Source organism: Mytilus trossulus, chromosome 12, assembly GCF_036588685.1.
Source record: "Mytilus trossulus isolate FHL-02 chromosome 12, PNRI_Mtr1.1.1.hap1, whole genome shotgun sequence".
NCBI classification, from domain to species: domain Eukaryota; kingdom Metazoa; phylum Mollusca; class Bivalvia; order Mytilida; family Mytilidae; genus Mytilus; species Mytilus trossulus.
Genome location: NC_086384.1, coordinates 41017871 through 41299092, shown reverse-complemented (window position 1 = coordinate 41299092; position 281222 = coordinate 41017871). Strand labels below are relative to the sequence as shown.

At 32.1% G+C, this 281222-nt stretch overlaps 9 protein-coding genes across 19 annotated transcripts; 4 read left to right on the top strand and 5 right to left on the bottom strand.

The window, feature by feature from the left end:
- Positions 1–30940: 30940 nt before the first annotated feature.
- Positions 30941–33283, bottom strand: LOC134693386 (protein wech-like). The gene has a single exon (XM_063554180.1). It carries the CDS (start codon positions 33246–33248, stop codon positions 32289–32291), a length of 960 nt encoding a protein of 319 aa, XP_063410250.1. The 5' UTR covers positions 33249–33283; the 3' UTR covers positions 30941–32288.
- A 14717-nt stretch (positions 33284–48000) lies between these two features.
- LOC134692096 (YEATS domain-containing protein 4-like) lies at positions 48001–80609 on the bottom strand. 7 transcript variants are annotated; one of them, XM_063552490.1, is made up of 8 exons: positions 80528–80609; positions 65640–65694; positions 64810–64929; positions 57492–57558; positions 54278–54372; positions 53728–53820; positions 49998–50085; positions 48001–48855 (listed from the first exon to the last, which is right to left on the bottom strand). In XM_063552490.1, exons 2-8 carry the CDS (start codon positions 65676–65678, stop codon positions 48671–48673), a joined length of 687 nt encoding a protein of 228 aa, XP_063408560.1. In that variant the 5' UTR covers positions 65679–65694; positions 80528–80609; the 3' UTR covers positions 48001–48670. The 7 variants fall into 7 exon arrangements, with proteins under 7 accessions (XP_063408560.1, XP_063408554.1, XP_063408557.1 ...); XM_063552484.1 differs by lacking the exon at positions 80528–80609 and adding an exon at positions 78805–78916; XM_063552487.1 differs by lacking the exon at positions 80528–80609 and adding an exon at positions 78855–78912.
- Positions 58225–60908, top strand: LOC134692095 (uncharacterized). The gene is made up of 2 exons (XM_063552483.1): positions 58225–58563; positions 59193–60908. The coding sequence occupies exons 1-2, from the start codon at positions 58306–58308 to the stop codon at positions 60447–60449; spliced, it is 1515 nt and encodes a 504-aa protein (XP_063408553.1). The 5' UTR covers positions 58225–58305; the 3' UTR covers positions 60450–60908.
- LOC134693385 (uncharacterized) lies at positions 61591–64483 on the bottom strand. Its single transcript, XM_063554179.1, has 2 exons — positions 63876–64483; positions 61591–62954 (listed from the first exon to the last, which is right to left on the bottom strand). Exon 2 carries the CDS (start codon positions 62789–62791, stop codon positions 61775–61777), a length of 1017 nt encoding a protein of 338 aa, XP_063410249.1. The 5' UTR covers positions 62792–62954; positions 63876–64483; the 3' UTR covers positions 61591–61774.
- On the top strand, positions 72129–77564 carry LOC134692456 (uncharacterized). The gene has a single exon (XM_063552907.1). The coding sequence runs from the start codon at positions 72129–72131 to the stop codon at positions 77562–77564; it is 5436 nt and encodes a 1811-aa protein (XP_063408977.1).
- Positions 80610–90527: 9918 nt separating the features above from the next.
- LOC134693384 (uncharacterized) lies at positions 90528–103312 on the top strand. 2 transcript variants are annotated; one of them, XM_063554178.1, is made up of 7 exons: positions 90528–90655; positions 93364–93550; positions 95338–95549; positions 96406–96586; positions 98333–98571; positions 100009–100185; positions 101701–103312. In XM_063554178.1, exons 1-7 carry the CDS (start codon positions 90592–90594, stop codon positions 102069–102071), a joined length of 1431 nt encoding a protein of 476 aa, XP_063410248.1. In that variant the 5' UTR covers positions 90528–90591; the 3' UTR covers positions 102072–103312. The 2 variants fall into 2 exon arrangements, with proteins under 2 accessions (XP_063410248.1, XP_063410247.1); XM_063554177.1 differs by having other exon boundaries at positions 100009–100188.
- A 1900-nt stretch (positions 103313–105212) lies between these two features.
- LOC134693378 (uncharacterized) lies at positions 105213–118639 on the top strand. Its single transcript, XM_063554165.1, has 7 exons — positions 105213–105481; positions 113304–113490; positions 114146–114357; positions 115730–115910; positions 116517–116734; positions 117359–117538; positions 118062–118639. The coding sequence occupies exons 1-7, from the start codon at positions 105394–105396 to the stop codon at positions 118610–118612; spliced, it is 1617 nt and encodes a 538-aa protein (XP_063410235.1). The 5' UTR covers positions 105213–105393; the 3' UTR covers positions 118613–118639.
- Positions 118640–119145: 506 nt separating this feature from the next.
- LOC134692454 (uncharacterized) lies at positions 119146–125224 on the bottom strand. Its single transcript, XM_063552906.1, has 6 exons — positions 124400–125224; positions 123576–123639; positions 122728–123036; positions 121070–121372; positions 120127–120567; positions 119146–119420 (listed from the first exon to the last, which is right to left on the bottom strand). The coding sequence occupies exons 1-6, from the start codon at positions 125222–125224 to the stop codon at positions 119146–119148; spliced, it is 2217 nt and encodes a 738-aa protein (XP_063408976.1).
- Positions 125225–133292: 8068 nt separating this feature from the next.
- LOC134692094 (multiple epidermal growth factor-like domains protein 6) lies at positions 133293–241817 on the bottom strand. 4 transcript variants are annotated; one of them, XM_063552480.1, is made up of 38 exons: positions 241319–241817; positions 207097–207234; positions 200617–200723; positions 178475–178579; positions 170893–171015; positions 169487–169609; positions 162691–162789; positions 161674–161739; positions 159433–159558; positions 158415–158537; positions 157720–157842; positions 156259–156396; positions 155902–156024; positions 155300–155422; positions 154763–154912; positions 153601–153743; positions 152650–152982; positions 151927–152113; positions 149204–149329; positions 148431–148559; positions 148039–148167; positions 147430–147558; positions 146713–146862; positions 145744–145980; positions 145347–145475; positions 144935–145063; positions 144496–144624; positions 144193–144321; positions 143863–143994; positions 142973–143083; positions 142348–142362; positions 139916–140173; positions 139490–139747; positions 137516–137644; positions 136874–136999; positions 136150–136284; positions 135725–135761; positions 133293–134102 (listed from the first exon to the last, which is right to left on the bottom strand). In XM_063552480.1, exons 1-38 carry the CDS (start codon positions 241420–241422, stop codon positions 134096–134098), a joined length of 5058 nt encoding a protein of 1685 aa, XP_063408550.1. In that variant the 5' UTR covers positions 241423–241817; the 3' UTR covers positions 133293–134095. The 4 variants fall into 4 exon arrangements, with proteins under 4 accessions (XP_063408550.1, XP_063408549.1, XP_063408551.1 ...); XM_063552479.1 differs by lacking the exon at positions 135725–135761; XM_063552481.1 differs by lacking the exons at positions 135725–135761; positions 142348–142362; positions 142973–143083.
- Positions 241818–281222: the final 39405 nt, after the last annotated feature.

Here is a 281222-nt window from a genome sequence, read left to right as displayed (position 1 = left end):
ATCTTTTCATTGATTATGTCAAACCTTATACAGTCCCAGGAAATGGAAACTGTTTTGTTTTCTCTCTCTAAGTTTAATCATAAAAGGAGACTTGAGTCTGAGAAGTACATTTAGAACTGACTACTGTATGTATTGTATGCTTCAATATTGTCCAAAATTGGATTTTATGGGAAGATGGAGTTATTATGATAACCCATGAGAATACACCATGATGTGTATATAGGGCATGTTACTTGGAAGAATGTGGGCTACATCCTTTAAAATTCAAGCTGCAGCAGTCGCCTGCATATTTTATGCATCAGTTTATCCCTGATCAAAACATTTTCACTCTACCAAGTACTTTATGACTATATCACTATCAGGTTCACATTTCAACCTATTTAGCAATACACACTTATGATATAACATCACAGTACAAAAATTGTACTCAGTAACCAAATTGCACCTATTCAACAAAAAATACCTGCAAAAAACTTACAAGTTTTGTTTCACCATGTGAAATTATCTTATTATCATCTTTTTACTCTGGTACATTAATTAATAAGTGATAGATTTCTCTTAGAAGAAATTTAAAGGTTTGAGTGACTATAAACTATACAGAGAACAATACCTGTTGTATTTGTTCAATGGGACAAAAGAACTGCAAAAAGTTTAAATGGACAGGTAACTACCAGGTGAATCTATGGAAAGGTTCAATTGGGTTCCAATAAAATGAGCAAATTAAATGTGTTACCATGAACATCCTTTTTTTCCAAAAATAATAGTTACAGCATGAAATAAAACAAAATCTCTTTTTATATCCCAGTTTAAAGGATTTGAAATTAACCATACATGTAAAGATGTATGGAATTTGGGTTCCTGTCTCATTACAGGATCATGGATTGTTTGGATGTTATTTCAAACTAATTTTTCAATGACTGTACATGGACTCAAAATTAAATTGGTATAACTCTATTGTAAACAAGGGAAGTCTACAAAATAAGCACAGAATAAACTTTTGTCTGGTACATAAAAAAAAGTTTGTTAAAAAAAATTGACAATTTAGGTAAAATTAGGGTATTCTCATGTTAGCAAATTTATTTTCATGACCAAAAAAAAAAGTGCAAACCTAAAGGCAATAAAATGCTGTGCCATGCACAGCCTGATACGACTGCAGATGTATATTGAGCATATAAATAACACCATTTTTTTTATGTCAGTTGAAATCAAACATATTTTAATTTTAGATCCTTTAGATCAATATGGACTAATTTGAAAACAGGCACAGGTAGACCCACATATTTCTATTCAGCAGAAGTCTCGAACTACATACATATCTCCTTAATTCCATATGATAGTAAGTCCTACTAACTATTGAAAATGTGTACATTTAATTTTTTTCTAGCTCCTCTCGTGTGAAAGCAGAACCTTTTTGGTCACTATTTATGTGTTGCGTCTAAATAAGAATTGTAACACTTTATAGTGACTGAACAGGTTAAACAAATACTTCTTAGGAAACAGAAAAAGAAGACAACTTGAAACAGCACAGCCATGCCAGTATATGTATGTATAAAACTCAGATCAGAATAGCATAGACAATGTGTTAGTTCTATGTCCTTGTGAATTTATTGTGAGGAAAGTTATCAATAATTCTGCAGATAATGAAATTTATTCAAGTGTTTTGTACATTGCTGTTAAAATTTTCACGCAATCAGTGAAACATTTAAACAAGCTAAACTGAATTTTTATTACTGAAAGTTTCAAACATTGACAAATGTTTTATTTACCAAATAACTCATGTGTTTCTGTGAGAGAAAAAAAATCATGTTCAATTTTTGGAATTAAAGGGAAAGATGATCCTTTTCTCGCTCTGGTGCATGTCAATTGTGAATATATACTTACGGTTACCAAACATATTTTCTTTATCATGATACTCACATCAACATTATCAAGAAGTACATGTACATCATAGGAAAAATGCACAGACTACAGATAAAATGTTTAAAACACCATATTTTGAGTGCATCTCCTGCCAAATCTGTACTAGATGAGTATAATTGATGTAAATAAGGTAATTTTTGGAAGAAAAACCCAAAATATAAAAATAAGAATACCTCCAATAATGTACTATAACCCCAAAATCAATTCTTATCTTCCTTTTGAGTTTTGTGTATGAACCTCCTGGTAAAATTTCATGGAATTCCATTTACTTAACTCAAGTTATTGTCTGAAACCAAATGTGTTTTTTTTAACATGCTTGTATTTCCCATTTCCATTCTCAATTTTTTTTTGCTATCATATAAGAACTTGAAAAGTAAGCTACATTATGTACATGTAACAAAAAAAATATTTGCAAGAAATGACATAAAACTGACTCTGAATTAAATAGTACATGTCAGATATTGATGTAGAACTCACAAACTGAAGATGATCAGAAATACAAATGTTTTTATTCGAGTCAGATTTTTTTTTTACCGAAACCCTTCAGCGCTATCATTTAAAATTATTTAGTCAAAATTTAACACTAGTATTAAGGTTTATCATAACAAATTGGCAAATACAGTCTTATTATCACCTAAAAAATACTATGTACAGACTGACATGTGCGGTTTGGGAAGTTTTTATGTTTTTAGATATATAAAAGTTAAATTTAATTTGCATATCTGAAAGATAAAATCATTTTTGGCAAAGATCTGGATTCAAAATATTTTTTTGTCCTATGCTTTTTTATTCATCAATTTGGGAATCAGAATATTTTTTTCAAGAAAAATAGCATTTTCCATCTGAACTTATAATTTTATTTTAGATATAAACAAAACGTTATTGTAGCCTTGGACATTCGTTCTGAACATGCATGAAATATTTGCCACTGAACGTTAAACCACCAACAACCAATCAATATCTTGGACATTATAAAGCTGGCATTTAAGGTAGCGCCTTCCTCATATTATAGAATAATATGTAGTTTCGTTTTTGATACCAACTAATCATGTGGAATATCTAGACGAGCCCGTTATCATGGTTATGATATAGTCAGTATCAAAAACAAAACTACCTAATATTCTGTTTATCTGTAATTATGACGTCGTATAGTAAGATCAAAGGGAAAATATACGAATTACTGATAATTTCAAATATTTTAACAAATTCACATCTACACGTACCTGATAACTCAGACCTCTGGTCACAACATGATTTTTTTATATTAAATAAACACATCATCAGGCTTTCAGTGGTATCGGGATCGTTCGCCCTGATTACATGTTCGCCCTAGGTTCGTTCGCACTGAGTTTGTTAGCCCTGATAGTCCTTTCGCCCTGGGTTCGTTCGCCCTATATTCATTTAAGATATGTATATCTTACATTAATAAACGATATATATATATTGAAATTTACATTTATATGTTCAAATTGTTATAAAAACACAGACTTAATTTGTTTATTTAATACTTTTATCTAAATTCGCATTTCGCCTTAGTTCAATTCCCGTCTGCCCTTAGTAAATGTTTTACCTTTTTTACCTGGAATTCACAGCTAAGGCGAAATGAGAACACACCATAAGGTATCATTTGAAATCTTCGATATCACTGATTGTTATATGAATTGTCTTTGATGGATTAATAATGAAAATAACATTTTTCTCAATTAAAATAGTCAGCTTGGATGGGTAAAAACACTGATGACAAATGATCAATATACAGCAGTGTGACTGTGTTTTTGGTATTTGTTTTACTAATAGTAATTCAATTTTATAGTGAATGTACAGAATTTAGCAGCTAGCTATAAACAATATGATACATCGTAAATATTCGGCCAAATTGTAAACTGACTTCAACACATTCAATTACATACACACAACGCAACACTATATACCAAAAAAAAAAAATCAGGGCGAAGGGACTCGGGGCGAACAGAAACTAGGGCGAACCAGAATCAGGGCGGACGGACCTGGATTCCCTACATTCGCTTTCAGTCTCAGATATAAAAAGATATTCTGTTCTATTATTTGGTGTAGAACTACAAATGTATTGGAGTGTTAGTGGGACATTGTACTAATGGGGTGTTGGACTTATGAGTTGATATTTTTTTGTGTCATGCAGTGTCCTAAACAGCTAAGCACCATAAACAAAATGCAGCTTTTACTGTGCCCAAGGATTTGTATAGTGAGAAGGATTGGAATCTCGCAGTACCTCGTTAGTTCGTGCATATCGTGAGAAGTCATCAACTCGCCACTTATATCATGATACTCGCTTGTATTGTATATATCCGGTTTTATTGCTTGGTTAACAACGTTATGAAAATACACATGGTAAGCTACGATCATATGATCTTTTTACGATATTAGTTTTGTGTAGACTTACCGATAAAATAATTCTTATTTGTCTTAAATTACAAAGTGATAATTACCTAAATTGATCAAAAGGAAGAGTTGGCGTTTATAAAGTTTCACTATACAAATCCTTGCTGTGCCTGAACATGTTTTAGATTTTAACGAGAGAAATTTATGTATTACTGATAAATTATTACACCAGGGTTTTCGATATCACAAATTAGTCAAAACATTTACTTAATTTTATCATCGGTATAAAGACATCATTCGTAAATATAGCTCAACATGCAGACTTCTTATACGTTCAGGTATTTCACATCCAATTTTTTATGGAAATATTCTGTATAAAGCACAAAGGTGTCAGTATTCACCTCAGATACTTACAAAACCTTTGAATAGACTTATTAAGAAGGGATATAATTACGATACTGTTGTCAAGTCATTAAAGATTGCATATTTTGGCATTAATATTGAGTCACTGATAAGGTCTTTGCGTCGGAACTAAACACATTTATTCTAAAAACAGTTGTTGGCATGACACGGGTTATGTTCTTCTCATATATGTTATGATGGTAATATACTAAACCCCTAACGGGAAGGACTGTGCCTGATGTTCATATGATGAAATCATAATCTTTCAGTCAGTTTAATTGAAGTCTGGAGCTGGCATGTCAGTTAACTGCAAGTAGTCTGTTGTTATTTGTGTATTATTGTCATTTTGTTTATTTTCTTTAGTTACATCTTCTGACATCAGACTCAGACTTCTCTTGAACTGAATTTTAATGTGCGTATTGTTATGCGTTTACTTTTTTACATTGGTTAGAGGTATAGGGGGAGGGTTGAGATCTCACAAACATGTTTAACCCCGTCGCATTTTTGCGCCTGTCCCAAGTCAGGAGCCTCTGGCCTTTGTTAGTCTTGTATTATTTTAATTTTAGTTTCTTGTGTACAAAACTATTTGGAAATTAGTATGGCGTTCATTATCACCGAACTAGTATATATTTGTTTAGGGGCAAGCTGAAGGACGCCTCCGGGTTCGGGAATTTCTCGCTACATTGAAGACCTGTTGGTGACCTTCTGCTGTTGTTTGTTTTTTATTTGGTCGGGTTGTTGTCTCTTTGACACATTCCCCATTTCCATTCTCAATTTTATTCATCTGCAGTTCATGATCAGAAAATGAGAAAAATGTTAATTGTAGTGTGTACATATATGTCTCTGGTGTAAATCCCCATTTCCATTCTCAATTTTATTCATCTGCAGTTCATGATCAGAAAATGAGAAAAATGTTAATTGTAGTGTGTACATATATGTCTCTGGTGTAAGTACTAATGTTTTGTGTGCATTTCATAACATAAACTTCACTAACAATTTATATTTGACGCCCAAACGACAAAGTTCCAGTCTTCAAATTCACCGACTTCGGATACTTGCGAAAACACGGAAACTGCTACAACCAAGTACCATAGTAAAAGTTAGAACGATATACAACAGCCACGGTTATTTACTTTAATTTGTCAAAGAATTTTAAAACTACCATTAATGAGTGTCTGGATGGGATTGTCTGTTATTCTGTAAACATTTAATTTTAACCCCTTCAAAAAATAAACCTTTTTTTCTCTAGTCTTTAAAAAATTAACCCCATTATTCTCTGATCTTCATTTTTTAAGGGCATTATTCTTTATTCGTTTAACCTCATCAAAACCCTCATTAATGCAAACTTGGCAAATAATAATCAAAACATTCATAAAAATGCAAATCAAGTGTTCTGTATCTGTATCTGTAGAATACTGAAAATGAACTCAAAATATTGTATTGTATTGTATTGTATTGTATTGTATTGTATTGTATTGTATTGTATTGTATTGTATTGTATTGTATTGTATTGTATTGTATTGTATTGTATTGTATTGTATTGTATTGTATTGTATTGTATTGTATTGTATTGTATTGTATTGTATTGCATTGCATTTATAGCATTGTATTGTATTACATTGTATCGCATTGTAATGCATTGTATTGCATTGTATTGTATTGTATTGTATTGTATTGTATTGTATTGTATTGTATTGTATTGTATTATATTGTATTGTATTGTATTGCATTGTATTGTGTATTGTGTATTGTATTGTATTGTATTGTATTGTATTGTATTGTTATTGTGTATTGTGTATTGTGCATTGTGCATTGTATTGTATTGTATTTGTATATTTTAACTAATTTAATTCGTTCAGGGATAGTCGCATGCTAGATTCGTTCAGAGATAGTCTCATATTAAACAATATTTTCGAAGCAAAAAACATAATGCATGGTTATTTTTAGAATATCTAAAAACCGATAAATGACATATATAGATTTCTACTTTGTGACGTCATTTAATGAATTTCATTATTTTGTTTATTGGTTTATTAGAAAATTACTATGATCGATTATTTGAAGATTTTTTTAAAATACATAATTAAAAATGTTAAAAAAAACAAACAAAAAACATAAATGAAATAACAACTAATATGTTGTTATTTTCTAGGAGACAATATGAAAGTTATTAATTTCCAACAAAATCAAACGACGATTTTGATACAAATATGGTCGGAAATTTATAATATAACAATTACAGCCCATGTATGAGGTCAACACAGAACATATCAACCCTTAGAAGTATATCGACCCTGGACTTCGTTCTCAATCAATATAATTTTTTCAGGTCAATATTATACAAATATAGCCTTTGTATGAGGTCGATACAAGGATATATTGACCTGAAAGAAGTCTATTGACTAAGGACAAAGTCATTATATCCAAAGAGGCGGAATGAATACATACCACCTCACCTCACCTATTCTCTTCATGCTGGTCGGTATTTAGTTAAGGCCCTGTTACATTTTTTTCCATTTTACACGGTTTTAGCTGTTGTTTTTTCTGTAGCCCGGCTATTCCATCCAAGTGATGTTTTTTTCAGTCTCTTACAGTCCATCTCCAGGTAGTTTTGGGACGTCCAACTATCCTTATTTCCTCTGGTTTTCATGTCAGTGCAACTGAAACATATACTGTTGATATCCATTCTCAATACATGACCAATTCATCTCCAACGCCGTTCTATTATATCATCACTTAGCTTTTTTGTTCCAGCTTTTATGTGAAGGTTTTCGTTTGATAAAGTATCTGCCCATCTTATTTTTAGTATCTTTCTTAGACATCTGTTGTGGAAGGTGTTCAATTTCTTCTTGTTTTGTTCACTTATTTTCCAGGTTTAACATCCATTCAGTAGGACTGATATGACTAAGCCGTTAAATAACCTGACTTTTGTTTTAAATGACAGTACCGATGATCTGCATATTTTTCTTAGCCTGCTAAATTGACCTTTAGCTTTCTTCGACGTGTTGTCCCTGTCTTTGTCGCAGCCACCTTTCGTTGTTGGTATTCCTCCTAGGTAAGTTAAGGTATCAATATCCTCTAGGTCTTTATCATTTGACTTCACTGTGTTGTTATTCGTGGTGTTCATCCGCATTACTTTTGTTTTAGATGTGCTTATGTGTTTTCAGTTGTATGTGTTGGAATTTGGAAGGCAGTAGTGCTAGAGCGTCGGCAAAATCATAGTCTTCTAGTTTGGTGGTAAATATTCATCTGATTTCTGTAGTCAATGGCTAACAGAAATAAGAAACCTGACTTCATGCATCTTTGTTTTACTCCCGTTTTTACTTAAAACCATTCAGATTGTATTCCTTCGTCTATGACTACACTTTCAAATGAATTGTGAAAGAATTTTATAAATGTGATGAGTTTGTCTGGGATGTGGTAAGCTTTCAAGATGGACCATAAGCTTTCCTTATGGATGAAAACACGCCTTTCCGAAGTCTACGAAGTTGATGTACAAAAGGAGCATTCCATTTCAACAGAGCATTGTTCCATGATGGTTCTTAATGTGAAAAGTTGTTAAGTAGTGCTTTTACTCCTTCTGAAGCCAGCTTGTTCCTGTCTTAGCTCTTCATCTATTCCTTCTTGTATTCTTTGGATGATGATTTTTGTGAATACCTTACTTGGAACGGAACGTATAGTTGTTCCTCTGTAGTTATCACAGCATGTTAATTAAATCTCATTTCTTTACTATTTTAACTATAAGACCTGTATTCGACTCTTTTTGGTATTTAATCTCCATTCCGTATCATATTGTAAAGCTTATGTAAGTACTTGGTGGTTGTTATTGTATCTGCTTTTAGTTTTAGTATCTCAGCTGTTATTCCATTTATATAATCTGACGTCCCATTTTTCAATCTTTTTAAAGCTTTTGTAATTTCCTCTTTCCTGATGGAACCTGTATCTATCCCTCTTTACTCGATTTCAAAGTTTAAGTTGATGTCAAATGGTATTTCAGGTTCTGGTCTGTTTAAGACTTATTAAAATGTTCTTTCCATCTTTTTGGTTTTTCGTCGTGGTTAGATAATGGAGTTCCAGACTTATCTTTGATGACTTGAGCTGGTTTCTGTTTTTAATTGCAAATTGTTCTTGTAACTTCATACACTGTGTCCATCATACCATTGCTTGCTGCTTTTTCAGCTTTTTCTGCTTCTTCAATTAAGTTGTCTGGCCATTGCCTTTTGTCATTTCTCATACTTTTCTTCTTCTCCTTGTCTTTTTCACTATACTTAGAAATCAAGTTGTTCTTAACTCTTTCTGATCTACTGTTGTTAGTTCTTTCCTTTAGTTTTCTTCTCTCATCTACAAGTTTTCATGACTCATTGGAGATCCAGGGCTTTTGACCACGCTCTTTGAAACCTAAGGTGTTAGTTGCTGTTTCTTTGTAGCATTTTGTTATACCTTCCTAGAATGTTTCTATGTCCACTAGTTCGTCTAAGAGATTGAATGTGTTCTTAAGCTCAATCGAGAAAGCTTTTCTGACTTCTGGACGTTGTAGTTTGGTGGTATCTAATCTCTTTCTTGAAGTGTCAGTTACTATTTTGTATTTATTCTTAATTTGCATTTGAGGAGTTTGTGATCGCTGCCAATGGCTACTCCTCTCATTGCTCTTGTGTCCAGTATCGAGATTCTGTGTTGTCTAGTAACGTGTATATGGTCTATTTGATTTTCAGCTTTCTTGTTCGGTGATATCCATGTAACTTTGTGTTTGTCTTTATGTGGAAAGATTGTAATGACTAAGTTCTTCCTTTGACAAATGTCAAGGTAGTTATCTCTATTTTCATTTCTTTTGATCCTCAGTGCTGTACAACTTTGTACTTGTTTTGCCTTTCGAACTTTTATTTCTAGGCGTCACTGGTATGTCTTGTGTGGCCGAGGCGCGTTTTTGGCGTATTGAATTTCAAACCTGATGCCTTTTGTTAGGTATTATTCATGTGTCAAGATAAGTTATTTTATTCCAATTAAAGAGCCCATGAAGAGCAAAATAATTTATTGCAATGAATTTGATTATTGACACAATTATGTTGATATAAATCATAAATATATAGATTGAATGTAATCATCTCAGTTCTAAGATGTTAAACCACAGCCAGATCAGAGCCAAACACATATAAGTAAAAACTAGAGACTCTAAAGAGCCTGTGTCGCTCACCTTGGTATATGTGAATTAAACAAAGGAAGCAGACAGTTCATGACAAAATTGTGTTTAGGTGATTGTGATGTGCTTGTGCATTTTACTTTACTGAACATTCTTGATGCTTACAATTATCTCTATCTATAATGAACTTGTCCGTGTAGTTTCAGTGGAAAATGTTAGTAAAAATTTACAAATTTGATGAAAATTGTTAAAAATTGATTATAAAGAACAATAACTTCTTAGGGGGTCAATTGACCATTTTGGTCATTTTGACTCATTTTTTAGTCTTAAATTGCTGTACATTATTGCTGTTTACAGTTTATCTCTAACTATAATAATATTCAAGATAATAACCAAAAACAGCAAAATTTCCTTAAAGGGAAACTTCGCCAAAAAATCAAAAATTGATATTATGTTCATTCTGCATAAAAATGCTCAAATTCATAGATATTAAAGTTTTATTCCGCTAGATACATATAAGCGATCACCATCGATTTTAAATTTAGAGTATCAATTCTCTGCCGTTCCGCCATTTTGTATTCTTTCCCGATTAATGAAACGATATGTCTATAAACCACAAAGAAACAAAACTACAGTAACCGATGTAGTCGTAATTGCGTGTCGATATCTTGTCAATCGTACGGTTGTTTTATCCGACTAACTAACTTGATACGGAAAATATTCTTTAAATTACCATGGTCTGTTGTTTTTAAACTTGATATTGGAATTAGGTGAAAAGTCAAATTTGAAATCATAAATAAGTGTTCCGTGAAAATTGTTTTCGAAAATCTAATTTGTTCATAATTCTTTAAAGTAATAAACTGTTTTCAAATAAATTTTGATCTTCCCTCTTCTGATCACCAGCATGGCTAAAGGTATTACTTCCAAAGGTATTGTGAGGGGTGTGAGGCGACACGTCCAGGTATTCAAGCGATTTCCTGTCGGGCTTGCAAGTTCACGCATCGTTTCACTTCTGCAGGTATTGATCAGTGTACACGGCTGATAACATTTAATTTTCCATTTTGAACTATCAGATGTATAATATACAACTCTATCTTACTTATCATTACCAAACTCATACGCTTGTTTATAAATAACATTTCTGGTGTAAAGAATATTATTCATAAAAATATAAATAATACCCAAAAAATAAGATTTGATGAAATTAAAATCTATTTAAATAGTTTTTCCAAGGGTGAATTTGGGAAAATGTAATATATACTCATTGTCAAAAGTGAAGGACAGATTGGAACATACCAGAAATATTGATTTAAAAAATGTACGCACTTGCCGACGATTCGTTTATACGACTTGATAGAAAGTTACGGAACTATAGCGCAATTTAAAATATATACATGTATACATTGAACCTAAGAAAAAAAACATATATTTTAAATAAATAGGGATAAAAGTGTTGTAAATAGACTAGTCCACGTATGCCAACAGTATGTAATCATCGAATGTCGAGAGACTATTGTATACCAGAAGAAGAAGAGAACCAATTTGATTTAAATACAGGTCGATGTATAACTTTTGCTTTGGTTCATTGAAGTAGTGGACATAGTAAAATCACAGATTTATATTTCAATAAGATTGTTCTCGAACAAAGGAAGGAATTCGTCATCACAATTGTTATATATGCCACTGGACGAACACTCATTATCCCGAAGGGATGTGAATATTTTGCTGGGAAACTTTTGAGTATCAAAGTTTCAAATTAATTTCGGGATTTTTTTTTTCTTGGTATTCATTAACAGAAAAAAGAATAAATTACTTGTCCGCTAAATAGGGGTATTCTTGTCAGATGAAAGACTTTTAGTTATATTTAAAAAAAATAGGGAAATATGACATGGTTCTGTCTTTTTTCAACATCATTAAAAAGATGCGTGTCTAAGGTGAACGTCACAAGAACCCTGTAATACAAGTACGAGAGTATAGCATGTAAACATTCCTTCTCAATAATATGGCCGTATTGGAAATCTTTTCATACAGATTGACAAATCATTGTCCGATATGCATGTAATATTTGCCACATGACGCCCATAGTTCTTTCTACCATCATCATCTTATTCTTTGATATTGCTGTCAACATCGATGGTTCACACCCAAACAAAATTGGAGTAATGGACCTTCAGAGCTTCTCCGTGTTATAAACTTGTGAAATATATAGACGAAATTTCTGTATTGAAATGAATATACATCTCACAAACAACTAACGATTTTGAGTAATCAACTTACAAACCAATATAAACGTATGGCAAGATATAACCATGAAGGAATTTAGTTTTTGTCAAACACAAGAACTCATCACTATCATAAACGTATACGTATATATGCATACAATTTCAAATATCAAGAACAAGCGGTCGATGTCGATAGTCCGTTTTCTAACTGTTCGAGTTAGACATGTCACTTGTTCATTCTTGAAAGCCTTCATATTCCCCCTCTAACGATGGGAACTGTTTCTGATTGTGTTGACTATAAATGCTTGTATGGTAATTCTGTCGTTTATCTGTACAAGCAGTTGCATTTCCTCTCCTTTCCCAACAAACAAACGAACAAAACGCTACTAGTCTGCTTTCTCTGGAGCTCATCCTCAATGGCTCTTATACGTTAGGAAACTTACATGTATACTAATAATGATTGTTTCAAGAACAACGATGTATGGACGAACTATTCTAAATTCGTCAATATCAGTTATGCATGACTAAAATATAACTTTTATTACAACTACTGTATTACTTATTTGGATTAATGACGGCTATCATGTTCAACATTGCCCAAATATTATCATAGAATTCAAAAAAAAATCCTCAAAAATCCTTAAAAAAAATAATGCCTTAGCTTAGATAATTGGTATTTTTTCACAAAAAGTTCGTGTAAATGATTGTCAAATGAATTTAATTATGTAAGAATAAAATGTTAAAAAGAAACTAAAACAAAATCATGTATGAATTTTTTTGTCAATTAAAAACTTTAAAATTGCAATAGTTTTATTAGCATTTAAACACAGCCAGATTTGAATACAAGTTAAGAAATTCCGGTAAAGTCAATGATATCAAACAGATGTACAATGGTATATCAAATTGGGTAATATTGCATTTAGTTTTTATAAAGATTAGAACTACTATTTTTTACTTCATATTTGAATCTTTACGCCAATTGCCGCTAAGAAAGTAATAAAAAATTGTTTCCTTTTTTTTTTTTACATTTTCGGATTTACGAATCTGAATTTTATTTTCAATTATTTTACACAATTTTATTATTGAATCTTTATTCTCATCGTGTATTAAATCTTAGTGTATTAACATCGTGACATCATACTCTAATCCTTTCTGTTTATCCTTTCCAAATAACATCATTTATACCTGTGTACGCTTGAACTCACACCTGCGGCTTAATAGCTACAAGGTAAACGAATTGACCTCAAGCCGAGAAATATACAGTGACCTTTACAAAATAATATACACACTCTGCTCACACATTAGTTGCATTGAAATGATTATCAAAACAATAATGGTAAATAGAACTGAAATATTTTCAGTTCAATATCAGTAAAAATGTTCAATAAATATTTTATGAATAAAATCTCAACAATAGTTAATTAAATTTATTCAAGAACATTTACTAGAGATAGTTTTATGGGAGTTTAATTCAATCAATACAAAACGGTATATGCATATTCATTTTCGTTCATTATTATATTGTGGTTAATAACTACGACCATTCGTCAGCTGTGCGCTTTTAATTACGTATATTGTCAACAAGCTATAAGAGTTAAACAGATTTTATTTTTTCCCAGAATTCAATAAATCGGGCTAATACGTCACGACCCACTCGAGAATTCAACCAAAAAAGTTACAAATACTTGATTTTATCCGTCATTAGAAGGAATATAAATTTAAAACTTTGCAAATGTGTTTTTTATGTTAAGATGAACATAATAAGTTGATAAGTAAAAAATCGCGGAATTTCCCTTTAAAATTACCAATTTAGGGGCAGCAACATAACAACGAGTTGTCCGATTCATCTAAATATTTCAGGGCAGATAGATCTTGACCAGATAAACATTTTACCTCTTGTCAGATTTGCTCTAAATGCTTTGGTTTTTGAGTTATAAGCCAAACACTGCATTTTACCCCTATGTTCTATTTTTACTCGTAGCAGCCATCTTGGTAGGTTTGCCCGGTCACAAAACACAATTTTTAAACTATATAGCCTAATAATGATTCTGGCTTTGTTTGGTAAAATTTGGCCCAGTAGTTTCAGATGAGAAGATTTTTGTAAAAATTAACTAAGGCCACACCAATTTAATTTCTTGTTCTACGGAATTTTGGACTCTAAAAATTGGGGCGAGCGAGCGATTTGAAAATTTTAATAAAAAAATATTTAATTTGCAAATTTTTGAGGCGAAGTTTAAAAAGTAAAGGCGAGCGATTATAATTTTTTTTTTGTAAACATAAAATAGTAGGTTTTGACTATATTAAAACTTGATTTATCACTTGTACCTTGACATTTCTTTAATTTTAGTATTTTTCCTGTTCAACAAGAAATAATTGAATAATTAAATCTAGTCTATGTATGTGTGACTGACAATGAGACAATTCTCCATCCAAGTCATAATCAGGTTCAGAACAACCCCTTAATGTTATGAATATCCCTTTTATAAGGGGTCAATATAAGTTATAATATATTTTGTTTGTAAAAACATTTCTAGTACAAAAGGGCTAATATTTTCCCAAAAAACTATAATATCTATAATATAGCATTAAATGGTCAAAACATGTCCAAGAATTTTGTAATATTCCTGGACTCAAACCATGTTAACACTTTTACTTTAACAGTTCAATATTATTCAAAATAAGTGGACCCCTCTTTTAGAAATGTTGTTTAAAATATAATGTATTTCTCCTCTTTTTGAGTAAAAAATTCTAAGTTTGCAAACTATACAAATCCTTGGATACTTTTACGGTATTTATATAGAAATATGTCTATACAAGTGAAATGGAATAATAGTCTCTCAGGTGAAGTGAAAGTAACACAAGGTGTAAGACAAGGAGCAAAATTGTCAACAATGTTATATAAGAGATATAATAACAATATACTGAAAGCATTAGAAAGATCTGAAATTGGAGCTGAAATAGGAAACATAAAAGTAATGGCCCCAACGTGTGCTGACGACATAGCTGTATTGGCAGAAAACCAACATGAAGTACAAGCATTATTAGACATTGTTGAAAACTGTACAAAAAGAGACCTAGTAACTTTAAACCCAGACAAGTCAGATTTGGTACCGATCACTAAATGTCAAAGTAACTTCTCGGTATACCTTGTCCTTGGAAAAGATGAGATAACCCAAAAGAGTGAAACAAAACATCTAGGACTAATACGAAATAGTAAAAACAAGCTGAACACTGAAGATCGACTAAAACTGGCAAGGAAAACTCTGTATGCTTTACTTGGACCTGGACTACATGCAAGGAAAGGCATGTCTCCAATAGTAGCCTATAACATATGGAAAACATATGTCATACCACGAGCATTATATGGAATAGAAGTAATGAATTTCACTGAGTCAGACATCCTGAAATTAGAGCGACTACAGTTGAAAGTATGTAGACAAATTAAGGGTCTTCCAGACAGGACAGCAAATATTGCCACTTACTCACTTCTAGGAGTGGAGCCAGTCGAGGCTGTAGTAGACCGATTGATATTAACATTTCTAGGCAATCTCCTTCACAACAAGGAAACTTTAGAATTCAAAATTTAGAAAGACAATTAAGTATGGCAAAACGCAATGGACAAAGTTACATTATAAAGGTTATTCATAGATTAGAGAAATATGGTTTACCAGAAATTGAAACATTATTAGAGAATGAATTAGATACTCTGAAATGGAAAAAAAACAGTAAAGAAACATATAATACACTACTGGGATGTTAAGTGGCAAGAAGAGAAACAACAGAAGTCAACCTTGAAACTACTAAATATTCAGTCATATGCAATAGGAAATGCTCATCAGATATGGAAATCTGTACCAAACTGTCATATTGAGGTGAAAAAAGCTGAAGTAAAAGCCAGACTGTTAACAGGAACTTATACTTTACAAGTTAATAAAGCCAAGTTTAGTAATAATAAAGAAACAGCAAAATGTAAAATGTGCCAAAATGATACAGAAGATTTAGAACATTTTTTATTGATATGTGATAGATTAGATGATGTACGAAGAAATCACTTGAACTTGTCAGTTTGTTTATGAGTTTAACTGTCCCTTTGGTATCTTTCGTCCCTCTTTTTGAACACTCTAAAATGCTATCTAGAAAACATTAAAAAAGGAACATACGAAGATCTTGATAATAGACAACTAATGAAACTTATTCTTGACTCTACATGTGGAAGTGTGAGAACATCTATTCGCTTAAAAAAGGACAACTATACTGATATTGAACAAATAACAAGGACATTATGTTATGGACTACATGTGAGGAGAACTTATCTCCTAAAAGATGAAACATAAGAAGTAATATTATAGACAGTGTGTAAATAGACTTAAAGTATGCCAAATGAACAATGCTTTTAGTATACGCAATAGCCAAGGGTGGTGGGAAACTGTACAGTTTAACGTAAGTTGTAAATATATATCCTTTCTTAGATTATACTTTAAAATCTATGTATCCCTTTGGGAGTGCTCCTGAGAGAGGAGAAAATTACCAGTAACAGTAACAGTAACAGGTGCTGAACCACAGGTCCCTGAATCAATCAGGACAGGTGCTCAAACCTGCAGCGGATATGACCGTCAGCATACATTATAATTGCAGTTGAAGGCAAATCCTTCAGAAGTTCTTTGTACTTTATTTTAACAACGAACATGTTTTGATAGGGAATATAAGTCCGGGGGAAAGAAACCAATGTTTTGTTCTATACAGGTATTTCCGCTGTTTTATATATATGTCGGAGCACTCCCACTTGGAATAAATTGGTTTCATGCTAAAACAAATATTCACACAGATATTTACAGTGTTTTGGGGTGATTAAAATTTAAAATCGTTAAATAAAGGTTAGACTGCGATTTTAAAAACAAATGTTGAGATCTTTTTATAATATTTACAATAAGAAAACGGTGCGGGAAATGGACATGATAACATTTCCAGATGCGGGAAGCGGGAATATGATAAACATAAAAAAAATCTGTATTGAAAAAAATAGGTGCGGGCGGGACCGTCGAACAAGGAATTAAACTGGTGTGGCCTAAGATTTACAAAAAATGGTTAAAAATTGACTATAAAGGGCAATATCTCCTAAAGGGGTCAACTGACCATTTTGATCCTGTTGACGTATTTGTAAATCTTACTTTGCTGAACACTTTTGCTGTTTACAGTTTATCTCTATCCATAATAATATTCAAGATAATATCCAAAAACAGCAAAATTTCCTTAAAATTACCAATTCAGGGGCAGCAACCCAACAACGGGTTGTCCCATTCATCTTAAAATTACAGGGCAGATAGATCTTGACCAGATGAACAGATTTACCCATTGTAGGTTTGGTCTTAATGCTTTGATTTTTGAGTAATAACCAAAAACTGCATTTAACCTCCATGTTCTATTTTTAGCCGTGGCGGCCATCTTGGTTGGTTGGCCGGGTCAAAAAACACAATTCTTAAACTAGATATATCAATGATGATTGTGGCCAAGTTTGGATTAATTTGGCCCAGTAGTTTCAGAGGGGAAGATTTGTGTAAAAGATCATGGAGATTTACGAAAAAAGGTTAAAAATTGACTATAAAGGGCAATAACTCCTAAAGGGGTCAACTGATCATTTTGGTCCTTTGACTTATTTGTAAATCTTACTTTGTTGAACATTATTGCTATTTACAGTTTATCTCCATCTATAATACTATTCAAGATAATAACCAAAAACAGTAAAATTTCCTTAAAATTACCAATTTAGGGGCAGCAACCCAACAATGGGTTGTCTGATTCATCTAAAAATGTCAGGGCAGATAGATATTGACCTGATAAACAATTATACCCGTGTCAGATTTGCTCTTAATGCTTTGGTTTTTGAGTTATAAGCCAAAAACTGCATTTTACCCCTATGTTCTATTTTTAGCCATAGCGGCCATCTTGGTTGGTTGGCCGAGTCAAAAAACACAATTTTTAAACTAGATACCCCAATGATGATTGTGGCCAAGTTTGGTTTAATTTGGCCTAGTAGTTTCAGAGGAGAAGATTTTTGTAAAAGTTAACGACGACGGACGACGGACGACGACAGACGACGACGGACGACGGACAACGGACGCCGGACGTCAAGTGATGAGGAAAGCTCACTTGGCCTTTTAGGCCAGGTGAGCTAAAAAGCACAACAATTATATTAATATAAATTGCAATAATGTTCAATACCTCTAGGTTTTCTTGAATAAAAAAGACCATTAGAATTGGCACTTTATATAAAAAATAGGGAAACCCACAAATACTTAACATAGCCAAATGAAAAATGAAAAAAAGATCTCGAATAGATATAACCTGTTAAACGTTGGTTTTTCCCGTTTGAATGGTTTACACTAGTTATTTTGGGGCACTTTATAGCTTGTTGTTTGGTAAGAGACAAGGCTCCGTAATAGGCCGTACATTGACCTATAATGGATTACTTTTTAAAAAATTGTTATTTGGATGGAGAGTTGTCTCATAGGCACTCACACCACATCTTCCTATATCTATCTATATGATTGGTGTATAGGCCATTTTGTGATTCTTTGTGACATAATTGTTTGTTTTTATAGTGATTATAATTTAAACTCAATGTTGACTGCAGTACACCTATTTTTGATTGTTTTTTTACCTTTTTTGTCTGTTTGTTTTGTTCACACATTGTTTTCAATAAAATGGAATTTGATGCAACTGTCATTCAAGTGAGAAATAGCTGGCTTTAAAACCAGGTTTGATCCACCATGTTCAACAGAAGAAAACAAAATGAAGAATGGAAATGGGGAATGTGTCGAAGAGACAACAACCCGTCCATATAACAGAACAGCAGAAGGTCACCAATAGGTCTTCAATGCAGAGAGAAATTCCCGCACACGGAGGCGTTCTTCAGCTGGCCCCTAAATAAATTTATATACTAGATCAGTGATAACGAACGCCATACTCAACTCAAAATTATACACTAGAAACTAAAATTGAAAAAATACAAGAATAAAAAAGACCAGAGGCTCTTGACTTGGGAAAGGCGCACAAATGCGACGGGGTTAAACATGTTTATGAAATCACAACCCTCCCCTATACCCCTAGCCAATGTAGAAAAGTAAACGCATAACGCTACGTACATTCAAGTTCAGTTCCGGAGAAGTCCGAGTCTGATCATGATGTCAGAAGATGTAATGCATTTACCAAGTCAGGAATATGCCAGTTGTTACCCATTCGTTTGATGTGTTTGAGCTTTGGATTTCGCCATTTGATTAGGGACTTTTTAAATTTTGCTCGGAGTTTTTTTGTGTTTATAATTTCTATTCCTCACAATTATAACATTTACCAAATGCTGCTGATTTGTTGCAAAAAGATTAACCATAAAAATGAAGTGAAGGTCAGATTGAACACCTTATAATCATTCCCTATAATATCAAATACAGACCTATTGCTTATCGCTCATAGTATCGTAGATAACTGTAACCAATGACCCATGAAATGAGGTCAAAAGAGAAAGAGCAACAGGCAAACAACAATATACAAAACAACTAAGAAAACTAGATACTGACCAATACGAACAACACAAAAAACTGGGAATGATCTCAGCTGCTCCATAAGGGATATCAGATCCTACTCAACATACGACTCCGTCGTGTTTATTGTATGGTTCTAGTATACTGGGGCTGGATCATTTCTGTAAGGGATTTATGGATAATAATCTCAGCTCATTTTAGATTTTTGTTTGAATGACGTTACATATTATAAAGTAAATCAAATTAACACAAAATAAATAATTTATTAAAATATTACAACTTTAAGAATATGAATTTACAACTTTAAGAATATGAATTTACAACTGTGGGTACATGAATGGTGCGATACGCCCAGTTATGTTTAGCTCAGCAATATTCAATTTATTTTTATGTTTCTAAATATTCATTATTTTTATATACAAAATTTAACAACATGATGGTTACATACATAATAGCGTGCATAATACAATATCGAAAGCAGTGACACCTTCAGTCTCTAACAAAAGTTTACTTTACTATAAAGGTATTTTAAACATTTCTCACTGACTGTGGGCACGGCACATTTTTATCATATTTCATATAGATATATAATAATGTTTTCAAGTGTATTTAATATGTCTGATAACAATTATAAAAGTGTAGGGAAGTTATCTAATTATCGAATATAAAAGATTCTAAACGTTGGTCTCATATGTTTTAGTCGACCTTTCAAGATATAGCAAAAGCATAATGATCTCAATTTAAATGTCTTTAAACAACAAATTATAAATAATAAACTATATTCTTTTTTATCTAATTTTGTAATGATTGTACATAATATCAAACCAATACCAGTATCATTGAACCTTGGAAGTTGTTAAGGGGAGGTTAAAAACTTCAATATGTTTCTATGCAAAGCTCGGTTCATATTCGTATCACATACACAACATGCATGAAATAATTGATCTATATCTAAATAACTATTTGAAAGTTAATTTGCAGCCAATAAGTGTTATCCCATGTCCGTGAATTCCATGAATTCTTTTAATAATAATGGCATTTGTTTTTCAAAAATCTATTTTAATCCGTTCATGTGTACTAAATTATCTGAATGAGACGGAATATAACGAACATAAAGTATACTTTAAACAACTTAAAACGGACTTTTCTTGTCTCTTTGACACATTCCCCATTTCCATTCTCAATTTTATTTTCTATACTTAACAATTATATTTAGAAACCACAGACACGGTTGCCACTTAAACATAGTATAAAGAAAATTCAGAAAGGGATAACTATTCCAAAGAAATAAATGTATCTTAAACTTTTATTTTTGGTACAATAATAGCACGAAACAGTTAGACTTACACAATGTTATATGGGCAATTAATCTACATTACGAGTATAAGTCATACTTTTGTCATGTCACATCGTTTAGGACCATATATGCTTTTTAATGAGAAGGTCTGCATTGGGTTCACATTGTTTAGTTTGTCCCTATTGTTATATACCTTCAAATAATAAAATATAATGTATATAGTAAATAAAATATTATACTCATGCCTGTGTTAACAATTAACAAACTTTACTTAAATTGTCTGTTTATAAATTTTTGAAATTACTATGAAACTAAGGTTTCAACTCCCTCAGGCAAAGTTGGCTTTAGACGAATTTGGCTATTTATTTTAGGTATTTTTGACATATAGCTCTTCAACGATTTTCGGTACTTATACTTCTTCGGATTTCAAATGTTTGGCTTTGAGCGTTCCTGATGAAGGTAAATCCAGAAAAGCGCTTCGGACGCAATAAATTATGAAACGTGTTGTTTTCCATTTTTTACATCACTGGGTCGATACCTCTGCTGGTGGACTATCAGTCCCCCAGGGTATCATCAGCTCAGTAGTCAGTGCTTCGGTACTGACATGATTTAACAAACTTTACTTAAATTGTCTGTTTATAAATTTTTGAAATTACTATGAAACTAAGGTTTCAACTCCCTCAGGCAAAGTTGGCTCTAGACGAATTTGGCTATTTATTTTAGGTATTTTTGACATATAGCTCTTCAACGATTTTCGGTACTTATACATCTTCGGATTTCAAATGTTTGGCTTTGAGCGTTCCTGATGAAGGTAAATACAGAAAAGCGCTTCGGACGCAATAAATTATAAAACGTGTTGTTTTCCATTTTTTTACATCACTGGGTCGATACCTCTGCTGGTGGACTATCAGTCCCCGAGGGTATCATCAGCTCAGTAGTCAGTGCTTCGGTACTGACATGATTTAAAAAACTTTACTTAAATTGTCTGTTTATAAATTTTTGAAATTACTATGAAACTAAGGTTTCAACTCCCTCAGGCAAAGTTGGCTTTAGACGAATTTGGCTATTTATTTTAGGTATTTTTGACATATAGCTCTTCAACGATTTTCGGTACTTATACATCTTCGGATTTCAAATGTTTGGCTTTGAGCGTTCCTGATGAAGGTAAATCCAGAAAAGCGCTTCGGACGCAATAAATTATAAAACGTGTTGTTTTCCATTTTTTAATAGAACAAATGGTATGAGATAGAGAATAGCAATTGGTGCTAAATATGATTTATGCAGTTAAGAATTGAAGAACATGCACCCACCCTATCAACTAAATCCAAAACCTCATACAACAAAATTGAAAATGGAAATGGGGGATGTGTCAAAGAGACAACAACCCGACCAAATAAAAAAACAACAGCAGAAAGTCACCAACAGGTCTTCAATGTAGCGAGAAATTCTCATGCATGCTTTCGCAAAAAAACGATCATTTTTATTGGAATTAAATCATTCTTGGTTGTGTTTATCCGTCATGTTGTTATCCATTCATGGTGAGTGTTCTCTATATCCCAAATTGTTTCATTAATTTCTTTTCATGATCTTTTCACAACAGATGAAATAAGGTTCGTCATAAGGATTACTGGATAACTGTTGTCTTCCACAATCACTACATGTGTAATATATCCTTCTATTCATTGAAGGAGTAGGATACCTTGATGGAGTAGGATACCTTGATGGAGTAGGATACCTTGATGGAGTAGGATACCTTGATGGAGTAGGATACATTGATGGAGTAGGATACCTTGATGGAGGAGAATACTTTGATGGAGGAGAATACATGTACATTGACGGAGTTGAACTTTCCGGGTCTCTTCCCATTTTGGTTTTAAATAATTCACAGAGATGAAATATGTCATTTTCTTTGACTATCTTTTGGGTGTATGTAGCTGATGGGAATTCCGGAAGGGGGCAAACTGCTAGTGTATCGATGTCTTTATTCAGGGTTTTAAACATTTTTACCAAACCCCCATTAGTCGACTTTGCTCCTCAATACTTAATTTCCTGTTGTTCAAAGCGTATGCATTTCCAAACGCAACTTTATGGTAGGAAAGTATTGCTGATAGTTGTTTGCTTTCAACTCGTGCCTTCAGCTGAATGGACGCACTTTTTTTTGCAGTATACTGATCAACCATGAGTTTTATTTTGGTACCTGCTTCTGTTATTGATTTAATAACAGTTTCAACCTGACCATTGGCGTGTTCCAGCTTGGATACGTTTTTGCTTGTTTTATCCATCTTCGTTAAAATCTCTTTTTCGATTTTGGTTTTCAGCTGTGCAATGGTGTCTTTGAGTTTGGATAGTTTATGTCCGTTGTAGTTATCGGTTACACAACACGCACAAACAGGAACATCACATTTGTCTTGAATGTAATATTTTACAATTTTTGCAATAACACTGTTCGCAATCTAAACAAAAGTAGGAACCGGGTGCACTTACACAGATTTAACATGTCTTAGAAGCTGCTTGCGCCATTTTACTATTGTTTCAATAAACCAACTGTTAAACATGTAAAACTATGGTGTCAGACAAAGATAAAGGGTTACCTAGTTCAGTGTTGAGATAAGAAGGAACTAAATAACACAGCAACGTTATCAAACTTGGTAACATTTAACGTGTGATTTGGAGCAGTTGTTCGTGAAATCGACTTTATTAATATACTTAGTGATTTAAAACCGTAAATTTAGAAAGTGCAATGTCATGTACCAAGTAAGAAATATGAAAGTTGTTGTTCATTCATTAGACATATTTGAGCATTTGATTTTGCCATTTTTATTTGAGACCGTTTTGAATTCTTGTCGGAGTGCAGTATTTTTGTGATTTTACTTTTAACTAATGCAAAACTTTTGTCAGATCAATGTTCAAAATAATAAGACGTCACCCCATTCAGTACTAGTTTTGATTTTACATCACAAAATGTATTGCGATTTTACGATCGAATTCATAATATTTGGCATATTTTTCATTTAACAAGGGTTCGCAATAATAAATGGACGCATTTATTTCTGTATCTCTAAAATGATTGACCCCAATATTTACAGATAAATTAGTGAAAAGAAATTCGAAGATTGGATCTAACGTTTTACGTCATTTGGATCAATATCATACATGTATATGGTATTATATAGGGTTATTGCATAAATATCGGGGAATATTGTTCCGAGTAGAACATATATTGCACGAGCTTTTGCGATTGCAATATATATTCTGCAAGGGACAATATTCCTCATTATTCCATATTGGTATTATTTAAGTAGGTTTTTCTATATGAATTGAATTTTGAATAAAACAACATATTCACATGAGAAAGTGTTATTCACCGCGCTAAAAGTCACGTGCTTTTACATTTAACGTTATGGTAAAACGTTTCATGTACAATTTGTTTTGGTATATGTTTGACATTAAATACATTTTCATCTCTCGGAATATGGAATAAAACAATTACTGTCTTTTGTTTCGGTCAATATGAGGTTTAATTGACTTTTGAAAAAAACTGTTATTCACTTCGGCTTCAGTGAATAACATTTTTTCAAAAGTCAATAAAACCACATATTTACCTCACCAAAAGACAGTAATTGTATAATATTCATGCAATAACCCTTTTTTGTATAGCAATATCATATTTGAAAGTAAAAATTGGTTTCAACTAAATTTTTGTCGTTGATGACGTCATGATTTTGGGAGATTTATTGCAGTAGTGCAACATTGGAATTTATTGCATGCTAACTTTTGGTTAGTTTATGTGGGAAATATTATATTGCTACGCAATAATAGGACTATTGCGAAGACATCGCGGTTAATATGGTTAAATACCCTTTATCACAAGGAAATCTGGAAGAAAGTATCGTTAATATCAAATTTTTAAAAGAAAACTTCTGTAAGAAGGATTACATACTTACATTTTCAACATCACTAATTTAAATTCTCATTTATTGTTTATTAGTTATTGTACAGTAATAATCAGTAGAAAAACTAATTTTGAAAGCTTGCAGGTCAAGGCATTTAACCTTTAAATTTGAAAACAAACATCATGTGTTGATTGAAGGCTTTTGCATGATCTGAAATTTTTTTTTTTTTTTTTTGCCTTAATACATGTAAAAAAAGAAAACAGGTAATTATACAACATCGCAAGTCAGAATTGTATATAACGTAGTATACTCAAAAGGGTGAATAAATACGTACAACAAGTCTAAAACAACAATACAAGCTATCTTTGCCATGTTTTGTTACTTGTTGTTTGTTCGTCTCCTCACTTGGTGTAGTCAGTTGCTGGTATGATCTGTTGAAGTACTAATAACGTGTGTAGACATAATTTATCATTTTATATATTTTACAAGATAGTCCATTACTAAGAAATTTTTCAAATAGTACTATAATATATCAAAGTCTCTAATTTAAAGCAAGCATGGTTTAAATTGTTCTTTTGAACCTTAAATTTGTCTATTTTTAAAGAAGCTTCATAATGACTATGCTCGTTTAAAATAATGCTACAGTAACTACGATTGATACCAACTATTCGTTTTGCTCCATTTTGATAGCTTAAGGTGATACCCAACACCTTTTCTAATATTAATTTGGTTCATTTATTTCAACTAGGGGCATTAAAGCCTGGTTTTGGCCCAAGACAATAAAATGTTTGATTACTTTTTCAATTTAGCACATAATGTTTAGAAGTACATAGGATCAATAAATATAAATGAAAAACATAAAGATTTTTACGTGATTACGTCACAACTACGTCCTAATATGTACTGTTTTCACAAAACGATGAAAAATACAGAATTTATGCAGTTTTCTAAAAAAAATCTCATCAAATATAAAGTCGTTCTTGGGTGTGCACATACTTTTTTAATCAAAAATATACTAAAAAATTGATGAAAAAAGGAAAATCACGAAATTTTACAAAATATGCAAATTAAGTCATAATTTGTTGCCATGATAACTTTTCTAATGTCAAAATTGTTTTGTTTTTCTGAATACCTTGTAACCTAGTCAAGTTTCAGTAATTTAAGAAGCAAATAAACCAAAAAAACACCATGGCCAAAAACAACCAAGAAGCAAAGATAACAAAAAAGGGTAAAAAAAAAAGAAGAGGAAAACATGGAAAAGGCAAAATGAAAGCTTAGCAACTTGAAATCAAACAACTACAACACGTGATATTATGTACGTCAAAAGATTTATCAGTTTTTATATTTCATATTATCTCGTATATAAAAATGTAAACACAATGTTGTTAAGATTCTTGAATTATCGCTTTCAGCGTAAAAGTGTCATATTGTCTGCCAAAACAATACTGATATAAAATTAAGATTGGAAATGGGGAATGTGTCAAAGAGACAACAACCCGACCAAATAAAAAAAAACAACAGCAGAAGTTCACCAACAGGTCTTCAATGTAGCGAGAAATTCCCGCACCCGGAGGCGTCCTTCAGCTGGCCCCTAAACAAATATATACACATATAGTGATAATAAACGCCATTCTAATTTCGATATGTCTATTTTCATCTAAAGAAGTTATAGTATGATCTTATGGAAGTGTTGTAACATTCTAATATCATGAATATGATTTAATAAACTTAATGATGTCTAAAATATACAACAGCAGATTTGATAAAATATAAGATGAACTTAAACTTGTCCATCTATTCAATTATCTTGTTTTGACAAATATCTTGGAAACAAACAAACAAAAGGGGCTATTTCCCCCATTTCACATGAGTTTTGTCACATTTAGAGAGAGACGAAGATACCAAAGGAACATCAAAACTCATAAATCGAAAATAAGCTGACAACGCCATGGTTTAAGTAAAAGGCAAAAAAGACAAACAGCAGCACACAAAACAAAACTAAGAAACTAGTGACTGAACAACACGAAATCCACCGAATACTAGGCGTTATGTCAGGTGCTCCGTAAAGGTAAACGAACCAGTCCACATACGACATTCATCGTATCAAATATATTGTTCTAGTATACTGAATCAGGATCAGTTCTGCTAGGGATTTAAAGGATGCTAAGACCACAGCGTATACTTATTTTAGATTATTGGCTAAATGATGACGCATGCCCAATGTATAAGGTTAAAAAAATCTAAAGTAAATGAAATGAAAACAGTACCAACTACAAATTATTTATTAAATTATCACAACTTTACAAATTTACAATTGACAAAAATTGGATTGTTTAAAAAACAATAATTAATGTTCAAGGGAGGCTGCAACCTCCAATCTGTTACAATACAAAGTCGAATTTGATTTCATTTCAAATTGACATGATCATTTCCTGATATGCATGAAATAATTGCCACTGAAAGTTAACACCAATGATAGATAATTCTTTCTATTTGCGGAAGGAAAGTATCCATTGTTGCTTGACTACTCTACTACTGGATATGTATTCAGACCAACTCCTCTTATTGATATGGGCATTTGACAGATAAGATATTAAACAAAAAATTCCTAAATTTCTAAATAAATATAGACATTCATAACACACGAATAAAAAATACAACTTTGTCATGTTTACCATGTTTACATAACTATTTTATATATTCGAATACACCACAGACATAATTACTACAATAACTGATAAAATGTTTTAAAAAAGTTGAGTCCATTCCTAAATACATATATGATAAGAGACTTAAAAAAAAAAGAGAGTATGTTTTCCAAATAATTACTATACATTATGTTTGTTTGTACAATGACAATATATATATAAAATAACTAGACCATTATACAAATGTTGAGAATATTGTTATATCACGTTGACCAACTGTTATTTCATTTTTATCAGAACATGCAGAAGGTCTGGAAGGGGATTAATGTAAATAAAAAAAGTTTATTTTATCTTTATCTATATCTTTATGGGAAAGTGTCAGAGACAAAAACCTGACCAAAGAGCAGGAATCAGTTGAAGACCACAAATGGGTCTTGTGCGTATAGTTATGCGTTTACTTTTCTACATTGGTTAGAGGTATAGGGGGGGGTTGAGTTCTCACAAACATTTTTAACCCCGCCGCATTTTTTCGCCTGTCCCAAGTCAGGAGCCATTGTTAGTCTTGTATTATTTTAATTTTAGTGTCTTCTGTACAATTTGGAAATTAGTATGGCGTTCATTAGCACTGAACTTGTATATATTTGTTTAGAGGCCAGCTGAAGGACGCCTCCGGGTGTGGGAATTTCTCGCAGCATTGCAGGCCTGTTGGTGACCTTCTGTTGTTTTTTTATTTGGTCGATTTGTTGTCTCTTTGACACATTCCCCATTTCCATTCTCAATTTTATCTTCCATGTAGCCATAAAATCCCGCACCCAGAGGTGTGCTTTAGCTGCACCTAAATAAAAATGTATACTAGTTCAGTGAACATGGACGCTATACTAACCACTGAAATATATAAATGAACTACTAGACAAGACTAACAAAAGCCAGAGGCTCCTGACAAACAAAACGTATTTTTGCACTTAACTCTAGATCCTTATGTTCCTCCATCATGGTGATGCTAATTAGTGGTGATCTTTGTGTTCTTTAAACACGTTCATTTATTTATTTGTCTGTTCATAGTCATTTGACAACGAGTGAAATGATTTGCAGAATACGCTTAATTCGGGTTATCTTCCTTTGTATTCCCACAGCTACGCCACTGGTAAACCATTTCTCTACGCCATAATTCGAGGTTTTCAGCTGTTCCAGTTAGTAGGTTCACATAGTTCATACGCCCCTACAAGTTTTTCGAATATCAATATTGTCGACTTAATTCCTGTGGGATATAGATAATTGAAAAAAATTGTGGAAGTGGTGGGACTTCGAGTCAATCAGTCTTATCAACGTCTCTAGTGAAGTTCAATCATTTCTTTGTCAAACCAGACCCTTTTTATTTTCTCTAAAGCGTAAGCGTTAGAGATGTTATTTTTTTCTGAAGGAAAGTATTGATTTTAATCGTTCGCTCTCTTTTCGTGCCTGTTTTCGAAAGGACGCAATTTGGTCAGCAGTAAACTGGTCAACCAAAAATTTTATTTTGTTACCTTCTTCTGTTATAGAATTAATAACAGCCTCAGCTTCACCATTAAATGCTGAAAGCTTTTGTTCCAACTAGGAAACATTTCCACTCGATTTATTTATTTTCGTTAAAATCTCCTGTTAGAATATAGATTTAAGCTGTACAATGATAACTTTGGAATGAGATAGTTTATGTCCGTTGTGTTTCACGGATACACAACATACACAAACTAGAACTTCACAAGGCACGCAAAAGAGTTCTTCGTTGTGATCAGTGCATTTAGATTTTTCTTCAGGGATGAGATCCGAAGCTTTTTGAAATTCATAATTTGTAGACAGTTTTTGTCTTGAATGTAGTATTTTACAATTTTCACAATAAAGCTGTTCGCAGTTTAAACAATACCATAACCCACGAGCACTTACACAAATTTCTCAAGTTGTGACATGGTTCGATAATATTAGAGTTATTCAACACAGGTAATACAGGTACATGCAATCAAGCATATACATTGTACATCGTCATAAACTATAATAGAAGGTGAATAGACGATCAAATGATATTAATGTGTGGTTAGGTGTAATACCACCAAATCATGGCACGTCACATCCGGTTATATACGAAAGTAGGTCGAAAAAAATATTCCCTTGAATTTGACAGTTGTAGGTTATTAATCCTACATTTTATTGCAGTAAAAACATTTCTGCGTCATAAATCAAATCATCATAGATACTAGGACTAAATAAAGTATATACGCCAGACGCGCGTTTCGTCTACAAAAGACTCATCAGTGACGCTCAAATCCAGAAGAGTTAAAAAGGCCAAACACATAACGAGGTTGAAGAGCATTGAGAACCATGATTTCTTAAAGTTTTGCCAAAAACAGCTACGGTCATATATGCCTGAGGTAGAAAAGCCTTAGTATTTTAAAATATTCAAAAATTTGTAAACAGTAAATTTATAAATATAACAATATCATTGACAATTAATGTCATCACAAAAAAAAAACTTTTTGTCTTGGGTATTTCAAAACACTATTATTTTTAGTTGAGATTTCTATAGAAAACTTTGTAATCTTGAGGTTACATGGTGACTAAACCTTGTACACAGATAAAATAAGGGCAGAAATTTGATTGGTTAACTTCTCGTGTCCTTTGAATAATTAAGTAATCAAAATGAGTGGTTTCTGGTGTTCTCGATTTTAATGAAAAACTCATATTGACTGCAACATTAATACTGATACATCACTTTATCAAATGGTATCAATTATCTTTAGATGTTATTTCATGATCATCGAAATTGTGTAAGAAAGTGGTACGAAAAAAGTATAAATAAAGTAGCTGTGTTTTCAGAGGGTGATATATCTTTGTGTAGACTACTGTATTGTAAAAGAGCAATAGTATGTTCTTGCCCATGACACCTGTTGTTTTCCTAAATCATTGCTCCTGCAATTTAATCGTGCAAATCAAATATATATGTTTGCTGCTCTCTTTCTCCTACGTTGAATGCGTCATTTTCAGAAAACAGTAAAAAGGGTGTTGATGACCCTATTGCACATTGACGAGAGGCGAAAAATACTAAAGGGGCATTCTTTCTCATAATTGGAAGGTTAATTGACAACGGCATGGGTTAAAAAGAAAAACCAACAGTACACAAAACAGTACACAGGAAAACTGAAGACTGAACAATACGGACCCCACCAAAAATGTGGGGTGATCCGGACGGTTTATGATATTTTGCTCCCTTTACGTCCCTCGTTGTGTTACATCTATCTTTCTAGTATACTGTTACAGGATCAGATCTGCTAAGAATACAGGAATGATGACCACAGCTTTTACTGATTTTAGATTATCTGCTGAATGACGACGCATGTCCAATGTGTAACGTTAAATAGTCTAAATGAAACGAAAACAGTTTAAACTTTAAATACTTTATTAACTTATCACAATCTAAAAAAAATGCAAATGTACAATCAATAAATATGGGAAAAAACAAACAAAAATAAATGTTTTACAATACATAAATGTTTATTTCCAAAAATATTTTACAATAACGTGCATTGATTACATACGACGAGAATATTTATCATGCATCTTACAAAACGCAAACACACACATAAATCATAACAGTTATGTTAATCAGTGTATTTAAATATACAATTTAAAAAGGGTAGCTAAGTACTATATATACTATTTAAAACTATCAGGTTTTACAACAATTTGTTTTAAACTTTTTAGATAAGGAAGATAAATTTTTGAATTTTAATGAATTTCTTTAACATGTTTAATAAAAGGTTTTTTTTCATTTCTCTACATTTAATTGTTTAAATACACCTTTTTTTAATTTATTTCCTTGACTAGTAAAATTATTCCTTCACTATAACAGTTCATCAAGAATCTGTCTGATAGTCATTTGATTGTAGGATATATTTGTTAGGTGCATATTATCAGTTATAAGATTTTATAAGAATAACTCCTACAATATAAAATTATACTTTTACAACTCCTTGTTCATCATGGAAAGGAAGTTGTCTATTGTGTTATGATTTTAAATGATATCAGAAAACTGTCCGCAAAAGTTAAACAATGCGCTTGTTAAAGGTAGGCTACAGCCTCCAATCTGTTTCAATATAAAATAAATGCCACTGAAAATTTAAACCATGGATCAATCATTCTTTTTGCTGAAAGAAAGTATTCATTGTTGCCTGACTACTCCACTAGATATTTATTCAGACCAATTTCTCTTATTGATATGGTCATTTGTTTTACACGAAAACAGAACAGTTGTTAAAATTCCTGCATGATTGTTAAATAGTCGAGGAAATGCATTAATTCATACCTAGCAATTCAATATTTTACAAAAAACAACAAAAGGAAAATAACTACAGTAACTGATAAAATATAAAACAAAAAGTTAAGTAAATTCCTCAATATATAATGTAAGAGGTTAATTTTTCCATGAAACTATTATACATTATTTTTGTTTGTACAATAATGATAAATATAAAATTAGCTTGATCTAAACACATGTTGAATATTTTCTTACTTCACGTTGAACAACATCGATTTCATTTTTATCAGACGGTCGTGACAGGGTTTACAGTCATAGGTCTTGTTTATGGCCTTTTTTAATATAGTTTTATACAAAACATAAATGTATGTCGAATAAACACAAGTGACTCACAAGTACATGCGTTTAGAAAATAATGGGTACAAAATATAGAATTAAAATAATTGTTCTTTTTTTTAATATACAAACCCTCACATTATGCATGACTCACAACAAAAAGTGTTTTTTTTTTTTTATTTAACTCGGACTTTTTGTGTTCATCGATCATCGTGATGTAACTTCGTTCTGATCATTGTGATATTTAAAAAAAGTTTATTTATATTTATGTCTTTCCATGGACATATGGCAGCACATAAAATGATTAACATGATAAGATTCATTGTCGATTCGTATCTTTTGCTTCCCACATTTATTACATTTGAAAACTTTACCGCTTTGTCTTACCTCTGCATGTTCTAGTGGCCTACTTTCGTTTTCTATAAATGTTTCTGTTGCAATGCTGCATAGTTCAAACCTCCCTAAGAGTTGGGAAATATCATTTTCATTGACTTCCTTTGGGGTGTAGGTAGCTGATGGAAATTCCGGAAGGGGATAAATCTCGAGTTTATCAATATCTTCATTCAAGGTTTTCAACATCTTCATCAAACTTCCATCATATCGACTTTGCTTTTCAATACTTGATTTCCTGATATTTAAAGCGTTTGCATTTTCAAAAGCTATTTTATGATCGGAAAGTATGGCTGCTAATCGTTCGCTCTCTTTTCGTGCTTGTTCCTGAATGGATACAATTTTGTAAGCAGTATACTGGTCAACCATAGATTTAATTTTGTCACTTTCTTCTTTTGCTGATCTAATACCAGTTTCGACTTGATAATTAAATGATAAACAGGCTTTCTCCAACTCAGATACGTTTCCACTTGTTTTTTGTAACTTTGTCAAAATTTCTTGTTTTCTTTTAGATTTCAGCTGTACAATGATGTCTTTGAATTGAGAAAGTTTATGCCCGTTGTGTTTCGCGGTTATGCAGCATCCACAAACAGGAACATCACACGATATGCAAACGAAAGAGAATGCCTCGTTGTGTTCATTACATTTTGATTTTTCTTCCGGGATGAAATCCGAAGCTTTCTCAAACTGATGATTTGTAGACAGTTTTTGTCGTGAATGTAGTATTTTACAATTCTCGCAATAATGCTGTTCGCAGTCTAAACAATACCATGAACCGGGGGCACTTACACAGATATCACACGTCTTTGAAGCCGATTGTGCCATGGTTCGATTATATCAGAGTTCATCAATACAGGTAATCAAAGAACCATTTAAATCGTCATATATACACTATTATACACGGTACATTTGTACACGGTGAATAAACAATCACGTGGTAAATATTTTGTTTATGCAAGAAAGAACTGTGGTTTTCCATACTTCAACATTTTTGAAAAGTCGTCTACATATTAGTCTCGTTACACCAGAGTTATCGTTCTTACTACATATAGGATATGGAGCGTCTGGATGATCGAGACTATCTACATATTTAAAAAAAAACCAGTTCTTACCGAATCGTAAACGTGATCAAACGCGTTGATTTCCGTAATAAATATAGAGGCATGGAATTATTCAAATTCTTTAATTGACCAAATTGCGACCCATTAATCAACTACAAGAAGAGTCTCATTATGTCAATAAACATAAATGCGAGTTGATCGAATTTCGATTTTAATCTGTCTGAAATAAAAATAAAAATCATTCAATATTTTCGGTTGTATTGGGGGTGGGGTACGTGGGGGAGGGGGTCGGTTGGAGATGACGGTGGATTGGTTTTTCAAATCTTGAAATAAAAGTTGAAATTATTATAAACAAATAATAGTTTCGGAATAATTTTGTAAAACAGTAAATTTATTCTTAGGAAAAATACAATGATTTTTACTATTAAATGTGGTGATTAGATTATTTTCTCGTGAATAGTAAGACTTCTTTACAAATGTTATTACGTTACATTTTGTTTGTAATTTTCAAAATATTACACTGAAAGTGTTATGTTCTGGCGGTTTAAATAACGAGCTTTGTCGGATATTAATTTATATTATTGTGACTAACCAAGATCGAAAATCAGATGATTTTCAAAATACACAAGTTAGATTCGAATGATTAACGTCAAATACAAAATCTTATTTCTTAATCATGTATAGACCTACTACATTTTATGCTACTCCACGCTTTCCTATTTTTTGTAGAAAATAGCATTGCTGAATTAGACGACGTTGAATAGAATAGCATCTGTTGAATATTAGGGTAATGTCGAAAAGCCAGGTGAGCTAACAATTGTATTACAGGAAAACTTAAGGTCCTATGAAACGAGTAACCGGTGAAAAATAATATTATTCAAATTCTCTAACCAACGCATACAAACATTGCAAACTTAGTCTTCGGTGCACGATTTTATCATTTTTTTCGCATAAACTTCGTTTAATCGTCATTTTTTATCAATCGGTGAAGTGTTGTTGTGAAAAGATGGCAGGAAATTAAAGTTCGTGTTTTAAAGCCGAAGTTTAACGATTGTCACTTGTTTGTCAACAATCCACAAAAAGCATGTATATTTAGCACGTGTTTAACATGTACAATAAGATGATAGTTTATGTTCAGGACATCCATGCGTATTGCGATCACCGGATTTTTACGAGATGGGTCACGCTGAGGTCACTTTGCATATGGAAAACATGTCGGGGGGATTGCTTCCTGGAAGCAAGCAATTAAAATTAAGTAAACTTCTTCTAAATTTGAATAGATGAAAGAATTGTCTTCAGAAAAAAAGTATATGTACATAAGTACTAGTTTTATAAACTATCCGTTGAGTTATAAAAATACATGTGCATTATTTTTTTTTTAATTTGAGGTTTCTTTTGACTTTAACTATAAGACCAGATGTTATGGAAAAGATGGTAAAGAAAAGTCTATAGAAATATTTTGTTATTGTAAGAGAATAATTATTATACGCTAAAAGGAAGACAATATATTATCTGTACATCAACATTAGATATTGCTTGAGCGTATGTGAGCTAACGATTACTTTTATACATTCTGATAGTTTTCAAGCATTTCTTTAAATGTTTTAAATCGGAGAATGTTTTGTTAGTTGTTTTTACTGTTGTCATTATTTGTAATGTTATAATAGACTATTATTCACTTTGAGCGATGTATTATTGTTGACCATTTGAGATTCTTGTTTTGCTGAATTTTTTATTGTTATATTACTACGAAGGCATCAGGGGCTTTTAAATAAAAAAAAATGCAAAAAATGTGAGTTTTTCTGTCTTTCAGAGCACAAACAATATATTTTTTATTATTTTTAAACATCAGCTGTATTTGTACTCAAATCGAAACAGGAGTAACAGCTAAAACTTGCATTACACATGTTTCTTAGCCTCCTTCAAATACATCTGATATTTAAACAGACTAAACATTTTTTTGTATATATTTCTCGTGTACAAATTGCGATTTTGTACAGTTTATAACCTGTACAAAAATATTGTACATGTTATAACTTGTATAATGCAAAAATACAAATTATAACATGTACAAAAGTACCTCGTACATGTTATAACCTGTACAACATATTGCTTAAAAATGGTTTAACTTGTACAAAAACCGAAAAAAAGGATATGTTTCTATTATTGCAATAGATGTTATTAACCTCACTAATATTTTTATAATTTTTTTATAATTCCTTCATGTTTGTGTGTTTTGTCCTTTTTTGATACAGGTAATGTCCAGGGGTTGGTATTACGAAGCATTCCTTAGACATGTCATACGATATTTTTTATAATCCTCTTATGACTATCTATGGATATATCTTTATTTGATGAATTATAATTGTGAGTGTCCACTTTGAAGGCAATAGTAAAATACTTTTATTCTAGTTTAGACACTAAAAGACAAAAGAGGATGGCCAGGATAGATGTGTCGACAAATCAAATTGGGAATGGAAATGGGGTATGTGCCTAAAAGACAACAACCCGACCATGGAGTAGACAACATTCAAAGGCCACAAATACATGCTTTCAAAGTAGAGGATATATATTACATATTATATATACATCAAAATGAAATTCGACTCGTGCAATTATCTTATAGTTTGTTAAAAACAAATTGAGTTATAAATTTACATAAGTTATGCTGAAGGCCAAAAATGTTGAAGAGTAGTTCCAAAGATATTGATAATGAAGCGTGGTCCGATGAAAACTAGTTCAGTTCTCTCTTGCTTTTACAGAGTAAGCATATAAGACATTGTTTTAGTCTTTGCGTGCTAAAAAATGAGAGGGAGGTTTTTTACTCAAAATTATTAGGCATTGTTCTTAAATTTTTTGAAAGAATTTAGTTACTTCTATCTCATGTAATTGTCATTGAGGAAATGCAAGCTTTTAGTAAATAGTGTCACACTTATTTAAGCCATGATGGACTGCATAAAACATACAATTAAAACACATTTTGCCATCATAATTCATGTAACAAATATTTCTTAAACTTTGTGATCATTGTCCTCTACAGAAAAAAACACGATCTGGCCTATTTATTGCTGTTCTTAATGCATTGGTGAATTTAAATGTATATTTTACTTCAGTAAGATTTATCTTAAATTGTACAAGTTAAAACCATTTTTAAGCAATATTTTGTACATGTTATAACATGTATGAGGTATTTTTGTACATGTTATTACATGTATGAGGTATTTTTGTACATGTTATATCTTGTATTTTTGCATTATACAAGTTATAACACATATATATCTTTTTTAATACTAATATGTAAAATGAGTTATTCGTATTATTGAATCAAATAGTGGTATACAGCTGTGTTGTAGTCAGAAAACTCAAAGTGATGGAAATCACTCATGGAAAGATTAGAAGAGTAGTTGAAATAATTTCATATTATAGAATGGTGGGGAAAAATGAACATTAATAAAGCATAATTGCTGAAAATTGAATTAACAGCAGGTCTTTTGAAGGAAACGTGTTTTTCCAGTTTGAGAATAAAATTAGCTCAAATTAAATAATATGGATCTCTTAATTTGCACAATTTTATTTAAACTGCAGTTAATATCGTATCCAAATAATGTTGCCTGTCTGAATATGTTTCCAAAACACAAAAAATTGCATATCAAAAAATCTTCTAGTAAATGTTACCAACTTTCCTTGTAAGACATATAATCTAGACCAACAGCTAAGATTTTTAAAGTGTCAACAAAAATAATCTAAAAAATTCTTTTTTGGGGCATATCGTAAGTCGAAAAAGAGGTTATATGACATTGAAGATTAAACTTTGAAGATTACCTTTTGGTCAATTTTTTAAAGTATTTTTCAACACAGGGCATTGCAAATGTACTTTTTCAACGAAAACAAAATAAAAAACTTATTTTATTGAAATATGGACTCTTTCTTGATTGCAAAAATATATATTCACTTCTAATAAAAATTCAAATGACTGAATTAGACATGATTGATGGGAAATAAAGTAATAAACAATGGTTTCTTATAATCAAAATTTTTAAAGTTTTAAACTATTTCAAGCCAATTGCTGATAAAAAAAGTGAACTAATCTAAATTGTTGTTTATTATAGATGTGTATTGGAAATTTATCAAGTAAATTGTAGGCCTTACTTGGAATATCTTTTATATATTCATATTCATATTTATATTCATATTTCTTTTTTTTTAAAGATCTTGTTAATCCATTTATCATTTTTCTTTCCGATAAAATTTACAGAATCACTTTCTGTAATGTAGATCAAAAGTAATATGCAATAATATCAGATTATAACATGGCATTTTTCATATCGCATGTATTGTCAGCCCTTGGTTCAATATCAGCACAAGAGCCGCATTGCCTGAGGGCTGATAATACATGCGATATGAAAAATGACATGTTATGATATTTTTATCATATGCTTCAACAATGGAGAAAAATAACAGATTCATATATTGATCCTTTTACTTGGTTCCCAAATAAAAGTTCACGAACGTCGGACACCAAATTAAGGATATGAAATCTTTCGATCATATGCTCAACAGAGAAGAAAAACATTTTAATATGGTCAAATCGACAAAAAAAGATAACCAACAATATATATAATGAACACTGTTTGAAAAAGTCAAAATTTTTAAAAGTAAATTTTTAAATTATGTTTAAAACTTTTAAAAAAAATGCAGTTATTAAATAATTAGTTATTTTTTTTAGATTTTTACACAATTTGCTTTCCAGTATCCAAATCATTGTTTTGTACACTACTTTGTAATGTTTTTCACTGGAAACGAAGCTTTGGGCTGAATTTGCCGAGTATCACCGGAATGCCATGCGATAACGTTACGGAAAGACATGTGTTAACAATCGGAGCATGTCATAAACTTTTCAAATCAGCCCGTTAAGCACCAATATGAAAAGTATGGAATTAACGTTAATTTAATGCTATTACAAAAATCAACGCACTCTAAGCGATGTAGGCAGTTAACCAAAAACCAAGGCAAACATAATTTTGAAAACTGTTGCAATGTTGTTTCCTTTTTTTAAAATTTAAAAGACAAAACATTAAACATTCATATGTTGTACATTTGTGTTCATTTAATGAATTAATCATTAGGGCAAATAATTTATATTTTATCAAGGTTTTCAAAAGAAACACATATATCAAATATATTTTTTTACAAGTTCGCAATGATTGCAGTTTTTCTAGTTAACGTTGGTATTAGTTGACTGTTAGTTGTTCAAGTTGACTCTAGTGCGAGCTTGTAAAAATATGAATGGACTTGCTACCCAAGAAAGAAAACTAAGTTTGTGTTCTACAGTACAAAAGTTATGAGACACAAATCAGACAAATATAAAAAAGAAGATGTGGTATGATTGCCAATGAGACAACTATCCACAAAAGACCAAAATGACACAAAATTAACAACTATAGGTCACCGTACGGCCTTCACCAATGAGCAAAGCCCATACCGCATAGTCAGCTATAAAAGGCCCCGATAGGACAATGTAAAACAATTCAAACGGGAAAACTAACGGCCTTATTTATGTAAAAAAATGAACGAAAAACAAATATGTTACACATAAACAAACGACAACCACTGAACTACAGGCTCCTGACTTGGGACAGGCACATACATAAATAATGTGGCGGGGTTAAACATGTTAGCGGGATCCCAACCCTCCCCCTAACCTGGAACAGTGGTATAACAGTACAACATAAGAACGAACTATAAAAATCAGTTGAAAAAGGCTTAACTCATCAGATAGACAAAAAATAAAAGTAGAAGTGGCCGGGTACTTATATGTTTACTACTACAGTTATCAATGGGCAGGTCTGACTGACCTGCCCATAGTAAATGTAAATGACCTCAGCTTCACCCCAAGTCCACGATGTCTAAGTTTGAAATAAAATGACAGGTAATTATAAAACCGTTGGTCAATTCTTAGACTTGAAAGGTATGTTTTCTTTAAAATGAGCCATATTAAAATGAATTTTTTTATAGGACCAGAAATAATTCAAAATATAATTAAGATAAATTATTTAAACCTACTCATTCTTTAAACCTACTCATTTTTTTCCATCAATAACATTTTGAACTAAACAAGATATATTTGTAACATAATACTGTTTCGAAGTCTCCTAAACAAAGCTCCCATAATTATTCTTTACCATGGTCGCCTGATATTTGGCAAAGTCTAGTACACATTGGTTGGGTCAAGAAAAGTTATATGCATATGTGACGCCTATGAAATTGACCTTGTATGTCATTCAATATCTTTTTTAAATGACAAACAGGAATGCATATGGTTTAGGAGTTGGTATCTCAATCTTTTACAAGTTCTCAAAATACACACAAGAGGGGATGGGTGACCCTAGGGACCCTAGGGACTAACCCTATATTTTGTCCCACATATGAATTTATATAGTTTAGGGTTGGGGATCTCGACCGTTATCAAGTTTTCAAAACACGAGGAGGTGAGGTGACCCAAGTGACTTCCCCTATATTTCATTTGATTTGTTATATTGTCCCATACATGAATTAGAATATATATGGATTAGGGGTAGCGATCTCATCTGTTTGCAAGTTATCAAACAGGAATGGTAGGGTAACCCTAAGGACTCTCCCTATATTTCATTTGATAAGTTCTTTTGTTCCATACATGAATATGTATGGTCTTGGGTGGGGATCTCGACCGTTATCAAATTTTCAAACAGGAGGAGGTGGGTTGATCCTAGTGACTACCCCGATATTTTATTTGATTTGTTATATTGTCCAATACCTGAATATATATGATTGAGGGGTGTGGATCTCGTCTGTTTCCAAGTTATCAAACAGGAGAGAGTAGGGTGACCCTAAGGACTCTCCATATATTTCATTTTATATACTATAGTTCTGTTGTCCCATACATGAATATATATGGTTTAATTTAAAGTTGGGGATCCCGACTGTTTCCAAGTTCTCAAATAGGAGGGGTGTGGTGAACCCCAGGGACTCCCCTATATTTCATTTGATTTATTATATTGTCCTATACATGAATTTATATGGTAAAGGGTGGGGATCTCGACTGTTTCACAGTTCCCAAACAGGAGGGGTGGGATGACCCCAGGTACTCCCCCTGTATTTTATTTGATTATCACTAGTTATATTGTTCCGTACATGAATACATATGGTTTAGGGGTGGGGATCTCGACTGTTTCCAAGTTCTAAAACAGGAGGGGTGGGGTGACCCTAGGAACTATCATTATATTTTATTTGATTAGTTATGTAGTCCCATACATGAATGCATATGGTTGAGGGGTGGGGATCTCATCCGTTTCAAAAATATCAAACAGGAGAGGGTATAGTGACCCAAAGGACTCAATCTATATATCATATGATTTGCTTACATTTATGTAGCATTTAATCTAGTTGCAAGTTTGAGAAAATAAAGTAAGAAACTTCCAGCTTTTTTCCCATCAAATTTGAGAAGCAAAATACCCATTGAAAATGCAGTAATATGTTTACACTTTAAAAATATCTAACATGCATAACCAACATTTATCACTGATAAAGAAAGTTTATACTAACACCAGGAACATATATATTGATAGATATACTGTTCCCAGCTGTCATGTATCATTGGATTTTGACATTCAAATTTGTCAAAAAGAAGTTTTGAGTTTCTGTACAAAACATTTTCTGCTTTTTCTTTCTTTAACATAAATGTTTTGGTTTTCAATTCTAGCGTTTATATTTATTTACCATGCATGATCATGCAGATATGTCTTTTGTCACCTGTCTGGAATCGCCAAAACCCGGAAGTACCCTTATCCGTTTACGGAATCGTATCCGATATTGTAAAATGTCATCCATTTTGTATTCAATGTTGGTTTTGTCAGATACGATTTTATGGAATTTACACATTATTTGTCGGCGATTTTCTGTATAAAGCTAGCGGTTGAACAAAAGAACATCGCTGTCATGAATAAAAATAAGTTTTGAGATCGTTTATTATGAGACTTTGGTAAAAAGACATTGCAAAGTTTTTTTTTCTTTCAAGTGCCGAAGTGGAATATGTCCGTCGGGCATGTCGAGCGTAGCTAGTAACCAAGTTGAAAGTCCGACTGCAAAAGTGGAAGATCGCAGACCTCGGACCACCGCTAATTTGAACCCCTGACTGCAAATTAAAAGATACGAAATTTTCGTCTTCTAATTTAAAATTGCCGCCAACAGCGTGAACAGTTGAACTTATTTTAATAGACTACTGATGACGTAGCTGACTACGTATTAACGACAAACAATATTCCTACGACTTTTGCCATTTGGGAAATCTACTTGTCTTCAGAGATTTTCGGCAATTAAATATTTCATACATTTGTTCTTTGACATCGATCTTAGCCAAAAGCTCAGGGGATAATAAACTACATGAGGATTCCTAATGTACTTTACTTCCTATGTGCGACTTCAAAACTTTTTGGTTTTTCGACGATCAATTAAGGTTTTTCTTGTCATTTTTTTGTAATCCAGAATTAAAAGTATGAAAAAACTGTCCAAATAGTTATAAATAACCTCATATCTAGCTAGATAATAACACTGGCACGTATCTCAGCATTTATTGGGATGAACCCAAATCTAGGGTGTTCCCATAAGGCAGCTTTACAGCCTAAAAATATGTTATTTAGTCTAAGTTTATGATAAATAAATCTATCATCTTTATATATATCAAACATCTAATATATAAGTGCCTATAAATAGCAGCACATGACATACAAATCTAGGGGAGTGTGGATTTATCAGTACAGAGATTAATTCAATTACACAAATAAAATTATAGATTGCCTAACAATGTAATTTTATCAAACTATTAAGTATGTAAATATAAGAATGGTTAAAATATTTACAAAATTATGAAAATAAACTCAATAGTTTATCAAGCGTGCATCTATCCAGGTGAAATCGGAGGTAGATGATAAGAAACTTTTGCAGCTCAATGTAGATGTTGCACTTGAATTTAGCTGCCTTAAAAATAAGAAAATTTTGCAGCTCAATGTATATGTTGCACTTTGAATTAGCTGCCTTGAAAATACATAATTGGTAGTTGAAGTTAGCAACGTCCATTGGCCAATATAACGGAATAAAAAGGACGATGCTTTGTATTAACTTATTCTTTATCTTTCCTGTATCTTTTCTCGTCTTTTTCGTTAAGATAGTTATCAAAAGTACCAGGATTATAATTTTTTACGCCAGACGCGCGATTGACCAAAATATTTCCTAAAATATTTGAAGACAATTAACGTTATGTTTACTGCATATTGTACATTCAAAAATATTTGTGTGCATTCATCATGTTCATATTTGTGTTGTTGAGGCCACAACTTTTTTTTTCTGATTTCAGTAATTAGTTAGCAAAGGTACCAGGTTATAATTTAATACGCCAGGCGCGCGTTTCGTCTACATAAGACTCATCAGTGACGCTCAGATCAAAATAGTTAAAAAGCCAAATAAATACAAAGTTGAAGACCATTGATGATCCAAAATTCCAAAAAGTTGTGCCAAATACGGCTAATGTAATCTACTCCTGGGGTACGAAAATCCTTAGTTTTTCGAAAAATTCAAAGTTTTGTCAACAGAAAATTTAGAAAAATGACCATATAATTGATATACATGTCAACACCGAAGTGCTGACTACTGGGCTGGTGATACCCTCGGGGACGAAACGTCCACCAGCAGTAGCATCGACACAGTGGTGTAAATAGTTATCAAAAGTACCAGGATTATAATGTTTTACGCCAGACGCGCGTTTTTTTGTAAACAGAAAATTTATAAAAATGACCATACAATTGATATACATGGGCTGTTGATACCCTCGGGGACGAAACGTCCACCAGCAGTGGCATCGACCAAGTGGTGTAAATAGTTATCAAAAGTACCAGGATTATATTTTTTACGCCAGACGCGCGTTTCGTCTACATAAGACTCATCAGTGACGCTCAGATCAAAATAGTTAAAAAGCCAAATAAATACAAAGTTGAAGAGCATCCGGTTCTAAAGTGTGGAGTTGGTGGATCCAAAAGTGTACGATGAACGATGGTTATTGAGCCGAATATTAAATTTGTCTTCAGCTACCCTTCCCCTTCATGAATGTGACCTACCGAATTAGACTATTTACCGGATTTGTAATCACATAAGCAACACGACGGGTGCCACATGTGGAGCAGGATCTGCTTACCCTTCCGGAGCACCTGAGATCACCCCTAGTTTTTGGTGGGGTTCGTGTTTATTCTTTAGTTTTCGATGTTGTGTCATGTGTTCTTTTGTTTTTCTGTTTGTCGTTTTCATTTTTAGCCATGGCGTTGTCAGTTTGTTTTAGATTTATGAGTTTGACTGTCCCTTTGATATCTTTCGTCCCTCTTTTGTCCATTGTTTCTCCCACAGACTGAATGCCACAAGTGTCACATGTCAATATATTATTAATATATAAATTGAGTTCTCCGTTTTACAGTTGGAATTTGAGTAGATGGTATAATTTTGTTTAGTAACGGAGCTGATGAAAGAACTGCTTGTATTGGCAGCTTTACAACACAAACAATTCACAAGTTGAAAAACTGTGTGAACGATCGACCAAAGTCCGTTTTCAGAGACAAAGAGGTCATGAAATGTCTATCAACTCTTCATGATAAGTATGTTGTTGTTCCTGCGGACAAAGCTTCAAATAATATTGTCTTTGTATGTAAATCGTATTACTACGAATGTCTTGTAAAAGAATTGGGTATTGTACCCATATTTTGACTATTTTATTAATTGTAACTGTTTATTTAACGCATCATGTAAATGTAGCGGAATTTGATGAGACTGTTATTAAAGTGAGAGGGTTAGCGCTATAGAACCAGGTTTAATCCACCATTTTCTACATTTGAAAATGCCTGTACCAAGTCAGGAATATGACAGTTGTTGTCCATTCGTTTTTGATGCGTTTTGTTTTTTGATTTTGCCATGTGATTATGGACTTTCCAAATTGATTTTCCTCTGAGTTCAGTATTTTTGTGATTTTACTTTTTTCGACCACATTGTTTGTAGCAACCGGGAGACGGAGTAGGCTGCTTTGCTAATACAGATGTCGCTAATTGTCACGGATGTTTTTAGGTCTTCTGAAGGCCATGACTAGTGGTGATGAAAATACTTGTTTTAGATTTGAATCATTTTCTTTAATTTTCCAATGCTTCTGAACAATGGATGACACATTTTTGAAATCAAGATGGTAGGCGAGTACAAGTGACGTTCTGTTAGTTGCTTTATTTATTACTTTTTACTCTAGAAGTTCTTGGCGACTAGTTCTGTTTGCTCTTTCGAAATCGCTATCAATGATGTTGTTATTGTATCCTCGAACAACTAGATGTTTACTTAGTTGTCCAAGTCTAGCATTTTTCGTATTTTCAGTAGAGCATATACTCTTGATTCGCAATGCCTTGCTGAATGGGATACATGGGAGCAGTGTTTAGGATGGCAACTTTTAGGAGAAGGGAATTGATGTTTGTACGTTTGTTTGGTATGAAGGTCCGTTATAATGGTTCCGTTCTTGATGTAACTCGTAGTATCGAGGAAGTTTATTTTCTCCATAGATGATTCATATGTAAATTTTATTGAATGGTGGAAAGAGTTACTGTATTCTAGAAATTCATTTAGTTGTTCATGTGAATTTGTCCATTTGAAATCTATATCGTCAATAGAACGGAACCATGATAAGGGCTGGTATGGAGCACTAGCCAAGAGGCGTTTTTCAAGTTGGCCAATAAATATGTTAGCATATGACGAGGCATTGTTTGTGCCCATACTAGTACCGTCTATCTGGAGATAGTGTTTTTCAGTGAAAGAGAAGTTGTTATTCTCCAGTACTAGTTTCAGAAGTGTAACAAGGCACTCAGGAGGATTTTTTTCACTACGAGTGTTCAATGCCTCTTCACACGCTGCTATTCCTTCGTCTTGTGGAATGTTGGTATATAAAGAAGACACGTTCATGGATGCAAGTATAGTATTGCTTGGTAAATGATTGAGGCTTTCCATTTTGTTTAAATAGTCAGTTGTGTCTTGAATGAATGATGGTAGTTCTGTCACATGAGGTCTTAGATGATGGTCTACAAATTCTGATATCTTTTCAGTTGGATGACTATTCGCTGACACAATTGGTCGACCTGGATTGTCCGTTTTATGTATTTTAGGCAACATATAGAATCTTCCGGTCTTTGCTTCGTTCTCAAGAGGTCGGAGATAATCAAAGGTGTCATTGTCTATATACTTTTTGTCGAACATCTCTTGAAGGATGGTGTTGATCCTTCGAATTGTATTTAGCGTTGGGTCTGTTGTTAATTGTTTATAAAAATGGAGTAAGAAAGTTTGCGATAACCCTCTGCTAAAGAATCTGTTTTATTCATGACAACCTCAGCGCCCCCTTTGACGGCAGGTTTTATTACAATATCCTCTTGATCTTTTAACGCTTTCAAAGCTATACTTTATGTCTTTGATAAATTATAATTTCTTGTATTTGTTATACAGGACTTTATATCAGACCTCACGGTGTTAATGAATGACTCCAAGTTATCATTTTAACTCTTTAGTGGTTTCCATGAACTTTTTTTCCTAAATTTTGGGATGGGCGTGACTTCTTCATTGGTGTCAGTATCTGAATCTGTTAATCCGTCTTCTTCAAGGTTTTAAATATAATACTACTGCATCGAGTGTAATTAGATATTGATCCACTCGAGACAGTTACATTTTCAATTTAAAACGCGAGGCTTGCCCAAGTGTTTTAAATATTTCAAATTTAACTGTCGAGAGTGGATAAATATCGTATTACACAAGATTTGGTGGTGGAATCTGTTTCTCTAATGATTTTCTAACATTATGCAGGTAAACTTATTCCTTCTTTTCGAATGATCTGCAAAAGATGTGTTCTTTCTATTTGAGGTCATCAGGCATGGTTGTCTTTTTATGCCGTCACAATAGGAAATTCAGAGAAAAGCAAGAAAATTTGACGTCATAATCGGATTTTAACCAATGAAGTACTGAGATCAAACAAACCACACGTTGATTAAATTTTTTTGATCAGGCATTTTATACAATGGGTGCAGAAAGGGATAAATTGACAAAGAATTAGAGAAATTTGTGTATTCAATTATGAGGTCAAATATTTGTATATTAAGAGCTAGATGTATATTGCAGGGTTCTGTAACATTATGTAAGACTGAGGTTGATAAGTATTGTGGTCAATTTGATTGACAGTTTAGGAGGTGGGGCATTGTAATAAAAGGTTTACCTTGTCTCTAATTGTTTAGTGATAATGACAGTTGTCAATCATACTAGTGTTGTATCAATACCCAATTACCTAATCAAAATGTTTAAAAAACAAGAATGTGTCCAAAGTACACGGATGCCCCACTCGCACTATCCTTTTCCATGTTCCATGGACCATGAAATTGGGTAATAATCTAATTTGGCATTAAAATAAGAAAGATTATACTATAGGGAACATATTTCAAGTTGATTGGACTTCAATTTTATCAAAAACAACCTTGACCAAAAACTTTAACCTGAAATTCCCACTTTCATTTTCTATGTTCAGTGGACCGTGAAATTGGGGTCAAAAGTCTAATTTGGCTTAAAAATTATAAAGATCATATCATAAGCAACAAGTGTATAAAGTTTCAAGTTGATTGGACTTCAGCTTCATCAAATAAAATTGAGAATGGAAATGGAGAATGTGTCAAAGAGACAACAACCCGACCAAATAAAAAACAACAGCAGAAGGTCACCAACAGGTCTTCAATGTAACAAGAAATTCCCGCACCCAGAGGCGTCCTTCAGCTGGCCCCATAACAAATATATACTAGTTCAGTGACAATGAACGCCATACTAATTTCCAAATTGTACACAAGAAACTAAAATTAAAATAATACAAGACTAACAAAAGCCAGAGGCTCCTGACTTGGGACAGGTGCAAAAATGCGGCGGGGTTAAACATGTTTGTGAGATCTCAACCCTCCCCCTATACCTCTTACCAATGTAGAAAAGTAGACTTCAGCTTCATCAAAAACTACCTTGACCAAAAACTTTAACCTGGTAACTAATGGATGCACAGACGGAATAACAGACGAACGAACAGAGCCACAGACCAGAAAACATTATGCCCCTCTACTATCATAGGTGGGGCATAAAAAAAGCCTGCACATCAACACACATTAATGACATACATTCTTGAATGAACTGCTCCAATAATATACCCGTTTTTTCAGTTTATGTACTATGTGCACATACATTTACATGAGAACAATAGGGAACTATATTTCAGTGTGAATACATTTACTATCAGTAGCTAACCTGTCGTGTTAAAAGGGGGGGCGGTGCTTTAATAAAGATTTAGAACAAGTTCTAATCTTTCCAAAAACCTGTTTGCAAGAAAGACTTATTCTGCCATAAATGACTTCCAAGAACTAAAGCAGGGGCAAACAATTATAACAGTACAATGGCCATTAATATTGTATCATCATTTATTTTCAGTTGGCACATTTTCTCTTTTATCCTCACAAACAGAACACAATACTCATAAATATTAAACAATGATATCATGAAACAATGTGACACTATCATGCTATACCCATAGATTTTGATTAATCTCCCTTTTCTGCTGAATATTATTTTTTTGAAGTAAAAAAAACATTTAAAGATTGGTTTGTTGGTGATAATCTCCACTTTCAGCTTTTATTTGTGAAGGAAGCCCTTAAAAAAACATCGTCCTTCAGTGACAAAACTGCAATTATAATTATAGTCAAAAAGATTACAGTTTAATGGTATCATGTGATGGCATTTTTTTTTAACTATTATTTAGTTTCTTTTTTTACTTTGTTGCCTGATAATATCAAATGAGACATTAAAAAAAAACTACATTAAGTCAACATTGCCTCAAATATTTGCAAATGATCAAATCTATACTTTTCAAGTTGTAATTTGTTTGGAAGCAGTTCTTCCATTATTCATCTTCCGACATCTTTTATCGGTTCATCTATTTACAATTAACTATGTTGAACTTCCATTATAATTCACACAATCATTTTGTCAAAGCTTATGCTTCTGACTGTTAAAATATTGAACACATCCAGTGGTAATTAGTTTCACACTAAATTATGTAACATTTGCACTAAGTTACGTCACAGCTTCTACAAGCTCTTCTATGTTAATATGTTCGTCTACTTTTGATAATTCGTCTTTGAGTTTTTGTATCATTTCTTTCCTTTGTTTAAGTCTTTCATTTAATTCTTGGATTTCATATTGGATTTTGTTCTTTGCTGATACAATGTTCTGCTTTGTCTTTTCTTTCTTTTCCTCAACTGAAAAAGTAATAAATATAAAAGCTATATGAATATTTTCTGCATAATCCAAAATATGGACCCAAAGCCTACTTTGGCTTTATTTTTGGAAGTTTCCATCATGTTAATGTATATGTATTTCAACAAAGTTAGAAGGTTTTCATTTTTTGTGGAGTACTATTTACATTTTAAATGGACTAATTATATAAACAATAAAGAAAAAAACAATGAAGGGGTTCAGCAATACAAACTCTACCATAAAATTATCTTAAAAAATCCCATTATGCAATTCAATGACATAGGGGCCACAACAGTAATTTAGTTGCTTTGAACTCACCTAACCACCCAGTGGAAACCCAGACAACTCAAAATGTTTTTATTCCTCTTTTATTTTTTAAAAACATTTTTTTCTGATTTTCAGAAACCTGGCTGTCAGATCTGATTTTGTTTTAAATGAGCCTGGATGTTCCATATCTAGACTCAACCTTCAATGGAATCAAGATTAAGTTCCAAAAGGTGTACAAGACGTCTTCTTTGAAATGTAGTCTACTTATGGTAATAAAAGATCATATTAACTACCACAAGTTTAACCAAAATTCGTCTGATGTTGTAAAATGTGTAAACGAAAGTGTAAAAACTTGTGCATACAAATTGTACAATGATGAAATGTGGAATAGCGTCCCTAATAATATTCAAGACAAAAAAAACTCTATTGTACTCACACAGGAATTTGTACCATGTTGATAATTTATAAATTATCCTTCATTATACATTCTAATGCAACATTGTTTGTAACGTTCATTTTGATTGGATAAAGTCACTTATTTACAAGGCATCAATTGACAATTGATGCTATGGGATGTACGCACAAGCGCAGACAGCATATGACAGATTATAAATACATGTTTAACGTTGTTTTCTGTCACTTTTATTAGAATGGAGATAACAATATTGTATTTTAATCTCAGACGGCATCAATTGGGGATTTGATGGTCGCAAATACCCGTTTACTGTCACCACTTATCATGTTATATCTAACTCTTAGTAAAAATTTCACAACAATATTTTATTCATACATCATCCTAGTAAGGGATCTTTAACAGTGATAGTGGTTTTGTTAAATCTTCTAAGACATGTGTCAGATTAGTTCTTATTCTACTTACAATCAGTTTCATGTTTATAAGATCCCATAGAAATAGGTCGGAGACTTTGTAATATGTTTTGCATCATAACTGTTGGATCTTGGAATACCTTAAATGTAAAAAAATAAACATTAAAAGTATATTAACATATACCTCTCTTTGATACAAACAGCAAATATGCCTATTAGGCAAAGAAAAAAAGAGTTAAATAGCTGGTTCAGGACAGAGTTATTGTACTTTGTCTACAAAAAGAGTCCCTAATATGAACAGTGTATAACTTTCAAATTTTATTTTTATTTATATATCATCCAAATTTCTTTCTTTACATAATATGCAAAAAACATTGCAAAGAGAGGTTGAAATAACATGGAAAAAATTTGGAGCATAAAGGACTAGGGGCTATAAGGACCATTTTTGGCCCCAACCCCAAATTTCATTTAATTTGTCATGTTGTAAGTCTATACCGTAGACCTTCTGAAAATAATCGAATTTTGGGTCTAGCTCGTTTATTCTGTTGCCTAGCAACCACTAAAATGGCAGAGTTAACCCCATCAAATATGATTATTATACAGCTTTAATATATATCTATGTTTGAAATTGAACCTGTTCAGCATGTAGTGAACTTTACACTTGTACACTATTTAAATATTACATAATTAATTGAACATTTGTGCCAAATTCACTGTTGTTTCTCCCTAGCAACATATATGTGCCCATGACAACCGCGATTTGTTTTCTATTTACAAGATTTTATTTTAAATATATTGAGACAGAAAGGCAATTTAAGATGTAAATCGTAAAAAGAAACGAACTCCAAGGTAAATATTAAGGGGGAAAGCAATATTGAAACACCAACAAACAAAACAAAACACCGGGTATTGCTGATATATACAGATTGTGCGTCTGATGCTGAGTTGGGTCTCACTTATCAGCGACAAGAAGAATAATACAAAGACAAGACCCATTTAGAGCTAAGAAATCTTAATATTGATTATCTTAAATAAATAGATACAGACACATGCATTAAAGGGTGTTTTCAAAAGTCAGTGTATTTCCATGACAGTAGTTATGTTTCCGAAAGGGATTGGGTTTGAAGGGGGGCACTTCTATTTAGAACTTTTTAAGCTTGAATAAGTGAAAAGTTGAGAAAACTATCAGATATATATGATATAACTTTTTTTCCTACGCAATTTATGAAAAGGTATATATTTTTAAAATGTAAAACTGGGTAAGGTGACAAAACAGCAGCACCCCCTATCAATTAAGTATTGAAGTACACCCCCTCCCCCTCTAGACTTATGTAAAGTATCGTTAGGGTTGACTTTTCGAAATTCATCTTATTTTTATAATCTATTTCAGTCGTCCAGACTTATAACTGTATCATTCTATAGAATTACAAAACTGGAACATGCTTCTATATCAAATAAATCTGTATTCTTAGATTTTTTCTATATTCATTATATATATATATTATTTGTTTTATTGTAGTTTTTGTCAATGTGACTAGTTTACTTTTCGCCTTCACTAATCTTAGTGTCGCATGAATTGGTCTTTGATCATCATGACAATATTCATTATATATTCGTCAAAATTATTGAAAACAAGAATGTGTCTTTAGTACATGGATGCCCAAATCACAAGACTAACAATGGCCAGGAAATCCTAGGTAAGGATTGGTCCAAAATATCGGCAGATTTAAACATGTTATTTTTGCGATTTCAAACCCCCTCTCCCTTTACCTCTAGGCAAAGTAGAAAAAAATCAAACGCACAATACACACAGTAAAATTTACTTAAAAAAAAGTCTGAGTCTGATGTCAGATTCAACTACCTTGACCAAACACTTTAACCTGAAGCGAGACACAAGGACAATCAGATGAACAGACTGACAAACGCACGGACGAACAGACGCATAGACCAGAAAACATAATGTCCACAAATGGGGCCTAACAACAAAGCCGGGTCACATTTAAAAATTTACACTTCATTTTTACGCATGATTATAAAACTATTCAAAACATAACCTTTAAAAAGGTAACAGACATGTAGTATGCTTACAGACTTCAGGCTCTTGTTTCTATGCATGGAAAGGTCAATTATCCATATATATAAATATACATTTGCAAATTTACAGATCTTACATTGTTGGGTTGATGTTGACCCCCTAAACATTAAATTATCCATGTATTGAGTTAGAGCATATAGAATTTTCTATAATTTTGATATAATTTGTCTTAAAGAAGTACTGTAAAAAATCTTTTAAGAATGTAGCTGGTGCAACTTTTTTAATTTGTATTTTTTGTCTTAAAGAAGTTCACTACGAAATAACTGTGTTATCGGGCAAGCTGACAAACTCATTGACATACAAAAGATGTTCATTTCAAACAACAAAATAAACTGTTTTCAGTGATAACTTTTTTCTATGACATTATCTTGACAAATTTAACCTTTCAACATGTTCAATGTCCAATATTCACTACATAACAAACAGTGTATTGTATGTTCAATACATTAACTATGCCAGATTTAATTATATATTCTTTTAAATATGAACCTAACAATCTGTAAATTAATGTATGTGTCAGAAATGAGTATCCATGAAAGGGGTAGTTTTTTCTGTGAGGACTATTACACTGTGACCTAGCACTTTCAAATGAAACTTGATGATTTGCTTCAGTCCAAAGCAGGTTTAATCAAGTAAATCTCCTGAATTTGCCAGATATACTTGCCACTGGATATAAAACAGCCTTAAATAGATTAATTACCATGAGATTTTTAATTATATCAGTGTTTGTGGTGCACAGATGGAAATGAGAAAATCTACTAGTTCTAAAAGCATTATCTGAAATTTATAGAGCCATCATTTGGAATTCTCCCTTTATGATAGATGAAAACCACCAAGGTTTCATAAAGTTGTTCATCTCAGGATATATAATCATTTTTCAGATATATCCTTACATTTCATCAGAATTCTCCATTTCAGAATCTAATGCATCCTGGGTAATATTTTTAAAAGCATACACCAAAGCGTTTTGATTGGTTTAAAACATTATAAACAATGGAAATTCAACCAATGACGTAACGTTATTTTCACTTTGGGGTACGAACAATGAAATTACCCATGATGATTTAGATTCTGAAACGGTCAATTCTGACTAAAGATATCTGAAGAGGAGACCAGGGACTCACTTTTTATGGCCATGGTGAGTGCATCTATGAAAAGATGAAATTTTATTTATATGATATATACCAGTAATTACAGTCTCCATGACAAAAGGAAATGACATCAAATTTTGATTATTTTTAACTTTTGTTATTTTAAAATGATGATCTATGTGCTCAGTAGATACAACATTTTACAATTTTGATGCACCTTTGGACTCACAAGTTTTGAATACTATGAGTCCAGACAGATTTTCATTAGTCCAGGCCTTGAAGGCATAAATCTTTGCTAGATGCTCTGAGCACAAAAATCATGCTTGAAACATAAAATCAAGCAATTTGATTGGTTGATTTTCGAGTCTGAGTACAAAAATCATGCTCGAAAGTTTTATGACCATGAGGCCAGGCCTTGAAGGCATAAAACTTTGCTCAGTGCTCGGAGCACAAAAATCATGCTCGAAACATGAAATCCAGCAATTTGATTGGTTGATTCTCGAGTCTGAGTACAAAAATCATGCTCGAAAGTTTTATGACCATGAGGCCAGGACTCATGGACTCGCCTTTGTGAGAACACTGACTTATTGACCTACCAGTTCATCGTAAAATTCTACAACTAATGATTTCTTTCCCAACATGATGTCTGTTTCACTCTGGAAGAGCTTCAAAAGATGATACAAAGTCACCTAAAAAAGAAATAAATTGATGAGCGAGAATAAAATTCTAAAGTGATTGAGTTAAGCTTTGAAAAAGTTTAATGCAACCAGTATAAGTTATTTTCTTTCTCATAATAAGTTTGAATTCTACAGTTATAAAGAAAGATTTTTTAAACTTTATTTTTTATTTGTTATTCCAAAGTAAATTTATTTGTACTACTAAGCAAATGCTGAGTGTATTAAACTCAACTAGTAATTAGTGAAATAAATTCACTTTAATATGAATCTATTCTTAGGACTGTTTCATTTAAACATGCATAGTACTAAGGGAGACAACTAGAATAATGCTTATGAAACCCTCTCACCAGGCAACTTCAGGATTTCTCTCACACCTTGATTTTACAAAAACAGCCACCAATAGATGGGATTCAGAAATTCCTTCCCAAAGTCCCATGAAGGTTTTAAATGCCTAAATGTCAATACTTACAGGTCTTTCATTTGGATCGTTGAAATAAATCTTGATAACCACTTCAAATTCTCCCCAGCCTGTCTCTGTTACTTCATATGGAGGCTTAGTTATTACTGAAAATACAACATTAAAGATAATAAACACAAATTATAATGCAAATAAAACCAGATGCTCCGCAGGGCGTAGCTTTATACGACCGCAGAGGTTGAACCCTGAACGGTTGGGGCAAGTATGGACACAACATTCAAGCTGGATTCAGCTCTAAATTTGGATTGTGATTAAATAGTTGACACAGCATAGGTTTCTGACACAGAATGAATGTGTTCTAATGAAATTGATTTTTTTTCTCTTAGAGCAATTCACTATGCTGTTGAATATTATTCCTCTCAAAAAAATGTTTGAAGAAATTTTCTTTTATTTATGAAATTTCAAATGAGAAAATTGAACCCAATTTTTTTAATCACATCCCCCTTTCCCTTATTCCAAAACTAATCTCAATTAAAATTTCTAATGGAGTTTGCAACAATTACTACTCATTTAAATACATCATAAAATATTAAGATGTAAAAAAACTGCTTGTTATCACTGAATGGTAAAGATTATTTTAATTTATCAGTTGGTAGTAAAAAGTGAATATACATTGTATATTGTATATATAACAAAGATTTAAGTTGATTCTGGACAAAGAAAGATAACTCCAAATAAAAAAATTCTTACAATTAGATATTTCTTGCTTACTATTCTGGACAAAGAAAGATAACTCTAATTAAAAACAAAATTGCTATTTCACAATATTTTGCAATAAGATATTTCTTGCCATTGCGCAATACTGTGCAATTGAAAAGACTTGCTATTGCACAAAACTTAATATAATAATTTTAAATCCTGATTTGGACCAACTTGAAAACTGGGCCCATGATCAAAAATCTAAGTACATGTTTGGATTCAGCATATCAAAGAACCCCAAGATTTCAATTTTTGTTAAAATCAAACTAAGTTTAATTTTGGACCCTTTGGACTTTAATGTAGACCAATTTGATAACAAGACCAAAAATGAGGAATCTACATACACAGTTAGATTTGGCATATCAAAGAACCCCATTTATTCAATTTTTGATGAAATCAAACAAAGTTTAATGTTGGACCCCAATTTGGACCAACTTGAAAACTGGGCCGATAATCAAGAATCTAAGTACATTTTTAGATTCAGCATATCAAAGAACCCAACTGATTAATTTTTTGTCAAAATCGAACGAAGTTTAATTTTGGACCCTTTGGACCTTAATGTAGACCAATTAGAAAACGGGACCAAAAGTTAAAAATCTACATACACAGTTAGATTCGGCATATCAAAGAACCCCAATTATTCAATTTTGATGAAATCAAACAAAGTTTAATTTTGGACCCTTTGGGCCCCTTATTCCTAAACTGTTGGGACCAAAACTCCCAAAATCAATACCAACCTTCCTTTTGTGGTCATAAACATTGTGTTTGAATTTCATTATTTTCTATTTACTTAAACCAAAGTTATTGTGCGAAAACCAAGAATAATGCTTATTTGGGCCCTTTTTTGGCCCCTAATTCCTACACTGTTAAAACCAAAACTCCCAAAATCAATCCCAACCTTTCTTTTGTGGTCATAAACCTTGTGTCAAAATTTCATAGATTTCTATTAACTTAAACTAAAGTTATAGTGCGAAAACCAAGAAAATGCTTATTTGGGCCCTTTTTGGCCCCTAATTCCTAAAATGTTGGGACCAAAACTCCCAAAATCAATACCAACCTTCCTTTTGTGGTCATACACCTTGTGATAAAATTTTACAGATTTATATTCACTTTTACTTAAGTTAGAGTGCGAAAACTAAAAGTATTCGGACGACGACGACGACGACGACGACGACGCCAATGTGATAGCAATATACGACGAAAATTTTTTCAAAATTTGCGGTCGTATAATAATTGTTGGACATGTGCTTTTTTGTACATTTTCATTTTTTCTGCATGTCATCTAACAAACTAGTAATTAAATTAAGAAATTACACTCAATACTGACAAAATTGTTATGTATATGTGATTTATATTTATTCATTTCGTCTATTATCAAAATTTCCATTGTCAACTGATAAAATGAGTACTTTAAATTCAGAAATAATTGTGTGTATTCATTACAATAATTGTTCGACAATCCACAAATATGTGAGTTTAAATATCATGATTATTGGAAACTTCAGAACTACTGACTCAAAAAAATTTATAAAATGTAGATTATATTTTTGCAACACCTTTCTTGTTACATTTTTGTAATTTTGCAATAATAAAAAGTATTGCAAAAATTTCTGGAATAAAAGTAAATAGATTCTTGTTCATCAGGCGTATCAAATTATAAGCCTGGTACCTTTGATAACTATTTACATCACTGGGTCTATGACTCTGCTGGTGGACGTTTTGTCCCCGAGGGTATCACCAGCTGGGCCCAGTAGTCAGCATTTCAGTGTTGTAATGAATATCAATTATATGGTAATTTTTACAATTTTACTATTTTCAAAAGTACGAGTATTCAAATTTTAAGGATTTTTTTATTCCAGACATAGATTATCCTCACATTTTTTGACACATGTTATTGGAATTTGGATTCCTTAAGGATCTTCAACTTCATGTTTATTTGGCTGTCAAACTTTTTTGATCTGAGTGTCACTGACAAGTTCTATGTAGACGAAATGTGTGTCAGGCGTATCAAATTATATAAGCCTGGTATCTTTGATTCTAATTACAAATGAATTATGCTGAAGGAGTTATTATTATGCTATTCTAAATTTCCCATCATTTTTTTTAAGTAGTATAAAGCAATCTTCGATTTATTTATTTTTATTTATTGCAATTATAATAATGGTAGAAATTTATTGTGAACCAAATAGAAGTTTTCCACAGCGTCATCTGCTCTTGGTCAAAGTATTTACACTTTTGTCTGTTCTATTGTCCCAATAATAAATAAAACAGCTACTGTTCTCTGTGTACCTTGACCAAGAACAGATTACTCTGTGGAAAACATTATTTGGCAGAGGCAAATCCAGCAATTTTAAAAAGGGGGGTCACAACCCAGGAGAAAGGGGGGGGATTCCAACTATATTGCCCCATCCAAATGTATTGATTGTTCAAAAATAGGGGGGAGGTTCCAACCCTTGACTGCCTTCTGGATCCCTCACTGACTTGGTTTGCAATTAAATATATTTACCTCTGTTGCAATTAGGATAACTGTCATGTAGTTTAAAATTTATTTTCTTCACATAAGCTGACATGTCCTGAAAAGAGAAATAGAAATGTTTCTATGTTGTGATGTTACACTTTGTTTCAGATGAGGGTGAAGGTTTGGTACTACTAAAACATTTAAACCTGCTGCATTTGTTTGCACCTGTTCTAAGTCAGGAATCTGTTGTTTAGTAGTTGTCGTTTGTCGATGTGGTTCACAAGTGTTTCTCATTTTTTATATAGATTAGACCATTGGTTTTCCCATTTGAATGGTTTTACAATAGTAATATTGTGGAACTTTATAGCTTGTTGATCTGTGTGAGCAAGGCTCTGTGTTGAAGACAATTCTTTGACCTATAATGGTTTAATCTTATAAATTTTGACTTGGAAGGAGAGTTGTCTCATTGGCACTTATACCACATCTTCTTATATTTATCAAAATTAAGACAAACAAAATAAGAAAATTAATAAACAGAGAACAGTGATAAATAATGATTTGTTTAGAATTATGATGTGTCATAAATGTATTTCATTATAATCATAGAAAAGGGTGTACATTCATGGGCTTAACAGTCAAATTTATCAAAATAGGCAGTCTGAAATATGTTTTTAAAAATATTTGTCATTTATGTTTTTATATACATGATATAGCCCTTTCCGATAACTAGGTTATCTTCCCTGAAATTTGGAACTCTCCAGTGAAAGGAGATAGTGGTAAAAGTGCTTCCGGTAGGTAACCGGCAAACTGAAACGTAACTGGTTGCACGGTGGATAAAGTCAGTTTATAGCGAGATATAGTCATGGGAAAACTATACTGTTGTGCAACAAATTGCCATAACTATAGTGACAAAAGCGTAAATGACAATACTGTGACTTTACATAGGTTTCCTGTAAATAGAAGACACAAATCTATATGGCAATGCCGTGTCAGTCGCAAACAATGGAAGCCAACAAGTTGTTCAAGGCTTTGTTCAGAGCATTTCATAACGAAGCGAGGTCCAACAAAAGATCACCCATTGCCTTCAATATTTGATCACAAGATATTTAAGACCACAAACGTAAGTATTTGCTGTGATTTCTAAACAATGTAAAAAGTTCTAATTGTCTATTTAAAATATTTTGATTTAAAAAGATGTCGGACGTTCACCAAACACATGTCTATAAATCATTTGTTTTAGTGTTTTTAAGAAATTAATTAAAAAGTTTTCGTTACAATACTGGTGTAATTTATTATAATTTCGTGTATATATGATTTCTATGGCAATATCAGATGCTTAAAGCCATAAAGGTGTCTATGTACAAAAATTAAAAAGTGTTATTTCATTTACATGACTTCAATCATCGTTTGCCCTGGGAATTTTATCTCCATCTTTTATTAGCCGGTATAGCATACACCGACCCAATTGAAAGAATAAGAAAAGCACATGTATCATATGGTTCTCTTTTTTAGTGCCTACATGTACACCCAGTACAATAATTAATATTGACACATATGCATCCTGAAGCATATTTTTGTATATGTATTCCATGACTTTATATATATATATATATATGTGTGTGTATTTAATCCTTCCATGACTTTATATATATATATATATATGTGTGTGTATTTAATCCTTAAAAGTTATGTAAATTAGCAGAATTTTGCTTCCCATACATGTATTTGATTTTGCCCTCCTTTTTTCAGTTTGATTCATCTTTTAAAGAATTTGAGGAAAACAATGATTGTACTAGTACTGAAGATGAAACAGATCGTGATATCATTTGTGATGGAAATGAAGAGGCAAATAATGGCATAGCTGATGATCCAAGTAAACATTTTTTCACTGTTGACAGTCCTTCTACTATTAATACTTCTGTTAGATTGAACGATTACTGTGGTTATATTGATCCATCACATATCAGCTCTAAACTTAATCAGGAAACACAATGCGGAAAAACATGTACTGGAACTTTAAATGACTTTAGTTCACAGACTGATACTTTAACAACAGAAAAAGAAAACCAACCTTATACTGTATACCCTATCACAGATGCTGAAGTAAATGCCACACTGCCATTTTTAACTATTGACGATATCAGTAGTGAGGAAGTTACATTTTATACAGGTTTACCTAATAAGCCGACATTTTATTTATTGTATGAACATATTATGTCAAATATAAAAATTGTTGAGCCAGAGACTGGAGGCAGACCTCAAAAACTTAGAGGTGTGGATGAATTATTTATGGTTCTAATGCGGTTGCGTCTGGGTTTACTTAATCAGGACTTGGCACGTCGTTTTAAAATTTCTGTTTCTACTTGTAGTAAAATATTTAACAAATGGATTGATTTAATGTATGAACATTTACATTTTCTTGTTGCCTGGCCTGATAGAGAAACTGTCAAATGTAATATGCCTGACAGTTTTAAAAGGAGGTATCCAAATTGTCGTGTAATTATAGATTGTACTGAAATATTCACAGAAACGCCACAGTCATTATCTAATAAAGGAAGAATGTACTCTGACTACAAGTCACATATGACATGGAAAGTTTTAATAGGAATAAGCCCGAATGGTGTGATTACTCATGTGTCTGACCTTTGGTCAGGTAGTATATCAGATAAACAAATAACAAAATCCAGTGGTCTTATTAACAAGTGTGATCCAGGCGATGCAATAATGGGGGATAAAGGATTTCTTATATCTGATATGTGTACTCCGAAAGGAATTTATCTCATAGTACCACCAACCAAAAAAAATGGTAAATTGACAAAACATGAAGTTGAAAAAACGAGGAGGATAGCTAATCTTAGAATACATGTTGAGCGTGCCATGGAAAGAATTAAAAACTTCCGTATAATACAAGGAGTAATGCCAATTTCCATGTCAGAAAAAGTTTCAAAGATTGTATTTATTGTTTGTGCTCTTTGCAATATGCTACCACCTCTTATTCAACAATAAGTTATAATTGTTTTACTTGTAAATACTTGTCACATGACTGTTTTCACTTTGTCCTTCTGTCAGTAAACAATTTTCAAATACACAAAAACTCCAAAAAGAAGTACATTGTATAAACAAATGTTTATTTATGACCCCAAATGAAACTTTGGATGTTCTACCTTCTATTTTGATATGCATATTAATTTGTGAAAAGGGAGCTACTTTCAGTAAATAAAAGGCCTATTTTTTGCATGTTTTGGTTAAAAATTAAAATGTTGATGAATATTTCTTTGTAAATACACAACCAACTTCAAAATATGGATGAAATTCTCTTAAATTGTACATGTATCTATTGATTTTGCAGTTATATACATGTATACATGTATAAAGTACATTTAATTTATCTAGTTCTATGATTTTAAGAAATGTTTACTTGTAGATACTGTTTACATATATGTATTATTAGCATGATATACAAGGAATAAATTAATATCAACATGATACAAATAAACATTTTTCAGCATTGATTGATCATTCATAGTATGTTGATTTTATAATACTAGGAGATGTGTTGTGATTGCAAATGAGAAAAGTATTCACCAGAAAACCAATGACATGTAGTTTGCCTTGAGAACTTCAATAATGAGCAAAACCCATATTCCATCATATCCAGAACATATCTAGCCAAACCATGCATTTACCTGTATAAATAAAATGATTTGTGGTTTATACATCTCTGACACAGAACAGCAATCATGACATCCTGATATCTAATATCAGTCACTGTACTTCACAAAATTGTATAGCTTTAAAGCCTTTTTTAATATTTGAACATGTTGAAGCACACCATGGTGAAAATCTTGTTTTAATGTAGGATAATTTGAACCTTTAATTGCAAATTATATTGTAGGGTTCAGATTTTTGGTGTTCATTCCAGAATAAATTTCTGACATGACAGTCTTTCAGGTTTACCCATTCTCAGACTTTTTCATTTTTATTTGATCAATTGACGTCCATGATTTTCCCTCTACAAATTGAAAAAAAGTTGTATACCACAATAAATTAAAAATGAATGAATCCACAGTAATTTATATGACTTTTCTTGTGTGCATTTCAGAAATACTATAAGAGAAAGATAACTAAAATTAAATTTTAACATGTTTAATGCGTGTACTCACAACTGCCATGATTATTTTTGGCTAGAATATATAAATATAATCAGGTACATGTATGTAGGTTGTACATGTCTCTTATTCTGGTGTTTAAGTAACGTTATGAAATTTTAAAACAATAAATTATCTTTTGTTCGAAAACATTGTTGCACATTTAAGGAATTAGTCGGAGAGTTAATTGTACAATTTCAGCCTTCGTTTTACACGGCTTGTAAATAGTTCTGGTACAATGGCACTACAAAAAAATGCATTTAACTTAGGTAACATGATGTTTTCCCAAAGTTCTTTGTCATAGCATATTCTTTCAAACTCCATTCCTTTATTGGTCCAAACAACAAAGTGACACCATGCACGTTTAGTTATAGCTAATTGTCCCTGAACTTGATAATAATAAGAATGACTACGTTTAAGTCTTAAACGCCCAAAATTATCCAGTTCACAACAAAAATTGCTCTGCCTTGCCGCTTCCAACGGATGCATGTCTCTTAAGGCATAAGGACATTTAACCTCAATCACACCATGATATGGATTACAATGTGGACAATAGACTAATCCATCAGGAGTAGCACCCAAATGTGGCAAATTCTCATTTATAATGACACCATTTTTTGTAGCTGTGAGTGGTGGATGACTCTCCCTTACACGAATGAGGTAGCTATCAATAGCTATTTGCTCATGATCTTTGCCCCAGCTGATTGCTGCATTTGTGAAACTTGGTGTGTAATCTAAAAGATACTTTATGAGGTTGTCAGGTTCAGTGTCAACCTTTCTCCTGACAATATTCCCAAACTTTGACGCCGTTAGACGCCCTCTGCGTACCTGTTTCCATAGAGGGTTTTTGTGTTGCTCTCTTGTAGCTACTTCAATTTTACTACAATCATCCTTTGTTATTTTCAAACTATCAAAATAGGTTAAAAAATGTTGAACACACTCAATACTAGTAATATCAACTGTATCCATGTATGAAAAGTTAATGTTATGAAGTTTTGGCAATGTTGATACACTTGTATTATTCTCACATGAATCTGATATTTGTGGAAAGTTCATTAACCAGCCAGCATCAGGGTTTACATTCATAAGTCTTTCCTTAAAGCTCAGAATTGCTGGAGTTGACAGATCTTTCGAGAACGATGCATTTACACTGTAAAGGGAAACTTTTCTATCGGGAGACTTAAATTTATTGAATACCATTTCTTGAGATTTTTTTGGAGACAGGTTTCTGTTGCGTGGCTTTATCCATTCACAAGCCTTTGAGGTTGGTGCAATCTTGCCAGAATATTTTTGTTGTGTTATGTCTGCTATGCCATATACATGATATAGAAGAGCTGCTATGTGACTACAGGATTCTCCAGCCCTGCAAAAAACTTCTATATCAATACTTGTAGTCAAATAACTATAAAAACAAAACAATTGTTGAAACACTTCAAAATAAAACTTTAGTAACAATATAAACATTAATTTATTGGAACTAGATTAGAAATAGATAGGAAATGTACATTAAGATAATAAAAATAAACTTGCTTCTACATTATAAAAATGGTTGTTATATTATTTCCATGCTCTAATTAATGATTAGTAAGTACATGTAATCATTTCATGTTGCTTTAAATATTTATCTTAATTTACAACATGAATCTTGATTGTGAAAATTTGTAAAATTAATCACATGTTCTTCCTATGACCATATAATATATTTGACACCTACAAGTTAATCTTAATTGGTCCAGTATATTTATTTATTACAGGAAAACATGCAATTTTACAGGTACAAAATGTAGTCTGCCTGCACAGCTTGGTCTCATTACCAGCTGATAACAGGAAATAACATATACAGTGACAATGAAATTGAATATGATTATTTGATCTAAATGAGATTAAAAAAAAATATTCATTTATTATGTGCATATTTTTTTAATGAATATGTGTAAATATGCAATAGTAACTGTACTAACAATATAAAAAAATGTATGTCAACATAACTCAAATGGTTGGATAATGAAGAAAAAAATCCAAATAACTTAATTTTGGAATAATCATACCATTAAAGTCATAAAATGAAATAATAGAGGAGATTAAAATCATTAATATTGAAAATATTTTTACGGGTTCATTTTTACATTACAAGATCAACAAAATCAACTTTATTTTATTTCTAGCAGTAGAATCATTTTAAATAAAAATGGAATGCAGGTGATGCATGAACAAATTAATGTTTGCTTTATATTGAGGATTGTTCATACATTTTGCAAAAAAAAAATATTCTAAAGAGACTTACCCTGCTACACAGTTGCACTCAGCATTATGAACTCTCCCAGTAACTTCGACAAATACACCCAAGTCTGGTATGCTGGCTTCTTTTTCTTATCCTTTGTTGGTATAGATGGGAGACAGTGGCACTTGATGATACAGTGGGAGCACTTTTCAGATATTTGGTGGCAATTAATGTTAGAAATGTGTCCTTCTTGGTAAAAAACCTTTGCCTTCAGTTGACGTCTAGCTCCCATTTCACTGGCATCGTAAGATCTATGTCTACTTAAAACTAAAAAGTTATATAGTTCTTTGTGTGTAAAGTCCGGAAATTGGTCACAATTAGTTGACCAACCCTCTTTTAATTCTGTTGGACTGGGTAAATGTTCACCTAATGGCGTGAGAAGAGGCGACTTTATATCATCTCGGGGTGCATTATTGTTTATGTCTAGGCCCAGATCTTTAGCCCCTTTTGCCCGCTCTATTAATTCAGGCTTATTTCAGAAAGTTGGTTGGTTACACTTCTTCAGAAAATGCTGTAACTCTTTCTTTTTCCAAGTATTGAAGTCACTTGCCATTGCTATCTATAAAAACTGTCCTGGTTCACGTAGATATCGATATATAGTAAACTAGTAATTGATGAAGTGGGCATGTTATGGACGCTGGTAAGTGTACCTACCGGAAGCAGTAAATCTCCGATAGCGGAGAATGCCTAAAGGGAAATAACCTAGTTATCGGAAAGGGCTATACCTATACATATAGAATGTTGGAGAAGTGAATCACTTTTGAACTGTATTTATTTAATAAGCAACATTACATGTATCTGTTAAAAAAGTCCTCAGTAAAGAAAATGTAGTTATCTTTAATTTATCAGTAAAAAACATTTAATAGAAATATACTAAGCTAGGTTTAACAGACTTCTCCAGTTTATTGTAATTGATATGCAGGTTACATGAACAAACCTCATTTTTGAATGGTTTAACATACACCGTCCACTGATGAGTGTGACCATCTTCCTCCCTCTTCTTTCCAAAATATCTGGCAATATTCCCATAAATAAGGGGCTTCACAATTGTAACTCCCTGTAATAAGTATCATTTTTGTTATTCTTTGTCCTTGTTTAACAAAAGTTTTTCAGTCTTTTCCTGTTTCCTTATCAAACATACAGTCATACACATATGTACTTTTTCATACTATGTTTAGTTATATACAATAGTAGTTTTGTGAATTGGCTTAAACGTTATAAAGAGTAATTGGAATAATTCCCCGCTTATAATTTTAATTTTGATTATACATGTTTTCCCTTTCAATACATAATTTTGGGAAAATTATGTAGAAATTTAGTGACATAATTTTCCCATCAAGATATACATTTTACATATTTTATTATCTTATCTGTTTTAATTTTGTAACAATCATGACAATGTTACAAGACATTCCAAATTTTCCTTTTTTGTTTTTCTTGTTAACCTTGAGCTACAACTTTATGTATATTTGGCAAACCCTTTTAGAATTTTAGAATCGAAATTCAACTTTTTATTTTGTGACCCCTCTTTTATCTTTTTTTTATTTGGACACATGACTGATGAGTTTTTTTAATATGAAACCAACATCTCAGGCCTACAAATTTAATAATAGTATCCACTACAATTTTACTTGTTACAAGACTCAATTCACATTTTCTTTTTTTTTCTCTACTAGAAGCAAGAAGATCTACAAAAATCTTTATACTTAAAATATTTTGAAATTTTTAATTTGAGATGCTTTGAATAGAATGTACATGTAAACATACCTTGACTCTACCCCCAGAATCAGCACCATACTCTGCCATTTTTCTTTAGCAAAACCTTCAAAATATAATGAAAACAAGAGATAGAAGATTTACACAGATATTCATAGGTCTGCCTTATATTCTTTTTTTTTTTAAAACTAATGAATGTTTACCAAATGTGAACGTACAACTGATCCCGCTTGACTGACTAATGATTTACTTTTTATAAAACTAATGATCCATTAGGCCAAAATAAATTAATAGTGTGTTTCCGGTTTCCCGACCCTTCCTCCATTTCCGACGCCGACCCTAAACTTTTTATTGACAAAAATAAAAAAAAATATGAAAAATCCGGATTTTTCGGTCTGTCCGGATCTGATTTTTAGTTTAGAAATTTACAAATCTTTAAAACGTTTGATAGCAATGACCAATATAAATGAGTCAAGCGTTTCAAAAACCAAGATTTTGAATAAACAAGCATGGCCGCAGCTATTTTTATCAGCTGTCAAATATGCAAAATGTGATCACATGTTTGCAAAATATAATGACATCAATTCTGGATTATTACAATATGATGAATCTTTTTTAAGCATAACATGATGGGCAAAAAAAAGTTTTATGACATGTATACGAAAACATTTGACAAGACCATACTTGACAAATAATTTTAAGAGTAAAATGAAAGCAATTTACTGCTAAAATCAATCCAGCTTTTGTTGTAAAATATGCTCTTACCAATGTTGTAAAAATGTTCTCAGACATAATATGCTTTTGGGGATTTGACAGTTGGAGAGTCAGACAATGTGTAACGAGAAATAGAAAGCTTTCCCCAGTAGGCAGACATGGTGTATGATTCATGTTCATTTATAAATGAATCTGCCCCAGCACCATGTCTACTTTTATTCTTTTAAATTTTCTGTAGCTGGTCCGAGAACAGTTTATACCAGCATGACCAGAGACCATAATTAAATATAAAGACAAAAGATTCTCACTTTTCTCAAAACATGAAATTTTAATATTGTCAGAACCTACTCCTAAAGATTAAATTCTGTCAAACATCAAAACACATCTATTTATTAAATAAAAAGGGTGCAAGAGAATTGCCCCTAAAAAAATAATAAGCTGCTGCTTAGCATCCATTTACAGTATTTCTACTACTTCTAAAGAAAAGGGGGGTGGGGAGGGTAGGAATTTAACTTAAAGTTATTTTTAGCTTCTGCAGATATAAAAACATTAAATTGAAAGGACGTTTTTATTATTAATGAAAATGTATGTAGATTTAATTAAGTTCTATTATAAATATCAAAGAACCATGCGGGCACATCAAATGATTTCATTTGAATCTTTTTCTGCTTTCATCGATAGAAAAAAATAAAAAGTTTTCATAAAATAAAATGTTTTACCTACCTACCCTACCTAATTTTTTTCAGGGTGAAATAGGAAACACACTATTTATTTATTTTGGCCTTACCAAATCTAGACGCCAATATCATACATATCTATTTCTTTCCATTAAATTATAAACACAATTAACATGATTACACAAATGTATTTCATATATTACAAAAGAGTAACAGATGAGTTTAAACTGCAGAACAAAAGGCTTTAAAAAAGAAAAAAGAGAAAAATAGGGGAAAAAAGAAAAAAGAGAAAAATAGGGGAAAAAAGAAGTGTAATACAGAATAAACTGATTGAATGATTGTTTAGGGCTTCATTTCCAATAGCAAATATATAATGAATGATAATGACAATGAAGAATTAATTAACAATAAATACAACAGACATGATAGGTAGGTACTGTTAAAGAGGATGCTGATGAATTTTCACCCCCCACTGGAAAATAAGGGTATGTTGGATAGGGACAGAAATTTAGCTTTGCAACAGGTCACCTACAGAACTCTCAAAGAGTTGTTGCAATAGTTCTTAACTTGGCATTAAAGTGGCATTCTCTATTCACAAGGCTTTGGATTTAAAACCACCATCTGACATCAGAACAGAGTATAATGGGCAAAATAAAAAAAAAGAGAGAAAAAGGATCAAAGATCTGAAAAATTAAAAAAAATAAAGAATTAAGGTCCTTTATTTTATGAGTCAAGCAAGGCAACCAGGAATTTTGAACCAGCTGCCCTGATAAACAAATGTAACACTCAAAACATTACAGGGCATGCAACTAGTATTTTTTTTTTTTTTTACCTACATGTATGATGTATACACTTGATTTATTATGTTTATCGTACACATTTCTCAAGTTAAATTTTAGCGGTACAAGTTGACATGGTACATGTACAAGTTTACTTTTGTAGCCTAGGTAATAAATTTGTAACCATGTTGGACAGAAGCATACATGTACCTGCCAAGCCTCCTGATTTGAGAAGAATACGCAATACAGAAGACGAAAATCGGGAAATATTCCACTTTCAGATATTTCAACCTGGAATAAACATTCCTTATCCCTTGGTTTTTTTTATTTCTTTTAATATAAATAAATAAATAATTGGCATGATCAGCAATCGTTTGAAAACTTTCATCAGTAGTTATTATGTTCGATTTGTAAGTTATTGAATTTAGTTATTAGTGTTTCCTACGCCTTGCACTTTTTCATGAAAAAAAATTGGCGCCATGCTGGCCTTTTCTGTCATGTCTGTTGTATTTTAAAACCCTGCCATAATTTTTTTTTAATATCTGTTCTGCAAGTCATCTTTAAGTAAGACCAAACAAGTTATTTCCCTTGGAACAAAATCAAAAGGTTTAATGGCCCACATTTTAATGAAGTTTGTAATTATGTTTGAACAGTTTTGAAGCAACAGAGTACTGTACAAAATATGATTCATGATTGAATCTTATAGAGAAAACAATTGATTTTTACCTCAAGGAATGTTAAATATAGACAATTTACATGTAAGTTATTGTTTTACTATGCATATGATGAAAATTACCACTGTTTTCGTAAACAATCCAATGTTTGTTTATATAATTTTCTATTAATACGATTATTCGTGCGGTCAAGATAATTACGAAAGTGACAAGTGCTAGTGAAATTAGTCCAAATAATAATGACATCTTGGAAGGCTATTTTAAATTTTTGCTTGAACATGCACGCTTTCCTGCGATCGAAGTAAGGCATAAAAAAAAATAGATAATATGGGGACGAAGTTCCCTATTACAGTAGAAAATTCAATTAAAAAAAAAAAAAAAAAAAAAAAATCATTTCCCAAATTTTTGATTGTACTACATTTGTACTACATGCACTAATGAACTCAAAATCATTCATTCTTTTCTTTTTTTTGTCGTGTTTTTGAATTTCCAGAGCGTCGCAGAAATCTACTTCCATTTCCGGTCTTGTTTACATGAGACTTTGATTAAAATGTATAATGAAAGTATGTCTAAAACTGAACTAATGCTAATTCATTTAAAAAAAAATTGTTTGTTATTAAAATCAAAGCGCTGTAAGCACTGTAGGCAGTTAACCAAAAACCAAGGCAAACATAATTATGAGGATTGTAGCAATGTTGCTTCAATTTTTTTTTTAAGATTTAAAAGAACAAACATTAAACATTCATATATAATTGTACATTTATGTTCATTTAATGAATTAATCTTTATGGCAAATAATTCATATTTTATCAAGGTTTTCAATAGCAACGCACATGACCACGAATGGTCATGAGTCTTTCACGAGTCAGCAGTGGTACAAATTTGCAATGATCGCAGTTCTTTTAGTTGATTGCAATTGTTCGTATTAGTTGACTGTTAGTAGTTCAAGTTGTCTTTAGTACGAGCTTATAAAAGTATGAGTGGACTTGCTTCCCTGGAAAGAAAACTAAGTTTGTGTTGTTCAGTACAAAAGTTATGAGCAAAATCAGACAAATGTTTACTACTACAGGGATCAACGGTGAGGTCTGACTGACCTGTCTATAGTAAAGGTAAAAGACTTCCACAATGTCTAAGTTTGGAATAAATTGACAGGTGTTAGCTAGGGTCTAGCAAAGTAATATGCATATGAGATTGACCTTGCATGTCATTCAATCTTTTTTGAAATTACAAACAGGAATGAATATGGTTTAGGTGTTGGTATCTCAATCTTTTACAAGTTGTCAAAACACACACAAGAGACTGTGGGGTGGCCCTAGGGACTACCCCTAATTTTCATTTGATTGTTTATATTGTCCCATACATAAATATATATGGTTTATGGGTGGGAATCTCGACCGTTATCAAGTTTTCAAACAGGACTTCCCCTATATGTCATTTGATTTGTTATATTGTCCAATACATAAATATATATGTTTGAGGGGTGGGGATCTCATCTGTTTCTAATTTATCAAACAGGAGTGGGTAGGGTGACCCTAAGGACTCTCCCTATATTTCATTTGGTTAGTGCTCATACATGAATATATATGGTTTAATTTAAAGGTGGGAGTTCGACTGTTTCCAATTTCTCAATCAGGAGGGGTAGGGTGACTGCAGGGACTCCCCCTATATTTCATTTAATTTAGAGTTGGGGATCCCATCTGTTTCAAAGTTCTTAAACAAGAGGGGTAGGGTGACCACCCGGGACTTCCCCTATATTTCATTTGATTTATACACGAGTATATATGGTCAAGGGGTGGTGATCTGGCATTTTTCCAAGTTCTCAAACAGGAGGGTGTACAGTGACCATAGATTACATTTGATTTGTTTTATTTTCCCATTTCATAAATATACACGTATATTGTTAAAGATTGTGGATCTAGACCGTTATAAATTCTCCAACGACCTCCACCTATATTTCATATGATTTGTTGTATTGTCCCATACATGAATATATATATGGTTAAGCATGTTTAGGGTTGGGGATCTTGATCGTTACCAAGTTTTGGTCATTTTGGTCTCTTGTGAATAGTTGTCTCATTGGCAATCATACCACATCTTTTTTTTATATAAGAAACTTCCAGCTATTTTGACTGACCTATCAAAATTGAGAAGAAAAAAATACCCCTTAAAATTGCAGAAATATGTTTAACTTGAAAAGCATTTAAAATACATTACCAACATTTATCCCTGATAAAGAAAATTTATACTGTTACCAGGAACATATATATTGTTAAATAAACTGTTCCCAACTGTCACATTGTATTGGATTTTGACATTAAAATTGGTGTACAAAATATTTTCTGATTTTTCTTTCTTTTGGTTTTCAATTCTAGTGTTTATATATATTTACCATGCATAAATGTATTTTGTCACCTGTCTGGATTTTTTTAGTTTAAAGCCAAAACCCGGGATTACCCTTATCCGCTTCCAGAATCGGATCCGATATTGTATTGTCTTCTCGTGGCAGCCATTTTATTTTGAATGTTGTTTTTGACAGATAGTGAGATACAATTTTGCTTGGATTTACACATTATTTATCGGCGATTTTCTAGATAAAGCTAGCGGTTGAACAAATTGAACATGAATAGTTACGATGAAAATAAGTTTGAGATCGTTTATTAGGAAACTTTGTTAAAAATGTTTGCAAAGTTATTTTTTTCTTTCAAGGTCCATCGGGCGTAGCTAGTAACTTGGGCAAGTAGAAAGTCCGACTGCAAAGGTGGAAGGTGGCAGACATCGGACCGCCGCTAATTTGAACACCTGCGTCCAAATTGAAAAGAAATTTCGTCTTCTAATTCAAAATTGCCGCCAATCGCGTGATCAGTTGAACTTATACTGACGTATATATACGTAGTTGACTACATATTGACGACAAACAATATTCCTACGACTTTTGCAATTTGGGAAATCTAAACTACTTGTCTTTAGAGATTTTCGGCGATTAAATATTTCATACATTTGTTCTTTGACAGCTTAGCCAAAAGCTCAGGGAATAATAAGCTACATAAGGATTCCTAATGTGCTCTACTTCCTATGTGCAACTTCAAAACTTTTGGGAAAATCGACGATCATTTAAGGTTTTTCTGGTTATATTTTTTGTAATCCAGAATGAAAAGTATGAAAAAACTGTCCAATAAGTTATAAATAATATAGTAGGCAGCTAGATGATAACAATGGCACGTATTTCAGCACTTATTGGGTACATGTAGCACACAAAACCAGGGTGCTCACATAAGGCAGCTTAACTGCCTAAAAACGTTACTTGATGACTGGGTTTCTTTGTATACATTGCATATGACGTCATAACTTAAATAACATCACAACTACAATCTCAACAGAACCAACATTGGAAACGTTAAGGTATTTCTGTTTCTCTTTTTAACATTGTTGATTTAAAAAAAAAATCAGACTTCATCCCCATTCACAGGTAACTCCTGCCTCATATTAGCCTTTCAGATGTCATAATTACATACACCTTTGTCGGAAAATACGCGAAGTACTAACATTACGTTATGGTAACGTTGTTACCATAACGCTATACTGTGTGACGTTATATTATATGCTCTAGCTATCACAACGATTAAACGTATAGAAAACACAACGCATGATTTACTTAGATTATTCAACATTTAATGGTGCCGTAACCTTTGGATATATATGGATTCAAAGCTGAAGTCAGTTCGTGCTGGACACAAAGGAGCCGTCACGAAGCTACTGGTGAAATTCGACGAGTTAAAGTCAAAAACAGACACAGAAGTTGACGAAGTGAAAGCCCTTGATGATGCCGTCACGCAGAAACAGAAAACATTAATTGACCTGAATAACAGACTTTTGGAACAGACATCGGAGGAAAATCTGGAGCAGGAAATCACCGACTCAGATGAGTATATGTACGAACTTGATTGTAAAATTAGACAAATTCGGAAATTTATTAAGTCCTTTGAAACAAGTACTATAATTTCGCATGATATTGTTGGTCCTTCAACGAGCAGACTTAACCCAGACGCATATAATTTCACACCCGAAGCTAGAGTTGATATGAACACATGTGCAATAGATTCTATCAACCAACAGTATTCAATGCACGCCCCTGCAGTTCATACCCGTCCGTCAGAGAATGTCATGTTTCAAGTCCCGTCAGAACCGAGATCTTCAAAATCTAATTACCATAGGCTTCCAAAGTTAGACTTACCCTATTTTAATGGAGATATTCTCAAGTGGCAGACATTTTGGGATTGTTTCGAGTCATCCATACACTTCAACGACACATTAACTTCAATCCAAAAGTTTAATTATCTGAAAGCCCAGCTAGAGGGAAGCGCCGCGCAAACAGTAGAGGGATTCGCTTTGACAAATGGTAACTACGAAACCGCAGTCAACCTTCTCAGAGATCGGTTCGGACAACCTAGCAAACTGATACATGCTTACATGAAAGCACTCATGAATTTACCCGCACCGACAAATGATGCTTTTAGTTTAAGGTCTTACGGAGACAGATTAGAATCATACGTACGAGGATTAGAGTCACTTGGTCAAACATCAGAGATGTATGGTTCGCTTTTGGTACCTGTAGTTTTGGACAAGTTACCGATTGACGTAAGAAAATCTATTGCAAGAGAACACGGGAGAGATAATTTGATGTTGCAAAATCTACGAAAATCAATAACTAAAGAGATTGAAATACTTGAGGCAGGACAGGGAGTCATGGAACCGGACAGATTGCACACCACAGCATTTTTCACAGGTACACAACCAAGATCACACAATAAAGGTAAATTAACTGACACACGGAAGAAGGTAAATACGCATACATGTATTTTTTGTTCAGGTCAGCACTATCCAACGGAGTGCTCTGAAGTAACAGACGCAAACGCTAGAAATCAAATAGTAAAACAGAAACAACTATGTTTTAACTGTTTAGGGTCACACCGGGTGGCCGCATGTAAGTCTACAAAACGGTGTAAAAATTGTAATGGAATGCATCATACAAGCATATGTAAAGGGAAAGAGGTCATTACAGATACGAAGCAGGAGCCGAAAATACAGCAGACAGCTATCAACGTGGTTGAAACATCAGACACAACTAGTGTATTGCATGCATCACAAGTAAGTCCCGACATTCTCCTAAAAACAGCAACTGCACCAGTTATATATAACGACGTAAAAACAGAATGTAACATCTTATTTGACGAAGGAGCGCAACGTTCCTTCATCACTCAGAAATTAGCCGATAAACTTGAAATTAAAACAACGGGGAAAGTCAGCATTCAACTGTCTGCGTTCGGAGATTTATCTCAGAAAGTTCGTAACTTGGAAACTGCAACAATACAATTACAGACCGACACGGGAGAAAATGTGCGTATAAACACACTCATTGTGCCGGAAATTGCCGTCCCGATTCATAACAGTATTTCACATACTACAAAGAGCTTGCCACATTTGAGAGGACTTAAACTTGCACATTCTGTACACAGTGGAGAGCGTTTTGAGATCGACCTACTAATAGGCGCGGATTATTACTGGGAAATTATTGAGGACAAAATCATAAGAGGAAAAGGACCCACCGCTGTACAGTCAAAGATAGGATATCTGTTATCAGGACCAACTATTGGAAATATCAGCCAGCATTCAAGATCTACAGTTCTTTTAAACGTCATTTCATCCCATCAATTGGAGGAGACAGAGATTGAAAAGTTTTGGACACTTGAGTCAATAGGAATCAATACATGTGAAAACAAGGAGAACACCAACTATTTACAGACATACCAGAACACAGCTATTGATTACGAGAATGGAAAATACACAGCAAAGTTGCCTTGGAAAGTTGACCACCCAGATTTGCCTTCAAATATGGCCATTGCTAAAGGTAGGACCGATAATATAATTAGACGTCTAAACCGGGAACCGCACTTGCTACAAAAATACAGTGAAATAATCAATGAACAAGAAAAGAGAGGATTTATAGAGAGGGTTCCAGATATGGAAGATGATAACAACAATCATATGATTCACTACATTCCTCACCATCCTGTTAAAAAAGATTCCGAGACTACCCCTATTCGTATAGTGTACGACTGTAGTTGTAAACCACAGCAAGATTTAGCCAGCTTAAATGATTGCTTAATGTCAACACCACCAAATCTAAATGACTTGACGAAAATATTAATGCGATTCAGAATCGGAAAATATGGTATCAGTACAGATATTGAAAAGGCATTTTTACAGATAGGACTTGACAAGAAGGATCGTGACGCTACACGTTTCTTTTGGCTAGCTGACCCCGACGACCCACGTAGCAATCTTACAACTTACAGGTTTAAATCGATATTGTTTGGCGCAACATGCTCACCATTTATTTTAAATGCCACTCTACTTAAGCACTTGGACGAAAATGAAAATAGTATAACACAAACGATGAAAAGGGACTTATATGTAGACAATATTCTGTCAAGCGTTGAGACTTATGACGAAGCCATTGCATATTTCAAGGATGCGAGAAATGTCATGTCAAAGGGAGGATTCAATTTGCGATCTTGGAGCTCAAACTGCAGTGATTTAACTGAAATTGCAAAAAACGAAAATTTAGCCGAAAAGAACATAACGGTAAAAATACTAGGAATGATATGGAACACTGAAAAAGATACAATTTCTTTTCATAAAGTTAATGTAACAGATATTAAGGAACCAAACATAACAAAACGTGAAATACTGAGTCAATCATCTCGAATCTACGATCCTATGGGATTACTTTCGCCAGTGTCCGTTAGGGCCAAAATCTTAATGCAAGACCTCTGGAAAGACAAACTTGAGTGGGATGAACCACTACCGTTAAACGTACAACAACAGTGGATGGAATTAGCTAGAGACTTAGAATTTTCAACAAACACAGAGTTACCGAGACAGATTTTAACTAAGAGTACAGATGAACCAAAACAGTTACATGTTTTCGTTGATGCCAGCCAGAAAGCCTACGGATCAGCTGTTTATATTACAAATGGACAGCAGTCAACATTAGTATTTGCTAAGAGCCGTGTTGCACCTATAAAGACGTTGACATTACCACAATTAGAACTAATGGCCGCTGTGATAGGAGCTAGAATTGCAACACACGTAAAATCAGCTTTATCAATAAACAAAGTCACGTATTGGTCGGACAGTCAAATAGTTTTACACTGGTTAACAACGACTAAACATTTGAAAAAATTCCTTCACAACAGAATTACAGAAATTAAATCTTTAACACAGGATTCAGAGTGGAAATATTGTCCAACGAATGACAACCCTGCAGACCTATTGACAAGAGGAATCAGCGCTTCACAACTAGCAGATGCTAAACTGTGGTTTAATGGACCGGAATGGATCAATTGTTCAAAATCTTGGCCGCAGTGGACACCTAACACATGCATTCTTTTAACGAATATAGATCAAGAGGAGAACGTTACAAATACAATTGAAGGGAATAATACACATGGCATTCATTGCATACTGGATGTTATGAGATACAGTACATTAACAAAGATACTACGTGTTAGTTCGTGGATTTACCGATTCATAGCGAATTGCCGCAAATCACGCTCACAGAGAATACAGAGCAAATTCATCACATGCGAGGAACTACAAGCTGCAACAGAAAAATGGATAATAAGTGCTCAGAGGATTTCATTTGATAAAGAAATCAGGACTTTGAAGTCGCAATCGAACACACCCAATACTTTAATTCGACAATTACGACTATATATAGACGAGAAAGAAATTATTCGTTGCCGCGGGAGAATTCATAATGCTCCAATTAGTGAAAATTCAAGATTTCCGTGTTTATTACCAAATAATTATCATTTCACTGAATTGCTTATATCGGAAGTTCATAAGAATTTAAAACATTCAGGAGTATTAGCCACAGTCACCGAGATTCGCCAAAATTATTGGATACCTAAAATACGTCAACAAGTGAAAAAAGTTCTTCGTAAATGCGTCACTTGTCGTAAAGTAACCGGAAAACCGTACAGTGCGCCAGATCCTCCACCTCTACCAAAGACAAGATTAATGGAAGCACCACCGTTTACCGTCACAGGTGTTGATTTTACTGGAGCGTTATATGTTAAAGACAATAACGGACAAGGGAGCAAAGTATTCATATGCTTATTTACATGTGCGTCAACGCGCGCAGTGCATTTAGAGGTCGTCACAGATCTTAAAGAAAGATCTTTTTTACAAGCGTTCAGAAGATTTACGAGCCGCAAGTCTTTGCCGAGAGTGATGATATCTGACAATGCGTCAACATACATGGCCGCATCCGAGACTTTAGAGAGACTAACCAAATCTGAAACCTTAAATGATGCGTTATCCGTATGTGGAACGACTTGGAAATTCATAATAAAACGAGCTCCCTGGTATGGTGGTTGGTGGGAGCGCTTGATAGGACTAACAAAAATGTGCTTACGAAAAGTTCTTGGAAGATCGTACATTACATTGGAGGATTTACAAACAATAGTCACCGAAATTGAAGCCGTGTTGAACGATCGGCCTTTAACGTATGTATCCACCGACATCGAGGATCAGGAACCTTTGACACCATCGCACCTGCTTTATGGGAGAAGGATTACAACTACACCGTATCCACGACAAGACATCGACGAAAATACAAGTTTCACAGACAGAAGCGACATTTCTAAACGTGCTGAACTACAAACTTTCGTAATTGACCAATTTTGGTCACGATGGAAATCAGAATATCTTACGTCGCTACGTGAATACCACACCCGAACAGGAGATAACGACCAGACAATTAAAGTGGGAGATGTTGTTCAAATCCACGAAGACAAGTATCCAAGAAACAAATGGACAATTGGAGTCGTTGATTCTTTAATAACTGGAAATGATGGACTTACAAGAGCAGCCGAAGTGAGAACAAAATCCGGACGCTTTTCACGACCGATCGTCAAATTATATCCCTTAGAGATATGTGACAATATCCACCCAAAGGAAACACGTGAAACTCAACAACCGGGAACTAGTAACATACAAAGACGATTACCGTTTCGTGAAGCCGCCGTGTGTGCCAGGAGAAACATCCACGAATGGACCAAGAAATAACTTTAATTGTGTTTATTTAAGGTTAAGGAAGTAAATTATTTTATTTGAGATGGACATTAATTTTAAATATTTATTTATCTATATTGTGAATTTACATTTTTTAATATTTTCATATAAAATTTTCACTTTTGTCGGCCCCCAGAATGTCGGAAAATACGCGAAGTACTAACATTACGTTATGGTAACGTTGTTACCATAACGCTATACTGTGTGACGTTATATTATATGCTCTAGCTATCACAACGATTAAACGTATAGAAAACACAACGCATGATTTACTTAGATTATTCAACAACCTTATCGCTATTTGTCCGCCATTACTGGATATCACACAGGTTCCCGTAAAATTATGACGTCATAAAACAAAATAGCTGACGCCACAATGAAAAAGTGATTGTTGTATGCGCCAAAAGTTCAAGCGGCAGGGTCAGCCGGGAATAGCGATAAGGTGTATTGGGCCATTCCAGTTAATATCTGCTAAAGGGGGATGGATGGGGGTGTAAAATTTATACATCTTAGGGGTGAAATTTTGGGTTTTTTCATCTGACACGTACACTAATACGCAAAAATTTCTGAGGGTCTTGTAGCAGTAAATAATTAAAAATAATTACATCTGAGGGGTTACAAAAAATACCTATTTCAGATCTTAGGTGTGCTTTGGAATGTAGACAGTTTCGTCTCATGCATTATCTGGTATTGTACTTAAAATTCTGATGGGTACAATCCTTGCAGTAAAAAATTCTGATAGGTCAATTTTTCCAATGAAAGCCCAACCACCAAATATGAACAGAAACTCTACATCTGATAGGTCTTAATTTATAGATCTGATAGGTACTTTTTCATGATGTTTTTTTCTGATAGGTATGAAAAAAAATCTCCCCATCCATCCCCACCTGTCAGAAATTAACTGGATTGGCCCATTGTATTTGGACTAGTCATATCTATTATTTTTTTATTTTTTTTATAGGACTAGCAAAATCACTGATATTTTTCCTCCTTATCAGTAAATATCTATTTTTTCTTACAAATTTATCTGTTAGTTCGTAAACTTTTGTTTGTGTAAAATAGTAAACAAAACAAAGCCCAAATTAAGCTGTATACACAATGACATCCCTGGCATGTACTTGTCAGAACTGTATCTTTGATCGATACGCATGCTGCATGACAGTAAAATATATGCTACAGGTAGAAGTATACCTATTGATTACCTGCTACAGGTAGAAGTATACCTATTGATTACCTATAATTGTGTTAAATTAAAGCAAAAAACAGTGGAAACCACAATCATACCGCTGCTAATAAAAAATAATTTCTTGTATTCGATACAAGCGCTTTAGTGATTGCGATGCGAATGCCGAAAGTTCATCTATTAACCGAAATATGACAATAAAGAACAACGCACCATTAACAGAAGGTGCAAATAACATGAGAGCAAATAGTCCAATAATTGAATAAATACAAAAAAGAACAAAAATTGGAAAATTCATAGATAGATAGATAGTTTGTTTATTCTCATAAAACCATGCAAATACAAAGGTTACAGGAAAGTTAAAAATAATAATATACATAAAAATAAAAATGCATTAAAAACTAAAAATATAAAATAAAGCTCAACACCAACACTAAACATTAGCAATATTATTTATTTAGTATTTAGTTTTAATGTTCAAGACTATCATGGAGGAGACACTACTTGTTGGTTTTAAATAAAGTCAATGTCTGACATGATGCTTTGGACTAGATGGACTAGAAAGTAAACTTCTGGGTTTTTCTTTATTAGTTTTATCTTCGAAATGTTATTGCGATGCAGTTTATAATGATTGATAAGTTCAAGGTAAATGATTATTTTCGATATTGTTTTGTTTCTGGCCCCGATTGGATCTAGATGTTTCTGCATTTATGCATGTTGATTATTTTGTCCATTGCGGAACAGTAATATACAAACAGAAATGAACAACTCCACGTCATACAAAGATGTTTCCCTTAATTGTAGTCTTGACTTATTTATATAGCTCAGTAGTTCGTGAGTATGTAAAGACATACATTGTCATTGATACATGGTCATAGTTATAAATCTACTGTTTACAACACTTAAATTCCAAAGCTATTCTACGATAAAAATATAATTCCTAAGTTGTATTTGTGAAAACCTTACAGAATTTTGGATCCTCAATGCTCTTCAACTTCGTACTTTATTTGGGCTTTTTGACTTTTTTTGGATTTGAGCATCCCTTAATTGTGAGTCTTTTGTAGACGAAACGGGCATTTGGAGTACAGAATTGTAAACCTGCAGGTATCATTGATGAGTGTATTTATTATTTGATGTTGTAGATTAAAATTTGGACGACAGCCCAAAACTTTTTATAGCAATCAATGTGCTTACTCTTATGCTGTAGTCGATACAAATCATACAAATAATGTGTCAGACGTTAGGGCGAGGATGGAATTGGGGGAAAAACCGGACAGGACTTTGCAGATAAAGATAGGTTGACAATAACAAAAAAAGGCCAGGATAAATTATTCATGAACATGCAGCACCGAATAGACAGAAAAATAAAAAGGCAGGACAGAAGCTACAACTGAAAAAAAAGCAGGACAAAATATTATGTAAATAGCCGCACCAGCATACACTCCAAATCCCATTATGTATGCATGGGGGAGTGTTATGCCGACTAACGTCAGAGGGTCTCAATCCTAGGTATAAGATAATAGACCGTCATATGGTCACTTTGGTTATGCTTGCTTTCTGTCAGCGTTGATACTATGCCATAGACTCATCGACCCGAGTACTTCATTATCGCGGATAGGAGGCTACCAGACTGACAAACCTTGCCCTGAAAGCAGCCGAGTACAGACAGCAAGGGAAAAAGCAACATAGGAAAACACAAACCATAACAACTCACATAAACCAAAATGGCACCTTCCCCCTGTTTCTGACCAACTGCAAATATCAAAATGCTCACCAATCGTCCCCGGACACCAGCCGCGACCATGCGACGCTGTATAGCCAGTCAAGGTCGTTAAACAAATCCATCATCACGACTGTTTCCTTCCAGAGTGTATGATCATTATATCATCGTCTTCTTATGAATCTTAAATTGAATTAATTAATGTTATAAACCGGTCTTGTTAATAAGATTTAATATCGGTAATTGGTGAAATAGCAATTGATGTCTATATATTGATAAACCATTATATAAAAGGTTTTATCATATATTTAGTACAAAATACAGCTATTTTGTATATCTAATAAAGGTTCTTTTTTCCAGTCTGTATCACCTACCCTGTATCGCATACCCCGTATCGCATGGCTAAACCCGTATCGCATACCCCGTATCGCATGGTAAAACCCGTATCGCATACCTTTTTTTTTTTTTTTTTTTTTTTTAACTAAAGTCAGTTTTTTAGTTTTTTTTTTGCTTAAGAAATTTTTTACTAAAATAGGTAATTTTTTGGAATGACGTCATTGTTTGGTATGAAACGTCACGTACATCAAGTTTTCATATTGTATGTGACGTCACGAACATCAAGTTTTTACAACATATTTTTTGGCACACTCAATGCAACTATAAAAAATACAAAACACTTAGATATATACAATAATAAACAAAATATTTTCAAAACAACAGATTGTAAGGTAACCTAGGTGCTTCGTATAAATAATTGAGCAGTTATTTTAAAACTTTGAAACAAGACAAAAACAGAACTGAAGATAACCCAGTGCTATGGATCAGAAAACAGTTCATATACTATAATACTCTTCTGTTGAAATATATGATAAAGCGTATAATACATGGCAAAATCCGTATCACATGTCGTATCACCCTCGACCAATATCATCCCTCGGGCCTAAAGGCCCTCGGGCTGATATTGATGTCTCGGGATGATACGACATATGATACGGATTTTGCCATGTATTATTCTCTATATATCGAATGCAGGTGATGAATAGGATATTAATTAAGGATTTGATGACACTAAAGACAATAAATTTGTATGATTACATAAACCAAGTGACAACATGTATGGTTAACAAACACATAAACAAAATGATGAAAAAGAGTTTAACAAAACGAGTAAAAAATAAATAAAAAATGACAGAATAATTATGGTATAAATAAATAGAATAGAATTATATAAAATCAGTACATTTTATCTGAAATGGACAACAATGAAACATGTCAGTTTACTTATGGATCATTACAAATTAGAATTCTTGCTGTAGCATTAAGCTCAATTTCACTTTGTATAAATTGCTTTGCTTTATTTATATTAGCTAAAGCCAAAAAACTTGTGTCACAAATAAAAACGTGTATAAGCCACATCGCTTTGTCAGATGGCTTGCTTGGTATCGTTATCTTTTTACCAGGGATAATAAATTGCTTCTGTGTCTATATTCCTGTAATTTGGATAATAACAATATCGCGTACTATAACGACAGCTTCATACCTATTTACGACAACTTTAGCGATAGAGCGATTAATTTCCGTCGCATTTCCAAATGCCTATCTTATGAACATCACAGACGAAAAAGTAAAACATGTTTGCTATAGTATATGGATATTTACAGTTTGTCATCTGGTGTTAGCTATTGCGTCGCTGTATCAGGAACATTATCACATGATTTTAGAAGATATTTCGGATGTCTTTTCCTGTATTGTTTGCCTTATAATGGCCGTGAGCTTGACATCTTCTTCCGTTTTATTATATCGATATGGACAAAGCCAAATTAAAAAAAATGGCTTTTAACTTCTATCCGAGGAAGAGGAAATTCTTTAAGCAACATTATGGAAAGACAATTTCAATTCTAATAGTATGTTCTCTCATGGTGTTTTGCACTTTTCCTGGTTTTGTTTTAACAGTGATTAAGATTATAGATGACGATGTTTATATACAGACCAAACATCTGCTGGCATATCCGATAAAAATCCTGGCATTTATGCAGCATATAGTAAATCCCTTCATATACATATTCAGATTTGAAGAGTGCAGGAATATTGTGAAATCGTATATACCTTGCAAAAGCAGAAAGTCGAACAAACCAGTTATGAATTTTATAGATGCGTAGGATGTATTTATATTTTTCATAACATGCACAAGACTGTGAAATGTATTCATGTGGTTTTTATTATTACACCCAACTGTTGATTCAAGAGAGAAGATGTGATATGGGACATTAATAGTCATAAAATCTTTTTTTTTTTTTTAAGTTTCCTTGTTTATTTGTAAGAATTAAAGTAAATGCGTTTTTTTCTAAAAATAAGTGTTTTTGCGAGTTATAGAGCCATGAAAAAACAGTAGGTTCAAGTTAATTGCCAAATTGCACAAAATGAGTATCCCTGGTTTAGTGCACACAAGCCGATAATTAACAAGGGCTCACACTATATTTATTTCGAATCTACTAAATAGTATAAAATGTTTTAACGATTCTTGTTCAATATGTTTATTTGGCCAGCATCTTATTTAGTTCATGAACATTTTAGTATGACGCCAAATATTATGAATTTATATTCAAGATTTCAAGACATAAAACAAATAATACATAATTTATAGTATAGTACACATTTTCATTTTCCTTTTCGGACTAACACTGTCATTAAAAACCTAACTTAAAATGTATAAACTCGCAGTCATCACCCGGAACCGGTCGGGACAGGAATGACAAATCCGATGCCTTTAGAAGGATGAAAGAAAGCCTCACTATCTACACAACTAAATAAAACACCTTTTAAAAATTGCTGAGGGATCTTGATGTGGCCTGATGCAATGTAAAATGTTTTCCCTTATCTTACACACCCTTATTTTTTTTTACCATACACATTTCCCATCGTTCGCCCCATTCGCCCCATCTTTCAGAATCTTCCTATTGTATAAATAGTGTATTTTTCATATTTATGCATATATCGAGACAATTATAACTGGGCGTTAAGTAAGCATCAATCTATCATATCAATCGATTATTTTACGCCATCACGAGTTGGTTGACCGTTTTGGAATAACCGTTTCACAAATGATATCGGATACGTTTCTTACGTCCTAACTACAACCCCTTCCTTTTCATGAATGGGACCTACCGAATAAGACTTTTTACCGGATATTTTATAACATGAGCAACACGACGAGTGCTACATGTGGAGCAGGATCTGCTTACCCTTCCGGAGCACTTGAGATCACACCTAGTTTTTAATGGGGTTCGTGTTTCTTATTCTTTTGTTTTCTATGTTGTGACAGGTGTACTATTGTTTGTCTATTTGTATTTTTCTTTTTTAGCCATGGCGTTGTCAGTTTATTTTCGATTTTGAGTTTGTCTGTCCCTCTTGTATCTTTTTACATGCCTGAGAAATCTTCACAACATTTCCTTTTATCATAAACTCATAAATTTACTTGATAAGTATTCCCGTCCTCTCCCAAAAATGAGGAGCAGATGATATCAAAATACCCATCATCAGTCAGAAATTATCAGCCTTGCCGATCCAAAACATATCTATGAAAAATTGAAATAATCAATATCTTAGTCGAGTTGGAAGACCAGCACTGCATGTAATGATAGGCCCCGTGGGACATCCTTGGAAATACAAAATGCACGGATGCCGTCTTTTTGAAACACTTTCTTATCTTATCAATTTTAATGACACGCTAAAAAAACGTTCAAAAAAGACTCAACCTCATGTAAAAATGAATATGTTATTCATAACAATAATACTTTCGTTTTATAACAGCCAAATGTTCGAGGGATCAAAGTCCATAAAATGGTCTCAATTTTTGTCAACAATGTTTGATGACTATGAAAGGAAACTAATATTAGATTAAAAGTGCATAGTTTGAATAAAGCAGCTAATAAAAAATTTCCTACTTGATTCGTGAAACCAGGACTACTTTTTTATATAGTTATGCTGATTTCAACAACCCTATTAATGTCGTATTCAGGTCGAAAGTAATTGTCACTTGGGTAATGTTGTGGAAATCAAGCCTAAGGTTACATTAGATCAAAGAGAATACAATCAAGGCAAACTCACGCTCCTTACTGATAGAAATTGTCCTATGTCAGAAAATACGTCGAATAATATGTAACATTAGAATGCAAAAGAAAACGGTCGACACTTTGTAGGATTTATTTCTCTTTGAAATGTAAAATACCTAGAAAGCAGTCTATTATTCGCTCCCATGCCTTCGTCTTAAAAATATCTCAATTAAATTAGATTGATATACAAACTAAATAAGTATCGGCTTGACTACTTTTCATTCCTGTGCAAAACAGTAAAGGAAATGTGCGGTTCAAAATTGAGGAAAACGTTTTTTAGGCAACCAGGATTTTTTAATGCTAGACAATCGGAGATTTTGATATTGATATTGTTATGAAATAATTGCAAACATAAATCACGACCAAGAGGATTGTACCCAAAAACTGTCAAATTGAAGTTCTGCTTTAAAGTATAATTCAAGGTATGTTTACTGATGCTCTGATCTATAGAGAAGTTCATGCAGGCAGTGGTTGTCGTTAGTTCGTGTCGTTTGTTTTGTTATAAATTAGGTCGGTTTTTTTCTAGTCTTAATTCCTTTTACATTTTTTATGTCGGGACCATTTACAGACGACTGTAAGTATGATTATTTCATTGCTGAAGGCCCTACGGGTACCTATAATTATTAATGTCCACTTCATTTGAACTCCTGCCAATCAGGCCACATCTACTAATCCTTAAATATATTCAAAGTTTGTGATTCGAAGTTCCGCGTTGTACCAAGTCAGGAGTATGACAGTTGTTATCTATTCGTTTGATGTGTTTGAGTTTTTGATTTTGCCATTTGATTATTGACTTTCTGCTTTGAATTTTTGAAGACTTTATGAAGTTTTAAGTAATTCCTTTCGTTCCATGCAAGGCCATATAATTAAAAGCGAAAGTCGAAAAATGATAAACAACGTTACCACAGTAACCAAAAGAGAAAATAAACATGAACAGTTCACAAATATTCAGCAGAAAACCAATACATGTATTTTGTATTTATTGAACTTATATACGATATTGCTTCAATATAATAACAACTTTGCAATATGATGGTCTAAATATCTTGAATTTTGTCATCATATTTCCAATACTATGAAAATGCTAAATTATGTATAGTATCATTTTTTAATCATAAATAAATCAAAGTATAATTATCAGTGTTTTTCAAACTATTTTCCATTAATTGAACTTATATATAATATTTGTTAAATAATTCTAGCATTAACATTGTCATTTGACAAGCAAACAAAACGATAATTTGTTTATTCAACACTTATGTAAAAACCGTATTAACACTTTTAAAAGGACGTGAAACAATAAGAACAATAAATGTCAGACAAAGACAACTATCAAATTTCAAAAAAGTAGAATAGTCAGGATGTTGACATATTTTCATTGATTGCTTGTTTATTTGCTTAACGACAAATGACAGGTCGAAATATGATACATCGAACATAGGCCTAATTTGCATCTCAATTTCAAAAGAGAAACAAAGTATCAAAATATTTGTCAAATTCTGTAATTTATTGATTTATATAATTCTCCCATTCGTAATTTGTCTATCTATTTTCATCGAAATTCGTAAAGAAATGCAGTCATGTCTATGCTGAGGAGACTTTTGATAAATAAAGATTATTTCACTGAATCTCGTGCAATAAGATTTTTCTAATCTCCACAGTTAAAATTTTAGGCTGAAAACGCCAAGCTTTACGAAGATAAATGTAGATTTTGAATGAAGAATCCTCGATGCAATGGTAGAATCTATATACCTATCTAAAGATTTTATGCTAGCATTTTGTTTTTTGAATTTCGATGAAATTATATCAAGTTATTTTTATAACAATAAATCATTTCAATTCAAACGATAGTGCTTGTTGATATTTTGCCTTGCACGGAAGTTAGTCTATTATTATTACTCACTGTCATGAGGTGAAAAGTATTTTTTATGTTCGATATTTCAATCACTCAAAACGACAGATAGCAATCAATGTAGCCCAAAACTTGGGATAGAAGACATCATTGAAAAATTGAAAATCATAATTTGATAGATAAAAGTAGAACATAATAATTATAATCCACAATCCATTATAAGTTATGAACTGCGAACCCTTGGGCAACCGAGAACTTAGGAGGAGGGCGCGAGATAACAATGTGTAAACTGGTCCATCTTCATCATCGGCATACGCAATCCTCTTTTCAATAGACGTGTAGATGTTCTGTCACTTCTAACTACAGAGTTGCATGCAAATTCTCATTTCTCTGCAGGGTTTGCTTCTCAGCTATCTTCAACTTCGTACTTTAGTTGGCATCTTTCACTTTTTTATTTCGAGCGTCACTGGTGAACCATTTAAGACGAACGCGCGTCTGAGCATACAATTTATTTCCTGTAATCTTGAGGAATTTATCAGCATATAAACGTATATAATTATATCATCCCTTTAGAATTGAATAACTCCGCCACATTATATATGTATGTGCCTGTTCCAAGTCAGGAACCTGTTAATCAGTGGTTGTTGTTTTTTTATGTGTTTTCCCCTTTTTTTTATATAAATAAGGCAGTTTTTTCGTTTACATTGTCATTTCGGGGCCTTTTATGGCTGACTATGCGGTATGGGGCTTTGCTCATTGTTGAAGGCCGTACGGTGACATATAGTTGTAAAATTCTGTGTCATTTTGGTCTCTTGTGGAGAGTTGTCTCATTGGCAATCATACCACATCTTCTTTTTTTATACTTACCATTGTTTTATTTTGATGAGTATGCAATTATATATACACATACTATTCCTTTATAATAAAATAAAAACACACCTATGTTTTAATGACCAGACTGCTCATTAATAATTGCCATGTAAACGGCTTATTTTTATTTAAGGAATGATCGTAATATTTTTTCTGTCTATGAAGAAATAACATAAAAAAAATTGGTGCACACTGGATTACGCGCGAAGCGGATTATTTAACAGTGTGCAACACATTTTTTATGTTATTTCGAATAGACAGAAAAAATATGACAGTCTTTTCTTTTAATTTAATTCTAAATTCAATTTTTAACCGTTGAAAACCATGAAAAAACGTTGATGACGTCATGGTCACATGACTAAATTATGTCTATGGGCTGATAACAAAATAACGCCAGCCAATCAGAAGACGCGTTACATCAAAAATTAAATTATTTCTTATTAACAATTGTTTAAACTAATTGCTTTCATGAAGCCATTATAAACATAAACCCAGTTCAGTATATTATCAGTTTAATTTAGAGCTTAACTACTATGCTGTGTCAATAATACAAAGTAGCGTATATATATAGATAACAACGAAAGTATTTTTGCATTATATTGTGTCTAACAGCTGAAGTAAACTTCTTATCGTCGAACTTGTTTATTAGTAACTAATTAAAAATAATGAGCATTGCTTTATGTAGCTGTTTTTCTGATACCATGAGTTTTCTTAATTATTGTATTTTATTTTACCTTCCCACTGTTCGTACATCACTGATGAATCTTTTGTTTGTAGATGAAACACAACTTGGTGTACCATATTTGTTATGAATCCTTGAATTCACCAGCTGCCAATACCTTTGAGTTCACATGCAATATTATTAATATGTGCATGATCTGTACTGGTTATAACATGGGATATTATATGAAACCATAAGACTCTTCTGCTCCAGGGCATAGATAGTTTAAGCTGTATTTTGCGAAAAGTGAGACTGGTATACACAATTGTCAGCCTGGTATCCTTTTTTTTTTTATGATTTCTTAATATGATATAACCTCATGTAAAAGAAAATTATACTAGTGCAATGTTTTTTATTGAAATCCTATATAGTTCTTCAAATTAAATTTAAAAAAATCAAAAAGAGGTGGTATGATAGCAATGAGACAGCTGTCCACCAGAACTTCAAATCTTTTTCGATTCTATAGACTTATTGATGAAGGTTATACATATATAGTAGTCATAAATAGTTATGCCAATCCGTTTTTTTTACTTTATTTTAGAATATAGGTTGATAGGAAGTCTAGTATAAATGTATTTAAAGTTAATGACTTATGCCTGAACCCGGCCTAGTTTTGTTGTTAATTTGATCTTCCATCGCATTTTTTTCATCGAGGAATTATTACATGATAAAGATCACATAAATATTATGATTGAGTATATGAACATGCATATAAGGTGGATTTTAAAATTGATATGGTATTTAGTTATATATGTTTTTGTATTTTTTATACGTCATTTATTGTCCCGAATCTTTTATATTCGGGTCTGATCTTTTTGAATTTTCCTCGGAATTCAGTATTGTTGCGATTTTACCTTTCATCTAATGCTTCACGTAAATGCTTCCTCATTGTATACAAAATGTTGATACACATAATAATAGAAAACTTTCGAGTTCAATGCATTTCCGTAAAAGCTTTGGTTTTAGTGAACATCATTCGTGCGTTTAGGGACGTCGTCACTTCTGATCTAATGTTGAGTGATTGGTTTGAAAACTTTAAAGCTATATTGCACGAATTATTCGCCAAATTGAATGTTCATAATTATCTTTTAGCATTGTCATTATTAGGGAATTGTGATTATGACAATTACTAAGACGTTTGAAGAACGTTAAATTTATAGGGAAGGGATACAGGCGATCCCTTCTTTCTGGTAAATGACGTCATAAAGGCGCGCATGATTAACAAGTTTTCTCTTGCGACGTTTGTTAAATTATCATTTAAAACTACAAAGGAATCAGTAAATTGATATAATAACAGTTTTTCATTTGACTTGGTTAACACATTCATACGACATATTATTACGATGCAGTCACGAAAGTTACAATTTATCAAAACATAAATTTATATCTTAAAACATATCGCAATAACTATCCGCCAATCGAAGTACTGAAAACCTTACGACAAATTTGCTACATACTATTATTATTCAAATTGCTTCGTTCATATTATATATTGTTTTGACAACAACATAGAGAAAATTGGCTGATTTTTATATAGATTGATACTTAAAATGAATATAAACTCACGCATATTGTATGTGAAAATAAGCTCGTCAACAACATAAAGGTCAAGGTTCTCCTGCGGTCATATATAAGTCAAATCTGATAAAAATCTAACTAAATAACATGAAAAGTGTTGAGAATTTTATTTGTACACAACAAACAGAATAAAACAAATGAACCGAGATTTCTATAGATATTTGTGTTACATAAATGTTTAAGGGTCAATAATTTGACAGACATACAATTAAACCTTTTGTCTTTTTCAACAAATTAACTAGAATTTTGAACTTATCAATATAAACATTAAACTAGATCGATAACTATTTCCTGAAAATTTTAATAGTAAAAGGTTGGTTAACATACTTTACTATGCATAGAACAATATATTGTGAAGATATATATCCAGTAAATATTTGTTTCAGATTTATCAATCGGTTAGTGACAGTAGATTTACTCCATCATTTCAAATATACTAATCATTCGCAAATTCACGTTATGATCGACTTATACTGATTGTTTAAACTATTGAAGCATATTACTCATTTAATTTCATTCTGATATAATATTGTCATGTAAACTTGATTAATTTGATGTTGTGGTCGGAGGATAATCCAAAAGTTTTATGTAAATTATTTTCAATAGAAGAAATCTTTGGAAAATGAATTATTTTTTGACATGCATTTGTATCGTTATATTAAAGTACGGATCTATTCATGCTAATCGTAAGTATAATCAATTTCCGGTATCACCAGACAAACATGTTACATGTAGTGAAAACAATCAGAACTGCATGAAAAAACTCGTTGCGAATGCATATTTTTAACAATAACGATAGAGTTTTCCACTTCTATTAAGCATTTTGAATTTGCATAAGTTCCGGGTGGAATCCGATATCGACACCAATAGTGTATACCACATGCTACCTGCTACCTGTAACCTGTTACGATCCGCTCCTGTTGTAGTCGGAGGATAATTCAAAAGTTTTATGTAAATTATTTTCAATAGTAGTAATCTTTGGAAAATGAATTATTTTTTGACATGCATTTGTATCGTTCTATTAAAGTACGGATCTGTTCATGCTAATCGTAAGTATAATCAATTTCCGGTATCAACAGACAGACATGTTGCATGTAGTGAAAACAATCAGAACTGCATGAAATCCTCGCTTCGAATGCATATTTTTTAACAATAAAGATAGAGTTTTCCACTTCTATAAAGCATGCACCATTCGTCGGAAATATCTATGCAGTTAAATACAAGACGTGTTTTGATCGAATTTGACAGGGTCTTTAATTACTTATATAAATAAGATTTCAAATGTATTTAAGATTAAAACAAAATGAACTTTATGTTGCATCTAAAAATAATGTAACAAAAAAATAATCTGATAAAACTGATAAAGATCACAAAAATATTCAAGCCTTATGCAAATTTAAAACGGAAAATTCCCTTACTAAATGGCAAAATCATAAGCTCAAAAACACGGAATGAATGGAAACAATAGTTATATAAGTGACATGCAAATGGCATTTTTGTTATGTAGAAAATGGTGGACAAATACTATCTTTATAGCAAGCTAACAGATTTTGATCTGAAACTATCAGCTTTATCTTTGCAGCTCTTTTTATACTGACGATAACTTTTTACGTAATTTCAAGTTTAAGCCAATTTTCAAACTTCTCTTTTGAAGCCTCATAGTGCATGAATTTTCAACAACAGTGTAAAATTCTGTACACCCCTGATTACACCAAGATAACTTATAGTATTCCTGTCTTCTGTTTTTTATTTTGCTTATGATCATTGTCTATATGCCGTTTTGAATGTCTTTTTAGACATGATTGCTATTTTATGTAGTGATTAAGATTATAACATAGTATTGACTGTTTTACCCCTATATTTTCCATATTTTCACTACATTTGTATTTTGTTTGTTTGTTTTGTTTACATATCGTTGACAATATAATTTAATATTACGTGACTGTCATACAGGTGAGAGGTTAAGCTAGCTTTAAAACTAGGTGCAATCCACCATTTCTACATAAAAATGCCTGTACCAAGTCCGGAATAAGACATTTCTTATTCATTTGTTTAATGTGTTTTAGATAACGATTTTGCCATTTGCTTAGGAACTTCTCGTTTTGAATTTTTTCCAAATTCAGTATTTTTGTTATTTTACTTGTTAAGAACTGTTCAGACAATTTGATTGCAGTCCTTTCTAGCCTTTGTTTAGACTGTTAAGTGGTTGTTATTTACCTGTTCTATCAATATCGTAATGTCATGTCTAAAAAGCTACTGAGCAATAATACAGTACTGTGACAGAAAGTGACTAAATGATATATTGTTCAGCTGATTCAGCTGCGTATCTATTCTTTCCTCGGAGTTCAGTATTTTTGTGATTTTACTTTCTACAAAAATAACGAGGTTCAATTTGTTACCCGACATGACGTAAAAACGGCGAAAATAAGAATTCAACTTTATGTTATAGATAATGCATATTTTAAGGTTTTTCTTGTCGCAGAACACACCGAGGGGTGTCAGGATTGATCAAATGAAAGACCGACCGGAGGGAGGTCTTTCTTTGAACAATCCTGACACCCCGAGGTGTGTTCTACGACAAGAAAAACCTTAAAATATGCATTATCTGACTTATATACCGTAAAAAAATATTAATTTTATAAAGATTTGTAAAATTTAGTTCCCTTTTTTACCGACAATGCACTAAAGTGGGATATTTCTTTCTAATGCGTTCAGGTTTTGATACGCCCTGCGGCTCATTTAAAATGTGAAATAAAACTCACTAAATAATTTAGATATAAACCTTTTAAAAATTGTTATCCATACACAATAAAATATTACTGTAACTGCATGAAGTAAGACACAAATGTATTGTTACCATCCGATAACGGTGTATGACAAATACAAGACACATTGTAAGTTATTTATTGTATCACTTAGCTTATGGAAAAGGGGGAGGGGGTATGTGTTTTTCTCGTTTTGTTATGCTATTTCTATCGTTCTGAAAGAAAATAACGCCATATAGGTATATAAATATTACTAATATATGACATAATGTTGATTCAAAATTATACCTTTTGCCTTCCACATAAATAATATTACCAAATAGTAATAAGTTCCGGGTGTAATCCGATATCAACACCAATAGTATATATCAATTGCTACCGGCTACCTGTAACCTGTTACGATCCGATCCTGTCAGGCGCCCCTTTACACGCTGTATTTGGGATTTGCTATATGCAAGGGTCATTATCACACACGTGATTACATAGGGATAAACACTATAGTAAATGCAATCGTTGTCACGTGAAGTTTCTGGTTGTACGTGGCCGAGTTAAAACAGAAAGGTGTTTTAAGCAGAGAATCCTGAGCACCTTATTTTATTAGCATGACTCAATTAGATGGAAATTACGAATACTAAAAAATAATGCTTAAAATTATGAATAGGTTTTTTAATTCAGTCATGAACCCGCAATGTCGCGGATGTGTTGTCGTGGTAAATATGAAAAAATGAAGACATGTTACCATTAGTCATGTGACGTCATATTCTTACAGAAACCGAATGTTGAGTGACGTTTTGAAATAATTTGTTTTAAAATACATGGAAATGTGTTGATGAACAAAATTGTAATTATATTTTTAAAAAGTGAACAACTCTCCTGCAAACTTGTTTGTAAAAAAAATTTATCTTGATATCAATATACTTTCAAGCAACTTGTAATTTTTCTTCTTCTTGTAATACATCTTGGAATATTTTCTTCTTCTTTTCTCTTCCTAGAAAACATATACGAGTATGGTGATTGTCAAGAAGGCGGAGCCTCTTATACATATGGACATTTTGTCATATGTTACTGGATAGATTTTGTGCCTCTTCAACATGGCACGACTCATTGTGGAGATTATGATTATGCATGGGTACCAGACAGTGGTGCAAATGATATTTTATATCAGTTAGCATTAACAAGGTATGGCAAACATTTATAGCCAATTTAGTAGGTTTTATAATGATCAACATAGCCATCTATCAATTTAATTTAACGTGCAATCTTATCATAGATGTTTTAAGAAGATTTGTCTGAACATGGGCTACGAAATGAAATAAAGTGACATAAGAGGGGAAGGGGTATTTGATATTCGTTTGGGAGAAGGAGGCGGGTGGTACAGGGGGTTAATTTTGGGATTTTGGATTCATTTGTTTTCCATGCATAATTTGAATTTTCCGTGGCTGTTTATTTTAGATCTATCTTTCTTTTTTTGTACATGTATAGTCTCAACTGTCCTGTATTTTTTGCGACCATCTTGCCGTGTTTAAAGACATTCATTTTCTGTTCTTCCTAAACCAAGTTACAGATCACTTTAAAAACAAATCCCTTCCACCAGATATCAAATGATCGTTAATTAAAATCTTTCTACATCCCGGTTCAGTTTACGTATATTTGGTACAAAAATATCAAAATGGACTGGACACATGTTATACAAATATAAGAGACTTCTCTTTTTTCTAAATATATGAGGTTACGGGTGGGAGGTTACAAATCAGAGAAAAACGGTTACAAAATATTCAGAATAGGGAAAAAAGACAAAAAAATATGATTAAGAGAATAATGGACAAAAAGGATAAAAGGTAGAACAAATAATCAACATTTACAGAAGACAGAAATGAATGGGCCCTCATTTTATACCTAGTATATCAAAGTTTCCCAAACATTGATATTGCAGGGTCAAACACAAATAAAGACCAAAAATTAACGAACGAGTGCATTTGAGGTTGCAGTTTTGTGATAGACTACAAGATAACCCACTCTGACCATGCTATTACTGGGGATATACACATATTTATTCAGCATGAACATCTCCAAAATATTATATCCAATGGTCAAAAGTTTAGAGAACTTTAACACATAAATTGGAACCATAACTTCCAAATAATAATTGATTCGTTTGAGCACTACGCTAGACCATGGAATAAACGTGAAGATGTTCAACTTTAAACTTTGTCAGAATGAGTTAAAGCAATCAGAACATATAAAACATCAGTCATTGCATTCATAAATTGACAAGAAATGTAAAATTCTTTTTTTCCCAAAGCCATTCTACAACGATTTTCAAGTTTGCATACAACATTTTGGAAGCAAATTTTACAAACAACTGACATTGGCAATTTTGTAAATGTCTTATTTCACACTTTTTGATTGGTCCAACTGTTTGCTATTTTGTAATACCAAAGATTTCCTCCCGACCAGACCATTGGTGTTAAAAAGTATTTTTAGCCAAAAAAGTCAAATACGACATTTTAGAAGCCCGGCGACGATATCATTGATAAGGCTGAAATGAACATCACATTGAACAGCAAATTGGAGGACTAACCTTGTTTGTATTGGATACCTACGCTTCACAAAATTCCATACAAACAACGGTACATTGCCGGCTCGGCTACATGTTCGACTAAATAATTGTCCATTAGATTGACAAAGATTCTGTCCGCAGTAAAGGAGAAAAGTAAATAAAACTAATGAATTATATTAAAGTAAACAAAAACAAACAAACAAACAAACACCTATAATAAATGTATAAATCGACCAATCAATCATTAAATCAATAAATCAATAAATCAAACAAAAAAGTTAAGATAAGTTAAGCAGTATTTAAAAATGTTTGTTGATAAATAATTGACCAGGAATCAGTTTATTTAGCTCCATATAAAAATTCGAAGGGTATTCGTACAACAATGGTATCTATTATCTTTTTGCAGGGGAACTGCAAATATCATGTATCACATTGGATACACAATCGACTACAGCTCATCCGTAGATTACACAGTTATAAGAGAGGTAAATGGTGAGCCACAGAATTATTCTGCGTTTATATCGGCGATGGATACTACTAAAACCTGTGTTGGCTTCAAAGACGGACATTGGGATTCCATACTTTGTACGCTCTACCGGGAAGCTTTTTGCTCTTTAGGTAAATATATTTGTGTTAAAAAAATACCATTCTTCTTTTATGGGGATTTTTTTTCTGTAGGGAAACATATTTTACGACTAAAATAAAAAAAAATGTTGATGCAAACGTTTATAATTAGATTCGTTTAAGACATTTTGTCCAAAAACATCGAAACACACTATTTTAAGTATGGACAGCTTTATTTATGATTAGAATAATTTTGAAAAAAGGGTTTTAAGCTTTCGTTCATTTTTGATGACATCAATATTTTATACTTAAAAATATAAGGTTAATGAACTAATTTGTTTTTGTAAGTTTAAAGTAAAAAGCAATCTTCAAGAATGATAGTTTTAACCTTCCTGAAAATAGAATATGAAAATGTTTACTGATTACCAATGAGATAAATATCCAAAAAGTAAAATAATAAAAATACTGAACTCTAATCAAATGTCAAAACCAAAAGCAAAAACACATCAAGCGAATGTATAACAACTGTAATATGCCTGACTTGGTGCAGGCATTGTCTTATGTAGAAAATTGTGAATTGAACATGGTTTTTATAGCTCGCTAAACCTCTCAATTGTATGACAGTCGCTCCAAATTGCATTATATTAACGAACAAAGTCCTAACGACGTGGATAGAATGTCAATAAAATACGCTTTAAGTTGAAGCGTGTCTGGTCAGTTCATCACAAAAATACTGAACTCAGAGGAAAATCAATACGGAAAGTCCATAATCACATGGCAAAATCAAATAACAAAACGCATCAAAAACGAATAGACAACAACTGTCATATTCCTGACTTGGTACAGGCATTTATAAATGTAGAAAATGATTGATTAGTTTATATCTATAGTTGACATATTTGTGTTTTAGTTATCGAGTTTAACTATGGAGATTGTAAGGATAATGGCGTGTCATACTTAGTCGGGCTAAATCTATACTGTTACTGGATTGACACTACCCAACAACAATCTACAAATGCATGTGACCTTGAATACTCCGTTATCCCAGATTTAAAAGCACAAAGAGTGGTTAATTGGTTAATTAAAGTGCGGTATGTAATAAAGTCAATAAAATAAAATAAAGGCGGTATCTTATGTACCCAACTACAATCTACAAATGCATGTGACCATGAATATTCCGTTATCCCAGATTTAAAAGCACAAAGAGTGGTTAATTGTTTAATTAAAGTGCGGTATGTAATAAAGTCAATAAAATAAAATAAAGGCGGTATCTTATCTACCCAACAACAATCTACAAATGCATGTGACCTTGAATACTCCGTTATACCAGATTTAAAAGTACAAAGAGTGGTTAATTGGTTAATTAAAGTGCGGTATGTAATAAAGTCAATAAAATAAAATCAAGGCGGTATCTTATGTACCCAACTACAATCTTCAAATGCATGTGACCTTGAATATTCCGTTATCCCAGATTTAAAAGCACAAAGAGTGGTTAATTGGTTAATTAAAGTGCGGTATGTAATAAAGTCAATAAAATAAAATAAAGGCGGTATCTTATGTACCCAACAACAATCTACAAATGCATGTGACCATGAATATTCCGTTATCCCAGATTTAAAAGCACAACGAGTGGTTAATTGGTTAATTAAAGTGCGGTATGTAATAAAGTCAATAAAATAAAATAAAGGCGGTATCTTATGTACCCAACTACAATCTACAAATGCATGTGACCTTGAATATTCCGTTATCCCAGATTTAAAAACACAACGAGTGGTTAATTGGTTAATTAAAGTGCGGTATGTAATAAAGTCAATAAAATAAAATAAAGGCGGTATCTTATGTACCCATGAACATGGTCACTTTACTGGATTTGATGTGTATCGTTGGTTCCGTGGTAAATCAATCTACTTCTTATTTAGAAATAACTATATCTATACAAGCTCGACAACTGTTTTTAATCTTACGTCGCTGTTGTGCTAATGCGGCGTAAAGCAACCAACAATCAATCAATATAATCTGACGTTTTATTTCATTTAGATTATTGTTGTTCAAGTGCGGAAACTGCAACAACTTTCTATTCGATAGTTTACTAAAACTAGAAAAGAGGGTTGTATAATCTTAAAATAAGTACATGCACAAAATATTACTCATTCAAAGCAAAGGAACAGCACTTTTATTGTTGTTTTTCATCTTGAAGCCTTCATTACGGAACATAAAAATTCTCACTCATTGCAAGTTAAACACGATCCCTTGCTCTACTTTGAGTGGAATATTTTTAATAATTTGGATGGATTTAATAAACGGTATGTAACACCACCACATCCCCATTTAAACATTGCTATTTTTCTTCACATTTTGATTATCATCGATCGTTTTATGTCAATTAATTTGCTCTAAGCATTATTACAATTCAAATAACTAATGGCAATTAAAATACATTTGAACATAAAAAATGCATTTAAAAAAAAAATGAAGTCAAATTCTTAATAAATGGTCAAGTGCAAAATATAACATAAAAGTCTTATTATCTTATTATTAATTTTAACATCTTCCGGTTGATAATGGAAGTGCGAAACTACTTTTTCACTAGTTGCCTAGTCTCCATAGTGACATGTGGTCGTTTACCATAGTGTGAATTGATGCTATTAACCAAATTATGCGTACACTGGTCATGATAAGATGTTGTCTATAGAAAAAGGTGGTCCCTTCATTCTTTCAAAATATTAAGAAATTTTATTTGGGGGATAAATAATTGGGAGATACAGCTTGGTCTCATTATACAGGTGGTCGTTAAGTCAGGTTTAATAATATATTTTCTATTCACTTTATTCATTCAGAAACCTATCACATACAGGGACTTATTACCATATAGGATATAAAGAAACCCCAAGTGGAACAAATGGTGTGTACACACATTACGGAGTGCTACAAGACTGGACGAATTGGGATGTCAGCGATTCATACCCGTTGGATAACAATGTAGACAATTGTGTTATCATTAAGCAGCCGTATGGTCTTTGGAGAGACTATACTTGCACATTGTCACTCATGTCAATTTGCTCAACGGTTAGAAAAGGTGAGTTAACATGTTTTACCTCTCTGCATTTTGTATGTGCTTGATCCAGTAACTTCTTTTCAATGTTAAATATGTATAATGACATATCTGGAAATAAAAAAAAAGAGGGGCGAAAGATACTAGAGGGAGAAACTCATAGATCGAAATTAAACTGACAACCTCATGACTTAAAATGAAAAAGACAAACGGACAAATATTAAGACACAACATAGAAAATTAAAGACTAAGCAACACGCACCCCACCAAAAACTGGGGATGATCTCAAGTGCACCAGAAGGGTAAGCATATCCTACTCCATATGTGGCAACTGTCGCGCACAACTATCACCAGACCACAAGGAAAGGATATAAACATCTACTGCATTCATAAATTGTTAAAATACATATCAAAAAGTAAGTATAAAATTATTTTACAACAAAATCTTTTAAGTGAAAGATACTTAGCCAGTTATAAGAAGTTGTGCTAAGGGGTACTTCCTTTGCTCAGTCGGTTAGAACGCTGACTCTATGATGAGTTTATTTACTGTTTCACAAAAGGAGAAATTTGAGATTCAAATTTTGTTCAGTATACTGTTTGTTAAACTGATTCTTTCCAAGTGAGGAACGAGATGAAATTTGTTTTTTTAATTATGAATCGCTAATGTGTGCCAAGAATGCAAGTGTTGTCGCTCTAAGTTAAGCCACATCCGTCATTGGCAATATATGGGTAAAAAATTAATGTCTGGCATATCTACAGTTTTAGAGAATCACTTACAACCAGCTGACCAAATATTTACTTATTTTTTTTCAGTTGTTAAAATGTACTAGTATGCATACAAGGTTTTTTAGTGCATTTTAACATATTGACAAGGTTGAGGTAGGTTTTTTTACGGATTCAAAACATACTCACCGTTACAACTTACCACTGTATAACTGCTGTGAGTTAATAAAAAGTTCACTTGTTGATGATCAGTCTATTGAATTTTTCAAAGTATCGAAAAATAGGAAGTGTGTACCTGACAGGTACAAAAAGTGCTCCAACGCTACACGTTTGCTGTTTGTAAACGAATTATCATAGTCCCAATCATATAGCTGGTGGCCATTAGAAACAACAGTAGCTTATGGATTTCAACAACAAAAATTATAAAATCCGTTGACTCGACACGGCAAGTTTACCAGAACAAATATTTTATGTTTGTTCGATTATTTGATAATCTTCGACTGTATTTTTTATTATCTTGCTTCAATTATGATATATGATTCAGTGATTATGTGGCTACGTAGACCATGAGGGCATCGCAAATTTACAAATTCGTGATGGTGACCTTAAAAAATAACACATGAAAATTCTGAATAGAATAACATGAACCCCGGTATAGAGTTACACAAAGACTGTGTGTTCCTTTGTGTGATTCAGAGACATTGTTTTTGTAATCTATATCTCCCTTTTCCTTTTCAGTCACACGATGTCAAACACCAGTCGTTTACGATGGATCAACGTTGATAAGTCAAACCGGAGATATATATGGTGACACATGTCATTACACCTGTGACATAGGCCGTGTGTTGGTGTCCGGAAATCTAACGAGAACTTGTCAAATGTATGGATTTTGGGACTACAGTGCACCAGTCTGTAGTAGTAAGTTAAACGAACGCTCACTGTCTCACTTGTATAGATTACGCATTTTATTATTTGTCATGGCTTATGATTGAAGGTGTCAATACATACAAGAGCCTCCTCGTGGGCTTTTTGATTATGTGATTCTTTGCCGTTTATATAGTGATTGATTGATTATAAGCAGACCAAATATTTCATGATTATTAAAAAAAAATGATGATTTCATTATTATGTTGACATACAATATGTGATTAGGTTAATACGTGGACACCATAAGAGGGGCATAATTTAAAAAAAGATATTCGACGTACAAATTGCCATAAATAATGATGTACCTACCATCAACAAAATGCACAAATGGATGTAGAATGTTGTATCATTTCAATACAAAAATGAATGCTATCCAAAACAAAACCTACATACATGTAGTACTATATACGTAATACATGTTGAGATTGTTAAAAAAAAACTTAGGTTATACTCCGTCAGGCAAAAAAATAAATAGTTTTTTTTTCTCTCGTAAAATATTTACACTATATCCCAAATGTTCATATTTTTTTTTATAGATTTAAGCTTTACTTCAAAGTGATATTCAGAAAAACGCTAAGATGACCAAATAAGTCTAAAAGCAATCCGTTTCGCCAATAGAATACATGCTCACAATCTATTATTTTTGACATATAAATCAGCATTCATAGAAAAGTATGAATTTAAAAAATATGATCCAATCCGTAAACTGTCCGGTAAGGACCGATTTTGGCCTCAAATTTCAGGTTCATCTGCCGAAAGATGTTGACCACTTTTTAAACACTTAAGTGTTTATTCTATTTGATTCAATTAGTTTATGTGAAAGATTTTAACTGATTTTGTCATTAAAAACGATCCGATTCAAGCTCAAATATGAAAAATCTACCAAATATGCCAAAAATGCCACTTTTCAGATGGTTTTTGTCAAAAATGAAAGTGGCCGCATCCCTGTTCATCATCAACCTTTATATATGTTATGTATTATCATAAAATACAACTTTCATTTTAATATTAAGGATGAACACGAATGCGGCCACTTTCGTTTTATACGAAATCCGTCTAAAGTTTTAATAAACTGCTAGAATTGTGAAGATTTCAGTGATTTATCATGACTTAATGGTGCTAGTACCCGATATATGTGCAGTGTATTGTCAAAAGCAGCCCATATCTATGTAGCAGAAGCATTCTACTGTTCAATTAATTTATAAAAGTTTACATTTTAACAATTTTGTAAAACTGCTATATTTTGGGGCCAAAAAGTGGTCTTACCGGACCTACTCCTTTCAAACTTATTTTTGTCCCTTAACGAACCCTTGATCGCGGAAAAGGTGTTCCATGATGAAATTGACATTGCACAACTCAAAGCTATGTTATTATATTTAGGAAATAAACACAACTAGTTGCAGTATAAATGAAATAACTGAAATGTTGAAGTTTGTAATAAAATCTAGTGAAGCTCATTCCTTAATTACAACTATAAAGTCATTAGAATTCATTTTGTATTAGTAGAAACATCCCAAACAACAACGGAAGTGATATCAACACCTGAACTAAAATCGAGCGACATATCAACATCAACAACCATCGTCATGGAGACTACAACCAATACTCAAAAAGTTGAAGAAACCACCACGTTGTCACCTTCCGGCACAACATCTAATCTTTGCATTTGTGCATGCTCCCTAGTTGCAAATATGACAATTGATATTGAACAGAGAATTGAAGAATTAAAAAAAATCCTGACGGTGGACAAAGAGGTCTTATCATCTACAATCCGCCGCCTTACTTGTGCGGATGATCCACGGCCGTCGTCGGCTTACATTGGCTATACTGGAGCTATCATCATCGGTACTGTTCACATCGATCATTATCGTTGATATAATTAACATATATCTCTTCTGCAAAACATTTTGATTGAGATTGATAGTATATATATATTTTGAAGAATGGGATATTATATATGATGAGTTTATTTACAACCAATTGGTCGAAACCACTGCTGGTGGAGTTTTAATTACCGGAGAGTATCACCAGTCCAGGCCTCACGGTCATAAAACTTTCGAGCATGATTTTTGTACTCAGACTCGAAAATCAACCAATCATATTGCTGGATTTCCTGTTTCGAGCATGATTTTTGTGCTCCGAGCACTGAGCAAAGTTTTATGCCTTCAAGGCCAGTAGTCAGCATTTCTGTGCCGACATGAATTATCATTGATATGGCAATATCTATACATTAACTGTTTACAAAACATTTAAATTTTTGAAAAACTAAGGATTTTCTACCTCAGGAATAGATTACTTTAGTTGTAATTGGCAAAACTTTTAGGAATTTTGGTCCTCAATGCTCCTCAACTTTGTACTTTATTTGGCCTTTTTAACTTTTTTGGATTCGAGCGTCACTGATGAGTCTTGTGTAGACGAAACGTGCGTCTGGCGTAAATACAATATTTAATCCTGGATTATATGATGAGTATATATACACATTTTAAAAGTTACAAAAAGTTATTGTTACTTTTATTGTGATTCATCCACAGATTCTTCTTTGTATTATCAAGACCGTCCCATTTTTTTGGTATTTTAAAGCCATCGTTATTGTTTGTTCCACTGATATTTATAACCAATGAATAAAATGTTATTTATATACACACCAGAGAGAAATTCTGATAAAAAATCTAAGATGGCTTCCTGATGACCTTATCCCGAATATCTGGTAATCCGAATCTTTCGTATAAACAAAAGGTCATTTTTTTTAACATTTATTCGAATTTATTTAAAGGTCTGAGAGATTTCTTGTTATGTAGAAGTGTATACTAGTAGGCTGTACATCCACGTCATCACCATCATCATCAGCATTATTAAAAAAAACTTACGTTATTTTTGTTCCATCTTTTTAAATTGATAGATACGTAAAGTATTGTATCGCCTCCGGGTGCGGGGATTTCTCGTTACATTGAAGACCTGTTGGTGACCTTCTTCTGTTATTTTTTCTATGGTCGGGTTGTTGTCTCTTTGATACATTCCCTATTTCCATTCTCAATTTTATATTTTGTACTGTTGCATGCTTATGTTAATATTGTATAATAATGTATTGTTGTTCGGACAGGACTTCATAAGTTTGGCTTACTTGTGTTCAATCCATTTTGCTTTGAGTAAATAAAAATTTCAGTATAATTTTGAATTTGTTGTCTACATTTTCCATAGTAATAGAAAACTAGACAAAATGTTAATTTATCTAGATTATATAGGCAGATGTGAAAACACGACTTATTATAGCGACGCGGGTTAAAAGTTTAAACAAAAGATAATGTCACAACCATCCCCTTGGTTTTCTTTTATCTAAAAAAGAGTTTTTGTCATTAGAATTTTTGTTTACCATATACCAACCACGGCCGTGAGATGCTAATGAGTGATGGAACAGAGTCAAATCTCATTAAAGCCGAAGCCAATGAGAAAACTAGCGGTTCAGATAGGAAGCAAGCTAACAAAATAGATTATCTCTACCTACACACTCAATACAATCGGCTGTTAATGACGTATTTGTTTCTCGTTCATTTTTCATTTTTTAACCCATTTGTTTTCTGAGCACTTGTCATCTCATCATATTATATCATAATGACTTGAGTGTGCAGGCACATGTAATATTTTGGTTAGCTTGCTAGTTGAATCGTGAAGTCATTTAAAGGTTAGAATACTATCCTCCTTCAATAGTCGACAAGTACGACGGATACTGTAAACCAACTTATTTTCGCTGATACTTTATTTCGCGTTTTACCCTTTGTTGACCACTTCGCGGCTATTTAATTTTGCGATTTTCTGATTTACTTGATGAAGTTTAATAAGGAAAAATCCAAGGTTTACAAATTCGCGACTTATTTATATTTGCGTTATTTTTCTACTTGCGACAGTCGCGAAAATAAATCGATCGCGAAAATAAGTTGGTTTATAGTAATCAAACTCTCTGTTTGTAGGACAAGAAAACTCAGAAAGAAGGTTATATACATGACCTTATAAGGATTTCATGGTTTTAGCTAGCAAGCAAGCTAGTAAAATATATAACCTTTACTTACACTCTCAAGTCATTTTTAATTTTATAGAAGATATATTTTGTTCGTTTTACATCCAATGTGTGTCGTATCTAGTATGAGAAATGTTTCCAAGTCTATATCATGCAGCGATGTTTATACTAATTATCAATGATAGTATGCTAATCACTTTTTATAATTTGATGAGTGGATTAAATTCTGATGATATTTATCAAAGCAATATTGTATGTCAAACATTTTTACCATACTTGCATACATAAAAGCACGCGAAGTTTTGTGTTGTTAATTAACTCTCACATTAGTTTATTCGAAATCCATTTCATATAGAAATAAACTACTAAAGTCCTATCAATATCGAATACATTTAGATCTTATTTTACATTTAAAAAACAAAATCAAGAAATGAAATAGCGGATTCATATTTACCGGATGGGCTAATAACAGATATGTAATTATTTGCCATTGAGGCAGACAATACTTGACATGAAAAATGCTCGTGTGAATGGTTTCATATGTGTGAATAGGACTTTATATGGATCATCTTGCATGAACATTACTTTAAGGACTACAGTCTGACATAGGATCCTCTTTTGTGAACCTTTCGTTGAGGGTATATCTGATTACCAAACACAGAATCGGATCAACAAAGAACGAGTAATTGATACGTTGTTTGTATATGGCAAATATGGAAAAATAGCAAACAAGCCAGTTATTTCTATAGATAATTTTGTACCTGTATACTTATTGTTAGAAAATCTGACAGTCATTGAATCAAACATTTCATCTTCTGAACAAATCAAATTAAAAATTCAGATTACCAATAAAAACAAATGATAAAATCGATGACTATTTCCTGAAAGCTTTGAACAGTAAAAGGTACGTTAACAAAATAAATGCATGGGACATTCAATTGATGAAATTTATAGCTTATATACTATAGACAATGGGATAGTTTTCTAATGTGATAATATTTGATCTCTTTCACTTAGCTGGTGGTAGCAGCGTTTTCTATCGTTTTATGTAACGAACAACTGAGAAGTTACGTAATGAACTGAAATCTGCTTGTCATTAACGCTCGCTAATTAACAAGTGTAGAAGACAGCCAAGAACCAGCTTGATTAAATAATATTCTTATATGTAGTGTAAACATATTGAAATGGTTATCAACAATATTTTCAAAATATTTCATTTTCCGGCATGCATTTTTTTCTTTATGTGGAAAGTAGGATTTTGTCAAGTAAATCGTAAGTATTATTAAGAAAATACTGGTATTGTAAAATAAAAAAAAAAGAAGAAAACTCGCCAAAGATTTCAGACTTTATATTTTATAAATATTAACCTCATTCTAGTACTTAAAATACCACTAGGTACTTCGGTGTTCAAGTGGTCAAATAGATTATTTACAGTAATCACTAGCCTGTAAGCACTTACAAATGTAATTGTCTGTTCAAATCACGTTCATACTAGATATGTTCGAAGCGTGCCACATGTGGATCAGGATCTGCGTACCCTTCAAGAGAACCTGATATCACCCCTAGTTTTTTGTGGGGTTCGTGTTGTGTATTCTTTAGTTTTTTTTATTTTTATGTTGTGTCATGTGTACTATTGTTTGTCTGTTTGTATCTTTCATTTTTAGCCATGGCATTGTCAGTTTATTTTCGACTTATGAGTTTGACTGTCCCTCTGTTATCTTTTGTCCCTCTTTTATATTGATTTACTAGAATTGCCAGTGTTTCTACGTTATCAGAAGATCAGTGGTTTTCGCTGGTTACTTCATGTACCTCTTCCAATAAAAAATATCACCAAAGGCTGCTAAAAGTGGCATTAAATCCAAACAAAAAATATGAATATATCATTAGATATCATTGGTCTAAGAATAACATTAAGATAAAATTTTCCTGCATATTACACGCGATTACTGAAACCCTCCAACAAGAACGTAAGCTGGAGACTAAATGCTTTGAAAGTAATACACCGAAAATGTTGGAAATTATTGAAACAAGAGGATCTCAAAAGAATACGAACAATAATGCGTCCATAGTACACGGATGCCTCACTCGCATTATCCTGTTTTATGTCTATGTTAAGTGAACAATGATATTTGGGGTCAAAACTACATTGGCATTAACATTAAAAAAGAACATATCATAAAGAACATGAGTACTAGGTTACAAATTAATCAGTCTTCAAATTCATCAAAAAATATCTCGAACAAAAACTATTACTTGGGACGGGACAGACGGAAAGGCGGAGGAATAAACGAACGAACGCCTAAACGCACACACACAGACCGAAAAACATAATCTCCTTATGAGAGGCATAAACATATGCATTGGGTCAACATCGTTTTAAAAGAAAGCAAGGTTAAGGTAAATGCACAATACAAAATTTTACGAATTATAAAGTTAACCAATTTAAACGAAGGATGGGGAAAACAAAATAGCATCAATTCGTAAGATCATATGAAACGAGTTTCTTATAATTATAATGAGAGCTATGTCGAATAGAAATCGACTTTATGTAAATGAATAATAACAATACGTCTATTTACTAATGTCGTGTAGGTAAACCTCTACGCATAGTCTGTAACAGTTTTCAAATTCAGGTGATATAATAAACCTACAAAACAGAACAAAATTCATCTTTGATTTCGTATTTCAATATTTAAAATCAATCAAAATCTGATGCATAAATATTTGCATAGATTGATTTCACTATCCAGCGCAGGTCTGACTTGTAATGGAAATTTTTAAACCAATACATGCCTATCTGTTGTTTGATCGGGTTGTTGTCCCTTTGACAATCTCCATTTCCATTCTCGATCTTATTATGTATCATAATTAAGTCCTAAATGCACGTGTTTACAACAACTTTTATTAAGAATATGTAACGTATTATCGACAATTAATATTTCATTCGGTAATTTTTTTGATCGCAAACTAATTATTTTTCGAGTTTTTTGTCGAAGTTTTTCGGATTGTGACACTGATTAGCAATTACCACAGAATTGTGAAGTACGCGGAAAATCATTGAATTGGAAATATTCTATATATTTTTTTATTTTATCATGCGTTAATATTATTTTTTAAACTGAACCCTAACAGTTGTTATATTATTTAGTGTATTTAATTTGTTTTTGTAAAATCAATAATTACTATTTATCCTATAGTCTACGTTTGTTTACTTTCTGTCATCACTTTCCGTCATCACAGTTTTTCTTTCGCGGCACATGCGCAAGCACTACCAAAAGTTCTCACGTACGATCTATTTCCTTATGTTATTGTATACGGGAACTATCTGCGAATTAGTGTACGGGAAGACAATATATATATTCAAACACCAATCCAGCGCATCTATGACTTGTAATGGAAATTATTGAACCAATACATGCATATCTGTTGTTTTTGGTCGGGTTGTTGGCCCTTTAACATAGTTATTTCCATTCTGGATTTTTTTGCGTATAATAATCAAGTCTTTAATGCACGTTTTTTTTTTAACATTCATTACAAATCTATAACGTATTATCGACAATTAATATTTCATGAAGAGATTTTGAAATCGCAAACTAATTATCTGTCGAGTTTTTGTCGAAGTTTTCCGGATAGTGACATTGATGAGCAATCAACACAGAATTGTAAAGTAGGCAAAAAATCATTGAATTTAATTTGTTTTTGTGAAATTAATAATAACTATTTATCCTAAAGTGTACGTTTGTTTACTTTCTGTCATCACTTTCTGTCCTACAGTTTTTCTCTCGCGGCATATGCGCAAGAAGTTTCAAAAGTTATCACGTACGATCTATTTCCTAATATTACAACATACGGGAAAATATCTGCGAATTAGTATACGGGAAGACAATATATATTCCAACACCAATACATTTCTAAAGAATTTTATAAGATAAAAGTTTTTATTATACAGCATAGTCTACGTATACTTGTTTTATAATAAAGCTTATAGCCATTCAAGTATATAAAACACTTTCAACTTTCTTTTAATTTGTAGTTTTATTTGACTCTTCATGGGTTTTGTTATTATCTGATTACTTGGTCGTATTTAAAGTGATATTTACAGACCAAAATATTTTACAATTATTTAACGAGGCCGGGATAAGGTACCGGTATTTGATGTATATATTAACAAATGTAAATATGTTAACAAAACTTAGTTTTAATGGAAAAAAACAACAAAAAAACACAATTATTTGAGTGTTTGATAATCTAGGACTGTATTTTTGATTATTAAATCATCTTGTTTAAAAAAAAAAAAATTATATGTTAATATGTTATATGTTAGCAAAACATTGATTGTGTGATTACTTAGATACCGCTATCTAATGGGAAAGACTGACGAACAAACGAACAAACGACTAAACCCACGCACATACCGAAAACATAATTTCCTTATAAGAGGCATAAAACTATATATTTGGTCGACATCGCTTAAAAAGAAAGCAACGTTAAGGTAATAGCACAATACGAAACATTACGAATTATGAAATTAAACAATTTAAACGAAGAATTGGAGAGAGAAAAAACAGAATAGCATTAATTCGTAAGGTCATATTAAACGAGTTTCCTATAATTATAATGAGAGCTGTGTCGAAAAGAACTCGACCTTATAAAAATGTATAACATCTATTAATTTATGTCGTGTAGATAAACCTCTACGCATAGTCTGTAACTGTTTTAAAATTTAGGTGATATAATGAACCTACAAAATAGAACAAATCAATCTTTTATTCCGTATTTCAATATTTAAAAATCAAATCAAAATCTGATTCATGAATATTTGCACAGGTCGATTTCTATCCAGCGCAGGTCTGACTTGTAATGGAAATTATTGAACCGATACATGCATATCTGCTGTTTGATCGGGTTGTTTGCTCTTTGATATAATATCAATTTCCATTCTTGATTTTATTGGGTATAAAAATTAAGTCCTTTATGCACGTTTTTTTTTCAATATTCAGAAATCTGTAACGTTTCATTCACAATTAAAATTTCATGAAGTGATTTTGAAATAGCGCTCTAATTATCTTTCGAGTTTTTGTCGGAGTTTTCCAGATTGTGATACTGATGAGCAATCAAAACAGAATCGTGGAGTAAGGGGAAAGTCATTGAATTGGTATTATTGATCGTGCGAAATGTGGGGCCACAAGTTATCATACACGATCTTGTACGTCTTACGGTTACTACATATGGACAAATATCGGCGAATTAGTATACGGGAGGCAGTATTCCTACATCAGTACATTTCTTAAGATTTTCATACGATAAAGGATTTTATTTCACAGGAAAGTCCCGTAAACTTATAAAGTATATAAATCGCACCAATTTTATTTTTTTTAAATTGAAGTTTCATATGACTTTAATTACCCTATTTATTGTGTTTTTGATTATGTGAATACTTGGTCTTGTGTATAGTGATGATAAGTAGACATTAACATTTTACGATTATTTGATTATTTGACCATCTAGAACTGTGTTTTTTATTAATTTATGTGAATATGTTGGGAAAATATTGTGATTATTGTTTAACAATCAAAAATACACGTATGCCCTACTCTCACTGTCATTGTATGTATCTATGTTAAGTGGACCATGATGTTCGTTGTGAGCCAAGGCTCCGTGTTGAAGGCCGTACTTTAACCTATAATGGTTTACTTTTTAAATTGTTATTTGGATGGAGAGTTGTCTCATTGGCACTCACACCACATCTTCCTATATCCATGATAGTAGGGTCAACACTATATTGGCATTGACATTAAAAAGATCATATCATAGGGAACATGTGTACTTGGTTTAAAATTGATCAGACTTCAGATTCATTAAGAAAAGACCTAGAAAAAAACCTCTAACTTTGGACGGGATAGACGGCAGCACGGATGAACGAACGAACAAACGAATTAACGCACGCACACAACGAAAAATATATTCCCCTTTTGAGGGTCATAAACATGCATTAGGTCAACATGGCTTGAAAAGTAAGCAACGTTAAGGCCATAGCGCAATACACAACTTTACGAATTATAAATTTAAACAATTTAAACGAAGGAGGGGAGAAAAACAACAGAATAGCACTAATTCGTAAATACATATGAAGCGAGTATTATTAATAATTATAATGAGAGTTGTGTCGAATAGAATCAGACCTTATGCAAATGTATAACAATACATCTATTAACCTACTTCTATTTTGGCTAAATAAGTCTCTACGCATAGTCTGTAACTGTTAAAAATTTAGTTGATATAAGAAACCTACAAAACAGAAAAAAATAATATCTTATTTCATATTTGAATATTTAAAAATCAATCAAAGTTTTATGCATGTAAACTTGCATAGGTCGATCAATTTCCATACAGCGCAGGTATGAGTTGTAATGGAAATTATTGAAACGATACCTATCTGCTGTTTGATCGGGTTGTTGTCTCTCTGACATAATCTCCATTTCCATTCTCGATTTTTTTTTTGCGTATAATAATTAAGTCCTTAATGTACGTTTTTTTCAACATTCATTACGAATCGATAACGTAGTATCGACAATTAATATTTCATTAAGTGTTTTTTGAATCGCAAACTAATTATCTTTCGAGTTGTTTGTCGAAGGTTTCCGGATTGTGACACTTAATATCAATCAACATAGAATTGTGAAGTATGCGGGAAATCATTGAATTTATAACATTCTGTATATATTTTTTTATTATATTTTCCATACATTCATATTTGTTTATTAAACTTATCCTTAACAGTTGTTAAATTATTTAGTGTATTTAATTTGTTTTTGTAAAATTTATCCTACACTTTAAGTTTATTTACATTATTTCATCACGTTTTTTTCTGTCATCACGGTTTTTCTCTCGCACATGCGCTGTGCGGTGCCAAAAGTTCATACGTTCGATCTATTTCCTAATGTTATTACATACGGCGAAATATCGGTGAATAAATATACGGGAAGACAATATTCCAACATCAGTACGTTCTAAGGATTTTTATCAGATAAAGGATTTTATTCTACAGAAACGTCCACGTATCTAGACTTCTAAATTCAAATACCGTTTTTGTTCACATTATAAACATTAAACCAAAGAAAGCTACAGGTCAAACTTATATAAAGTTATATATACTTCATATAAAAATGTTACCCTTTTACATCGTAACTGTTTCAAACAATAAGCAATTAGACAAATTTTTAAGTTCCGAATCTATCTGATGCGATTTCCTTTTTATAGTCATGTCATTTAATGTCACATGTTACATATAATCACCTTATCTGTATTTTCCGCATCTGTCAGGCGCACCACCAAACGGTGTTTTTTTGATTTGCTATATACACGAGTCAAAATCCCAGAGTTAAGGCAACTGAATTCAAATCATTGTCACAATATTTCATTTTGTACTATTTTAATCAGCATGACTTAATTTAGAAAATGACAATACAAACAGTAGGAATCTTAAATAAAAATAAGGCGTATGTACAGTTTTAAATTTGTTAACGGATATTGTGGGTGTGTTCTAGTACTTTTTTTTATGATCAGATAATAAAGCATTCATTACAAGTGTATACAACATTTTAAATAATTTAAAGTTTCATATGACTTTAACGAGCTTCCTCATTGGTTGCTTGATTATGCGATTTCATGGTCGTGTTTATAGTGATAATTACTTGACAAAATGTTTCACGATTATTTGATTATTTGATAATACAGGACTGTTTTTTATCAATCTATTTTCTTGTTTCAAAAAATATAATGATTCTGTGAATATGTTGGGAAAACATTGTGATTATGTGATTATTTAGACACCCCTATGACGGGCCTCTTCAACAGAGTAAGAAAATGTGAATCAACATGGTAAGCATTTTATGCTCTGTGTGCGTTATTCGTCATACTATATCCACAGACATATTTAAATAGTAAATGGCAAACCAAAGATCCCCAAGAAACAATCAAATATATAGCCCGCTCATGCATTATCAACCGGTTGTCGACATAAAAAAGAAGATTTGGATACGAGTGCCAATGAGACAAATTGTAAAAGTAAACCATTATGGGTCAAAATACGGCATTCAATACGTAGCATTGGCTGCGACAGGACAACAAGCTATAAATGACTCACAAATAACTAGTGTAAAACAATTCGAACAGGAAAACCAACAGTCTAATCTATATACACAAAAAATGAGAAACGAGAAACACTTAAGTTCAACATCAACAAACGACAACCACTAAACAACATGTTGGTTTATGCTACTAAAACCTTAAGTTTCCAAGTTTTTACAAATGAATGATTGATGGGCGGTTTTTTCACCCCTAAAGTAAACCGAGAATGCGAACACTTATTTTTTTGTTATGTGAATGATGCATACACTAAAATAGACCGAATAGACCGAATCACAGGCTAAGAGAGGTTGAGCACTCGTGAACGGTTAGTGATTACTGAAAATAAACTTCCAACCAGAGAGGTCCCTCGATCGACAAAAGCTGTACATATATCTTATGACTTTAAATATCAATCTACTCGATAGCGAATCCAAATTAATTTAGCTGATGTTTGCTTCGGATCCACTTAATTACCAATAACTATATGCTACTGAACAAAATAACCATACACAAATAAATTACACGGAGATTAATCTGAATGTTATCAATACTTACTGATTCAACTCAGTTATATATTGAAAACATAAAATTTAGTATGTTATTATACAGTTATACATGAACATGATCTGATCATAATTTATCGCACAGTCGTTGCAGAATCTAATGTACTATGAGTGATTTTAATGTACAAAGTATCATGACGCCATTGGTTGAATTTCAATTGTTGTAAATTCACATCAATCGAAACTTACCCGTTTTGAAAATACAACCTGGTTTTGATTAGATTCTAAAACGGATTATTTTAATTTTTCTATGAATAAAAAATATAAACATTTAAAAATGCTTTATGATATTAATACAATGTAGACGATTACATTCGCGCCTCTGTTTATTAGAGGACTGCCTTGTACTCTGATTGAGAGCTTATATAACTTTTGTCTATATTTTATATTATTTTTCATAGTACCAACATTCAATTACGAAGATTGCCAATTGATGGGAGCTTCTTATACATATAAGAACTATGTCATATGCAATTGGATTGACTTTTCTCCTCAGCAACATAGCACGGGTCACTGTGGAATGTTTGATTACGCATGGGTACCTGATAGTGGTGCAGATCATATTTTACACCAGTTAGCGTTACAAAGGTACGAAAACAGTCGTGAAACCTCAAGTTATAGGTATAGTAATTATATTTTACACCAGTTAGCGTTACAAAGGTAGGAAAACACGCCTGAAACCTCAAGTGATAGGTATAGTAATTATATTTTAAAGAATCGTGAATAAAATTCTAACAGTTACAAGATAAGTAATGTAAAGGTCAGCAATGCAGGAAAGAGGACACAGTCGATTAGACGTTAAAGTAGATGCATGAGTTTCTATTAATTGTTATTGGCATTGAACTGTCAATACTAGACCGCTGTTAACGTGAAAGTGTTATAGAACAACCGAGTAAAATTAAGCGCGATATTTAACCATATTATGAGCTATCAAATGTTAACTCCACTGCTTACATTAACTCAGAATAATTCATCAAAGGAGCATTTCACGATGCGTATCAAACTCTTCCTCTGTATCTTAAAGAAACACATGTTATTGCAATATAATGGCTCAACAGGTAACAATGTTCGAATGAAGGCTCGATTATTTTGCATTCAAAATTAAACATTAAAATGAATAAATAAAGAAATGCATTAAGAAAATAGAAAAATGAAATAGAAAAGAAAAATATCTAAATGAGTCATAACTCAGATATACAAGCATAATTAATCATGTTAATATTCGAGGAATCTTATTTTAAAGGGGATCTTCGAGCGGGGCTATATACCATATTGGATACACATTAAATTACACAACACCCACACAGTACACAGTTATAGACGTAAATGGAAAGCCGCAGTCTTATTCGGCGTTTTCTGACGCAATGGACCCGAATAATACATGTGTTGCCTTCATTGATGGACATTGGGATGACATACCTTGTACGCTTTACAGGGAAGCCTTCTGCTCTTTAGGTAATTTTATTTGTTTTTAAAGTCATATGAATAAATCATCATAGATACCAGGATTGAAATTTTGTTTTTGCACCAGACGTGCGTTTTGTCTTCAAAAGATAATTCAACAATTAAAAAGGTCAAATAAAGAACGAGGTCGAAGAGCATAGAGAACCAAAAAGTAATAAATGTTTTGCCAAATACAGCGTCAGTAAACTATTCCTTAGGTAGAAAAGCCTTAGTATTTAAAAACAATCAAAGTTTTGTAAACAGTAAATTCATAGTTATAGTCACATCAATGATAATTAATGTGAACACACAAGTGCTGACTCCTGGAAGGTGATCCGATTTCATTGTGCACATTTTTGCACTGTGCGATTTTCTAACGAAAGGTGTCAAAGTGAAAGTCACTGCATTTGGAAAACCGTCGGAAAAATTAAAGTACGAGAACAAAACAATTCATTAGCAGTACATTTTTGAAGACTCTGATAAAATAAAGGAATTTCTGTGTTAAGATAATACATATACACGCTGTTAGAGTAAAGCTTATATATTTACAAATAAACTAGATTAAATATGTACTGATGTCCAGGGAAAATTCAAAATCGAAAATTCTTTATCAATTCTAAAAATCAAAATTTCAAACAAATCAAACGAATGGAAAAAAAACTTGTCATATTTTTGACTTGGTACATAATTTTCCTTATATAGAAAGTGGTGCATTGTTTTAAAGCTAGCTTAACCTCTATAACATTTTCAACTTCGTTTTTTATTGAATTTGAAGTATCTTATGTTTCTAACGGTCTTTTGTGCATTTGTATTTGTTTTCTTCTAAATAAATCATGATCGATTTTGGTCTTTTTCTTCTAAAAGGATGTTTAGGATCAACTTTGATATTTAAGACCGCTAATGAGATATGTAGCGTCAGTTATTTTTTCATATGCATTATATTTAGGATTAGTTATTATAAAGTGCGCATTTGACTCCAACAACTTAAAGATATACTAAATCAAGTGTTTCCTTACCTAAAAAGGGTCGCCATTTGAAATGTTCCCTTCGCACGTAATCGTTTACACGTGCTCGAATAGGTGATTCTAGTAAAGGTATAAAACCGCTCTTTCATAAACCCGTTGCTTTCAATGTTATCCTGACTAATGCTGAAAAAAATCAATGTTTTAAATTGCATATTAGAGCGTACTGGTTACCGAAAGTTTGACAGTACAAACACATAAAGTTTCTATCAGACAAAATGGGTCCAAAAGCTTTCATTTGATACCAAAACTACCCAAACATATCACCAAATGACAAAGACACAGCTATGCGTAGGAACTTCTTTTTTGAATATGTACTACTTTCCGACAGGACCAGTATACAAACTATCTTTTTTTTGTAGTTATCAAATTCGACTATGGCGACTGTAGGGAAAATGGAGTTTCATACACATCCGGGTTAAAACTATACTGTTATTGGATTGATACTACTCTTGGAACGGCTGTAGGTGCATGTGGACTGGACTATTCCATTATTCCAAATCTTGAAGCACAGAGAGTGGTTAATTGGCTAATGAAAATACGGTATGTTGTTAACACAAAACATTTCTAGTAACCAATATAAGATTAAGCTTGAAAAAAAGAAGAAATGGAAATGTTTATCACAACTACATTGTCAATGCAAGTACGAAATCATTGGGAGAAAAATAGTTCGTTCAAATGAAATGTCTACAGCCTTACAAATTTTCCACTGATAATCTGGACTATCTTATATCATACGTGTGGGGTGGTTTTTTTTTATTTCTTCATTTGTTTGAATATGAATCAGACAGTTTGTTTTCACGTTAGAATTGGTTTTTACATTAAAAAAAATGAGCCAGTTGAATAACTAGAATACTATTTCGTTCCGTCATATTTCTTGAAATAATAGCATATTATGATAATACAGAAATCAAGAAGCATCAAGGATAGTTTTAGACTCGGAGGAATCGAAAAGACCACTTACATGTTGCGAGACCAAGCACCTTAAATCTTCTAAGTCACATATAAATTAAAACTAAACAATACATTTAACAATTAAGACAAAACATATTGCGGAAACAAATTTTGCTCACACGTCGACTTTTCTTGCTCTGTTGTAGTATAATTATTTGTATAAAGTTCAAGCAGTTATTTATTCATTTGATACAGAAGCCTAACAACTTTAGGGACTTACTATATAGGATATGTAGAAAACACAGGTGGAGTGGAAACCCATCAAGGAGTGACACAAGACTGGACGAATTGGGATCCTTTGGAAACCCAGTTGATAATTACAAATTGTATCACCATTTCGCAGCCCTATGGTTTATGGAAACATTCTTTATGTTCATCACTGCGTATGTCAATTTGCTCAACAGTAACAGAAAGTAAGTTTATGACTGTAGAAATATTTTTTTTTGTGTTTTACCGATTATTTCAATTTGATCAAAGTTAACAGAAAATATTTTACAATTTTGATTTCTTTGGTGTTTTACCGCTCATGCCCAAATTGCTCAACGGTAACAAACAATAGGTTGATGATTGTAGAAATATAAATTAGGGCATAATAAATAGATTACAAAATTACCTATTATATTATATAAAATTATTATAGTTTTACCATATAGATTTAAATCTTCCGCCTCGTACTTGTTTGATCTTTTTTTATTTTTGCGTCACGCATGAGTTTTTTAAGACGAAAGACAAAATCTAAGTCTGTTCTATATAAACAGTTTAATTAAGAATAAATAATCTTTAAGAAATTGACTCGAATAAAAGTTACTTTTAGGGCCAGGACATCAGGGTCTGAGTAAAGATCCATCATTTTTGTAATTTGTTTAGCCAGTTTTTCTATTCTTTACATTTTTTTGTCTATCATTTTTATTTTTCCTATATTTTAACACTCATTATGTTTTATTCTTTCTATTTTTGTCCCTTATTCTGCACATTGCTCCCCATTCCCTAATGTGAAATCCTATCCTGACCCGCATACAATTTGGTGAATTTTTCAGTCATACCATGTCAAACACCAATCGTGAACAGCGGATCAACGTTGATAAGTCAAACTGGAGATATGTATGGTGACACGTGTCATTACACATGTGACATGGGACACGCGTTGGTGTATGGGAATCTGACGAGAACTTGTCTAATCGATGGTACATGGGATAGTAGCTCACCAGTTTGTGAAGGTAAGATTATTAATGCTATCATGTCTATTAATTGCAAATTTTGAAATTTCGATTGCATTTACAAATGATGTTAAGATGTTCCGGATATTCATTTACATAGTTTTTTTTTACATCTAGATCTTCAATACATACAATCTGGCAAATTTACACAACTCGAGCATTTACGTATCCATATCAAGAGAGAGCTCTTTTTCCTTTATATGTGAATTGTGAATTATCAATTTTTGGATTGTGTTGCTGATTCGTTAAAGAAGTGACAAATATGAACGTTCTTTATTCAAAACTGCCCAAAAACATATTAATTTTCTGCATTTAAACTTAATATGCCGTTAATGTCATTCCTTTTATTTTGATTCTTGATAGCGAACCAACAAACACAAGTATAAGATATATAAAAAGATGACAAAAAGGTGAATTGAAGTGTTTTTGCATTCAAAATATTCAATTATAAGCTTATTAATTATTAGATTATTAATAACATGCTTTAAGATCGTATCCAATCTTTCTCCGTACTTTTATTCAGAAATACTAACGTCTCAAGCAACAACAGACATAGTATCAACAGCCAACACAATTTCAACAGCTGAATCAACAACAGCCAAACCATCAATAGCCCAAACATCAACAGCTGGATCAATATCAAACGACATGTTAACATCAACTGTGCATCAACAGGTTTCAACTGCAACAAACATGGTCATAAGTACGACCTCTAATCATGATATCCCAGAAACAACCTTGACAGAAACAATAACCTACAACCAAGAAATAACGGAAACTACTACGGGTGTAATTTCCAGAACAACAAATGGTCTTTGCATATGCACATGTTCTTTATCTTTAAACATAACAATAAATATTGAACAGAGAATTAAAGAATTAAAAAAGCTGCTGGAAGTGGACAAAGACGTATTATCGTCTACAATCCGCCGCCTTACTTGCGCGGACGACCCACGACCGTCGTCGGCTTACATTGGATATACTGGAGCTTTGATTATTGTTGCTGTGTTCTCTTTAATCATTATCATTGATATAGTTAACATATATGTGTTTTTCAAGACATTACGAACGTGATTTAGAATAAAAAGTCTGAAGGTTTTTGTCAAATATTTGTTTTGTAATGTTTGTGGCGATATATTCACAGGTCCGTGTAGGTTCGATGATTATGAAAAAAGTTGTGATTTATAAAAACGCTCTCGTAAAAAATACTCGTTCATTTTTTTCAAAAATGAAGGCACCTTCAGATTGAAATTAGTAATTATTATTAAGCGTCTATTAAACTATTTAAGAAATAAATAGATATAAGCAGTTGTGTTATGATGGCCAATTAGACCGATCTCCACAATGTAACAATTGATAAAAGGTAAACCATATTAGGTCAAAGTACGGCCTTCAACACGGAACATAGTCTTATACCGAACACCAAGCTATAAAGGGCCACAAAAATTACTGGTATGAAATCAGAAAAACAGAAAAACCAACGATCTAATCTTTATAAAAACAAGAAACATTTATGAACCATAACAACTAACAACAACCAATTTAAGAGATATAAGAACAGGCATACTTAACATCGTCATTGTTCAAAACCCCATTATCTACTGGTATCAATGTTTAATTATAAACAAGGCTTTCACAGCCGATATCAAAATGGGTATGTCCATCAGCGCCATTGTTCCAAAAACAACAACCATTAATGATGCGCCAACGGCTCCTGCTGCTGTTGCTGATGGTCGTGAATCTGGTGCACAAGTCGTACGTCGTATTGAAGATGACAATATCTTTCTATTTACACGTAGTCCTTTCTCTATTTCACTCTTTTTTTTATCCAAGTAACCTGACTTTTTAGCCTCAGGGATGTGAACAAAAGTCACCAACGTTTCTATAAAATACAAATTCAAACAAGTAGATCAAATTGAGTATTGTAGACGGCATGTGTTCTTTTAATTAAGTGTGTGTTGTATCTAACACCATTTGTTTTGGTTCGTGGTACTTATTTGTGACCTGTAATCCTGTATTATGCTGACACAGTTTTGATATAGCACGATAGTTGATGTAGTACAAGTAGACACTATCAGAATCAAGTAATCTCTTTGACAAATTGATACTTCTTCCCTAAAAAAACTCTGGTAAATTTAATTTGAATGATTATTAAGTCAAAAATCGTTGTCTTCGTCACCGTCATCGTCATGATTGACGTTATCATCATCGTTGTCGTCATCACTGTCATCGTCATGATTGTCGTTATCATCATCGTTGTCGTCGTCGTAACGATAGTTTGAATTGTTTGTAATTAATGGCGTGTTTGATATTGTATACTTGTGAATAAACCACTGATTTAATAACATGAACAGCAGCAATTGCACTGAACAAGATGCGCATTTCGACAAATTGTGTTGTACGGAGAAGAAATTACCCTCATCATCCTCCCCATATTTATAATCAAAGTACGGTATGTGATAATGAGATTTGCTCTCCAGTATTAACAATAATTTAATTATAAAAAAAAAGAAATAGAGAAGAATGACTGAACCTATCATATTCCATCATCATCGTCGTCTTTGATTTCTAATTATTTAAGTACTTACGATCTAATATGTCAAGGCTCACGTAGTCACTGGATCCAGTTTTATCAATGTTAACAGCAAAGCATTTGTATAAAGCTTTGTCGTACAGAGACACACCGTAGATCTGCAATGATGGTACTACAGTCGTTGCACCAGATGTTTTATTTGTGTTCATGGTTGGGTCAATTTTCATCACCATTCCATCCTGGTACTTTTGCCAGTAGACTGACGTCACAGGTCCGATAACATCGCATGTTAGGGTAACATTTTCTCCTGAGTTTGCAGATAAGGTTAAAGGTCTTGCAGAAACGGAAGGTGTCATACTTAATGTGTTTGCTGTATTATAAGTAGTTGTTATTGTGTTAACCAGAATAGGACTTTTTGTTGTTGTTGTTGTTGTAGTTATTGTTGTTGCTGCTGTTACATTCGATCCTGTTATCGTGGATTGCCCACCATCGTTTACTGCAAAATGTATTTTGATATGAAAACATGAGCAAGGTACACGATCACTTCCTACCTAAACATGTTAATGTTATTTTGTTTGGTTATATTATATAGTATACATTGTCAAGTCTATTAAGTATTATTCTAACACGCACAATTGTCGGTCCCTACTCTCTCTTAATTAAAAGAAAGCAAGGATCGACAACTCTGCATGGGAGACTGGATAGTTACAATATAAAATAAAGAACATTGATTCAACACGAAACATCTACTGACGACGAGTCTGTCTTTTTAAGAATAATATCAATACCAGAAGCATAAACATTATGTACACAAAAAGTCACACTCTGACCTCTCAAGGCCTGTCCCTGAAAACTGAAAATGTAGTTTGTTCAATTATTGTCATAAAATGCATAATTTGTTTTAGCTCGACATTTAAAAAAACTTAAGTGATCAATCGAAAAAAATCGGTAAATTTACACGTTCTATGAATTTACAACAAAATAATTTAGAATCTTACCGGCAGTGCTATCGTAAACTACTAATACCAAATCAGGTCCTTTAGTACTACCGACAGTATTGTTTGCGTGGCAGTTATATACTCCGGTGTCGGAAGTACGAGCTTGATCTATATTTAAAGATGGTGAAGAAGTTGTCGATCCACTGTATCTGGTTTTGGTCATGTCTATCATCTTATTGCTTGTCGTTCGGGTCCAATGAACATAGTCGACGTTAGGTGTCGCGTCGATAACACATGGCAGCGAAATGATATCGCCACTAAGAGCTGTTCTATACTTAGGGCTTTTAACATCCGGTTCCGTATCTGAAAATAGGTAACGTATATACTAATTTTGTGTTGTAGAACATATCATTTGGTAATCCGTGCAAATAGTGCCTCCTCATATATGTTTCCACAGTCATAATGACCTTCCATCATTACCAAACTGAACAAAGAAATAACACCACGGATGCCGTATACGGTGCAGGAAATGCTTAGCCTTACGGAGCACCTGATTTCACTTTTTAGTGGAGTTTGTGTTGTTTCTTATTTATTATTTATAACTTGATGTAAATGTCCTTTGGTTTTGAGAGTCTTTGTTTACTCCTTGGTTTTGATTGTTATTGCCTCATTTACTGTCTTGAACATTAAACCAAAAAAATATTAAATTAGCAAATAAAGAAAACAGTAGTATACCGCTTTCCAAAACTCACACAGAAACGCTAAGCATTAGACAAAATCATATGAGAATAAAAAATATAACATCAAAACCAAATACATGAATTCGGGATAGATAAGTACCGTGACACGTCTTATAGTAATGTGAATTCACACTGCTATTTTTCTTAGTGTTTGGAACAGATTAGCTGTCTTTGGGAAAAATCGTTTGACACAGAACCCTATGAGAACTAGTTTTGTCAGAACACACTGTCAACATTCAAACATACTATTCACACTGATTAGTGTGCACGCTTGTGAAAGCGACGCTGGATATTTTACCCTTCTCACGCAACTAGCATTTATTTTAGTTGCAAATATCCGTCCTCAACATGACATATCGGTTTTTTCATATCAAGTAAATGATAAAGGTAAAACTATGTAACTATTTTAGTAAAGAATAATACAAAAACGCAAGATTGGTTGATTGAAGGCTGTTATTTGTACTAACGTATTTGGTAATGGAAATTTTACCGCGTCATGCATGATTGTGAGAGCAGATTTCCGAGCTGACGATTCATTTCTAGCGCATCTGATTATTGCATGCATGCTCAGCATAAAATCCACAAACACAAATTTTAAAGAAGTAGTTTTACCCATCCAAGGCTTTCACGACTCACCAAGTGCGGTTATAAACATTGATGACAGTCTATCGTAACATCAAACTTTGTAAAGAATGAAACATAACGGCTAAATAATAACAATCTTCTGTCGGCCCTGATCATGCCTGAAATAGTCTATTAACCTTTTACATATTGCTTATTATATTCGGTATAGGTTATGCTCATTTTTGAAGTTCGTACGGTGACCTGCAGATGCCTCCGTCTACTACATTTGTTCTCTGATAAAAGGTTGTCTAATTTGCGATCAAATCACATCTTCTTAATTATGTGTTTATAAGCCAGAAGTATATACTTTTTTTGAAATGAAAGCACCACTGATTTTTTACAATGAAATCTTACCTCCAAGAACATGTAACGTCACACTTACAAATTCGTTCCCAATATTATTCCCAGCACGACATGTGTATGTTTTCTCGATAAAAGTGACATTGGAAATTGTCATTGAAATGTTGGCTCTTCCGTTGTCTGTAGTGGTATCAGTTTCTACTGTGTACGATCCACCGGAAGTGATGTCAGTAAATCCTGTCGATGTGTTGATACCCCAGCTGAATGTCGTAATGGCAGGATGTGAAACAATAAGACAATTTAAGGTAATATTGCCACCATAAATGATACTGGAGTTTATATTCGCAATACTAATTGTAGGAGCTGAAGTTGAAAAATAATATATATTCATGCCCAGTTTTTTAAGTGCGTTAAAATATTGTCCGATTTCAGCGATTGATTGTGGAAATAAACTCATCGTAGATACCAAGATTGAAGTTTTGTATTTGCTCCGACGCGCGTTTCGTCTACAAAAGACTCATCAGTAACGCTCGAATTCAAAATGATAAAAAAAAAAACCTAATTAGCGTTTTTCCATTAGTTCACGAGATTGTTTTTAACGTTTAAAGATCTATATAAAATTATTATGTTTTCATATGTGACACAGCTGTGATTGAAGAATGATTTATGCAATATATATCTGTCTTTATTCTATTATTAAAATAAAACTTTTTATTTGAATACGACGCTCTGTAAACAAATCTACAAGTTATCCCAACAAACCACATTTCAGCGTTATTTTTAAACATATAGCACAAAAATAAAGAAACCTGCCATTGATTTCTGATATTAAGTAAAAATAGATCCTTATTGAACAAAAACTTAGTTGTCTTTTTTTGTATGACTAATCTTTACCTCTTTACCTGAATATGGACAATTGGTGTTTGGTGTAATGCATCCCGGGACGTTGCTACCAGGCTTGCAAGTCTGTTAAAAAAGATTGTAAGTTCTATAAATAAATTAAATTTTGGATGTATTGATTGACATTATTTTGTAACTTATCACTTGACGCCATCAACGTTTATTCGTGATTTTAATTTTCCTCAAAATTGGAATTTTAGATTTATTCATTAGGGTACCTATAATATTTTTTCTGTCGTTCGAAATAACCATAAACATGCGGTACACACCTGTAAATAACATGATTCAGTGTGCACCACATGTTTGATGTAATTTTGTCATACACAGAAAACAGATATTACAGTAAGTGTATAAGAATTGATTAGATGTTCAACCTCAAATGTTAAGTAGCATCACACCATGCACACGTCTTATCATCTTATGGAGTTTGGATTATCTATAACAACTCTCCAGGGCCAATAACATTCAAAATAAAATACGCATTATTTAAGAAATAATTCATGTAAGCAATATATTTGTTTGAAATTTAGACAAAGCCTGGGCCGTGATATTGGAATTTTATCTTGATTGGTATATGTAAGTATAAAAAAAATTGAAATGTAATGTAATTTTCCTCGGAGTTTAGTATTTTTGTGTTTTTACTTTTTCAATAAGGGATCTGTAGTTTATTGAAGCCACATTTGTGATATGTACAATGAAGTGCAACACATATATGCTCAATCTTATTTACAATTCTTGAGCAAACATTTATATAAACAAACCAAGCAATTCAACCTTTTCTATGAATTATATGCGTTAGGAAAATAGCTCTTAAGAGTTGACCTACCACGTTTCTCTGGAAATAATGTCCTCCAAGAGTGCGTAAAATCAGTGATGAATTATGTTCGTAGTATACATAACCACCAAAGTTTGCACTGGTATGGTTTATTCTGTTGACATTTCCGGGATCAGGGGTATATACTAGCGCCGAATACGACACACCACCAATGTCCAGGTCATTTGAACCTGTAGAAGTAGCTTGGACCAATTGAGAATTCAGCATGATACTGCTCGAGTCAGACGTGAAAACTGTGACCCCATAAATATCCGACTGTTCGTATGAAGGTGGAATGTAAAATTCATAAGATTTCTGAAATCCATCCAATGGAGTGGCATAATACATTGACGGCTTTGACGTACCCGATTCTAGAATATGGACAACTGCTATTGGTTCACTGGATGAAATGAAAAGAATATCTGAGTTCATTTCATAGTAATCCCAATCATTAGTATTACCCGTGTCATACATGCAACTATCTTCATTGTACCCTACCACCGAAGTATTATCAGAAGTTGTAAGGATAAATACACCTGCAAGATGATGAGATCCAAATCTGCTTATAATATAATCTCGTCCCAAGACGAGAGTTGGTGGTACTTGGTCAATCATAAAGATTTTAGGATTTCCATTACTCAGAAAGGTCGTGTGGGCACACCCTGCAAACACTGCTATATCTGTGTTACTTGTAATTTGCAGACCAGTCAAATCGTTATAATACCACAAGTTAAACACACTGTATGCGTACTTTATATTGATCTCGGCGGTGGTGTTGTTTAACAAAGTATAAATGCTCGTACCTATTGGTTGATTTAAATCCACAAGATCAACCATTTTATTGAAGGCAAGAGTGACCTGGTTGCTTAAATGGGGGAAAACTATAGACACAAACGAATACGAATCGTTCGACATTTTTGGTGCGATTACATTATAGGTATTTCCTAGAAGTGAAAGAGGGAACACGAAGAAAGAATCCGAATCATACGGAGTAACGATGACAACTGTGACGTCAATGTTGACCCTGTTCGTCACTTCAATATAAATGCAGTTTTCTTGTGCAGGTTCGAATAATCTACTGAACACATCTTCTGGAACAATCATTTTTCGAAAATAATTACCAGTGATGTCGAGTGTGTTATCAATCAGATTAGGGTCGTTCGGGGTTTTTACCATAACAACTGCCCTATTTGTTTCATGGTTGTTAATGATAATGTAAGATTCGCTAATTGATGACGAACTGTACTCAATCGGAACAACAAAAAGAAATTCTGTACCAACTAGTGTTTGGTCTGCCATACATAATCCTACAATAAAAATACAAGCTTGACTATGTTCTACGTATATCACTTTATATTCAGTTAGTGATAAATCTGCTTTTATTTTATAAATAGGAATTACTGAATATGGAATAATTGCAGAGATACAGATAAAAGGGAGGCAACAAGTAGAGAGTAAATAGGTAGATAAATATAAAGAATACAAAAAAAAACGTTTTAAAAAGGATAGAAATCAATAATTAAGAAAAAATTACAGACTAAAAAAAACAAATCTACGAAATTAATTCATTAAAAGACTAAAACAATAAATGACCCCATCAATATCTCGTCAATGTGTTGTTTACCTCATTCTTTACTATCCTGTGTCCGCGGATGTAGGACCTCAGGTAATAAGTGTCCTCAGGTAACTGGCTGAATTTGTCATCGATTTATTCGCACGAAAATATAGTTTCCTATGTGGATCAATTTTCATACCAGTCTTTTTATTCACCTGCGTATGAACTTCGCAGATACAAAATTATCCGGTGTGTTTTAAATAAAGACAACAGTAGTATATTGCTGTTCAAAAATCGATCGAGAGAAAACTAATAAGAGTTACAAACTAAAACTGAGGGAAATACACCAACTATAAGAGAAAAACAATGAAACAACAAACACTGTGTGCAAAAAAAACAAACGCAAATGCAACATACATATAAACAAACTATTTGTAACACCAAACATTCTGTATGTATGAGCCTGCCCCAAGTCAGGAGCCCGTTATTCAGTGGTTGATGTTTGTTAATGTGTTACATACTTGTTTTTCGTTCATTTTTGGTACATAAATTAGGCCGTTAGTTTTATCGTTTGAATTATTTTACATTGTCATTTCGACGCCTTTTATAGCTGAATATGCGGTTTGGGTTTTGCTGATTGTTGAAGGCTGTATGGCGACATTTAATGGTTAATGGAGAGTTGTCGACTTGTTTCTTTATTATTATGAGGCTGACTTCATGCAGGAACTTCTTAGGAAGAAAAGCAAGAAGTAAGCAATATCCTTTAACTCTACTTTCCGCTATATAGATGATGTTCTTTCACTAATTAATTCAAAATTTTGTGACTATTTGGAACGCATCTATCCCATCGAACTGGAGATAAAGGATAATACAGATACAGTGAAGTCGGCCTCATATCTTGACTAACATCTATAAATTGACAATGAAAGTCAGTTGAAAAAAAACTTTACGACAAAAGAGATGATTTCAGCTATCCAATTGTACACTTTCAATTTCTAAGTAGCAACATTCCAGCAGCACCTGCATACGGGGTATATATCTCCAAGTTGATGCGATATTCCCATGTTTGCATTTCCTATCGTGATTTTCTTGATAGAGGGTTGGCATTCACAAGGAATCTATTAAACCAAGAGTTCCAAATGATGAATTTGAAATCACGCCTTCGTAAATTTTACGGACGCCATCACGAGTTGGTTGATCGTTATAGAATTACCGTTTCACAAATGAAATCGGATATGTTCCTTACGTCGTAACTACAATCCCCTTCTCTATTTACCGGATTAGTTTTCACATAAGCAACACGACGGGTACTACATGTGGAGCTGGATCTGCTTACCCTTCCGGAGCACCTGAGATCACACCTAGTTTTTGATGGAGTTCGTGTTGTTTATCCTTTAGTTTTCTATGTTGTGTCATGTGTACTTTTTTTGTCTGTTTGTCTTTTCCATTTTTAGCCATGGCGTTGTCAGTTTATTTTAGATTTATGAGTTTGAATGTCCCTTTGGTATCTTTCATTCCTCTTTTGTCTCACTGACAATCATACCACTTCTACTTTTTATATAAGATAACAATTGCCGTTTTCCTAACTTGGTATAGGGCATTTGACCAAAAAAAATGGAAGGTTAAACCTGGTTTTGTGTCTAGCAAAATCTCGCTTTAAGGCAATGTTAAAATTACCATTCATTAAATGTGATGGCAGGTGGTAAAAATCCAATAAAACACATAATATTTATAATATTTATTTGCAGTTGCAAACTTTTGTAAATTATTTAAAATATAGAAATGGATATTCCTCGTGCAAACCACCTTTATTCTTCGCTCTTTTTTTCTTTACCTATTGTACTTTTTGGGGATTGAAGCTCATTCATTAGGTTACTTTTGATTTTGGACCTATTGGATTATAGCTCTTTATCTTTTATGTAAGCTTTGGATTTCACATATTTTGGCCACGAGCATCACTGAAGAGACATGTTTTGTCGAAATGCGCAAGCTACCCTGATATTTTTAAGATTCATAGATTTAAATTACGCATTCTATGATATCTGTTCCACTTGAATTTTATGTAAAATAATAAGAGCCATCAACGGTCAAATATTCGAAATCATTTTATAATTTAAGTAAGAGTTAGAGGAGACCAGTCTTTCGGTAACTCAAAAAAGGATGCTCAATGAGGTTTCTCGAGCCAAAACTAAAGGAAAGCAAACGAAAAAGAGAAAGGATAAAAAGACAAACAACAGTCAACACAACCGATACATAGAAGAATAAAAAATGCCAACCACACAACACCAATGTTGGTCGTATGTTTCGTTCGGTAGCGATATTAAATGACACTATAACTCTATTTAAACTATTATTTTTTTTTAACTTTCTAAACCTGTGAATATCGAGGTCAACACTGCAGCAAACATATTAGGTATTTTGTAAAATTTATGAATGCTATTTGAAGGAAATTAAAAATTCGATTTATTGAAAAAAAAGAGGAGGGAAAATCAAAACGGAAATCCTTAATTAAACGGCAAAATCAAAACGAATGGACAATAATTGTCATATTCCTGACTTGGTACAGTCATGTTTGAAGTAGACAATGGTGGATTTAAACTGGTCTTCTAGCTAGTTAAACCTCTCACTTGAAGGACAGTGGCATACATTTCCATTATATGTGAACAAAATAAACAAACATAATAGGAAAACATGTCAAATAGTTATCAAAGGTACCAGGACTTTAATTTATTACGCCAGACGTGCGTTTCGTCTACTTAAGACTCATCAGTGACGCTCATATCAAAATATTAATAGGAGTATAGAGTCAACAATGTGGTATTATCTTAATCACTATAAAACAAATTATTTTATATAAACAACATTTACATTGGCACAAGTAATTTATACTTACCAAATTTTAGAGCATAAAGAACAAAAACGCAAATCAACATTTTTTTACAATCGAGAATGAATCATCTCACCAAGAACACATGAATGTCGAACACATCTAAAGCTTCATCACTTTAAAGAATTAATTTTGGATAACTTTAGTTCTAACAAAAACAATGATGGGGGAACTCGATATTAATTTCCTAAATGCAATAAAACCCACTTAATTAGAAACACAATACAGCGGCGATATCGGAATTTTATAATACTTAGCATAAACAATGACACAATCAGACACATGTTATTTTTACTGTTAATTAAGTTTAAAATGTCTCCGATTGAACTAGGGTATACAATCAATAATCGGTAATCGACGACATAGAAAATTCATGTTCATTTTGATTTTTTTTTTCTTAAGCTTTTCAACCTCAGGCATTGATGACCTTAGCTGTATTTGGCAACACATTTGGAAATTTTGAACCTCAATGCTCTACAACTTTGTACTTTATTTGGCTAATTTTGTTTTTTTTTATAACTTTTCTGGATTCGATCGTCACTGATGAGTCTTTTGAAGACGAAACGCGCGTCTGGCGTATACAAATAAGATTTAGTTCTGGTATCTATTATGAGTTTATATAGAATGACACAAGGTGATTCTTTTTTTACTACAATAATTATTGTTACTAAGTCGGACAAAATCAGAATCGGTTATTGAAAACAAAGTTATAAAAATTTGTTTGTTATTGGCCCCCTTTATTTGGATGCAATTATTGAATTTAAATTACAGCTCAAACAAAAAGTGATTAGTTACTACACATTTACTTTACCACTAAATTATTGAGAAAGGAGACGTAATTTGAAACCTCAGCAATAAAAGTAATGTTTAGGTACAAAATTTTATTATAACTTTGTGCTACACTACAAAATCTGTGAATCATTCAAGAAAAACATATTTTAAAAATTTACATGAACAATACCAAATCAAATCGGATGTAGAACAGCTATTTTGCTATCATTGAACATAATCGCCATATTAATTGATAATAAATACATAACTCCACATAGTTGTCAAGATTATGGAGTTTTATAGGACTATCACACAATTGAAAGATTAAACTACCTATAAATCCAGATTTGATTTATAATTTTTCTGCATAAGAAAATGTTTCTACCAAGTCAGGAATATGACATGCTCTTCAACTTCGTATATTATTTGGCCTTTTAAATTGATTCGGATCCAGTCATTTTAAAAAGGGGGGTCCCAATCAAGGACAAAAGGGGTGTTTCAACTATATGTCCCCATTTAAATGCATTGATCGTCCAAAAAGGGGGTGTAAAACCCCGGGACCACCCCTGGATCCGCCACTGAGCTTAAAAATACTAGATTTAATCCACCATTTTCTAAAAAGTCAAAAATATGACAGTTGTTATATATTCGCTAGATGTATTTGAACATTTGATTTTGCCATTTGCTTATGGTCTTTTTCCGCGGTGTTCGGTATTTTTGGATAGAACGTACATAATAAAGGAATAGCAAAAAAGATAATGGAGAAAAATATCAAGATAGTCAGGAATTGAAAACAATTGGGGTGCTCAAATATAAAGAAGAGAGAATACCAGGCAAAAGTTATAAAGAATGGAGAATAACATACAAAAATTACAACGAAAGGTTAATATAGGGCAAACTTTATAAACAAAAGAGAGAAATTGCTTTTAAAGAATTGACATATCACCAGCTAGGCCCTTATCAAAAGTGAACAGACACTGATCTACCAGTTACAACGTCAAGTTGATCATGGTAAGTACAAATTTGATGATAAGTTTTCGACTGTCATACAACTGAGAGGGTTAGCTAGTTTTAAAACCAGATTTCATCCACCATTTTCCTCAAATTTACCAAGCAGCAAATAATTACTTACCTTTCCGCATTTCATTGATTTGAATTCGGTGATTCTTATAATATATTGGAAATAAAATAAATACTCAAGTCTTAGTGTAAGTTTTTTTTATTTTTTTTTATTGACCAGTATATCCCTGATCACAAAAACAAATAGAACAAATTAACATATAACTGATGCTATGTTTTTGCTAATGTGAATTTATAGTATCAAATATCAGAAGGTATTCGAGGTATACAGACTGACCTTTACCATAGTCAGATTATAAAAACAATAGAAATATGTTTGTTTCTAGTCATATCCATTCCGTCAATGATCTAGATTTTATACATTTTGTACAATATCATGCGAATGTTTGAAAGTGTTGTAAGAACGCTGAGCAGCAGAAATATTATTATGGAATATTTATCTCTTAGATCCAACAATGACAATGACAAAAGCGAAAATTTGAAGAAGAAAATTGTAGCAATTTCGCAAAAGAGTTGAAAGTAAAATCAGAACGGCAACGATGATGTAACAGTTTTCACGAAGACGAGAAGGCTGCAAAGATTCAAAAGTATTTTGCGATTGGGGAATGGCATGAAATTGAATTTGACAGACTACTTTTGTTAACTGATTTACAGGTTAACAATGTATTATCACAATTATTAATTCGGAAACGGAAGTAATATAAAGGCAAATAAACCGAGGCTCATAAAGTAAATGTTAACAATAAAGAACGGGGGCATAAAAGTGTTTGGTTTTTTTAAGGTGGTACCTAACACTACAGGGAGATAACTCTGTAAAATCAGCTTAACGTTTTAATTACGTTGTGTTGTAAAGGGAATATTAAGCTTCTCAATGATCAAATTTTGTGTTTGTCAAACTACTATATAACCAGTGTAATTTTTCTGACAAAACGGTTGGTTCAAAATTTTTGAAATTTTTATATTTTTGTTAAAAGGTCAAAGTAATTACTTTGTCAAAATTTTATGAAAATTAAACGAGCCAAATAAATCTTAGTGAAAGTGTTGGGTACCACCTTAACTGGTAATTATTGTTCCTTCAATTTACAAATATGATTGACCTCTATGTTGCAAATTATTGAGTTATTTAACAATGTTTTGACACAATTTTAAATGGTTAACCACATAATATCCTAACAAATGCAAGAGGTTAAAATCAATATAATTTACATAGTACTGTATATTTCAAAGTTTGCTATTATATTTATATTTATTATTAAAGTCGATAATTTGCATACCCCAACCTTCGAGCATATGTGGCTTTCAACTACACACATATACACAGAATAGTTTCTATTGTAGTATTAATTGGTATAATAGCACAAGAAGATTATCATTTAAGTCAATATGACAATATGACAATATCTAACATTCATACATGCATATAACAAATATACGTTTAACACTAGTTGTTTCTTTTTTGTGTACTATAGATTGAGGAATAGTTTACACAATTGTGTTTTTGATACGAAAAAAATGCTTGAAGGTATAAATATATATCGATACAATATTAAATAGGATTTTGAGTGGTACAAATCAGCTAATTCATTCTTTAAAATAATATTAGCAATAGATAAACTGTGACTATTAATTTAGAAACAATAATACAAAATTGTGTTTGCAATTAATTACCCGAAAATGCTAAAAGAAATATATCGATATACAATTAAAAAGGATTTAAAATGGTGAAATAATAGAAAAAATAAGTATCACAATTTTTCAGAGTAATATTAGCACTATGTTATCTTTTATCTCCATGGTATTTATTTCACGTTTTTGTCAAATACAGCACCATACATATAAGCGATAAAAACATATAAACAATCATCTCAATAATGTGTACAACAAATGTAAAATCTTTGATATGTTATGATTCCAATGGATTTCTTAAATGAATTAACACTTGAATGATTCACTTGAATGATTCATTTGAGTGTTATGAAATTGATTGGAAAAATGAAATAAACCTCAAATGAACATACTGGCTTAAAATAGTCCCAAACTTGACAAAATGAATATTACAACAAATATACATAATAAATCATATTTTATGAACAGCCATAACACAAAATAAATCTGACATACCATGAAAGAACCAATAATCCATTTTATATTATAGTTATACGTGAAGAATATATTCAATTGTCGGTTCTCCTATAAACTATAAAACTATAGACTTTTCATTTGATGGCTGAGAATAACATTTGCACTATAGCTCAATCGTTTAACCATTTGTTGTTATAAATGTTTTGTCTTCACCATCTTTCATTCGATCATTTATTCTTCATAGTGAAGCATATATAATATGATGTTCGGATAGTCGTATTATAACTGTGGAATACTGTATAGTCTATCTGTTGGCTAATTTTGAAAACATGTTTCTATCCTTTGCAGTATTATTTATATCTAAGAAATAACTTTGCTCATCAATTGTCCACCAAGATGACCATTGAATGATCACCCATCGATAAGCAAGTAAAATGTTTGTGCTAAGTTGTTTTAAGATATGCAGTGTTACTTATAAAACAGGCAATCTATTTATGATGTATATATACATGATAATGATGCCACTGTCATGCACATTGACTAGAAATATATTTTTGTATAGACAATGGTTAAAATTAATACAAATACATGAGTATTTTATTAGATTAAATTTGGATTTTTAGTTTATACACATAATTATCAATAATAAATTAGTCCTAAAAAAAAAACTAAAGCTCATCTTTTGTTATGCGTTAATACTTTAACATTACTTTCGTATTTACAACACACCTAAGTTAATCTATTTGCATACTAGTATATAGAAATAACAATAATGTTAAACTTTTCAATTTAATTTGTCATCTTGATCGCAATTAGGAATGTTCCAAGTCAATTGAAATACGCTATAAGAAATGCTTTCACAGTGTTAGTCTTAAGACCTGGGTAAAGTCATATTACTCTTGAAAATATCTTGTAAATTTGTGTTAAACACTCTAAATACTACATGTATATAGCAAGTTGCCGAGAAATCAGATTATTTTTTTACATAAATGCTTTAAAAGCATGCATGGAACTGGCTATTACAAATACATAATTTTTTTCAATAGATTTATCTCCCTTTACCTATGTTTATCTCTTAAATACAATTGTGTAGATTAGAAAAAATCATAGCATATGAATCTTTCTTCCATTTAAGTTATGTACAAATCACAGTTAAACAATATTAAAGCGAATATATAATGAGATCATATCAATGTCAAAATGAAAGATTGCATTTTAGCACCCAGCCGAGAGTTATCTCCCATTTTAAGAATAATCTCCCTTTGTTCACTTCTTTCTATTTCCATCATTGTAATATAGCAAAGCCCATGGTATATCACCTCTGATTGGACCATCAGGTACTGAAAGAAAAAAGACACACAATTAATAATTCCACAAATATTGCTGATTTACGCCATTACACCAAAGACTTACTTATACGACAGTCGATTCATGTTTGGTATGTATATATTTTTGTGTCCAATTGTATAGAAAAAATAATGAAATCAGGAGAAAACATTTTTTTCTCTTTAACTATTGGGAATTGAAAGACATTTTAATTGGGTATATTATACAGAAATATTAAATGTTACATGTTATGTATAAAAAAAACTAAATTTCCAAATTCAGACATAAAAATCAAAAAGCCTCTTTGCTATCCAAATGTCAAGGCACGTTTTATAGAATTATTAATGTTATATGACATAAAAAATGAAATACAGTTTTATAAAAAACAAAAATATCTCAATATTGAATGAAAAATCATGCCTATAAAAGGGCGTTGGGTTTTGTTTCTTGATTAAACTCATGTAATGGTATTCTATAACAACAGATTTAAAACTTTCAAGTTTCTTAAACAAGTTTGGTAAATTACCTTAAACAAAGGTAGCAAGAAATTTGAAAACAAACATATGGATCCATTAAAACGTTTAATCCTGCTGCAAATGTTTGCACCTGTCCTAAGTCAGGAATCTGATGTACAGTAGTTGTCGTTTGTTTATGTAATATATACGTGTTTCTCGTTTCTCGTTTTGTTTATATAGATTAGACCGTTGGTTTTCCCGTTTGAATGGTTTTACACTAGTAATTTTGGGGCCCTTTATAGCTTGTTGTTCGGTGTGAGCAAAGGCTCCGTGTTGAAGGCCGTACTTTAACCTATAATGGTTTACTTTTTAAATTGTTATTTGGATAGAGAGTTGTCTCATTGGCACTAACACCACATCTTCCTATATCTATATCAGTGAGTATCTTTAATGCAAAAAAATAAAATAGTGAAAACATCATTACTTTTAGAAAGGCACTATTCATTTTGATCATTTATAATAATTGAACACACCGATATTTTGCTTCAATACACAATACTTTAATTTACTTAAACTCATTATATATTTCATTATAGAAAACAAAAACAACAGCAAAAGCTTCAAAAAACATCTCAGCAAGGGCTTCCATTAAAATATTTCAACATAGAAAACCAATATAACAGTTAAATCTTTAAAAAAACATTTCAGCCAGGGCTTTCATTTAGTATATTTGTGTAGTTAAGCCAAACACCAGCAAATTAAAATAATTATGCCAAACAAAAATAGAATGCCAACCAAAGTCCAATGATAGAAGCTTTGTTAGTTATAGTGAGTTATTCATTGTAATAAACAAAATTTACTTTAACGAATGATAGTGAGAAATTAATAATAATAAAAAAAAATACAAGGCGAAAGGAACCAAAAAAAAACTATCATTAAATCATTCACTATAAAACCATTAGTAGGGACAGTCATTTCAATCATGCTCTTATGGTTCTCCAATCGTTTCCTCAGTACCACTTTTTATAAAATCGAGGTAAATCAAGTTCACTTGGCAGAGAAAAAATCGATATCTGTATTAGAAGTAAAATAAGCATGCATGCTTTTTGTTGAAATGACTGTTCAGAATAAACAATGGCTGTCTGATGAGATCAAAGCATGCATGAATGACATGTGCTTACAAATATATAGATTGCATCTGTAATGTGGTGTCGTCATCTGTAGGTAAAATATATGTCATGAGTTTTATAAAATATATGGTTCAGACAATATGAAATTTATATTTAACTTAAAATTTATAAACCTGAAATTGAAAGTGGATTTCTAATTTGATAGCACTTAAAATTTTCTATTTTTAATAGTTTACACAGTTCTTACATCATGTACATTCGTTATATAAAATAAACAAAACTTATCGAACCATTTAACCATAATAGACAGTGCATTGTGGGGTGACATATAGAGCAAACAATACATATTATCAAATGAAACAATACATATTATCAAAAATACATTTTATGTGACAATTCGGAATCAGCCTATTCATTATGTGTTATGTGTATTTGACTATATATTTAAATTAGTATGTATAGATATGTTTCGTTACCTGCGTTATATTCACATTTCGGACCTATAAATCCATCTTGGCATATACAGGAACCAGACGAAGGATCGCATGTCCCTTCATTATCACAGTCACAGAAATATTCACAATTGGGACCAAACCGACCTTTGCTGCATGCTGAAAGCAGACATTTTATATATTCAAATATTTTAACATATATAAATCGTTATTATTAAATGAGTGAATTATATGTTTCCCATTATTATCTTTACTAATGTTTCGTTTATCTTAAGGATAATAACAAAGATCTTCAAATATAACAGTATGTTACATAACTATACTATCCCTGAAACTAAATTATTAATTTTGATATCAACTACAAAAACAAACCAATTATTTTTAATAACACAGTTCTATTCTTAGACTAATATAGATTTTAGTGTGGAACCTCTTGTTCTGTAGTTGTTGTTTAATGGTGTGGTTCCTAAATGTTTCTTGTTTTTTGTTTTTGTATTTAGATTATAATGTTAGTTTTCCTGTTTGAATTATTTTACACTAGTCACTTTGGGGTCCTTTATGTCTTGCTCGTCGGTGTGAGCCATGGCTTAGTGTTGGATGCCGTCCTTTGGCATATAATGGTTGATTGTTTTACACAATGTGTCTTGGGATTAGAGTTGCCTCATTGGCGCTTATATATATATATCTTGTTTCTATTTACTCTGTGGCTCGTTCTAAAAAGTTATTAAAAACAAATCAAGATTCTAACCTTTTCTGCAATCAGGACCTGTTGATCCTGAAGGACAAATACAGTTTCCTGTCATGTGATCACATTCTGCTTCTCCACAATCACATGCCTCTCTACAATGGCGGCCAAACGTTCCTCTTTTACATTCTAAAATTTTCAAATTCCATGTGTGTAGTTTAGTATTAATTGCAAAATGTTATTCCATAATTTATTAATACTGCTTGTCAGTGAACTATTACAAGAATTATTGCACTTGACTGGGCGGGGTTTCAGAAGTTCGCTCATGCAAGACCAGTCCATCTACAGGTGCAACTGTAAGGATAGACTCATCAATAAGGTGTCCAGTTATTCGTCCCATACCATGCACTCAGTGCTATTGTATATGTTTTTTTGGACAATGGTAGGTGATTAGAATTCAATAATAATTATAACGGTCATCATCCTTATCACAAACATCTTAAAATAGGCTGCCCTTATGCAAATTAAAACATAAGCTGCGCCTGATCAGTTAAAGTACCATTTGGTAATAATATTGATTGATTAATAATATAATCAAGTCGCACAAGTGATGAAAAAACAGGTTTGAAGGTTTAAAATATAATTGTTTTTTGTTCTTTTTAAAACTGATAAAAAATAGCTTTGTTAACCTAAGTTATGACTTACGCGTTTCACACTGATCTCCAACAAAACCAAGAGGACATTTACATTGGCCTGTCATGGCGTTACATTTCCCTCCATTGACACAATCGCATTCCTCTGAACAATACGGTCCATGGCTACCAACAGGACACTCTTAAAAGCACAAAACATTAACATTGGAATAGATAAATTGAGTTTTAATTTCAAGTAACTGTTTCTAAATTCTGACAGTCAAAGTTAACTGGGTCTAGGAGAATAGTCTATATGAAATATATAGTTTATATCCAAAGTATAAATTGATGCAGTATATTATATTTTTTAGTAGTGATAAATGTCAGAATTGTTGCTATATAGTTTTACAATTATGTCTTGATATCATGGAGGCAGACACAGAGAGTAATTACATATTTATAAAACCAAATAAGTTCACATTGCACAGCACCAGATACTTTCTCTTTCGTGCTGTTCAAGGCAAAAGTTTAAAAAAAACCAAGAATGTGTCCATAGTACACGGATGCCCCACTCACACTATAATTTTCCATGTTCAGTGGACCGTGAAATTGGGGTCAAAACTTTGATGTGGAATTAAAAGTAGAAAGATCATATCATAGGGAACATGTGTCCTAATATAAGTTTCAAGATGATGCGACTTTAACTTCATCAAAAACTACCTTGACCAAAAACTTTAACCTGAACTTCGCACTATCATTTTCTATGTTCAGTGGACCATGAAATTGGGGTCAAAACTATAATTTGGCATATAAATTAGAAAGATCATATCATGGGGAACATGCGTAATAAGTTTCAAGTTGATTGGACTTCAACTTCATCAAAAACTACCTTGACCAAAAACTTTAACTTGAAATTTTGCACTATCATTTTCTATGTTAGGTGGACCATGAAATGGGGTCAAAACTATAATTTGGCATTTAAATTAGAAAGATCATGTCATGGTGAACATGTGTCATAAGTTTCAAGTTGATTGCACTTCAACTTCATCAAAAACTACCTTGACCAAAAACTTTAACTTGAACTTCGCACTATCATTTTCTATGTTCAATGGACCATGAAATTTGGGTCAAAAATATAATTTGACATTAAAATTAGAAAGATCATATCATGGGGAACATGTGTAATAAGTTTCAGGTTGATTAGACTTCAACTTCATCAAAACTACCTTCACCAAAAACTTTAACCTGAAGCGGGACGAACGAACGGACGAACGGACGAACGGAGGCACAGACCAGAAAACATAATGCCCCTCTTCTATCGTAGGATGGGCATAAAAATCGAAAAGATTATACAAATGTTGAACTAATGAAACAAAAAAGTACCAAATTTTCAAACCTACTACGCCCAATGGTGACTGGGGAATAGAAAAATCGTCACTTGGTCTTCTTCCGACCAGCAGTAAAACGCTTGCCGAAGTTGGGCGTCCGTTTGGCTGTGCGGGATGTATAACATTCGCAGTCACGTCCGGTCAGAATGGGGAGGTTAAATCCGATGTCTCGTGTAAATATAGTGCGACGCTCTTTGTACGTTAAGAACCCTTGCAACAACTCTTTGAGGGCTCGTATTTGGCCTGTTGCAAGGCAAAATTTCTGTCCCTATCAAATATACCCTCATTTTCTAGTGGCAGTCCAAATTTCAGCAACCATCATCCCAAATGGACTCTATTACGACAATCCTTAATATGTATGAAATATTTGCCACTGGCAGTTAAGGAACAAACAATCAATCAATCAAACCCTACCAAGTAATCACGGTTGCACAAAATGGATATACATTCCTAAATTAAAACAAAAACAATATCTGTTTTTTTATTACTGTTTTGAAATAAAAACGTCACCTAAGGAATAGAAAAAACATTGAAATATTGAACACACTTTTCTGCTCTGTATGTTTTCTTTGTTTAGTAGGTGTGAGTAGTTTTACCATTTATTTTCAAACTGTGTCACATTTTTCTGCGTGTACACTCGTCTGTGTCTTATCTCTTACCTAGTTCACAACTTTGACCATAGAAACCTGAGGAACAACCACAACATCCCGATATAGGGTCACATGTGGCCTTGTTACGACAGTTGCATGTATGAATGCAACCTGGACCAAATCTTCCCTGCGGACACATCTGATCACATGATTCACCCATCCATCCGAGATTGCAATTGCACCGCCCAGTTACATGATCACAATGACTATTTTCTGAGCAGCGGCAAATTCCAGTGCAGTTAATCCCGTATCTTCCATTCACACACACTGAAAGCAAAATAAAACATGTTTTAATACTGTGTTTATGTTAGTGATTTTCTTTGTAAATCCTTATAATAGCTGTAAGGTTGGGTGAGCATATTTTTAAAGTTTTGACTTACTTCTTTCAAAAAACAAATTTAGGCTGAATAGTATAATTATTATTAAAACACTCACTATTTTGACATTTGTTGCCATTGTAACCTGGCGGACATATGCATTGTCCTGTTCTCGTGTCACATGACCCTTTATTCTGGCAGTTGCATGTCAGACCACAGTTTGGACCGTACCTCCCGGAAGGACATGACTCAGTACAAGTAGGACCAATATATCCATCTTTACACGTACATGCTCCAGTAACGATATGACAAAAAGCATCATTTTCACACTGACAACCCTGGTCACAGTTAGCACCAAAATGTCCTTCTTTACAACCTGTAAATAAAGAAATGTATTCAAATTACAAATCAAAGAAAAATGATTTCGTATGTCACAGTTGTGTTCTACGTCATTAACTTTTTATGAAGGTAGGAAGACTTGCAAATAAAGTACTAGGAGTGACAAATTGCACTACATTATGCTGGTGTTAGTAATACGATTCAATTCTAACAATTATGACAACTTTAAAGATGTTTGCTATTCTGTTTAAAAATAACAAGCTTTTTAAAAGACTGTTATGAATTTGAAAGTATATAAATAAAAGAACTAAAAAAGCAGATAAAATAGAGGGTCCGTGTACGTGTTTATGAGCCGTTGAAGATTTGGCATTGAAATAATTCCCTCTAGATTTTTCTTTCACTGAACATTGGCATCTTTTTTGTTTAAAAAACTATGAAACAAGAATATGTCCTCAGCACACGGATGCCCCACTCGCACTATCATTTTCTATGTTTACTGGACCGTGAAATTGGAATAAATTCTCTAATTTGGCATTAAAATTAGAATGATCTTATCAAAGGGAAAATGTATACTAAGTTTTAAGTTGATTAGACTTCATCTTCATCAAAAACTACCTTGACCAAAAACTTTAACCTGAAGTGTAACAGACGGACGAACGAACAGACGGACGGATGGACGGACAAACCAGAAAACATAATGCCCCTCTACTATCATAGGTGGGGCATTAAAAATAACATAGGGTTTCATACGATTATGAAATAAGACTTTTTAAAAAAATATGTAATAAAAATATGAAAAGAAAAGTTGAGGTTAGTGGGCAATTTTTTCCAGAGGATTCTGATAATCTGGCAAAAAAACAAAAAGTAGAGGAGCAAACATCCTTAACCAAGATACTGAACGCCTAAAATGTTTACAAGTTTCACAGTACTATTGCGATAATTAACCAAAAGATTATTGACTAAAAATATAGTTATTTTTAACGTATTGTTTGATAAATCAGATTGACACTTAAGTAAATAGGTTTGTTCAAAATGGACATATATGATATCAAATACAATTGTTGTGTATAAAACAGGTAACAAAGATTGCACATATAAACAATAGGACAAATGTTGTCATTATTGACAGGCTTCTTCGGGAGCCTCTGGCCTTTGTTAGTCTTGTATTATTTTCATTTTAGTTTCTTGTGTACAATTTGGAAATTAGTATGGCGTTCATTATCACTGGACTTGTATATATTTGTTAAGGGGCCAGCTGAAGGACGCCTCCGGATGCGGGAATTTCTCAATACATTGAAGACCTGTTGGTGACCTTCTGCTGTTGTTTTCTATTTGGTCGGGTTGTTGTCTCTTTGACACATTTCCCATTTCCATTCTCAATTTTATTACAGGTTGAAGAAGATGCATAGAAGCAATACATAAATTAGTGTGTACCTCAGCAACAAAATAAATATTTTGCAAATGATAAATATTAACATACATGTAGCTTATGAATAATAAAATATTTATGTGTATAAAGTGCCATTATACACGAGACGTTTGAAAACATAATTGCTTTATTATGATTAAAATTCAATAAATTAAAAGATCGCCAAAAGATTAGGGTTTGAAGTCATGAAAATCATGCTCGAAACATGAAATCCAGTATTTTGATTGGTTAATTCTCGATTCTGAGTACAAAAATCTCGCTCGAAAGTTTTATGACCGTAAGGCTAGGTTGTAGATTTTTACCGAAACAAATAGAAAATACAAAAGCAAAATGTTCTTAAAAAAATTGTAACTCAATCTGGAAACAGTCAGAGTGCACTCAAATTCTTAGTATACAATATAATCTTTGAACTTAGTAATTAATTGTGCTACTCAAGCTAAAATGGCTTAATGTATTTGAAAGACGTCGATGGTATTGTGTTGTCGATATCGATGTCGATATCGTTCATTTAGAAATATAGCAGAATTGTTTGTTTTGAAATTACACATGTTATTTAATTTCAATCTGATTTTAAACAATATATATTTAAGTTTCTAAACTTAAACGTAAAATGCTTGCGTAAGGATACATTTACTTTATGAAGATTTGGATATAAAAATGCCTATCATGTCTTTGAAATACATTAAATTGCAAATATGTAACATAAAATAAAGAGTAAGTCATCGATTTTCTACAGTGATATTACAAAAAAAATACTACATCTACATTCTAATTGTACATACCAGTCCATTTAAAAGCTATATTCAATGTAGTGTTACTGTTAGTATTCTGCATGATATAAGTACTGAATACAAATGAGACGTAGTGGTGTTATGAAAAAAAGGTTCTTCGAAAACAAAGCCATAAACCTTCTTTATTAAAATCGTAGCTAGTGTACAAGAAGGTTAGTATCTTAACAAAGGTGTTGATACTTTTTAACAAACGAAACACTTGTAATTGAATTATATAATTTAGCTGTCTACATTCAGACATACTCAATCAAGCCATTAAAGTATTAAAATCGTAGCTAGTGTACAAGAAGGTTAGTATTTATAAGTGTGTTATATTAAATATATAGTTATTGACCATCTGTTTACGATCATTGTTAGGGTCAAATCCATGGTGTATACCAGTTGATAAATGGTAATGGTGTTTAACATAAAAAAAACATTAATTTCACTAAAAATGTAAAATCTTAACAAAGGTGTTTCATGTTATACATTTTTAGAGCTTAAATGATTTTCCTGTTATGACAATTATACATATAGTAAAAGTCATCAGGATTAAAAATTTATAAAATAAAAACTAATCAATCACAAATTCTTGAAAATAAATTTCATCAAAAGAGCTTTTAAATAATGCACATACCCGATCTTTCATTTCTTTCCAACTCTAATTTAGCTTTTCGTCTCAGCTTTCTCCTATGACGAGTTTTTCTACCTTTTCTATGTTTTTTATTTGGCTTAGTTGGCTTAATAACTATATTCCAAGCAGCAAATTAGTAGGAAATGTACATTAGTAGTACAAGAAATTAACAACGACGAGGAAGCATAAAGTTAAAAATGTAAATGCTTTCCTTGTTAAGAATATTAAATGGACCCAAGAAATCTAGTATGGTTTTTTTTGTTAGGATCGAAGTATTTAAAATGTGAAAACATATTCAGAAAGTAATTGATGATTTGTCCTTATCATGACCAAATAAACAAAACACAAACATGATATTCAATTGTGTTAATACTTTTTAACAAACAAAACTCTTGTAATTGAATTATATAATTTAGCTGTCTACATTCAGACATACTCAAGCAAGCCATTAAAGTATTAAAATCGTAGCTAGTGTACAAGAAGGTTAGTATTTATAAGTGTGTAAGCATTGAACATTAGATATACAGTGAAATCTTATTCAAATCCTTCCGGATTCGATGTTTTCCTCCGAAAGACATGTGTTAAAACAGGTAAATAAAAAATAACGGAATACCCAACACTTAAATTCTTACATGTCTTCGATCTAGAAACTGATAGATTTAGATAGCTTTCACTTTGTAAACAAAACTTTTTCTCGAATGTTTGATACTCCGAGGTTTGATAGTAAACAACACCTTCTTAACATTAAATTTTAAACTATTGAATATATACAAAATGATTTTTACCTGCCTTCTTATTTACAAAAATCTTATGATTAATTACTAAGAAATGACAATCTAAAATGATGAATGATGGCGTATTATTTGTGACGCACATGGTTAACATCTTATTACCTCTTGAACAATGTTTTCCTCGGTGTCCTGGTTTACATACACATTGTCCACTAATGTGATTGCACGCGAAGTTTTGCCCGGTACAGTTACATGTCTGACTACACTCTTCCCCATACGTTCCTTCTGGACATCCTTAAAGAATAATAGTTGAAAATTTGTTCTTAATGATCAAAATTTTAATACAAAGTGTTCATGTAGGAAAAATGAATTTTAGTCAATATTAAAAGAAATTTAAAGAATAAATTTGATTTGATTCACTAAAACTTTTCGGATAAACTTAATACATTCATTTCAAATCCATTGAATTATTGTTCACACATATGTACGTACTTTGTTCACATAAATCCCCTGTCATCCCAGGATTACATCTACAGGCTCCTGTCATATGATCACATGGTTCATCTATGGCACAGGTACATATTTCATTGCAATCATTACCATATGAACCACTGGAACAAACTGCAAGGTAACATAATATTGATATAAGGACATTGGAAGAGGCTTTTTTCAATTTTAAAAGAATATGAAATGGAACTGATAAAAAACAAAATCATTTAGCAATACTCTTATGAAAACAATAGAAATAGAAATATTTTTAAAAACGACTCTGTTGATATTAAGACTAAATAGTACCTTTGTCACAAAAGCGGCCTTTCCATCCTGGTTTACAGATACATTCTCCGTTCTCATGGTTACATGTGGCGTTGTTGTGGCAGTCACATGTTTCTATACAATTGTCACCAAAGAAACCTTTAGGACACGCTATAAATGATCAGAAAAAAAAGAATTACTCTACATGGCAACAGAAAGAACCTTAAACTATAGTTATATTTCTGCTGATAATTCAAAATTGAATATAATTATTGAATACATCACGTTACAGGGTTAAACATCATTCTAACTATTCAAAAATTACTGCTTATTACCGAATACATTTTCGAAATAAACTTCTGTTGACAACGATGATTTTATAACATGCTTTATTTACAGACTTTTCCTTTACTTTAAAATGAGGCTTTCCAATTTAATGAAACGATTCAATAATAAACATTCAATGCAAAAAAGAACTTACCCTGATCACATTTTTCACCACGATAACCTGGACTACAGCTACATTTACCGCTAAATCGATCACATGATTCGCTGTTAACACAACCACAATCCAGGGCACAGTTAGGTCCATAGTGGAAATTATCACAACCTGGAGGAAAAGTAAAAGACACGATGTTTAAACAAAGAGTCATGATGTTCAATGAATTTGACAAAGATATTCATATACGTAAGTTTCCATAAATGTGTTATGATGTCTCATTATCTCTTATACGTTATACTTCTGAAAACAAATTAAATTTTTAATTCATTTCGAACTTGCCTGAAACTTTACACACATTTATTTTCTCGTATCATTATGCAGCTAATATTTGTCAGTGAACTTTAAAACCAATGTACCCACCTACCTTTTATTGTTTCCTTTATTAACTCACCTAATTCGCATGCCTTTCCTGTGTATCCATTCGGACAATTACATTTTCCATTGATGTTGTCACATTTTGCATCATTCATACAGAAGCATCGATACAAACAGTTAGTACCATAAAAGCCTGGCGGACAACCTGAAATTTTTAGAAAGGAAGTAAAATTAAATACAAATATTTAATCTCACCTGCGTTAAAAGTTGGAGTAAGTGATACAGATAAATGCAAATACATGTGCCATACATACTAATCTGGGCAATCCTAGATTTATATAGCATATAGACATAGGTTTTGCTAAGAAGTGTTCAAATAACTCTACAGAAACTGGGAAAATGTCTCAAACTTAAATGTTTGATGAATATTTTTTTATATTATGACACTTAATGATAAAACTCCTAATAATTACCTTCTTCACACGTGGTTCCTTTCCATCCAGACGAACATATACATGTTCCACTAACAGGATCACATGTACCATTGTTATGACATACACAGGTTTCTGTACAGTCCTGACCATACGTTCCAGGTGGACAACTCTTCCTACATCTCTCTCCCATCCAACCAGGCGCACACGCACATTTGCCATCAACATGACTACATTCAGCTTCATTTCCGCAGTCACAAGCTTTCTTGCAGTCAATTCCTTAAGAAAATCATATTGAATATTATACACTACTTCTTTTGTGGTTTTGTTGTTTAGTTTTTTGACAAACATATCCTTTTATTCATAACAACAAGTTATATGTTCATCATGGATACAACATTTGTCGACAGAAACGCATATTTGTTTATTTTTATAACCTAATGATATAATATTATAAACTGAGCGATTTTACACATCTTGACAATAAATGTATTTCCAGGCCATAATAAAAAAATAGGTTTGTTTGCCCCAACGCTACCTACCCAGAAAAAAGCTGCCTTCTCAAATTCTTTTATTGTCCTGATTTGAAGAAGGTTTTTTTTTATTAAAATAGACATGAAGACTAATAAACATCTCATACTTCAATTGTTTTTTTGAAAAGAAAAAAAAGAAAATGCCTACCTACCTACCTCCCCACTGTCTCAACCTTTGGGTAGGGTTTGGGCAAACCAAAATATATTCAAGTGTGGCCTCAGAGATGATCAAAGTAAAGTTTTAGAAAGTTCTACAACGTAAGACAAATGTCCTGGAATTTATAACCTTCTTTGCATTTCCTAGTAGCAGAGTTCTTTTGGTACTGGTCGTTGTGTTTGCATATTCATATTGATGAAGCTGTTGTGGTTTGTTTTAACTGCATAGTTTTTGTATGCATACTTTATTTTTTCTTTTATTCATAAAAATTATCATGCTGTATGACTGATTTAAAATATGGTGTAAATAAATTTGAAATACCATAAAATCCATCTGGACATGCCTTAGTACAGAACTTTCCTCTCCATCCAGACGAACACACACAGGCACCACTTATATGATCGCACATTGCTCCGTTCGTACATTTACATTCCTGTGTACAACCGGGTCCATATGTTCCTTCTTTGCATTCTGTAAAGTAGATTATTTGTTTTTTTGTTAAGGAATTAGTATTTATTTACCGATGTTAAAGCCACACCAAAAATCGTAAGTTGAGGAAACACCGATATTGTTAACTTCATGGGGGGAAAGGAAAATTCTATGATGATGTTGTAACTCCGATCACGATGTTTGCAACTCCAATGCAAGGGTTTCAAACATATTTATGTTTTGTAGTATTGATATTCTTATTTTTCTTTGAACAGGGATCGAAAATAAGGTTGCTAAATTAAAGTTATTGATGGCACTAAGCAACCTTTTTGAAACCTGAAAGACTAAAAGTATTTTACAGCTACTCATTTTGACTGTGTGGCATTGTTCTATACATACAATTTGAGTGTACCGCTAAAATAAGTGACACCGTTGGAGATTTGATTTGTTCGTAATTCTTTAATATATTAAGATAAGAAAAATACAGTTTATGTTGACAAAACTATTTCAAACTGAAATAGTATTCGGATAGAAATGAAAATATGAACTGCATGTGATATTTACTATACATCTGTTAAGATCATGTTTCGTGTACAAACTGATACTTACTTTCGCTACATCTTGATCCTCTCCAGCCCGGAGCGCAGACACACTCTCCTATAACAGGATCACATTCGGCACTAGTGTGACAGTCGCACTTTTGAGCGCAATTTGCTCCAAAAGTACCAGGATGACATTCTGTAAGAAAAGTATTTCAGTTTATTAATCAATCACTTAATTGCGTGCATCTTCTATACAACAATGCAATGTTTTTATCACTCAATAATACGAACAATATATTTTTTAATGTACACAAAGTTTTTTGAAAATATGCACATCCTCCTGAAATTACAACTCTGCTCTTAATTATATCAATACTTTCACAATATCTATATTTATCAAGAAAAAGCACTGCAAATAACATACCATCTTAAGAAAGAAAAATTGTTCTATCCTTATCTGTCAAGTCTAATATCCTGTTGTCTTTCGTCCATCCCATATAATTGTCATCAATACCAACAACTGACGAATTATTGTAAAAAGATTCCTTAATAACAAATTTTACAATGCTTTTGTTTTAATAATTACTATAACGGAGCAACTGTAAACATGTGAATTTATGGTGACTATATAAATCAAATCAAAAAGAAATACTTATGGAAAGTAGCTTATATTTACCTCTATCACAGGTTTGGCCTTGCCAGCCAGCAGTGCAGTTACATTTCCCATTCATAGGATCACAGTATGCTTTATTCTCACACTGACATCTAGAGAGACATTGAGCACCAAATCTTCCCTGAGGGCAAACTGAATTAAAGTAGAATAGTGATCAAATATCATGTTTCAAAAGTATGATATTAGCTTTCCAATTCTATTTAAAATGACATGTGAGTTTGTTTTTTTGTTTTTTTTTGAAAAATTATGTTATCGTATTTGTTTTCAAGTTTAAGATAACTTCTGATTAACGAGATTAACAATCAAATATGTTGTCTCAAATCACACGGAGAAGACCAAATTATAAGATGACTAAGAATCAAATATTTTATTAAAATTCATTTCAGGAAGATCACCTTCTTCGCATTCTCGTCCGAACCAGCCATCCGCGCAAATACATTCGCCAGTTTCAGCGTCACATTTTGCGTCATTTTGACAGCGACATTTCTTCATACAGTTTACTCCCCAACTTCCAGGGTGACATTCTGTAACAAACACAATTTTATATTTTTTAGATATGTTCCTATTTCGATGGATTGTATAGGTTAATGACTTTTTGTTAAAACAAAAATATTCTATAGATTTTCTTTCATTCGTTTTATTTAGCCCCCTTCCTGTATCCATTATCAAATTACTGTATCATGTTTTGTTTTTATTTCTTAATATAGATTTTAAACACAATGCCAGAATAGAATAATTTTATATAAGCAATACTAGTATTCATAGATTTTAATTCACTGAACATGCTGAATACTTAATAAATTCACCATTTACGTAATCAGTGAATCTATTAAGATGTGATTGTGAAGTATCTTATTTGTTTACGATACTGTCGTTGAATATATGATATCCTTTTCAAATTTCTCTGTTTAGATTTCTTATCATTCTTGAACTCCCTATGAAACCGTTAATTCGCCAATTCACCTTATCGCTATTCCCTACTGACCCTAGAATCTATCCCGCCTGAACTGTCTACTTAGAAAGTGTTTTTTTTTTCAGAATGCATAAGATTTTTTAAACGTTGAAATACGACACTTTGTATTGTCTTGATAAACCAATTTCTAGCTACAGCAATTATTGATTAGAAAACTAGTCCATAGTATTAGTAGTTTTGTTAGCTGTAACTCACTATGTTTACAATGTTTCCCACGTTTTCCTGCCTCACAGACGCAATGGCCCGTTTCTGGATTACACGGACTTCCTCGACAATCACAACTATGTTTACAATGTTTTCCATATTTACCCTTTGGACAACCTATTCATGTTTTTAAGAGAGAGAGAAAAAAACAAAGAAAATATAAATAAAGTAAATATAAAAACAGATACAAAAAATAATAACACAACGATTTTCTAATTCTATAAATCAAACCTAAACAATGCTAAATGATAAAACGATTTACTAATGCATTGAATAAATACAAAGCTAATATAATGAACGTATTTAAACAATAAAAAACATAAACTTATAAAATCTAAATACACATATTCTAAGCTCGACCACATCGTTGATGTTTTGTGAATCATGCTTTTAAAGTATAGTATGTTTGATTCTCAAACATTTAATATTAAGTGAACCTGAGGACTGTTATTCTGGCAGTGAGTGTGTTGCGTAATTAAATGGGCATCACATATGATATCTTTAAAATAACTAATCGAACATTTCAAGTAGAACAAAATATTCAACGAGTGACCGAACAACAAATTAATTCACGAATGCGGGTAGCGCATGAACTAATTATCAGTGTTGTTAGGTCACGAGTTGAATATTTTTCGATATTTGAATTCTTTAATTAGTTATCCTTTTTATAACATTGGCAAAAGGATTTTTTGTAAAGAAGTTAATGTAAAACATGTAAGGAACTATATCGTTTTCGTACGCATTCACAATTTGTCTTGGTCCGCCGTTATTGACGTCTTGACAACGCCTATTGTTTAATGACGTTAGAGAGTGAAATAACCACGTTTATTTCACATCTGAAATTATCGGTTTTCATTTAACTGGGAAATCAATGTTATTCATAGCAACCAATGTAATAATTCTGATTATTAAGAATAATAAAATTTGTGTTTTCATTTTCTTTTGAAGTTAAGCCCATATTTCAAAACAAATGTGCTGATTTCAATTTTCAAACTATTAAGGTCAGATTCCGATACCAAAGATACACGTTTGTGTTTTGACACTTTTTCAAGAGATTGTATCAATAAGTCATTTTTTTCTGTCATTGTAAACTCTTTAGAATTGAAGACGCTATTTGTTGAAATGCAAAACTGGAAGAAGGACCCTGAAATTCAAAAGAAAAATACAGACATTGAATTTGTCTTTTTTTACACCATAAAAATAAATTAATCATAAAGATCAACCTTAACGTTATCAAAATCTGGTGGTTAACTTGTAACGGTAATCAATGATATACAAGTAACACTCGTATTGTTACTCATTCGGGGATGTCATCAATGACGAGAGATCAAAGGAGATGCAATCCGTAGTAATCTGTGATTCAGAATACCGATTGTCGACAAAACTATGATGGGTTTATAGTATCATAACAACATTTGGGGAATTATTAATTTAGAGAAGAATATCTACAATAAGGAATATAAAAAGAGTTTGTTCAATGTTCACAAATAAAACGTGTGATACATCAAAAAGTATATGAAGAAAAATGAACTATACAATTAACTATACAATTAGCATGCAATAAAAATAACAACAAAACATTAGTTTGAACTTTTAAGAAACCAGTTAGTTATTTTTAAAAGCTTTTTTCTCGAAGTTTGGAATTTTATTAAGTTTTATTTCCTGATAGTGTTTTTCAAATCTGATTATAAATAAAACAATGGTAAACGATCTGGTGTTGTGTTTGAAAAAAAACATAATACGTACGAAGCTTCAAAATGATACCTTATAATATAATGAATTACAAAGGTCTTGTTTTGCAACCTTTTGGTCATACATTTCCATAAGAGGTTTAGAAATTGCCAAATTGCAATTAGGTACAACACAAATAATGCAATGGAAAGGTCAATGATTTACTAAGACATATTTTATAGGTAGAAAACGGTTGTTTAAGAGGGGTTGTTTTAATACGAATACATTAAAACTGCATGTTCAGACATAGAAAGTGAATCAATGAGTTTTGACCTGTTATATGTTATAGAGTAGAACAAACTTAACTTGTAATGTTAAATGTACAAAAGATGTTTTATTAAAAGATGTAAATATGTATAGTATTTGTTAAATTTATCATATGTTTGTACCATTTACAGGACACATATAATAACATCTTCTGCAATTACAAAGGTTGACGGTCCTGATATCAGGGAAATAATACATCCATAATTCTGCAATTTTTACATTCAGTCCATTATTTACGAATTTTAACATTATAGAAAATCATTTTAATAGTTTTAAATATATTACAAGAAAAATCTTGATTTCAAAAATTTGAGTTAGAAAACTGCATAAATTTGCTTTAAAATAGGTTTACATATAATCTTACAAGCCATTTGATTCAAACCATCTTGTATAGGAGTATCTATTTATGTACCAGTAAAAAGAAAGCGTGCAACACTATGACATACTGGCAATTCAAAATTGAAATCAGAACGGTCCGTGTCTTATTAGTAAATGAGATTTAAGCCGAAGCTTTGGGAATCGCCAAATTAATTCAATCTTCCTGACAGTTGTGACATGTGCAAATTGTCTTCTTCAATAAATTGTGACAACGCATTTCTTGTTTTCAAAACAAAACATAAGTTAATATAAATCTCAAAATTGTGAAGCCCCATTCAATTCAAAATTAAAACTTCAAACAGCCATGTTATTGAATACAAGGTTGTCAATTTTCTTACTTTGATCACATCTTGCTCCAATCCAACCAGCTGGGCAGTTATAAAGGCATGTTCCGGTCACATGGTCACATTTAAAGGATGTGGGACAATTACACTGCTGTTGACACTGCCTTCCATAGAAACCATCTTCACATTTTTGGTCGCAATTCTTACCATGCAATCCAGGTTTACATATACATTTTCCAATCTAGTAAAGCAAGAATACATGTTAATTTTACATAAAAGCAAAGAACATAATGCATCCTCGACACGTGGTTCTCGAGAAATACAAGAAACCGAGATGGATGTGTTAGCACGTCATAAATGTAAAAAAATGTTTGATATAGCGCTATCTTTTCTAAAATTTGTATATTCGTACTAATTCTCGTTCATCCCGTCAAATCCTTCAAAAGGATGTGAAACATTCTGTCTGTAATTCTTCATTTACCGTATCCTTAAAAAATGCAGCTGAAAGTTTTAATTAAAAACATATTACTTGTTATAAATTCAAACAAACTGTATTGGCTCAGAGAGAATATGCTATTAAAAATACTTGTCTAGTGTTACTAGTCGTATGCATATGTCTATGTTCTGTTGTATGGTTAATTGCATTCTAATTATCGTATCCCTTACATCTACCTTCAAATCAAGTAAATAATTCAGTAATATCTCTGAATTAAAACTAGAATTTTTTATTATTTTCAAAGCTCATTGTTTATAAAATTAAACAAAATAATGTCTCACCTTATTATCACATGTCTCTGTATTTTCATGATGACATGTACACTGTTCCAAACAATTTGCTCCAAAAGTCCATTCTGGACATGGATGGTTACACGATGGTCCGAAAAATCCAACACCACATTCACAAAAACCAAAAATTCGATTACAAAACCCGTTAGGACAATGTGTCGGACATTTTTGGTCACAGTTTTGTTTGTAGTACCCAGGTGGGCAACCATCCTCACAGTTGTCTCCCTTGACCCCTGGTGGACAAATACAAACACCAGAAACAGCATCACATGACCCGCCGTTCTGACAGGTACATAAAGCATTACAACCATCTCCAAAATGTCCCTAAAATTATAAAGACGTTCGTATGATAGCATTAATACTAGAGTGAACTTGTTGGTATGGTGCATTATCATTCCAATGAAGTTGAAATCATTCGTTAATGGCCTTGTGTACTGTTTATGATCGTGATATAAAGCTTACAAAAATTTTCTAAAGTGTTCATCTTTTACGGCTTATACGGAGTTATTACTTAACAAAATTCCTACGCCCTAAAATCGGTATCGGGTGCAATAAAACCATAACAGCAGAAACGTCTTTGCAAACGCACCTGTTTAAATACTTAAATTTTACATACGAAGTATGTAATCCCTCGTAGAACATATATTGCACTCGTAAGCTCGTGCAATATAAAATTCTACTCGGGACATATATATATATTGATGGAAAAAAAAACGAACTCCTAGGGATTCTAAAACCAAAATCAAAAGCTAAAACACATCTTACGAATGGAAAACAACTGTCATATTCTTGACTTGTTACAAAACTTTTTTTAATCTATGCCATTTCCATGGAGGGTGATACAGCAAATGACGTTTAAATTGCATCTTCGTGGTAAGATATAAGATTGCATCTTCGTGGTAAGATATAAGCATCTGAAAACTACTTTTGCATTTAATTTACCTTTGGACATGTATCGTTGCAGATCGGACCTATCCAGCCAGTTGTACAAATGCATCCATCTTTCTCTGCAGTGCATCTTGCATCATTCTGACAATTGTAACAGTCATACTCGCATTCGTCACCAAATGTTCCTAGTCGGCATTCTGTACATGAAAAACAAAATAGTTAACACTCATGAAGAAAATAAGTATTATTAATTTTGTTATTTTTTTCATGAGAGACTAATATTTGTGGGTAAAAGAAGCCCCGCATTCAAGTACTTTCAAAATACAATTTTAACCGGTATGATAAAAATTAAAAAAACGTTTTCCTAATTCAAAGCGATTAAAACGCGCATTTGGGTGTGCTCGAGGTGCATTTGGTTCTCAAATTACGAAAATTAGAACTAAATTAGATAAATACATGCACTGTATGTTCAGCACAAAATATAAGATCAACAAACAGTAACAGTGAAATAACTATGGGACGAAAGGGACATTATTTTTAAGTTTTAGCTAAAATAATTTGAAGGTTACATACATAGTTTATTCTTCAACTTCAACAATGTAAAATATCTTTAAAACATCTTTCGTAGGAAAATTGGTTCTAAATTAACTGTTAAAAGGGGATACATAATAAGGAAAGATAAAATGTCAGTTCTTTGCTTTATAATGTTGCAATGATCACAATGTAAAGCAACAGTGGAATTTCGACAAGCAAAGAACTAAACATAAAACAAACTAAATAATCGTGTATGTGCGGTACCAGTTACTCCCCAACCCAAAACTATTGTTTTGGTATTTCAAAGTCTCAAGGTTTTTCCTGGTATTTTGTTTCTCTTACCAGGTCCACCAACATGCATATTAGATACACACTTAGTTCTTGATGATGTTTAAAATAAAAATTCCTACTGACCCTTTTTTTATGACGTAGCTGAAAACACACATACTTTGATTTGGTTCAACAAAAAGAGTCATATAAATTCAGAAATTTATTTATGTAAATTTATAAAACATTATCTGAATATACAAAATATATTTTCTTTGTAAAATATTGTTAGAAATTCTTACCAACATGTGTTCCGTTAAAGGCTGCATGTATAAATATAAAATGTATTAAGATTAATATTTTGAATCAAATTTGAAAAAAAATTCTGGATTATTGTGATTCAAAATCAACCTACCAAATGTAATTTTACTCTGAATAACTGCATCTCTTAAATGTTCTGATTCCGTGATTGGAATTACAGCTTTAGGTGTGGTGTCAAATCTAATATCTGGAAGGTCACCACGACCAGGTCCCAAAGTGGGAGCTGGAGTCACTGGGGTTAAAACTAAATCAAAATAACATAATTTAAATAATAGGGTAAGAACAAATTGTATTTATTGAAAAGGATACTGTGAACCAAGAAGCAACGTTCATTACTTAGTAATGCTGCTTTTTCTAAAGATACTTTATTGTTTGTACTACCTATAATTAATTACACAGTTGAAGTTTATAAAACAAATTTGAATGTAACAATACATTGTTGTTATTCAATATTTTCGCTTATTCTACTTTATTCAGAGCATGGTCCAATTTTATCCTTAAAGTTTGTAGATGACCATAAACGATCATGTTCTTATCCATTATTTTTCTACCTAAATATGAATTCAATTGCAACTATTTTGTGTTTACTTTAAAAGACACTATTTAATTAATGAAATAAAACAATACATACGGAGACATCTACGTCTATCTTGAGCCAATCGAAATCCTTCTTTACATGCACAACTATAGGAACCTTCTGAGTTCACGCATATTTGTTCACATGCGCCATTGTCATTCAAACATTCATCAACATCTGTAAATGTAATTTTTCACTTCGAGAGTTAGTATTTTAAAGTAACCAATACACAATTATTGACATATAATGAACGCACAAGACATATATGTAGCTATGTTAAGATAATCTTGAAAGTACTATTCAGTTATTTAACAAATTAACATTTTATCTTATCTATTGTCCATGTCTGTGCAATCAACAATCGGATTGAGGTTAACAAAATTTAAAACCAAAAAAAGTTTTAAGAGATTATTAACTAGGTGAAATTGAAAAAAGTTGGAAAAAGGAAATAGTTAGGCTAAGTTTTCTCGGAGTTAACTGGTGTATTAGTTGGACAAATCCAAATCTAGATAACACACACAATTTACGTTGTATTTTTTGTTCAAATCTCAGTATAATATGTTAAGTCCTATAATATTCGACCGTATGTGAAGTTAATAAGTTATCTAGGTAGTAAAACAACCCATACCAAGCATTGTAGCCCTTTAATATCTTACCATCGCATACACATCCATCATGGTTTAGTACAAATCCAGTTCGACATCCACACGAGTATCCACCAGGTTTATTATTACATAATTGTGTACAACAGTCCTCCCCTAATCCACACTCATCTCTGTCTACAAAGGAATGGTTGAAGGATGAATCATTAGTGTTAAGTAAATATGATCATTATTGAGAGTTTGTGTATAGTATTTAACATACATTTAAATATTGAAACATTTGATAGACATTAATAATTGAAAATTATTTCAAATTAAAGCAAATAGCTTAAAGTTACTTTTAATTTCAGTTTTTCAAGAGAAGACTATTTTTTCAATCGATATAAAACCTGTGAGGGGTTAAATGTGTACCTGCACACGACTTTTCATCAGCTTGTAAGAAGTATCCTTTCCTGCAGGAACATACGGGACCTTTATCACCATGACGACATTTATGAGCACAACCTCCATTTTGTATAGCACAACTGTCTACCAATTCTAATTCTATTCCTACAAAAACAAATATCCGTGTTTTACTTACTAACAAAGCCATATAGTTAGTGGGTTTTTTTTTTAACAAAACCATAGCAGTATTTTATTTACTAACAAAACCAATGCGTGATTTACTAACAAACCCAGATCAGTGTTTTATTTAATAACTACAGAAATGTGAAATATTGAACGACAATAGTTTGAATTGGGTTTTTTTTAATTATTTTTGGGGTATTATGTTCAACTGACGAAAATAATGAAAGTCTTTAATAATCAAATTCAAAAACGATTTGATAACTTAGATGTTTCTCCATTTATTAAACAAATACTGGGGAAATCTTATTTTTCTATTGTGTACAAAAGACGTATTTAATTGGACAAGTACAATATGTCCACTAGCACATATAAACAAACAACAATAAATATTCCAATTACCTTTCATAAACTCTAAATCACTGGCCTTCCTTACCTCTTAAAGTAAGCATGTTAGAATAAATGACATACGTTTATTTCGACAAAACATTTCCTTTGATATATTGATTTGTTATTATTGTTACTTTATGAAATTAACTTATGAGATTACATTTTGTAAGCTTCAACTTTGTTGTTTATGTTTGTTTTTCTTGGAGAAAAAAATACATTACTTTTTAAGAGTAAATTATGAGCATAAACTAAACTTTAATATGCCTTCCTTTAAATTGTAGATTTTAACTGATGAGACAGAATTACTGCAAGAGTATGCCTTTAAAATTTCTCTTATGTTTATCAATTGTATTGTGATTAAAAGAAAGGTGTGCTTTACCTACCATAATAGCATCTAGCATCTTCATGCAGCATTAAAATAATAAATATCAATATCATTTCATCGAGAATTTCTTTTTTTTATCAAAACATAAATTTATTCAGTGCAACCGATTGTTTTTATGTTCAAAAGGACTTCTGAGAAAGTTCTGATGTTGTAGTTCCTTTTCCATTTACATATTAAATATTTAAATTCAACCACATGAAAGTAACATATGGTTTTGAATTGCATCATTATTTTATTTCATCTGACTATAGAAGTTGAGAAGAATTGAAGAATGATACCTCTGCCAGACATACATATTATCATATAGTTTTGCTCCTCAATGGACTTGAATGGAAGAAACATGTGCACAAATAAAAGTAGTAGTCTACAGTCTTATGATATCATATCATATAGTGTTCATCTACGAACAGTTAACTAGGGAGCACTAAATCAAATAAATCATTTATTTACACAACATTTTTTAACAGCCTATGTGATACTAGCTTTTCTAACTGATCAACACAGAAAATAACTGTAATAAAAACAGCACTTACTGTAACAAGCTCTACCGTCTACACCTAACTGGTACCCTGGTGTACAGGTACACTTAAAAGAACCGGCAGTATTGATACAGGACTGTGTACAACCTCCATTTTCATTAGTGCATTCATCGATGTCTAAAAATAAATAAAATGAATAGAAATAACAATGTATAACAAGACAAAACATCGGATTAAAGTCTCAAACTTCGGCATTGATTTTGACTTATTTTCGAGCGCCACAGAAATTTTATGAAGACGAAATGCGTGTTTGGATTACAAATCAAGGAGTCTGGTATTTTGTTCTTTTTTTAATTCTTCGATTTCATGAATTAATCAAAAATTTTAAAAAGTCAAATTTTGATCGTACCTTAAACTAAGTCTATATATAGATAAAAGAAAATGTGGTATGAATGCCAATGAGACAACTCTCTATCCAAGGAACAATTTGTAAAAGAAAAACATTTGTGTCAAAAGTATGGACTTCACACCGAGCAGCAAGCTAGTTTAATTTTAAACAATCAAAACATGTACAGTACCGTCATAGTATCTGTAGAAAGTAACAAAAAATTATGAAATGTTTGATTGCCTTTGGATTCCTTGGTGTTGCAGACGTCTTAAATGTTAAACATAATGTCCCCTTAAAATATTTCCATGAAATAAAAGGACTATTGCACGAATATCAACTAATATAAGTCCTCGCAAATTACCTAGACACTTTCTGCTATCTCTAGAAATCGTATATCCATCCCGACAGTGACAAGAGGCTCTACCGTTGTCATTTTTACATATATGGTCACATCCACCATTTGATGCACGACAAGGATTAGACACTGAAACAAAAGATAAATAGAAATTGAAATTGAAAAAAATATGTAAATAATGTCATGCAAATGACTCGTCAATCAATTCAAACATTTATATCGCAGATCAAATTTATTCGTTCATTGTGTAATCATACGTTTTTTGATTGAATTAAGTCTGCCAATTGATATTTTATCGTATGTTTTTCTATGTTGTGATGTTATGCTATTGTTTCAGAAAAAGGGAGAAGGTTTGGACCCATTAAAACGTTTAATCCCGCTGCAAATGTTTGCACCTGTCCTAAGTCAGGAATCTGATGTACAGTAGTTGTCGTTTGTTTATGTAATATATACGTGTTTCTCGTTTCTCGTTTTGTTTATATAGATTAGACCGTTGGTTTTCCCGTTTGAATGGTTTTACACTAGTAATTTTGGGGCCCTTTATAGCTTGTTGTTCGGTGTGAGCCAAGGCTCCGTGTTGAAGGCCGTACTTTAACCTATAATGGTTTAATTTTTAAATTGTTATTTGGATGGAGAGTTGTCTCATTGGCACTCACACCACATCTTCCTATATCTATTTTAAATACATACCTTACATTTATAAGTTATGTGTAATAGAGAAAGATTCCTATATATATAATCTAGATTAAACCGTAGGAAAAAATCAAATTGATATATTATATTCCATTTGCTCACAGTCTTAGAATGAATTTTTCACGCAAACAAAATAATTCTTTATGGTCTTAAAAGGAAACAATTCTTTAAGATAATTTTATTAAAATGAGAATTAGTAAAAATATTTTTATGTTCTTTTTTCAGTTTTAACACAATTTTGATTTAACATTATTTTGGATTTGTTTTGATAGTAAGTCCGCCGCGGAAATTCTTGACTTCATTCCTTCCCATTATTTTGTATTTACTATACCTCTACATGATTTCCCGTCAGACTGTAGTTGGTAACCTTCTCGACACCGACAATAGAAATGACCGTTATAACTGTCGACACAGATATGATCACATCCTCCTTGGTTTCTGGTACATCCAGAAACAGCTGAAAAATGTTAAAACATAGTATGTTACTTTATCATTTCACTGCAAAATATCTTTGTATTAACAAATATGTCTGAAGCTTTTCCTGATTTGAAAGGTCTTTGTCAGACTGATAGAACTCTGAAAATATTTACAAACCATAATGAAAACAATTAGCTTAATAAGCAATTACAAAGGTTTGTCCCAAAAATGTAAAGCATTAATAAGTTGTATATAAAAAAAAACAACATGTTTTGTACTTAAGTGGGTTTAGTCAAGCTTGAATAAAGAACGTTTGAGGATGATAAATAAAATAATGAAAATGTCCCCTGCTACATCTTTTTATTGTAATAAATTTAATTTCATTACTATAATGTCTTTTATTCATTGACCGTTAGCAAGGAAAACAATTAATACTTTGTACTAAACAAACATATACGTGTTTTTTTTTAAATAAAAGATACATCATTATCTATTTTTCAATTTCAATCTTTTAACAAAAAGCACTAGAAAATTAACATTGCAAATATTTTCTGTTCTAAATGAAATGCACAGAAACAAATATTTTCTGTTCTATGAAATGAATAGAAACATTTTTTTTTTCATCACGTTAAGACATTTTTACAAACAGCAGCAGCTGAAAAGAAACAGATTATATATTAAACCAACAATTACCAATGAACAGTTCTTATTTTCATTCCATATTATCAATTGTATGATCAATGCAAATTTAACTCTAAGAGTCTCTGTTGAGTGACGTCTTGAAGAATTGGAAAGTTACTAACGATTGACGTTCCCATCAGTTATAAATTTACAAACCAATGTAATAACGACTTCTAAATCTGTCAACTATGGAAAACATACGCAATAATAAGACAGTGATTAACCGTGATAAACAAGGGATTATTGTCCATAGAAATGATACTTCTTTATAAATCTTTCAGTTATCAAAGCAGTGAAATACAAAATGAAAGCGAGGAGATCAAATCCTCTTTTATATACAAGCACTTTTCCAGATTATTCCTTATATTTCCAAGTAAGTAAATCAGAAATAAATTACATTTGTTGATATTTCAATAAAACTTGATGAAATGCTGTACACCAAGTTTACTTGTTAAACAGCAATATGTGCAATAAAGAATCAATTAGAGTGTTAAAAAAAAGAGATATTTCAATAAAACAAAATCGAATCTAATAACATTACAGACATGCACTGTTAACTCTATGCAATATTTCTATAGTTTCATGAAAGGAAACAAGGAGATATCAATGTCTGCATATCCGTAAAAACAATGCATTCACTCATTCATCCAAACAGATTATTGAATATCACATGGCGACATCAAAAGAAAACTCTGCTGAATAGGATAATAATGTAAGAGCAGGGTTCTCATGTCACTGTTACCACATTTTTAATGGAAGTGGTTTTAAACTAATGAGATAATGAAATATAAAAATTGAAAGACATTAAAAGGTTAAAGTGTTCATTGGAACGATACTCATGATTGTACAACCCTATACTAAATCTGAAACGTATATGTATATTTGTATCCAAAATAACAATCAATGTAAAACCGTGATGTAGATATCATGATTTCTGATATACATGAGTCCTCACATCAACGTAGTAATTAATGCAACAGCCTTTTTTACAATGAAGGGAAATAATAGACACGAGTCAATACAGCAAACACTGGATCTCAGCACTGGATAGTATCAGTCACATATCAAAACCATCCAAAATTGAGACTTTGGATTAGTATAAGTATACACATGCTAGATAGTTAATAACTAACATTAACATGAAATGTGATCCATTTGTTTCATATGAGGAGGATCAAATTCCTCCACGATGAGTCATAGATCTTGCAAGGTATGGATAGAGTACAAGCGTTTGACATGCAAACGGATGAAATATTCACGTTGAGTCAGAGATTTACGTACAAATCGCATGGCACCGATATAGGTCAAAAGTTTGACATATAATTGGAGTCAAGCATTCAGGGAAGAAAATGCATCAGTACATTTAGTCTTCCATGTTAATAATTTGAAATATTTAGTTAAGACAGCGCATGCTTTAAAAATTCATATAGGCATGGTAAAACATCCTATGTAGGCATATGCTTCATATATTTACCCTTCACGCGCAGGTCCACAATTTTAATATATGATCTATCTTTATAACGTGGTTTATATCCATAAGCTAAAAAGAATCAAATATTATGAAATGTTTACAGTATAAAAGACCGATTGTTATATCGTGCTTTATACTAATAAGCTGAAAGAATAAAGTATCAACAAAATTTGAACAATAAATAGGACTGATGTTTATATATTGTTTATATCCAAGTTAAGAATAGTAAAGATGTATAAGTATGTGAACCAATTATATACAAAAACAAAAGATGATATGAAAATAAAGATTTAAAAATATATGAACAGAAAAGTGCGTGAAATCAAGTTGAGTTATCCTTCTTTGAATTGATATAAGTTACATTTATATTGTATAAATGAAGATAGCTTTAATGATGAAATACAATAAAAGAAAAAGGCAAACACATACTGTGAAAACAACAGAACGTTTTGACAGTTAAACTGTATATATCTAACCAGACATGCGGAGGAAAATCAAATAAATACACATCATACTTGAAAGAAAAATACAAACGTCATCAAGAAAAATAAAACGTCGCAAAATTAAATACAGATTAAAGCAATACAAGAACCAAGATAGGAAAACAAATTAAACTTTAGATTAATGATAACAGTATAATGTAAAGAAGGAAACAGGACATAAGAGCAAGAAAATAATCAACAAAGAGGTCCGTTGAGGATGAAACGTGCAGAACAACATCGAAAACATGGTAAATCTAGACATGCAGAACAACAACGAAAACATGATAAATCTAGACGTGCAGAACAACATCGAAAACATGATACATCTAGACGTGCAGAACAACATCGAAAACATGGTAAATCTAGACGTGCAGAACAACATTGAAAACATGTAAAATCTAAAATCTGGGAAACAAAATGAAACAACACAGGATGCAGTTAGTACCATTATCAATATTTTCAGATGGAAACTGGTTAATGCGTTGCCTGTCATCAAGGTTACGTGCAGGTTGATGTATCTGGTTTTCATAGATATTACCTTGAGGATTTATTGCATTACCGGAAACAAATTGTGGTTCTTTCCTTTTGCTGGGTGCGTATTCTTCCACAGTATTGTTAATAATTGAAATTGAGTTGTCTGAAAAGTTTTATTCATAAAATAACTGTCAAAAAATGCAATAATAATGATATCGTATAAATATCTTGATAAATAAGCCACACAATTGCAGTGTTATCAGAAATGCCATATTGACCAATCAGACTAGATAAGAGAATCCTTTGAGGAATACCTTTATTTCATTGCTCCGTTCTCCAGGAGTGCATAAATATTGATCAAAATAAAAAGTATATACTAGAACTCTTTTAATATTAAAACACAATGCTACAAATAAGGAAGACTTTCTAGCTGTTTAAAGTATAAAACAGGAGTAATTAATCTTATAAAGGAAAAAATAATGGCGGATCAATTAAATTAAAAGTAAGTATAGTCAGAAACTTTGAAGTATGGTTAAAAAGAAATGTGCTCAACGTCACACACTAATATAGTTCTGCGGTTAATGACATCATTACACAAAGATGAAAGATAGAAATGCCAAACTATCAATTCCGGAAATCGTTATTATTGGAAGTTGAAGCATCATTCTCAACATAGAGCTTAACGATTCTTTTCAAATAGAAACTTGAAACATAAATAAAACAAATAATCGAAGTAGTGTTACTCTTAAACAAAATTTACAGGCTCGTTAAAATTAATCACTGTGATAATGAGATACTTTGTAAATTATTTCAACCTCCAACAACAATAGAATTCACACCATTCAAATATTTACAAACAAACTTCAATAAAAATTTGCCATCATGGATACTTGAAACACCTGGGAACTCGATAATTCGATTTCATGGCTGAGAAATTAAATAGATCTTTGTACATAAGAGGAGATTTAACTGCTATAGCACGTATATAAGCGATCTATATACAGCTTCATTTCAGTTTGCAATTTCTAAGAATAGGCACAAAACAAATTAAGCTTGATCTTTATTGTATATAAACATCTTAAAATAGAACATATGGGTTATTGATCAGATGTCAAAAACTAAGGAAATCAAACCAATGACTTATAATGGAAACATGTCTATCTAGAGTTTCATTTCAATACTTAAGGAATACAAATAACGACCATTAAAGAGTTTAAAGAATTACAAATTGTATGCAAAAATTAAATAAATCAACACATCATTAGCGCTGCATGTTTCGGAAAAGTAATTTCACAAAGAGTAAATTGTTTTATTAAAATAAACTGTTACAAGATTTTGAAAATTTATTAAAATCAATTAAGTACTATATCTTTACTTATATAGATATAGGAAGATGTGGTGTGAGTGCCAATGAGACAACTCTCCATCCAAATAACAATTTAAAAAGTAAACCATTATAGGTTAAAGTACGGCCTTCAACACGGAGCCTTGGCTCACACCGAACAACAAGCTATAAAACTACTAGTTTATACCTTTTTCAAGTTCGAAAATTAAGAAATGGTATCAATGTATTTCGGCTTCGTGGAATTAATGAAAACAAACGTATGAGAAATATTAATATCATTTGATGCATTGAAGGATTCATTTAAGTACTAATAATTCAGAGGCGACGCTAATACATGAGTGATTAGACAAGAACATTTTGTACTATTTAAAACTGGTACTACTGTTGACACAATAAGCCACATTCATAGAATTAAAGGAGAAAAATTCTCGTATGTGTGTATACCATTTAGTACTGTTTGAATTTCTGTTTGTTGCCAAGAAGTCGCAAGCCTCTATAATATTATCAAAAGCTTACGAATTTTTAAAAAGACACAAAGACGCCAGCTGTAGCAACACAATGTATCATCGGTCATCACTTACATCTTTCGAATTATCTTTACACGTAGTCTTGCAGAACATGCTCTATTTCTGTCAACTTTTATCTCTATTGCAAAAAGACATTAGCAATTGCATATTGATAAACACATTTGTTTTAACGCAAACGATGTTTTCAAATAAAACTAAAAGTACAATAATTGCTAATTTGTTCATATACAATTAACGCTATGTTTGTTTTCGTTTTGTGAAAAACTCACTATTACAATCGATTCGTACCAATACTTTGTTTATACATAACATTGCAACCTTTCAAAAGAAATATTAGTGATTCATCGAAACATATACAGTTGTTTATTGTTTAAAATAACATCTGGCTGCGGGTACAATAAACAATAAATAAGGGAGATCTATAACTGCTCTCATAAACATTTTAACATAATAATAAAAATGAAATACATAGCATACTGAAATCCAACCGTTAATAATTGAACTGACTATTTCATAAATGGTCTCTTTTATATTGCCCCGGTTAACCTGTGGAGCTACTTGATATTTACAATTAAACAAGAAGATGAATTTGATATCTATCGGTCTGAGCAACCCAATAAATTATAGTTTGAATACTAATTGAGACAAGTCTTATTGACAAACAAGAGATACATTCTTTCAAATACAAGTGGTGATAAATCGGCTTAACAAAAAAGGATCAGAAAACAAACAATAAACCATTTGACTGATGTCTTCAAATCAAAACATTTAAACCAGAACCTGTACTTAAAATCGTCAGAATAAAATTTATAACTTGTTAGGACCATAAAATGACATTTAATCCATAATGGACACACAGTAAAAAATGACCCACGATGAAATTTTTATTATTCTGTTCGCTACCTGAGAACGGTTTAAATTTCCTATTCAGTGTCCAGATGACCACACATAAAGGTGCAATACATATAATTCAATAGGTTTGATGAAGTACCACACCTAGAACATTCTTAGCTGAGGACCATTGCGATCCTCTTTAATGCACAATTAGAAAAAAAAACAGGGATGAAGCTCTTATTTACAAAAGGGAGAAAGACGAAAAATACGATAATAAGAAAGGAAAAAGATTTTTTTTATAACCTGACAACTTTCGATATTCAAATTTTACTTATTTAAACAGCAGTGATTGTCTTAAATGGTTCGGCCTTGATTGATGATGTTATTGCAAATGACCAGTTTTATTTTTTCAAACTTGGTTTTACTTTTCGTTTGTTTATTATTCTTAGCACAGATCTTAGCAATTGAATCGACCAGGCCTGGGGTAATGGTAATTTGTAATTGTAATGCATTGTAATATTACTTTTTTTGGATGTAATGCAAAGTAATTTGTAATGCACATTTTCTGCATTACAATTACATTTAATGTAATGATTTCTTTAGTTAAAAATTGATGTAATGCCTCCATTACAGTACATTACTTTTCATTACAAATTGGTAAAATAGATAAAATTGAAGAATATTGCATAATAAAAATAAAATATTAACAAAAACAAAAGAAAGTATGGAATAAATTTTTGTCACAGTTAATTACTGTATTAAATAAATTACATCAATCTTTAAAACACACATTAAGGTAAGAAATATAAAATGGTAAAAAATATCAAGTCTTTGATCTTGGTTTCTGATATTTGTTTAATATGATATGGGAATATTTTGGTGCTAGGTGGTCTTTGAAAAATCTTATAAAAAAATTATCAAACAAAACTATATAGATCAATGAAAAATATTTGAAGATGAAAATTTCATGATTCTATACACACCTTCCATGTATTTCAATGAAATATTGAATATATCAAACAACATTTTTTGGGGTCCTGTCTGTGTTGTTATTTCACCTAATTAGTATCACATTGTTTTTATTGCAATCAAATCTTCTCAACTTATGTTTGTCCTCACAGAACCCTTAGGCATTTCACAAGATAATCCTTTAATGACACATTTATTATATCCCTTTGAAATCCTTAATGATGTCTTAATGATTAAGTGATCAATGTTAGAAACAAAATTATATGATAATTTATTTATTTTTGTACCGCCACCTAAGAAACTTAAAAGTGATTTTTTCAGTTTCATGCCTCCTACTACTCAATCAAAGGGTATAGACACAGGTAAGGTGCAGTACATGATGTTGACATCTACTTGCCTGAGCCATGTGAAGAAATTTCAATCAATGCACTGGAATAATGGAAGTCAAATTCAGTGTGCCTTTCTTTGGTTAATACAGCTATCAAGTATTTAGTCATTCCCCATACATAAGCTCCTGTAGAAAGGCTTTTAAGTATTGCCGGAAAGGTGTACAGAACTGATCGCTGTTCTCTTAATGGTATCACATTTAAACCACTTATGATGATTAAGTGCAATGGACATATTAATTAACCAGTATTTGAAGTCTATGTCCCTAACACTGTATACATATGTACATATACCTCTGTTTTTGAAATGCTTTTTTTTGTTTTTAAATCGAAAAAGTAATGTGTAATGTAATGCATTACACAGGCAAAGTAATTGTAATGTAATGCATTACATGTGAGAAAAAATGTAATTGTAATTGTATTTGTAATGGAAGAAACACAAAGTAATTGTAATGTAATGCATTACATTGTAATGTAATGGCCCCAGGCCTGGAATCGACACAGATGATGAATTGGAAGATAGCATATAATTATTGTACTACCCGCTTTACGTTATAAACACGGTTGGCGATTAATACAATGTATTTTATAAGATATTTCATTTTTTTTTTTATTTCTATCATGGTTTTGGGAATTTATGGAAGATTCACGTTTGATACTATTCATTTCTACAAAATTTATGGAAAATTAGTTTTTACATCAGGTAACCTCAAGCCAATTATCAACGCAATACAGTATGCACGATTTGTTCTGTAACCGAAAAGAATATTTATGAACCGCACATAATGTTAAGCATGCGTGACATGTTTAGCATGTTTCATTTCAAAAGTTGACCGACTACATTCGAAATAAATTCCAGTAAAATTAAATCCAGATGTTATGAAGCATGAATAAAAGAATTTGAAATGAAACAACTTTTTATATTCTATTTTGATATATTTATTAGTAGTTTTATGTTTCACGTGTATTCGATAAACATGCATAATTGCATAATCAAAGAGGTATTTTATCACCAAACCTGCATCGTTTGAAATCAAACTTATTATATAATTATTACTCATAGTAGCAATATCAATCAATCTGAAGCTGTTACAAGCTAATAAATTGTTTTATCGTATGATTTCCCCTGTGAGATGCTAAGTAGTTGAAGTGTGTATACTTAAAACACCTAAAATGTTTCATATAACATGTATAAATAGGCTAAACAAGTTCACCTTTTAATACGCGACGAATGGTAAAACTATCAAATTGTTACTACGCCCAGTTTGTGTGGGCACAGGATGCAAATTCCAGTCAAGAAATATACTTTTTTTTATAGTTGGTCTTTATGGTGAACTATTAATTGTAAGGGATAAACACCTCTTTCGGCAATATTGTGGGGGTCAGTTTTTGATAATAGAGGAAGTCGGAGTACTTGGAGAAAACTATTGCCCATCGTTAGAAAAATGTAAACCTTTTATCATGAGGACCTGTCAAATTTAGTGTGTTTTTTTTTAGCTATTTTGATTTTTTTGGTTGATTTTTTAATGTTTGTCTTGTCAAATTTATGACAAACGAGTATTTCGTTTTTAATTTATTTCTTAAACAGCTAAGTTTTGCTAGGAAAATGGCATAATTTCTTAAATCATTCTATTCGTTTTTTGATTAATGGAGTGATTAGTATCAATTTTCAAATATTAAATTAAAAGATTCACACAAAAAAAGACAGACTCAAGAAAAATATAGTATAAGTTTTTTTTAAAGAAAGTGAATATCTAACGAAACGTATAGCTTCACACAGAGCTGCGAACAATTTAGACTAAATAAAAAATTAATGTAACGACACATTTTCGTAACCTATATTGTTTGATGTGAAGCTATAAAGAATTTGTTACTTAATTGAATGTAATAACACAGATAAAACATGTTATTTGTAATCGTGAGCCAATATGTATATCATATATTTCATGTTTATCTACACTTTTCACCCATTTAAAATATGTTTAATTAACCAATTTCATAATGACATTGACCAACTAACTATTCTTAATAGTACAAACAAATATTTTACATTATTCAATTAGCAGGTTCACGTTTTCTGGAATTAATTTCAAAAATTTATGTCGAGCTGTTCTACTTATAACTCATTTTCTCATATGTTTAATTTGTTTGAGATTAAATGCAGCTGTCATTTTTATTAACGAATTCTTACAGCAATGCAGACAAATAGTTTATTCTATTAATAGAAAGAAACGCAGCAGCAGTGACACTCCCGACAATATTTTCCAAATGTCGTCTACATTAAAATTACCAAATCTTCCAATAAACAGACTATGCAAAAAAGATTAGTTAATTGTACAACTTTCTATATAAACCAGTGAATTGCACAACTCTCAATATAAAGCAGTGAATTGGTATTGAAATTGGACATAAATAACGCATTTTAATATGCTAGCAAATTTCTTATCCTGTTCTACTTTCATGTGAAAGTTAAGTAAAATATCAAATATGCTTTAAGGGAAAACAAAAAGAAGTTGAAACCTATTGTTATAACAACAGTTTTTACTGAGGCACCACGTTAACATGTTTTTACATAACACAAATCGCCTTCGTCTTACAGTTATCATTTCATATCTACAAAATGTCAACATAAGAAATAACCAACACGTCCCTAATACAATATAGTTTATATATATGGTATATGTATTTTCCCATATGATACGAAGGTGTATTGTTCATTGTTACGAAATGGTGAATAAGGGCACGGATTAGTAGGTTTAGGAACAAAATCGTTAAAGTACGACTTAACCAGCTGCTTACCAATACATGTTCTGCCATCGGCATGCAGGCGATATCCGTCTGGACAAAGACAAATAAAGCCACCATGGCTGTTTTGACATTTGTGTTGACATCCGCCATTTTTCGTTGAACATTCATCAATATCTACAAAAATATTCAAGAATTTAAGAAATAAAAAAAATTAACATCAGAATATTTAATTGGCAACCCTTTTCAGACTACCTGTATTAAAAAACGGAAAGAAGATATGGTAAGATGAAAAAGACAGCTATCTACCAGATGACCAAAATGACGTTGAAAAAACAGCGCTTAATAAATTGCATGCTTCCTAATCTCTTTTCTGATAAAGAAGCAGAAGTAGTAGTAGAGGTTGACTCGACACCGGTGTCTTGTGGGGTTTGTGTTGTTAAAACTTTCAAACTTTAGTTTTATGAGATTGTTGGAAAGACTGTTGCTGTACATTCATCTTTGTGATTTAATCATGATGTAGCCTCGGTCTTTGGTTTTTTTTTTCTCCCCCTCCCCTTTCTTTTTTTACAAAGAACTGAGGTTGGACTTTTTTAATTCTCGGTCTATTTCTGAAATTTATTCTTACATACTTTTGAGTTTTTAAGCCTGTATGCTAACATTGCCTATGTGAAATTTCAATATTGTGTGTATGTACATTGAACGACAAATATATGTGACGTATAAAATTTTCTTCAGTCAGACACGCAAATCCATGAATGTCTTTGGAGATAAATGTTTTTATGTTCTGTTAAATAGTACCCCCGATGATGACTGTTGTACCCATATTTTGACTATTTTATTTATTGTGTCTGTTAATTAAACGCATCATTGTAAATATAACGGAATTTGATGGGACTGTCATCAAAGTGAATAGGTTAGCACTATAAAACCAGGTTTAATACACCATTTTCTACATTTGAAAATGCCTGTATCAAGTTAAGAATATGACAGTTCTTGTCCATTCGCCTTTTTGTGTTTTGTTATTTGATTTTGCCTTGTGATTATGGACTTTCTGATCTGATTTTCCTCTGAGTTCAGTATTTTTGTGATTTTACTTTTTGATACTAGTTTTATTTTTTGAAATTATTATTTCAATGATCAAACCTCAAGATTTGATGGGGTTCGAGTTGCTCAGTCTTTAGTTTCTATACGGACTTTTCATTGTTTATCGTTTATATTAGGGTGTTGTCGGTTTCATTTCATTACATATTAAATATGACATTATCTCTATGATATTCTCCGGCATTGTTTGGCAATTTTTACGGAGACTTTGTACTAATTGAAAAATTTTGGTTGAACTGGTTATAATTTAAACTGTATTTTATATTATTCTATCAAATATAACAATCACAGACAGATTACTTTATTCAAGTTTTTTATTGTTTCGGATTTTTGTATCATTATCGTGTCTTGCTTACCAACACATCTTTTATCATCTTCTGCCAACTGGAAACCTTCATGACAACCACAGTAAAATGAACCAATGGAATTGAAGCATTTATGTTCGCAGTTCCCGTTGTTTACTCGACATTCGTCAACATCTGAAATAAATCAACCGTGGACGCATTAAGTTAAATATATTGGTCTTTTTTTTGGGGGGGGGGGGATTAACAAATTTTGCTGCATATTCATAAATTCATTTTTATTCTTAAAAACATTTTTGTTTTACTCGCCAAACGTCAAATGTTGATTTTACTGTCGCCAAGCTAATTTTCTGGCGTCTAAATAGCGACTTTAAAATCAAAAAAATAAGTTTGCCAGGATAACATTTAGTTTTTTGGGTTGTTTTTTTCTGGTGCATTTGCTTAAATCATGCCTTGTTGAACGATATCTTTTTATAAACGGAAACATAAGTTTTGATTATGTATACTGTTAGAGCATACATCTTGCAATTTACCACCCTTTCCCCTTTTCCAATTAAGATAAGATTGAAAGTGTCTGCTCGTTACTAAGCAAATTCATAATGCATTGCATTTGTAACAATAAACAGAATAGGCATTAACATTTTATCATTCCAAAATCAAAACTCAAAAGAAGCATGATTTCATTGGATGAAACCGAACACCAGTAGCATAATTCACTTATAAAACGTACATCAACGATACCAGGTGTAAATGTATACTTTTAAGGATGACACCAAAGTTCATTTTCCGGTGTTTTTCAACAAAAAAATATAAACAAAAGCAAAACGTTGAAATTTCCCACCTAGACTGGATTATGTTTTTCAACACTTTTCTCGTTCAACGTCTCTAAGAATGTTATATAGATAAAGTTGACGTAATATCTGTACATGCACAAGATATATCTGTTCTTTCTATTTTGCCATGAAGTCAATCTCCTATATTATTTAACAATATGAATTTTGAAACCAGAGCATAAACAGAAGAGATTCAAAAATTATGTAAGACAAGATAAATTATAAATGTTGAAATACTTAAAGAATATTAATCATAGCAAATGATTTTATCGGTTAACGTTCTAGTTTTATGATGGATTGTGTTACTATATAATGAAAGCAATGATATAATTTATTCCAGTCAAAATTGTAATGAAGCAGAAACTATAGATAAAAGAACAATTATAGAAACTTTAATAGATGGAATAATGTTACTGTTGACATACTGTATGCATATGTCGAAATTGAGCGCAGAATTACTGACGAGTGACGTCCCCTAGCTTGATACCGATCAGATTTGAAACAGATTTATTAGTCTATAAGCATTAAGGAAAAGGTACGATAAGATATTTTAATTACAAACTGGAACCAGATGCTCCGCAGGGCGTAGCTTTATACGACCGCAGAGGTTGAACCCTGAACGGTTGGGGCAAGTATGGACACAACATTCAAGCTGGATTCCGCTCTAAATTTGGATTGTGATTAAATAGTTGACACAGCATAGGTTTCTGACACAGAATGAATGTATTCAAATGAACTTAAAATTTTTGTTTTCTCTTAGAGCAATTCACTATGCTGTTGAATATTAATCCTCTCAAAAAAATGTTTGAAGAAATTTTCTTTTTATTTATGAAATTTCAAATGAGAAAAATTGAACCCAATTTTTTAATCACATCCCCCTTTCCCTTATTCCAAAACTAATATCAATTAAAATATTCTAATGGAGTTTGCAACAATTACTACTCATTTAAATACATCATAAAATATTAAGATGTAAAAAAACTGCTTGTTATCACTGAATGGTAAAGATTATTTAAATTTATCAGTTGGTAGTAAAAAGTGAATATACATTGTATATTGTATATAACAAAGATTTAAGTTGATTCTGGACAAAGAAAGATAACTCCAATTAAAAAAAATTCTTGCAGATATTTCTTGCTTACTATACTGGACAAAGAAAGATAACTCTTAATTAAAAAAAAAATGCAATTTCACAATATTGTGAAATTAGATATTTCTTGCCATTGCACAATACTGTGCAATTGAAAAGACTTGCTATTGCACAATACTTAATATAATAATTTTAGATCCTGATTTGGACCAACTTGAAAACTGGGCCCATAATCAAAAATCTAAGTACATGTTTAGATTCAGCATATCAAAGAGGCCCAAGAATTTGATTTTTGTTAAAATCAAACTTAGTTTAATTTTGGACCCTTTGCACTTTAATTTAGACCAATTTTAAAACTGGACCAAAAATTAAGAATCTACATACACAGTTAGATTTGGCATATCAAAGAACCCCAATTATTCAATTTTTGATGAAATCAAACAATGTTTAATTTTGGACCTCGATGGCCAACTTGAAAACTGGGCCAATAATCAAAAATCTAAGTACATTTTTAGATTCAGCATATCAAAGAACCCCAAGGTTTCAATTTTTGTTAAAATCAAACTAAGTTTAATTTTGGACCCTTTGGACCTTAATGTAGACCAATTTGAAAACGGGACCAAAAATTAAGAACCTACATACACAGTTAGATTCGGCATTTTAAAGAACCCCAATTATTCAATTTTGATGAAATCAAACAAAGTTTAATTTTGGACCCTTTGGGCCTCTTTTTCCTTAACTGTTGGGACCAAAACTCCCAAAATCAATACCAACCTTCCTTTTGTGGTCATAAACATTGTGTTTAAATTTCATTGATTTCTATTTACTTTAACTAAAGTTATTGTGCGAAAACCAAGAATAATGCTTATTTGGGCCCTTTTTTGGCCCCTAATTCCTAAACTGTTGAAACCAAAACTCCCAAAATCAATCCCAACCTTTCTTTTGTGGTCATAAACCTTGTGTCAAAATTTCATAGATTTCTATTAACTTAAACTAAAGTTATAGTGCGAAAACCAAGAAAATGCTTATTTGGGCCCTTTTTGGCCCCTAATTCCTAAAATGTTGGGACCAAAACTCCCAAAATCAATACCAGCCTTCCTTTTATGGTCATAAACCTTGTGTTAAAATTTCATAGATTTCTATTCACTTTTACTAAGTTAGAGTGCGAAAACTATAAGTATTCGGACGACGACGACGACGACGACGACGATGACGCCAACGTGATAGCAATATACGACGAAATTTTTTTCAAAATTTGCGGTTGTATAAAAAGTATTATATTTTTTTCAAAAAACATTATAAATGTGTTTCCAAAGGTACTAGTCTCACAGTGACTTGTCTGGTATTCAAAGATTATTGATATCAAAATGTTTAGTTTTGAATCAGCCTTTAAAATTGCTGCATTGCAAGAAGAAAACGTCAAAAACAGTTTTTTAACCACAATTTTACGATTTTGTCATTTATACTATCAAAAATGCAAAGGGGTGTTTGATAAGAGCAATTTTATATATTCAGACTTTCATGTACTATCATGCAAACTAAAAGTACGAGAGAGTAAATGAGACATGTCTTTCAAATTCATGTGTGAATGCAATGAAGAAAAATGACGACAAAAATAACGAAATTAATTTAACATAAGACATTCATAATTATTTTTTACATGTTTAATCATATTAAACTATTTAAATTGAGTACACAAAAATGAAACAAAATGTGCTTTATTGTGATATACTGGCTATTAACTGTGAATAAGAATAAGTAACAAAGGTCTTTTCATCACAAATCTTGATTTATCTTTATGTGTAGAATTATTTAGCAAATGCGGCACCAATTTTACTGCTCCAGAAGATGTGCATTTCGATAGAAAATGTCTCATCGGGTGGTTATTATGAACGTGTGGCTATTTATCATCCGTATCAAAGACAATCGTAAACCCTATTTTACTAGACGCTAAGAAGAATGTTTTTCGTACTAGTTCACAAAGTAAAAGTCCACAAAAAGAGTTGCCACCCTCACCGACACATCATAATCACTCTCATTCGACCCGTTTTTGCGTTTTCCCCCTTATATCACGTACCTATACTGGGCCAATTAGAATGTCTTTAGCTTAACCTGGTCGGGTATCAAACCCACAACCTAAAGACATAGGAAACACCCTTGTTTTTTATTTGATTGGAAATAACAGCATAAATCTAACAAAATATTCACTTAATAAATCGGAGATTAGCCACTGTAATACATGTGTAAATGTAAATATCATCGTCAGTTTTTTTTTAATTGACGGTGGTTCCATTTTTGGGAATGATGATACACGGGTACACAAATTATATGAAGGCTGATTATTTCCTTAGTTTATCCCCATCCCGCAAGTGTGACATCCCCAATAAACAAATACAGTCCAGCATATTGATATTTAATAGAAATATATAGACAGCTTTTAAAGGTACCGTGTTAATCATAATCAAATGCTAAAAGGATTTCTTAGGGAACAAATACTAGACAGAAACGAAAGCTTTTCATTTGAGGATGAAATTTCAACGGTGTTTTCAAAAAGTGGTGTAAATACGCAGATCCATTACGTGATGAATATGTAGGTGTGTGCAAAATGTTATTATTTTCTAAATGTTTTATCCTTTCATTTGTATTTTAATTTAATGTCAAACTACTAAATATTTTAATGTTTATTGCAAAAGGCGTCTTTAAAATATCAGGTTATATAGGATTCTTCAGTTACAGTTACTCTTATGCAAAATATTCATCTATTTGTGAAGTGTTCATTTATATACAATTACAAGCTAATTTAGTGTATTACACGTCCTTACACTTATTATAATATTTTTAATCTACATTTAATCAAAGTTTCCATTTACATTACATAACTAAACTGTACAAAAGATAAACAAAATGAGAATAATAAAATATTCTTAAGAAAACAAAGTATGGATTAAATAGTTTAAATTATAATAAGACCGAAGAAACCTTAGGAAAAAAGTTAAACGTTCAAAGTGACCTGGTCTTTGGCGTTAGTGCCTGGAAATATCTAAGTTATATGCCCACATGCTGAATTTCGACGTTAACTATCAAAAATCAATCGATTTATTACTTTTGAACACCTATATACTACTATTACCTTTTTAGTATGTTTTTTTTTTATTTTATGTTTTCTTTTTTAAAACATCATCATGAGTGTAGCCGATACATGTGATGTGATAACAGAAGTGCTAAATTGATAAAATATAGGGCCAATAGCGGAACAAACCCTAGCTCATGAAAATAATGAATGGTTACGCTCCAGGATTATAACGTCCATTACGATCAAAATAATTTGCAGATTTGTAGTTAATTCATGTACGTTATGGGTTTTTGTTCTGACAGTTATCTTTAAACAGAACTGTACCCTTGTTTACAAGATTGTTTATGTTCATTACATTTTAAAGGGCCGTAGTGTATATCCGAATGTATAAATGAAAAAAGTAGGTATAACAGTGTATCCCTTTTCTTGATTAATTTTTATCAAAGAGCGATAACTGCCAAAAATTTGAAAAACCAGGGATGTATAAATATGTAAAAAGCCATATATGACGTAAAGGGACATAAAAAGAATAACCAAATAAGCTAAGTTCAACACTGGTTGGTGGAAGAGGAAAGCTGAGACTATCATACTTATCTATTATGTCCCAGATTACAGGAAAGAGCAAGTACAGTATACCTTCATCCCATGTGGTTGTTAAGAAGTATATCGACGATCAGACATTTGCTTTTTACAATATAAAAAATGTTACCTTAGAACCTTTTACTTGTCAAAACCCTGATCTCGTGTCGAGGTGGAAAAATTGTCAAATAGGTTCTCTAATTACAGCAAGACGATCTGACATGTTTACAATAACATTTATAGTTGATTAATGAAACAGAAGTGTGTGGGTCATAAATTAATTGTTGAGTTCAGTGACGTTAAAGTATTCGATATGAAAAATGTAAGATTTTCCTAATTTTGATTAAATAAAATACTTTGTGTGACAGGATGATGTGATTTTATCTCATTTAATGTCAAATTTATCATTTTATTGAAGCCTTAACGAGACCAAAAGGTGTTTTTGTTAGGATGATATATCATTATATATGGTGGTATCTATAACAAAAAAAAACGTACCCATGAAATAATAATCAAGATGCATAGACAATTGATCTCCTATGGATTACTATCAAAATGAAACGGCGTATTTTGGTGAAAGGGCGAACAACTTAAAATGCGTAAAGTTGGCCTTTACATGGACTTGGGGTAGTTTTTCCTAAAAATGATAAGAATAACAAACGTATATACAAAATTTAGTCCTGGTATCTATGATTAGTTTATTCTTAACCTTATTTTATAATATATGGGTGTAAGCGTATATTATGATAATTAGTTTCTTTATGACGGTTCGCCTCCAATCTCCTCCCCATTCTATGCCTGCTATTCCTACAGATAATCATAATCCAAGGCAGTCATTCAAAAGAAAAGTGAGATTGTACATTACGAAAGTACCAAAATTGTATCGTCCTCAGCAAGGCTTAAAACGATAGATGAATAAATATATGTAAATACAAAAAGGATTTTGAAAGAATTTGTTTCATAAGTGGTGTACACATTATACTAATGATATAGTGCAAATATATCACATGAAACATGAAATAATTGCCTATTACTTTTATAGAATAAAGATTTTCAAAGCATTAGTTTGGAAAATGGTTCTTATGTTTTGTAACGTTTAGCGAAATGATCGTTAATTGCCAGGATTACAAGTAGTAAAATGGGGCATTTGTATAAATTTATTTCATATGTGTATCATTATAAGAACGTTTAATAATCATTTGATATATATACCTCATGTTTATCTCACAACCCAACACAGCTTTTTTTTTAACACTTCTTATTTTTTGCAACGTTCAGCGAAATGATTATTAATAACCAGGATTACAAGTAGTTAAATGGGGCATTTGTATGAATTTATTTATAAGGTGTATTATTTTAAGAACATTTAATAATCATTTGATATAATAACCTTGTTTTGATTTTACTAATCAACCAAGCTTTTTGTAGATACTTCTTATGTTTTGCAACATTCAGCGATATCATCATTAATTGCCAGGATTACAAGAAGTTGAATAGGGCATTTGTATAAATTAATATCATGTGTGTATCATTTTAAGACTATTCAAGACTCATTTGATATATATTTACCTTGTGTCTATTTTACTAACCAATCTGGCTTTTTGTAGACAATTCATTTATTTTGCAACATTCAGCGAAATGATCATTTATTGCCTGGATTACGAGTAGTTAAATGAGCATTTGTATGAAAGGTATATTTACCATGTGTATAACTTTCTTACAATGCTGACATAATAAATTAATGAGTCAGTGTAGTAAAGACAGAACGTGGTTTCGTGAATAACTTCAACGATCACAGGGTGAAGATTTTTTTTTTTTTAAAGGAGGGAAGTATCTCGTTTGGTATTTACTAGGCTGATAGTGTAAATATTTCTCTCAGCTACATTAGTAAGTAAAGACCAACCATGGCAACAATTAAGCTTGTATTATCTTTATGGTTCAGTATAAAGTGTTAACCTTTTAACAGCGCAAATGCCTCTCCATATCGCGTATTTAAGAGCCTTTCGTGTTATTATAGAAGCCTATTGTCGTTGCCATATGGTTAGCTCAGAAAATACTTACCATGTTGACATCTTGTGCCTTCAAAGTTTGGTGTACATCTACATCTCTGATCATAACCACCATAACATGTACCACCATTGTAGCATGAGTTTGGATCACATTGCCCTGAAAACATAAACAAGACAATACTATTAATAGCAATGATGACAAACGTTTCCGTTCGAAAACTGGAAATAAATATTGTGAAATTAAATGATAATGTTTAGAAAAGATATGATGCTGTTCTATGTAGGGCACGATATAAATATGTATTAAGGCGCATTTACTCATGTGGAGTAGTTGGTAAAGTTTAACCCCGCAACCCTGTTTCTGTACAGCTATCGAATATTCAATATGCTACTTTAGTTAGTTTTCGCGTTTTAATGGTTCTACACTAGTCTTTTCTTGTGCCCTTTAATGCTTGCTGTTCTGTGTGAGCAAAGAATCCGTGTTCAAGACTGCGCTTGGACGACGATGGTTTACTTTTACAAGTTGTGACTTGGTGGTAGAGTTGTGTCATTATTGGCACACATGTCACATCTTCTTGGATCTAAAGTGTAGAAATAAACTCATCATAAATACCAGGACTAAATTTTGTATATACGCCAGGCGTGCGTTTCGTCTACAAAAGACTCATCAGTGACACTGGAATCCAAAAAAGTTTGAAATGCCAAATGAAGTACGAAGTGGAAGAAAAAAGATGGTTGCGATAGATTACACTCCAGAGTAATTAAATACCTTGCCATACTTTTGTAAAGGGAATGTTGAGTACACGTCAACCAGACAACTAACTACCCAGCGACACAAACAGACGGAAGATGCACAGAAGACAGACGTCAAATCATAACTCAAAAAAAAAGAAAAGTTTTTATTAGTTCCGAAACTAAAAAAGTTGTGATTAGATAAAAAGAGACATTTCAAATATCAAAATCCCCTAAATAAGAAAAGAAGCATTCAAACAATATGATAGAACAAAGCAATGATGGTCTTCTAACATGTGTATCTTGGGGCAGAAAAATACACAAAAGGCGGGGTGATATAATTTAGTTCAAAGATATCAACATTTCTCTTAGGAAGATACATCTATCTTTCCACTTCCACATGCCCTGCAGTGCAACAAAATACAAAACTATAAAAATGACACTTTTATTTCATGATTACTTTGAAATATAGAAATATTACATCACAATTTTGTAATATATTCAACCATTAAACTGTTGCACTTTAAGTGATGTCCCTGTTTATGGAAAAACAAGGTAGCTTTGTTGTATTATATTATCGCTATTTTGTGCATTTTTCCTTTGATCTTTTTTGTGATAACTTTTCATATAATGCTACTCGCTTGAGATGGAAAATTATCGCTAGAAACTAGGCAGGCACGTGGCGTTGCTAACGAAATTGACATGAAATTGACATGAAATTGACAACGTCGTCATAATTATAATAGCGATAAACAGATTAGCATTGGTCATCACAACGAAAATCTATAATTATCACAGGTGAATATAAAGATTTCTTGTTTCAGGTATTTTAGCTACATTACCCAAATCGTATAAAAATAAGACGATAGTATAAATCTGAATGTTTGTGTAACGTATATAATAAATCCAACTGCCAATTTTTAGGTACATGTGAACAACGTTTTGACAATTGGACAGACTCTAGTTTATGAATTTCCATTTCCCATATTCATAAGAGACGTTCATTCATATTTTATTTTATTTTATAGGTTTAAATTTCTGCTGTAAATGCAAATTGTCAGCTTGTGAAAACAATTATACAAAAAATAATATCTGACAAGGGAAGTATGTTATAACAAACAACTTTCTTGTTTATTTCTTAAATGAACAAGGTTTTGTGACATTAAAATGTTTAAAGTCAATTAAAATGTCTATTTTGACAATGCAACTGCATGTTTAACTTTTAAAATGACAATATACCTTCTATTTCACTCAAAGTTTATATATGCAAACATAAGGTAAAAGTAGGTTAACTGAATGCACTGCAAGATATATTTTAATTACAGCCCTTGGATGGTGTAAACTTCCCAAAAAAACGTGTATGGTGTAATGGTGTATGGCATATGATGTAATGGTGTAAGGTGTATGGTGCTATGGTGTATGGTGTAAGGGAAATGGTGTAATGGTGTTTGAGGAATGGTGTGATTGTGTAACGTGTGATCGGGAATGGTGTGAATGATGGTGTATGACATTTCATTGGTTGAATACGAAGTTATTTTGATTTTATTTTTTCGAATTGTAAACATAAACAATACTATTAATCTTAATATTTGAAATTTAATTGCATTATGGGTAATTTCGGGTCGTGTAGATAGAATGGGGAATGGTGTATGGTGTATTGGGTAAGGTTTATGGTGCAAAGGTGTAACGTGTATGGTGTAATGGTACACGGTGTATGGTGTAATGGTGTATGGTGTATGGTGTAAGTGGGAAGTTTACACCATCCAAGGACTGTATCAAAGTTTGCTTTGTATTAAGAAACGGATCTGTAGCGGAACAAGCATAGCAATAGCTACATGCTGAGGGTATAATAATGCATGGATTTCTAAGTAAAGCTACCAATTCAAGAAAGCCCAAATTTCTAAATAATTAAATATTTATAGAAGATGTTAGAATTTAATGAGGTTTTTTTACATTTGAAAAGAAATTAACAAATTAACAGCTGTGGTCTTTGCTGATAAGTTGTTTCATAATTCCACATTTCATTGTAAAACAGTACAACTTCTCAGTAAAACCTCTGCTATAACGCCTAATATTTCTACACCTTCTAAACATTTTTAATTGTGTACGAGATTGAAGCTTCAATCTATCGATCAAGACTGGTAATAATGAAACAGTTTTAATATGGTTAGATTATTAATTATATTTGAATTAGAATAATGTGTAAAGACATGTGTATAGGATTCGACTTTGTTACATTTCAATCATTCATGTAACGGCAATCCACTCAATATCGTCACCTGTAATTAAATACTTCAAACACCTTTGATCTCCTCGAGGTATTACCTAATACAACAAAGGTGAAGGTGTTACTTGACACATATATACATCAAGATTGTGACATATAGGTAACATAGACACACAACTGCACATATTTATATGTCAGGTTGTTATGCTCAGATTAGTATTTTAGCACGGTTTTGTTAGCTTTTTGTTGTCGTGTCAAAATGGATACTTTAGTTTAAATTATTATTTTATTGCTGTGACATGATTTTTCTTCTTTATTTACCTTTGCATGCTAGACTGTATGAAAATGTTTATGAGAGCTAGTATCATACTTAGGATACAATAGCTTAGGATTTCTCAAAAAAGGCATGCTTTATCTAATCCAAAGGAACTGTAAAACACTACATCACTACATCGAAAGGTATAGACCGAGGAACACGAACCTCTCCAAAAACAACAGATACCTATTTTAGGCACATAGAAGAATATCCTGCTCATATTGGGTTTCGATTCGCATTTAGGGTCGTTTACACAAGTTTAAAAATGCACGTCAGAACTGGGTATGTAAACCCTACTACAAAAACTCTGAAAACATGTGCAAATGACATGAAAATTAGAACTGGCTGTATCTCATAGGTCTAAACATGTCAAATCTACATGGCTATTTCTCAAATAAATATAAGCGTGGTTTATGAAGACGTTAGGAATACAAAATAGAGGCACTACTGTATAAGCTTTATCCACAAAATACTGTCATCTTTATAAATGAAAAAGAAGTAAAAGAATTTCCTGATTTGTCTCGTGTATTTGTTTTGTCGGTATTTTTGAACGAAATGTTCTACTAATTATTATCTGCTGAAATAATAGTACATACTCTAGCATCACTGAAGAAACATTTATTGTCGACATTGTATCGGCAATTCTGTTACATAACGCTACAATAATATTTTTGTTCAAATATTTTAGATTTGTAATGTTTACATTTAGCAATATTGGCGTGAAATGTTTGAAAGATGTGCTAAAAACATGCATGTATCAACAATTTGAAGGCATGTTCATACAATACAAAAGATGTATACCACATCTTTTTTCCTATGTCTACAACATGCAATTTAAAGACTGCTGAGTAAAAATAATCCTATGATTCATTGCCTTTTTTGCACCTATACACTATGTATACCAGAAAAAAATTCTAAAATTAGAAGAAAAAAAATGGACAGCTTTATGTTGATTGCATGTATGTGAAATTACGAATAATCAACGTTAGAGAGTGGGTACATAAAATGTGCAATAAAGACATAACAATTGATACTTCACAGCCGCTTTAGCCAATAAACGCATGTGTTTGCTCTTTTGCAGATGGAAACAAATCTTAGTTTACAGTTTTAGATTTCAAAGAGAATGTCAATTGCAACATTAAAACATATGATTCAGTATGCGTTCATGACTATGAAATTTGAAAAGAAGTAAAAAGTCATCTTAATTAGAAGGTAGTGCCAAGAGCTTGAAATTGTTTACCAAAAACTAAACACAATTGACACATCTATGTTTTCTGATATACGGTTCATCAGATGTAAATTACTGCACTAAATCGAGGAGAAAAAGATAGCAGCGAAATAGCTTAAGCAATCTAAAACAAGTTAAACCATTCTAAATAGGTACGTACGGAGTGTTTTGCAGTAGAATATGATGATAATAAGTCAACAATAATCAATTGTATATGTTTTTTTATCCATACTGTAATTTTATTCCTTATATTCCGTATTTATTATCTTCTCTTATCCGGAATATATTCGCAGTTCTACTTCACCTTATGACGAACAGAATCTAGTTTTATTCGAGCTTCAGGTGGCACGGTAGTATTTGCTTTCCAGAATTTAGGTTGCTCTTTTGTGTACCCTACTTACGTAAATGTATCTAAACAGTGTGATTGGACAAAAAATACAGTATCAACTGAACATACTTTCCCAAACTGAGTGATGAATCAGGTGTAGAAAAATATGAAATAATTTTACATACAGATGAAAATGAATGTTTGAGAATTTTTTTAAATTTTGTATTCACTGCACCATAAAAGACTTAAAAGTACTAGTGGCCTTAGGTTTTTAAAAATAGCAAAAAAAGGTAAACGGTCATGATACATATTCAAATTCTTTTCTTAATAATAAAATAAAAATACTTCAGTTAACTGTGAATGTTGAATTTTTTGCAGTGTTAGAAAGTGATGAAAATTCTAAAAAGGCTATCATTATCCCATGTGGGCCAGGAAATACTACCTTGCCACCTTCACTGATGAGTCTTTTGTAGGCATAACGCGTGCCTGAAGAGCAAATGTATGCGCCTGGTATCTTGGATGAGTTTTTTTTTTTTTTGTATATATAAATGTATAAAACGGAAAGCTCCTAAACAAATGGCGAAATCAAAAGCTCAAACACGATTACAACTGCCATATTCCTGGCTTGGTATTGGCATTTTCTTATGATTAGTTAAACCTGGTTGTATAGCTATTAAACCGTTCACCAGTCGCATTTAGTTCACTTATATATGTTCAACGATGTCAGGACCAAAGCAAACAGACATAATAGGAAAAATGTGAACAAAAATGGGGGTGCAGCAGTAAACATTGTGTTATCATTTTCATCACTATGAAAACAAGCAAATATGTTAACAAAGATAGCAAAAGGCATATAGACAATGCACTTTAAGGGCATACGATACAGTTTTGATCCCGTATTTACATTTTGATAAAAAAAAATCCAAAATATGTTATAAAAAATATACTTTCATGTGCTACTTTTTGGGTAAAATGAGGTCGAAATTTTGTATAATTGCTCAAAATTCGGATTTGCAGTCGTATTTTCCCTTTCGAAAGAAAAACAAAACTGTTTTGTTTAAAAAGATAAACGCAAACTATGTTTTGTTAAAGAATTTGTAATTTCTGTATTTTATAAGTATTCTAAATATTAATACATTTTCTATTCAGAAATAACTCATATTTATTAAAAGTTCATGATAGTAGAAAACTAGTTAAGTACATTTACCAATTAAAAAATTTGCACTATTTACGTTTCATGAAAATTGGCACACATAATCTTCTCGCGTAATCAAACCAAATGGCATTTTAAAAAATAGGGGTCCATGAACTCGTTTTCAAGTTAGATAAGTTTGAATGATAAATATCAGTCGAAAACTTAATCTTTTCCTGATAAGTCATAGTTTGACGTCGCAAAAATGACAATTAACGTTAGCAACGTCATTACCTTCCCTTACTGTATCGTATGCCCTTAAAACAAAAACGAAAGACAAGAATACACAAATTTTCCATAACGCAATAACGAGATGTATAAGTACTAAGCCACGTCAAATAAGAATCGTACTCTCAATAAGGAGATCTTATATCTGTGTTGGTGTTTCGTAGTTAATGTTTATATTCATTAGATTTTGCTTAGGAAAACTACATTTGATTTAAGAACATATAGTCTCCTACTTGATTAGAAATACCGGCTATAAAATTGTCCTGAAACTCTGGTTCAATTAAATTAAGAGATTGTTTATAGATCTGAGGTATTATGCGTGCTACAGTGACATTACGGATCATTTGAAAGACAAAAACATTTTTATAGTGATATGGTATTTAGACGAATTGCCAAGCATCTTCGTTTTAATAACGAGGATAATTTTCACTAACTAAATCAAGGATAATAGCCAAAAGATGCTAACGAAATCAATTATTCTGACGTTTGTCATCTGTGTTTTCATAATTATACTAGAATTAATATTCGAAAAAAGCTGAAGGAAGCATAAATATCGATGCACATTGCCAATAATGATACCACAAACAATAGTCAACCACTCAAAACCGCCATAACTCTTAACAGAAAACGAGTTATCCAATAACTAAAGGTAGTGGTGAGGTAACGGATAAGAAATTAGAATTCTTTCAGAACACGCCGTGAATTATAATATTTATCTGTTTGAGATATATTTAAGTTCAATTTTAATATTTGAAAAACTAAACTAACGAGAATTAATAGGTTTATAGCAGTTGCCAATAAGCTGCAATTGTAATAAGTATCTTCTTTCTGGACGTTAGAGCCCATGTTATAAGAGAAACTTCCTAATCCAATGTTAAATAAAGGCAACAGTAGTATACCGCTGTTCAAATCTCATAAATCCATGGACAAAAAACAAAATCGGGGCAACAAACCAAAAATGAGGGAAACGCATTAAATATAAGACGAGAACAACGACACAACACCGAAACGCAACAGCACACAGAAACGGACCAAGTGTAAGTGTTAAAATCTAACGATCTTAAATATGATCTAACGATGCATAAAGAAATGAGGATTTTTCATGACGCGACTAGAAGACAACTTTTAAAGATTGTAATCATGGTACCTTTGAAAACTATGGATTTTAAATTTTAGTTTCTTGTGTATAATTCGGAGTTTAGTATGACGTCCATTATCACTGTACTATTATGCATATTTTAGGGGCCAACTGAAGGACACATACGGGTGCGGGAATTCTCGCTACATTGAAGACCCATTGGTTGCCTTCGGCTGTTGTCTGCTGTATGGTCGGGTGGTTGTCGCTTTGACATATTCACCCATTTCCTTTCTCAATTTAATAACGTCATCTTTTTTAACAAGTGTAACGGGTACTGAACTTTAAAAGATATGTGTTTGTTCTATGCACAACTCTATACTTATTCCATCAGCATGCAATCGTACATAATGTAATGTGTTACAACTCTAGACGAAGCCAATGAGAAAATAATTATATTTCTATAAAACATAGATTGCCATGTGGTCTAAGGCGCTATGCATGATGCAACAAAGCATTTGTTAAATCCTCTTGATAGAAGGGCATAATTGGACTAGGTGAGCCAAATGGACATAGGGGCCTTATGGCTATAGGAAATGAATTTGTTATCTTTGGATATTTATGAGTATAAGTAACGAAGTTTCAATAAGCAAGTCATACATTTTATAAACTTTATAAACGCAGGTGTTGATAGTTATACAAAATACTTATCAAAATTTAAATTTTACATGCCAGTGAGGTAGAAAATTGAATTTTACGCGTATTACAAAGAACAAATACACCAATGCATATTTAACTCAGTGCTTAACATATTTAAAGGGAAATATATAAAAACTGACATGTTAAATAAATATGAATGAAAACAGATACACTTTTAGCATGATTCAAGACGACCTGTCTTATCCATAACATAATATGATATTAGGTTAACCTGTTTTAATATAGTGGCGCGTTGTGACACCTGTCATTCATGGTTGAATTGTACAATTAATTCTTATTAGATTTCAAAAGATAACGCCATTAATGCATAAATGATACGTTCGATACAGTCTTTTTGTAAACGAATATGACAGTCTGTTAGAAATCGAGAGTTTAAAAAAATACAGAGTCATAGTACATAATAAAATGAAATGTGTATATTTTTATCAATTGAGATCATTTAATGGAAATATAAATTTTAAAAGTCATAGTGAATACGAAATAAATGCTTACATTTCTAAATTTTTTTTTACAATTGAGGACCATGAGAGGAAAAATATTAAAAAGTCCTAGTGCATAAGAGATTATTAATAATTAATATATTTCTTACTGAGGATTTTTTAGAATTAAAATTTAAAAGTCGCGGTGTATGAGAAATAAACTGTTTGTATTTTGAATTGAAGAACATCTTAGGTGAATCGCTCCCGTTGGTTGATCGATTATTGTTGATGTTTTGTTTTACGCCACATTTCATCCGCCACTTTTGGTCTATTTAGTGGTGGTCAGTTTTTATTGGTGGAGGAAGTTGGATTGGCCGGAGTGCCCGGCGAAAACCACCGACCTTCGATAGGAAGACTGCCAAGCCTAGTATATGAAGATCGGAGTCGAGTGCACCCACTGGAGCGGGGTTTCAATGCAATTTACATTATAGTCGTAGAACATCTTAGACCACTGATGTCTCTCGCTCTCGATAATAACAAAATATTATTAAAATGAAATATGTGTATACTAGATTCATGCTAATAAATGTCTTGATTAAAATTTGCAGCTTTTTCATTAATGTGATTACCTTAGCCGTATTTGTCACAACTTTTTGTAATTTTAGATCCTCAATGCTCTTCAACTTTGTACTTGTTTGGCTTTATAAATATTTTGATATGAGCGTCACTGATGAGTCTTATGTAGACGAAACGCGCGTCTGGTGTACTAAATTATAATCCTGGCACCTTTGATAACTATTGTGTTCAAATTAAAGATGTGAAATATGCAATCGAGAAAAAAAAATCATTAGTTGATTAATAACTTAAATTGTTTGTAATTTTGCATGAATTTTAATGCAACAAAAGTATGCGTCGGTGCAATTTTTGTTAAATATAACTCATTCAACTTTTTCTATTCACATGATGATTTTATTTTTGGTTTGGAACTGTATAATGTGTAAGTTGGTAGTTTCTTCATGTTTGACAATACTTAGAACTTCTGTATACAAACATTCACGAAATATTGAATTTTTCGAGTGGGTCTTAATTATTCTTTGCATGATATCGTGATATTGTGTCCAACACTTGATGCTTCACGGTGAGAAGCTATGGCTTTCATCAATATTCTCGCCATCTTGAAAACAACAAATATCGGTTCTGATTGGTTGCCTAATAAGAATAAAATGTACAATTGGGAACATGTTGCAGACAGGAAAAGATTTAAAAAACGGACAATAAGGAGGGAAATTACAGTTCCTTATCGTCAGACATTGCTAATTGACTGTACATTTATTATTTTACAAGAAACTCATCTTTAAAACGAAATGCACACTTTATGATTACGGTTCTAGTCCGTTATTATGTTATATATTCAAGATAATAAAATAGCTTTCTATCAGGATTTTTTGCTAGATAAATAAGAGAACATGGTTTCGGAATGATTCCTAAAGAAATAATTGAGGAAAGATAAACCCCGCAGACTTTAAAGTTATTGTGGTAAAATAAGCATTTGCAATTTTAAAAGTTATATTTACGACTTTTATCAGTTTAAACAATTTATGAACATATTAGTAAAGGTTTCTAAAACCGCTTACGTTATGACGGTCTAATAGAAAGAATTCGCTAGATAGCTTCATAATGGCCGATTTTAAACTATAAAAATTAACTAATGTCGCGCCAGTTAAACCTCGTACCGCCGATTAAGATGATATGATAAATCGTACGTTACACTCCACTATAGAAAATTATTGATTTAAATGTTTTTTCGGTTATTATCTGTCCCATGTTTTACATAAAAACTATATAGAATTTTGTAATGATAATGATAATTACCATATTGTCCATGGCTTGATTATAGTTATTTTACAAAAACTGGATTGAAAAACATAATCTATTTGGACAGTTTTATATATCAAAGACAAAATGTATTTAGTTCAAGTTTTGAGGTAAATGAGTGTCTGTAACATGCGGTTTAAATCAACGACCAAGGCCAATACAATGTTTGTATCGAAAGTATATCTTTTTTTTCGGAATAGTTCATATAATTTTCAACACAATTTTTACAAAAATTAAGTCCCAATTTCCCCTTTAAATATTTCACACTCAAGGACAAAAGATATTTTAAAACGTAATGAAATTTGAGATCATGAAGATCGTGTACTATTTGCCACTGGACTTTATCATGACCCGATGATTTGCTTTTAGTACAATATCGGTAAGATCTCAAAGATTCAATTGTAATATCTCATTGCAAATTATTTATGGAAAAAAAGTCTGTACCCTATTTTAAATAAACAGACTCTTGGATATTGAGCGCTTTTTCTTTCCTTTTGAGGCTATTCATTAAATTGTTTAAAACAATTATTTTTTTAAGTCAGTTCCTTATTACAAGTAAAAAACAAAAAGTTTACAGTAGTTTTCCTCTTGAAGCTTTTTAATAAATTCCTTTCATAAAGATTAAAAAAGTCAGTTTCTTTTTTCAAATAAACAAAAATTAGATATTGGACCTATTTTCTATTCTTTTTGAAGATATCTAATAAATTGCTTTCATACAGCCTACAAAAAAGTCAAATAAACAGAAACTTAAATATTGAGCGCATTTTTTCTCCTTTTGAAGCTATTTGATAAATTGCTTTCATGAAATTCAATATGTTGATTTTTTAATATTATCTGTATAATTCACCTGCACAAATCCATATTCTTGGTGCTAAGACATTGTTATTAATTTTTGAGTGACAAATAGGTTCGCCAGAATGTTAATTATTTGTTTTGTGCTGTATTGTGACTTTTACAATATCTCTTTCGGTCCAACAAACAACAGAATTTCTGCATATTCTTTTGTACTGTTATGCTAACTATAACAATACCTCCATTGGTTCAACAAACTGCAGAATTTTCACATATTGAAAAACTATACAATTAGATAAAAATAACACTTCATTAATTTCGTGCGTACAAGGCATTTTATTTTTTTTCCTTCATCAGGAAAACCATAAACCCAAGCGTTGGAAGCCACAGATCTATGAATCAAAAGAAAAACACGTAAAAAGGGAATTTTCTAAAAGAGACATAAAAATAGTACAATTCGTATAAGGTTAATTTTTTGGTCAAATCGGTTAAGGGAGCTACCATTTGATTTTTATGGGGGGCTAGGATGAAATTTGAAAAAAATAGGCAGGACAGGAGTTTTGAGTAAAAAAAAGGCTGGATGAGACACTTGCAAAAAAAAAAGTCAGGATGACAATTTCTGTAAAAAAAGTCAGGATAAACTAAAAAAAAAAAGGCAAGACCGGATAGAGTGCAAAATAAAAAGGCAGGACAGAGATTACAACTAAAAAAAAAGGCAGGACAAAATTTTTCATCCTAGCCCCCCCCCCCCCCCCCCCCCCCCCCATAAAAATCAAATGGTAGCTCCCTAAGTCAAACTACAAGTTGCAAACGGAAATTGAATAAAGGACATGTCATTATTAATAGGTTGGAAACTTTTATTTGTCTTATGAATGGAATTCAAAAAAAGAAAGTATATTTATTTTTCGTATTAAGTGTTTGCAATGTGTGTATGCAGCTAATGAATGGGATTGCTAAAAACAAAGTATATGTAATTGGTCGGAAAAGTCGTGAGTCTCAAATTACACTGCGTTAACAAATACAATTGAAAGTAAATCAAAGATTGGCATAATCTAAAGAATAATCTTTGCCACCTGTCTCAAAGACAAGACAACGAGACGTTATAGTCATTTACAGACAATAATTCATTCATAATATGGATCTCACTAAAAAAACTGTGACAGAAGAAACTTTTCATCGACCTTGCATTTTTTCTAGAGGTTATTGGTCTGTAAACTGGGCCTATTAACTCACAACCTGCATGTCAATTCAAATGAAAAATAACAGTAAAGTCCACGCACCATAATTAGCACATGAATAAGGGACACAAAAGTCTATCACTTATTAATCATTCAAACATTACAACAACTCTTCCAACTAATATTTGACACCAGTATAATTCCAACCATATGGAGAAAAGCCATCATATGTCCAATCTTGAAGGACCCGTTATCAGATCTCCGAGTACCAATGAACTACAGAGGTATAAGTCTATTGTCGTGCACTAGAAAATTGTATAGTTCTTTTATTAATCAACGACTCGTCAGTCACCTTGATAATAATGATATTCTTGCCGACAAAAAAAATGGGTTTAAAAAAACAGATCGTGTGAAGACTATATATTTACTTTAAATAGTGTTATAAGAAATAAGAAATCAGTATTTGTGGCATTCATCGATCGTAAGAAATGTTTTGATTTTATTGACAGGGATATGATGTTATAGAAACTTTTGTCTGAAAAAAATTGATGGGAAGTTATACAACTCTGTCAAAAGTAAATACCAAAGTTATGAGTCCTGTGTTCGTATAAACGGTAAACTAACATCGTGGTTCTGCTGTAAAACTGGTGTAAAACAGGGAGATAATTTATCTCCGACATTGTTCTCCATATTCATAAACGATCTTGTACAAGAAATTAGTGACCTTAATCTTGGGGTAGACTTACTTGAAACGAAGTTATCATTATTATTGTATGCGGATGATATAGCGTTAGTTGCAAAGTCGGCTGAGGATCTTCAGTGTATGCTGAATACACTTCACAATGGTGTAAACGTTGGAGGGTGTTAATCAATACAGATAAATCTAAGTGTATTCATTTCAGAAAACCAAGAACCAAAGAAACTGATTTCGAATTTACAATTGGTAAAAACAAATTGGAGAAGGTTGAAAATTACAAATATTTAGGGATAACATTCAGTCATAACGGAAACTTCAAAACCAATGTCGAAAATTTGTCGAAAGGCGGTGGAAGAGCACTAGGGACAATCGTATCTAAAATTCACAACAGTAAAGACTTCGAATTTAATGCCTACGAAAACTGTATTACTCGTGTGTAGTTCCAATCTTAGATTACGCCTCAAGTATCTGGGGATACCGAAAATTTCAAACAATAGACAATATTCAAAACCGTACAATACGATATTTCCTTGGTGTTCACCGTTTTGCGCCTACTCTCGCCTTACATGGTGATGTTGGATGGATCTCTAGCCAGTTTCACAGATGGACAAACATGGTGAGGTATTGGAACAGACTAGTCAAGTTTGAAGATGATCGCATAACGAAGATCGCTTTTAATGCAGACTATAACCGTTGCATCGGCAATTGGTGTAGCGAATTGAGTGACATTTTCTGTAAACTTAATTTAGAACATTATTTTGATTCAAAAACAGCTGTTAATTTGAAAACTGTAGAAATGAACATTCAGCGACTTTATTCAAACATATGGAATGACGATATACAACAAGTACCAAAACTTCGTACCTATGTAACTTTCAAATCTGCCTTTAATCAGGAACAGTATGTAAAACTAAATTTAACCAAAGTCGAACGTTTGCATTTAGCACAATTCAGGTGTGGAATATTACCTCTGAGGATAGAAACAGGACGATAAATAGGTGAAAGACCAGAAGAAAGACTTTGCAAATTTTGCACTGCAGACGTGTTAGAAACTGAAACTCATTTTTTACTAGACTGTACATTCTATTCTGATATACGAGAACATGTTTTTGGTGAACTTTTGTTAACTACTTCCTTTATTTCTATGAACATTAATGAAAAACTTATTTTTTAAATATTAGCCATACTCGAAAACTAGCCAAATACATTGTACAGGCATATTCTAAAAGACGAAATTTTGTTTACAAATAGCTTAATATCTATATATTTTTATTTTTAAATTAATCAAAGGTTAACTTTCGTCAACAAAAGATAAATTTATGAATAATTTGTTATTTTGAAGGACGTGATATATTGTTTTAAAATTACTTAATTTCATTTGAGGTGACTTATAGGTCCATTGGGCCGGGTGTATTAATATTTATTATATATTGTAAATGGATCATCTGTACATATTTACCGTGTCACTATAATAAATAATTTACTTACTTACTTACTTTATTACTGATTTAGCTCTTTTTTTGAATTATGAATGAGGCAGCTATCAAACTGTTATATGCTTATATAATTAAAAGACAATTTAGGTTACAAACATTTTCCATTTTCTAATTTCTGTAAAAGGCCCAGTGAATTTTATTTATTTTCCACATTTCCAATACTGCTACTTGTAATTCCTATTTGTCAGATTTAAGTTTCAACATCCATGAAACCCAACTTCATAAAAAGACAAATGATTACTTAAGACAAAAGTATTACAAACTAAATGTATTTTATTTGGACGTACTTACAGAATGAGTAAAATACAGACAAATTACACGGTACTGATTTTTTTTAACATACAGCCCGTAACAGAGTAGTGATCGAATTCGCGTTTCTTAACCGTCAGAATAAGTTACGTCATCGACAAACTTATTTCAGGCCTAAAAAGGCATAAAACTTTGCTCAGTGCTCTGAGCACAAAAAACATGCTCGAAACATGAAATCCAGCAATTTGATTGGTTGATTTTCGAGTCTGAGTACAAAATTCATGCTCGAAATTTTTATGACCGCGAGGCCAGAAGTGACATAATTTAATTTTCTTCATCGACAAAATATTTCATGTCCAACGTGTAAGTTTTCATTGTTTAAGTCGAAGTTGTTTTAACACAGTAAAACATTTTTTTACAATCAACCTTTGTCATTGGCATTTTCATTTTAACGATAAAGGATCAAATGCGGGATCTCCGAAATTTCTATTATTTGTTACAAGGAAATCATTATTCAATCGAACATATGTCTTTGTTCATGACACATATTATGAAATACAAAGGAGTTGAAATGATCAAATACTTTCGAACTGACGGAAACAAAACTGAAGTATACCATTCCTATATCAGTATTTGAAAAATAACTAAAGCCTAGTCTTTAAAATCCATACTTGTTCATTTTTGAAGTGCTTTTAAAGGGTAATGTCATTTCAATCGATTGTTCTCTAATCTTCAAATGGATAAATATTCTTATCTTATTTCAAATTATTATGAAATAAACTGTACTGTACATTAGTACGATCTCATTCTTGGCTTTAACGTGATTTTGTATTGCACAGGGATTTACATTTAAGTTTAATATTTTTCATGTGTTTACGTTTAGGTGTGCTTTTTGCTATATGCTAATATCCCTTATCATCGCAAGCCAAGGCCTATGACCCAGTCCCTTACTCTTCACTTTATCACCATATTAGCCACAGTTTCTTTATAAAAAGCAGTTAGTCGTTAAAACAAGTTAGCTAAGTTGTTATAACAAAATAAATATGCTCTATGGTCGGGTTGTTCATGTCTCTTTGACACACTCCCCATTTCCATTCTCAATTTTAAGTCGTTATAGCGACTAAAAAATAAAACTCAACCCTGACACTAACCGGCTTCCGTATAATTCAAGTATAAACAAAACCCATGCCATAAAGTCAGCCCTAAAGGCCCAACCAGACCTAAGAACAACTGAGAAAGTTGGAAATGGCTTAACACATTATATTGCCATGAAGCACAAACTAAAATTATCATAATGACAAATGACAAAAAAACTACCGATATAAGAGTAAAAACGATGACTAGAAGCTATTTCAAAGCCAATAACAACTAATCAATAAATCATGTTTTCCCAGACTAAAGTATCAATCAGTCCACATCCAACTGTTTTAGTGTATAGACGTCCAAACTCTTATTTACCCCATAAATTGTATTATTGAGTAAATAGATTACTCTTCATCTTTTATGATATATTCAAGATACCCTCCTCCCCTGCATTCCACATAAATTATATCTGGTAAGTCTTTCTAAAACAAATTTTACAACGTCATATCTTGAGATAAAATATTTCTCCGCACTTCACATGCAGTTAAATTCAAATCTTTTAAATCATCCGCAAGCTTCGTGATTAAAAGTTTGAAAAAAACTAATTGTTTTATGCGGGGGGAAAAAATTGTATCACTATAACTGCAGCGATATGATTTATATTTCTGGTTCAAAGAAATAAACAACCAGCAATTTACAACTTGAGAGCCCTTTTAATATCCTTCAACACTTTCTCAAAGAACTGTTAACTTCATCGTCTACATTAAGAGTTTTTACCAAAAAGAATGTATATTAAGTTTTAAGTATATATACTTATATCAAAGGAACTATTTTCTATGAGAAATGTAGCAACGAATAAACAGACAAGTATAAAACGTTCCGGTGATACAGAAACACTGACAACAGCTGTAATCTGTATCTTTAGAACGTTTTAAATGAAAATACAATTCTTTCACTCCTGTTTGTGCAAGGCAACTCCAAAAACATGCAGATGCATCGTTGATTATTGTACCTGCGAACCTGAGACAGGCCAATTAAGATTACCAGCTGACTCTTTACACCTGTGATGAAAACTTTTCTTTTTCACAAACGTTATTTTATAATTGAAAATATAGTCTTTAATGTGATGTGCTTTTTAAACATGTATAAACTAGACATATGGATCCACGCATTCAGACGTTTTTTCATAATAATTAAATACCAATATCAAACACCAGGTTAAGCTAAAATTGAGAGGATGTGATATGAATGTCAATTAGACAACTCTCAAAAAAAAAAACCAAAGACACAGTTATTAACAACTATAGATCACTACGGCCTTCAGCAATGAGTTAAACCAAAACCGCATAGGCAGCTAAAAGAAAAGGCACGAAATGACAAATGTAAACTATCTAAAACGAGAAAACTAACGGTCTGACTAATGTACAAAGTGATGGAGAAAAAACAAATATGATATGCAGCAACAATAACAATCATTGTGTGCTTTAACAGAAAGAAATTACGTTGTCTATAAGTAGGTAACAGTGACCGACTTATGAATAAGTTATATCCCATCAGGATTGTATTTGTATTTGGATCAAAAACTGAGTACGATGACCAATTTAAGCAAATGAATAATCAAAAAACACATACCGACAATTACAAGAAATAATAATAAAAAACGCAATGAGAGTTTTTGTAATCATACGTTTTTTGATTGAGTTAAGTCTGCTAATTGATATTTTATCGTATGTTTTTATATGTTGTGATGTTATGCTATTGTTTCAGAAAAAAGGAGAAGGTTTGGGCCCATTAAAACGTTTAATCCCGCTGCAAATGTTTGCACCTGTCCTAAGTCAGGAATCTGATGTACAGTAGTTGTCGTTTGTTTATGTAATATATACGTGTTTCTCGTTTCTCGTTTTGTTTATATAGATTAGACCGTTGGTTTTCCCGTTTGAATGGTTTTACACTAGTAATTTTGGGGCCCTTTATAGCTTGTTGTTCGGTGTGAGCCAAGGCTCCGTGTTGAAGGCCGTACTTTAACCTATAATGGTTTAATTTTTAAATTGTTATTTGGATGGAGAGTTGTCTCATTGGCACTCACACCACATCTTCCTATATCTATTATGCTTATAGTCACATATACTGCATTGTTCGACACAAATGATTCTGGTAAAGTTATGCCTAGAACGTCCTTAGGTCGACACATAAAGTGTAAACTATGGTAGCTCATTTTCCTAAATAAGCCAACGGCTTGGTCACATATTTCGATGTACAAACTATACAAATAAGATGTTGTAATCGTTTGATGTAACTTTGTAATTTCTTTATTCGTTTTTCGGGCTTGTTATCTTTCATACATATCCTTTTTTATATATTTTTTCAAACATAGCTCATATGATGTAGCCAGCTTCAGTCTTCAAGAAACAAAAATTTAAAGAGGATTAAACTTTAAATACAATTTAGAGAGTCTTATAACAACAATGTATCCACTTTATGGACTTTATCGTACTACAGATTCATCAGGCGATGGTTCACTTTCGTTTGTAATTTATTTAAATAAAATTATATAATGTCAAAGTAAAATATACTTATGATATGAAATATCTGGGCGTTTATTTAAGTTGAAGCATTTTTACAGCGATTTGAAACATATTGTATAAATAATAATTCGCAAATCATGCAAACCTTTCTAATTCAACGACAAGTATGCAATTGTCATGGAATGGGCTAATATCAATATAAATAAAATATCAATCTATTAATCTTGATACATCTGACACTTCATCCAAATACACCCAACACAATTTCATATATCTGGATTTTGCAGGATATAAAATATTGTTTGACACTTTATACATTTTTCAAAAATAATTCCCTATCTTTAACATAGGAAGTTGCTTATCAAACCATTTATATATATATATAAATATGATAAAGAAAATCAAGTTATTAATTCAACTTTGAACTAATCTCGTATCAAAATGCGATCACTAAATAGAATACGTACCTACCATCTGTGTTTCGTATATTGCACTTCCGACAACATAAGTGATAATATTTCATTTCAAATATATATCATTCACAAGTGCAAAAAGAGTAAACATGTTTATGAAAAAAAATAACAAAAAATAACAAAAAATTAATAAATGGATATAAAAAATTTGGCCGATGTACAGCAATGCAAACAAAATACTTCTTGACACAAATAATTTCTTGTGAAGTTATACTAAGAAGGTCCTTAGGTCGAACACATAAAGCGTAAGTTTGTAACCTATAACCAACAAATACCAGCGGCGCAATCGTATGATACGCGATTATTTTTTGTTGTAAGATACAATTTCTTGCTATTTAGAAAGTTACGGTTTTAATAAAATTTTGATTTATAACCCAAAGTTTGACCTGTTATACAGGTCAGATTAAAGGTCGTTTTCTTAAAGATCATATTCCTGTTTTATTACATCATTATAATAAGTATGCTACATCGACCGTACGGAATTACAAGAAAATATTGCATGCGTTCACGCACCTGTAATAAAAAATGAAATCTAATAAAATAGTAAAATATCGAATATCGATAAAGGAAAAGGAAGACAAAAAAACAATCAAATTGAATAAAGTCTTAAGTAAATCAGTGACTATGTCATTATGTTGAATATTAAAGGCACGTATTCGTGTAATAAATTCATGTCTTAAAAAAAGAGTGAAAATTTTCAGAACTGAAAAGGCGGGCTTTCATTTCAGACTACAGTTTCTTAGAGAGATGAAAGATACAAAAATAACATTCAAACTCACATATCCAAAATAACCTGACAATTCCATGGCCATGGAAAAAAAGAAAATGAGAAAGAAAGAAAAACAGAAGTACATAAAACAAAACATGGAAAACAAACTAAAGACTGAGCAACACTAACAAGTAGACTAAATCAAATGAATGCAATATCGGAGAACTGTTCCTCGGACTATTCAAACATAAGCTACAGTTATGTGAGTGTTGAAGAACTTTCAACACAGCAGGTTCTCATTATCTCAGTTCAAGTTTCAAAGATATCTAATCTCACAAACTTTTATAAAAGAAATCGTTAATATGAGATCGATAGATCGATATCAGTCTATTCTTTAAATTTCATTTTTTCTTAAACGTGTATATTGATCAGTATTGTATTCAAATCCATGTTGGTAAAGACTGGCTGCGTCACTGTGGAGATGTATGGTTATGCAAACATTGATCTAAACAATTCTAATCTTTTATCTGTAAATTATGCATGTTTAACAAAAAACTAAAACGATTAACGAGAAAGTATTTTCCAACATGATAACACATGTTGCAAACAATTGAAATAATTGGTAGCATATAAAAAAACAACATTTGAAACATAATTGCTGTAAGACAACTGAGATTACTTAGATCAATATTTTGCCAAATTTACGAAAATTACAACATTGTTATGATACATGTAGATTCTACTTCGTTACTTGGTAAGTGGTGTTTCAGTGAAAATTCTTAAACAACTCATCAATTTAATGCAAACAGCGCATGAAATAAACATGCTGAAGTGGTAGTAGTTTAAGAGAGGAGAAAGATACCAACGGAACATTCAAACTCATAAATGAAAAAAAAACTGACAACGCCATGGCAAAACAAATAACCAAACTAACCAAAACACAAATGTATAGAAAAACACTAGTAAACTAACAAGAGGCTCTCAAGAGCCTGAATCGCTCACCTTAATTTTTTTGGTTAAATCTCTCATCAATGATTATTTTGGCTTTTCAATTTATTTAAATGTTCTTTGGCTCGTCCTATTTTCTTCAAAAGCAAAAAAAAATCATTTTCTACTATGTTCATGATGTTCTATTTTAGCCATAGGAGCTATGTTTCTTGACATACAAGGAAATGCAATATAAAATTTATACTAGATACTCTGAAACTCATTAAGCCTAGGTTTGGCTGAAATTGATACAGCAGTTTCAAAGGAGAAGATTTTTTAAAGTAAGTCAACATGATGAACAAATAGTGAAAACAGTCTTTAAAGGGCAATAACTCCTTAAGGGGTCAATTGACAATTTTGGTCAAATTGACTAATTTGTAGATCTTACTTTGCTTAACATTTTTGCTATTAACAGTTTATCTGTATCTATAATAATATTCAAGATAATAAACCAAAAACTGCAAAATTTCTTTAAAATCATCAATTCAGGGGCATTATACCTGAAAAAACAGTTACCCAATTCGGCTGAAAATTTCAGGACAGGTAGACCTTGACCTAATAAATACTTTACCTTCTTGTCTTATTTGCTCTAAATGCTGGAGTTTTTGAGATATAAGTCAAAAACTGCATTTTACCCTGTGTTCTATTTTTAGCCATGACGGCCATGTTTTTTGACGAAATAAAAAATAAAGCACAAACTTTATTTTATACACCCTACTGATCATTCAGTTGACGTTTGGTTGAATAGTTTTAGAGGAGAAGATTTTTTAGAGTTAGTAAATATGATGAACAAATTGTGAAAAATTGTCATTAAAGGACAATAACCCCTTAAGGGGTCAATTGACAATTTTGGTCATATTTATTTATTTGTAGATCTTATTTTGCTGATCATTTTTGCTGTTTACAGTTTATCTTTATCTATAATAATATTCAAGATAATGACCGAAAACTGCAAAATTTCTTTAAAATTACCAATTAAGTGGCAGCAACCCAACAATGGTTTGATTTTATCTGAAAATGTTAGGGCTGATAGATCTTGACCTAATGAACATTTTTATTACATGTCAGATTGCTCTAAATGCTTTCGTTTTTGAGATATACGCCAAAAACTGCATTTGACCCCCATGTTCTACTTTAAGTAACGGCCGCCATGTTTTTTGACGGATCAAAAATCAAAGCACACACTTTGTGCAAGATAATCTAAGGAACAATCATGCTAAGTTTCATTCAAATCCATTTAGTAGTTTCAGAGGAGAAGATGTTTGAAAAATTGTTAACGACGACAGACGACGACGACGACGACGGACGCCATGCGATGAGAAAAGCTCACACGGCCTTTTAGGCCAGGTGAGCTAAAAATGAGCAACACGAACCCCAACAAGAGCCATGAGTGATCCCAGATTCTCTAGAATGATAGACCGATTCATTTTCACATATGGCACCTGTTCAGGTGGTTGTGTAGTTCATGTAAGTTCCAAACGGTGATTAGTCTTAATTCGGATGTTCAAATGTTCATAAACACAGTTTCAACTGAGTCAGATAATTTTCATCTTTAGAATTGTATATAAAATTATCAATGTGACCACCGTATGTCAAAAGACCAACGAACATGGATGTAAGCAACCAGGATAACAAAAGTGCCGTTATATATCATATCGTACTTACGAAACATGCAGCCAAGACCATTGACTTCCTGCCAGCCATGACAACATTTATACCGTGTGACGTACTGGTGCTGATATCGCTGTCTCGTTGTCTTGTAGTAATGGGTTCTGAAACAATAACATTCGATTCAGTATTTTAAAAAAAATTATTAAAACTTTTGGCATAGGAATTTTGAAATGACAAACAGTGAACTTTATTAGATTTAAAAGAAGTTCAATCGGTTATACATGTTTATATTAATAGCACTTAGGTACCTTAGTCGATTTTTTGTATACTCTTTTTGTCTAGATACTTCGATATGATAATATATAAAGGTAGATGGTGTATGATTGTAAATGGAACAGCTGTTTATTTAAGATCAAAGGGTAATCCACCAAAGACAAAAAGACTATTCACCAGAGACCAAAGAACTATGTTTTAAAGACCATCGAAAATCAAGGGACTATCCATCAGAGATCAAGGGACTATCTACTAGCGACCAATAAACTATCTACCAGAGACCAAATTACTTTTCACCGAGACCTAAGGAATAACCTACACAGACTAAAGGGACTAGTAGTATCAGGGACTTAATTGATTATTAATCAGAGAAATGTATCTATCCGTCAGAGACTATCAATCTATTATCAGAGACAACAAATATATCGCAGCTAGAAATGGCACCAAACTGTATATGCAAGGCATGTCAGGTTTACGGATTCGTTTTTATTATAGTGTATTTTTCTATCTGCCTGGTTTGAAGCTATAGTTTTTAACTTCAAACCAATCAAACCAAACGAAAAAAAGTAATGCCCTCATTCATAGATGTGTACTTTTTTTCTCCGAAACTAAATTGATGAAGTAACTAAATTTAAGATGCTGTTTGTTTATCGACAAATCCAAAGGCCAATTTGTTAATAAGTTAAAAATAAATGAAATAAGGAAGTTTTGTAAATAATTAATAGAGAAGTCAATGGACCTCATTAATTTTAATGCTTATAGCGCCGTCTTGATTTATTTAACTGCGATCCTATTGACAATTATACGCATGTGAATAAATTGTAGTACGGGTAAATTTTTATTTGAATCGGGAATTTAATTGATGGGTTCTGAATGTTAAATTATACATGTACATAGGATACGTTGCGTAATTGCATATATGGGTCCTGTGCGTCTCTTATTACAGAAATAAATCTAACTATAAAAAAAAGATCGTAAATTTTACAGAAAGGTGCACAACTTTAAGAAATTTATTTTGTTTTCATTATTTTTATGAGGGGGGGGGGGGGGGGGGGGGGTAGAAGATAAGTAAGTTTCAAAAATCGATTGTAACATTCTACAAATTTAAACAAAAAATCACACTCCTTGCTTTGCTTTTTTTTCGTTCCTTCCCCGTTCCCCGAATATAAAATAAAACTTAGAGGAATCGAAAAAAAGATAATACTTAAAACAACTTCATGTCTTCATATAACAAATAATATTTTAGTTTATCTTTACAACTGCTACGTGTTTTTGAACAAGTTTGCATCAAAAGAAATCCGGAGCCAAAATTAATTAGTCTGCGCATCTTAATCTTAATTGCGGTAATACTTAGCCTCACTTTCGGTAGACATTTTTATTTATTAAACAAATTGCTTAATGGTTTTTGATGTAACATCAGTGTTGTCCTATGATCCAAAAGTTTTTCGCTGTAAAATTCGACATAGACCACCCAACAAATACTATAAGAACAAATTAGTCTTTGCACTTACATGTTTCGCTCTCAATTACTTGTATACTTAATGTTTCATTTTATTTATTGTTACGAGCTAGGTTTTATATTTTATAGTTTTAAAAGCCCGTATGACCCTTATTTATTCCACAACGTGTGCTCAAATGATAGGCTTTAGGAAAGATTTAAATATTTTATATCTTTAAATTTAAAGATGATGATTTAAAGTTTAATAATAGATACTTAACAGAAAAATGAATACCGTGTAATGATACTTTAATATACACGTTACTATAGAAATGGTGGTTGTTTAACAGGAGAAAATAAGCCTTCTCACTCAAAAGCTGAATCAAGTCCGAAGGTTAATCTATTAAAAGAATTATTTTTTTCGAACACTTACAGATCTTTTTCGCTGGTGTAGGAATACTATAACCTGAGATAACCGTGTTGTCAGGGAGCAGGTTAACATGACATGTATAAACGTTTTTGTTGCCATGACACTGGCAAATGATGCAAGACTTAACATATAATATTGGAATGGTATACGTATGAACGCCATTTCTACGCGAGTGGCGTTTAATTTCCGTAGTAACCTACTACAGGAGCGCTCCAGAATATAAGTTTGGAATCTCTTTACAAGTTATTTTTTTCTGATTTTTTAATACGGGGCCACAATTTTTAACAATGTGTTTGTGGACCGCTACTGATACAGATTTAGTTGTTACCAAAGGCGACAAAGTATTAATGGCAAAACACTTCATTTAAAACTGTTGACTAAAAACTGATCTATATATTAATTTAGTTTGTAGTTATATCTTATTTTCGTTATTTATTTTCTTGTTACAAACCCATATCATGTGTTTAATGGCAATTACAATATTGAATTGCATTTAAGTTATTCGAATGAAAAAGGAGTTCCCAAAAACAAAATCTAGCTGTTTCTGGGTCACCAAATGGTTATGAAAAGAATAGACAACCGTATGACAAGCTGACAGCTTAAGTGCAATGGAAACGAATGATCTGAAGACAAACCCTCGATTTAATATAAAAGATTCCAATAGTATAGTTGAAATGAACATATATAATTCCTTAGTCCTTTATATTGTAATTGTTATTGCACAGGTATGCATTAAAAACAAGTCCATGAGTGCAACTTAAAACGAACTGTCTTCACTATAAGGGTGTTTTATTGGGTTTTTATTAGTATTCTTTGACTAGTTTTGTAGACTGTTGTATTGCTTTTCGATTTTCGTTCCTTTTCGGCGTTTATAATCTTCGATTCATGCTGCAACTGCTCCGTCGTACTAAATCAAACTGACCTCGCTAAGGTGTTTGCCCTACCAACTTTTGTGTACCTTTGAAACAAATCTGACAGTACAATTTACTATTTTATTTAATGTGCACTAAATACCTCATAGTGAATACCTCACACAAACTTTATTCGCATTTACTGTCATTTTTAATTTCCACTTATTGTTTTCCACTTAGGAAGTATGTGACACTTTCAAGATAATATAAATGCTAAGTTTGGTAATTCGATGTTATGTTTATTAATGACATGAACATGACAAGTCGTTATGGTAGGTCACCGACCCATCAAGAGGCAATTCATTTGTATTAATTATTTTGCATTTAAAAATTCATCTCGAATTAAATACTCGAGAAATCTTAGTTTTCAACCTTTAATAAACTACTAAAACTTAACCTCTTAAAAAATAAATTAATTTGTTTTCAGTTTAATAATAACAAGGTTGATGCACCATTATGCAAGGTTGACTTCTGGTGTCCTATTAAGATTTTATTTGTCGCGAATGTTAAATATCTAAAAAAAAAATACCCAAAACCAAACACTTTAGTGTACGCTAATAATTATCGTAAGAAATATTTAAGTACCAAAAATATCGGACAGTACGGAATTACAAAAAAATATCGGACAGTACGGAATTACTAAAAATATCGGACAGTGTGGAAATACCAAAATATCGGACAGTACGGAAATTACATAAAAAGTATGACATGCCAGTACAAACAGACCGTCTAAACCACCAACACTGAACTCCATATATAGAAATAGACGTACAAAAGTCAAATCGCAATAACAGTAGCAGTATTTTAGGATACATCATGTATTTTTATTCCAGGCCTACAATAGTAAGGAAGTATAATTATATTTCCCCTGGTCAATGTGTATGTCCGTACTTCCATCGATTCGCACGTTCCGTGTCGATGGCAATTTTGTGGGCATGGCAGTTTACCATTAATTTAAGTTGTGGCCACATTAACTAGAAGCTAAGTCCACAAGTTCATTATGGTATACGAACATGAAAATGCGATCGTGTGAATCCAGTGCACCTTCAGGTTTATGTTTTTTGTTGAGATAGTTAACCCTCCGATGTTGTGATCTCATCAACTTGAAGCTGAGTACACATGTTATAATGACGTAAACCGTATGGACGCCCCGTAAAGGTTTTGACCCTGGTTGAAGGGTTCACCGAACAAGAAAAATCATAGTGCGAGCGGGCATGATGCCCTTTGTAAAAATAATCTTGTTTTATAATAGTTTTAATGACACAGAGTTCCTTAAAAGTCAAGTATAGAAAACAGCTGATGGAATGCCGCACATGAAACAGAGATAAGACAAATGGCTTGACATAATAGTTTTGTAGGTAATTAGAGGTTACGCTGATAATGTCATGTACATTTCATTGCAGTACATCAATAATGACAAGATGTTCGTTACAAGAACTGACCCATAAAATATGTCTCAAGAAATTAGGCAATTTGGTTGTGAACTTTATTTTTGTAAAGGTTCTTTCTTTTCTGTGACATTAAGACGCAAGGTGTGTCATGACATTTGTACGAATAATGAATAATGTAGCCATTCTACACGATTCACAAATAACTTATAGATGACTTTTAAAACAAAATGAGAAACTGGATCAAGCCTGCTTGTAAAAGGCTAAATTAACAAGTATATAGCGTTATACTTTATACTTGTAGCCATGTAGGTGGTATCTTGCATGAAAGAAAGTTTGACTTGAGTGCGGTGGTAGAGGCGTTCAATTCACGGTCAAACACTTCAGAATTTGTAATAACTTGATTTCAGCTTATTGTTTTTCGGGGTTGGAGCGAAGAATGGTAGACAGAGCAAACTAGTGTACCCAGTTATCGTGACATGTCTTCTTGTGGACTTTATATTGCGATCCAGTAAAAATGGTCAAACAAAACAGTTGAAAAGTGTTCTTAATAATGTTGTTTAAAGTTCAACATATGCTTTAATAAAATATTCAAGACTATACATTTAATTATAAAAGATATATGCACCATTTAAACATAAGATATTGTGTTGCACTATTGTGTAAAACTTGTTTTGACTATTGTTTAATCATCCTGCTCAGCTCTGATTTTAGCATTTATCTAATGACGTAATAAAATAATGTTATTGTATCATGACAAATCTAAGCCGACTAAAAAACGTTTGTATTTGTTGAATGTCCTATTTCCATATTGGCATTTGGTTCTGAATCAGTTTGACTATTTATTTGTTAACTTAATTGGATAAAGTTTTTTTTATAATGCCCAACCTAATGACCTCTCTTCGTAAATAAAACAATCTTGTGATCTGTCTTTCAGAAGTTTCAATGTATGAATTGTCCAATTATTCAAACTTGAAAGAAATTGCAAAGTCTGGAATACAATCGAAGTATATCAGTGGAAATACAGGTAATTATGAAACGCTAGTTAGTTCTTTAATGTCCATATGTTCGTAGACTTAATTGCATGTCTCATTTCGTTAGTTCAGAAGGTACAATTATTGGACATCGATGAACGTAAGCGGCTTTTTTGTATCGAACAGTCAATTAATGAATAAGTAACGTTCGGGACTGCACTTGATTTAGAACCAATCAATTAATCCGTTACAAATGACGGTTACATGTAATTGTAATACGGATCGGAAATAGCAGATGTGTTTTGTCAATTTTCTTTTATTACGGTTTCTTATAATTATTAAATTATTTGGTATTTAAGGCACTGGAATTGAAGGATTATTTAACGAAAGTGAAGTCTCACGCAAACTTTGTCAATAAAATACTGCATAGGTTTGAAATATGAAACAGCTCACGCTATGGTCTTCTATATGAATCTTTGTTCTGATTTCTAAGTAAACGATAAAACATCAATAAAGACATATATTCAAGCAGTAAAAATGTTGCTTTATTTCTTGAGTTCTTTGTTTCTCCTTGACGCGTCATGCTATGAAACTCCATCGTAAGCTATTTGCCGTCTTTAAAACGTAACTAACAACGTCGGATACTAAGTCGTAAACAAAAACATGATACTGATAGAACATTTTAATTGTTCTTTTAACAATATTACACAGTTTATTCCGAACATCAGATACTTTGGAACTCTTCGCACTTTTAGTCATAAGAAATATTTTTTCACTTATACTCGTTCTTGGTGCATTAGTGTTTTATTTCATTTGCAATATCGATATCATATAAGTTCTATATTCCATTTATGCGTTTCTAATAAACCCTCTTAAAGAAATGGACAATCTTACTTTTAGGGGTGAAAGAATTCAAACTTCGATTGAATAAGTGTTTCAAATTGCAAAGTTATATACTCTTACAGTAAAATTGTTTTAACGTATATATCTATCAAAGAACAAGACCTGTGGTTCAATGTAATTCTGATGATTTAAATAGAAAAATGCGGCTGGGTGAGTGTCGCAATAATAAGAACACAAAGTTTTTGAAATTTTTACTTCCAAATATCAAAAAACTTACCTTCGTTCATGGCCTATGCACCACTTTTTTGTACCTCCACAATTTGGTTTCCATACTTTAACCATTCTGGTATACCTTTGAACACATGGGACTCTAACTAATATCATTTGTACATCTTGATAAGGACACACATTTGGCCTGTAAAAATAAAAAAGGCATTTTAGGGAAAAAGAAATCGTTGACAATTAACCCAAGCTGCGAGATAGTTTTCAAACCTAAAAGTAAAGAATATATTTTGTAGTTTTGGTTTGTTACGAAAATGATGAACGAATCTGTTAGTTTGCATGCATGATAAATTCTGATATGAAAGTGACAGCATATCCACATTATCAACACCACCCCACACTTTTGACCATATCCAAAAACAAAAACGGCAAAAAAAACCAAATACTTGAGATGGTCGGATGTGCTCCGAAAGGGTCATTCTTGCTGTACTAGTAACATCTCAACTGACGGACACCATCTTTAAAAACAATCCTCTTATTGTTGCAATAAAATTGAGAATGGAAATGGGGAATGTATCAAAGAGACAACACAACCCGACCATAGAAAAAACAACAGCAGAAGGTCGCCAACAGGTCTTCAATGTAACGAGAAATTCCCGCACCCGGAGGCGTTCTTCAGCTTGCCCCTAAACAAATACATACTTGTTCAGTGATAATGAACGCCATACTAATTTCCCAATTGTACACAAGAAAACTACACAGACTTATGTATAAACGGTACACTAAAGGCTGGGCAATACGAACCAAACCAAAAACTTGAGATGGCGGATGTGCTCCGGAAGGGTCATTATTGCTGCACTAGTAACATCTGACTCAACTAACATACAACATTCTTTAAATACAACCCTCTTATTGTTGCAATAGTATATTTGTTTATTTTTAATATGAAATAAAAGGTTATTCTTTACTGATATGAAAAATAGATATCTATTCGATTTAATAAAAACTATACTTTATGTGCAACTTTATGTCTCTAATACCTGCATGTTAGGAGTATATTTACATAGCGTTTGGAAAGATAGCGATCAAATTTATTAATCTATATATAATTTATAGAGATATTAAACACATTTTGTATTTGATATGAGCATAAATCAAGTTTGATTAAAATCGTTTTTTGGCCTTCCCATCGTGTTTATTAAATGCAGTAGACCTGTATTGCAATATAAAAGTAATATATATTTTGCGTATGAATAACAAGTGGTTCAAAAGTTGGAAATGAAAAGAAAACAATCGCAATGTGATGCTTAAAATTGAATTAAAACACTGCTAAGTGTTGCAAAAATTAGGAAAAAAATCCAGAGAGGATATCCACAGAAAGCGATGTTCTGCGAAATTTGAACAGACATCGTAGTGTTGCAAAAATTACCAATAACGACAAATTGCGAAGTATTGCAAAAATTAGAAAAACGACAGCAAAGTGTCCAAAAATAAGACGAGTACGAGTTGGTGTATATGGGACATTGAAAAAAGAAACCCTAAGACATACATTGACATGATTGCATGAGTCAGGTATTTTTACGACCTGATCGCTGCAAGATCATCATTACGTTTTAAAAATCGCCAGACTGACTTCTTGACTTGCAGACGACATAACATGGTCTAGATTTATCTGATTTGTTTAAAAATACAAATCTTATTTGATAAGTACTGACATATTCCATATGTTTTATAAAGACACTAATTTGTTTAAATTAATTTTAAATGCATCTACTTGTTGTACATCAAATGATTAAATATTTAAATGATTGTATCACACGAACAATGATGTATGATATCAGCGATGGGAAGTTAACACAATAGCCGTTGTCAAATGAGACATTCCAACCACCAGGTTGCATCAGATAAATGGTTGTGCGAAATAAATAATTACTCATTGATATGTCTAAATCTTACAATTATAGCGCATCATAACTCATAGTCTTTGAAATCAAACACCTTTATTACTTAAATCTGTATTTTCGGTATTCTTAATTATTTTATGTCTGTAGTAAAGTTTGACAGTAGTACATGGATTGGAACCCATAGAATAAAAAAAAATCCAAAGAAATCTTTCTAATTGACCTCTAAGCTGAAATGTGAATTTTTAAAGGGGCCGCAAAAATTAATTTATTACACTATCAAAGAAGTTATTCAAGGTAAAATGTACTGCTTGTCAAAGCAAAATTGTGCTCAGAAGACAATATTGTATTCTAAATTTGCATGAATCAATTGGCGATCACATGGTCGTTAATCGGATATTTGCGACGATCAAATACAGTACTTGTTTCGTAATTTTAATGCAACTGGGTTAAACTTTGGTCGTAGTGAAATCTGCACTTTGTCGCACATAAACAGTCCCGATCAATCGCGAAATTGATTATACGTGTGGCGTTCTCAAATCAAAATGAATGTTACAAATAAGCGGTGCTGCTAGAATTGATTTTATTGTTGAGGTCTACAATTGTTTCATAGTCGGTGTAAAAGCTCATCAGAGCTTATGTTTGATTGTTATTGTATATATGTATGCCGACTTTTAAAACATTTACCGACTTACTTACTTTACAATTGCTTACGTTCACAAACATCAAGAACTTTTCTTTGACAAAAAAGAATATGTTGATGTGAAACATATTACAACCTGTTAACTATGAATTATTTACGCTACAAAACAACTGTTGACAATGCTTGTAAATTTCAATTTGCATGAAATTACAACCACTTTTGTCGTTAAAACATGAAATGTGATTAGTAATTCATTACATAACCATAAAATAGACACTATAATGACTCAGTGAATGTGTTAAATTTGATAAATTACACGAAAGGTGGTCTTTAATACAGAAATATGAGTATGCATTTCACTTTAATAGTACACACAACGGTAGGTGCATTTTGTATTGACGAGACGAACAAATGGAAACTGATGCTTGATACGTGTAATTCAAGCATTTATACGTGTCTGGTGCCCCCAGTTAAATGGGGTTCATACACCGGTTGGATGCTATTTGTATACGCACGATACCGAAAGGGAAACCCTAATTTAATACCCGTTAATCAATCATCTTTACATTTCTGATGCATTTCAACACAACGATAGTTTGCATTTTTGTATGGACCAGACGAACAAATGGAAACCGAAGCATGATACATGATATTCAAGCATCTATGCGTTTTTTGTGCACACAAGTTGAACACGGGTCGGCACATACACACACCAGTAAATTGCATTTTTGTATAGGCACGATATCGAACGTTGACTCAGGCTTGATACGTGTAATTCAAGCATCCAAGCACGATGAACAATCGGAAACGCGACATCTATACATGTCTGATACATTACAGTTTAATTCGGTACCTCAACGATGTTTTAAACGGTACCCACAACGATAGTTTGTAATTTGTGTAGGCACGACAAACTCAGGCTTATACGTGTAATTTAAGCTTCTATACATAATGATTAATCGAAAACGCGACACCTATACATGTCTGATGCATTTCAGTTACGGTATACGGTACCAACAATGGTATATCTTATTAAAACAAAAGCATGAATAGCGATTTTCAGAAAGACCGTTAAAAGGATTTGAGGGTCAAAACAATTTTGTTTATTTTGTTTACACGTTGATGCGTGAACAATTTTATGTCATTTATGGACATTATGGTTTCTGGTCTGTGCGTCCGTTTGTCCGTTCGTTCGTTCGTCCGCTCGTCCGTTCATCCCGCTTCAGGATAAAGGTTTGGTTGAAGATTTTGGTCGAGGTCGTTTTTGATGAAGTTAAAGTCCAATCGACTTGAAACTTATTATACATGTACCTTATGATATGATCTTTCTAATTTTTATGCCACATTAGAGATTTTCACGGTCCACTGAACATAGAAAATGATAGTGCGGATGGGGCATCCGTGTACTTGGGACACATTCTTGTTTTTTATATATTTAACGAAAACGGTAGAGTATTGGGGAATTTGCTATGTTTAATAAGATAAACCTTCAAAATGTCTGTTGGATCGTTGACTTTCGAATTTAAAACCCTTACATGAATGTCACCCTTTCCCACTAATTAATAAGGGTGTTGGTAGTCTCTTTGGTCAACATTGACCCTGGAAGTTCTACTTTACACGGTTGAGACAAATCCAGCTCTAGTTCATTAACCGTACATCTAAATCTATATGTAACATTTAAATCACATCTCTTCTTAAGCCAAACTGCAATATATCTAGGTGGATACGTTATCGAAGTCGACAGGTTCGTGGCAGTAATAATAACATAAGATACCAAGTATACATGATTCATCCAATTTGCTTCAGGTAGGAGGTGAATTATTGAATTGGGACCAAGAAGCCATCTTTAAGTTCGAAACAATCTTTAACAAACACACATACGTTTTCAAAATAAAATAATATGAGTTGTAATAATTGTAAAATCAGCTTTGTTGGAAATCACTAACTGGATAAAGTACAACATATTGCTGACGGAAATCTGGACTAAATCCATGTTCAATTATACAATGTCGAGGTAATTTAGTGCAAAATCGTATCAGTCTAGGCTGTTTGTTAATCTGTCAAAAACAACTTTACAAATTGCTGTAAAAACACGTACAAAATTGACAATATAAAACCATTACAAGTTTTCATAATTACAAATTAACACTTAGTACAGACTTATTAACCTTTTTACGACAACCTTTTACGACATTCCACAAATGGAGATCTTTTGTTTGTCATTGGAGGACTAGTTAAAATTGCTTTGTTTTTCCCATAGATAAACATCTTAATGACTTTGCAAAACAAATACCAATATTTGAATCATTGTTATTGGAATGCGTAGTCAGATGGAATGCTTGATAGTACCATGTACCATTTTCTGATAATTTCCGTGTTTTAATATCGATACTTCAAGTTATACGATAAGTGATACCACATATTTGCGCCAAGGTTCACGAGGACTGGGTCAATTTCAAATATAGTTGGGTTTTACAAAAAAATAAAAAAAATAAAACATCTCTAAGTAATATCAAGACGAAAGTCTAATTTATAAAATTTATGCTATTAACAAAAAGTACGACCATCTGATGTTCTGTAAGCTTCTGGTTGTGCAAATTGTCAGATTGTGTAACTTAAAGGATTATTCGGATTTTTTTGTAATATTAAAATTTGCTGTTACAAATTGTTAGTAATTATTATAAATTAAGGAATGTATCTCCCTCATGCAAAGCTCTGGTTCCGTTCACGGATTTGGCTATACTTTTTGGACCTTTTGGATTGTAGCTCTTCACCTTTTATATAAGCTTTGGATTTCAAATAGTTTGGCCACGAGCATCACTGATGAGACATGTATTGTCTAAATGCGCATCTGGTGCAGGAAAATTGGTACAGTTAATGTTATTATAAAGCAGTTTTATGTAACTAAAAAAATAAACGATTTAATCTTAAAAAAAAACATATTTTTTTATTTATATGAAACCGTTGGTTTTTCCGATTGAGTGGTTTTACACTAGTCATTTTTTGTGCCCTTTATAGCTTGCTGTTCGGTTTGAGCTAACGCCTTTCTTCCCAAAAAACAAAACGGGTAAATCTATTGTAAATTCCTATACCGGTATAATTCATACATTATATGAGTTATCTCCCCTCATTACACTTTCTGATATTGGAAGATAAAAGGTATACATCTTCTTTTTTTTATAATCATTTCATCTAAATGAACTGCCATAACAAATTCCATTCCCGTATCAAATTTGCTAATCTTAGTAATCTTGACAGGTCTTTTGCAGCTATTCACAATCTAGAATGTCCATCTACCGGAAATATTAAAAATAAACTAGACACTAATCGGAAGTGTAACATTTGGTTACGAAATAAGTTTTGATTTCATAACTCTTCTTAAGTACAACATATATATACCAACATCTAGTAAAGTATTGAAAGAAGTTGAAGATGTTCAGTACAAAGTGCCGTTATCAATTAACGTAGCACCAAAATGACTAAGCAAGAAGGGAGGGTCATTACATTTGATTAAGATCGATTATAAAATGGATTTAAAATAGACAAGTCTAGAATTATTAATGAAGAAAAAAGACTTCTCATATATTATAATTCAGCCTTTCAAATACAGCAAGCATTGCAATGTCGGTTGTTCATTCGTTGTTAGATGAAAATAGTATTCCTCTGCAAGATTAGGTAACTTAGTAGATATACATATTAAATTGTGATGTGGTCAGCACCATTATAATCCTTTACGACAGACAAACATAGCCCATCTGAAAGGTAAACCATCTACTAGCCACTATAATTTTGAAGCCGACAAGGAAACGAATTACTCGAACTAAAAGCAATATTTTATTTAGCGTAGGTGGCAAAGTGATCCAAGGCGTCCACGATGTTCTCTGGATCACCACTGCACAGAAGCAATGATTCGGATCCCGCTGAGGGTAGAACAATAAATTTGCTAACGCTAATTTGAATATCTATCATTATTGGGTTCAGTTTGAATAATATACGTCATGTGTATATAAAGTGCTTCATTCTTAATATATGTTTTATGCCAGTACTCTGTATCATGTTAAATGTAGTATTTAAAGTATCAACGATAAAGATATTCTTTTTGGTGAATGATAAGATCTTGAAAAAAATAAAAACTTATTTTAAAAAAAATTGTGGTGACAGATTTTAAACAACGAATGCCTTGTTGGGCAAAATCTGCTGATTCAGCAATCAATTGTAATGATATATATTTCATTCAAAAATAACATAGATATTTCTTATATATCTTATATAATATAGCTATTAAGTTTAAAAGTAGTACTGCTAACCTCGTAAACTAGATATTAAGGCTTAAAGTACCGTTTCTACACAATGGGTGTCCTGTTATTTATAATTTCATTGGAAAGTTTTTAAATATTTTAAATCGGGTTAGTAAAACTATAGCGACAGAACAGGAAGGCGAATACATGTCTAACTCTTCGAGACATGCAAAACGTTTGAAGAGATACCACAAGAAAGAAAACATGCAGCAATGACAAAAAACAACAAAACAACGTATTGTCAAAATTCACTCAAAACTTAAAACATTTCATCCAACGGGATAAATATATGCTCCTGTTTCATTTGACTATTTACGTGTATACAACGCATTTCGTCTACAAAAGACTTAGCAGTAACGCTCAAATAAAATTTCAGTATAACAGAAATGAAATAATCACGATCAAATCAAATTGTACTTGTAAAGCATTAATCTTCTTCAAAAATACTACAAATATTAGTGGAATGTATAAACCAACTTGATGTTCCTTTCTTAATGCAAGACTCACGCTGATAACTAGAGTTGATTGTAGATTTGAGAGCATTAAATTTTATAGCAGTTTATTGTGTATATTTTAAACATAGATAATGAATCCGATTAAAGGTTCATACCAACTTGATATTCCAGTATTGTAATTCATATTCTTACTTTTATATTTGATACTTATGCATATTATAGTTTTAAAGATGTAGGCGGAAAATACCGAATGTATATTTATATGTATGTTACATTGAATTTGTATAATCAGGGATTATGTAGAATCCCTGATTTTTTCGGGGATTATGTAGAATCCCTGATTTTTTCAGGGATTATGTAGAATCACTTAAATCGTTAGTGATTATATAGATTCCCTGAAAATGACCAGTGATTTTACATAATCACTGTTAATTTTAATTAGTATTGTACAAATTCCCTAATATGATTTCAGGGATTATCAATAATTAAAAGCTCCAAAGATGACGAAACAAATCAACATAGACAAATTATCATATTTTTTTTTCTTATTCCTTGAAAGTTAAAGTAAAGAGTTTTCATTCAAAATCTACAATGCGTGAATCTTAAGTGAAGCGTTTTCCCTATATATTTTAGTCAATTGTTGAACCTCATTATGTTACTAACCAATATGCTCGGCACAGACACAGATGTTGTTTGGGTTGAAGAAAACGTATTCACAAAAGTTAATGAAAATTGCAGAGGAAAAACAAAATGCAACATATATCTCAAACCAATTCCACTAGTGGTTCCAGGAAAGGGAGATAACAAAAATAATGATCTAATTCACAAACAGATTGAAGAAGGATATCGCCTTGCCAAATAGTATGGGCCCCTGCTCAGATCTTTAATACTCAAAATCAGTTTGAGGTTGCTGATTTCCCTTCATTGATACCTTCAGATATTTGTGCTGAAAACTCTATTTCTCTGAGACGTGCCGTAAAATATGATTCATTATGGTGGACAAGGTTTTTTAAATGTTGACATTGTGGAAAAAACAAATATGAATTTGGTAGATATACCTGTAGTAAAGCAGGGCAAATGTGTAATAGTCGAAGCCACCAAAATCTAGTTTGTAAATAAAATGTTTATTTTTAAAATATTGTGCATAAAATTTACATTTATCAAAACGATTGTACGCATAAAAATAGTTTTAATGACAATTTCATTTTAATTCATATTCTCAACCTTAAAACAATACGATACAAATAATAGTCATTGTGCCATTTAATATTTTCATACTAACTTCACCAACCCGCCCTTGTGGGCTCGCTTGATATTATTAATACTGATAGTCGTTATGAAAAAGGGCGCGCTTGATACTATTACTGATAAAGTCAGTACAGTCTTCAAACTAAGCCCAAGAATTTGCATCAAAATGATGTTGAATAAAAAGTGAACTTATCTCCTGCACCACTTAGAAAACACAATATTTTCAAATTAAACTGTCACATCAATTATATTATGTCAGTTCACAGATGCCACATGGTTTCTTTCTCAATTCATAGGTGACAATTACAAGAAGAGATTAAAATAAATACACAATACCAATCAAGAAATGTATCTTTTTTTTCTTATATATATGTGATTTTGATTTTTTTACAAAATTTAATTTTTTCAATAAATTGCAAGATCAAAATATTAAAAAAAAAACATATTTAAAAATAATTGGGTTTTCAAATTAATCTTAAAAGTCAGGATAAACAATATCAAGAACAATTCCAAAAAAAAATTAAGTAAACACCAAAAATTAGGAAAAAAGGGGGAGGGTCAACCCCGTAAGTGCCTGTGCATTTTCCCTAAACTTTAAAAGTTTAACAATTTTGTGTTTTAAACATCTGTTTGTTGTAATAATATCAGTTGCCTTATCAGTTTGAAATGACAGATTTATAGCACTACTTAACCATTTTATAATTGAGAGAAGATATGAAATTTTCACTTTCTTGTGCATGGATGTTGGACTGAGTATTAAAAACAACACATCAAGTATTCAATATATATTTTGCTTATCATTTAATTAAATTGTGTTTAACATTTCAATATTTTTGTGTCTTTCATATAAATATATTATGCCTAACGTTTTACAATATTAAGGTTATTAGTTTGATATAATACTTGTTAACTTTTATTATATTTGAATAGAATAGAATAGAATAGAATATTTTTATTTCCCAAATTACAGTGCCCATAAAGGGCATAAAATCAGATACAATTGATTTACATAATTGGTAACAACATCAATAATAGAGGCATAAACATATCTATATTTGGAAGATAAGCATTGGTCGGAATCAAGCTAAAAACCACATATATATTGTGAATAAAAGAATAATTAAATTACATTATACATGTATATGTATTTATTCTCAAACTATTTACTTGACTTTGTGTCAGTGTTCATACCTGATCTCCTTAATTCAAAACAGTCACAAATATAACAACCCAGTTTTTCCATTAGAGTAACATTTTCTTGGGTCAAGAGCCATAAAAATTTAGAATATGTTATATATTTTAGTGCATTTTAGTTATTCTGTATAATCTCTGATGTTTTTTCTAGTGATTATACATTATCCCTGAAAATTTTAGTGATTATATATAATCCCTAAACTAACCAGTGATTATACATAATCCCTGAAAATTTTAGGGATTCTACATAATCCCTGGTTATACAAATTCACTGTAACATATATATATATATATATTCAAACTAATGTCGAAGACTGCCACCAAAATGTATAAATACAAACAGCTTTTAAGTCTCTCCAGGTAATGCAAGATGTATAAAAACGCAACCACGATCGGACAGAAAGTGTAAGTCAAATCAAATACCCTGTGTAGCAAAGTTCAACACCATCTGCTCCTAGGAATGTGAGTACTCTTGAGATGTTTGAAGATGGTCTGTTGTAAGGCAAAATTTCTGCCCCTACCTAAATGTCTTAATTGCTTAAAAAAAAGAGTAGATTTTCAAAAGTGGCAAAAAAACATAGAACACAACCCACTACGTAGAAAAGTAAAGACTGATACACACAAACACCACCAAACCAGTGGTTAACTAAGTGGAAGGGTAAATAATTATATTTCATTCTTCACACGCAGCACCAGTCACAACAAGTACAATTAAGGTGGAAAGTTCACCTAGTGTCTAGTGATGTCCCAAGTGGCACTTAGAATTCCCCAGCCTTCATTTGTCTCCAACTACTCTGCACAACCTGTCCACAAACATACAAAAGAGCTATAGCTAATTCATTGTCATCATAGATATGCATGAAATGTTTGCCACTGGACGTACAATGCAAGCAACAATCACCCAACTGAGAGGTTGTAAGATATTCAATAAAGAAATCTGGTGGACTTTATTATATCAAAATGCGAATGAACATGGAAAAAGTCAGATGCAAATATTTTGACATTCTCTGTTTCTATTCTCAAGTTTAGAAATTATAATAAATTTCCTTATTCAGAGTAATTAATTGTGTAGTTGATAACAAAGAAAATAAATGGGAAAGATAACTTTCAGTAAAAGGTGTGTTAGTTTGGGAAAAAGAAAAAGAAAAGGATAATTTAACTATTGCAACGGCAATCATTCAACTTGCCTTTGTTATAAATGGTTAACCAGGAACAAATATTTCCAGGAAACCAAGTACTATGGACCGACAATTATCGTCAGAAATAATTGGGTTAGTTTTTAAAAAAGGGGCTGAGAGCTAAACTACTCTCTAGTCGATAGGAGAGTTTTAGCTTTAGCTTAAGTATTTTATTCTTTCCAAACTGCAAACGTAAAATAACACTTAATAATGCCGTACTAAATTAAATGAATAGCTGTAATCAAATACCACACCCCTATAAATTGCCTTACACGTATAGAGTGTAGCTGTGTAGCTAGTTCTTTTTCTTTTTCTTTTTCTTTTTTCTTTACCGCCCTTGTCGCCATTGTGTAGTAAGATACTGTTTGATTTTCAAAGTATTGGCAAAATTACATTCAAGAATTTTTCGAGTAATTTAATTGCATAAGAAAACAATCAATTATTCTTTAAATAGTACGGCATGATAAAAAGGAAAAACGTAATTGTATAATAGTCGGCTATCACACAATACTCAGTCTATTTATTTAACCCGAAAATCTATTAATTATAGAGAACGAAAAAAGAAAAAGCTCATCGAACCGTATGTAATAATATCTAATTACAGAAGAAATCGAAAGTCTCCGAAGTACTTTTCAGTGGTATCCGAAGGACATAATAACAGCTTCCAGTGATTGTAATTTTAAAGTAGATAACGTGTGTGACAAGAAGATTGTTCCGGTTACCAAAACGTCCCTGTGTGTTTGATGAGCAATTTGTTTAGGTCGATTTTTTTCTTACAAATTTATTTTTTATCATGTTGGTGCATTTATTTTTAGCCTTTTCAGAAGAAAATTATACGGAGTTATACTGAGCAATTACTCATGTCAGACCAGTAAATTTTAAAAATTGTGTCTGTTAATATAGAGGCGAAATCTGTATTATTTTTATCACTCTTAAAGACATTTTTCAACAGAAACAAATATAATAGTTAAGCAACACAAAATATGCTTATGGCACATGTATATCTTTCGCTCATATTTGGTTGTTTTTCAAAGGTAAAAAATAATCGTTTTAATATGATATAAGAAAGGATGAAAATGAAGAAAATAAAAAGAAACTATGGCGATGAAATGGAATTCAATTGAAATTTGTTTAAAAGTCTTAAAGAGAAATCGAATCTACAAAAAAAAAAAAATTAAATTGATGTAGGCGAACAAAGCTTTATTCATCAAAATCTGAAAATCTTCAATTCTTTGCGTCTTGAAAGTAAACTCTTTTGCAACCTTATTGCACATGCAGTTAACGATGTTTGATTCTTACATGCTGCAAATTTGTTTATTGATTTTAAATACAACGTATACAGAACAACCAAACTGTTTTAATTTTAAATTACAACAATTACAGCGTACGTTTCTCATTAATCAATTCCTTAAACAATGTTCCTAATCGGTGAAATTGCTCTACGATCGAATACTACCTCATTAAAGACATTTCAAAGCAGCTATTCCCAAGCATACAAACAGACACAGACAAATTCCGTCCGTTATTCTAATTAAGAAATGCAATATTTGTTTAGGAAACGAACTTCAAACATAAAATCAGAAAAATTCCGGTAAATGTCACACAATGTCGTCTATCTATACCTGAACAAATGGACTTAAATTGTCATTGAATTGGCAATTGCTGTTTCGTGATTTGTTTGTATACAATTGCATTTTATAACATTAAAGCTTCTTCGTACTGCGATTCCAAAATAACATCAAATAATGACTGTAACATGATGTTATAATGAAGTCTCCCACACGGAGTTATCATATACATACCCCCTCCCCCGGGAATGCATCATAGAGATAATTCGATTCATCGTGACTTGTCGTTAAAGAAAATATATGTTGAGACTACTATAAATAAAATTGAGAATGGAAATGGGGAATGTGTCAAAGAGACAACAACCCGACCAAATAAAAAAACAACAGCAGAAGGTCGACAACAGGTCTTCAGCTGGCCCCTAAACAAATATATACTAGTCCAGTGATAATGAACGCCATACTAATTTCCAAATTGTACACAAGAAACTAAAATTAAAATAATACAAGACTTACAAAGGACAGAGGCTCGTGACTTGGGACAGGCGAAAAAATGCGGCGGGGTTAAACATGTTTGTGAGATATAGCACATATGTATTATAGTAGTCTCAGGTATATGTAAATAAGTTTAACGTAGGATGGGGATCTCAGTAAATTTAAAGATATGAGAAACTCTTTTAAAATTTCAAGGACTCGGAACCACCCCTTTTTGAACTCACCCTACAAATTATTTAATAAATATTAGCATGTCAAATAATAAACTGACTTGTGGTAAAAGGGAAAGGATCTCAACCATTTCAATACATTGGAACAGTGAAAATAGGAGGGAAGCCAGTAGACATTACACCTGAAAACTATCCCTCAATCTTAGCATGTCAAATAATAAAAGTGATGTTAAGACGAGGGGGTCTCAAACAATGAAAAAATACAAAACAAATGAAATAAGGAATATGAACACCCTTTGTACTCACACTGTGTATCGTTAAATTCATCTTGTTCGACTATGACAAACAAGACCTTGTATAGTTGACGGGTATGAATCTCGATCATTTTTAGGAATTTGAACATTCCAAAATGGCAGGGGTAGAGGGACCACTGACGACTATATTTCATTAAATTCATCTTGACACGACAAACAAGAAAGATATGATTAAGAGGGGAAGATCTCCCGTCTTTTAATGACTGATATGTACAAATTTGTTTTTTAAATATAACGTTTTTATGTGCATAAGTTTCTGCAATGTTTACCACTGATAAGGTATATAAATATGTAAAACTGATCGATCAATCAATATTAAGTGCACTTTCTAATCCAAGATTATAGATAAATGCATATACAAATAGAGTAAACATAGATAAAACCACATTGGTCTCTTGGCCTACTTATAATACACTGTCAAAAAGTCAAATAAAGTGTCACCGACAGATTAAAGATATCAAAAAACTAAATATGCCAAGTGTAAAATTTGATAGATCAATGCATGTGGGTTTTTTTATCAAGTTTTTGTTTTTTGAGTGTTTTAGATTGAGTATTGAAATATTATACCTAGTGTATATGTGTATATTTTTAATGTTTCTTTGTAAATCGCTGTTGTACTCGATTTTGTTCATATTAAAACTATGAAAACAAATGCAGAACTTAAGGATTAATTCAATAAGCTAAGTAGGGGAAGAGCATAGTTGTCTTTATGTAGATATCTTTTAACCGACGGCATCAGATGGTGATTTTTTAGTTGTAAATTCAGTTTATACTTGCGACGTGTTAGCGGAGACAGTAAACGGGTATTTGCGACCATCAAATCGGCAATTGGTGCCGTCGGAGCTTAGGACTTTAGGATCCTATACATAATATATAAATTGGTTTAAATCATCTGTGTTTTACCAGCTTAAAATATGGAGATGTGGTATGATTGCCAATGTAACAAATATCTACAAAGACTTTACTATACAGGAATATTTTTATCTTCATTAGACCTTCAAAAAGTCAAACCCAAACCGCATCACATATATCCTCAGTGTACTCGTTAAAAGCTTACTACAGACATTTTAGAAGACGTCTCAGTATTATTCGTTTAATGTTGGCATTGTTTCCATACGACCTTCAACAAAAAGTCAAACCCAAACCGAATCACATATCCTTTACTCGTTAAGAGCTTATTACAGATATTTTAGAAATGTCTTTTTGCTTGTTAAATATATGCATCTATCAACAAAAGCTACAGGTTAAAACATTAAGTATTGACACTGCCAAAATAGAGAAATTAACCAGAAAATTACAGTAATTATCGTTTGCTAATTATATTCGTTTGTTCAAGGTAACAAATTACTAGTTTACTTTTAATTGTCTGCGTCTATATGCCAATTTTGCAAGAACAGTAGTTTAAGTTGCCTCTAATTTTGTTGTTTTCCGTTAGCGAAGCCCTTCTGGATCTCATCCCAGGTCATTGATTTGGTTTACATTGTTCAAACTTTGGTTTTCCGTATAGTTGTCTATACCTTTGTTTGTCTATTCGTCTTCTGACTTTTAGCGTCATAACGTCCGATTTGTTTGTACTATATGTTTGTTTATTGTCCCCCTCCTCCTTATGGACACAGACAAAAAATACGTATGTCATGTCTTCTATAAATCACATATCATGAAATTATACTACCATGGCATGGAATGTTATAACGACATAATAAATTTTTAAATATATAATGGTATGTCATAGCATGTAATTTTAAGTTAAGAACACTTTTGAAATCCGTTTTTACCACACGGAATATGTCTTCTGTTTTGTTAACATAAACCTGTCCTGCATATTAATTATTGATCCTAAAATGTCACCTTATATTTATTCACAAGACCAGTTAACAACAGTTTCACATCATATAACTGTATTCTACGTCTTATCCCTTGTCACAGGATGAAAACCATATGTTGACCTTAAGATGCCCAATGAGCATTTTGATAGACTTGCATTAATTTGTTGAGGTTTTATTGAACTTTTCGAAACATGCATGCTTCACCTAACAGTATCAGTAAATATGTCTCAAACAACTAGTGTCGACCACAAAATTGTGATAAAATTCGTCAGCTTTAAATCGCTAAAACCATGTTTTACCAGAAAAGTTGAAAGAATTTCTCAAGCAAGAAAAAACAATTCCTACACTGTGCGTGACCGTTTTTTGCACATTGTTCCAGGCCGTACGGTAACCTATAGATGTTAACGTCTACGTCATTTGGTCTTTGATGGAGAGCTGTCTCTTTGACATCATATCTCATCGTCCTATTTTATATAGTTAGCGTGTCAACATACACCTTTATATATCTTGTCAGCCTGTCATAACATTCAAATCAAATCAAATCAAATAATTGTATTGCCATATAAATCAAAAACATGATCTGTTGCAAACATAACATATATACAAAAATACAAAAATACACAATACAATATTAGAATACAAAATGTATCAGTTCAAATTATTGTTTTGGGTCTCCCGTCCTCAGTTCTAATGACTGTTTTATAAAGGAAACTGTATTTTTAATTTGACTGTGAGATGTGGGGTTTAGTATTATTTTAAGTTTAAGCATGTCATCTTTAACATTATCTTTCCACTCTGGATTGGTTTTTATTAAGTTAAAATAATTGTTTCTATAAAAGTTATATTTAGGGCATTTGAGAAAGAAGTGTTTTTCGTCCTCTATCTCATTACAGAATTTGCAATATCTCTGATGTCTAGGGATTTTGAGATGTCTACCCTTTTCTATTAAAAGAGTGTGTTCGCTAATTCTGAACATTACAGCATGTGTTCCAAGTCTCGATATTTTCATTTGATGCCTGCGATCTACTAGTTAGTGTTTGTCACTAAGGTATACCAGTGCATCAGTCTCCTGGTATGTGATTGCATTTTGTTTTTCCAATCGTAAACACCATTATTATATAACATGTATAGCTGATAGATAGAATTGTACCAGAAAAGTTAAAAGTATTACACAAATAAACCAGAAAATCAAATTCCTAGACAAAGATCGTATAAATGATACATACTAATGAATCTTTACATCTCGTGCGTGACAAAATGTCTCATTTTGAACAAGAATTCAGATACTCCAAATAACTCAAATGCTATGGTAGGCAGTAATGTCCATAAAAACTCACTCAACATGCATTCATTCCATTTCAAAGACATAGTAATTTGATTAACATAATGTAATGCACTCCTAAATGACAACATTTTATATTTAATTTCATTGAAAAATCTTCCAAGTTTTCAGTGAACGCGATCTGTTTCATCTATAATATTTGCATAGTCATGTTTAACGTTATGGAACCTGTCCTTACAATTTATGGATCAGCCTTGTGTTTAAATTAGGCTATGAATATGTGTGTCAGGGCTAGGGCTAGTAAAGGCAAGGATATTGTCCGACGTCATGACATCGAACCCAACCGTCCACCACGCGGCAAGAGTATCAACGTCATATGAACCAACAGTCACCAGCAACATCAGCAGCAAGAATAGCAACGTAACGGAATTATATTTACCGATTTTGCTGTACGTAAAGCGTACTTTTATACACCCCTCAGTGTTCTGCTTTTACACGTTGTCCCTCTCATATAGAATCTTTTGTAAATGTCAAGAGAACATTCGGTTATTTCCAGAACTAAGCTGACGTCATGTATCAATAACATAAAAGAGCTCCCATATATTTTCTAGATTACGTCTACACCCCCATCTCGTATCGCAAAATCTATCCAATAACCAATCAATAAAGAGAAAACGATAAAGAAACACATATTTTGCATTAAAAAGTGAAGTGAAACTAGAAGAATAGCTGATTGCTATTTTAAATGTAAAACATTGTCATTTACAATCGTGTATAGATGGCAATTAAGAAAACAAATGTACATATAACATATAGGGCTCCAGAAGGGTATCATTCTCGCACTTTTAAGCAAACGATACAGTTCTACACTTGTATCGGATTCACTCGTTTGAACAATTTTAAAGTCACATATCTTTGTGAAATAGGCTGTTAGGTTACACGGTCGCCCGCCGAACGCCATAAGGTTGCAGTACGGATTAGAGCATCTTAGTGGCACATATATGGGTTGTATGCATTTGAAGAAAATCGACCAAGGACCATTTCAGCACTTTATTTAAACCACTCTTATTGTTTTTTCTTTGTTCTTTAATTTCTAAATCATATCGGCCAGGAGGGAAAACACGTAAAAACAAAACAAGAAAACTCACAGTCAATCTTGTTCAAAGAGTTTATCATACAAATACACATCTGTTTGAAGAAATATTTTCTTTTGGACCAAATAATGATTTAGGAAATACTTCTGACTAAGTTGAAAAATAATTGTCTTCACATTCTGGAGTGAAAATTTATACTGTTTTATACATTTTCGGTTGTGTACCTCCTTATATCGGAGTGTTTTGATGGTGTAAATACCATGATTTTTTTATCTAACGCAACTATAGCGAATTTGAATAAACAAAAAATAAAACTATCAATTTTGAAAAGAAGAAAACTTTTGTTTCTGATTTTTATCATTGAAGTAATTATTTATTAGCCATTTATCTACTTTAGATTTTTTTGCATTCATTAAAGTAGAAAAGGAAATTCTCAGATTATTCAAAAACTCCCAAGACATTGCAATTATTTAGTAAGGACAAGTAAATGGGCTTTACTCATCTCAGATAAGAATGCAGCCTAATGCATGCCCATTACAATAACTTCATACAACGTATTATCAATATAAGAAATTATGTATCAGAAGCTGTCTATTTCATACTTTCTCCTTGTTAAGTAACAAACTTAATGCTGACTGCATTTGTTTTCTCAGAGATAAGAATGTTCATTTGTTTAATGCTACAAAAATGAGAATATGTCTGCCACATTCAGCAATATAAAAGGAATATGTCCCTTAGGTTGGAGAATCTTTTAAGGTAGATAAGTGACGAATTCAAAGCAACTACATATGCATATATGATGCCTTTTTTTTTCAATTGATAACCGTATGGAAAAGTACATATGTTTTTGAATTTTAAAAAAAAAACGGAAAATGTAAGGGTTTTTGCTTCTTTTTTTTGGCGGGAAAAAACATTTTTCTTTTATATATATATATAAGATTGGATTTCATAATGAATGTTAAGCTAAGGATTAATATAAGATATTCAAAAACTGCATGCGTCGTTTAACTCTGTCTAATTCTTAATGTTCAAAGTGTTAAAAAATAGTTCCGAGTCAGCTATATACAGTTTCTTTTCAAAAGTAATACAGTGCTGTCCTGTCTAGAAAGTTATGGAGATAAATCAAGTGCAATATAAAAATAAATTTCAACATATTAGTGTCAAAAAATGACATGTAAATCTGCTAAAGATGATTGCGGTTAAACCATATGAAACATACTATTTTGCATGTAGTTTTACACTTTAAACAAGATTTCAAAACAATTTTGAATAATGTAAATTTTCGGACTTTAGCCCTCTCAATGCTGATTGTTTGGCAGTTCCAAACTATTCTAATGTGTAAATGCAGTTTACCCTCGCTCGCAACTGGCAAGTGATAAGTCGAAATCATGTTTAACTCTGTGATTATACTAGTAATTTTCTTCAGGAAGCGCTCTATACTTCACCTTTCATCAGCACTTTACTGCCTACATTAAAAATAAGAAATCTATCGCATTCATATTTAAATTAGCAAAATTAATTGTTGACCTACATAACATCAGTCCCAGTCTCTACAATTGAGTATTGTATCGCTAAAATAATTAAATTATTCTTTGCATGACCGGCATGGTCACTTCTGGGAAGACTCTCGCTTTAAGTAAAGATTGATCGTCAATTCTTTAATTGAGTATATACAGAACTAAAATAGTAATCCAAAGCTTTATTTCGTGAAATGATCACGTGACAGGTCATCAGACATTCCATCTGTCATGGTCAAGTCTTGTCAAACTGTTGATTCCCCCATTGAAAGAGGCAATATTGCTAATGCAACCTAATTAGGGAAGAGAGTATCTTCTCAGTCATCATTGTGTTTTTCTTCTCATTTTTCATCAAGGTCGCTTCGACGCTTTTTAGTTTGCACAATGTGAATAAAATGCTGGTAGACACATCAAAATACCACACTGTTTGCGGTCAATTAGGACAAATTACATGCCTTACGAAACGGCAGGTAGACATTGAAATTGGTGTAACTGAACTTGTAAATCAAATTATATTGGGACAGAATTGTCGATTTAGTATGATGGTAAGCAACTTTAAAAACACCAAGAAACCTTTGAAGAATAACAATCTACTGAGCATGATGTACATCAAATTCGATTTGAACAGTTTTTAAGTTACATCATACTTAGCAAGTGACAAGGTAAAATAAGGAACACTTCCAAAATAAACTAATAAATAATTTTGGGGGTGAAAAGTCGCCTTGGTATGAAGGTATGAAACTTTCAAAACATCGAGGAATTCTTCCAACACAAACAAAAGAATTGCAATCTTCTAAACATGCGAAATAAATTCGATATGAATAGTTTTTAAATTACATCATTCTAAGCAAGTTAGTGTTATGGCATAATAAGGAACATTTCCAAAATAAACTGAAAAATCACTTTTTTGGGGTGAAGTGTCGATTTGGTATGAAGCTATGCAACTTTCGTAACATCAAGGAATCTTTCCAACACAAACAGCTTAATTGCATTCTACTAAGCATGAACATTAAATTCGATTTGAACAGTTTTTAAATTATGTCATGCTCAGCAAGTGGTAAGGTAAAATAAGGAACATTTCCAAAAGAAACTTATAAATCATTTTTTGGGTTTAGTGTCGATTTGGTATAAAGGGAGGCAACTTTCAAAACATCGAGGAATCCTTCCAACACCAACAGCACAATTGCAATCTTCTAAAAATGTGAATCAAATTCGATTTGAATAGTTTTTAAATTACATCATGCTAAGCAAGTAAATGTTATGGCATAACAAAGGAACATTTCCAAAATAAACTGAAAAATCACTTTTTTGTGGTGAAGTGTCGATTTGGTATGAAGATATGATACTTTCTTAGCATCGAGGAATCTGTCCAATATAAACAGAAGAATTGCAATCGACGGAGCATGTTCATCAAATTCGATTTGAATAGTTTTTGAATTACATTATATTAAGCGAGAAACAAAATAAACATGAAAAATATTTCCATAACAAACTTGTAAGTCGTTTTTATTAGAACTTTGAGACTTTTTATGAAGATAGACATCTTACAAAGCATCAAGGAATCTTTCCAACACAAACAGCACAATTTCAATCAACTGTATAAGCATGTATATACAATCAACTTCGATTTGACTAGTTTTTAAGTTACATAATGGTAAGCAAATAACAAGACATAGTGCAGAACATTTCCAAGACAAACAGCCATTTTACTCATCCATCAGTATAGGTTTTAGATATACTAATAAAAACGACAACGGAATTCACTAGTAAAGACATGATCAAACGTGTAATTAGCCAGACGATAGTGCAACAACCTTCAAACTGCTGTAAGTAAATAAAGAGAAACATAATGAGTGAAAATTGAGTGAGAGGTTATTACTAAACGAAATATTTTTGTATTTTTCTGCAATTTTTACGAAGAGGTCAGGGTTCTTTATAGTATTTTTATAATAATTTATATTTTAGTAATGACCCCATGTCGGAAAATTGACCACAAACAACCTATGGCGTGAAAAACATCAAAAGTAAAAATGTGACAAGCTTGACCTCATAATGACCAGAAGGAAACTTGTCTTTTTTTCTTCTTCAGATATAATTTATTAAACCTGAATGTTTGTATTAAAAATTGTACAGAGAAGTTAGATAGAGACTAAATTTATTTGAAACTCATTCAAATAAAAGCTTACTATATAAAATTAAGAACATTGGTATGATTGACAATCAGATACCACTCCAAATTCCACCGTACGGCCTTCAACAATGAGTAATTGATTGATAACTTGATTAATTCACTAACTGATTGATTTAGTGATAGATAGAGCGAGCGATATATTAATATGTTCATTGATTGATTGATTGATAAGTATGTAAATTTAAAGTGAGAAAATTTGAAATGATTTACAATTTGACATCTTTCTAAATATTTTTAAGTTCATGTTTATTTTTAAACAGGTAGGTAAGGGTTGTCGAAATTTATGTTTTAGATATTTATTCGTTAAAGTCATTTATATTTGGAAATTTACCCCATGTCGTTAATATTGACCACACACACAACCAGTGGCGTGAATATCATCAAATGCATAATTGACCATCTTTATACCTGAGATTGACCTAAAAATACTTACTCCTGTCATTGACCAACTTTTATTTATACAATCCATAAGGCCTAACACTTATAGCATTTTTAAACTGTCCCTTTCAACTTTATATTTAGATAACTAAACAAAATATAAAATGGATGTATTCAATACTCGATTACTTCGGAAACATGCACTATAGTATTTTACAATTCAACAAATCAAGAGATGGATTTGGCTATCCTTTAAAGGATAGTCAAATCTTAAAGGATAGCCAAATCCATCTCTTGATTTGTTGAATTGTAAAATACTAGTGCATGTTTTTGATTTATGCATATATCGAGATAAACATTCACTTGAATAACGACTCAAGGCGCAGCGAGTATGAACGAGTAGTTACGATTGCGTTCCGTACCACCCCCACTTTTTGTTGCTGTTGTTTGTGGTTCCGTTAATTTTACTTCATGTAGTGTTTTTTATCACGATTAATTAGTACATGGTTCGTCTTGTATCTGTTCAAAAATGACAACATATTATTTGAAAAGCTAATGGGAGAGTTCCTATGAATGAATAATGTTGTACCATAAAACGTGTTTTCTTAATGAAAAGAGCATGCTGGTATTTACATTCGACTTTCATCTTGTACTTGTGGCCTCTCAATGTTGGCAATCTTCTTTTATATGAACCATTTATACAAATGAAATATATGCCATAAAGTGCGGGATTGAATATTTCACATACTTAAGTTTTACATTTTCTTGGCTGGTATGGTCTTTCTTAGTCTAAATTTTATTTTAATTCGTTATAAAACCTTAAATTTTATAATAATTCATCTGGTGTAATGTGAGAATATGTAAAAACTTCAATACATAAAACATAGGATTAAGATCTCAAAAACTAGTTTAACAAGCTCGCCACGTGTTCGTGTTTCTTTATCAAGTCAGTGGTTGTCTTTCATTACATCGTAAATGTTTTCTTGTCATTTCAAGAAATTTTGTTATTTATGGTATCTATCTTTGATAGTCTCTGTTTTTATCAAAAACTTTTCTAAACCGGCCGGAGCAATTTACGCCTTTATATTTTGTTAAGACGCTCGTCTGCTTTAAAATAGTTTTAGCATCTTTAGATTTTGTTTCTTTTGGCTATTATCTTGAATACGTATACCCCTCATCTCCTTTTATTCGTATCTCCTTTTTCCTGTTTTTTTTTTTTCGTATCGAAGAGAGGCGAAAGATACCAGAGGGATATACAAACTCACAAGTCAAAAACAAAATGACAAAGCCATGACAAAAGTACGAAAAACTCCGAAAAGATTTTAAAAATTATTACAAACCGCTGGTCTCATTATTGTAGTATGGTAAAAGCATTGAATGAAAGAACATCGCCTGCTATCGATTCCCATTGCAATTAAGCAAAGAGTAACGCCATTAAATCATGTTTTACTAAATGAAAGATACATGCTTTCGTTTGCATGTTACTTTTATCGCAAATAAATAACAAAATTGTTGTCAATTAAAATTTACACGAAATGAAGACGGCGATGGTTATCTTCAAAGAGGAATGGCCTGCTAAAAGAAAGAAACATGCTTTGAAAACGACATTGTCAGATGCCTATAATTATATATATATTAGTGGAGGCAGTTTAAACATTAAAAAATGAGAAGAAAAAAACAAGTGTGAATGAGTATAGTAAGTACAGAGCGGAAAACCCTAAAATACTCGTACTTAGCTTTAGGTGCAGATGACTAACATATCCAGAAATAGTGGTTTTGGTCCTATGTATGCGTTGGTTGTGCACTTGCTTTAGTTTAAAAATATTTATTTATAGTGGATTGGGAAACAAGTTTTGCAACTTAACTTAATCCCTTTCTACTTTGCGGGTGCGAGTGCTGCCTTGTAGCGGCATTAGCCTACTCTTTTTCGAAATCTACAAGGGTGACTTTAACGTACAAGAGATATGGCTCTCTCTTAACACGGGTCAGCCATTTATCGTCCCCTTCCTTAAGACCGTACTCGCAAATGGTGTCAAGGGAGAGCCGAAAACTTGCTTTCATTTGTATTTACACATATATGGTCCCTTTAAAGTACTGGCAAGTACAGAGTAGAAAAATCTTAGGAACTCGGCCAAACAAATCTTGAAAATTGGATTTATTTTTTTGCAGTAAAAATGTTTGCGTTGGTTGTGCAATTATACTGTCCTTGGTATTTAACATATATAGTTGGTCCTGAGATAAAAGTGGCAAACTTCAGCTTTTGAAATTAAACAATATGTAAAGACAATTTATTGGCAGGGTGAATGAGTTTTAAATGAAAAACCGCACTTTATCGAAAAAGGGGAGAATCTCGGATATTTATGTAACTAATCGTGGTATTAGAATAGAAATGATCCACCGTGGTAAACATACGAGTGACTCTTTTTACAAAAATCTTGCACAAATGATTAACTGATCTTGCTTATACTGTAATATTTATGACTTACGAGGGTTTTTAACCTCAATATATGTTGTGGTAAAGGTCTCTGTGTCGATAGATGTCACACATAATAACTATTAAATAACAGACAATTTCCATGTATTTGATGCTTTATATTTGAGAGGTAAATATTCAGAATTAATCTTTTTCATTTATTTACTTCGGCGTTTAATTGAACCATATACAATGACATTACAAAAAATATCACACCGACTTTTTTCAGATAAAAAAATATATAATCTTAACTTAACAAGTGCCTTCTTAAGAAATTATAATACCACTCATAATTTTAACAAGATAACGATCTAACATATAAAATTTGTTAAAGTTTTATGACCTTTCTACGCTTGTTAATTTTTTTGTTGAAATTTATGAAAGAAGCACTTGATATGTGCATACTTTAACGAACAGTAATCATACTTATCGTCTGCTTACCGTAAGTAGGAACTTTGTTGTCGTAAAGCATATAAAGTACAGTTTGTGACAAACAAAGTACAAATTACTTTTAACTTATATTATACAACAAATTTAATATAGTCACCTTAAAAAAATTAACGAACTGCAATTGTACTTGTCATAAGTGGGAACTTAAATACTGACAACTCTCAAATCAAATATTTAACAATTAAAACCTATTACACTGTTTCGTACGTCTTTTTATGTCGAATTTACGTTACATAATGAGAGCAAAGAATGTCTTTTTAAAAAGTTGTTTCATTGAAGATCAAAAGAATAAACTACAGTTATTTCACTGATATAATTACAGGGTTTTGATCAGACAGGAAAGGAAGACTGTGATTTATAATTTATCCTCAAGCAATGAAGTAGACAACTACTTACAATGATAATAATAATAAATTTTGAAACGTACTGATCAAACTCTGAAAAAAATCCGTCTATGTAATTTTCTTATTTTTATATTACTCAATTGTTAAATATATTTGTATATATCAAGCTTATGAACTTATCATTTTATTTTCATACTTGAAACTATATATGAAAAAAAATATCTCTAAAGATAAAAAGAAATTATCAATTTTCTACGTTTATATGCAATAATCGTTAAAACTATCCAACTGTTAAAATCGATTTGAACCAAATTGGCAGTATAATTGGAAGGTGGGACTCGAGAGATACTTCAGAGAATTACAGTGTTGGTATACTTTGTAATTAAATGAAATCGAAATAAGTAATATATAAACAGTTGTGTCTCTATACGATAATTCTCAACCGTTTAGCCTTATACAGGGTCATGAAAATGTTAATGGAGGTTTTATGGACTAAGTTTGACATAAACTGTCTACCGTTTCAAAGATTTTGAGGACAATTTTATTGCATGACCTGATAAGGTTTTGTTTAGTTTCTCAGTATACAAAAATAGGACTAAAATTGAAAATGTTGTTACATGCTTGTTCTCTGTGCAAAATGAAATAATCTGGAAGATTACTGAAAACTCACATTTTTAATTAAATTTTTATAATTTATTCTAAGGTCATAAGGAAGAAAAATAAATAGTTCCTTGGCAGGTTTTTTTAACCTCCTTTTGTATACAGGTAGTAAACAAATAAAATTGAGAACGGAAGTTGGGAATGTCAAACAGACAACAACCTGACCAAAGAGAGAGAGTAGAAAAACAACCGAACGCCACCAATAGGCGTTTTTTAGTTTCGCAAATTCAGTTACAAAAAGGGGATGAGGTGGAAATGACTACAATAGTTTGAACTCTGGAATATAGATCATAAAAAATTCTCAAACATGTGTAAGAAATGCCAAATTAAGTATCAAGATTGCTTGATTTCAAAGTCTGAGTACGATATTTGTGCTTGTTAATGTTAATGACAGCAAGTTTTGATCATATATATATACAGTACTCGAGGTACAAAATGTGTGCTCGAAAAAAACAAATCAAGTATTTTGATTGCTTGATTTCTGAATCTGAGTACGATATTCGTTCTTGGAAATTTAACGACTTGTAGTGGCATATATACAGTACTCGAGGTACAAAATGTGTGCTCGAAGAAACAAATCAAGTATTTTGATTGCTTGATTTCTGAATCTAAGTACGATATTCGTTCTTGGAAATTTAACGACTTGTAGTGAAGATGGGCAAACAGAACAGGCATACCTTCTTTGAACTACCAATAATGTACGTGTAGGCGGAAGTACTGAACAACTGCTCAGGTGTTGCTACTAATGTATTGCAATCCTATCCTGTTACTGTAACGTCTTTTTATATAATAAAGTACAAACAGATAAACAAGAACAAAAAGATACAATGAAGATAAAACACATTTATTTACATCTCTTCCTGTCTGCTACACGTGTAAAACTAATTATGCCAGGAACACATATGTCATTATTAATATCTAATAATTACATTCATTATAAGAAAAAAGCCAAGATTTCTTGGTACAGATTCCAAAGTATATGAACTTCAACGAAGACAAATGCATTCTGCTTCAGATGAAACCAGAAATAGATGAAAATTTCAGTATAATTGCAGTAAATAATGAGTGTTTCATTGTACAACAGTAATTCATTACATTTCTGCAATAATCATGTTACAGACGGTCAATTAAAACTCTGCATCGTAGGTTACTGTTCTGGTAAATCCTTGACTTTCAAATATTCGGCTTTAAGCGGAAAAAGGTAAATCAAGAAAGCGCTTCGGACGCATAATGGTGTTTTAATTTTTATTCACAATTTTAATCTAAATATGTTTTAAAGTTTTATTTTAACTATCAGAACAAAGCGTTGAGTTGACTAGAGAAATAAGGTCATCAGACTATTCTTCCATTCAGCAGTTAAATGCACGCGGAAGCAGCATATTTTTGTTTTGCTTTGAGGGATGTATAAATACGCATCCACGTCCTGTTTGATTTGGAATTAAATACGATGTCACGTAATAAAGTTATAGTAGTTTTTAGAGTTCCCTTTAAGATGAGTTTTATGGTGTAATTGTTAACTAGTTTATAATATGAATTATATCTTCCGTCATCAACTCAGACAAGTAAAATAACTAATACATTTTTATCCTTTTATCAAAAATATAACACAGATACTTTTAATGTTGTGCAAAATTTAAGATAAAATATCTTCTGTTAAAAGGATTGCATGTGATGTTTATGTTTATTCTTTTTTGACGACTATAATCCGTTAATAAAGAAGGTAGCAGGTTTTGCTTATTCAGCAGTGGTGAAATCGTATTTACATTATAGTAAAATGAATGGAGTACTGAGACTTGTTACTAATGGTCTCTGAGATGATACTGAACTACGGTTAAAATATTTGGAAACCGGGTTTATTCTTTACGCTGAAGTGCTATAGTATTTAGACAGTTACAATAAAACTGTCTAACTACAAATGATAAGAGATTTGTTTTATTTTACTACAGAAATAAAAATGAAATCAAATTTATTTTTTACGACATACAACAGGTTATAAGTAATCATTTGTACACATAAATCCATCCTTACACTGTTTAAGTTATTTTTATTTCCGATGTTGTGAACTGGATCTCCACAATACAGATATATATATATATAGAAAGATGTTAACATTTTATCAGTTTAACAGACACTTTAAGGTTTTGAAGACATTAAATACAGATAGTTCAAGTCACCTGGTAATTAACCAATGGTACATATTGTCCGTTATCTTAATCTGGACAAGGGTCAAACGAGGTGAGACTCAAATTTCCCAACTCAAGTCACATAGTAATTCACCAATGGTACCTAGTTGTATGTTATCTTATTCTGGACAAGGGTCAAACGAGGTGATATTCGAATTTCACAACCCATGTCACATAGTAACTAAAACCAATGGTACCTATCGTCCGTTATCTTATTCTGGACAAGGGTCAAACGAGGTGAGATTCAAATTTCCCAACCCAAGTCACATAGTAATTTTAACCAATGGTACCTATTGTCCGTTATCTTATTCTGGACAAGGGTCATACAAGGTGAGATTTAAATTTCTAAACAATGTAAAATAGTTACTTCTCAGTTTTGTTTGTCCAGTGGCAAGATTATAAATTATACAAAGGAACATAACATGCGATTAATGCGTTGGATCAAATACAATGACTTTTATTTTGAAAGGTAAAAGAAAACATCGTTATATCTTTAGAAAAGGGTGTCTCAATTTAGATAAACCAACCTCTGAAGTCAAATTTACATGAAAATCATTCATGTGTGACCAAGCTGTTTATTTATTTTTTATAGGTTTCTGCTTCGATAATAATATAAACATTTTAATTATATTTAAAACAAATTTTAAATTAGAAAATCTCAACAATACATTTTAACTGTTATGGTTGCATTTAAAATTACATTTCAGTAACATGGGACTATAAAATTTAAAAAAGACTGAATAAGTTCCCTGTAGCTAAAACAGTGTAAAATATAGACGTTCTTTATAAAGGTTGAATACTTAGAGAAGCCTGTCTTCTTATGTTAAATTTTGTTATTTTTATTTTATGTACAATTCATTCATACTTATGATCCCACACTGCATGCAAAAAAAAGATAGTACAATGTTTCGCAGTGTATAGTGTATTCCATGATTGAAAGGGACGACCTATCGACATAAACAAAAACTGATCTTTTAAACTATATTCAACTTTGTAAAAAGTTTCGTCTTAAGATTATGCAAAATAGTTTTTTAAATTTAAATTGTGAAATGGGTGGCCAAAAAATCTTATGCAATAAAGTTGTCAAAATAGACGAGTTTGAAATGGGTGGTAAAAAGCTAGTAACCTACAGATTTTTAAAAATATGGACATCTAAATTGATCCCACCCGGCGGTTTAACCAATGTTAAAGAGGGACGCCCAAATTAAAAAAAGTGATCGGGATGTAAAAGTACGCAGCCACGTCAAACAAGAACTGGCCAGTTGCATTATGATGGGATAGTGGCAAGCTCTTTTCACGTTAACGAATGCTTGCAGCCACTATTTATTGGGTCCAAAGATGGCGTGTTTCAGTTAGGCAAAAGTTCTATCCCAATTTCCAGTAGCATTTCAATTTTTCATGATCCATCTCAATTTGACCCTATTTGCAGAACCTATATTCTCTTTTAAATGTCCTTGTCCTGAATATGCATGACATGTTTATAGGGATGATTAGCAAGCAACAATCAATCTCGAAGCTTTATATATAAATGTCTCTGATGTAAATGGCATGTGCATATAAAGTTTGGTATTTATTCCTCAATGATAATGGTTTACATATGTATGCTCTTTGGATTGTCTCAACTTATATCGTAGACAGCATTTTTAACATGTTTAATTTCCTTGTGACATTTCTGCAGTGCCAACCTAATCTCTGCTTGTGCATTATATTCTAATAAATATCACTCTGATACGATTTTCAATACTGATGAAACGAGTGCTTCGTAAGTAAATTTCGCAATTATTCAGTACTAACAAGAGAACGACAACACTGCATGTGAACTATAGGGACCTCGAGTAATCAGTAGTAAAGCATGCCGTATTACAATGTAGATACATTTTGATGAATTCCAAAGAGTCAGTGAATTTAGTTTGTTAAATTAAATAGTTTGCAGTTTTATACAGCAGCAACTTTAAGAGACGTCAAGACTACAAATAAAGCATTAGAACTTTCTTCAATGTACCATGATACCACGATACAAGCCAATGCTGAGTATTCTAGAAACATAAGGATTTGTATGGAAAGGGTTTGACTATCTCATAACAATTTTACACATAGTTTCGTCGTAAACGAAACAGGTCACAAGGACTTGCATCGATATCAAATCAAACATGGGCTCTGGTTATATTCTTGTTTAACAAGCAGCGATTTTGAATCAAAATAAGTATGAAACAGATGATCTATCATTTATTGGTCTACCCGTATCTCTATTCATTCAAGACCCGTCTTTTCATAAGTAAATATTATCATCGATTTTGTTTTATTCAATTAATAATCCACTGCTGTTTGCATAGACGATGTCGGTGGAGCAATCAGAAGACAAAAAGTAAACTTAGCTTTCCCCATTACTTTTAAGAATCATTAATAAACAAGTGGCTGAAGATCAAACAAGTATCTGTTACAGAAAATATGTATTGTTACCTGTAATTTATGAGGATCAAAGTCAATTTACCTTCCAGGTGAGATTAAGGGTGTGATTGTCAACAGGTAACCTCAAGTATCAATTATATCTTCTGTCATCAACTCAAGACAAGTAAAACAACTGATATCTTTTTATCCTCTTATAAAAAAAACTAACATAGATACTTTCATATTGTACAAAATTTTAAATGTTGTCGTCTCTATCATTGTGTATTGTTCTATGTAAAAAGGAATGCATGGTGCTGTCTTAGGTTCATTTTTGATACTTTCGTGTTAGATACTGTCTGCAGTATTGTTCTGTTTAACATGAAAGGATTACACGAGGCTGTCTATTATTTGTCTTTTTGATACTTTCGTGTTGCACTTAATTAAAGATTAAAATTTTGTCTACAGTATTGTTCTCTGTTGATAAAGTTACATCACAATGCTCAACGTTCGCCTTTTCCACAACAATGATTTGCAGTTTGTTGTAATATAACAATAAGAAGATGCACGAGGTATGATTGCCTTTGAGAAATCAACAGAAACATTAAAAAAAAACCTGCAAGATGTATTTGAAGATCAGTCGGTTGTATTAAAATCAAGGTCAGTTATTATTTAAAGTCTGTACATGTATGCAGGTCAGTCGGGCGACATGGAATCTACAGACTATGGCGGTATTTAAACATACTGCGACTCTTAAGAGAATTCTGACAGTAGAAGGATCAGGCCATTAACCTCACAAATCTCACTTAATCATACTTCTGTTCATTCACAAGATCAAAGTGAGTCTCAAACTCTTATTACTAACTAAAATGTTATTTGGTTATGAGGTTACCAAATTTTGACTCTTGTACTATAAAAAAAAATCTGTCTGCGAAAGCCGACTACTAAAATAATGACGTACTATCATATTTTTTTTCTGTTACATTGTTAACATTACAATACAAGAATCTCATGTTCTCAGCATCTTAAAATATCTACACTTCGTAGCTTTTTTTTCTTCATATTTTTCAAAAATGATCGGGTTTTTTTAATTCAATTCTACTCTAATATTTTTTATTAATGTGCATAATTTTTATTTGTTACATTGTCGGCATTACAATACTATAATATTCTCAGCATCTTAAATCATCTTTGATTCGTAGCTCACTCACACTCTTTAAATTCTTCACTAATATTTTTATTAATTTGCACTTGAACAATACTTAAATACATTGTCAGCATCCGAGGTCTACCGCAAATCTGAGCGGGCGGTTCTTGATATTTGATATTAACGATAAAACGTGTATAAATTTTGCATCACACAGGGGAACATAATAACATGGAGCGAAAGACGAATTGCCGTCCATTGATTTGTTTGGAACTTTTCTGTTTAACTTTTATAAATGTTCTGCGGTAACAAAGAATCTTGATTAGTAGTGACCTAATTTCAAACCAGTAAAAATCGAAATCAATAGTCCTAAAATCATTAACAACGTATTAGTATTGTAACAACTACCGAGACATTTTGCACGAAAAGATAATAAAATAACATTTACTAATCGTCCCTGAAGCACTTAAACGCAAACTGAATTAAAATGTCTTTAAAATTCAAATTGATTTTTTTCTTCAAAATAATACATCAAATATGCATACATAGTGCACCTTTTAGTAGGGTTCATATGTGTTTACTTCGTCAAGTCTGTTCTGACAATTCACATTTAGGCTAATAACATTTAATCCATTTTAAAATTCAAAAATTCCTTAATATACTGAAATATAAAAGAAAAGTCAATACCGTGACGCTGGATGGAACGGATCTAATTACGGTTTTTTTTTCAGTTTAACATTACAAAAATCATATTCAAAAGTACTTACTATCTATAAACGTGCAAAAAATGCAAAAACTATGATCATATTTCAATCATGCTCTGACAGTTTACAAAATCATTCATAAAAGATAGATTATGCAAATTCATCTTTTTCGTTAGATTTTATGTTATCAAAATAAATATCAAAATATTAAAATGATGCCATGTTGAAACAGGTCATGTCAACCTTACGTTCGAAGTACAGACAAGAAATTTAAAACTTTCGGAAGTCTTCCAATTAAACATTGTTTAAACAGTAAACATGCAGAAAAAATTAAAAACAAATAAATCTTTGGAGAAGAAGTTAAAAGGATAATTTTATACACCTTAACGACTATTTTGTTAAGATGCTTTATAAACAGAAAAATTTGGAATTTAATTATTCAAAAATAAATAAATATGTTAACCTTCAATCAGCTTTAAGAAACGAAAATAAGAAACCGACATTCTTTAAACTACAATCATTATAGATTATATATGAAAAACTGTTATAGGGGACTTGTAAATTTTTCAAAGGTTCCTACATGTTTACTTAACTTTTCACTCATTTCGTCAATTGTTTTTTTTAGTTTAAAACATTTGTCGGGGACATTTTTGTGTTGTCTTACTTCGGATATTACAATTAGTGAAATAATTCTTCTATCCTTGTTCTTAACTGGGACTACAGTATTTGTCTATTGGCCCCAAGTTCTTAAAATAGTCAAGAGATTAGTTTTCCTTTCTCAAACGCCATTACAATCCAACGCATCTAACTCATATCGCCACATTACATTCATTGAAAACGTTTCTTAACTGGGACTTAAGTATTTGTCTATTAGTCCCAGTTCTTAAAATAGTAGTCGAGATATTTTTTTTCTTCAACTACTCAAATGCCAATTAACCCTTCGCATCTAACTCATATCGTCACATTTAATAAAAAAGTGGGACTAAAGTATTTGTCTTTTGGTCCGAGTTCTCAATAATCAAGAGATATATGTTTTCCTTCAACTGCTCAAATGTCATTAAAACCTTACGCATCTAACTCATATCGCCACATCACATTCAAGGGGAAAAATCTTAACTGGGACTAAAGTATTTGTCTTTTAGTCCGATCAGTTCTTAATAGTCGAGAGATAGGTTTTCCTTCAACTGCTCAAATGCCATTTAAACCCTTCGCATCTAACTTATATCGCCACATTCAATGAAAAAAGATTCTTAACTGGGACTGGGGTATTTGTCTATATGTCCCATCTGTTCTTAATAGTCAACAGATATGTTTTACTTCTACTGCTCAAAAGTCATTAAAATCCAACGCATCTAACTCATATCGCCACATTCAATGAAAAAAGATTCTTAACTGGGACTGGGGTATTTGTCTATATGTCCCATCCGTTCTTAATAGTCAACAGATATGCTTTACTTCTTCTACTCAAAAGTCATTAATATCCAACGCATCTAACTCATATCGTCACATTAAATGATAAAAGATAATTATATATGCAGGTATATGTATATCAAAGGAAGGACTTTAAAGAAATTCTGTTTGACAAACTTATAAATCTCATGTTTGATTTATATCTTTAAATGCAGAAATTTAAGAGCATGTGCATATATTTACTTTGTAATGTTATTTAAAGCGTCCTTATTTATGATAAAGTGCAGTTTAAGTCAGAAAAAAATATGGACGTTAATTTTTCAAAGAATGAATGAAGTCTTCCATATGCAGGGGTCATAAGTAAATTTCATTCTATGTGAAGAAAGTTAACGTGAAATCTAAATATATACATAAATATAAAATTATTTGCGTAATCCATTTTATATACAAACATGACAAAGTTAACGTGGAATGGTACAAAAAATATCAAATTATTTTACTATCTTATGAAACTGCACATAAGCATGTTACGTAACTTAGTACAGTTTGATTTTAAATATACATGTATTGCTTACATGTAATTCTATATAATCCATTTTCTATACAAAGTTAAAGTGAAATGTGTATACAAAAAATCAAATTATTTTATCATCTCATGAAATTGCACCTAAATATGTCAAGTAACTTAGTACAGTTTTATTTTAAAATTGAAAATATACATGTATTACTTACATCCCTAATTTTTTAAATTGTATATACATGTATTACTTACATGCCAGGTCGTAATCTATATTGTTCGTAGTTTGGTGCAGGTACTAAATCCCAGTTACAGGAAAAAAATATTAAAATCCAACTAAGTGAAATTAAATTATCCATTTTATCACAATATATACTAATCCACTATCTTGAACTAATCTAATCACACTTCTCCTAATCTCATGCAATCAACATATTAATAACTACGAATTTGAATATTAAATACACTTAACATTTCGAAAGTTCAAAACTTTTTTTCCAATACCGCACAAGTACAATTTTATTTATACCGGTCTGTCATTTTCCCAATATTTTTTATCCTATTAAAAACTCCATGTGACAGAAAATTTAAAGTGACTATGATTGCCTCACATTAAATAAGTACTGACTAAATCGTTGTAGTGTAAATATTCTATATTACACCTGGTTTGAGGACAAAAATAAACAAGCTAGGCTAATCTATGCTACTGTCTTACTTCAAGTATTGAAGAACACATAATGTATTGAAGTAAATGTAATGAATACTTCTGGCAGACGACACGCAAGTCGCGCGCGAGTTGTCAAACCGAGGCGGAATGAATTCTGTGTTTTGTCACGCCTTGGATGAAAATTAAAAGATTTTTTTCAAACTACAAAAAAAAATGAATAAAGGATGAATGAAATCTTCTACTTTAAAAGATAAACAATCCCCATTCAAATTGTTCGTTTCAGTTGTAATTAAAGGCATGGATAGTACTTTACGATCTTCTTATTACTTAAACAGGTGTTTAAAGGGGTCGTTGTGACAAAAGTAATTGCAGACGTTTGAGGGTATATAGAAATGTATAGATTAAAACAAATTGTCAACCGATCATAAGATCTCCTGCTTCTATGAGGGGTAGATCATGATTTGTAAAATAAATCAAAGTAAATGAGTGCTCCATTTAGACTCGTGTAATAAAACGTTACATTGCTATTTTCTTTGGTATTTTATGTAACGCTTTATATCTTCTAGAAGTAATGAAATTATCAGTAGATTAGAATCTGCATGTTTCAGCTTTGAAGACTATGTATATCAGCGTTTCTTTATCTATATCAACTGACATCATTATTGCACAGATTATCAATGTTCAAAGATATACGAAAACCTAAAAGCTTTTGTAAATATTTACATAATTTATCCGAGACTTGTTTTACATTTTCAACACTCAAATTCAATTTTCAAAATATCACCCATTGTAGAACATTGCTGCTCTTGCAAACTCAGTGCACGATTTTTTTCTACTCTGGAAAATATTCAACTAGTACAATGCAATGGTCTATAATATATATCTTTTCAGTTAGATAACTTTTTCATCGATATTTAAAATAATTTTCATTAAAATAATGGAAGGAACCTCTGTTTTTAATATTACAGGGATGACTTCCTCACACCTGCTTTTTAAGTTCGGCATTCACCATCATTTTGGAAGATTAATATATGCACATGTTATGTGGTTTTGTATTATTCCATGCAGTGGAACCATGCAATAGTTCGCATCCTAAATTTTACGCCATCACATTCTATTTTCGGATTTTAACTGTAGGAGCAAGTGAAAATTCTTGGACCCACATGATCCCTGAAAAGTTAACCGCTGCTTGTGGTTCACATACCGAAAATAGAAACAGCATGCTAAGCGAGGGTAAAAAAAAATCACAATATTTTTGTTGGTAATCAGATAAACTCTTCGATCGAACTCATTAAGAACTCCTACACTCATACTTATCGCTGTCGTGCTTAATTAGCATGAATATTTACATGTAATATAATTAGTCATATATTCACGTCAATATTATGCAAAGCATGAAAATATCTGACTGATGATTTAAAAAAAAAATCGGCGGTTAATCAACTTTACCTGGCATACTGTATCTGTACTTTCGTGTCAAAGTAAACCGCGCCATTTTTTACTTTGATGTTGACACGTATCTGAACTTTTTGAAAAAGCTGAAAGGGATTCCTCAACATGAGCTTCAATGTGGAGAAAGGGGTTCAAGTCTCATATCCCGTGCTTTTTAAATCTATTCCCGGAAAAATTTTGTTTCACAGTTTATGACGCGAAAAAAAGCAACCAATTGTTGGCCCCAATCCTCTGTTGGATAGGCCAACCTCTCACATCATGTATGTGCCTGTTCCAAGTCAAGAGCCTGTTATTCAGTGGTTGTAGTTTGTTTATGTGTTACCTTTTTGTTTTTTGTTCTTTTTTTTGGTAAACAAATGAGGCATACTGAGGAATGAGTTACAATTTAAAACACAAACAAATAACTAGTCATATACCTTAAAAAAATATTAATTTTATAAAGATTTGTAAAATTTAGTATCCTATTTTACCGACAACACTAAAGTGGGATATTCCTTTCTAATGCGTTCAGATTTTAATACGCCCTGCGGCTCATTTAGAATGTGAAATAAAACTCACTAAATAATTTAGATATAAACCTTACAAAAATTATTATCCATACACAATAAAAAAAATATTACTGTAACTGCATGAAGTAAGACACAAATGTATTGTTACCATCCGATAACGTAGTATGACAAATACAAGAGGAGGGTATGTTTTTTTTTTCTATTTGTTATGTTATTTCTGTCGTGGAAAAGTTGTTATTTTTTTTAACCATTTCACTTGAATCGAATGAAAAATTCAGAAAGATTGACTTTTGAATAGCAATACATTTTATTAAAAAATAATAAGGATATAATTATATACCCTCCACACCCGACCCTTTCGTGAGTTACGCTAATGTTTTCAATAGAATGTAAGATTATCTTATTAGTTGATCCTTTGATAGAGTAAAAGGTATACATAAATTTTAAAAAGTTACGAACTGACACGAAGACGAATATAAATACATGTAGGTCACAGTATGATTTCCTATTCAGTGTGTATCGTTCTGAACATGCATGAAATATTTGCCACTGGACGTTAAATCAATCAACGTATTCAGTTTGACTCAAATAAAGATTTTCAAAATCTTACACGAATATGTAAAATCTTGATTTATTTTATGAAAGTCTACATTAAATTTCATCTGACAAATATGATAATGTTTCTTTATTGTAGCGATAAATTAACGAAACTTCACGTTATTTGTTTCTAAAATGGTTGGACTACAATGACGGTTTCTTTTACACCTATCATTGATTGAACTTTAAATAATAAATTTCCAAATCGTCAACAAAAAACTATTAGACGAATAAAGTTTTGAAGATAAATCATAGATTGCATGTTTATCAAGGAAAATAATGACCTCACACAGGTCATTATTTTATGCCTTGGAGCATATATCATTGAAACATGGTATCGTCCGGGTTGATTCTGAAAAAGAATGACCTGTCGTTCTGAAAGGAAATAACTCCATACAGGTATATCAAAGTTAGATAATGCATATTTAAAGGTTTTTCTTGTCGTAGAACACACCTCGGGGTGTCAGGATCGTTCAAAGAAAGACCTCCCTCCGGTCGGTCTTTCATTTGATCAATCCTTACACTCCTCGGTGTGTTCTACGACAAGAAAAACCTTAAAATATGCATTATCTATAACATTGCTCCGGGTGCGAGAATTTCTCGTTACATTGAAGACCTGTTGGTGACTTTCTGCTGTTGTTTTTTCTATGGTCGGGTTGTTGTCTCTTTGATACATTCGCTATTTCCATTCTCAATTTTATTTTTATTGTGTATCAAAGCGAGATGTTATGCTTTGATTTTTTTATGATTTATATAAGATTATTTGATTGACTGTTGGTGTTAAAATGGCCACTTTCAACTATAGGGCGACCAGGTTCTATTGATGAAAGGATCAAGAGTATATATATAGGAAAGATCTGATGAAAAACAAAATCAACTTTTTTATTTGCAGTTATTTCCCTTTATCTTTTTTCTACAGGGAGACGGATTAATATAAGAAAACCTTGTTTCCGAATCCTTTTGTAATATGTTATCACTGTATTTATATGTGTATGCCATGTACATGATTTTTTGAAATAAAATATGTTTAAAGTAAGAGTATCCAGAGAGAACCACCAACCTTTCAACAATCCTCGTCAGTTAAAAAAAGAGGGACGAATGATACCAAAAGGGACAGTCAAACTCATAAATCTAAAACAAACTGACAACGCCATGGCTAAAAATGAAAAGGACAAACAGAAAAACAATAGTACACATGACACAACATAGAAAACTAAAGAATAAACAACAAAAGATAGGAGTCGAACACACTATGCCATGAGCGTCGTTCAAACTCACACCCTTACGAGTTAACAGACATGTGTTCACTATATAACACCGTCAAGATCCATGATAAACTATACAAACTCAACCTATCTGATTTTTCACAAATTCTTCTCGAAGGATTCGCAATTTTCTCAAGAACCGCGTTTAATAACGGAATTTAAAACCATTATAGGCAAGAGCAGACATAGTCAATATGAGTATGAGTATAAACATAATGTTTTTACATACAAAACTATAGTATATCGTATGTCAACATGTGGTAGAGTGGATTTTTATCATATTAATCATTTATATATTTTATATGTTTCATGGGTTATTCTGAGACACCATTAATTATATTCTTTCATTTGCAGAGTAGTTTACTTAGTTTACCTTTATTCTATTGATTGCCTATTGATTGCCTATTGATTATTCATTGGTCCATTTAATCTAACTGTTTACCTTGTAGCATTTACCTATTATTGATTTTACTATCAGTACTCACTGTTCACTAGAGTGTATAGGTTTTCTTGTATTCTGATTGGTTTATTAAGCCTTGCCCCCAGTTTTGGTGGTAGTTTTGAAAACAGTAATGGAGGATTGATGTCTTTGTTGTGATCTTGATATATTTGTATGTTTTGATGCACTTTGTGCTCATAGACTTTATATTGTGTTTGATTAGTAGTTCCATAAGTTCTATGGATTAGTATAGTGAAGGAATTCATTCTGGAACAGGACATCATGACTTTATATGGTAAGTTACATTTTGTACTCTTTGAGGTGTCTTGGATGAACTGGATCCTTAACTTTGAAATGAATGTTTATTACATTCATTTTGGTAAGATTCCCAGCCCTATGAAAGAGTGTGCTTTGAGTGTTGTTTGAATCTGATTTATTTGAGAGATTTTAGTATAAATGTTAGAAAGAGAGATTTAATCTATTTTTATGAATGACCTTGACCTTTTGTCATGTAGTCATGAAATGACATTGGTATATCCAATGTGATGTAATTAACAGTACAATTGTACTTAATGTTTTTAGTATTGAAATAAGATTACTTATTTATAATTGTGAATTCGAGATGAAAGATAAAGATTAGTATAAATTATTATGAATTGTATAATGCCTTTAAGATATTAAAGTCAGATTACTTATTATTGTCATACATTGTTTACAGAACCATATTTGATGTGAACCTCTGTTACCATTACTGTAGAAGTATGAAGATCGTTACTGTTAGTATTGTGTAGACTGTCGATGTTAGTTATTAAACTCAGTTCCACAGACTGGTGAGTTTATGTATACTTGAAATAGCATAATATATAGTGTTCATGTAAGACAGTGAAGAACATTTGATATAATATAGAGTTATCTACCGTTGATATATATGCTATTGTTATTTGTAGAATATGGATTTCCATTTATCTATTTAGTTAATTGAAATAGTGTTATATGATCTTGACATTATAGTAGTATGTTTAATTGTCAAAGCTGATGATTTTATATGAACGATGAGTGAATATTTGCAAGTGTTAATTATCATCAGGCATGCCATGTCACCTTGTGTATTGATATTGTATAAGAACTATAAACATTCAATGTTCTGATTTTATGTTGATCTGCAGTAATGTTATAATAACTGTAACACAGTATGATACAGTAGTTTTAGATTAATGTGTTTAATATGTATCTTGTTATATTTTGTAGGGTTTGTAATAATTATATGATTACATCATTATTGAATAAAGAACCCTAGACTAAGATGAAATGGACTTGTTATCATTTGACCGTCCAGAAATCACCTTTTACATTGGCGCCCAACGTTTTGAAGAACCTGGCATGTACAGCAGATATGAATGAAGTTATTGTAAAGATGATGAGCCGTACTAGATATTGACTATTTGTAATTGGTTCGACATGTGGAAAAATATATAAAGATTTTACCTGTATTGATAAATCACATACGATTATAAAGACTATATATTATAACTGTATAAGTGTTTATTATTAATAAATAAATAAACTAGATTGACATTGAATAGATATATTACCTACACTGTTTAAACTTATATGTAAATTATTGTCAGTGTATAGTAGTGTACTTGAAATACTTAGTGTATTTAAATTATTTGGAAAGCATTTGTATAATTAGTTGTGAAAAGAATGACTACTTTAGTGTGTATTGACAGATACAGATAAAGACTGTTTAGTGAACATATAGACTACATGTTTATGTTTTAAATTTTTGTGTGTATATTAAAAAAAAATCATTTGATTGTTTCATTTTTTGGTGAATCTAAACTTTGATTACATTTTTTTCAAAAGTGTGGACACAGATTGGTGTGTAATTTTTTTCAAAAGTGTGGACACAAATTAGTGTATATTTTTGAAATATATTTTTTTTATTCAAAACTTATCTTTAAATTTTGGCTTTTAAATATCTTTTCCGTTCATTTTTCATTCAAAATTTGAGCCTATTAATTTTCTTTAGAATTTCTATTAATTTTTATTTGGAGTAACATTGTACTAGTTACTAGGTGAAACTATATTGTAATTACATTGTGTCATATTGTTATATCTGAAATTACTTGTTGTGTGAATATAGATATAAATTGATATTTCTGTAATTGTGTAATAAAGAATAAAATATGTATATGTAAAAGTGTACGAAAGCGAGTCCCATTTAGCATTACATAAGACTTTTGAGGAAACCATCAGGTAAAAGGCACATTATAGCAGAACACATTAGAAGTATAATAAGCCATATTATTCATGCAGCACTATATGATTTGAGATATCTTAATACAACAGGTAAGTAAATAAGTAAGCCATACCCAGTTGTAGTTGTCCTTTCGGTTTAGTGTTCATCTGTCAGAAGTATTTAAGCTTATAGTGGAAATAGATATCCACATTAAGTAAGTATAGACGAAAGTTCACGAAGACCAGGATTACTTGTCATTAGCAACCAGAAGTTGTAGGAACCAGGTATTTATTGGTTTGGTTTGGTTATTGTCGTCCTTGGTTATTGTGACTGGTGTTTGAGACTGAGATTGTTCATAGTTGTACATCTTTGTAGTTCTTGGTACTAGGTATAACTTCTGGGTGTTCATATATTGACGTATTGTGATCACACATAGGTAACATAGTGATTGTGTGATTGAAGACACAGATGAATTACTAAGCAGGGGTGAGTTATTAGTTTTATTACTTTGTCATATTAGATTAGTGTTATTTGGTATATGCATACATAGTTAATCAGACAATTCTTATTTCAGGTTACTTTCATTGTTTTCACCACTCTAATTCTTATTTTACTTTAGCATTAGATCTCATGACTTTTGAGTATATTGCTTTCAGATTATTTTTTCTTACACTGATTTTTTATCAGTTGTCTATTATCATGGATACATCAGTTGATTTAACAGAAGAGGAAGTTCGGAACATCATTTCTGCCTTCAAGGATATGCATATGAAGCCAAATGCAGAATCTCCAGATGCATTTAAAGATTGGATGAAGGAGTTCTCAACTCAGAAATCATTATATACTGGATATATACCAAAGATTCCTACCTTTTCCGGAGACAATAAAGGAGACAACACCTACGAAGTATGGAGGTACCAAGTGTTATGTCTTATCATAGAAAAATATGCACATGAAGTAATTGCTCAGGCCATTAGACGTTCACTTAGAGGAGAACCTAGCAAGATAGTCATGCGGTTAGGCCCTAAAGCTACTGTCGACGACATCATCGACAAGATGGATAGCATTTATGGAATTGTAGATCCAAAGGAAGCGTTATTGGCACAGTTTTACACAGCCAGACAGGAGCAAGATGAAGATGTTTCCACCTGGGGATGTCGCTTAGAAGACATTTACAAGAAAGCACGCCGTCAAGGAAAGATTCATGAGGAAGATGCAGAAGATATGTTACGATCAATGTTTTGGAAAGGATTAAAACCGGAACTCAAGAGAATTTCAGGATACAAGTTTGATACGATCAAGGATTTCAACCATCTTTTATTGGCGATGCGAGAATTGGAACATCAACAGAAGGAATATACCAAAGAGAACACACCTAGTCAAAAGAAACCTATACCAGCTAAGAGAGTGAATGCACCAAGGAAGAAGGATAAGAACGAAATGGAGATTGTAGTTAAACAGTTGATGTCACAGATTGAACTTTTAGAGAAACGACAAGAACAATTGATCAACAACAGTAAGCATAACAGGACAAATATGATACATCAAACACCAGATGAAACTATAGCGTATAGACCATTGGATATGAATAAGAGAAGAGAAAAACATCAGAAAACATGCTGGAGATGCGGACAACTTGGCCATATTGCCATTGGATGTAAAGTAAGACTGGATAACTCTAGGAAATTTGACCGAGCCATGAATTATCAACTAGTCACGAATGATTATCAACCAGCACCAACTACATACAACAAAGAAGATAGATTATGCGGACCGGCAAATGAAGTTTCCATCAGCATAAATGGAATAGATACAAAAGCATTGCTGGATACAGGATCATCGGTCTCAACAATCAGTGAGTCATTTTACAACAGACACATGAGATCTACACCGATTGAATCACTTACCCGTATATTGAAGATAGAATGTACAGACGGACTATCAATGCCTTATCTTGGTTACATCGAAGCAGACCTTCAACTACACGGAATATCTTCTACAAGATCACCATATCCAGGCATATTTCTAGTAATACCAGATAGCGAATACAACACAACTGTACCATTATTGATAGGAACAAACATCATGTCAGTTGTAATGCAGGAAGTAGAACAAAACACTGGACCAAGGTATTTACAAGAAGCTAATCTACACACTCCATGGTATTTGGCATTCCGATGCATGAATCTGAGAAACAAGGAATTAGAAAGATGTCATAACCGATTAGCAGTTGTGAAATCCGCCGAAACACACTCGATAACAATTCCAGCTAACTCTCAAGTAGTAATCAACGGATATTTGGACAAACAGCTTCAACAACAACAGATGTGTGCTATACTACAACCTACGTTAAATTCAGCTTTACCAGAAGATTTAGATATCATGCCAACAGTAATTACTTACGATTGTCAACAACGAGGAAGTATACCAATACACATATCAAACGTCACAACAAGAACCGTTACACTACAACCACGAGCTCTCATTTGCGAAATTCAACCAGTTGACATTGAAGATATTGTTACACCGGAGGAAAAAGAATTTAAAGATATTATGAAGGATATTAAATTACCGATGGATGATTTAACTGATGATGACTATGAAAGAGGAAAAGAGCTCATACACAGATACCAAGATATATTTTCTAAAGGAGACGATGATATTGGACACACTTCAGCAGTACGTCACCGTATCGATTTGATAGACAATGTTCCCTTCAAGCAGCGTCACAGACGAATACCACCATCTATGCTAGAAGAAGTCCGTAACCATTTGCAACAACTGTTATCAGCAGGAGTGATAAGAGGATCCCATTCACCCTGGTCATCGAATGTAGTATTAGTACGTAAGAAGGATGGAAAACTTAGAATGTGTGTAGACTACCGTCAGCTTAACCTAAAGACCATTAAAGATTCATATGCGCTTCCACGCATTGAAGAGATTCTGGATTCCTTAGGAGGCAACACATATTTTACAGTGCTAGATATGAAGAGCGGGTACCATCAAGTTGAGATCGAAGAAGAACATAAACAGCGCACCGCCTTCACCGTTGGACCGTTAGGATTTTTCGAGTTCAACAGACTTCCATTTGGACTCTCCAACGCACCAGCGACGTACCAAAGACTCATGGAGGAATGCTTAGGTGATTTACACACACGTATATGTTACATCTACCTAGACGATCTTATTATCTTCTCGAAGTCCATAGATGAACACCTTGTACGCCTAGAGAGAATTTTCCAGCGACTCCGTGAGGTAGGACTTAAGCTATCACCTAAGAAATGTTCATTCTTACAGAGAAGAGTAAAGTACATCGGACACATTGTTTCTGCTGATGGTGTAGAGCCAGATCCTGAGAAAGTGGAAAAAGTAGCCAACTGGCCAAGACCAAAGACTCCAGAAGAAGTACGCCAGTTCCTGGGATTTGTTGGCTATTACAGGAAATTTATAAGGGATTTTTCGAAGATAGCACGACCATTAACAGATTTGATGCCAACAACTTGTAAGAAGAAAACCAGAGGGAAGAAGAAACCAATAGAACCAACATCTTGGCATTGGAACAAAGAACAGAATGAAGCTTTTGAGACATTGAAGTCACACTTATCATCACCGCCAATTCTTGGTTTTCCTGACTATAAGCAACCTTTCGAAGTGCACACAGATGCATGTCAGACAGGACTTGGAGCCGTTTTATATCAGCAACAGGGAGAACACAAGAGAGTTATAGCCTATGCCAGCCGAGGTCTCTCAAAGACAGAACGGAATTACCCAGTCCATAAACAGGAATTCCTAGCACTAAAGTGGGCAGTGACAGAGAAGTTTGGAGATTATCTGCAGGGAAACAAGTTTACCGTCTACACAGATAATAATCCATTAACGTATGTATTGACGTCTGCGAAGCTTGACGCGACAGGTCACAGATGGATTGCTGCTTTAGCTGCCTTTGATTTTAACATCATATACAGACCAGGCCGTAACAACGCCGACGCTGATGGATTATCTAGATTGCCAGCGATTATCAGTCAACAAGATTGCACACCGGATATACAGGGAAATGAAAGTATTAAAGATCCAAAAAACATCTCAACAGAAAGTGTGAAAGCTATTTGTAGTTCGATACAACGACAACCATATGTAGAATGTCTTGCAGTAACTACAAAGGATTTTGCTAGTAAAGTGGAAACAGCAACAACCAAAAAGATCGACATCAGAGAAGAGCAACTACGTGATCCAGTGATAAAAACTTGGATACATTATATATCGCATGGACAGAAACCACGAAAGGAAGATATACCATCTTTACCTGCACATAACCAGCTCTTCGCCAACTTCGACAAACTGGTGATACAGAATGGAATCCTATACCGAAGAACAACTGTTAATGGAGATACAAAAGATCAGCTTGTCTTACCATTCTCACAGATACCATCTATACTCCATTCACTTCACAACGACATGGGTCATCAAGGTCGTGATAGGACAACATCTTTAGTGAAAGACAGATTTTATTGGCATGGAATGACGAAGGATATTGAAGAGTGGATACAGAAATGCCCAAGATGTTTAAAAAGAAAACAGCTACCCAACCAAAGAGCTCCATTGACGAACATCCGAACAACACAACCAATGGAAATTGTTTGTATGGATTTCCTTACACTAGAACTTTCGAAAGGTGGTTTTCAGCACATCTTAGTAATAACCGACCATTTTACAAGATACGCACAGGCGATACCAACTAGGAACATGAGTGCAAGAACAACAGCAGAAGCGTTCTTTAATAACTACGTGGTACACTATGGTCTTCCAGAACGCATACACTCAGACCAAGGAGGAAACTTTGAGAGCCGTTTAATGAAAGAACTTTGCAGTATAACTGGTGTCAAGAAGTCAAGAACAACTCCATACCATCCCATGGGTAATGGCCAATGCGAACGTTTCAATCGCACATTATTGAGTATGCTTGGCACATTACAGAATCACCAGAAAGCCGATTGGAAATCATACCTTGGTCCAATTGTTCACGCATATAACAGCACAAAACAGGAAACGACAGGATTTTCACCATTTGCTCTGATGTTTGGCAGAGAACCACGCCTGCCTATAGATCTTGCATTAGGAATAGAAACAACGAAAGAACAGAAGACAAATACGAAGTATATAGATAATTTAAAAGAAAGACTGAAGAAATCGTATGAGTTAGCTACGAATTCAGCAAAGATAGCTCAAGGACGTCAGAAGAAACACTATGACAACAAAGTGCGTGGAGCCATATTACATCCAGGCGACCGAGTACTCGTAAAGATTCTGAGTTTCGATGGAAAGCACAAGCTATCTGATAAATGGGAGAATGACAGCTACGTCATATTAGATCAACCTAACTCCACTATCCCAGTCTTTACAGTTAGGAAGGAAAGCGGACATGGAAGAAAGAGAACCTTACATAGGAACCTCCTGTTGCCTATTGGTTCAGTTTCCATCGACGAAGAAGAAGAAAAGGAGAAGGCTAAACCTACTCCTGCACCACGATTAAGACCCAGGAAGAATAGAGAAACAGATCCACAACCAACGCCAAGTCTTCATGATAGCACTCTGACAAGTTCTGATGAAGAAAGTGATGACGACTATTTGGTTTATGTGGTTACAGAACCTGATGTTGAAGACTTAAGTGCTCCACACAGTACTATTGATGAGTTAGAAGCGCAGGATGATGATGATGATACCGTTCAGGACGAGGATGATGACGATCAGGAACACGTTGCTGAACAGCAAGGTACTGGAATTGAGGGTGACGACCTTCCATCTGAAAAGAGTGATACAGTTGATCCAGTACTTGAGCTTGATGAAGTGTCAGAGACCGATCAACAAGTAGCTGACGCTACATTATCTGATGATACAGAGGAACCTGGGCAAGACACGACTGTTGATGAAACAGTAGATAATGTCCCTCAACCGGACATTGAAGCACCATGGATAGAAGTTCAACCGAGAAGATCTGTACGTGCCAGAACATCGACAGCTACCACGAAGTATAAGGATTTTGTAGTATCCAAGAAGAGTCAGCCACAACCTGACTGGAAGAGTAGAGCCGATTATCTGAAGGATATTGCTTCTAGCGGTACATTCAAAGGCATGGAGGACCAGATTCTAGCAGGCCTTTTGAAGATTGCGACTGAGAAGTGATTGATTACGAGGACGTCATATTTTTTCTCAGGAGGAGGAGAGATATTTGTGATGTCATGGAAGACATTCTCCAACAGAGGGGAGGATGTGGTAGAGTGGATTTTTATCATATTAATCATTTATATATTTTATATGTTTCATGGGTTATTCTGAGACACCATTAATTATATTCTTTCATTTGCAGAGTAGTTTACTTAGTTTACCTTTATTCTATTGATTGCCTATTGATTGCCTATTGATTATTCATTGGTCCATTTAATCTAACTGTTTACCTTGTAGCATTTACCTATTATTGATTTTACTATCAGTACTCACTGTTCACTAGAGTGTATAGGTTTTCTTGTATTCTGATTGGTTTATTAAGCCTTGCCCCCAGTTTTGGTGGTAGTTTTGAAAACAGTAATGGAGGATTGATGTCTTTGTTGTGATCTTGATATATTTGTATGTTTTGATGCACTTTGTGCTCATAGACTTTATATTGTGTTTGATTAGTAGTTCCATAAGTTCTATGGATTAGTATAGTGAAGGAATTCATTCTGGAACAGGACATCATGACTTTATATGGTAAGTTACATTTTGTACTCTTTGAGGTGTCTTGGATGAACTGGATCCTTAACTTTGAAATGAATGTTTATTACATTCATTTTGGTAAGATTCCCAGCCCTATGAAAGAGTGTGCTTTGAGTGTTGTTTGAATCTGATTTATTTGAGAGATTTTAGTATAAATGTTAGAAAGAGAGATTTAATCTATTTTTATGAATGACCTTGACCTTTTGTCATGTAGTCATGAAATGACATTGGTATATCCAATGTGATGTAATTAACAGTACAATTGTACTTAATGTTTTTAGTATTGAAATAAGATTACTTATTTATAATTGTGAATTCGAGATGAAAGATAAAGATTAGTATAAATTATTATGAATTGTATAATGCCTTTAAGATATTAAAGTCAGATTACTTATTATTGTCATACATTGTTTACAGAACCATATTTGATGTGAACCTCTGTTACCATTACTGTAGAAGTATGAAGATCGTTACTGTTAGTATTGTGTAGACTGTCGATGTTAGTTATTAAACTCAGTTCCACAGACTGGTGAGTTTATGTATACTTGAAATAGCATAATATATAGTGTTCATGTAAGACAGTGAAGAACATTTGATATAATATAGAGTTATCTACCGTTGATATATATGCTATTGTTATTTGTAGAATATGGATTTCCATTTATCTATTTAGTTAATTGAAATAGTGTTATATGATCTTGACATTATAGTAGTATGTTTAATTGTCAAAGCTGATGATTTTATATGAACGATGAGTGAATATTTGCAAGTGTTAATTATCATCAGGCATGCCATGTCACCTTGTGTATTGATATTGTATAAGAACTATAAACATTCAATGTTCTGATTTTATGTTGATCTGCAGTAATGTTATAATAACTGTAACACAGTATGATACAGTAGTTTTAGATTAATGTGTTTAATATGTATCTTGTTATATTTTGTAGGGTTTGTAATAATTATATGATTACATCATTATTGAATAAAGAACCCTAGACTAAGATGAAATGGACTTGTTATCATTTGACCGTCCAGAAATCACCTTTTACAAACATTATTGGCATAAAAGACACAAATTCATAACTTTGTTAAGTTCTTGGAACATGTTCTTGTAATTCTCGCTTAGTGTACAAAGCTATACGTGTTTCTACAGCCAAAGTTAACTTGGCAATGATTCGAAACGTGTAATCAGATGGAATTATAATTGGAAATGCATGCACTTCCGGTCTCCGAACATTCAATCAACAAATTTTGATACCTTAGTATAATTACATTACATCACGTTTTTACAATTACGAAATCAAATGTTGGTATACTATAGCTCCCATTGATCTAAAGAAAAAAATATTATAAATCAGATACTTAGATCTCCAGCTGTGCAACACATGCAGACGTTTAGGTATGAAAAGTTTTGACAGTAACATTGCTAAGATTTTTCCAACTTGAAATTCGCTAAGATTCATTAACTTGTTATTTTATCACTATAAGTGATGATTGCGACATGTGTAAACAACCGCTGTAAATCGGGCAGCATTTAGGAATGTCGGTCATACTGAAACATAACAAAACGCCTCAATGACATATTTGTCATATCTTTCAAGTTTCATTCCATAAATCAGTGAAAGCTGTGAAATGTTAAACTCTGTGGAACGAAAGGTTTTGTTCATTCCAGACAGTTGTTCCCTTATACAGGTACTAATTTATAATGAATTTATTGATTGTTTATTGCTTAACATCCAGTGGCAAATATGTCATGCAGGACGGAACAATATGCATATACCATGATAAAAGGGTTAATTTTCAAAATGAAAGGTTCCGGTGATATAAGTCTAATTTCAATATTTCTTCTGCAAGTTATAGTAGTCTATTTCGTAATTTGTCTTTCAGATGCAAAAGAAACTTTTCAAAAGGACAAACCGAGATTGCCTATAACAACAATCTAATTGAAATATTGATAACTTTATTTATTTATTTATTAATGAAATGCACATTTATACCCCTGGGGGTTGAAGGCATGATAAACATGATTCAAGTGAATTATGGGTTAAAAAAAAGCATGCATTAATTAGACATCAACACAAAAACACAAGATAATATAATAAAAGTAGACAAACTAATAAATACAAGTACTCCAGAAGTGTTTCATGGTGGTAACCATTTGTTATAAAAGAACGCGTGGTATTTAGGCTAACCATGAACATGTTCGTCCATATATCAGAACATGCTTGTAAAAGTGTCGAACTCGAGCAGGACACCGATAAAATAATGGAATTAATTAAGAGTACATGTGTATTATTTTTTAACTTGTGAACTAGATCACCCACCCCTGATGAAACGTACAACTTATAAGGCAGGAATTTGCCATGAGACATAGTCACAAAAGGGTGCAGTTTTAAAATAATGGTTTCAAAATGTAAAAAGGACGAAAAGGGACCACATGAAGTTTAGAAAAGTGTAAGATCTGTGTAGGGGCAAACTAGAGAAAACTATATGTGAAACTATATGCATAGTTATAACCGCATTAATAATTAGTACTTACATTTATGTTCAAAAGCCTTCAACAATGAACAATATTGGTTGAACATGTACTTTAATACATAGCTCATTGGTTGCATTTGTGTTTCACCGAAAGTATCTCTATTGCTTCGAATCACTCTTCAATACTTGACCGCTCACGAACATGTTTAACTCCGCCACATTCTGTTATGTGCCTGTCCGAAGTCAGGAGAGTGTAGTTTAGAAGTTGGCGTTGGTTCATGTCTGTCATATTTGTTTTTCGTAATTTGTTTTGTTATAAATTAGTCAGACTATTTTCTCAATTGAATTATTTCATATTTACATGTCGGGGCCTTTTATAGCCGACTATATATAGTATGGGTTTTTCGTGCACTGTTTCCAAAGACCGTACCATTGCCTATAATTGCTTACATCCACTTCAATTCAACTTTGGTGGATAGTTGTCTCATTGACATATCTCCGGCTTTTGTTTTTTATTAAAAACAATTTTACAAGGAAGCAATACCACGGGGGCAAAAAATTAATCCACCATGAGGTCGAAGAAAAACCGACAATGAAATAACGACGAAAAAACAGTCCCTAAAACAATTTTCAAAAGGCTTGATATTGTGCAACAATGACACCACCAAAATCTGCATTGGGTTGTTGTAAAATCCCAAATATATGGGTCTCAATCCACAGATATATGTTATGATTTCAACCATTCAACCTCTAGTAGAGATTTCCATTCAAGTCAGTGTAAAAAAAATTGGTAACAAGTTGGGAATGTCTCTTTCGTGTTGATGACCTTACTGCGATATTTGATGATCATGACGGGCACTTGAAAGCAATTAATGTTTCAGTTTTGTGTCATCATCAAATGCAAAATATCTCTTCAATTCCTTTAGAAACATCAGTAGGCAACATGTCGTAATTTACTAGGAATATCTACAGGCATTTTGGCTTCATCCACCAATAAAAAAACCTTTATTCCTTTTATACGTATATCTTAAATATGTGACATCTCATTTGTTTTAGTTTGTTTACTCTTTCATATATTCTGACATGACTTGGAACAGAAGCTGTCATCTTCCATTAATATAAATGTCTCTTTCGTTTACTGTTAATTTATGAAATTATACTTTAAGTTATTATTTCTTTTACAATTTTAATAAGTTTCTATGATTCTGTAATATATAAATGCCATAGTTTTAATTTTGACAGTTCATGTAGATTGATTGATTATTTTTTGCCCTACGGCCATTGGAAAATATTAATAATGAGCTTGCTCTCCGGTGTGAGTATACTCCGTGTTGACGGTTGTACTTTGAAACAAATGTTTCCTTTTCACAAATATGTTTCTTGGATGGAAAGTTGCCTCAGTGGCATTCATACCACATCTCCTAATATCTATGTTTAAGATGAGAACACTATTATAAATGTATAGATAGAATATAGGTACTAGATCGGGATGAAATATGGTACATTTAGACTCTCACTGGAGTAAGAGGGTATATGTTGAATATGAACAGGAATGTTGCCTTGCAAAAGCCTACTTACAACACTATCAGACAAAACAGAGATGTTACAAGGGTTCTTTACATTGAAGATTTGTTACAAGGCTTCTTTATCTTGAAAGATAGTGTGCTGATACACAAAACATAGAATTCAACGTCAGACGTTGTCAGTTTATTTTCGATTTAGGAGTTTGACTGTCCCTCTGGTATCTTTCGTCCTTCTTGACTAAGTGTGTATGCATCCATAAACTTTCTATTGGCTAAAGGGGAAATTCCAGAGATATCCATATTTCTACACCCCAGTCAACTCTTAATTTAAGTATTTATGTTTGTTTGTTTGTTGGATTTGGTATTTTCAGAATATCGATGCCACTGCTGGTGGAGTTTTAATTCCCAGAGGGTATCACCAGCCCAGTAGTCAGAACTTCTGTACTGACATGAATTATCATTGATATGTTCATATTTATAAATTAACTGTTTACAAAACTTTTCAATTTTTGATATACTAAGGCATTTACACCTCAGGAATAGATTACCTTAGCTGTAATTGGCAAAACTTTTAGGAATTTTGGTCCTAAATGCTCTTCAACTTCGTACTTTATTTGGCCTTTTTTTTTTTTAACTATTTTGGATTCGTGCGTCATTGATGAGTCTTTTGTAGACGAAACGCGGGTCTGTCGTAAATATAAAATTCAATCCTGTTATCTATGATGAGTTTATTTACTATAAAAATAATTCCTATGCCAAGTTTTGAATATAAATTTAAATAGTAGTTTTGATGATCACAATACTTTTTTCCGTATCAACTTTTATCCCCCCCCCCTTTTTCCTCTTTCTCATTCCTTCATCTCCACCTTTTCCACTAAAACGCCATTGCTATTACCTTAGATATCGACATAACAGCAGAATTTGAGTGGTAGATAAATAAAAATCCTTGTAATTATCAACACTGATTCATTGGTATAAATACGCCAATATCACCACTGCTATCCTACTATATCAGTACTATAATTATAATTATACCACCACTGCTACTATCCCAGTACTATCATTATAGTACACATATTCACCATAGTCAATATGAGCTAATGTGTTTAGTACGTAAAAAAAAGTTTACTAGATTAAGGCAACAATAGTATACCGCTGTTTAAAAGACATAAATAGATTGGGAGAAAACAATTCTTGGTTACAAACTAAACCCCAGGGTACACATCAACTATAAGAGGGAAAACAACGAAACAATAGAAACACTGAAATGCAAAAACAACAAAAAAACGACAATGCAACACACACAGAAACGAATGTTTAGTTAAAAATTGATATTTTCCTGACTTGGTACAGGACATTTTAAGAAAAAAATGGTGGGTTGGACTTGGTGTTTTGGTTAGCCGATCCTCGCGCTTGTATTACATTTAAATATAATACTATGATGATAACATTACATGACAGGAATACAGTACAAATAAATGAAGGAATATTCAGAACAAAGAAATACACAACTAAGCAATACAATAGTATATTTCGACATGCTAACCACAGAATAAAAACTACTCGTAAAACCACATGGGACATCACACAAAACTGCACAACAGAGCCACGAACTGTCCGTCACACGACAAGATCAACGCCACAAAAGTGACGTTTAAGGTATTTTTATTTAAAAATAGGATATAATTTAAGATCTTTCTCTTTGATGAATAGCACTTACTTCTAGATTGTAAAATGAACACAGTGATCAGTTATTTGAATAAAACAAAAATAATACAATTTAATCTATAGATAAAATCAACTTTGAAATCTTAAAGTTGATCTCCAAAGACTGCTTTATTGCAGAGTGTAAATAAAAACTAGTGCTGAGATCTTTACACTTTCTTTCAACAACGCAATGAACGTGGCTATGTATTTATACATCCCGCAAAGCCAAACGAATGCACTGCTTAAGAAAAAATATAAATGCCGAAATACGCATTATTACAACATTATAACTATTTGGTAAGTCGTATGTTGACCTCTAGATGTCTTTATATTTTTATTGTTGGGAAGCTGTCACATTGACGTATACTAACATGTTCTACTGTTATACCACTGTCCTAGGTTAGGGAGAGAGTTGGGATCCAGCTAACATGTTTAACCCCGCCCAATTATTTATGTATGTGCCAGTCCCAAGCCAGGAGCCTGTAATTCAGTTTTTGTCGTTTGTTTATGTGCTACATATTTGTTTTTCGTTCATTTTTTTTATACAAATAATGCCGTTAGTTTTTTCGTTTAAATTGTTTCACATTGTCATATCGGGGCCTTTTATAGCTGACTATGCGGTATGGGATTTGCTCATTGCTGAAGGCCGTACGGTGACCTATAGTTGTTAATGTCTGTGTCATTTTGGTCTCTTGTGGATAGTTGTCTCATTGGCAATCATACATCATCTGTTTTTATATCTCCTATAAAATAAAAGTAAGAGGATATGGGAATGAACCAACTCTCCCCCATGGGACCAAATGGCATAGAAGTAAGCAACTATATTCTACTGTTAGTTATGGGACGCCATCGCTGAAAAATGGCATGAAACAATTTTTGCTTACATCATGTCAAAACAATATTACATGATATAAATATTTCATAACATAATGTGAAAGATCGTTAATATTTCTATGTATTGTGAGAAAAAAAATATATGTCATTCTCAGAACGTCAATGCAGTTTGCACATTGGCGAACAAAAATGAAATCAGTCCCTTTCATAACTCATTCTGAAGTAAGTAATAGACCCCAAACTTTCCAAACTGACACGAGGTCAAGGTTCAATGTTAAAATGTCTCGACATATGAACAAAATGTCGTTACCACTAACTAAAATTGGTCCAAATTGGTTGAAAATTGTTTTGAATTGGTACAATTAAATTTTATAGCAGTCGAATTGACCTTTAATAGGTGGGCTGTCTGAAAATATAATAGAATTAATCGTTTATTATTAAGTTTTCATTTCAATTGTTTGATGGGCGTCAAACATAAATTGTATTGAATGTTTTACAAAAGAATATTGAAATATTTGATAGTATTTTTAAAATTTATAATTTATATTGAACATGAACTGTAAAAAAATAATATAATTTTAAAGGGTAAAATGATAATTAAGTGGTATTAAATTTCCAAAGCATTGACTTTTTACTTTTGAAAAATTGAAGAAAGCACCGCACCAAGAACAAATTATGAAGTTTAACGTCAAACTATGAAAAAGCTTGTTTTTTTTCATTTACAAAATGTAATTTCCTTTTTACTAAAACCGTTCCACTTTAACTTGTCTAGCCTTTAGTAAAAAAATGTTTTGCTTGCTATTAATTGGTTTAAACATGACTGGTAAACTTCATAGTTTTGCTGTTAAGGGAAAACATACATGAACTATGTTAATTTGAAGTCATTCTAAGTGGTGGGTACTCTGTGGCCATGTGGTCGAAGTAGTTTATCTGATATTGTCATTTACCGGTTGACTTTAAAGTTGCGAATTTGCACCTTGTCCTCATTTGTTGAGCAACGATTGTCAGCGTTTCTGTCGATGATCGGAGGTTCGCTCAGGTACTCTGTCTTCCTTTGCCCATATTAAATTATGGCTGCAATGATATTATCAAGGGTTTTATGACAGTGTCTTTTTGAAGAATAGTGTAGAGCGATATACGGAGTGGAACTTTTTTTTAAACTGTGCCCCATGGATATTTTCAAGTTTTACGTCTTTTTATTCTCTATGCCCTAAATGTTATCAACATAAACAAAATATTTTTTGTGAGTCCCGAATTTATCTTTTATTATCTTTTTCATTTTTTGTCTTATTTTTATTTTATGGTTTAGAGTCTGTTGACCATTGGAATCGTTTCAAGCTTTTAAAGATGAACACTTTGAAATAAATACAGTAGTTTGTCCCTTGTTTGTACTTTTAACTTAAGTTATAACAGACAGGATCGCCTTTCAGTGTCATGAGCAAATATATCATTGGTAATATATAGTATATTTTCAATTTATTAAAATTGATTTTGGCAGTCTAATGCAGACTAATGCATGATAATTAGTTTATTTATGAGACTTCACACAAATTACACCTAAACACACCTCCTATGCACTTTTCATGGAAAACAAAAAGTTGAGATTTTTTTCGTTGGGCAAAAAAAGAGGAAAATATTACAGCATAATAAGTTATCACTCACTGGGCTCGTTCCTTACAATAAACAATACTGTATTTACATGTGAAAATAACTACAACTTAATAAAAAGTAGAACGACAGCTAACAATTACTGAATTTCATCTCAAATTCCACTTCCTCTTGGCTGATAATGTCTGTAACGAAACCCCTTGTATAAACTGAAATCAATTATATATTTATTGTATGATTCGTTTAAAACCTCTTTAGAACATTGAATTTGGACAATGTGGACCGTTTAAGTTTTCAAGTGCATAAACATTTGTTTTCAAAACAATTATATTCGAGAAATGAAACGGGGAATGTGTCAAAAAGATAACAAACCAACCAAATAACAGAAAACAGCCCAAAGTTACCAATGTGTCATCAACGTAGCGAGAACATTCCGCATCTGGAGGATGGTTTCAGATGTCCCCTTAACAATATAGACTAGTTCAGCGAAATGAATATCACATACGAGCCTTTTGGTAAAAGACAAAACTTACCCTTCCGGAGCTCATGAGATCACCCGTGTTGTTTAGTCTTTAATTTTCTATGTTGTTTTTTGGTGTACAATTGGTTTTTTTGTTTCTTTTTATCATGGCGTTGTCAGGTTATTTTCGACTTTTGAGATTGAATGTCCCTATGGTATCTTGTCTCTGAGTCTCTTTTGTGATAAAACATAAGCCTTCCATGACTAAATCTTGCTTCTTACAACTTCATTTTGAATAAAAAGTTTGCTTGGTGTCTGTTCGTATACGTCTGCTCTGATTAGTCTGTTCCTAAGCCTCGTTGTTTTTCATTTGGGTTTTGTTGTCTCGATTTGGTTTTAATTATTCTTTGAACACGACAAATGAATGAGTTTCTGTTATTGACGATGGAAAACAGTTGGATGTCTGTTCGTGTTGTTTACATGAGTGACAGTGTAGTGCTCTTTTGAAGTTTATAGATGTGTCAAACTAGTTTACAACTAAAATTTGTATTTTCAAAATGCAGTATTTTGACCGTTTTTGCACATAAGCCTTTCAGAATCTAGTGCTGAAAGGTAATAGTATACTGGTACTCCAAATTAATTTAACTGTGGTTTGCCAGACTAATGCAAGATAATTGGTGTATTTATGGGACTTAAATACATTTATTGAAATTTTGAACGCACAAATTACTTCGAAACACACCTACTTAACATGGAAAACAAGTAGTTAAAGTTTTTGTTAAGCCAAAATAGAAGGAAAATATTACAGCACAATAAGTTATCACTGACTGGAATCATTCTTAAAATCAAAGATTGTTATAAACAAAACTGCCATGAAAAAATAACCACACCTTAATAACAAGAAGAACGACAAGATACAATTACTGAATTTCATCTCAAATTCCACAGCCTCTCGGATGATACGTAACAACGTGTACAATTTACTGCTTTTTAGCTATACATTACGTAATTCACCAAAACCATGTTAGAACATTGAACTTGGGCAATTCGGGCTGCTGAAGTCTTCTAGTGCATATGCAATGTTTTGTTTTCAAAACATGTATATTTGTGAATGAAAACGGGAAATGTGCAAATAAATAAACTCATAGTAGATACCAGGAATAAATAAGAGACAACAACACGACCAAAGAGCAGACAAACAGCCCAAGTCCTCCAATGTTTTTCTGTTTGTCTTTTTTCATTTTTAGCCACGGCGTTGTCAGTTTGTTCTAGATTTATGAGTTTGACTGTCCCTTTGGTCTCTTTCGTCCCACTTTTATTACCACTGGGTCGATGTCTCTGTTGGTGAACATTTTGTCCCCGAGGACATCATCCGCCCAGTAGTAAAACAACAATTGCATGAACTTACGAAGATCAAACAGGAAACTGGCTCGGACGTCTCCCAGTATAAAAAGGTCAGAAACAGACGTCACCATGGACACGGTGTCGTCTGATATGTCTTTCTGTTTGTCTTTTTCAGTTTTAGTATTTCGTTTTTCTTTGGTATGTTTCGTCCTCTTTCATCAACACAGCTAATAAATTCGGCGAAATTCAGCTGACCCTAAACAATAATGTATACTAATTCAGCAAAATGGACGCTATATGTGAACGACAAATCTTATAAAAACGTAGATATTTCATGACTAAATCATGTTTCCTACAACTTCATTGTGACTACAAAGTCTGCATGATCCCTGTTCGTATTCGTTTGTTCTGGTTAGTCTGTACCTACAAATGTAAGCCTCGTTTTTTTCTTTGGGTTTTGTTGTTTTGATTTGGCTCAAATTAATCTCTGAACACGATAAATTAATGATTTTCTACCTGACGATGAAAAACAGTTGGATGCTTGTTCGTGTTTTTTACAGGTCTGAATAATCTTTTAAGTTTGTGTATAATTATTTAATAATTCACTTTAATTTTCTCCATTCAAAATACAGTATTTTGACCGCTTTTGCACTTTAAGCCTTTCAGTCTCGAGTACAAAAAGGTTATACTAGTAGTGTATTTCAATTTAATTTAACTGTGGTTTGTCAGACTAATGAAAGATAATTGGTCTATTTATGGGACTTAAATATACTCTTCAAAAATTACTCCTAAACACACCTCCTATGTACTTTGCATGAAAAACAAATAGTTGAGGTTTTCGTAGAGCCAAAATAAGTAAAATATTACAGCACAATAAGTTATCACTCACTGTGCTCGTTCCTTACAATTGAAGATTGTAATAAACAATACTGCCATGTAAAAAACACAGCTTAATAACATGTAGAACGACATCTAACAATTACGGAATTTCATCTTAAATTCCACTGCCTCTTGGATGATAATGTATGCAAAGTAAAAACATGTAACTTTTACTGAAATTTATTATCTATTTATTATGTAATTCACCGAAACCCTGTGAGAACTTTGAACTTGGACAATTTGGACTGTTGAAGTCTACAAGCGCGTATGTAAGGTTTTGTTTTCAGAACATGTATATTTGAGAATGGAAACGGGTAGTCAAAGAGACAGCAATCCGACCAAAGAACAGAAAACAGTACAATGTCACCAAAGTGTCATCAACGCAGCTAGAAAATCCAGCACCGGGAGGCTGGTTTCCTCGTTGTTTTTAGGGTTTTTTTTTAGATTTTGTCGTCTCGATGTGGCTGTAAATGTTTCGTCAACACGACAATTTAATGGTTTTCTACATGATATTGACGATAGAAAATAGTTGGAATTTATGTTTGTGTTTTTACAGGAGTTATTGTACTGGTCTCCTTTAAGTAATGTGTCAAACTAGTTCATTCTTTAACTTTCTCAATTCAAAATACAGTATTTTGTCCGTTTCACTTTTAGCCTTTAACTCTCCAGTGCAAAAAGGTAATAGTAAATTTCAATTTATTTTTACTGTATTTGTCAGACTAATGCATAATAATTGGTGCATTTATAGGACTGCAATGTTTTTATCGAAATTCTGATCAAACAAATTACACCTAAAAAGGCTAAATACACCTCTAGTGTCCTTTGCATGGAAAACAAAAAGTTGATGTTTTCGTTAAGCCTAAATGTTAAATATTACAGCACATTAAGATATTACTGTATGTTCCCATCCTTACAATCTAAGATTGTTATAAACAATACTGCTATGTTACAATACCTACAGCTTAATACAAAATAGAACGACAGCTAACAATTACCAATTTTCGTCTTGATTTGCACTGCCTCTTGGAAGATAATATCTTCAATGTAACCACATGTGAAAACTGAAATTTCTATCTATTTTTGTGCACAATTCGTTAGAAACCTTTTAGAACATTGAACTTGGACAATGTGGACCGTTGAGGTCTTCTAGTGCAAAAACATTTGTTTTCAAAACATTAAGATTTTAGAAATGAAAATGGGAATGTGTCAAAGACACAGAAACCCGACCAAACAGTAAACAGCCTAACGTTACCTGTGTGTCATCAATGCAGCGAGAAAATTCTGCACCTGGGAGCTGGTTTCAGATGCCCCCTAAACAAAAATATAAACTAGTTCAGCGAAATGAACGTCACATACGAGCCCTATATCAAAGAACTAACTTACCCTTCTCGAGATCACCTGTGTTGCGTAGTCTTTAGTTTCCTATGTTATGATTTGTGTATTATTGTTTTTCTGTTTGTTTTGTTTCTTTTTCAATCATGGCGTTGCCAGGTTATTTTCGACTTTTGAGTTTTAATGCTCCTCTTGTATCTTGTAACTTCTTTATAATAAAGGATAGGCCTTACATGTCTGAATCTTGTTTCCTACGACTTCATTTTGACTAAAAATTCTGCATGATGCCTGTTCGTATTCGTTTGCTCTGATTAGTCTGTACCTACAAATGTAAGTCTGGTTGTTTTGTTTTCCTTTTGGGTTTTGTTGTCTCGATTTGGCTTTAATTATTCTTTGAACACGACAAAAAATTTTGATTTTCTACCTGATATTGACGATGGAAAACAGTTGGATGCTTGTTCGTGTTGTTTTATGAGTGACTGTGCAGTGCTCTTTTTAAGTTTGAAGATGTGTCAAACGAGTTTACACTTTATTGTTTTATCTTCACAATGAAGTCTTTTGACTGTTTTTTTACACTTTTAAGTTTCAAGTGCAAAAAGGCAATTGTAAATATTTCAATTTATTTTTTACTTTTTTTGTCAGACTAATAACAGATAATTGGCGTATTTATGGGACTTAAATACATTTAGCGATATTTTGAACACCCTAAATTACTCTTAAACACACCTCCTTAACATGGAAAACAAATAGTTAAGGTTTTTGTTTAGCCAAAATAGAAGGACATTTTACAGCGCAATAAGTTCTCACTGACTAATCTCATCCTTAAAATAAAAGAGTGTTATAAACAAAACTGCCATGTAAAAATAACCACTACTTAATAACAAGTAGAGCGACAGCATACAATTACTGAATTTCATCTCAAATTCTACAGCCTCTTGAATGATACATAACAGCGTGTACAATTTACTGCTTTGTATCTATTTACTACGTAATTCACCAAAACCATGTTAGAACATTGAACTTGGACAATTTTGGCTGTTGAAGTCTTCTAGTGCATATGCAATGTTTTGTTTTCAAAACATGTATATTTGTGAATGAAAACGGGGACTGTGCAAAAAATTCATGATAGATACCAGGAATAAATTAGAGACAAAACACGACCAAAGAGCAGAAAACAGCCCAAGTCCGTCAACGCAGTTAATAAATTCGGCGAGCTTAAGCTGACCCTAAAACAATAATGTATACTAGTTCAGCAAAATGGAAGCCATATTCGAGCCTACATTTGAATGACAAATCTTACAAAAATGTAGATCTTCCATGACTAAATCTTGTTTCCTACAACTTCATTATGAATAAAAAGTCTGCATGATGCCTGGTCGTATTCGTTTGCACTGGTTAGTCTGTACCTACAAATGTAAGCCTCGTTTTTTTCTTTTGCGTTTTGCTGTTTCGATTTGGTTTTAATTAATCTTTGGACACGACAAATTAATGATTTTCTACCTGATAATGACGATGAAAAACAGTTGGATGTTTGTTCGTGTTGTTCGCAGGACCAGAGGGACTCTGCCTGTTCTTTTCATTTCGTGTCGAACTAGTAAACACTATCCATTCAAAATACAGTATTTTGACCGCTTTTGCACTTTCAGCCTTTCAGTCTCAAGTACAAAAAGGTAACATTATTTTTAGATTTATTTTTACTGTTTTTCCAGACTGATGCAAGATAATTGGTGTATTTATGGGATTTGAATAAATGTATCTAAATGTTTAACACACAAATTACTCCTAAACACACCTCCTATACGTACTTTACATGCAAAACAAATGGTTGAGGAAGTTAGGTATTACAGCACAATAAGTTATCACTGGGCTCATCCTTTAAATTAAAGATTTCTATACTGCCATGTAAAAATAACCACAACTTAATTACAAGTAGAACGGCAGCTTACAATTACTGAATTTCATCTCAAATTCCACAGCCTCTCCAATATAACAACGAGTAAAATTTATTGAAATTCTTTATCTATTTATTGCATAATTCACCAATAACCCTCTTAGAACATTGAACTTGGACAATTTGGATTGTTTAAGTTTTCTAGTGCATATGTTTTGTTATCAGAACATTACCCAGCATATGAAAGGCGAAGATTATCACAACTTTTTTTTAACAACGTTAACTATATGTCACTGTGCTACCTTCAACAATCAACAAAAATCAAACACCGTTAAATGGCCACGGAATGACAGAATGAGAAACAATTCATACAAGAACACAGACAGCATGATCTATAAAACCAGACACGAAAAACAAATATTGAGCATACACCAAATAACAGGCTCATGACTTGGGACATGCATATAAAAAATGTCCGATAAGCATAGCTAATTACTGCACAACTTAAGCATTTCGAGTAAAAAAAATTGACCGCGTAACATAAGCATTACACAGAAAAGTACTGACATTACAAAGAAAGCTTATGACTGCGCAACATACAAAGCAAACTCAGAAAAACTAACGACTTTGCAACATAAACAACACTCTTAAAACAAATGACTGAACAATATAAGCTTAACACAGAAAACAAACTCAGAAAAACTAACGACTTTGCAATATAAACAACACTCATAAAACAAATGACTGCGCAATATAAGCTTAACACAGAAAACAAACACTTGAACAACATGAGCATAACATAGAAAACCAAAGACTGCGCAACATAAGGAACATTCAGAAAACTAATGACCGAACAACATTAAAGGCAACACTTAGAAAACTAATAACTTCGCAACATAAGCAACTCTTAGAAAACATATGACTGCCAAAATATGCAACCCTCAGAAAACTAATAACTTCGCAACATAAGCAACTCTTAGAAAACATATGACTGTTAAAATAAGCAACCCACAGAAAGCTAACGACTTTGCAATATAAGCAACTCTTAGAAAAAAACATGACTGCAGAAAAATAATGAATTCGCAACACAAGCAACACACCAAAAATTTAATAATTGGTTACAATACATGCTTAGTAAATTTACAATTCTTATTGTTTTTTTGCGAGATTTGTCGTTAACTCTCTGATAGTTCGGCGCTACCTTGCCTTTATTAGAATAGCAACTACTTTACAGATAAGAAAAACATATTTTCCCATAAATCCAACCATGTATTCCATTGTCAAAGGTATGCGCAACTTAATAAATATAAAAATATTTGACACAGAAAAACAAAGTAGGACATTAAATTAATTATCTCGTACAAAGTTTCAGGGGCGTTTCGAAGAAAGCAACATTTTTCAAATTAAAACAAATCTTTTTGACAAAAGAAACACATAAATGATGATGAAAACAACACAAATGCAATATTTCAATTAAACAACTTATGAATTAATAATATCATAATTTGGAGTGACTATCTGACAAGCATCAGACGCCTACTGGATGAACAAAGCATATGCATCTAAGTAAGAACCTTCATAGAACTAATGTTTACAACGCTTTAATTATGCCATTAACAAACCTACGTTGATGTAATTATAAGCAGAATGTATGTTTAGAAATTAACAATAAAACAAATAAACATATAAATAGGGGTTATTGCTTTCAAAAATTACTTCGAACACATTTTTATCATTAGGGGTATACATAATACGGTGCAGAACGAAGTCAATGCTCTGGAAAACGTTTACGGTTTAAATCCGGTAATTAACCTCACATAATTGTCTGGGTCAAAAATAATTTATAATTGAGAATTTATACTGGTTCATCTTGTGATGACATAAACATTAATGCGTTGGCAATTTTATTACATTTAAATAATGTTATTTAAGTTCAAATAGTTCTGTTATAGTAGTTACACGTTCTGTTCGTTTTGCTAAGTGGTTATAAGCGGCTGGATTCAGACATAGCTCATCTGAAATCGTTTTAATTGCTACATTTTTCCAATCTTTTCCTATCAAATTTCATTATCATTTGTTAATCAAAGTTAAATGACACATAAACGTGCAAAATGACGTCATGTACCGATTATACGATTTTCAATTAACCGACATTTGACTCACGTGCCATGACTTTTTTCCCCAGGTTACCGGCCTCGATATTTCATTTTCTCAAAAATTGAGATAGATATACGTTTTATTTACAGTCCATATCAATAATCTTATCATTGATACCAGGTTCATTTCGGGCCTTTTATAGCTGACTATGCGGTATAGGCTTTGCTCATTGTTGAAGGCCGTACGGTGACCTATAGTTGTTAATTTCTGTGTCATTTTGGTGTCTTGTGGACAGTTGTCTCATTGGCAATCATACCACATCTTCTTTTTTTAATTGAAATTTTGTGTTATCAGTGGCGCACGAATCAAGGTGCGGAAATTGTCCTAGCTTTCTTCGAATGTTGAGACTATTATTTCAAGATAAAAAGAGATTTATGTAGGAGGATGAATATGCAAGTTATCAAAATAGAAAGATTTTTGCCATGATTTTCTGATATAGAGATTAAATTTACACCTTGAAATCATTGAAAAGAATTCTCAGTATTTGTCGACTTCTCCGAAAATAACGGAATACAAAATATGAATAACAATATAAATTTCAAAAGGGTGAATTGCTTTTAAAAGTTTCAACATCGCAACAAAAAGTATCAAATATTTGGGAAAGTGTAGTTAGATAAGAACTTCCAACACTTCAAATGAAATTTGAACTTGACAAAAATTAAGTTCATTGCTTTCAAAGTCATTAAATATTCTTTTTACAGTTTTTCATTTTCCTTTTTGTAATGTAAAAATCAAAATTACTGTCATTTGAGACGCCATTGCGTAATAAAATGTTCGTTTTTTGTCCTCTTAAAGTCGTTTAACTGGATTATTTCATATTTTTTTTATAACGTTTTCAAATTGAAATTATGTTTTTGAGCGTAGGAAATGAAATATTGAAACTATGTCATACTTTTATTTCAGAATTAGAAATAAAGTATGATTTGAAGCACTATTTTTTACTTGTCTCAAAATTCTTCATGTATCAAGTGCTTGACGTAACTTTAATTTCGTTTCAAGAGCCATAAATCGCTAAATTTATTGTCATTTTAATATTAAAAACAATTTTAAAAACATGTGGCATTTTTTTTTTACAGAAAAGCACATGTTTTCTACTAAGATATAAGATGTGGTATGAGTGCCAATGAGACTACTCTCCATCGAAGTCACAATTAAAAGTTAACTGTTATAGGTCAAATAACGGTCATCAACATAGAGCATCAGCAAACTTTAAAGAGCTCTAAAAATGACAAGTGTAAAAACATTCAAATGGGAAAAAACAATGGTCTATCGATTTCAAAAACGAAAACAAGAAGCACTTAATTGTGAACCTTATCAACAAATTTAACAATAACTGCTGTTTTACCCCTGTGTCATTCTTTAAACACTATTTGTTGGCGAAGCAAAATCTCGGATATATAGAGATATTTATACCATTTAAAACCAATATATCGAAAGAAACATACACATACAGCTTGGTTCAAATCTACGGAAGCCAGTTTGTATAGTGAAGTTTTATTTTTAAGTCGTTATAATAACTAAGCTTACTCGTATATATCTGTTTAGCAGTTTCCGAGATTACAAAAGATAACTGTGAAGACGTCCACGGGAGCTAAAAATGATAACAGAAACCACAAAAAATAAAAATATTGGACATAACAAACGCCTTTGAAAAGTTTCGTATAAAACAAAGACGAGCAACAAAGAACTTCACATGGTCTCTATAAAAAAAACGTGGTGATATTAAACCGGTTTTACAAAAACTCTATCTTTGACTTTGTCACAATATTAATATTGACTACCTAGATAGGATGCAAACACACAAGTTTACTTAAAAAAACATTGTCAAAACCATCAAACAACCAATACTCGCCTACCAACTATAGACATGCAATGTTTTGAAATAATTGTCGTGGTCAATGTTTGGTTGTTTGATTATTGGTATTTATTGTTTGATTTATTGATTATTGGTATTCAATGTTTGGTTGGTTGATTATTGGTGATTAATGCAATTTTCAGCAGTCTAGGCTGTGTTGAAGAGACGGAGAAGTCGGATTGACGGATGGAATCATTGACGTAAAGCAGGAAAACTGTAGTCCGAGATTACCGAAACAAGCTGTCTGGCAAAACAGCCGTTTGACGTCAGAGTAATCTCGGACTAGAAAACTGGCAAGCCTAGTCAGATAACATCAGAATCGAACACACCTACCACGTGCGGGATTCGAATGAGCTTATAAAATGAAATGGTTGTCCAATACCTATCATTGTCCTTCGGGTCGTGCACTATTGTCTCTCACCCTGGCTACTATTTTCGCATAGTCAATGTTAAACACAACATTATTATATAATTAGTAAAACAACAGCAGTATATCAAACACATAATTAAATATGACACTCTGCATATCTGTAAATATTTTTATCCGAAAATAATTAATAAACAATGCCAAGGTAAATCAACAAGTGCAAACAACAAATTTATCACTTTTAAATATTCAATTTTGTCTTTTTAAAACTATAACAATGAGCATTTTAATTCTTTAATTCTACAATTAATCTGTTTAAATCCGCCAATAGTTTACGTCACTGTCCCAAGTTAGGAATAGTTCAGTGGTTGTCGTTTGTCCATGTCTGTCATATTTGGGGTTGGGTTTTTTTTCGTAATCGTCTTGTTATGAATTAGGCCGTTAATTTTTTCAATTGAATTGTTTCACATTTCATGTCAGGTCCACTTACAGCCGATCATATGGTATGGGTTTTTCTCATACGCTCATTGGCAATCATACCTCGTCTCCTTGGTGTTTCTTTATGGGTGTTGTGTACAAAAAAATATCACATTAATAAATTTGCTGTTTAAATAGTTGGTCCATGCAATTAAGATCAGAAAAATGATACTGATACAAAGGTGATTTGAAGAATTGTTTTGACTTTTTAATGTTTTACTCAGTCTGTTAAAAAATCTAAACAACAAAATTTACTTTTTAAATCGATAGCAATAATTAGAGTATTCCAAAAAATAAAACTTAAATTTGCTGATTTAGTAAATGGTCCATGCAATTTCTATTTTCATTGTTTACGTACAATCTATTTAAATTAATCGGCCAATTAAATAAGGAAAATGTTTAACCGGTGCTTGAAGATATTTTTGTGTCTGTTTAATGTATATCAAAGGAGAATGAGCAACTAACCTTTCATCTTCCTAATAATACAAAAAAAAGAATCAAACTCCGGAACAGCGGTGACGTTGTTTCGCATTTAAAGCTATCACTATTATCGTAGCACGTAGTACGAATACCTAACTTCTTCGGAAAAATTAGACTTCCAAAAAAGTCCAATGAAAATTTTCAAGAACAGGTCAATGAACAACACTTGGTTAAAAGACAGGTTACCTAACGTGGTAGGGTTTATACCTGCGCTGCTCAAACTCATCTTGCTTATATATACGAATATGGACTAAACACACAATAAATAACAGAAAACTTGTACAGTGCAGCAAACAACAATATGTCCATTAAATGGAATACAAAAAAAAACAATAAAAGGTACGTATGTTAGAAAGCATGTTACAAATATTCTCGCTCGCTAAATTAGTTAACTAAGTAACTTCAGTTTTTTGTTCGGCAATTTGGCTTTATACCAGGAATGCAGCAATACTTTTTTTCAAGCCTTATACCAGAGCTTACATAAAACAATCGATAGCTTAAATCTATCAAAGGAAATACAAAGTTTTAATTATGTGCAGATGTAACTTATATTTTGAAAACAAACCCTGCTCTGACATCGGGATGCATGTGGATACAAAGAGTGCACCCGACAAGCGAATTAAAAAAGTAAATATCAAAGAGCTTTTATGACATTTTCTAAACATCTTGTGCCAGACTAATGTTTGAATATAACGTTGACATTTGGCAGATGTTACAGTCATCTTTTTTTAAAAGTCTGGCAACATAATATTGCGTTCTTAACGTAATGTAAACTGATAAGATATAAAAAGCAATGATGTCTGGTTAGAAAATAGCTTAGACAAAATATCTGGCTATAACATTACTAAAACGACACTGCTATTTTGTCTCAAGAGTATAATATACATCATGTTAGTTGTGAAAGCTATTAGCTTTGTCAGTTTCGGTACAATTAAGAACAATCACTGATGCTTCCGAGAAAAACACAATTGATCATATACAAAATCATAATCGTATTTAATTTATCATCCCAATGAGAAACGATTTCTTCATCTCACACTAATTGAATTATAAAAGAGAACAGATTTTTCAAGTCGTGTTCATTTTCTTTGAATCGATGATTTTGCGTCCAAACGAACGGTTATGAATGATATAGAGGTTAAGGGTTCCGAATGCTGATATTGATTAAGCTATTATCAATGATTTGCAGGGTGTTCCGAGATCATCTGTTTTTTTGGCATTGATTGATTTTGTATAATTTTCTTGGTTTTTAGAAACATGTTATCATAGAAAATGGGATTGCGTTTATGAACTAATCAATGATATAAGCATTAGCTCTGGAAAATTTGTCATTTTATTGGATAAGCTAACCTAAGCGGTCTTTTAATAGCCGCTTACAGCAATGCATCGTTACTTATAACTGATGGTCAATTATAGATGATTCATTATTAATTTAAAATTGAAATTGCGAAGCTATGTACATTAAATCGACGTTTTAGATTTAAAATAAATATATCTTTTGGTTAAAACTAATATTTATATGGTAAAATGCAAATATATTTGTAACTATTAAAGTTCTGATCGATCACGAGTAATTGGGTTTTGAAATACTTGTAATCAAACGATCCTTTTGTCAATAGTGAGAGGAAAAGATTGAATATTCCAACTTCTCTCTTTATCTTCAAAATAAATGGAAGTGAAATAAGATATAAAAAGACTGCCTCCTATAACAGAGATGCCCATCTACATTTGAAAACCAAAGTACTAGAAGAATAAAATAAATATTAAAAGGTTCATTATAATTATCACTGTTCTCTATAAAACTTCACGCATGATTATATCGAAAAATTTCTAAAAAAGAAAGTTGACAAATGTTAATGATACTATGTTCTAATGATACTATGTTCTAATGATACTATGTTCTAATGATATTATGTTCTAATGATACTATGTTCTAATGATACTATGTTCTAATGATACTATGTTCTAATGATACTATGTTCTAATGATACTATGTTCTAATGATACTATGTTCTAATGATACTATGTTCTAATGATATTATGTTCTAATGATACTATGTTCTAATGATACTATGTTCTAATGATACTATGTTCTAATGATTGTTCTAATGATACTATGTTCTAATGATATTAATGTGAAACTGTATTCACGATTGAAATCCGAGTTTATAAAAACGACTGATTATCTTCGACTGTTGTCTGCTCTAAATGATCGAGTTCCCCTTTTCCATTCTTATTTTTTTATGATTTTTCCAAATGTTACGGGACGTATATAACTACCGGGAGTGTTTGATTAACCCCTTCGAACAATTCTCAATCCGTAGGTCGCTATTACGAACATAATTTAAAGACTGCGTTCAGACGACTATGTTGGCACATTCCAGACCGATGAGGACAGTTATCCTACTTTTACGCGTTATTTGTGTCGTAGCACTGTCTGTGCGATATCTCAAACTATAGGAATTGTTTGGCAATGTGTGAACGCCTCATTACGTACGCAAATGTCACAAAGTATTTATAGGAACACCATCAATGCATCATCTTAAATATAATGATTACATCATATATGCATGCTAAGTAAAGATCATACGGAGGTTGTAACGCTTAAAAATCGTTTGTGTCAAATGAAAGCAAGGAACATCTAATTAAGAAGTCGCTTGATGTCAAAACAATATACATAAATCGTGATGCGCTTTTAAAACCTCGTCAAATTTCCATGTCGCAGATTTTGAGACTTCAAATGCAGGTTTTAGGACAAAAAGTTACTTTCAAGCGACCATTAGGGACATATTAAAAGCATAAGTATACATGCAGCTGAAGAAAGGTTATAAAGCTATTAAACATACACGATACAAGTACACATACAGAACCAATGAATCAGAAAACTCCGTCAACAGCTGCTGTTCACGTTTGCTGATTTCATTGAGTGTAAGTCAAAGGTAATATCTTTAGTTAGCTTGCTTGTTAGCTAAACCGTGAAGTCATTGTTAGGTCAGATGAACTACCCTCTTTTAAGAATAGACTAGTCCAGCATATTACCAATCTATCTGTCTATTCTAGGCTTCTTCGAAAGGAGGGTAGTCCTGACATAATAATGACTTCACGGTTCAGCTAACAAGCAATCTTACCAAAGATTTCACCTTTGGCTACACACTCAATGAAATCGGCTGTAAAACATTCACTACATTTAATTTTTAAACATCCTTGTCTACAAATGCTTGAACAGGATTATCATACTCGGACTCGAAAATCCAGAAATCCAAATACTGTATTTGTTGTTTCAAGCAGAACAAATATTTTGTACCACACGTTCTGACACTACTGAGTAAGACCTGAAGTTGGGAAATTTTTTATACAAAAGGTGGGAAAAGACCATACAAAAGGCAAATACAAATTGGTTAGCATTGTCTTGCTAATATAGCATTTTGTCATATTCTAGAAAATTACATATTAAAACATCCACTCCTCGATTATCCTCGAAATTTGATTTCCATTTATTTTGTAGATATAGAGAGTTCAATATTAAATCTTTTCTTTCACTTGTGACTAAGGATCGTTTGGTTACAAATATCTCAAAAACCAATTTATCCTGATCGAGCAGTACTCGTTTAATAGTTACAAATATATTCGTATTTTACCATACAAATATTGGTTTTAACCAAAAGATATATTTATTTTAAATCTAAAACGTCGATTTGATGTATGAAAAGTATTCATTTTGGGATACAACTTGAAAATTAGCAGTTTTGCAAGAAGTGTTTGTGTACCACGAGACAACAATCTAACATAAAAAAAATCATCAAGGTCATTGTTGGTAAAAATTCCACCAAAAAAAAGACAGGTGTTTGTACTAACAAAAGAATATAGATGTCAAACGGAGACATGCATATCGTCCTGAAAATGTGTGAACTATTCTCTGCTGAACACAAGGCAAATATTCCTAATCAATCATTTTTGTATGAGTAAATAATTGTATGAACAGTATGTTTTGTAATTAAGATTTTTAAACTATGTGCTTAAGTGTTAATATTTATAAAAAAAAATGGTAGTTTGTAAATTAAAGATTTAAATATATCCAGTTATACCTTTAATTAAATATATAATTAAAAGATGCAAGAGATGTCAACATGTACCTTTCTACAAAAATAAATGATAAGAGAAAAACTATTCTGAATACATTATCTTATAAATACCAGCGGGTAAAGATATACTTAATTCTTTAATTCTTTAATGTTGATAGTATGTATTTATAAAACCCCTTTTCATATACATAGATTGCATGTCAAATTACGTTTTTAAAAGCTTCGTTTAAACTGAGACCACTGTGTTACAGTAGTCTCAGGTTTAAATAAAAAAATATATAACCACAGAAAATTTAAGTGCAACAGGTCATCATTTATATCTTTATTGAAATTTTCTGTAAAAAAACGTGTATTAAAACTTTTTGTTTAACAATAATTATAATTTAAAAAAAAAAATCAAGTTGTATTTTTGCTTCACTTTTGAAATTTTAAGGTGGTATGGGAGTCTAAAATAAAAATGATAGAGTTTGTTCATACTTTGTCAAAATGTAGTATCTATTAATACATGTTCAAAAATATTATAGAAATGATAGGTCACCGCGCATTTTCTCAAGCTACAGGTTGTGACAAAATGACAAATTTTGTATGGATTATACAGGAAAAAACGAATAGAATAGAAACTAAACAAAATGATAGAATTGTAAAATAAATTAGGAAAAGATTGCTTTCAGACAGTGCTTTGAGAATATCAAAAGAAAAGATAGGGTTACCGTACGTTTTTTCCAGCTAAAACACAAAATAGAAAAATTTCATGTAGAGTCCTTCAGAAAATGCACTGTTTTAGAGTTAACTCCCCTTAAATTGCCAATTTGAAAATATTCAAAAAACAACCAAAAAAAATCTACACTTGTAAAAATATTAATATTCATAAGTTATATTCTTATAAATTGGTTCTTTTCAATGAAAATTCACATTAAAAATCTGCATTCCTACATCAAATTTTGCTAACTTAATAGAAAATATGGACCATAGATTCTCTGCTAATTTACAATCCAAGATGGCGAAAGACACCCATAGGTGTAACACCACTAATTCAGGCCCGGCCAGAAAGCACATACCATACCAGAAAGTAGTACATATTTAACACAAAATAGTTCCTACGCATGGACATATCTTTCAAAATGTGTAGAATATTTTATTAATTTTGGTATCAAATGAATGCTGCATAACTGGTGATCATTGTAGAACAATTTTTGACTGATAAATTTGAATAATAAAAAAATGGCATGAAATTTAAAAAGGAGGGTACATTTTGCCTTTTTGTCAGATCGGAAGTACCTGTTTCGGTACATCCGTAGCTCCGGGAACCAGTTCTTTCTTATATGGCTCCGTGTTGAAGGCCGTACTTTAACCTATAATGGTTTAATTTTTAAATTGTTATTTGGGTGGAGAGTTGTCTCATTGGCACTCACACCACATCTTCCTATATCTATGTTGATTTTTTCAGTACAGGATACCAGAAGGTGTTGCTTTGAAATGCAATGATTGCCACTTTATTTGAACTTAAAATAAAAGAGGTGTGCCTGCTTGAAACGGAGGAATTTAACATAGGACCATGAATTAGTGGTGTACTTCCCATACCACCTTAACGTCGGAAAATAATGACAAAAGAAAGATAACTCTGACGCTACAGAAAACTTTTCTTGTTGCTTGTAAATAATTACATTAGATGTATGTTTCACTATAATACATTGTTCTGATTGGCTAATTGCACATCACGTGTTATTCCTTCAGCAATTGCATTACACAATAAAACTAAATCATTCACACGAGGTACCATGATAAAGTGCACAGGTTAATTAAATAAAAACTTGATGTAAATCGTGTTTTCATGATCCTAGCTAAAAAAATGTAATAGTAATTATAAGTATTGAATGCTTCTTTTTGTAACTTCATAGGTTTGTAAAAGCGTTGACTATGCGCACATTTTTAGAATGAATTTCTTCCGGCGCGCTTCATACAAAATGAACTTGGGTCAACGCTTTCAACCCCCAAATGATGGTTACAAAAAGAAGCATTCAATTCTTAAATAAAACTTTTTCCGACGTAGGCGGTATAGTTTCTGTTTGTGCCCTTTGAAATTAGGGACGCTTCACTATGGCAACAGAATACGCATGCTCGAAAATCCTATCTGTGATTGGACAAAATGCTGTCATGGTATGTGATTTGGTTGTGTTTGAAAAGACGTCTCAAAAATTATATTGTGATGAAAAAGCAATTTCCATGATTTTGTCAAATTTCGGTACTAAGCCGCCCCACTAAAGTGAAAAACTATAAATGTTTAAACTAGATCTTAAAAAGATTTATATTTTTATTAAAATAATTGTTTCTCTTTGCATCCATAACAGCTGTTTATTCGGGACAATTATATAATTTGTAATGTAAACTTTGTTGTACGAAAGTACATGACTTTTAGAACGCACCTACGCATGTGAGATTTCCTCGGGGTTTTGGTGAATGTAAACAGAAAGATACTACTTATACTACCAATAGTTTCTAGCTTTGTTAACCATGAATTAAGTTTAATGGAACAGGTGTAATTGTATATTTGTTTCTTGTTATTTGCACTGTATTCTTTGACAAATAAATTTTTTAGGTGTCATCACAATATTTTTATATATTATTGCCAAGGACCTTTATCTATATATGTCCCTGGTTATTGCCTTATTATAACCAGACTTCGTAAAGAATTTCTTGTAGTTACATTCAGATGGAGATTTTATTCAAGAGGTCCTGCATCATTTAGTCATTGTGCTTCTGAAGG

Coding starts and splice junctions, on each gene's coding strand:
- LOC134693386 (XM_063554180.1), bottom strand. CDS start 33,248: ATGGCACAATCGGCTTCAAAGACGTGTGATATCTGTGTAAGTGCCCCC.
- LOC134692095 (XM_063552483.1), top strand. CDS start 58,306: ATGGGAAAACTATACTGTTGTGCAACAAATTGCCATAACTATAGTGAC. Junction 58,564..59,192: donor AGATATTTAAGACCACAAAC/GTAAGTATTTGC, acceptor TCCTTTTTTCAG/TTTGATTCATCTTTTAAAGA.
- LOC134693385 (XM_063554179.1), bottom strand. CDS start 62,791: ATGGTATTCAATAAATTTAAGTCTCCCGATAGAAAAGTTTCCCTTTAC.
- LOC134692096 (XM_063552490.1), bottom strand. CDS start 65,678: ATGGCAGAGTATGGTGCTGATTCTGGGGGTAGAGTCAAG. Junction 64,930..65,639: donor ATTCTGGGGGTAGAGTCAAG/GTATGTTTACAT, acceptor TACTTATTACAG/GGAGTTACAATTGTGAAGCC. Junction 48,856..49,997: donor TTATAAACATGAAACTGATT/GTAAGTAGAATA, acceptor TTACTTTTTCAG/TTGAGGAAAAGAAAGAAAAG.
- LOC134692456 (XM_063552907.1), top strand. CDS start 72,129: ATGGATTCAAAGCTGAAGTCAGTTCGTGCTGGACACAAAGGAGCCGTC.
- LOC134693384 (XM_063554177.1), top strand. CDS start 90,592: ATGAATTATTTTTTGACATGCATTTGTATCGTTCTATTAAAGTACGGA. Junction 96,587..98,332: donor AATTGGTTAATTAAAGTGCG/GTATGTAATAAA, acceptor TTATTCATTCAG/AAACCTATCACATACAGGGA. Junction 98,572..100,008: donor TTGCTCAACGGTTAGAAAAG/GTGAGTTAACAT, acceptor TTTCCTTTTCAG/TCACACGATGTCAAACACCA.
- LOC134693378 (XM_063554165.1), top strand. CDS start 105,394: ATGGTTATCAACAATATTTTCAAAATATTTCATTTTCCGGCATGCATT. Junction 113,491..114,145: donor CACCAGTTAGCGTTACAAAG/GTACGAAAACAG, acceptor CTTATTTTAAAG/GGGATCTTCGAGCGGGGCTA. Junction 116,735..117,358: donor TTGCTCAACAGTAACAGAAA/GTAAGTTTATGA, acceptor TGAATTTTTCAG/TCATACCATGTCAAACACCA.
- LOC134692454 (XM_063552906.1), bottom strand. CDS start 125,224: ATGGTTGATCTTGTGGATTTAAATCAACCAATAGGTACGAGCATTTAT. Junction 121,373..122,727: donor GACGTTACATGTTCTTGGAG/GTAAGATTTCAT, acceptor ACCTATTTTCAG/ATACGGAACCGGATGTTAAA. Junction 120,568..121,069: donor AGTTTACGATAGCACTGCCG/GTAAGATTCTAA, acceptor TACATTTTGCAG/TAAACGATGGTGGGCAATCC.
- LOC134692094 (XM_063552479.1), bottom strand. CDS start 241,422: ATGGATAATTTAATTTCACTTAGTTGGATTTTAATATTTTTTTCCTGT. Junction 156,025..156,258: donor TGATGAAAAGTCGTGTGCAG/GTACACATTTAA, acceptor ATTCCTTTGTAG/ACAGAGATGAGTGTGGATTA. Junction 147,559..148,038: donor AGGCCAAACCTGTGATAGAG/GTAAATATAAGC, acceptor CTTTTCTTACAG/AATGTCATCCTGGTACTTTT.